This window comes from Gallinula chloropus (assembly GCF_964237585.1).
Source record: "Gallinula chloropus genome assembly, chromosome: 15".
In the NCBI taxonomy this organism is placed as follows: Eukaryota; Metazoa; Chordata; class Aves; order Gruiformes; family Rallidae; genus Gallinula; species Gallinula chloropus.
In genome coordinates this window covers 15,654,085-15,884,463 of record NC_140100.1, presented here as the reverse complement: position 1 = coordinate 15,884,463, position 230,379 = coordinate 15,654,085, and the positions used below count along the sequence as shown (strand labels likewise).

The window sequence follows — 230,379 nt, the reverse complement described above, 5'->3', positions numbered from 1 at the left end:
TCTGCAGAGAAAGATGTGCGTAAATAGGACTATTGTAGGAAGATCAGAGAAAGTTCTGTTGCCTCCAGAACACTTCTGGACTTGCACATTAACCCACCAGCAGTCATTAGTGGAGCAGAGCAGGTCACAGGGGTTCACAGAGGACACACGTAGGCACTACTCCTCAATAGACTTCCCAGCAACTGTGGTAGGTTGTGCTGGCTTTTCTGTGTTGTTAATTCAGGCTTTTCAGGGGCTTCCCAGTCCTGTATCTGTTTAACAAAACGTATTGGTGATGCTCATCTGCCTCCTTGTCCCGTTCTCCTAGGCCTCAGAAAGACACCATCCCGGGTGCTTCTGCTCACCCTGCCGATGGGTTTGACACAGCTTCCCTTGGGAGCTGGTGCTCCTTGCATGCCCTTGCTCACTGAAGGGCCTGTTACAGAGTATGTGAGCCTGGAATCACAGCTTCATCATCATTCATCTTAGGCAGCAGTGTGCATCTCGGGGCCCAAAAGACTTGGGATATTTCATTTCAGTTTGTTTCTGATGAAAGTCAGCAAGATGAACTGACTGCAAGCCCCTTTCCTATGTGAGACCTGCACACAGCTTGGTGTTTTACCTGAGAGCCATGTGATGGGCAGTGTAACGATCACACTGTGACACAGACACAGCTCCCTGCTCAGTGTGTGAATCTGAGAGTGTGTCAGTGAGCTAAGGTAACTGCCCTTCCTCCAACACATCAGTAAATAGAAGTATTACACGTGCTTAGAGCTTTAATGTGATTATGTCTCCACAGGGTACCAGGATTTAATGTGTGGCATAGAAAGTTTAACATAAGTATTTTGCTCTTCCTTACTGTATTTGCACCCACTCTTGGTGTGAAAACTTGAGCTGACTCTAAAAATAACCTACAGTTTGGCTGTATTTTATGAAAGAAAAAAGTGTTTGTTGATTGTCATGAAAGAGGTTTTGCAGTCAGCAGGGAGCACTGCAGAAGCGTAAGGCAGATGATGAGCCAGCACATGCAGGTAGATTCTAACTAACAAGTTAATTTGGCCACCTTAATCTATGTCTCATATAATCATTGTAACAAAGACAGTAACCCAGTTTGATTTTAGTGTCTAAGAAGCCAAGACAAATTGTCATTATTTAAAATTAACAGTTCAAATTGGTTGGAGAGCATCAAAATGGGGCCTTGCAGTATTGTACTACCCTCATTCTCCCAGAATCCAAAGTGGCAAAAATCCCCAGGAATTCTGTAATTTACAAAAAATGAAATTATTTTGTAATTTTTGTAATTTAAAGCAGTCTTTAAATTGGAATAGAAGTGAAATTCCAGATTAGCGTGCCCTATTGCATCCGTAGGCAGCTGTTTTCCATAGCCAGCACTATGGACTGACAGTTCTCTCTGTACAAAGGAGAAAGCTGTTTGGAGGGCAGTGATAAGGTTCATCCTAATGGGTGGTTGCCAGGATGACTCTTCCCTGAGTTGTTGCCTTGTAATTCTCAGTGAGCTCAGTGACCCTGCAGGTCAGACTGTTCAAATGAAAGCCACTGTGGCAGAGGATGTGCATTGGAGAGCATAAGTGTGTAAATATGTTTGAAACATTGAAGGCTCTGTGCCAGCATCGGCCTTCCGAAGTGCCACCTTTCGTGTGCAGACCCAATTTCTTCTCTCCCCTTGCAGAGTACAAGTAACTGCTCCTGAAGAAGTGCAGGTGCTGTGTTGTAGGACTTGACTTGCCTGAGCTGCAGTCAGGAGACAAAATAACCCGCAGTGAATCGCTTTATTCCTTTGCTCTGTTGCACAACACGGGCCTTGGAGTTACGGACCCTTCCTGGCAGGGCTCAAGGCTGGATTGGACAGGGATTGGGGCACCCTGGGCTGGAGGGTGTCCCTGCCCGTGGCAGGAGGGTGCTGAGGGCCCTGCCCACCCACACCGTTCTTGAAGAGCGTTGCTGTGACAATGCAGCTCCTCACTGGGTGTTTGCAGTGAGCACTGGGCCTGCAGCAGCTCCTCAGGCCTGTTCGCGGCTGGCAGCGGCCTTCGGACACGAAGTCAGCAGCTCCGGTTGGGCTGTTGTGCTGTGCTGTGTGCTGGGACTTTGTCCCAAAGAAGCCCACTCTGGCTGAAGCACTTACATGTGATGGAGTTGGGGAAGGTAGTAGGGATAGCTGGTGCTTTGAACACCTGCCCAGTTATTTACTGGAATAGAATGAAAAAAAATAATCAAGTTATTGTCCTGGCAGCTTAAGAAAATTGTTGGGAAATTATTTGGCAAATCTCAGTTTTCCTGAGATAGGAAACCATCTTCTTCCACTGGTCCTTTCAAAGTTTTCCTCTAGGTGACTGCTGTAGAGGACTGAAAGTAAAGGTGGGATGTTTGATTAATGCCCTGACAGATGCAGAATTTTTTTGCAAGAGTTATGGACCAGCAAAATTGTTCCACTGTCCTTTCTGACACCACATATACCCATCGTCCTTCAGACGTGCTGCCTTGTTTTCTGCCTTCAGCCTTCAGGTGCATGGAACTGTACAGAGACTGAGAGGAAGTACATTGCCTCCTGGCACAAAAATAAATGTGTCGGGCTACAAATTCTTACATCCCCAGTTGTGGTGAAAAATAGGGTTTGTTCAATTGGAACAAAACTTGTACAATTCCTCCATATTATCAGGATGTACCGTGCAGCAGAGAAACGTGGCTGCTTCCTGCTGCCGTTAGTGTCAGCTCCTCATTTTGACTGGGGGTTTCAGGCTTTTGAACAAATGCTTTTGTTCCACGACTCACTCAATCATCCCCATTCCTTCAGCTGTATTATACCACCTGGAATGGAAAGAAAAGGAAATGTTTACTGAAAATTGCTGTCTGCTGGAGATGAATTATCAGATCTGCTTTTCTTGAGACAAATGTTGAAAGGAGCTTTGTAAAGATCTTTACAGTTTGCAGCACACTGACAGGTTTAATCGATAGGAGTGTGGAGGCTTCCAGCTGGACCCTGCTGCAAAGGTCAGTCCAAGCGTGGCAGCTGATAGAGATGTCTCTGGTGTCCCTTGTGCTGGGTGCAGTGCTGGAGATGCTCTCTGTGCCTTAAAGCAGATGCTGACTGGTATGTTTAAAAAGTGCATGTGTGGAACACAAGCATGAAAAGGGCCTTTTCTGAGGCTTTCTTCTTCTGTGTGCAGGCATTTTCCCAAGAAATCTCCACTGCTTTTAGGACAGGGAGTGCTCTGTGTGTTGTGGCAGTAATCAAGAGGAGCAGAGGTCAGTCTCACACAGCAATCCCTTGTCAACTGACCTCAGCTGTGGAGCTCCTTAGAAGGCTTGGGACTTCTTTGTCTTTCAGAAGTGTTGCAAGCCTGTGAGGCAAATGGATCATCTGCTTGAGCAGGAGCAGGAGCAGGAGCAGGAGCAGGAGCAGGAGCAGGAGCAGGAGCAGGAGCAGGAGCAGGAGCAGGAGCAGGAATGGCATATCTAGTGTACTTGCTATCTCAAAGCTGTATTTTGCTCCCTTGCTCTGATTTCCTTTGAGCACTATCACCCCACAGCAGGTGGGAAATGTGTGGTGAGAGCCAAGGCAAAAACATGTGATGAAGTCTGAAGGATACTCACTGGGAGTTTCTTTTCATTAATACACGGTGTAATGTATGTGTAAAGGTGAGGGGGAGTTCTAATCATGCATTTTACGAATATGAGGTGTTATAAGATCATTGACAGCTAATTGCAAACTTCCAAACTTGTTCTGCATTCAAAGACCTTTTGTAATCAAATATAAATTTCAAATACTGGCCTTTCTATCTAACCTTCTGTAAATCCTGTTTTCAGTGACCTTTAATAAAACCCACAGCAGAACTTCAGAGGATTCTGAACCCTGACTGGAATTGTCCTGCAGTAATTCCTTTAGAGCAAGCACAAAGGCTTTTAAAGAAAGTTCAACACTTTAATTCACTAACCAGGTGTATATACATGTAAATACACAGAAAGGATATTGATATCCTTTCTAAAAGATATCTGGGAAGGACAGGAAGGGTAATTAGGAAATTGTATAAAGGTACATGTATTTCCATTATAAAGGATACAGGTATTATCCTGCTATCCCTCACATAAGGTAGCCTTGCTGTCTTACTCCAGTCCTTGGATCTGGGGGATCATTCATTATGTCACTGGACAGCAGGTTAGGTGGGAATTCAGGAGCAACATACCAAGACTGAGGCAGCGATTTCCCAGCCTGGGTGTGTTCCTTCTGCCTTTTTTGTTGCTGGTTTTGCTGCAGAATGGCTTGTGCTGCTCAGAAACACCACCTCCTCAGCTGCTTGCCAGCCAGGGGATCCCAGGAGGCTGTGAGGTGAAGGAGGCAGCCATGGGGTTTGACTGGCTTGGGGTGAAACGCTCGAATCGATTAGTTGACAGTGTAGAAATCACACTATGACTGTCTGACAGTGTGTTGTCCTGGCTCTGAGGTGCTGTGGTGTTACTCTCTGTGCAAGGTGCTGCATGTGCCTTACCTGGCAGATTGTCCCAAGCCTATTATGGAATATGTGCATTGAAATACTCAGGTAGCATTGGGTTGGCCTTATTCAGAGTAGCAATTGTCCTAGGGTAAGGGAATAAAATCACTTCCACATGTTTTGGTTGGTGCTAAACAGTAGGTAGTAAGTGTTCCCAGTACCTTTGCTACTTTTAGTGTGGTGAGTGAGAAGCAGAGTCCAGGAGCAGAGACGAGGGGCTGACATTGCTCAATATAACCCCTCTAAATGGTTTGATACCAGAGCAAGTAATCAAATGAGGGCATTTTGGAGGATTAGTAAGATTTTAATTTCCTCCTCCTTTGATGTCACTTAAAAGGGGCTAACAATTCCAGCACATCAAAATGCTTTTGAATAATGTTTCTGAAGGCTTTTAGAGTCTTAATTTGAGTGAATCTTGGTTCTGCTTTGCGAAGGCTGGAAGACTATTCAAACTCATAAGGCTTTTTTACTAAAAGCTTTCTCTGATAAATGGTTATTTTTATCCAGAGTTCCAAGTGCATTAAACTGCACCAGCCATGTGTCCTGTGCAGTGCCCATCACGGAGCTGTCAGCTGCTGAGGGCAGAAGGGTGCAGTGCACACCAATACTCAGCAGAACCTCACTGGCTGCCATGGGACGGGTTTTCAGGGAGGCTTCAGCCAAGGAAAGTTCAGCCTGTGAAAAAACATCTACCAGTCTACCCTGCCTTTGTTAGTACATGTGGAGAGCTGGCTGGACAATTGCCTTGACTGTTTCTGGGCATAGGTGTTAATTTAAAAGCACTTTACTGAAGCTGATCGATCCCAGCAGTGTGGACTCCCCAGAGGCACCTGGGAACAGCTCACCCTCTGGCCCCTGTAATGCTGCAGCGCCCGAGACCCACACGGTCGGGCCCGTTAAGCTTCCACAGTGCAAATTGTGGACATTGTTTAGTTTTCTGGCAGGATTAAAGTAATGAGACAAAGATGAGTGTAAACATTGAAGGAAAGGCTGTCTGCACTCCCCAGCTGAGAAAGAAATGGCACTGATGGACGTGCTCTGTGTGTTTATCCTGTTAAAGAACGCAGATTCAGATGTGCAGGGTGGGGATTTTCTCAGCACCTGCTAACTCGGAGACTTCCCAGGGAGGGAGGGAGGGAGGGAGGGATGGATGGATGGATGGATGGATGGATGGATGGATGGATGGATGGATGGATGGATGGAGGGATGGATGGATGGAGGGTTGCACTGCATGTGTACCTGAAGCTCTGGAGTTGCTCACCTTTGAGGCAGGGTGTGAAGGCAGCCAGTGGAGGAGGAAAGATGCCATCAGTACTAAGGCAAAAGCTCATCCCCCAGGAGTGGGGATCTTCACATGGCAAATGGACAGTTTTACAGCAAGGAAAGACTGGCTTGAATGACTGACAGCTCCAGCTAAAGGAGCCAACTAATCCCTGTACTGGCTGGGGCTTTGCTTAAAAAGTTTGCTTAAGTTTTCCCCACTGCAGCCATGTTACCTGAGAGCTGTTTGCAGGGCTGGGCCCTGAACCTGCCGGATCTCCCAGGCTCTCCTGACTCTTGTCTGTGTTACAGCCAGCTGCAGTTCTCCTGCTGAGGCTCTGTCAGCCCATGGCCTACTTTCAGAACAATATCTTCCCTGCCTTTCGGTCCCCAAGGGCGGTATCTGCAGCAGGTCTAATTAAAACTGGGGATGCTAATCAGCAGGTCTTCCTGTAACCATGAGTTTTCTAAGACCTTGGCTGCAGTCACTGTCCCCCAAGTTAAGTGGCCTCTGCCTTCCAGTGCTGTGGGACAGACTGAAACACTGCTCTGGGATCAGGGACCTGCAGGCAGCTGACACCCTGGGGCAGCGCAGGGTCCCTGGGAGGGGACAGTGTGTCACACCTCAGTGTGAGGGCTGCACAGTCAAACTCTGTAACAAACACTCTCCCTACCTTTGCAAAACAGAAAAGTAACAGTGAGACGTTTTACTGATGAGTCAGTCAGGAGAAAAAGGACCTTGATTAACATATAATGCCCTTCTTTGCAGTGGATTAAATCATGTCTGTGCTTGAGGGCAGGTAGCTTTGTTGAGGTCCTGTGACCCTGATTCAGCCAGGTGCCCCATCCAGGGCATCTCTGCTGCCCTTCCAGCCATGCAACTGGATTTCCATCCCAGGGCGTGGATTACAGGCAGTGGGGGAAGTAGCAGCAGACTCAAGACTTGGGGTAAATGCCCTGAGGAGAGAGCTGCAACTAATAGTTGAAGTCAAGGAGGGGAAGAGTTATTTACTTTGCTGCTTAGAGACAGAGGAGAGGAGTGAGGAAGAGGGAATCGAGTGGAAGAGCACAGTCTTGTCATGGGTTATACTTTACTTCCCCAGGAAGTTGTGTGTTTATACTTAATTTCTAGGAACCCAAGGGCAAAGCAAAGCAATTAAAATGTTGAAGACTTAAAAATAAACTTCAGAAGCTTCAAGTAAAATACCTTTAGCTGATTAGTGGTACAATGCATCTTTAATGAGAAATAAATTAGGATTGCATTATTTCTTAGGAGGATAAGAAGAGGCATTAGATATCTGCATTGATAATAGAGGGCTTAGAAATGATCTAACACTGTGAGCTGCTTGTCTAGAAAAAAACAGGAAACTTCTATATGGTCTAATGCCCAGATAAGAACAGCAGTGAAACAAATAAATTTGTAAACCCCCTTTCAGTAAAAAGCTTCCTGTGAGGGGAATGTTAATGTAGTCCCATCAGTCTCTTGATCTGCCCAGGCTCATCCCTTTGATGTGTATCCATGTTTGGCTTTGTCAAACCCTTAATTTTGTCTTGAAGTCTGATTTTCATACAAACTGATTGATCTAAAAGTGCAGGCTGTAAAATTTCCAATGACTTCTGACTGACCCATATACAATCCTGTAGTTGCCCACAGCAAACAAAATTCTGTTCCAAGCAGGCTCAGAAATGCACTTTATGAAACATTTCTGTGCAGTGATGCTGTTGTGGCCAAGTACCAAATGAGGGGAGCAAGAGAAGTCCTTAGAGCAGGAAGCCTGGCAGCATTTGTGGTTTTAAATCAATTGAATTTTAAGTATCTGTTTATTGTCTGGCTTGAATTGGTACCCAGCGAAGAGAAATGCTGTTCTCCAAACAGAAATTGGTCTGTTGCAGCTCTCCAATTGGGTCACCTGCTGGAGTTGCTGCCTTCAGCTGTAGGAAGGAAACTTGCTGGCTGGACACCAGCCTGAACACAGCTCAAGTGAGGTGGCTCCATCTGCTCCCCACCTTCTGACAGCCCAAGGCTTGGGGCTGCCTGAAGGGTGGGACTAAGCTCAGCTCAGGCTTTGGGAACAAAACAAACCCAAAAACCCAACAGAAAGTTCATTGGCTTTGAGCACTGACCCCTGCAGCATCCTGGCTGCAGTGCTGGCCGTGCTCTAGAGGAACCACCTTCTCTGGCAATGCCACCTTTGTGCCCCCAGTAGTTGTGTCCAGAGGTGAGCCCCTGGTGTCCCAGTTGCTGTGGTACTGACACATCATTCAGAAAACTTCCTGGCAGGCAGAGGCTGCAGTCAGAGCAGCAGGAGATGCTGCCCACCTCCCCCAGCATATTTTGGGTGGAAGTGGGAAAGATCTGCACACACACACAGATAATGCCATTAGCAGCTCATTTAAGAGGCCAGGCTGTACTTTACTATACCTCTCTAAACAAGGTTCAGGAAAGACAGGCTCTGTTCAGGAGATGGATGTTTCAATTGCTGGCTACTGGGAAGTGACACCGCGCCGCTGTAATTCTGAATGGGATGAGGCTTTAATAGGGCTCCTAGAGGGAAAAAAAGCTGTTCAGGAGTCCAAGTGTACCAAACTACCTGCCTTTGACAAAGCACTCATGGAGGAAATTACTTGTAGAGAAACAAATGGAAACGTCAATTAAAAAGAAGTAATGGGGCTCTGAGTTGAGGGTTGGTGGTTGTTGTTTGGTTTCTTCTTAAGAAAAGTGCTGGGTGTGTTTCTGTATTGCTTGGAAAGCTTTTGGGTGGCTTCCCTGCCTTAGTTCTGTGGATTTTTCTATACCTGCTGCATCAGAGTTGGAGTTCATGTAGACTAATTTAATACTCCGCTCTAATGCTTTCACATTCCTGGATGTTTTATTTTTCCTGGTTTTTTACAGAGCATCTTCCAGTGAAAACGTGTCCAAGAGCCCAGTGCCTGCATTCATCAGCTTGGAGTGGCCTAAGCTTCAGATGACTGAGTACTGGTTAGTAAAACCCCCTAATGCTGGGGAGAGTAGGGCTGGAACGGGCACAAACTACTCAGGAGGCCTTGCTCCCTCCTAAGAGGCAATGAGTGTGATTGCTAAAACAGACAATCTGAGAGACTTTTCCAAAACAGCCCTACAGCTCTTTCATAGTTCAGACATACTGGTGAGTCTGCTGCTCGTTGCTGCAGTGGGGATCAGCAGCTTGGGCCTGCCATGCTGGGCTGCAGAGAGGTTTCTCATACTGGCTGTTGCCGTGTTCCAGTGTAGGTGCAGGGAGGGCTGAATGAGCACACTAAGGAAAGCAGCTTACCCACAGCATCAGCTGGAACAATGCCATGTCCCCTGTCCCTGGCTTGTACAGTGACTCGCAGCCACTGAGGAACTGCACACTTTTAAACAGTGAAATGTTTAGTTTTTAATGCTTTGTGTATTTGCTTGTCAGAGGTGTCTCTAATTAATTGCTCTTGCAGCAGAATACAACCAGCTACTTCAGGATAACATCTGGAGAAGCCAGAGAGCAGAACCCGCGCTGTGGTGCAGGGTAAGGATGCAGTCCCTGCAGCACAGCACACTGGGTGCCCACTCTGCAGACTGTGTGGGAGAGCAGACTTTGCTTCTGCCACTGCCCAGCCCAATGTCAAATCTCATCAATTTTTAACAAGATATCAAGCATTTATTTTCTGTCTGAAGTCTCCAGGAGTTGAGTGTTGTAGTCCAACCAAAATACTGCCTCTATCACAGCTTGCAAGTCGAGATGGTGGACCCAAAGAACTGAAGGCAAGCAGGCTGCAGGGGGCATTCAAGGGGAAGGGTTGGAAGAAGTGTATTCTTAGACAGAAACTAGCAAACCAAGATTGATATTGAGACGGTTTTTGAGTCATCTGCCTCCTGTTCATGGGTCTTTGCCTCAGGCAGTAATTAATGATGTGCTGTTTAGCTACGTTCACAGGTTGCTCCTGCGTTCTAATGCGAGTTTTCCACATTTAATAAGAGTCACAGGGGCTACCTCAGCCGTTTAGCTGCCAGCAGGAAAGCAACATGAATTGTGGCCTCTTGCTTCTTCTTCCCTGCCCAGCCCCCGAGCCTGCATCAGTGGATGAGGACACGCTCGCTCTTTGGTCCGCAGGTCGAACCTGCAGTGACACCGTGCTTTAAAGCCAGTCACACGCTGGCAGAGCTACAATTACCAGCCCTGCTGGAGATACAGAAATAATCTCCTCAACAGCAAAAGATGTTTTCTTAAATGGTAATTAGTGTCTCCATGGGTGGATTGCTTCATAATTTTACATTATAGGAATTATTTTTCTTTACATGAACAAGATGAGGCTGTGTGACCGTGAGGACCTCTGCCATTTCAAATTAGCTAAGGCATTGGTATTGTTTCTAAACTAGCTAATTATGCTGAGAAAAGTAATCACACAAAGCTTGTCATTTATGCTGGTGAGAAAGCACATTCTTTTTTTTTTTTAACTCTTTGCTTTATGCAGTGATGTCCAGCAGCACACTGGTGGGATGCCTGCCCTGAGCGTGTAAATGGGGATGGGTTCCCATCCCTTACACATGACAGTTTCACTGCACAGGAACAAGAGGCTGGGGAGAAGCTCTGAGCTGTCATTCAAAATCAGAAATGTTTTGAAACACCAGGCACTGCAAGGGGAATCAGTTTTATTTATTTCCCTCCTATCTTAGGCTTTCGGCTGCCTGGGGTTTAACAGCGTGCTGACTGAGCCCCCACTTCTCAAACCAAGGTGACAGCAGAGGAAACAACTGCTAATGAATCGCTGGACACGGCTTCCTGGCCTGGGCAGCAAGCTGAGAACCAGAGTACATGGTCTGCACCTTTCAAAGGTAAAAACCTGGAGAATATTTTTCTTCTGCCTGTGAAGTTAATCACCTTTGTCACTGAGTTTTTAAGGCTATACCCGTGTAACCGCTCCCTCTGCAGAACACAAACCAGTGTCATATCATCCCTGAATTGTGACTTCGCTGTGCGTACTGAATAGCTCCCAGCTCATGGCTTGAAAGATCCCGAAGTACAGAGTCTTAGATCCAGGACCTGACCTAACGAGTGCTTAGCTTGCAGTGGGAGGGCCATGCAGGTCCCCAGGTCCATCTCCAGCGCAAAGCAATCCAGCCTTTGCATTTAGTGCTCATTTCCCAGATGTTCCCTGGAAAATGAGCCTGTGACAACATTCAACTGAGCGGAACCAGGCAGAGAATGACTTTCTGAATCAGCCATTTCCCACCCTTGGGTTATTGTCACAGGGGGGCAGCCCAGGGCTGACCCTGCTCAGCCACAGGTACAGCCGGTCCCAGGACAAGGACCTGCGGCTATCAGGGTCTGTGAGGCCCACAGGTCAACTGTGAAGGGGCTGCCCAGAGGAACCATCAGATCACAATGTAACCACAAGGCCTCTTCAGCTCTCACCCGGTTTAAAAAGCTGCAGTGTCCTCCGGGGACCGATGGGGCAGGCAGGCAGGCACACACTGCACACAGCTGCACTGGCTCTGGTTCTGCACAGCCTGTGGAATACAATGCCTGCCACTAAAGACGAAAAAACTAAAGCCAGGTACGAGGTAATTATGTGAAGACTCTTTTTATTTAGCAGTAAATCAGACATACTGGCTGAACCCCCCCGTGGCCTGCAGCACATACGTTGCATTTTCATCAGTTACTTTTAAAGATTTACTTCAGTGGAGAAAATACATTTTTTAGGGCTTTCAACAATTCGATATTGGATGCTGGCACAGTAAGGCACTCTGAAATTGCATTTGGAAATCAAAGCTCTCCCCTTGTCTAGGAATCAATGAAGTCACTTCTGATACCAGCCCTCTGTACAGAATATTCTCCCCACACAATTATTCCAACTTCTGAAGCTGCAGCAAGAATATATCCTGTTCAATGGCAGTTTAATTTCAAAAGGAAAGTAACGGTTCTTTGCTTAGTTTGTCAGAGGCATCTATATCAGCTTCATTTATAGACTTTTAATGATCTAAAACTAGGCTGTAATGGCAACCCAAGCTGTACCCGCCAACAGAAAGTGTTTGCTGTCCTATTGCTGCTGGCTCAGAGGAGCTGAGAAAACAAGTATGGGAAGAGGGAGAAAACCGGAGCTCTGGGTAACAGTATCTGCTCCAAAGGTTGCTCATCGCCAGGCAGGGTCTGTTGATTTCAGTGTCTGAGATTTATTTATAGAGCATTGTCCAGAGAGGGACAGAAATGGCTACACTTACTGATTGTAAAACATCCACTCAAGTATAAAACTAGAGAGGACTGGAGTTAAAGGTTGTCTGGAAGCTGCTGCTCCCTTGGACACCCTTTCTCAAGAAAGTCTCACCTGGGAGCAAAGTAAAACTCAGAACGGCTCTTTTCAGGGCATGGTCCTGCGCTGTTCTCCCTGTTCTTCACAGGCCTCCTTTCCAACAGAGCAACCAGGGAAGGACTCCCTTGTTGTTTAGGGTAGTAACAAATGGTGAGCTGCTCTGGGACACAGTGTGCCCTGGGAAAGCTCCATCTCCAGCCTGGGAAAACTCTGGGACAGTTTGCTTGTCTACAATGGGACAAATCACATCCTGTGCCAGCCTACGTCTGCCCAGCAAGCACACTGAGCAGCTCCTTGCCTACGCCTTGGCTGCTCAGCTCATCCAAACTGTAGTATCTGTGAACAATCTTCTCCTCCGTGACCACAACCACGCGAAGCCCGTGCGTATCTTCTCCCAGCTGACATCCCACTGCGGAGGAAACCACCATCTCCAGCCCTTGGTAGGACCCTCCAGCATTCCTGTGGTAGTGTCCAGAAAACACAGCCCTGACGCCTGCGAAGGGAGAAGACAGAGAGTGTTTAGTTGCAGTCTGAGTTGTGCTGAGGCTGACACGGCCGGTCCAGCTGCCAGGTCTGGCTTTGCTTCTCAAGGATCACACAGCACAGAATGGAAAGAAAACCATTCCCCTGAACTGGCATTTAAACACAGAAGTAGTAAACAGTCTATAATATTTATATAGATAAGAATACACACACACACAATATATATACATAAATATATATTTATCTAGAAACAAGAAATTCTAAGAGCAATGACTAATGAGTGAAGATGTTACTCTGCTCCACCATTTAGGGTTACTGGACTCACTTGTTTGTGCCTGTCATCCTGCCCCTCTGGCTGGAAGGAAGGAACACTCTGGAGGCAGCAGATTAAAATGAGAAAACCCTTCAGGAATGGAGAACAGCCTCAAGCCCGGTGCCTCCAAACGTGAGGGGAAAGCTGAGGACTGCGGAGCTGCACATGCCAACTACGATGCAGAGAATTCAGTGAGGGGCAGTGCCCGCAGGGGAAAGGGGGGCAAGACAAACAGATGGGATGATCATTTTTCATCCTTTCCCAAAGAGCTCGGGGTTCTCACAGATGCCATAGCGCCAGGTCCATCAAAGAAACCTAATGAACAGAGGCTGAGAGCTGCAGTAAGGGGGGGGGGGAAGATGACAGCAGCCCAAAAAAGGACAGGCTGACAAGCTGTGAGAGGCCTGGTACTGGTGTGAACTAACCCTGACCTAGTCCAGGCTGCTGGCGAGGCAGGTTTGTGCTGGTTTCTTCTGCCCTTTTCTTGACTTAAGGCTGTTCTGTTCCCTCCTCTTTGTAAAACAGACTGTATTTTGGAGTGTAGTGGGGTAAAAAACTTGCTCAGTTATAAACTTGGAAAGACAGACAGACATTGGGTCCATTACAGGAGGCATCAACACGCTACACCAAAAATTCCCAGGTAGAGCACATGCAGGTATCATTCCACTGGGCCAGGAGTGGAAGCCATACCTGTTGTACCTGTGCAACACCCTTACTCCCTCCCTGTGCAATGCCCTCACCGGCTCCCAGTCACTGCTGGTGCTGCAGCACCCAGTCCTTGGCAGTATTCCCCACCTCTGAAGCAGAACTACTTCAGTTGATGAGGAAGTTAGGAACCAGTAATACTTGTAAGGCCACAGCGCGGTGTGAGCCCACAGGGCTAGTAAGGGAAGGACACATTTTGCAAGGGAAATCAGCATGCTCTTCTCCCTCACAGCATCCACCTTCCTCAATTCCCCTTCCTGTCAGCCAGAGAATGAAGCCTTTGGAAATTAAAGAGGAACAGAGCCAAGCCTCGAGTCAGCGTATGTGTAAACCAACCCCCAACATGTGGTTTGGGTTTAAGTAGGAGGATGGAGGATACAAAAGCAGTAAAGCTGGTTTAGTTACTCTGTACCAACCCCTAAATCTCCCCTTGGCGCAGCCCACCCCAGGCAGCAGACAGACCCTGTAAAAAGCCCCATCTCAAAGGAAATCCAGGTGCAATGACTACATTTAAAGTGGGGTGGAAAACACTGCACCCTCATTTATCTTGACATATCAGAAATGATTTCATAAAGAAGCAGGTGCCTGGAAAGCAATCCTTCCCACACGATGGGACAAGGTGAGGTTGGGACTCGGACTTGATACTGACACCCCCCCAGCCCAGGCTTGCTTCAGAGCCCAACTTTGGGAGTTGCTCCCAGCCCTGGCTCCCGGCACACCAGCCTCAGCTCAGCAGGCACCCAAACTGCTCAGCCCAGCCCTGGAAGGTGCACCAATACAGGGGGAAATGACTGACATAAAAATAACCCAAGGAAAAGCGAGCAGAGTGTCCGAATGGGGCAGAGGCTGCCTGGAATAATCAGCACAGGCAATCAGCAGCATGCTTTATTTAGCCAGAGCCTTCAATTAAATAAATGCTTCTCTCAGCAAAAGCAAATGAGCCTCTAAGAGAGTGAGAAGGCCAAATGGGTGCAGTATGAACAACATCATAACTATGTAATGGGCACAGCACAGCCCTTGCCTCTCCTCCCGCGCACCCCGCAGAGGATCTGGGGACAGAAGCGGCTCTGCCCGAGCGATAGAGCTCAGCAGGGTCCAGAGTATCGCCCTGCACGTGCTGGTGAAGGAGCAGCAGCAGAGGGGCCAGTGCTGCCTGTGCTGCACTCAGGCTCGTGGCTCAGCACAGGGCAACCTCAGCACAAGCAGGAGGAGACATGGAGACACTGGAACCTGGAGCTCCCTCCCCAGCCACTGCACAGGGTCTTGCACCCCAAATCTAGACAAGAATCATTGAATGGGTAATGCTGATACACCAAGTCCCTGACAGACAAACTGCCAGGGCCAGGGAGAGATACCATGAAGCACATGTGCACCCTCTGCAAGGGCTTGGCCAGAGGAGGAGGAGGAGGATGGGCTACAGGTATCGTCACTCTGATCTAGCTTCTCTGCTCTCGTATCAGCTCTTCAAGCTGTGGGATTAAGTCAGTTCAAAACAGACTCATGCTTACCTCAAAATCACCACTTCACTGGCCAAAACTCCTGCTCAGTGGAGGACATAAGAACAGGGTTATACTAGCAAAAATTGATCCTATAAATCTATTTGTCCCCAAAACTGCAGGAGCTAGAGACCAGCAGCAGCACAGCCGAACCAGAAGCAAACCGTCAAAGCAGCAGCTCTGTAAAGAACTGGCTCCAGTGCTGCAAAGCAGTGACAGCGTTTAGCCACGGTCTGTTCAGACAAACTCCCTCGTCTGGAGCAGAACTGATGTTCCCTCACTGCAATCTGGGAGCGCTCACATCACTCCATCTGCCAAGCAGGTGCTACCGCAGCAAGAACGATGCGACAGCATCAGCTGCAGGCTTACCAGAGCACTCCGGCACTGCGCAGACCCCGAGCCCCACATGCCTGTCACCTCCCACCAACGCAGCTCCAGTGGAAGGAGGCACTCCCACCGGAGCAGCACCCCCTTCCCAGCCCCCTCAGGCAGCCCCAAGCAGCATTACAGAAGGGTTCTGTGAGGCCTCCTGCAGCTCCGCTCACCCTGCTCTCTTCAGCAGGGGTCGTGTGAGGGAAGTGGAACTGGTATCTGGAGCTCAGGGTGTAAATATGGCACGATACAGAATTTACCTCTGAATCAGAACACCCCACGTACTGCTGGGTGCAGACACCACCCAAGCTGGCAGGCAAACTCCTCTGGAACTTTCCTTTGTTCAGTAATGTGCAATCTGGAGCTGGATGTTAAAGCCCACTGTGTTCTTACACCGTGGCATAGAAGAGACTGAACCTGGTCACTACCTGCACCACCAGGATGTAATTCCCAGGCTGATCTAAACCACTCAAGTTGAAAGTATTTAAACCTACATTATCTTAAACAGCGACAGAGCAACACAGAAGCAGCACTGGGATTACTCACGCAGTGTCTGGGCTTTGCCAAAATCAAGGTCTCAATGGCAGGAAGAAGAAAATATTACTCCCTTGTCAACTCTGATTACACAACAAAGAAAATAATGAAACATAGCATATGTTGTCTGGTAAATTTTAGAAACAACAGCTTTCAGCACTCCGTGCTTTAATTTTGTGCTCAAATATATCTCAGCTGTGGATGTTGGGAAAGCTGCCGCTTCCTTCAGCGCAGCTCTCCTGTCATAACACTTCCATGAGGGAGTGTAGGTATCACACTCTTCCCGTGAGTAAAGGTGTTAGAAGTTACAGCCCCTGCACTCCCAAACGGGGTGGAAAAACATGCTGCGTAATAGAGCTGGTGTGAATCTCCCTGTCTGCAGGCATTAAGGACTTTAACCACATCTGAGGAACGGCTTTCAAGACATTTAGATGAATTTAAAACTTTTTAATTACAAAAGCTGCAGACCACAGGGAATTTCCTCCCATATTCTGTATCTGCTACCTGATTCCCTCTTGGATGCAGAGTCTCTCACCTGGATGGGCCAGCTGTACTCTTCCTCTCGCACTGAACAACAAGTCTCTTCTCAACTTTGCTGGGGAAAACCGAGCTACTGACTCAGGTTTTATCCAGCTGAGCTCTTAAAGAAGTCCAGACGTTTGCTTAAATGTTTTAGTCCCTTATTGCCACTAAGAAACAATTATTACTACAGTGTGTAAGTAATGGGAGTCATTTCAGCATGGCAACGATGGTCCTCTGGACAAAAAGTCTTTACAAGATTCTCTACAGCTCAGCAAGAATTCCCATGCTTCCAGGTCACAGAAACCAAACCTTTAACATCCTGAGAAGATGATATGGGAACCAGAACGTAAGGGAGAAGTTCTGTTACACAAACCACTCCGTTCAGGAACTCATTCTGGACATAACTCCCTCACGGACACGGGACGCGCAGGGCACACTCTGGGCGAGCCCACCCCTCCTTTGTTACTTCCCTGGGAGCAGCCCGTGTAGCTCAGCCCTGCACAGGCCCGACAGCCACCACGTGTTCCTCACAGCAGCTGCCCGGCTCCGGCACGCCTTGCCCACGCCAAGGCCCGGCCCCCGTGTGCACCCACGGGTCTCCCTGCACCCGGCCTCCATGTGTGAAGAGACAGGGCCTCGAGAAGCCACTAATGGGCTTTGAGCAACGTGTCTGTGCTCCAGCCACAAATCTCTGACTCCCACTGCCACCAGAACCACTCCTCCCAGCACAGTGCTCCTCACAAAGCCACCAGAACCACTCCTCCCAGCACAATGCTCCTCACAAAGCCTCTGAGAACCCAGGGGCCTGAGGATCCTCAGCCGTGCAGTTTACAGCATGGTGTAACTCTGCACAGTGGTAATACATATTTACAAGTGCCAGATTTTCAATTTATAAATATTTATCATAAGGACATGATTATATCTTTAATTAGCCCAACTGTTAAGGACACTTCTAATGTGAGAAATGTAATTCAGTATTTCATACCAGATGTAGCCTCTACAGCTAGTCTTTTATCTCTGCTTGTAATGAGCGGATACTTAAACCAGAAACATTACGTAATGTGTCAGTGATTAGGAGAGAGTAACTACAGAAGAGCTGGGCTCTGAATTTACAATAATAGTTTTCTGATGTCACATACCTCAACCTGTGCAGCCTTTACAGCTCCAGCAGCACCACCGCGCGTCAAGCCTCTATTTCCCAAAACTGAATTCCTGTCTTCACAAGGACCTGAACCACTGGCTCATCCTTCCAGTCCAGTTTCTCTGTGACCAGCTGAGTCGCAGCTCCGTGTCTGGAGCTTCTGGAGAAGGGTGACCATGAAGGCTGGGATAGCTCCAGGTCTGATCCAGGCTTATCAACTACCAAAATACAATGCGCACCTGCACCCTGGCGTGGCCAAACACAACCCCTAAGGCATGCACCTCATACTGAAACCTTCAGTAACTGCACTCTGGAGTGGCTGGAACACCGAGTTGAAGAGTGACAGCAGAAGGAAGGACAGACTGATGTCAGGTGGGAAGGAACGGCAGCAGCAGCCTGCTGGGCTCACTGCAAAGGCAGACTGAGTTTCTTTTCCCAGGATAAACAGTTACACCCAATTTCTAAACTGAGTGCTGGAAGGGGTTAGCAGTTCTCCTTCTGCCATTGCAAATCATCATCAGAGAAGAACCAACACAAACAAAAGTAGACTGGACTTCATTTGCAACAGTGTGTGCTTCTGTCCCCCAACAATGAACGGGGTGAACTGGGAAGAACCAGCTGCCTGTCCCAGGATACACCAAAATCAATTACCCTTTGGCAAAGCAGGGAGTGAGGAAGTAAGTGGTATCACTGTGTGTCTGTGCATCTATCCTGCAACTGCCTGTCTGCAATCCACTGGGAACGTTTTGTGGCCTTACAAAGACCATTCTTCAACTGAGTGATGAAATGGGAACAGAAGGTGCCTGTCCCTAAGGAAGCTCTGAGCCAACTTTTGATTCAGCTTGTTTCCCTCAGCAGCCTGTGCTGTGCTGAACTGCCGCTCTCTGTATATATCTGATCAGTAAAACTCTTGATTACTGGACAGCAAATATCACCTACTGACTCGTTTCTTACTGTACAGAGCAGCAAGCAGAAGATCACTGCTTTAACTTACCCAGGAGGAACTGATCAGTCCCTTTGGGGATGGGAACGAGGGACGTGATGGGACGTGATGGCAGGAAGGTCCAAATGGGATGTTGGAACAGAAGGTTGGGAATTTCTTTGGTGGAGCTGTATCGCTGCCTTCCCCTCTCTCTTCCCCTCCACATCCCCTGAAGCCTACCCAGCGTTTGGTAAAGCCTCTGGATGCCAGTTAGGAGAATCAGTCCGACATATCCCTCTAAGAGACACGGCAACGGAACACTCTGCATCGCTTCTTTGACCTCCTGATCAATTATATTCCCAGTTCTGTGCTACCAAAGGTCAGGAAACTCCCCAACAGACCTGCTGTGGTGCCCACACGAACACTGATGTACTGGCACACACCTGAACAACCATGTCCTTCTGCTCACAACCTCTCCAGGGGACTAGGAGGTGCTTTTAGCCACAGCCTGTCAGTCACTTCACTGCCCAGCTTCCCAACTGCGATCCTTCCCACTACATCAACGCCAGCACAAACCCAACCAAGGTACCAGGCATTCTCAGCCTGTCTTCTTATGGGAAGAAACCACTTGTAAGTCTCCAAACTGTGCATCTGCCCCAGGCAGCTCTGAATTTTGGCCCCACTGATTGGAAATTCGGCTGGGTTTGGGTGGGTCCAGGTTGAGCAATGCTACAGCAAACGAGGGACAGCATCCTAAGCAGCTCATTGCTCAGTACTCCAGGCAGCCAGAGAAGGCGACGCCCCAACAAGTGACAACAGGCTAGGGGAAATCCTGAGGGACCCAGCAAGGTGAAGGCACTTACCAGGAGTGATGGGAACAGCACCGAGGAGCAGCTGTGTCTGTCTGCATGCCTCTCAAGTGCTGCCCCACAAAGCCAGGGGATTTGGGGCAACATACTGGCTGAGGGGCCACCCCAGAAACGGCTCCTGCAGTAGCTGATATGCAAAGGATTGATCTCCGCAGAGCAAGGCTCTTTTTAGCACTGAGTAAATCTGGAATGCATTACACTGGGTTTAAAATTGGCTCAGTGTGGGAGCAAACAACCTCCAAGGTAATTCTGAATTCTGTTTCCATGCTTTATGTAAAACGTAAATTCTGCATCTCCCTGCTATGGCAATACCTGATCTCCCAGTCCTTGGGCAGGAAAAACCCTGGTTGATTAAGTCTGCCAGTACTTGCAGATGCAATCCTTGCTACTTGCTTTAAAGTTACTTTTAGTTTTTCACTTTGCCAAGTTTTTGGGTTGCTTTGGTACTTTTTAAGGGGGTTTAGACACAGTTGGTAGTTGTGACTTACAGGGAACATTGGGGCTTATAAGCAGCATCTAAAATTCCTGTAAACAGTGCCATTTGGGGTAAAGGTGCTCTGGCAGCACAGCCATAACAACCTGACACAGCAGTTCACAGACAGGAACGCCTGGGAGGAGCCTACCTGCTTTCTGGAACTTGTCCATTAGCTCCTGACGAACTGATTTTTCCAGGTTGAAGTAGTCGTGGTCTTCATCAGGTTCCCTCAGAAACAGAGGGATGTGCTGAAACACTATGATGTGCTTACACCTGTGCCTTCCAGCCAGAACCAGCTGCTCGTCGAGCCACGCGTCCTGGGCTTGCTTCAGCTCCGGGCAGCGGGACGAGTCGAAGTACAGCTGGGAATTCAGCACAAGGAAGAGAACGCCTCCGACCCAGAAGCTGAAGTAGTCATCTCCCCAGCTCTGGCAGTACTCCTCGATTGTTTCTCTTGTTGGAGTGTTGCCGATGTCGTGGTTGCCACTGACAAACACCAGCGGGATGTCCTGGTCTGTGCTCTTCAGAACCTCCTTTAAGTCTCGCTCCTGGGCCTGGCGCCACCGTGTCCCTACGGAAAAACAGCCACGTTTAGTGTTGGTGCTCTCTTCCTACCCTCACTGTCAGCTTCTGTTCATGGAAACACACACAGCAAGAGAATATTCTGCACCAGACGAGATCAGAACATGCAGGGACTTGGCACACACCTTCCCTGGGCCAGGGTTTGCCCCTCAACCCCACGGACCCCACGTCTTTCACTGCAGGAACTATTTTAACAGCCAAAGTGTAATCAGTGTCTTGGGGCGACTCGTGCACATGGTGAGTGTTTTAACAATGAGCATGGCACTCATTTCTCAGGAAGGTAAGTGTGTGCTTTGCCAGCCTCTCCCCACCTCTGGCTCTGTGTTAACATGCAGCCCCAGACAGTCACTCTTCCGGCTGTCGGAAACCCATCCTTGGCGAGGAAGCTTTAGCTAATTGCTCCATTAATTTACAATCACAGAAAAAATGCAGAAAGGATTTTTTTTTTAAAGCAGTTATTTTATTCTAATGATGTCAGAGGTTTTCAAAGTTTCCTAAAGAGTAATCTTTAATCCGAGGCCACTCATGTGTTTATTACTCATTAATTAAATGGAGCATTTATAAACTGCATCTCATCCTGCCACACATGACACAGATCTAACAGGGCCCGTTTCACAAATAATAAATGCATCTTTTAACCAAGAAGTTGTAACTGGGACTTCACAAGGTCTCCAGAGTCAGATTTGTAACATGCATTTGCATATAGGTCTATGCAAATCAATCAACCTGTATTTTTAATTTGTATTCAATGCTGTAACTACACATATTACAGACAGGTGTGAATTCCAGGGCCTGGGAGATAACTGTGAGAGAAAAGAATTTTTTCCTCCACATTTCTCCAAAACACCCAGGCCCAACACATCAACAGAAGTGGCCCCTTGGCACCCATCACTGGCAAGGATCCCAATCCCTGCCCAGCCCCTGCAGACAGGGGCTGAAGTACAGCCCTGCGGCTGCTACCAGCATTCCGCGGCTTTGGAACGACACTGGGAAACCATCTTGTGCCTGAGTTACACCTCAATGTAAAGATGGATGGGAGACTTGACCTGCCAAAAGCCACAACTCCCTGTGTGCAGCTGCTGGACGGGGCAGCAGGTTACTGTGGCCAAGTCATGGGTAACGTGAGGAACAGTGGGCACACGATGGATGCACTGGGCAGCAGGTCGGTTTGTGGGGTGTGTTGATGTACCAGGACCAGGTATGGAGAACACCCTTCCTAATCCTGGGAAAAACAGGGCAAATGACATCTCCTCTTACCTTGAGGGCTTGGGTCTTAAAAAAATACACCTGGCTCATGCTGTTGTCCACAGGACTTGAACCTGGCTGAGGAAAGCATGTCCCCTGCCCACCTTCCCACACAGAGCTGAAGTCCCAGGCTGTGGGTGCAAAGCCACACGGGGAAGGGTGGGGATGGGATGGGATGGGGTGAGGCTTGGACAGGATGGGCTGAGCCACTGCACACACCATGTTCATCACCAGGCGATGCCCTGGGACGCACAGTAACCACCTCAGGCACGCGGACACTGATGCAGGAGTAGCAGAAATGATCTGTAGGATATGCACACCTCTTCCCAGTGGTGGGACTTGAGCTCTAGAGACTAATGCTCAGATTAGATTTGTCGACAGCAGGGCACTGATTCCCTCATTTAATGCAATATTATTTCTATAGCAACAGAGAGACATACCCAGCCCTGCTGCAGAAACAGGCTGCTGGAAAACAAGGGCTCTGCTGAGAGCCTGGGGAACCGCACAGGCAGGGAGTATTTTGGGGCAGCCAGGGCTCAGCCTGACCCCTTATTGGCAAAAGGTCAGGGAAGAGAAGAGATGTGGAGCCGATGGCAGGAAGGGTGGAGCACTGCTTGTGCCCTGGGTGTAGCTGGAGGAAGGTCTGAACACTCAGATGAGTGCGCTGCAGCCGCACGGCCACGCTGCGCCCCGGCGTATAGCTGAGCTGAGCAGGGCAAGGGAGAGAGGCAGTGATGGAGCAATAAAGGAGGCGGCGCTGGGAGGCTACAGTGGCACTGCCACAGCAGAAACAGCCCCTTCAATCTCTACCAGGCACAGAGCTGGCTCTAGTCATTAATTACTCTATTCATTACAAAGAGCATCTGTATCTGATGACTTGGTATTCCTTAGCTTAGAGCTCTGCTGCAGGTGAATGGGAAAAGAACACGCTGCCAAGAGGGAAGGTAACAAGCTGGTCTGGGTAGTGCCAGGGCAGATGTAACCACAAGTGGTTTCCGTTCCGTTTGCCCTGGCATCCTGCTCAGACTGCAGCACCCCAGGCTACACGCTGCCTCTGCCAGGCCTGCGACACGTGGCCTTCCCCAGAGACACACAGCAGCACAAACCGGCTCCGCTGAGGAGCGGCACAGGCACCTCTGGGATGAGGTTACCCAAAACACCTTCAGACAACTTAACAACACATAAAGACCTAGTGCAACCACTGCCTGGACTGCTAATTACTCAGTCTCCATACTTCAGTGTATCTTACAAGTGTCCCAAATCTACATCCGTTGCAAACACGTCATCTTTAAAGGGAAGTACAAATTTTCAGTTTGAAAAAGAAGTCAAACAGAAAATCACTTCACTATGAGCTTTTACGTGAGCAACCCTCATGAAAAGCCTTGATACGACACGTGCAATCTGCCTAACATCTAACCCCAGAGACTGGTATCAGAGAGCAGGTTAAGAGCTGAATTGGAGATTAAAATGCTACACAAAGTATCAAACGGGAACAGTAACCAAAGCTGATAAATGCAAAATACAAGAGTCACAGCACCAGGGATGAGAACAGGATTTATGAAAACATTCCTTCTGTGATATATTATGATATCAGGAGAATTACTCTGACATCAAAAGACAAGTAATTCCTGTCGGAAGCACCATGCCATTGTTATAAACAAGCAAGCAAGAGATTTGTGTGTTTTCCTGAGCCTTACAGTGCATCACAACTGCTTTAATCACAGAATCTCATTATTTGGGGCACTTTTCTGTTCCCAAGAGGTTTGTCCCTTTTTTGCTGTCGAATGTTTATGACTGCAGTTGCTCTATTCCTCCTGCAAGCCATCACAAGACTTCCCATGCATCACACGCTGATTTCGTGGAGAAGGGGGAGCCCAAGGCTGTACTCACAGCATGTCCTCCAGACTGCCTTTCATCTCCGATGTCCTTTCACCCCAAAGCTGTGACACCGACCCTCACCATGCTGCCTTCTCTCCTACTCTGCCCATCATACCAGCACAGGCAACTCCTCCTCACTGTCATGGCCAAACTCGTGCCCTCTTCTCACGTGTCTTCAAGTCGCCATCCCATAAAAGCAGCCCATGAGCAGTCAGAAAGAGACACCGTGCTCTCCACTTCACCCTCGTGACGACACACAGGGCACTGGCATAGGGAGATCTGCCAGGCCGCCCCCTCCGCTCCTCCCACTGCTCGTTAGTCTGTAGCTTCCATGCTTCCTGTTTTAAACCCCAAGTTTCCCCTCCAGCATCTGCCAGAATGAAACCACACAACACATCACATCACTCCACATGATTACAGGAAGAATCAGTTCATCAGTTTTAACTAACCCAGGAGGGTCGCACTCTGAAACAGGCTCCTCTGGCTTAGCCTCTGCTCTGGTAGCTACAACCTATCCTCTCTCTGCTTCAGACACGGGGTCTCTGATACTCACACAGCCTGAAAGCAACGTCACGACATGCAAAACCATAAAATTGTATGTATTATACAGAAATTATTATACATTAAAGATAATGTACGTATACTACAGAACAAGCTGGCTACACCTTTACTTACAACAAGCCTCGTGTCAGTAGTTCCTCAGAAAAGCAGGAACTGGAACACTCCTCTGCCCACAGCTGCAAGCGACCAACCTGTCCGCATGTAGGAAGGAAGCAGCCACGTGTCCTGAGACACAAAGTCATCCCGCTGGAGAACCTCCCTGCATGAAAGCCTAAGTCAAATCACAGCTCTGGGCACCGAAGCCAGAAATTCATCCCCAGTTCAGCTGATGCGTTACAGTAACAACCCTGCAGCAACAGCAAACCCTGTCTGGGCATCGGCTGCTCCTCGGCCCCGGAGCACGGCACTGACTGCAGCGACGGCACACGCGGCGTCCTGCCAGTGCCAGCCAGGCAGGTCCCACTGAGCAGCTGAATCCACGGCACCAACTGCTCCACCTTCTGCTGCCAACATCAGTGTTACACTTCGCTTAAGCACAACTCTGCTCTCGCCCCGACGCGTCTCCCAGCGCCGCAGGGCTGTCAGCAAGCACAGGCCATCACGGCCGCCGGGTCCGCTTGGATGAAGCCATCACAAGCAGGACAGAGCACCGCAGTGCTGCGGGGTTACAGCAACCTACTTAACCATGCCCAGGTTACCCAAGTCTTGCTTGCTGCTGTTTAAGAGACAGAGTGGGATCCGAATCCTTCACAGTCCACATGACAACCTGTGAGAACTGTACAGCGTTCCAAGGCCTCCAGCATATGCACTGTTTCAGGCCTGGCAGCCTCAGCACCACTAATCACCTGTGACACTCCTCACACGAGCCTATGAAGCTGTCCTCAGAAATGCCTGCCAAATGTGGGTACAGCAACTCAGGGAGACATGTGCTGCTCCTGACACCTACAGCATCATCCATCCTGGCAGGACCCTTGGCCATCACAGGTGAGGGGTGAATGAGCTGTCTGTCTGTCTGTCCGTCCAACGCTCCTTTCTGCAGCCCAAGTAACCTCCTGCCCGCCTGTCTCGCTGTGCCGCCCCGGGGCTGGCTGCGGGCGCTCCGAGCAGAGCTGACACACGCAGAGTCCAGCAGCAGCCAGAGCAGCTTGTCCAGAGCTGCGCACGGGAGCTGGACACTCCAGCCCAATTCCGACCCTGCACGGACTCCGTAAGAGCTGTCAGTTTGAGAAGGACTTGGTTCAGCTCGACTGAGTCCAAATGATGTGGGCGAGACCTGCTGCTGACTTCCAAGGAGGAGGAAGAAGAAGAAAATCCTTTACAATTCCGAGGGATGGCAAATGCTGGAGAAGGCCTTTGAAGAAGCACAGACTTCTGAACCAGAAAGAGCTCCAGGCACCTCATCTGACCAGACCGACTCTGTGCAAGTTACTCCTTCCGAACAGCCAACCCAACTCCAGCAGAACAAAGATGGGCACAAGGACTCCAACAGAGATACTCGCTGTCCAGCGCGCCCAGTAACTACCTGGCCATGGTGTCCACTCCATTTAAGCATTTCTGAGTGTCCACAGCAAGGAGCTGAACTGCTGAAGTTGAGCCTAAGATAAACTAGAGGCAGGTTTCCTGCCTTCAGACGCTGCCCGCTCACACGCTCCGGGGCCAGGGCTTTGTGGGGACACACAGGCAGCAGTTTTGCTTTTCACATGGAAGGTGAGTTTCAAAGAGCAAGCTTACTGAAGTCTCTGAAATGAGTAGGGCCACTAGAATGTCTTCATCAACTTTGAAACTAGTAAAAATAAAAGAGCCCCACCACACTGTAAGAAAGCCTGAACAGGCACAGCTGCTGATCTTCCTGGGATCAAGCTGGAGAGCAAGGTGACAACTGCTTCTGAAGTGAAATGGAAGTATAGGCAGATTCATTAAAATGAAGAGGTGCCATCGTAATTACACCCCTCAGCACGTCAGAAGAGCGGACAAAAGCAGTTCTGGAATTCAGTTCATTTCAAACATGATGGCTTACTCTGCTTTTAATTAAACAGTAATATAAAACAGGGTAAAGAGAGGAATGTCATTAAATGACTGTCAGATGCTTTGGCCCCAAGTGACCTGGGCAGGAGATGTGTGTGTCAGAGATTCACCTTCCCTTAACTGAGGAATTAGCACAAATACTCACAGTGTATTTCAAATGCCATAATACCCAATTCCAGTGGTTTAGATTTCTTCTAATTACCATACACACACAAATACATCTCAAACCACAAGCACAGGCATTACTCGCTCAGTGATCCATTATCACACTGCTACAGATCAAACTTAATCACCTCCTATCAGGATTTTTGATGATGCACATTACTAGACAAGTCTCATCTCATTTTGTCTCTAACAGCTATACTTTATACAGTCAGAGCCAACTCAACTTTGCAGGGCCCTTGCTGCCTTACTTGTTCCTTCACCCATGTAAGCACAGCAATTAATGAGCAGTAATTAAGGACCTGGCCTAAAGCTCCACCACACAGAGGACTTGGCTGGCTAGAGCTGACATCTGACAGGGCAGCAGTGTACCCTCCTGAAGTGGAGTTTAAACCCTTTCCTCCAAAGGAATCCCCCCCAAACACCAGCAGCAGGATGAGCTGGTGCCTCTCCATGGCCTTGTCAGGAGACCATCACCAGAACCAGCCCAGCTCCTGGCTCCTGTGACGATGGGGTGGAAACACAGCGGCTGCTCCAGGAACCGACCTACCCCCAGCTGGGGCTAAAGGAGAAACACAACAACGCTTCACGTTGGGCTGGAAGGGGACTGGGGCAATGTGCCATCGCTGCTCTGAGGGACAGACACCACAGCGTGCCATCGCTGCTCTGAGGGACAGACACCACAGCGTGCCATCACTGCTCTGAAGGACAGACACCACCTCTGTGGAGCTCACCAGCGAGGCTCAGAGGAGAGTTGGGTGCTGAGAGGAGGATTTTGCTGCCAACCACCCAACGGGGCAAAGGAGGGGACCAAGTGTGCTGCAGGCGATGGGGAAGGCGTCCGGCCGCAGAGCCTGACCTAACGGGAGCGTGACCTCCCTGAGCTGTGCTGACAGCAGCTGCTGGGACAGCCCTGTCGGCCTCCAGGTCCCTTGTCCTGCCACTCATGGAGATGAGCCCAGGGGCAGGTGCCGACAGGGGTACAATTGATCCCAAGGGTACAGCCGGTGGGCAGCAGCTCTGGGGCTCAGGGCAGAGGATCCTCTGGGTAAAGGCTGATGGAGGCAGTGGGAGCACTGGGCAAGCAGGCTCTGATGTCACCATGAGGTGCTGCTGCCATCCAGGTGGGCAGAGAACTACATGGGTGACAAATGGGCTGGGCCCTTGGGCTGGAAGGGTGCTGGTTAATGGCACCACATGGGAAACCGACGCTGAGCTCACCAAGGTTCCCACTTGGTATGAGAGAAACAGAAACACGTTTCCAGAGTTTTGGAAAAACGCAGGGACAAGAAACACACTATCCAAATCAAGGCCGTGCTAAGTGATGCGACACCACCTTAATGCACACAAACACCTTCAGAAGTCAGGGTTCATCATCATGCTGCACCCAGGTGTAAGTGTTGGTAAGAGTTTACAGAAATTATTTCCAGTAATGCAGTTGCACTAGAAGGTATTGCTTAAAATTCCTGATTATGTACCACAATATTAGTGCTACCAGGAATAGATATCCTATTCTTGATTATGTAATCAAGAAAAACTTCTGAAAATAATATTCAGAGTACAAACTACTTTTAATCAGTAGCTAAATACCAAGATAGTGGTGCTGATTACTTCGCTGCTCTAATGACATCTGTAATGGATGCCAAGTGCTGTGCCTGATTGCTTCCCAGCAGATCGGGATTCTGTTCATCACTTCTAGCTGCTGGAAGCCTGAGGTTTCTTGGAGTTCCTCTGCAAAAGGCTCCAGCATCCCTCCAGCTAACGGCCGCAGCGCGTGCTGTAAAACAGCCACTAAAAGCTTTACGACTGGTGCCTCACGAGAGAACATCTGAGGGGGAGATCTGGGGTGTCCATCACCCACCCATTTCATCGACAGGCCCTGATTTTAATGCAGTGCAATCCAAAGGACTTGATGGACCTTGGCCAACGGCTCACAAAGCAGAGCTGACCCTCAGCTGAGCATCTCTTTCTTCAGTGACCATGCTGCCCAGCAGCTGCCATCCCTGTCTCTGACGCTGGGCGTTCGGCTCTGGTGGAGGCAACACACAGGTGATTTAAAGGGCAATCTGAGAGGCTCAATAAGAGATGTGTACAAGCCAGAGCTGCAACTGTTCGACCTAAATCAGGGTCTCCTTTCGTGTCATTTCTGATTTTTGCCTACTGAAACAATGAAAATTTAATCCTTCTTTTTATTGAACTAACATAAAGGAATTGAGGCAGCAATTATTCTTGGAGAGACTCCTCAGTGGAGGAGTAGGGAATGATGGCAGTGCTGTTCTGCCATGGACGTGCACTGCACAGGGCTAAACATCCTTGGTTGGAACAGTGAACATCCTTACCTTACTCCAGCAAGGGAAACATTACTATTGGTCTTCTGCAAATTCTGCAAATATTTTCATCTGCAAGGGCTCTGGAAATCTATCTGCCATAAAAACTCCTGGATTCTCCCTTTGCTCTGTTCATTAACACAGTGCTGCCAAAAGGCTTCTCACCAGTTCAGACTTTTGCTGTAACAAACAATGAAAGTGTTGGCAAATTTCAGTATTACTCTGGTAATTTTGAAATGGAACTCCTTCGAAAATTTTTTAAGAGTTTAATCAGTAGCTGACAGCTTTTTATCTTATTGTGCCTCTACTTTAAGTTAGAACTGCTTAAGTGGATTATGTAAAGAAGTATGAATTCAAGCCCAGTATGAGCACTGGAATTAGCGGGGAGCCTTGTGCCGTACGACAGAGGAATACAGCTGCTCCGGCCTTTCATCCCAGCCAGAACTGGTGCAGAACTGTGGTGGGAATTCAAGACCTACCTGCTTTAAGAGCAAGGCAAGAACTCATTGCTTTGTGAGGAGGAGATCACCCCAGTCCTCAGTGTGTACAGGGAACGGGGCAGAAAGCTGGAGAAGGTGACTCGGTACCTCCAAGCCTTCCAAAAACACTCTCTGCAGGGCTGGTGGCGAGTGTTCATCGCAGGGGATTTCTCTTCTGACAAAAGAACATGCAGCAAACAGGCTCGTGCAAGGTGTGATTGGGCTTATTGATGCCGCTGCCTTGTGGCACCTCACACAGAACAGCCATCACCCAGCTGAGGCAAGGAAGCCGTCAGCACCTTGGTAAGGAGTTTTTAAACCCAGGGCCTGAGTTGTCTTGCTCTAACAGATCATTTCTTCAGGTGTTTTTAACTCTTTTTGTGCTTTGAAGGACTATTCCAGACCTAAGTGTGTGAAGGGAAAAGGGAGGAAAAAATCCTCTGAAAAAAATACAATTTCATTTCCAAAATGCACATTCTCACTTCAAACTGAAGTGGTTTTGAACTCTTTTAAACATCCAGATTGGATTCATCTTCTGTGAAGTATTCTTCTGCCCCTGCACTCCTGCCTCCCCACCGTATCCCCTCCTAGACCAGTAGGTACAGAGCTGCAACCCACAGGGACCTGCGCTGCAGAGCAACTCACTGCTACCCCTCTCATCAGTTTAGACAGAAAGACAAGTTGCACTTGTATGCACACCAGCTTCTGGCACAGCAAGGTGTCCTGCCAGTGCAGGCAGCAAGGGAGGGATGGGTCCAGGCAGATATTCACAAATCCCTCTTGGCAGCACGTTTCCTTAACTATTTCCATAGTTGTATAGTTATACAACAGCCTTTTGAGTATTAGCATAATTTTAATCAACAAGAAATTACTAGATGAATTAATAAAAGTGGCTCTCATGAGGTGATCACAGAATCATTTAGGCTAGGAAAGACCCTTAAAGTCATGGAGTAACCAACTGCTCCTTCTTGTGATCTCCTGGATGCTGCACTGGGCAGCTTCCAGCCCCCACACAGGGCACAGCACACAGCCCCAGCAGCACAAGCCCCTCGGTTATTCTACATGTCTGTGAGCAAAGTGAATACATGAGAGTGTCCTGCAAAGTCCTGACAGGTCTGTGTCTGAAGTACTGCTGAGTCTGGGGCACACGTGAAGGGGACAAGGGTGACACGGAGCTCCCTGGCTGGAAGAGGCCCACAGGGAGTGCTGCACCCAGCCCCCTGCTCACACCTCAGAGCTGGTGCTCTGCACGTCACTAAAGCCTCAGAATAACACACAGACAAAAGTACTCAGGACTCTGCGCTGGTTTATGAGTCTTCCAGAGATATCCAGCTAAAGGGAAATGAAAACAGCTCCCTGTACTGTTACCTTTGTGAGTGAAGGGCCCTGTTCAATAGGATGCAGCATACCCAAGCTTTCTCCTGAATTTGCTGCTTCTTACAAGGGTACCAAAGAGAACACATTTGCAACACTTCAATTAAAATTCCTCATCAAAATACTTACTCAAAACTTTGCTAACAGGAGAGACAGGTGACTCTTAGGAAGAGATTATTTTATGATGCTGGGGTAAACTTGTGCTTCCAAAATTAATGGCAGAACAGAAACCCACAAGCCAACTCCTAGCGACAGCCCCTGCGTTATGAGCAGGCTACTGAGGTGTTACACAGCAGATTCAACCCAGCTCAAATCTGTCGGTTTTTACACTTTCCCACTCCATCCCTAAAATTGCATTCCGGTCATAGGAACAGAGAAGAGAAAGTCTGTAGCCTGTGAGTGGTGTCAATCAATCTGACAGCTGAGGTGTGCAGCACCCCAAAGGGTCCCAGCACACTCTGTGCCCCCAGTGCGGGGGGGCTGGGGGCAGGTGCCAGACCCTGCGCCTGCACTCCCAGGACGGGCACGATGTCCCACCTAGGGCTGCCTGCAGCTCTGCACTGAGATCTGCTCTTCAGACCACCTGCCAACCTGTAACTTCACTGCTTCTTTCACTTTCAAGACAGGCATTTGTCTTCTTCAAAGAGAAAGTATTACCAGTCTGTGTTAAAGCTGTAACTGCCAAACTTGAACCCACCTTTCTCCAGGGCCTGCTGTCCCCCCTCTGTACACACAAACAAGCTGATCTGAGCCCCACAGGGCACGATGCAAGAACTTCAATTTGTGGACATTTTAAGAATTTAACTATGAACCAGGTGAATTTACTGGAAAGCCAGAGAAACCTCTGAGCATCACCCACTGTGGGTACTCAGAAAGCCACAGCCAGCTCCCGTTCCCTTGGCATCGCTCTCCCCAGTGGCTCCAGTCCCTGCCTGTCTCCTCAAAGCAGTCTGCTGTGTTCTTACAAGCACAAGGAGAATGGAGTTAGGATCCCCATTCACCAGCCTTACCTGGCATTCCGTGGATCAGGTCTCCACACAGCACAAAGAACTTGGGCTTGGGGGTTAGCTTGTTAACGGCCCGCACCGCTTGCTCCGCTAATCGGATTTCTTCTCCCCATTCATCATCTCCATTGGTCGTGTCTCCCACTGCCCAAGCTTTGATCAGCCCAAACTGAGGATCTGCTCCCTGGATGAAGTAGAAGGGCCCCTTCCATTGGTACTCATCATCTAGGAGGGAAAAAAATGAAAGCAATGAAGCAGTACAGAACCTTCCAAGGCGAATGGAGTCTCCCTGCATCGTTACACTGCCCGCTCTCTGCTTCAAGCTGAGGTCGTGTTACTGAGCGTTCAGAATCCTCCAGTCATTCGTACAGGACAAACACACAGGCAGAGGAACAGAATTTCCTCTAATGGGTAGCTGCAATAAATGAAAGTATATTAATCTAATTATACCACATGGTAATTAGAGACTGATTAGAGGAAAAGTAAGTGAAGAATTCAGCAAATAGTGCTGGAAATTACAAGATGACAACATAGCATGAGCACATAACATTGGATTTCAGTTGATGCTTTTAAGGCTCCAATTATTGCTTCTTTAATTAATGAGTTAAAGCATACACGTTTCACAGTTCCAACAGGCTTGTCCTTCAGTGATTACACAGCTGCAGGCTTTCTGTTCTTATACCTTGAGAGAGAAGTCAACACAGCACGTTCTCTGGAGTCAGAGCGAAGACTTTCACCAGGGCCAAGGCCCCCGACACAAACTCCAGCCATGTCGGCATCCACAGCCACAAGGAAAAGCCCAACCCAGAGCTGCCACTTGCTCCTGAGACCCAGGAGGAGCAGGGGAGCACTCAGACACACACACTGCCACTGGCAGGGTCAGGGCAGGCAGAGTACACAAGTATCCCCTTGTACGCCTGTTCCTCCAGCACCGACCAACCAGTACCACAGAAGGGTTACTGCAAAGAATACACATCTCAACACCAGGCAAACAAAGCAACAGCTGACTACGAGTTAAACCCAAAATGGGTACCTTGCTTCCTTCATTTGCCACCTGAATACTTCAGTTTTGGCAGCTGGCTCTGGCTTACTACATTCAGCACTTTGGAGTTTTCAAAACCAGCACTTAACCAGTTAAAAGCTCACTGACTACATCCATCTATAGTTGAATATGGCCAAAAAAAATGATACAGGAAATTGTCTCCTATTAAAATATAACCCATAAACGTACTTCCCCCTCCTCTCTGGCCTGAAATGCTCCTCTTCCAGCAGCAGTACCCCAGCACAGCCACCACAGGACCGACTCCGAGCCTTCCTTCAGGCAACGCAGCACAGGAGCATCTTCCTTTGCAAGAGGAGGGAGTGTCACTTCGAAGGAAGGTCAGGCAACCGGTCAGGATTCACCCCTCATACCACGGGTATGGGTGGGTAGGGTGGGATGAGGGAGGAGGGATGTGGGCAATGCCTGGAAGATGCTGCAGTTGTCACCTGTTGCCATGGCATCAGACCACATCCCCAGATGCAAGCTCCTACTTCCTTGGTTCCTAAACAAAATGGTTTATGGCCTCTTAACCCTGCCTGTTAATTCACACCAGCACTGCCTTGCTCCAAGTAATTATCATGTATTTTACAGTTAGAAACTTGTGGCCGTTCAATAGCCCTCAATTCCGAAATGGAATTAACCCCTCCAGTGCCATGGCTGGCTCAGAGAAGTGAATGCTCCACCTGCCCGCCAGTTGGCAACAGGAGCCTCACTGAACCACCCAAATGACACAACCTGAGGGCTGAGTTCTGTGTGGCACAATGCTGCTGCCACAGGAGCCAGCTCACCTGCTGCAGAGGTGCTGGGAGTGGAAAGCTGCAGGAGAAACAGCTGCTCAGGGAGTGTCCACCAGAGCCTTCACAGCCTGTACAAAGTAAAACCCAGCGAGGGAAGTCGGAAAGCGGAACGTGTGCTGGAGGAGAGGAACACTCCTCAGACCCACTGAGTGGGGAAACCCCCAAGCCCCTTGTGCAGAGCAGCAGGGTGTTTAACACCCATCCCTGTCTCAGCCACTAGCCAGGCAGCACGGGCCATCCAGGCTGAGCAATCCTGCTCTGCACTGACTATCCTGACATCAGTGTTACTGGCTGACCTGGGTAAAACAGATGCCAGGCAGAGCTCAGAAGGCAGTGTGTCTGCAAAGAGTGCGCGTTGCTTACGGGCACGGCGTGCTCCCCTTTCCAGAGGCAGCTGGAGCACCGGCACAGGCAGCAGGGCTGGACTAGTCCTAGGAACCGAGAGCTCACAGGGAGCATCCTGGAGAGACAAGTCTGGCAAGCGGGCAGAGCCGGTGGGGACCAGGCCGAGCTGGAGCATGGCGGCTGCAAAGCCAGAGTGGCGGCCATCCCGCCACTGGCTTTGAGGCCTTCTGGCCTTCCGCCCGCCTCAGGCTCAGCCCACCCGCAGCTCCCAGGCTGAGGGACCCGGGCGCTGCCAAGGCCGTGCAGACGCTCCGGTCTGGGTGGGCGAGTGGCGGTCACGTGAGGCAGACACACAGGGAGATGGATTTGAAAGGAGGTTCAGCACACAGACAGCATGGAGAAGTGGCAGAAGAAAGGAGAAACAGAAGCTGCGGGGGCGGAGGTGAGGAAGAGTGGGGAGAAAAGGGAAGAGATAGGAGGTGAAAAGAGAAAGGAACCGAAAGCGATGCAGAGGTATATGCTATATCCTCCTGCAGGGAAGGAGAAAATGAAGAAAGCAAAGCAGGGACAACAGGAAAGATCCAGGAATCAGGGCTACAGAAACAGCATTTCACTTAAAATGTGGATTCTACCTTTGTCTTATGTGATCACTCCAACTAGAAACCCTATTTAAAACCAAACCTGGTACTTAAACCAAGTCCTGCTACCTTATTACTTATGGAGCAGCTCTGACCGGTTCAGTTCAGTGCTTACTGAAGTGGTTCCCCACAAAGCAAAGTAACACATGGGAACAAAATAACACACAGACACTCAGCTTAAACATACAGCTTCAGCCTTTGTTTCTTGGGACTGTGCTCCGACCTCTGTAAATAAAAGCTGAGCATCAGGTGGTGTTGGTCCATGCCCACCAGTACCAGTGCCTAAGCCCACCCTGGATTCAGCTCAGCAGGAAACAACTCCTCATTCCCTGGATTTTGCATTGAATCACAAGTAGTGCCCGGGCAAATCCCTCTGGCACTGTGCAGAGGGGCCAGCAGCACCCAGCCCTGGAAGGAGTGCTGGGAGAGCGGCTGCTGCTGCCGTGCTCAGTTGTTGTGCTCTGGCCTGAGCTGACACGCAGCAGGGCCTCACCAGCAGCTGGGACTGTTACCATCTCCCCTCTGAATGTAGCAGGCAGCAGCTTCTGTGGGAGGGCTGTCACAGGCACCCTTCTTGCTGGGAGTTTTGATGCCCAAGCCATCAGGTGAGCCACATGCTTGTACCAGACAAAAAGCACCACGGCAGAGTGGCGGAGGATGGGGATTCAACTAATGAACGACCTTTTCTGCCTTCACCTGGCAAAACTGAGCAGAGCTGAGCGTGCCTGCCCTCAGCCCTGCATCCCTGCCAGCACCGAGGTCGCTGGCCGCTTCCTGCACTTACCACAGCAGCAGGAACACAAACGCCAGGCGAGTCAGGTAACCCGTGTGCCGGCAGTGCCACCGCTGAGGCACAGGAACGCTGTGGAGATGTTCTTACACACCCAGCCACACAGCCCTGCTTCCCTCCCTGCAAGAGCTGGGCAGCTGATGGCCACAACAACGTCCCACTTCAGAACATGCTGGTCCACCTCAGCCCCAGGAGCTTCCCAATCCCTCCTGCCTCCCATGCTTGCCCAGGTATGGAGAGGGCAGCGCCTACACACCAAACACCGCACAGAAGGCACAAACTTGTTCCTGGCAATGGTTTCACAGGCTACCTTGAAAGGGATTTGTTTTCACTCCTCTCAGTCCTGACATGACTTGAGAAAGCAATGAAGGGCTTGCACTACACCCTTCAGAACTCCTTGCCTAATGTTAAAACATTATCCACAATTAGGGCTTCAAAACCACCACTGCTACTGCCTGGTGGTCCAAAAGCAAGAGATTTCAGTCTAAGGAGATACATGTTCTTTCCAGCTATGTTTTCCACGTGTACCAGAGAGACTACTGAAGGCATGGCTACTGAGGGTTCTGCTGAATGACCAAGGCAACCGATCACACAAGGTGCAATTTCAGGCATCAGGGGAAAACCCATCAAAACAGGTACCAAAACACATTTTTCAGACGGAAAATAAAGGCCTTTAAAAGACTAATTATTGCAGAAATGATGTACAGTGAACCTAAACCACAGAGATGATGTCAGTACATGCTGACAGAATACAGTTTCTCAAATAAACCAGGCATTTTGCTATGTTAAAGATAAATTTTATCTGTTTTTAAAATACATACTTTCAAACTTCTTAGATAACTGTCAGGGTAGGAGATGCCCCCTCAGACACAGTTTATTTGTACCAAGGGCTACAGAACGCTCAGCTCTAGTCATGCCTTCATGCTCACCCCCAAATTTAACGTGCAAACGCAACACAGAGACTTTGCAGGCCAAGACTGTAGGTGTGAGGGGGGGTGGCTTGCATAATGACAAGGTAAAGTCACAGAAAGTTGCTCAAAACCCACATACAAATTTGCCTAATTCATACAAGAGCTGGGAAGGGAACACGCCAGCTGGGAAGCAGTTCTGTTTGGTGCTCAGACACGCTCTGCTGAGGAGCTCTGCAGGACTGACCGCAACGTGCAACGCTCCAGCCAAAGCAAGAAAACAGATCAAGCACGGCTGTATTTGGTTTCAAAGGAAGGAGAATTACACCCCACTGCGACACCAGGGGCTCAGACCACACGCACAGCATTTACCAAGGACTTCAGAGAAGACTGAGAACAACCCAGACTGAGTAAACACCACAGACAGCAGCTGTAAGGATGCTAGCAGAGTGGGACAGCATCCTTCAAAAAGCTAAAGCATCCAAATAAAGAAAACTGGAAAGACTTTATGCACTGAAGGTTAGATACAGAAGCACAAGGAGTCAAGCTAAGAGAAGCCAACAACCAGAAACAGTGTGAACGTGAGAACTAACCAAGCCCTTCTCAGAGGAATTCAGAGCAGGTGGCCCACCCTGGCAGACCCTCGAAGGCTGACACGTGCTGCAGACCTGCAAGACACACCCCAAGACAAGGGCAGAGCTGAAACCCAACCTGCACTTCTGTACCCACGCTTGCTGTGAAGATGGAATGCCAGGGCTCTTCCCTACAGATGGAGCATCGGGTCCATCTCAAATCAAACTGCCAGTGGATGGATCCACAGAGACAAGAAGGACTCTGAACCTCTTGGATTGGGTGGCATCCACAGAAGAACCATTAACCCCTGGGGGGGGGTGCCTCTTGCCAAAAACTACCCTTGCACCAGAGGGGCAAGAGGAGGGCAGGATCACTCCTCCATTTACGAGGGTTCCCTGAGCAGTGTGCAATGACCGACAGCAAAACTGGTGTCTGTCCGTGAGAGAAACTGCTGCACATGGCACCTACTGCACCTACTGACTCTTCGGAACCAGCATGGATGGGTTTTACCAGGCAAGGGACATCCACTGGATGCCATCTCCAGGAGGCACTGAACCATCACGCTCCAATGGCTCTGACTGGTGCCAAGCTGTCTTGAACATCCTCACACACACAAACCAGTGGTAAGAAAAGAGGAGCAGACAGGACACACAGACCCCCCTGAACCTGCAGTGGGCCCCATACCATTCTACAAGCCTGGAACGGTCCCTAACAGCATCCCCACAGCAAGGGAATGGAATTTCCTAGAATGACACCATTCAGCACAGTGGATTAGGGCTGGTTTGCAGAGCTGGGGACAGGCGTCATCACGCTGTCGATGACCACGGAAGGGTGTGAACTGCAGCGCGCGTGGGAGAACCACTACCGACTTCACATGAACAAAGTGGCATGAAGAGAAGTCACCTCTGTGCTCAGCAACAGCAAAACAGCAGAGAGAGGAAAGGAACAGAGAGCAGGGAAAAACAACTGAGAAACCCTGAAGGAGCCTGGGCTACAGCTGGTGTGGGGCTGACAGAGGAACAAGGCCACACATGGGAAGAGACTGGGAGGCTGCGATGCTGGCTCTCTGCCTCCCCCATGTAAGGGTTTGCAACCCCCAGCAAAAGCCAGGTACCAGGGAGAGACACGTCTCAGCCAGTTTGCTGATGCACTAACGCTTGCTGCCTTACCTGGGAGAAGTTATACCCACCCACGCTCTGTGCAGCGCGCTACCAGCACACTCCAGGCACAAGCCAGCCCCACACCCCACACCAAGACCACACACCCCATGGCTCTTCCTGAGAAACGAAGGGAGGATTTACCCCACGTACAGTTCTGTGTCTTCCTGAGACACTGACAGAAGCAGCAGACACCTGAAGCCTGACTTTTCCTGGGTAGAAAAGACAAAGTTCATTAAAACCATAAAGCCTTAGCATGGGTGGTCTCTCATGGTACCACAACTGTCTATGTGCAGTTTGCCACAGCCCGAGCTGCTGGTGCTCGCGTGGCGCGTACTGAGAGCCGATCCCAGCAGGTTACAGGTGTAACTGCCACACTGTGGGAAGGCAGATGGAGCAAACCCCTCTCAGGCCGCAGGACTTGCAGTAAAGAGAGGAGGAAATTAAGCCCTCAACGGCGAACCACAAACGTAAAGCAGCAGCAGTGTGCCAAGCCAGGGGAGGGTCAGGACACATTCTGTGTGGCTGCCTGCTTAACAGGAGCGAGACCTGAACACCGAGAAAACAAGACACAGACAACCGGTTTTCACCTTAAATCCAAGAATCTTTGACCCAGCTTTATCAGCCCTTGGCTCTGTTCCCTCTCCCCGCCCCCCGCCTCCCTCATTGAGTTACTGAGCCGCTGTGTTGAACTTTAGCCTCTCAGGTGAGAGCCAAACAAACTCCTGACAAAGACACGCTGCACCGAGAGCTGGCAGCTGGGCTGTGAAAGTCCCGAACAGCACTGAAAACAAGCAGCGGGTGAGAAAAGCCTCGGCTCGTATTCAAAGGGCAGCGAGCGAGGAGCATTCGGGGAAAACAACCGCCCCTGGAAGGTAGACACCCAGGTCGCGTTTTCTCCGTGCTCAAGAAGCAACGTTCGGCCGCCCCGGAGCTCCGCTACCGCCACGGCCCCGCCGAAGGGCTGGCAGAGGAGGCGTCGCTCTGCCCCGTCCCCGCAGTGAGCGCCAGGCCGGCTGCTCCCCGCCCCGCCGGCGGCCGAGCGCGTCACGGGGCGCCCAGGGCCGAGGGTCCCTTCCACGGGCAGCAGCGAGGCACGGCGCTTCCCGCAGCTGCGGCGGGCCGGGGCGGCAAGCGAGGGAATCCGGCCCCTCCAGCGCAGGGCAACGGGCGGGGGCTGCTCGGCCCGGGGACGGAAAACGCGGACGGGGCGCGGGGGCTCCGTCCCGGGCAGAGTCCGGCCGCGGGCGAGGCGCCGGCACGGCCCCGGGCCCGGGCCCGGGCGGAGCGCGCTTACAGCCGGGCCCGGCGCTGCCCGGCCACGGGAGCGGGACCGGCCCCGAGAGCCCCAAGCTCCGCGGCGGCCCCGCGTCCTCCCCGCCGCGCCCGGTTCGCGCGGCTGCCCCTCGCCAGCAGGACCCCTCCGGCCTCGCCGCGGGCAGCGAGGCCCCGGCGGCTGCACAGCCGAGGCTCCGCGGCCCGAGGAGCGCCTCGCAGCCGCTTCCCCGCGGAGCCGGCCTCGGCGGAGGCGTCGAGAGGCCTCTGCTCCCCCCGAGACGCCACGGCTCCGCGCTCAGCCGAGCCCCGCCGGCGGCACGCCGAGCGCGGCCCGCTGCCCAGGGCCCCGTCCCAGCCCTTCCCGGTGCTCCTCCCGCCGCCGCCGGGCAAGGCCGCGGGGAAGAGAGCCCGGCAGACCCCGCCGAGGGTCCGCCCGGCGCCTACCTGGGCGGAAGGCGGTCAGAGCCCTGCCCCGGGCGCTCAGGAACATCTGCCCCGCCGCCATCGCTGCCTCCTCGGCACGGCCGCCGCGGGAGCCGCCGGACGGCGAGGGGGCGGTGCCGCTCCGCGGGGGCGGTGCCTGGGCGCGGGCGGGAGCGGCCCCGCCGGCAGCGCGCGGAGTGGCGGGTTGGCCCCGGACGAGCCCGTCGCTCGCAGGCCAGAGAGAACCCGGCGGAGCCCCCGCACCTGCGGCCGTCCGTGCCCGCGGGCTGGGGTCCCAGCAGCAGGCTGCGCGGCTGGCGCAGGGCAGCCGACAGCCCGGGTTAGCGTGGCGAGGCGGCGCGGGCTTGGCCCTCGCTGGACTTTCGCCGGTGGGCGCGAAGTGCTGGAGGGAACCTTTGTGTGAGGCCGCGTTGGGCACGGGGCTACAGGCGTTTCACTCGGGTGCTGCCCACCCAGACGTGCCAACGCCGCCACGGGCACGGCTGCAGGAAGAGGCCATCACGCTGTGACAGGCACGGCTGCAGGAACGGGCTGTCACTGTGACGGGCACAGCTGCAGGAACAGGCTGTCACTGTGACGGGCACGGCTGCAGGAACAGGCTGTTATGCTGTGGTGCGGGCCCGCTCGTGCTGGTGTGAGCGCGGTGGGATGAAGGCCCCAAAGAGATCGTCAGCCTTGGTCGCGTCTGTTCCCTTTTCCTCTCGCAGGGCTGAGCAGCCGTGCAGCGAGCGTGCGGCTGCGTGAGCTCTGCGGGTGCAGCTCCATCCGCATCAGGTGGAGCACGAGGCTGCCTTGGCAGCGAGCGGGCTGTGTGTAGCACAGGGATGGGAGCTTGGGATCAGCACACCCAGCTCCCTTCGCCAGAGTGTGGATGTGTTGCCAAAGGCAACCGGTTTCCGTGAGGCAAGTTGTACAGTCTGAGAGACTGAATCAGGCCAGCAGAGACGTGCCTTGGGACCTCCTGGGCTGATCCAGGCCCTGGGGATTTCACAGTGCTCTTTTCCAGGCACGTGTGGGGGCACGTGCTGTCAGTTCTGTGCCGGTGTCTGTCTGCAGGACGGGCCACAGGAGCCTCGGGATGCTCGGCCACCTCCGCGGCTGAGCGTGGTGGGTGTGCGCTGCGTGGCTGCCTCCTCCTCCTCTTGGGATGGAAACCTCTGGTAGCACCCCAGTGCTGTCTGCCGTAACGAGGGTGCCGCAAGACGTTTCCACATGGTAATTTCAACACATTTCCTTGTGATTTTGCAGCCTGAGCTGTAGTGTTTCCATCCGCAGCAATAAAGGCCCGTTGGCAGGTCCCTGTGAGAGCTGCGGATGGGAGTGTGTGTGCAGCAGGGGGGTTGCTGCTCTCACGCTGCCAGTTGAAGCATGTGTTTTTGAAGCTAAGCTCATGGACAAAATGCTACACAGCTACTAAACTCACTTTACTATGACTAAATCGTTTAAAGTTACTCCTGGTCTGTGTCAGTTTAATTACAGATTTTCATAGACTTGTTCCTGATGAGACCTGGATAAAGCAGCAGAATCTTGTTACAGGACTTGACTCATTACACAAAGTGTCATAAATGTAATGACACCCTATAAATAATTTCAGTACCACGTGTCTGATCTTATTTACAGAGTAAAAACTGAGCATAATGTCACTAATTAAAAAAGTTAGTGTGAGCACAGAGAGGCGAATGTACCACTCTGGAGGAACATGCAGTACCTGGAGAGTGAGATGGGTAAAGCCTGAGAAACAGAGGGATTGAGAGGGCAGTGCTCACGTAAAGCTGCGCTGAGGAAAGGCTGTGGTCGGGATAGTGCAGGTCTGAGGAGGCCAGACTCCAGTACTGCTCTAGCATTACATCGTGCTGCAGTCCTTACACCTCTCAATAGTCTGCATGGCCTGAAAACCCCAGTAGCAGCCACTCCAACATGTGCTTTCAGTGCACACTGGTATGTGTGAGTCCTTGGGGGGGTGAGAGGAAAAAAAGGAAACAAAACCCGGTGACATGAAAAGGATCCCATCAGTGTGTTTCCTTCGAGACAACCTGGACTTGCTGAAAATAAGTAACGCAGACAATTTCTACTGATCTCTTCTGCCAGCTTCCATAAATGCTCTGGCAGGACAGCATGTCTAGCAGATGTAACACCTTGGAAGGTTCAGCGCATGATACTCCTCCTCTTGCCCTCTCCAAAACAGCTATTGGATAAAAATGAGCAGGTTTGGGGAGGTTAGAGTATCCTCTCCTACTTGCCCACTTGTGTCCCTATCTCCCGTTCCACTGCCAAGATGACTCTGCCAGGATAAATAAAGGGAGTGATCTGAGCCTGAAACCTGACAGGATGGTAAAACTTACAGGCTGCTCCTCTGACATTCTGTATGAACACAAACCAAGTGCTGTGCTAAAGCTGCTTATCAGTGTGACAAAAAGGTCCTGTGACTCTTTGGCCTAGATACCAAATGGGTTTCAGTTTCACAGGCCCCCAGAGCAACAGAAGAAATACTAAAAATATTTTGCACAAGCCAACTTAAAAAGACAAGCTGGGCAGGGCCAGTGCTGTGTTGCTAGGAAGGGAACACTGGTGACATTGATTATTTCCACAGTTAAGAATCCACAATGAAATTGATTTTTATCTGACTCATTTAGTGTGGGCAGGCTCCATTTGTTCAAGAAACCTGTAATATATTCCTTGAATCACTGTAACTATGAGAGATATAAAAGCTGATGTAACGAGTTAAACACACTATTTAACTCAATTTGTTTTGCACACTGAATTCCTGTCGCTGACAACCTGGTAGAACCTGGGTCTGCTGGTTGCTTCAGCAAGACGTCTTGTGTGTCATCAAGAGTTCTCCTTCATTCACATGCCTCTGATTTTGGATTTCCCACCCTGAGGCTTCATTTTCAGGTACACCAAGTGCCTGCACCTTTCCTTGAACAACCGAGACTGGGGCTGTCAGCAAATTCCAGAGTCAGGAGCAGTAATGAGCCCAGCGAGTGGGAGAGCTCCACTAGAAGCAATTAGCTGATCTGGTGCATGTTTTTGCCACATTAGGTGTCTGCTCCCAAGGAGCTGGGGAGGTTTGGGTCATGAGTTTGTACTGAAACTGATAGACACAAAAAATATGTAGAACTCCAGCAGGTCTAGAGCCAGCTGCAAAAATAAAGGCTTGAACCCAAGCACCTGTTTCCAGAATTGTGCAGAAGATGTGTGACTGGCAGCTGCCTCCTCCTGCACCACCCAAGAGCTTCTCTGGAGCTGTGCCAGTCACAACTGGGCAGCATTTACCTGCGTGATCCCTGCTGCTCCTCAAGTGCTCCCAGTCACAAGTGGGAGGGAGTCAGGCAGGTAAATAGATTGGAAGAAACTCTGCGATGCGCCTGTGTTTTAGGAGTGCTAATCTGCTATTGGGCTTGGCTTAAGAAGAAGATCTAGATTTCAGAGCTTTCAATTCACATCTAGATCTAAAAGTTGGACTCTTCTTATTTTTAAACAAACAGAATTTCCACTAATGCACAAGCAAAAGCAGCGATCTGGCAGAAGCAGCAGTATTTAGTATATGCATCTGTATGCAAGGCTCTCTCCTTCTTTGCTGATAAATGACATTTTATTAAGAAAAAACCAAACACAAACAGCCAAAACCCACCCCAGTTGATCATTAACCACAGTTGCTATTCCTGCTAAAAAAATCAAAGAAGCAGCAATCCTTCAAGTATTAAAATTCAATAAACAATCAGAGCACGTAGATGCTTTTTCAGCAAGGCTTACAAGGAGGACATTCTTGTTTTACTGTGACACTGATTAACTCAAAACGTGTTGCAAACATTCGGGGCAAACCCCTTTGTTCCCTTGCTCGAAGCACAAGGTTGTTTTTCAGGCTGGAAGAACACATTTGTACATTACAGGTACCACACAGACAAGCTGGGATTTCTGAAAAGATCACGCTTCCTTCTTTTCCCTTCCTGTATGAAGAGAATACATCCCCTTTCACACAGAGGAAATACTTGCTCTGGTCACCTGAATTTTAGCAGTCAGGCTGTCTGCAGCTCCCTGGTTTAACCATGTGTATCTCTGAGCAGCACACACATCACCATTCTGACAGGATGTGGCAAACCACACACGGAGGAGGCGCCAGGTTGGTGAGAGGAAACCCACCAAGCCACAGCAGGGATTGCAGCAACCTCATCAGCTGAGAGAGGGGAGATGCTTTGTGGAGTGGGGGCTTCTGCCAGAGGGAGAGGCTGGACACCCCAGACCTGTCCTGCTGGAAGCAGGAGCTGTAGTCAGGCATCCTCAGGCCAGGAATCCTCCTGCTTTTCCCCAAAATGCAGCCCAGCCCACAGACTGCACCAGCAGTGGAGAGGATTTCTGCTGCCTCAGGGAATGCTTCCCTTTCCATCCCCTGAACCCTCACAGCGCTGCTCTACACATGACATTCACTCATGCCACGTGCCAGGTCTGGCATGTGAAACAGCTTAAAACAGACTGTATCACCTGTGATGTCAGGAGACAGCAGTGACTGAACTTCCTCAGACAGGATACCAGTCAAGGATGCATCTATTTTGCCACAGATTTCTGTAACACAGAATGTTTTTCCCGTAATTAAAGCTGGAGATGAACAAAGAAGGTACTCTGGGACAACCACAGATTAATTTAGCATAAATGACCCATTTAAGCTTTTTTCCCACTCAAGTAATAACTGAAGAAAATGAGTTCAGAGACTGATGAAGGATACCAAATAGGTAATTATTGCTATTACAAACCTCTTAGTTTAATTTGTAGGAAATATGATTTGAAAATTAAATAGTACTTGATTTTTTTAATGCTTCAGTGTGGAGACTCTCTCAGCTGTGCCTAGCACTTTTGTTTCCCAGAACTTCAAGGACCTTTCCTTTTCCATTAATGATACCATTAGATAACCAGAAGGATCCATTTTTCAACAGTATTATCTCAGCCATACATTCCCCTCTTGTCTTGGGTTCCTGGTCTAAAGAAGTGTGGGTGTTTTACAGGCCTTGGCTGGAAAGAGATAAAGTTTGAATCTGGACACAGGCAGAGGCACACAGAGGCTGATTTATGAGCACGGACGCAATATGCACCACAGAGCTACTGCATCCAGGCTGAGTAACAGATGAGGGCAGGGCTGCATGCCCTAGCAGGCAAAAGCAGTCCTGTCTCCTGCTAGCCCTTTACTCAACCACTCTCCTTCCCTGTGTTTGCAGTTATGTTTCTCCAGATTCCTTCCAGTTGTACATACTCATGTAACAACGGAGCCAATGGCAGCAAACACTCTGTGTTCCCATAGCACCGCTCCTGAGGTTTTAACCCTCCAGTATTTGTCAGCTTTCTGATAGAAATGCAGCCGAGTCCAGTGAGAGAATACCAAAAAGTAGACTTGGACTGAGGAGAGGGAAATGGCTCTGCTGCTCCCTGAATGCCTCCTTTTCAAAACAGTGGACAAGTAGATTTGATTTGTGGAAATTAGTGCTTGGTGTTATCCATACATTTGCTGAAGGATGATCCCAATAAAGACATGTCCCCTGCACAGCAGGCAACAAAGCCCCTCTTCTCCTGACACGTTGGAAGCACTAGGGAGAACTGCCACATTTGCCCATGGTCACAGGCATTGGCAGCAGGGGACACGGAGCAGCTCTGTGCTCTGCACAACAGCAGGCTGACACCAGGAAGAGTGCTGTGTTGACACAGAGCTGAGACCTTTTCTGCTTCTCACACCCACCAGTGGGCTGGGGGTGCACAGGGAGCTGGGAAGGGACACAGCCAGGACAGGTCGCCCCAACTGACCCAAAGGATATTGTGTGGTGTGTAAAGCTGGGGAAGGCAGAAGGGAGACTTTTGTCTTCCCAGCCCCTTCACACGGGATGGAGCCCTGCTGTCCCAGGGATGTGCTCAACAGGCAGAGGTGTGATGAAGCAGGTTTAGCTGTGGTGTGCTGACAACACCCATTTGACAACAGACTGGCTGCAAACCTGTGGTCTTGAATTTACAGGATGGTCTTACTTTATAGGCTCAGCTACTGCAAAGAGTGATAAAGCAGGAATGTCCTAAAAATAGTGAAGTACAATTAACATTTTTGTTGAACACAGTGGGATGGATTCATCAACCAGAACAATTTTTCAATAATTAACTGTGCTGAATTTTTCATTAAAAAAGCACAACATTCATACAGTGTAATTAGTACAGTGTGAAAGACATTTGAATTAGTACAGGATAACTTTGTCATTGGTAGGTAAATTCGTAGTGTCAGGAAACGTTCTCCTCCCCAGGTTCTAGGAATTATGTGCCTAGCATTCCCTTGCAGCACACAGCACAAGCTACTATTAATATTATATCTATAGCTGAACATAAGGTATGGAGGGAGTATTTAAAATGTTTAATTATTCAAATGAAGGAATTAATTGACTGTAGCTTTTTTGCAGTTCCACAATATTTCTAAACATTAGAAGAGCTCAGCATGCTAGGAAGAGTACAATAAGTGCCTAGGAAGAACGAAAAACAAAATAAGGGGAAACTGAAAACTTTCCCAGTAAGCAGAGCTGTGGCACACACCCTGTACGTGCTGTCATTTGGAGGTACCAGCACGATTCACACCCATGGGGCATTCCTATGTATTTAGACTCCTGAATGGCAAGAAATCAGATGAGAAAAACAGGAGCTTATCATTCCTAGGAGAGTGTAGGCTGGTGATGTTTGCATATTAACAACCTAGCCAGGGCTCTCGCAGAGGTGGCCAGACTACCGACTGGTGCAGGCATTTACCAGTTAACTTTACTGTAAGGAAAATATAAATTGACTTTTACCATCTTTTACTTAAATCCACAGCACACACAAATTCACAGCAAGATGGATGGTTATGCATGTGCCTCTTGCCTCTAAATCTTTTTTATCTTAGCATCTTGGCAGGAATAGGAGAAATCTTTTCAGGGAAAAGGTACATCACATTTGAGGCTTCAAGAGATCTGCACATTTGAGGGCTTGTAAACACAGCCCAAGGCTTTGATCTCCGGTGTTTAGGCTCAGTCTTTCAAGGGGTGCCTCCTTACTCCTGTTTCATGATGAGTTTTGTAGCTCAAAATGTTTTCAGAGAATGCAGCGACCTTTTGAGTTGCAGATGCCACGGGAATTATATTGTACTCCAGTGAAAACCTTGAAGAAAGGCCTTGAATGTGAACAAGTAGTGACTGATTGGAGAGCCAGTGGAGTATATCTAGTGTTGGTGTAGTACTCATACTCGTCCTACCACTTCAGATTTGAAGAGCAAAGTGAAGTCCAAACGATTCGCGTTGAGGCTTCCCGTGCCGACTGTAAGCACGATGAGATCCTGCTCACCAAAGAACCTCTTCTTGCTTTTTCTGTCCTTCCGCATATTAATCTGAAGTAGCTTCTTCATCTCTTATTAATGCTTTCTGTTAAGTAAACAAAACAAAACAGCAGAAAGAAACCAGGGACGAGTTCTTCTTATGCTGAGAAGAAGAAAGTAGGAGTCAGAGTCCAGATTCTTGAGTCGATTAGCAAAATGCACCTGCTCGCTACCTTCTGCTAGCTGTTCAACCTCCCTGGAAGAGCCCTGGTGAGACAGACCTCTCTATCAGCACTTCACTGCCAGTTGTGATGTTTTCCAGCCAGTAGCAGACTTTTTGTTCCATCCTTCTGAGGCAGCTGTCTGTTTGTGCCACAGAGAGAGCTTACGTATCCGAGTCCGCGCTTGAGATTCCTCTCCAAAAGACAGGTGTGGTGGGAAAACAGCTTGAAGTCAGGCATTTGGAAGAGAGTAACTGGCGTGGGAAAAACCTATCTATGCACATATAATAAATACATGCTCAGAGTATGTGTAGTATGTAAAAAGTGTGACTGATGGATCTGATCCAGTGGGTGATGATCCTGATGCATTATGCTTATTTGACATACAACATGTGACGTAATACTGTATCAAGAAGCTGCCCAGTATTTACTGCTGTGTATGACACATCCATTTGACTCCCAGTTCCAAATGACAGGCCCTTTTTGCCTTCATCAGTTCTCAAGCTGTTCTGAACTAGTCTCATTTGCCATCGAACTGTTTGATGGAGATCATCACAGTCCTTGCTGGAACAGGCTGATAGGAAGGCAACTATTCCGTTTGCCTCTCGAGAAATCTTCCAGGCTAATTTGGCTCAAGAGAAGGTCAAACTGAACTGGGAACCAGATTGGTTTACGTATTTATTTTCAGGCAGGCTATAGCCAAAGTATAATATTGTTAAATATAAACTGTACAACCATATAAACAGATGATTTATGCGAGTCAGCCTACTTTCATTCATCTGTCAAGGAGGAGGAGGAATCAGAGAGAATCAGCATGAAGACTCGGCATAACTTTTGTCTGCCCAGAGCCTTCTGTTGAGAATTTATTTGGGGCTGAACTGACTTTGCATAAGGCAAAATTTCCTTCCTGGAGCAGGTTCTGTCAGCCAGCACTGCCAAACTGCAGTAGGGCTCCTCTCACCCTGCATTTTAAGGCTTGAGAGATCTGCACATGCTGTTCATGCACTCGATACGGTGCAAACCTTGGAGCCCCCCTATTGTAAGTAAGGATGGGGTGCCTGTCTAGGAATGGGAGGAAGCCCTGACCTGACCTTGCTGTCAGTCAGAGATGATACCATAGACAGACTGGTACTCCAAAGAGTTTCCAGTCTCTGCTCTTGGCTCCCCAAGCCAAGAAATCAGTGTAATTCTGGTGCTGCTCTATTTTCTCCCTTCATCTCCTCACTGGGCAATCTGACACCCTTTGTCTCAATAAAGAGTGATCCATTTTTTGCTAACTAACAATCAGCAGAGAATACTTGCTTTTCTGGCTTCTGCCAGGTTTGCTTAATTGGACTCTTAGGATGAAAAAAAGCTAGCATAAGGCTCTGCTAGTAGTCTCAAAGCTATGATTTTCAGACTTTTGCATTAATTTGCTTCTGGATAAACTTTAGTTAATCAGATTTTCGCAACTCAGGCAAATAAAAAGCAAAATCCACCCTGGCTGAAAGAAGCTCCAGTCTCATTTAGATTCATTAGAGTTTCACCTACTAATATTCTCCCAGTACATACTACTACATCCAGCTTTTGAAGTATAACTGTTTCGGAAACATCCCGATATGTACATGGATAAAGTAGCTAAAAGCTGTTCAAAATTAATTTTGCAATGAAAAAAAGGGTTTATGCTTAACTCCTAATATACTAAATTACAGGTTTATAAACCTTGGAGACTGGCAGTTGGCTTCCCTGCAGCAGCAGTTCCTCCACCTGCTCCTCAGAACACCTTGTGAAAGACAAGCACCTCGTCCCTGACTTACAAGGCTGCTGTCAGCAAGGACACAACGCAGCGCCAAGTGCAACGGCTCTCTCCTACAATGCAGCTAGGAGTTTGGTGATTTATAATAGCAGTGCTTACTCTCTGAAACTTAGAGTTGAGTAAATATCTTGACAAAGGGTTTGTGAACCAATGAGATTGGTATTATTTTCTTCACCCTTCACTCATTTCTTGAAGAGCACTGCAGTATCTTACATAGCCCAGCCTAGCACGTATTTATCTCACCTTCTAGTATACAAACAAACCCCCAAAAACCTTGTCCTTGTATAAATCCTATGTAAATAGAAGTGGTGCCAGGTGACCTTAGAGGACTTTCTGCTTGAGCTTCTGAACAATAAATCTCACCTGACCAAAAACGATACCATTCTGGGTAAAACTTGCTGTGATGACTGAGCAGACAGATTGGAATTAATATATTTATGTAGGGTTCTTTGCCAGAAAGGAGAACTCACATTTATTTATTTATCAGCTAGGGTTTCAGAGGAGTTTTTTGCCAAGAGAATAATATACCATCTGAGTGTCATTTCAGAAGAATCATGCGCCTCTCTCACACAGCCCAGACTAAATCAAAGTGAAGAGAGCATTTTGCCGTTTCTGCAAGTAAATACGTAAAGACCAACAAGACTCAACAGATTTTTAGGACAAAATCATAAACTTGTTGTGGTGAGCACCATGATGTGTGGGGGAGGAGAGAGAAGTGCCAGCTGGATTCATCGTCTAACTTGGCAATTATGCTCTGTTCATCACCATGGTATCAGAACACCTTTACAAGCTCTGAGAGTAATCACAGTAAAGGATCTCTAGTTTCTCCTCGTGTCCTGGGAGGGATGCTTTCTTATTCTCATTATTGTTATTACTGTGGAACGGGGAGGTGAAAAAATGGGATTTTACACTTTATTCTTAAGGAGCTGAGATTTGTAATTGTTCCAGTATCACCAGGGAACGAACGCCACAGCTGTATGCCAGATGCCAGGAAACATTCTCTCATCATGGTACAGAGATGGCTCTTCTCTTGTCCCAGAGGAATGCAGCACAGTGAAGGGTCATGAAGCCAGCAAGAAGTGGCCTTCATCCTCTTTACACTGCTGGGGTGCAGAAGTTGCTTAGGATGGATGTGGGCAGGAAGGTAAAAACAAGGACTGTTGACTATGCTGCTGATTTTTATTGGCTTCCCCAGCAGCGGGGCAGCAGATGTGTTGGAGAGATGCCCTTATCCATCTGCCAGCTGCCCGGCCTCCCGTGGGCCTCAGCACGCTGATGGACACAGAGACCGGGCTCTGAACGCATCCTGGCAGGGTGTCACTACCTGCACTGGAGCCTAAAGGGGCACTGGCAGCAGAAATATCATCTCCTCGAATATTTGTACATTGTCCTAAAACAGGCACCAGAATGTGCCTTATCTTTTATTATTTTTGCCTTTAACTTTTTCTGTTTGGGGTTTGTTGTGTCCTTTAACGTTAGATTCTGGGTTTGCTTTCACTGTGAACAGCACTAGCATGGCAACATGACCCCGCTGAAACAAGCGGGATTTGATGTCCTATAAAGAACATCTCAATGAGAAGAACGTTACTAAACCTTGACGCTTGGCGTGGAATCCTCACTCTGCTGACTTTAATGGCAATACTCCTGTTAACATTAATGAGCCAAGACTTTGTCCTTTACATACAGCTGTCAGTAAGTCATTAATGATAGCCAACAGACCCAATACTAAAATAAACCCCTTTGTAATGAGATGAAAAGGCTGGAAACTGGACCCAGGTTCAGGCTTTGTATGGAGGATCTATTTCTGATCCTGCTGTGCAAGTGGTTTGTTTTTTTAACTTGAGCTAAACATTATGACAGAAACAAGTGAGATAATTGGGTATTATGAGATATCTGCTCTTTTTCACTTATGGTCATTTTATGTGTTGAAATACTGGCATTGTTTATGTAGGAAAGTGCTCCTATTGTTCAGCCATCTAAATTATCTGTTTCTTCATCATATTATGAAGGCTCACTTCAACTGCTCTAGTTTGCATAGAAATTACATGCAATTTCCTTTTAAATTTTGTTATGTTTTCTTTTTAAAGTAGAACAATCGCTATATTCACAGGGAGAATTTGTTAAACTGGAAGATCGTATTTAAGACTTCAAGGTGTATATAAATTGCAGAAGTGACTTTGAAGAGGCCAGCTTTCTGTCAGGTGTGTGGGCGTGAATGACAGACTGATTCCCACACACCCCCAAGGAAATTGTGAGTTGTCCTTTTACCAAGTATTCACTTACAACTGCCCCTACATACCTATATAATTTCTGTATTATACAGAAATATTCCTTTGCATTTTACTCCAATGTTTCTTGCCCATATAAATACACAGATAAAATAATCCATTCTGAAAACTGTACTTTCAGGTGCCAGTGTTTTGCGTTAAGAATGTGTTTAACCTTATTGTTCGCTGCAATAATCTTCTGTGTATGTGTTAGGGAACAGATATCCTACATATGCTGCTAACATTAGGTTATATTTAGCAGGTTGGAGTAATCTGCTGATATAAGTAAACACTACAACAAAAAGATACCACTAGAATCCGCTGTCAGCATCTTCTGCACCACTTCTCAAGACTCCCTGATGTGTGTTTCACATGGCAGCTAAAATCCTTTTATTTGCCCTATTATTTATCCAGCTGTGGGATCACTGCACTTTCACAACAATAAAAACCCCACAACACCAGGCAAATATATCTTACAAAAACACAAGAAAAAACCATTTAAAATGTTCTGCTATGCACTGTTTAAGCATTTACTTTCAAGTTTGCTATTGCCATGATTCAAAGCCCAAGGAGACTGGATGTGTGCCTTTCCTTCCAGATTATCTAGGTGGATGTTCTACACAGGTTTCCCTGTCTGTAGGCATTACAGAGCTGTGTGGTGCTGAGAAATACCAGTGATGAATCCCCTTAATGTTACCTGAATGCTCTCTAGAAAGAAAATGTGAGAAATGGCATTTACAAGTGCACCTTGAGCTCTTCACGGGTTGTTGCCCGTCCATCAGTGTGTGCCATCAATAGGTCACTCCTCTTACTGGCTAGCACGTGAGAGGACAGAGGAGCGAGTCCCTTTGGAGCCAGCCTTGGCATCGCTCTCTGCATTGGCTGTCAAGTGGAGTCAAGAAGGGACAGTTGTTACCATCTGCCCAAAGCCTGGTCTGGAACCTCTCTATGTATTTGTACACGTCAACAGTTTTCCAACATATGTGCCTAAATTTAGTCCCTGAATTCATTACTGGGCTTTCAGATACGTGACCCACTTTTCAGAAGTACTGACCACTCAGACATCTGGTGATTTCAGCCTAAGCTGTGATTATTCAGCATCTCTTGAACAAAATCCCCCAGTGCAGTTCCCATTCTCAATCAGTCGTTGACTGCAGTAGATACCTCCTGTGGGTCTGTCACCTCTGGCAGCTACACGGGATGCTCCTGGACAAGCACAGCAGTCATGGAGCAGATCCCAAGGCTGCATGGAAACTGCAGTGTCATATTATCAGAGAAGTGTCACAGAACTTGGACTGTTACTGCTTTATCTGTACTTATTTCATCTGTCCTGTGCCCTACTGCTTTAAAATCCTGAGCACCTTTAGCAGTTATCTATCTTTAAGAGTGGAACTGAACTGTCAGAGGAATTTTCTTCATAAATCTGGAAGTTCCTACATCTGTATATCATTGCTGTCCATGAGAGAGAAAATACATCAAGCCATGGATGGGCATGTTGTGACAATGAAACGGAAAGACATCATCAAAGCTTATTACGAGGGAAGCGCGCTGGTAAGAACTTCTGAGTTTGGCTGCCTGACAGTACATTTTGGGAGACATGCAAAATATATGGTGGCTAAAACAGCTAGTTAGGGAATAGAGCAACTCTGCGTTTCTGTGAGAAACCAGTTCTTCACTTCTGAGGTTTACAGCTCAGGTCTGCAGCCCTTGAGGTCAGCAGAGGTAGAACTGACTCCCTGGTTTGAGTCCGGCCTGCTCTGGCTTCGGCCTGGAAAAGGCACATTCTAGGCTGAAACTCGTCTACCTCTCGTCTCAGTTATGGAGGCCTGTTTAGAGGAGGTATTGGTTCCATCAGCTCCTCGGCTCTTCCAGCACATGCCAGAGCCTGCCAGCAGAGGATTAGGACGTTTTCTCTGCTGTGTGTCCAATTCTGTGCCTAAGCACAGCTTCTCTATGCTCGGGCACGGCGTGCGGCCGATTAGGCTGACTTTAACCTTGAAAAAATCTAATGCTATTTCAGGACTGTTTAGAAAGGCTTCCTGTTGGCCTTGAGAAGTTGAACTCGTGGGAACAAAGGTGGTTGGGTTTTCAGCTAGAGGGACACAAAAGCAGGGGGGTTTTAAGGTTTTTTTGATCCTCTGCAGCCTTTCTTTCCTGTTTTATTAACAAGACAACAATGCTGTTGGCATGTGTTATGAATGATCTACAGAGCCTTCTCTGTCAGATGCAGCAGTCTTCTGACGCCTGGCCAGTGACTGATTTAATTTCCATGGCAATCTAATTTCTAACAAGCAGAAACACACCTTGTTCACAGGTCTTCCAATACTCTTACAACTCAGAAGTGCCCGGAAACTGGCTGGAGCTGTCCCTGATCCAAACCAGAGGAGTAGCTGTGCAACAGGCAGGCCCAAGGGCACAGCTCTTTTTCCAGTTGTACTGCTGGAAGCTGCTTTAGACCTTTTGGCACTTTTTCCCCACTGCTGTACACTGAAGATGTCTGCAGTAGACGTGTTTCCTTTTGGGTATTTGCAAGTACTCAATTTACCTTCTAAATTTATCTGAATTTCCTTTGAATTAAACTGAAGCCATAAGAACTCTCAGGATTTCAGGAAGGCAGCTCCAAATGTGAATGCTGTTACTGCCTGCCTCGACCCCAACCCATGCAATTACAGTTTTGGTCTTACAAGAAGGCTGAAGAGAAAAATATTAGGTGATAAAGGTAATTTCTTTAAGGTAGAACTGCAATAAATTACCTTCCTCCTCAGTGAGCCGTGGAAACGGGTCGCTCGTGCTTTTTCATTCAAGAAGCACCTCCTGGCTCATTAAGATGCCTTGGTGGTGATTCCTTTGCTATGTGCAAAGTGCAGTTTTTCAGACTTGATGCCAACAACTAAAAATGCTCACTGTTTGTAAGGTGTTCCAGTTAACGGTGCTGGCTGTGTGACCAGGAGCAGCTCTAGAACCACATGTGTGTAAACACCCAGCCAGCCCAGCAGCCATGGGAAAGCCTCATGACAAAGCTCATCAGCAGCAATGGGGACTGTGTTATACCTGCTGACTCGAGAACAGAGAGGTGTTTGAACCAAACCTCCATCTCCTGTCATTCTGGGCTGTTCACAATACCTGTATGTCACAGGACTATTTGCAGGATCTAGAAACCTCGTGGCACCTGCAGCCTCCTTGTTAACACGTCTTGCTGCTTCAGCCAAGGTATTTTGTGTCCCAAGCCCCCTCACTGCTCCACAGCAGACACCTGAGGTTTAACTGTACTTTCAAAGACTGGCGATCACGAACACGCTGCCAGTTGGGCTGCTACAACAGCATCGCCGCCACTTCTGTTCTCCAGCTGCAATGCATTTTGTATCTAGGCATCCAAACATCCCATCACAGTATGAAATAGCCATCAAGGAAACAGACATCGACTGCTTCATTCTGGTTTCCACATGGCATTTCTTATCACAAATTACCTTTCACATCAATAGTGCCTGAGACCAGGCCTGTTGAGCTGCTTTTTGGGCAGATTTTCACAGCTCTGGAATGTCCATTAATAATAATGATTGAGCTATTTTGTTGGAAATTAATAATTGGCTAGAAAGCTCCACTGACTCAGTGCTCAGCAAAGGGCTGTTCTCTCTAATCAGTCCCCGGGAAATACTCAAAGGTTGATCAACATTGTTATTAAGAAAAAAAGAAATACAGAATTTGGAACGTGGTCATTGCAGTTGCTCCCTATGTACTAATTGTCCTATCGTCTTCACACTTCTCACCACCTCAACATTCATGTTAACGTGTTAACTTCCTCTCCTAATTTTACTCTTTTTCAAAGTCTCGTATTTACATAAAACCCCCTACAAGGATTGCTTCCAAGAGTGTATACAATTAACCAGAATTGAGCACGTGTAGTACACAGATACATTAACACAGAGTATGAGTGTGTATGCATTCAGGTACTGCTGCAGGATTTACCAGAAAGGAAAAAACCAAACACAACCTCTCTGCCTATGTTCTTGATCAAAGTTGAACAGCAAGCATTGCCATTGACCCACATGTGAAAGTCACAGTAAAAACAAGTGAGTTAGAGGAAAATACAATAGGAATACTTAATTTTGTGTGAGGTCTGTAGTTAAAATGCAGTATTTCATTTAAGTAAACGAATATGTGCTTGAATAAAGACAGTTCTGTGGGATCTAGTTGAAACATTCATCTTCTCAATTGTTTCAAAGGCAAAATGCATTCCTTATGGGATAAAACTGCAGAAAATGAGATAATTCTTACCTTAAAGCGATGTCCAAAAGAGAAGCCTTGAAAGTAGGAGACGGTGCTAAATTGCGAAATCTTTCACGTTTCTCAGCTTGATAGAGACAGCTGAAATAAATTAGAAGTTTGTTGACTGGCCTCATTGAGAAAGGCTTTATAAAACCCCATAATGACCCCAGACGTGCCTCGGTACTCTGTGCAATGCCCAGTTCTCTCACCTAGCTGTCCCGTTGCCAGTGTTACACCACTTAGTTTTGTATTTAGGTCGTGTGGGTGTTCTTACAGCTACCCTCCAGGAAGGTGTTACAACACCCTGCCACAGGCTGAGCAAAGAGGGTTCTAGAGCAGCTCTGGTCCACTCTTAGAACTGCCAGGCATGGCGCGGGTGAAATACCTTCACTGCCACCGTGACCACCAGGCATGGGGAGGTAACAGCCAGAGGGACAGGCCATCAGCAAGGGTACTGTGGGGCAAGACAAAGTCTGATGGCACCACAGGAAACTTTTGTTTCTAAGGGGCTTTAACCAGCCATCGGCCTCCCTGAGCACGTGCCATGCAGGGTCCGCTGCTGATTGCGTGGGCCTGTGTCCCACAAGTGCACGTCTAGCCTGAATCCTTCGGGCTGCTTTGCTATCAGGAGTTCTTACAGAAACCCCCAGGGACCCAGTGAAATGAGACACTTGTACCGCAGTTAGTGGGGATTAGTAGCCTGTAAAATAAATAACGTTTAATGTTATTATTTCTGCACATGCATAGCGCTAATCATGCAAAATATTTAAGCCGCTTTTTAGCAGTCAGAGAACCTTGCATAATCTTAAGCGCCTGCCAGGACTGGACCTTAAAAGTCCCCAGATGCAGTAATGAGCAGGGAACACATTCATTCCGTGCAGTGTTCTCAGCACAAACTGCATCACAAAGTGTTAAATAATAAATAATAGCAGAGAGACACAAGGGAGGAACGATAGGATTTCAGGGGAGGCTTGGAAGGGGATGTGGAGGAGGCGGAGGTTTCAGGAATTAAATATTAAAGCCCAGAAAGGCTGGGTTTGGCCGGGACCGGCTGTTGGCGTTGCTCTGCCGAGGAACGGCGGGGCTCCGGGTCTCCCGCCCGGCCGAGAGCGCCAGGCTCGCGGCCGAGCCGTTCCGTGCCGCCGCCCGCGGTGCTGAGGCGGGGGAGGGCAGCGGGCGGGCAGCGGCCCGCGCGGTTAGATCACGCCGTAACGGGCCGAGTCTCTACGTTTGGTGGCAGCATAGCATGCGGGATGGCGTTACCGCTCCCGGCGCGGGCTGCCAGCCCCACGCGCGGCCGGGAGGGAGTTAAACGGCGGGGACGGGGAGCGAGTCCCTAAAAAGTCTGTCCTGGAGCCGCTGCCCTGTTTGGGCGAAGTTAATCGAATTCTGGGTCTTACGACCGACCCGCAGCCCCACTGCGTCCTCCGGCGCCCGCCGGACCGGCCTTGTACCGAGGCTTGCCGATAGCCGCGGTGCCGGGGCAGCGCGGCCGTGTAAGGCTGCACCTGCGCCCGCCGCGCCGGGGGGCAGCGCCCGTTCCTGCCCGCGGCGTAGCGGCCCCATGGACTCCGCCCCGCCGGGGCCCGCCCGCGCCTCACAGGTAAGTGGCCAGCGGGAGCGGCGGCCGGGGCGAGGCGCGCCCCCCTCACCGGGCAGCGTGTCCATCACCCCCTCCCCGGGCCGTGTCCCTGTTTCCCCTGCTCCCCCCCCCGCTCACTGGGCAGTGTGTCCCCCGCCCTCACCGGGCCCTGTCCCTGTGTCGTCCCCGTCCATCCATCTCCCCCCCCCCGCCCCCGGCAGTGCAGCACCGCTGTCCGCGCTCGGGTCCGCCTCGCGCCCCCTGCCCCGCCCGGCGCGCGCGGACCGTTGCCCCCTCAGCGCGGTGCGCGGAAGGAGGGAGAAGAGGAAGGGGAGGAGGAGGCGCTCCCGCTCTTTTGGAGACGCACCTGTGGGGAGCGCCCGCCCGGGCGGGAAGTCTCTTATGTAAGGGCTGGCGGGGAGGCTGAGGGGGGAGTCCCGCAGAGGTGCCGAGGGGGGCCGGCCCCAGAGGGGGCTGCTGGCGGGTGGGGAGAGCCCCGCTGCGGGGCCGCTAGGGAGGGGGGAGGCCGCGGCCGGGTTGCTGGGGAGGGGAGGGGGGGCAGGCCGGAGGGGCTCCGGCGCGCAGCCCCCCGCGGGGACCTGGCCGGGCTCGCCGCCCCGCCTGGCCCTCTCCCGCACGCTGCCCGCCGAGACGGGTTTCCCCGTTGGCGGCAGCCCTTCCCTGGCAGCGGGATGCCGCGGCGAGCCCGTCCAGCCTCCCGCGCCCTGCCCGGGCGGCCAGCGCCTCCCGCGGGCTCGTGGCGGGGCTCGGCGGGCGCCGGGGCCGGCGGAGGGAGTTGCGCGAGAGCCCTCGGCGGGGGAGCGGGGGGCGGGCGCCCCGGCACCGCGGCGCGGGCGGGCTCCGCGCTCGCCCTCCCGCCCGCCGCCCGCCCCTGCAGCGCCCTCGCCTCAGCCCTCCCGCCCCGCGGCCCGCTCCACGCCCCTCCGGCCGGCCCCCTCTCCCCAAGCCCGCCGCGCAGCGCCGTGCCCCGCGCTCCCGCCGCCTCCCCCCACCTCACCCCCCCACCCCGGTCCTTCCCCCTCCTCCTCCTCCCCCTCCTCCCCCTCCTGCCGCGCGCTCCACAAGTGCCGCGCGCTCGCTCCCCGGAGCGGCGCGAGCTGCGGACACCGCCGGGGGCGGCGGCCCCGGGCCGGGCGCGCGGGGCTGTCCGTGGTGCTGAGCGCGAGCGCGGGGGCGCCCGGCCGCTGACCGGCGCTTTATGTGCAGCTCCCGGCGCGGCGCAGCATCCAGCGGCTGGAGCGGCGGCGGCGGCGCGGAGCCGGGGCTGCGCGGCACGATGGAAGGCTTTGTCCGGCTGCTCGTCGGCTACTTGGCGGCGGACCTGCTCACGCTGGTGTGTCGGGCTCAGGAGAAGGCTGGCCAGCAGCTGGGGAGCTTCGTGGTGCTCTCGGGAGGGAACCACTCCGGCCTCGGGGAGCAGCCCGACCCCTCCGAGCCACCGCCCGCCCCGGACTTCTGCAGGGGCTACTTTGACGTGATGGGGCAGTGGGACCCCCCCTTCAACTGCAGCTCGGGGGAGTTCATCTTCTGCTGCGGCACTTGTGGCTTCAGGTTTTGCTGCAAGTTCAAGAAGACGAGGCTGGATCAGAGCACCTGCACAAACTACGAGACGCCGCTGTGGATGAACACTGGGAAGCCACCTTCCCGCATAGACGACCCTCTACACGACCCTACCAGGGATAAAACCAACCTCATTGTCTACATCATCTGCGGGGTTGTGGCAGTCATGGTGCTGGTGGGGATCTTCACCAAACTAGGGCTGGAGAAGGCGCACAGACCCCAGCGGGAGCACATGTCCAGGTAAGGCCGAGTGCCAGGCAGCAGGGTCCCCTTCCCTGCTAACATTCCCCCCAGCCCCCCCGTGCCCTCTTCCTCTCTCCCCTCCCCCCCCCCCCAAAAAAAAAAAAAGAGGAGCCCATGTGTTCCTATCAAACAAACAGGCTGTGTTCCCCTGCAAGGCAACCAGGAGAGACCAACTTTGGAGCTCCCGCGGTTCCCCAAGCCCAGGGTATCAAAGTACGTGCATGGCGAGGAGGACTAGAAATAACTGTGGAGTCTGCAAAGACAGCAGTCCATTTTTATCTGCAGTGTCTGACCCTCTCCCCAACAAGATTCAGCAAGTGTTCCCAGATATACTGTGTGTGTGAATAGGAAAACAAAAAAACCCAACCCTGAAACCAGCAACACTGAATTATAGAAACCCTGATGGGTTCCCTCTTCCAACTGTTTCAAAGCTTGGAAAATGTTTTTACTTAACAGAAGGATGTAAACAAATGTCATCTCGCCCTCCCTCTCCAGCTGCAAAATGGTTTTGGCAGGACCTTCCCTACTCCCCCAGCCCTTGCAAGTGTGTGTGAGCTATTTGTAAAATTTCTAAGGTGTGAAAATGAGCCAGGGTGGAGGGGAGGAGAGAGACACAAAAAAGGAAAAGCTACTGTAGAATTTATTGATATTTTTTTGAGCTGCTGTTGAGAGGTAAAAAAGGGAATAGGCGAGTCTTGTCTCATCCATCCATGCGTGTGTTATACTCTGTATCCACAGTGAGGTACATCAAAGAGAACCTTCCCGCCCAGAGTTGGGCGTACTGTGTACCCCCTGCGCAGCCACGGGCTGCCTGGTGTGGAGAGGCAGGTGGGCAGCTCGGGACAGAGCCCGGGGCCTCAACCCAGGCTGCCACAGCAGTTCAACACCAAAGCGTAACGCATCGGTCAAGTTTGCAGTCTGTCTGATGCTTTATGCTAATCCCAGGCACGTGCAAGTAAAGCAGATGTGGAGAGAGGCATGGGGGAAAGAGCCCAGCAGCTCCCATAAGGAGTGTGAATAGATTCCGGCATATTGGGCACCCTTGGCCACGAGGTGACACTGAGAGGAGACCTTCCCCTGGCTGTGCGGTGTGGCACAGAGCTGCCTTGTGCCCTGACCCGTCATGGTGCACTCCACAGTCTTAGATGGAGTCGTCCTTTGAAAGGCAGTTTGAGAGATCAACTCAACACCTGGAGCCTCATTTTTTTACTGAAGTTTCTGTGTGACTTTTGATTAACTGCTGCTCCTGAGATACACAGGGAAAGCCACAGAAATGCTCCTGCAAATGCATCACTTGCAATAATTTGCTATTTATAAACTGGCTGATATGGATAAGCATTTACTACTGAGGAACAAAGCACAGTGCTGAGATTTCAGTCAACATTGTGTGTCAGTGCTACTTCTGCAAAGGTGTTTTTGTTGAGCGAGGTATAATCATCCTTCGGGCATTCTGAATATTCTCAACTACCAAATTGAGAAAAATAATACATGGGTCCCAATTTCTTTTTTAAAATCTTATCCTTAAGCTACAGAGCTTGTGTGGAAAAAGCTCTCCCTGGTTTCAGCCTCTTGCTGTAGTGCCTTCATGCAGGCAAAGAGGCAGGTCTCCTACAGTGACAGAGACGGGGACAGAGTGAAGTTGTAGCCATCCCTGCTTATATGTAGCTTTTATAGGTCCCATTTCCACACATAGAAATGTTTGCTATCTAAAGTACAGGTGTGAAGTATTCTGAAGGGATATTCTGCCTTAGTGTATGGAGATAGAATTGCAGGGGATTGGGAAATCATTCTGAGATGCTCCAGTCGTGTGTGCATAACGATTAGGTTTCTGAAGTGGTTCTTAGAAAAGGTCGTCTGTTACCCTGATTACTTAACGGTGTCTGAGATCTTGTACTTTCCTTGCCATGAACACGTTCGAGTCAGGATTATATAGAAACTTGGAAAGTCATGATCACATGGAAAAACAGTCACCCACTCAGTATACATAATAGCTAGTCATGTTCTGAAAAACCACAGTTACAGCTTTTTCTTTTCTTTTTTTTTTTTTAAAGTTCTCCCCCTCCTTTCAGCTGGGGGCGGGGGGAGCTTGCCATTAATTTGGAAAGGAATTAGGTTTGTAAATCCCTTCGGCAATCAAAAAACCTGCTCCTTGAGGGAAGAATTGAAGTAACCTTTCTGTCCCCGAATGTGTGTTTAACTAAAATATTCCATCCCAGCTCATTTTACGCTACTGATGTGCTGGGGAAAAAAAGGCTGCAATGCCTCAGAAATAATACATGTTTAAACAGTTAGTAGCAGCAACAATTCAAATCCTATGCAGCCTATATTCAGATTGAACTTCTCTCATAATACTCATCACTACCATTTCAGAAAAGCAAACCCAAAAGAACGCTTTTGACTTGTTTTTATTCTTGCTGTACCGATCCAAGCCAAAGAGCAGTGCAGTGAGAGCTTGAGGCAGGCCAAGCCCCAAGTACTAAGTGTTACTCCATTTTGGCTGGCAGCAGGAAACACACGGAGACTGATTTGTCATCTGTTTCCTTAGCTGAGATCCTCTCCTTCCCCTTCCCTAGCCAATGGCCACACGCAACACTTGAATCCTTGTCCTTCCTCTGAACACATTCATCTAGGGAGGGGGTGCTTGCTGAAAACACAATGCATAATGCCGTCTGAGGGCTGATTGCTTTTTAAAGAGTGAACAGAACACAATCAGTGTAAATGATGCATATTTCCATTTGAGATTTACTAAAAAGCTTATTAAAAACATGAACAGAGACAGGTGGGAATAAGCACAGTGACTTTTAAGTAGGGAGTGAAACTGTGGCACACTTATTAGTGCCTTGCATTATTTCATCTGGCAGTTAGCTGTGGAGGCGAGTCGTACAGCCTTCCTAAAGGAAACTTTGCAGCCCGGGAGTGTTCACGCACTCGCCTGTCATTCCGTTCTGTTTACTGCTACACGCAAACAAGCCAAGAGCACGCCATTCATTCCACTGCATTTTCCTGAAATGCTTGACAATGAAAAAGCATCAGGGAAATGTATTTATTTAGTGAAAACAACCCACAGGAAAAAAAAGAATCCACTGTGTGAGTCCATCCAGGAGAAGAGAGTCAAAATGTGTCCTTCTTTTAGAAAGCTTGTTACTGCCTTTTGTTTTGAGAAAAAAGGCCAAGTGGGGCACTGTTGACATTTTCTGTGCCGATAGATCAGTGCTTTTCAGTGAAACACTTACTGTTGGCATGGAGCTGTGAGTCTGGGAGATGAAAATGGAGAGGGGAGCATGGCACCAACTCTGCGTGGCACACTGCGCCTTGGACATCCCGCGATGACGTTCTGCCTGCTTCATCCTCCTCACTTCTGAATGTGTCACTTGACATTAAAAGGAGGGCAGTAGTCCCTTGGGCTCAGGGTCAGGAACAGTAGTCTCCAAACGGAGTAGGGGACACTGTTTTCTAAGAGAAGGAGGGTGTAAGATGTCATCAGATGCAGCAGAGGGAACGAACGTGGCAGTGTTGTGCCTAACAGGCAACAAAGCTGATCTGCCTCCTGGAGCCGGTCTAGAAGCTCCGTTAGGCATGCGAGGGCAGCACATTCTTGCTGCTGAAGACTCCATCAGTGGGACTGCCAGGCTGCACCGGGTGAAGGGCAGAATGAACTCTGGAAAATGAGTGGAAGCAGGAAAAGCTTTACTTCTGTTTCAAGACAGATTTTTCTGTAAATAAAAGCACACCTTTGTCTTCTTCCCTAATCCTCGTGGAGAATGTGCAAACAAACCAAGAATTGAAAGGACAATATTTACAATCACGCCGTGCTATAGCTCCTGTTTCTTGAAGCAATGCTGCTGCCAGTCTGTTAGCAGTCTTCCAGATACTGCAAACCATCTGAGCTCCCCTTTCTTCCTTCACAATGTGCTGAGCTCACAAGTTAAGTCTTTTGTTGGTCATTCAAAATGCACGTACATACCTGGGGCCAAAAATAGTCTGACTTCCCAAACGCTGAATCCTACGTGTGAAATTTTGACCCAGTTTTGGAGGCAAAATATGACAAGTGACCTTTCATGAAATAACCTGTGTTTTAGGCATGTGCCCATAAGGGAAATTCCTGGCTCCACATGCTTTATAACACCTGGGAAGAGTGTTACATACCCACAGAGAAAAATCTTAGGGCAAGAGAAATGCTGAAGTTCTGTGACACTTGGATAGCTCTGGGCTGTGAACTCATGTGTAGGAAACAGTTCACCACTGCTGAAGCACTGCGGCCAGCATCAAAGCACAGGACCTATCGATACCGCCGCCTGATCAGAAGGTTATCTTGTCTGGCATTTCCTTAAAACCCCAACCCTTCAGTACAGCAAGGCTGCAGATAAACATGCTCTGTGTGTGTGATTTCCCCAGTGGGACCCACCCCAGCATCTCTTCAGGTAATGAGCAGAGTGCCGGTCTCTGGGCGGGACAGGCGTGTGGAGGTGTGCTCCCCTGGCACACCCGAAGCTTTCCAGGGAAGCGTCTGCTCAAGGAGTTTGTCATGTCCAGGTCAAACCTCCCTTATCCATTTCATTCTACAGGCAAATCCCGAGAAGAACAAAGGGCAGGAACAGCACTGCTTTGTGAGATGAGCTGCAACACATCTGTAGCTCTCCCTGACACCAGTGGAAGATAAGAACAAGCTCTCTGTTATCAGCCCTTAGAAGACTGTACAATGTGGCTCGTGTAGTGTAACCATAGGTGTCACGCTATTAAAAACAGAACTTCTTTCCTCTTAATGCAGTGGGAGTTGGACAGTGAACTCCTTAAAACCCCTGTGAAAAAAGACACCCTAAAATGGTAGAAAACTCAGCTGGCATTCTCACAGCCAGGCATTAGTTAATCTGCTATCCTCTGGGATGTTATTTAAAGTCCAGAGTGAACAATATTTGCCATCAGATTAAGGGCGATGGGGAAAGCATGTCTGAAAGCCCACTCTCCAAAGTGAGGGAATACTAATCCCTGTAATACCAGACCTGTTTTAACTCCCACGCTGAAGTTAGGAACTTTCCTTTGTGGTTCTTCCCTTCCCAGAAATGTGTCCAGCTGCCTCTGCAATTACAAGTCATACTGATGCCAATAATGCCCTTTGTACAGAGACGTAGTTGCATAAACTGACTAGATATTTATGGGTTTGGGCCTCACTCTTGCTCCAGTGCTTTCCTTTCACACTGTTTCCTACATACCTCTGTGAGATCTCTTCTGTTGAATTTTGATTTTTTCTTCTATGTAGGCCAGCTCTGCTATTTGTGCTGTATAAGCATTGCTTTAAAAGGGAGCATTGCTCTGATACCATTAATCATTTGGTTACTGTCTTCTGACCTTTTTCAGTATCAACAGAGATCTCTAACATGTTGATCAGAGCTGTAACTAATATTTTAATAGCATAATGCTAGCTGTAAACACAATGAAGCATCAGTGGCACTCAGCTGTGTACCACAGCAGCGTCCCTGCCATCTGAAAGGAAGATCCAGCTCAGGGTTCCTGTCTGTCTGGGACTCAGATGAAACTACTTTTTAATATTTAAAAGTACAGTGCTTCTTGATCAAGAAATGATCACGTCAGGGAAGCACAGTGGAGGAGTGAGCTGGCACTCGCCGTGACTTTCACCAGTGAATGTGCTTATTTTTATTTATTTATTAGTTTATAAAATAGTCTTTCTTGATGCAGTATCTGGGACACTGTATATAATTTTGCAGAAAATTAAACTAAACCGGGCATGATGCCCAGAAAATGTATCCATTCCCTTAAAAAAAAGAGAAAAAACCTCAAGTGGTCTAAATATTACAACTAGTAAACCAAAAAGGAGGCAAATAATGGCCAGTGAGGCACTGACCTGAATAGAAAAGCCTTTCCCTGAACACTGGAGACACTGGGAACACGTACCAGAGCTTTTCTTTGCCGAAGGACACGGCTGCTGCAGGTGGGCCAGCTCCTCTCCTGGGCACTGTAGTTCTGCCAGGAGCAACATGGCTCAGACCTAAGGGCTAATCCTGCTCCTGCTGAAGTCAGTGGTAACACTTCATAGCCCAAAATCACAGGCAGAGTTTGATGTTGTCATGCTGGGAGCTTCTGAGCTTAAAACTCCGTGATGAGCTCTGGGTGCACAGGGCTGATACAGGTGTGAGCTCATCTGTATGCCCAAGGATGGACTGAGGCTCAGTGGGACGTTCAGCAGTGAAACCAGTCCGTAGGAGATACGCCAGAGAGGGATGAAACCTGTCTCTCAGATGTAGTTACTGCCTGCAGCTCTGCAGAAACCATCCACCACTGACATCAGGTTGGGCCTGGCCTAACTGCTAGGAATCGTTTTGCCTGCTCCCTGTGCTAGCATAAAGCTTTCATCCTGTTTCTGAACTGGCTTCAAAGCGGCAAGGAGTGTTCCTGTGCAAGCTCTGCTCCATCTTAATGACTAGGATACCCTCAGAAGTTAGAAAAGGCATTTTTGATCTCCCCTTCTGGATGGGAAAAGCTTAAATCCCTATGGAGAACAGTGCTATGCCTACGCATTTCTACGCCAAAATCACGGGATCTTTGAACTGTGGAGACGTTTGGGAATGAGAATGGCCCAGACCAGTGTGCTGTGTGGTGCTCTGTGCAAACACACGCCTGGGAATTGGCTTTGCCAGGCCCTGCTGTTAATGGAGGTGTGAAGGTCACTGGCTTGTGGCAGCAATGGAGTGGGACCAGGTGCTGTGGTGCTCAGCTCCACCAAGACAGCAGTGTACCTGAGCGCATGCAATGGCAGAACTCTGCAGCTCTCAGCAGGCTTCATTATGTTCCTACAAAGCCAAGATGGCTAAAGAACTGAATGTGTTTGTGTAGTGCTGCTAGCACACTGTAAGACAGCCTAAAAGGATCCCTAGGTGCAAGTCTCATGATGAATCTGACCCCCTGATTTTGCTGTGAGCGGAGCTGATTCTCTCCAGCAGACATTATGAAAGGTTGCATTTCAAACTAAGTAAAACCCGAAACTTGGTACATTTTGGTGATGCCTCACAGACTTTGCATGTTCATTCTGGTTTGGTTTGGTTTTCAGGGCTCTTGCTGACGTTATGCGACCTCAGGGTCCTTGTACAACAGATCACATGGAACGAGATCTCAACATTGTGGTACACGTGCAGCATTATGAAAACATGGAGACGAGACCCCCCCCAAACAATTTACGTAAGTGGCTTTATGGCTTTCTCAGTATCTGGAATGCTGGCACTGAAATGAGCGCTGGGAAGCAAATATTGCTGGATGTCAGTGAGAATCAACAGTGCACAGGGTCTGGAAGATTAGAAGCATTCTTCATTTCAGACTGGGAACTAGTGAGGCTTTCCTAGTGCAAGCAGTGTAACACTAGGAGAAAGCCATTTTGAGTAGAGAAATTAGTTACTGTATTTATTTTTAATGAGTTGTTTTGGTTGACTAATACTGGGTTTGCATCTTTGTCTCCTTCTGCCTGGAGTTTTTGCTCAGCTCATCAAGCTATGCCTTATTCCATGCTTTGTTACAGCAAAATGCAGATAGTTAAAGCTGACAGTCAGATTTAATGGGATGTTCCATAGGGCTGTAACACCCACCAAGAGAGCGGGCTCAGGAGTCTCTTAGATCATCCCACTAGTAAAACAGCCGAATCCTTTTCTGGAGAGCATCAAGTCATGGGTAGTTTTCACTTATTTTTTTTTCTTTTTCCTCTCTTAAGGGAAAGGCAAGAGAAAGATGATTATCTTATGTTTTATATTGTTTTTTTATTTGGTATCTGCTACTATGGGTTTATGTTACTGAAGGCAAGGAAAAAGTGCACGTTGCACTGTTGTGACATTACACGTGGTTCTGAGGTCCCAGGCAACTTATTTCTTAGTCTTGCGTTAGACCACAGTACGGATTGTTGTCATGCTCAGGTGCATTTTCTTTTTGTGATGAACAGTTCTGCTGCAATTTTAATTTGGATGTTTATTTGTGTATTTTATAGTCACCTATCTCTTAAATATATATACATATATAAATATATATGCATACAAATTACAGATGATGTATTTAGAAACCCAAGTTTGATATAATTATAAAAGAAAGGGTATAATTCAGGAAGGTTTAGATTGTTAGGTGGTGGATGGCTTTATTCTGTGCTGTAGATCAAAGTAGATGTGAATGTTTTCTCTAAGTGTACTACTACTGCATTGGCATGTGGATTTTGAAGCATTTAAAGTATATGCACTAGTCTTTTCCATATCTTCCTGGAACTGTAGAAAGCAGGACATTTGCTCATATTTGGTTAAAGAAGGGGCTTTCTTTGGGCTGTGGTGTGCAGTTACTGTGGGATTTCCCTGCTTTCTTCTGGGGAAGGAGTCAGAGCAGTGGGAGGAAGAGCGGATGCTTGCGCTGTGTGCCTGCTGATCCGCCCCTGTGGTGGGGCTGCCTGGGATTCCTGACGCAGGGGGGAGTTCAAGCTGTGACCTCTAATAAAGGCACCGCTTGTAGTGAGGTGTGACACCTGATCTGTCTGCACTGCTGCCGCCTGGGCAGCTCCCGAACTGCGTGGAGTCACTCTTCTGAGGGGCCCCATGCCGCAGTCAGAGCTGCTCTGGCCCCGGAGCTGGGCAGTGAGCTCCTCAGGGTGTGAGGAGGGTGGGACCCTGCCCAGTCTCGCTCTGCTCTGCGCATTCGCTCTTTGCCCATCTCCCACCCTTCCTGCCACCATGCTTTCAAGGACAATGATGCCAGATGGTGGGAGGTTTGGGTACAAGCCTTGTTTTGTCTCATATATGAAACGTTCAGAATCCGAGCTAATGTAGGAGCCAGGAAGTACAGAGATTCTGACTGCATCCTCTGTACCCTGACTTCTCTAATCATCACACTGAGGCATTTTACTTTGAACTCTCTGTATGGTACAATGCACGACGTAACACAGCAGGTCTTCAAACTCATTGCTGCTTGGACTTGAATTCAGATTTAAGCCTTGCTGCTGTAAACATGCAGATAAACACAGCTCAGAGCCACTCAGTTACTGCATCAAGGAAGGGGGCAAAAACCCAGTGCCATTTAACAGCACCTTAGGACCTTGGCTGATGATGACCCCACACACCTGTACCACCTCTGTCTCAGAACCTGGCCCCTGGCACAGAGGGAAGGCTGACACTGAAACGGGTCACACACCACTGCCATTGACAACACGGAGGAGCTACTGCTATTCGGAGCTATCTTTAATCCCTTGGGTAATGAACAGGGCAGTCCCAGGACTGCTTCACATGCAGCTCAGGCCTTCCTGCTACAGATGGGAACCTCAGAAGCAGGCCGCTACAACAGCAACTGTTTCAGTCTTTAATCAACTTTATGGATTAAGTCAATCATGTAGATTGTTCAGTGCAGACCCTCAAGTGGTGGAATTACTCAAAGCGTTCTATAACCAGTATTGCATACATTTACTTCTTGGCAAGTGGATCGTTATTCTGTATTTGTTGCCATTATATTCCCTCATAAACTCATTTAAAACATGACTAAATGACCTACTAGAGTCAGTCAGAACATCACACATGATTAAAGGCTGCTGAGACCATGTGCATTTATGGTCCAGAAAAAATCTTATAAAGAAAAACTATTAAGACAAATTTTCCAAGTCCAGTATCTGAGCATGTGGAGATTTTATACCAGAGTTCTGAAACACCCCAGGAGTGGCCAATACTTGCAGGGACTTTGGCAGTGCAGCATTACCTACTCGTAGTGCTGGAAAAGTGACAGGGATTTATGGTATTTTTACAAGCAAATAAAGTGAATTAGAATAGGGTGTGTGACAGCTTTTGTAGAAATTCTGTTCCACATCTCTGTGTACACCAGGAAAATGAAACGGTACAAAATTACAGCATTGGGCACTTTGATAGGTATTTTAAAAGTTTTGTAAGTTGCCACTTTCTATCAACTCAAAATGAGACTTTAAACTGAGACTGCTGTACTTTTCACACTGGTCCCCAGATAGGAAGAGGGCAGGAGGGATTTCTCGGGCATCACCTACCCCTTCTGTACCGTGTCTTTCAGAAAACTGAAGACACACAATGGAAGGCCAAACACTGTTAAAACTGTTTCAATTGGAATGTTCATTTGCTCTTTCTGCCCTCTTGAAAACATTCTGTTGATGTTGCCAACCTGCTCTGAAAGTGTTTTATGAAGGGAAGCTCTGTCAACACGACAAACTTTGCCTGGCCTCTGACACTGGGATGAGCGTGGTGTTGTTTGTGGACAGGCTGTTGTTAGCAGAGGCCAGAGCTGCAGACAGCCCAGCTCTGCCCAGCGAGCAGCCAGGTGGAAGGCCAGCAGTGGGCATCTCTTTTCAGCGACGTGCAGTTTGCTCAGGTTCTTGTCCCTTCTTTTCTGACATTCAGGAGAGACATTTTGGAGGTTCTGGAGAAACAGGACTTTTCCTTGCTCACATGAATCCAGGCAATCCAGATGCTTTTTTATCATAGCTGTTTTGCCTTTAGGGGTTGTTAGCTATCACAGTTGTGTTCCAGTAGTGTGCTTTACTTAGGGTTACTGCTGGAAATGAAATAGGAAGAGGCCATTTCAAAGCTATGTAAAAACCATAAACCCAAGAGCAAGCTTTCCTGCAGAGTCTGAGTTGTTTTATTCAGCTGTGGCTCCTGTGAGTCTCCAGAAAGCAGTGGCTTTCCAGATTTTCCTTTCTCTTCCCTGTGTACTTTCCCTGTGATAAGTGAGCAAGTGGTTTAACTTGTTGGGATTGTAACACTGGTGCAGTGGGAGCTGGGAGGCTTTGTAGCTACATCCTCATTTCTGAAACATGATTACTGCTGCTATTTGTAATTCACAGTCTATGATAGCAGAGTGCAGTTAGTGCAGTGCACAGCCACTTTTCTACCCCTCCGTTGCTCTGCACAGTGCAGAACACCCTCACACTGCATTTCTGCAGACTCCCAAGGTAAAGACAACTTTAAGGGGAAGCCAGTTCTAGCTTATGGAGGTTTTAAGATGAACAGTGTGGCTTTTAGTTAGCTGGACATGTGTGGATTATTTCTTCATTTGGAATGTAACATCAGGCAGCGAAAGGAGTGAGCTGTGAACACTCCTCTGAGAGAAGGGGGTGTTGCACGGTGTCAAACAGCCCATCTTAATACCGGCCAGGGTGTGCAGCGCCTGTGATGGAAATTACTTTCCCTTCTTAAATACATGCCAGGGAGTGATGTGTTTGCTGCTGCACGTGACTGTCAATTGTCCTGGACACTCGCTGACTACACACGCTCATGCTGAGGACAGAGCCCAGCCATTTCTGCAGCGGGTGCCTCAGGATAAGTTAACTTTGCTGTCCCTTCCTCCTTGTGTTGTGGGTACGTGGTCAATAGGAGGGTGGTTTTAAGGTCTCACATAAGCATTCTGTACTGTGTGCTCCTGTGGGCAGCAGCACAGGCTCTGCTGTCCAGGAGGTACTCTGTCACTAGGTTGGTGCTGTGAAATAGAGTTTGTGAGTCTTTTGCAGGCTCTTTCATGCCTCCTGAATATGCTTTCTGTTACTGTTGAATCCAGTGGTCTTTGGTGAACTGGTTATTGGTATGTTTGACATCAGAACCACGTTTCTGTGGGGTGATTCACTGGATTGCATTGTCTCAATACAATCCCCACCATCGCTCGTTGGAAATAAGCATACAGGAGTATTGAGGGAGTAAAGAGAAGTGCTGTTAGGTGAAATGTAAAGCTGTTTGAGTGCATCAAGCACAGTAACTGCTGTAGACAGTGAATGGCACACTCCACAGTCCCTGAGGATGTGCAGGTGTTACTGTCTCAGCGGGCTGCTGGTGACGAGGCCCTTGAGATGCTACCTGAAACCTGGTCCAGAGGCCTGCAGCACCCACAGGACGAGCAGGGAGCTCTGTGTTTGGCCTCTGATTACAGTAAAATGTGTCTTTTAGGCCCGGCTCTGTGCATGGGTGTAGCCCAGAGGAACTGGACTGTCCCCTTCATAAGCTGGTGTCGGCTGTTGACCTCCTTCCTCCCTCAGAAGGACAGAGCAGAGGAGGAAAGCTGAGTGGTGCAGACAGGCTCCAGCCATCTTTCATCCCTGGAGAGATGGACAGTGCTAATAAGTTCTCAGCCAAGAAAAAGGTAGTTTTAGCACAGTGACAGAAGGAGAAGTGAAGAAGTGCTGCTGATGGAGTGCTCCCAGACAGTGACAAATGAGGGAGCAGAGAATGGCTCGCTTAATTGGAGGACGTTCTTACTTTGCAAGAAACAGTGCTCTGGCAGAGGAAGGGAATGCAGCGCAGCCAGTGTGGGGAATTGGTTTCCATTTGAAGCCTTTGTCTTCACTGCCACTGTGCAAAGAGTCATTTTTACTGGGGTTTTTATCATCTGTCCTGGAAGCACCAGAACACTATTCCAGAAAAGCTGGTGATTTAGGTTAAATTCCTGAACTAAAAGCTGAAGACTTAGGATAGCCCTGGGAGAGGGCTACTTACTACATTTTGATTGTAAATGTCATAAACCATGGAGGACACATTCCACACTTAAATTACACACTTTACAAAACTAATCATCCAGGAAAAAGCTCACACTACCACCACCAGCCATGTCAAAATAAATATTGTATTTTAAAAATATAATTTCTGTTTGAGGTTAAAAGCTGCAAGCTGCTTTGTCACAGCTATCTTGAGACCACTTTTTAAACCACTTTAAATTAATTTCTAGATTCTGACTTGGGCTAAAATTATGCCACCAGTAGAACTTCAGAGCATTAGAAAACTGTGATAGAATTGTTGTTAATGTAGTTAGAACTATAGCAATGTATTCCAGAGCTTCCATGCTGGAAACAGAATTTCCCATATAAACTTAGAGTCTGAAGCTGCCTTTCTCTTGCAGCTCAGCCAGTCACTGTGAGACAGTGTTTAATCAGTTCTGAATGTCTGCTTAGCCTCACAGTCATTAATATAAAAAGCATTCCTACTTTACATTCAGATTTTAATTCAGATGCATGATGCTGAATTATGAGAAGATGCTATGAAACTTCTTGAAACACCAATGAGTATTTTCAAGGGAGTTAATTACAACCTGAGAACCACAGCTTCTGAGTTTGCTTAGGAAAGACAAAAAGTAAAACAAATTACATATCTCATTTGTCACAGACTGTTGTCCAATATTTAGAATTTTATTTATTTATTTATTTTTAGAAAACAGGATGATTTTGAAAATGTTAATATATATCATATGTGATGGGCTTTTATTTCTAACTGCAGCAGTGCTCACCAGGGGTGGTATGTCAGAGCTGCAGCCAGCCTCCTACCACACAATGAATTCTGTGTGCTGGAAACAAGCTGTTGGCTGAGTCTGGCAAAGGGTGGGGGGGAGGAAACAGCAAAAGCAAATAGTAAACACAACATTTGGCATGAGCAAGGGCTGAGGGGCTGAACCCTGGGCCTGGAATCACATAAAATGCTGAACTTCACATCGTTGTGCGTGTTCAGTGGGTCTCCTCTTTATTCTGCAACACTCCTGGTTAGGTGGATGTTACTGGAAGCTCTCTGGGAAGGCCGTGCGGTGGGAGGCAGGGGATGGGGCTTAACCAGACCGGGCAGGGCTTGGGAAGCTCTGCTCCACACAGCCATTTCCTTCTGGGCTGAGCCAGGAAGGTTTTGCTCTACCTTCCTTTGCTTATTGCACAATAAGAACAATGAGATGATATCTCTGCCTCGCATCCTATCATTTACTGCTAGTCAGCTTTAATTTAGATAAATCTGACATATCTTCATAAAAATATTAATCAATTTAAAACATATTTGGGAGAAATACAGTTAATCACTGACATTATCCTCTAGCGGCAGTAATTAACATTATGGTATTAAAAATTACTTGGAATATATTTTTACACTTCATAATGTCTTTTTAAAGGCTGAATGGTTATTTAATAAGAATTATTGTCATGACGGAAGGGAGCATTGCTTTACTAGACTGCGATACAGGCAGCTTTGGGAGACTCAACAGCAGACTGGGGAAGCACATGGAACGTTTGGGACTGATTTTGCTGCCATTGTGGTGCAGGTTCAAGTATTTTGAAATGTTGCCTGGTAGCACAATGATGTATTTGCCCTCTACAAGATGAAAAGTTCGGTATCTAAACATGGGTTGGATTTGGAAAACACTGATGTGTTTCCCTTGTGATTCCACACTATCAGCATAATTATTAATGAGGGTTTAGTTCCAGAGGTGTCTGTTATTAGATGTGACATGTCCTGTCATCAAATGCTCACCTGAAAACACAGTGTTTAGAAGAATAAGCATCCTTTCCTGTTTCAGCACTTTGCAAACATACAACTTTGTTGTATGTTCTCTGCTTTACATCACATCTTGCCTTGACATGTGCACAGCTCTGACTCCAGTTTTATTATCATAAAATAAGGTCAAGAAGGGAACTGAGTGTGTTTAATACTTATGAAATAGCTTTAGTGGTGGTTTTTATAATAGAAAAAGTAGTTGGAAAACACCCCATGGAACTATGATACGAAACTCTGTTGATAATCACTCCCAGCTGATTACAGTGTGATGTTAATGTTGGCTTAGGTATACTAATACATTTAATCTTTAATTTTTAGCTACCACATTTAAATAGCTTCTAAGAACCGTTAAGTAGCATCCTTCTGTTTTAACACGTACAGTTAAGAAGCATGTCTGTGTACCCCAGCCCAATGCTGTAACTATACTTCTGAACCCCTAAGGAACTTGTGAGGTAATCCAATTGCCTTTCACCTTCCACTCCTTGCCAACTAAAGGCAACGCATGTTGGATGAACAGCTGTTTATACACACACACACACGAGCATACAGAAAGGAGAGTAGGCACTGCCTGACAGCAGTTTGTGTAGCTGGAAGTGTCCCCAATAAACTCTTTCAAACACAGATCTGTTTTTTACTTGGAGAAGTGGGTTCTCTGTGTTAGTCCTCCTTTTACACTCTACAGTACTAGGCAGGAAAACCCAGCCTTTCCCGTGCAGATAGTTGCTCTTCCAGAGCTGACCTGACTGTTCCTTATCACTGTGGAGCTGCTTTATTGCTTTCTCTCAGCACATTCTCCTTGCACACTAAACCTCGTGCTTCCTATCGCTCTTTCCTGCTACCTGTGACAAACCAGTCCTCCCTGACTACAGGAACTGTTTGATGATACTAGTTTATGTGGGTTTAGAAAGTCTGGGCTCAGCTGTTCTGGATGACACATGAAGGAATGGCTCAGCACAGAGCGGCAGGGCAGATGTCTGGGGGCAGTCCATCTTACAGCGGGGCAGGCAGGATTAAGCGCTTCCAGCCATCAGTGGCGGGATGTCAGCGGGTGCCGGTGGGAGGTGGGCACAGCCTGTGAGCCTCGCAGCACCCGCAGGGTTTTGGCAGCCTTGCAGCAGCCTAAGCCTCTTAGATGGAGTGCTGGCTGGTCAGAAGTCATAGCAAGGCACTCGCCGTCTTTACTGGCTCAAGGATCTTACCCCAGGGCACGAGAACTCACTCGGGACCTCAGAGATATCTTCTTGAGGGGAATTACGGTTTGTTGTTAATCTTGAGTAGGGAGAGAGATAATCCCTGGCACCAAAGGCAGCGAGCTGGAATTACGCTGCAGAGTGGGGGTCACCTCTCTGCTCTCTTCATGGGGAAAGATCTTCAGATTTTATGAGTGACAACATGACCCAAACATTTTTAGACAGTAAGACATGTGGGCCATGAAAATCGTGTCTCTGTAGCTTCATGCTTGACTCTGCTGAGGCTGTTGACTGGAATAACACCAGTGTTCCATTCCTCTTTACCACCTACTGTGCCTCTTCATCAGGAAGAGGAAGGCTTTTGCCTCCCCACTCCAGAACCTCTGTGCCTCAGCATCCCATAGGCAGCACCTCAGGTTCCTGTCACATTTCCTGACTTTGTCTGGACAAAGAGGAGCACTGTATGGCCTTCTCGGAGTTACCTGCTCCTGTGTGCATGTGCTGGCAGATCAGCAAGCAGAACAAAGCAAGCAAACCACTACAGAGCTTGTACCTTGGCCTTTTGTCTCCATCCAGCCATTTGTTTTTCTAACAGCTGCAGAAACATCTCATCCTTGAGATCTCAGCAAGACCAGAAGGGGCAGATGGGTTAAAAGTTACTAGAGGGAGCAACAGATAGCTAGACAAAAATAAATTACATTAGCCTTGTTCTCTTTTAGGACCAATAAATCTGGAGTTATTTACTGAGTGCAATAAAATGCTACAGGGCACTGTTAGCACCAAGTTTGGATCCGTAAATCAAATAAATATTGAGATGCTGCTCTGAGAGTCTGTAATCATCAAATAGGGAGATCTAGTCATCAAAGGTTGGGAATGCCAGGAAGACAAGAAAAGAAGGATGGAGTAATCTGTGGCACATCCCTTTCCCCATAGATCAAAGAAGTTATCTATCAGGATGATGCCTGATTGGTAGTATCTCAATTAATTGTATAAAAAAGTCTGAAGGGAGGCAGAATTAATTGTATAGGAAAGTCTGGGGATATGTCAGAAGATCAGACCATAGAGGAAAATACAAGCTCAAAACTTGGCAGATGATTTATTAATTGCTAATTATTCTTATTTCTACTTTACATGATATTAAGTGTATGCTAGAAGCTTCCAAGTGGAAAATGCACACAATAGCTAATGCAGTTCAGAAGCAGCATTAATCCTCCTTCTTGGCTTGCAGCACTCTTGGGAAAGAGATGTGGTGTGGCTGCAGGGATGGGAAGTCGCTGGTGCTAAGCAGTCTGAGGATAACTAGCAGATGACAGAGGGAGCAGTCCTAAGTGCCTGCTTCCCTTGGCCAATTGATGTACCCAGAAGTGGATCTGCTTTCCCCGTGTCCCTGCAGCCTATCCAGGGTCTGAGATCAGGGCACCCTGGAAGTTGGCAAGCGTGAGCCTGTATCTTGAAGAATGCTCTTCTCATGCACTTACCAGCAAGTCTTTTCAGCTTGGAGGGAATTAACAGGAGAGGAATCCTTTATCTGAATTATCATCCCTGTAAAATAAAACTAGACCATATGCATGTCGTAGTCCAACATCACCATCAGGACTGTGCTGAACCCGGGCAGTCAGCATATCTGGAGCAACTCTGTCCTCTGAGGTGAGAGGTGAGCAGACAGTGTTTACCCTTGGCGCATCCCACACCGCTCAGCGGGAGCTGTGTCCATCGGAAGCCAAACTGAGTGTTCTCTGAGTCTGACTGCCTGGCAGCCGAGTGCTCTGAGCATCAGGTTATCTTTGTGCTTCAGATTGTAGGAAGGCGTTGCAGAAGCCAGTGCAGAGCTGGCTGCCATCCAGCAGCACACCATTAGCGTATTTATGGTTAGATCCCTAGACTGGAGAGTGGAGATTGCTGCTGCCACAGCTGTCTGAAGTTGTATCCACTGCTATCACTACCAGTCAGAGCAAACTAGATTTGGCAAACCCAGTCTGCGCTATCAGCGAGCCTGGCAGATCCAATTCATGAATGAGGATCAGCATAGCCTTAACATAAAGAAATGCCAGATGAAAAGGTAACTTGCTCAGAGCAGATGTATTGAACGTATGGGATGAGAGCAGCTGTCATGGGAAGATGACAATGAAGAGCCTCACTTCACAGCGAAGATGTCAGAAAGCACACAGCGAGAGTGGGCTCAATTTTAACTGCTCCAGAGATTCTTCCTTCAAAAAGGATTCAGAATTTCAGAGTGAGGTAGAGTGTGACTCTTGGAGCTGCCTACACCGCTCACTGAACTTTCAGAGGAGAGAGCTGTGTCTGTAGAACAGTCCTTACCCCATGGGCAAATCCACCAGACCCACCATTGGACGCTCTACCAACCTGACTCGTTTGGTGAATGTCTGGATGATAGCCATGGTATAGTTTCTGTTTAAGCCGTGGATAAGTATCAGGGGGAGAGAGAGTAATCAAAAATGAATCTGAAAACGAAACTAATTCTACAATGGTGATGTGAATTTAAGGATTTATCCAGCTGTGGCTCAAAAGCAGGACACGCAAGTCTCCTTCTCTGCTCCCGAGGACTATCTAGTGGATGACACCATTGTTTCAGCTCAGGCTCCCTCTCTCTCCCTCCATCTCTTTCTTGCCCATCAAAGCTTTCCTTGCCTTCGTGTTTGTGATTCCGTTTTTCTGTGCCCGGCAGTTGTAGTGAAGAGATGCCACAGGTAGTGACAAGGCACAAATTCTGGAAAAACTCCACCAGAAGAGATAGAATGGGTTTGTGGAAGTGATCACCAGTATGTACATTATGTCATGCACTATAACTTACAGCAAAATACAGATCTCTTTAAAGGTCAGCATTAATGAAACAATGAAAACAATTCTAAATGCATGGAAGAGAATCAGTCACAGTTAAAGTGTCATTGCAGCTCAAGAATCCGTAGAGGTGATACGGGAAAAGACAGTGTCTGTTTGTCTTCATATCAACACCGACTCTACCTGGAAAAATATTATGCATTTGTAAAAGCTTGAAGTTGTGCTTTTAGGCTCAGAATAACAAATGGGAGGAGGGGCTTTTAAACAAATCTCTGTGTTCTCTTCCATGCTTTTAACATCCTTACCACCTCGGGTACAACTCTCTGTACGTTCTGTGGCGGCACATGACACACTGCTGCTCTCCCATCAACCTTCTGACTTAGGCCACTTGTGTGCAAAGCGTGTGTAAGCTGCATAGTGTGCGTGGCCTCTTTTCCTCAGTGGTGTAAGCACGTCTCATTTTGCCATCGCCTCACTATAAGTATTAGCGGGGGAGGAAGCTGTTTGTTGTTGATACACCTTTACATGAGTATATAAACAAAAAGTGCCTTCTGAAAGATGCATCTTCTAATATTTTCCGTAGCTGCTATTCCAGGACTCCCTGAACGGGCTCACTGCACATTCTGAGGCAAACAAATGTATTTCAGCAGCGGCGGGGTGATCTTCTCACCCATTATTCACAACGCTTTGTAATTATGGCAGTGATTAGCTCTACAGGCACAGAAAAGCCAAGAAATGTGTGTCTCTGGATCTCAGGAATTAGTGCAGAACAATGTGGAAGTTACAGTAGCATACTGATTCTGATAGAAACCCAGGGAGAGGCAGGTATTGTCTTTCATTGTCTTTGACAGTCCTCAAATTCCACCCACTATGTTTTAAATAAATACGCCTGAGATGTGGCAGTGTGTTTGTATCAGCATAATACAATAATAATTTCAGAAATATAATACAATCAACTCTATCCTTGTTTACATAATCAAGATTATTCCCATCTCATAATCCAAGGATGCTTGTAGCAGTCTGTTGTATCACTTACATCAACGTTATTACCTACCCTGGGTACATTGAGATGTAATTTGAAACAGAAACAATGGAGTTCTGGGGATAAGGAAATGCTGATCGAACCCCTAAGGATTTCTAGAGGTCACAAACACCCTGGCACTCCTCCAGGATCACAGCTGCTGACTGGAGAACACTCTCCAGTTTCCCTGAAATGCCAGGTTAACATGGATATTAAAATAAAACCTTGAAAAAAATGAAGAATAGGGACTAATCAGGAGCTTATTTTGGGGGTGGGAGGATGGGAGAACCCAAAGTTCTCCAGTACCCATAATGCTTCACATAAGCTTGTCAGAATAGTAAAAAATGTGAAATGCACCTGCTCAGGCTAATTTATTAATTATCACACAAGTCACTCCAGGAATTAGTTTGGTGATTCAAAATTGGGATATATGGTGTCAGTGTAATAGAAAGCTCCTTCCCCTGGCGCAGCCACGGGCACCCAGAGGAAGATGCTGCCCTGGGGGAACACTACCAGGCCTGGTGCCTGGCGGGGAGTGAGCAGAGCCTGGTGCTGGGGTCGCCCTGGCTGCCGGGTTAAATGCAGCCGGAGCGGGTGGGACAGTGTCCAGTTTGTGAGTTCGCAGCCTAAACTGGCACTGGGTTTCTGGTCCTGGGAGCATTAAATACTCTGGGAAGAAACGAGTTTGCTGTTTGTTAATGGTGTCAGTAACCTGTTCTCTTGGTGAAACCAAGGGGAGAGTGTTTATTCACAAATGTTTAATTTACAAACACGTTTGGTCCTTCGGGCAGAGGCACGTGAGCTGTACTGATGGGCTGGGCGCCAGCCCAGCATCACGGGCCCTGCGTTCCCCTCCCACCCTGGTGGGCAAGTGGCAGTTTTGGGGCTGAAATCTCAGTGGTGTCCCAAGTTCCCTGGCTGTGGGAGGAGGGAGGGCACAGCCAAGGGGCAGAGCTGTGACCCACCAGCAGTGTGCTCCAGCTCTGACCGCCTCAGCTGCAGGGCTGTGAAGGAGGAAGTTCAATCTATGAGCTCTGGGGCCTGGTAAGGTACAAGCCCTGTCACTCCACACAGCAGCGTCTGTGAGCAGCTTGTGGGCTCTGGGCCCAAACCACTGCTGTCCTCCTCCACTGAGGCTTGGATCGACTGGTGTTATAGGTTGTTTTTATGGAAATACTCATTTCCCTTTCTCTTCACTTGCGTTGGTATCAGAGATTAATGCAGACCAGAAGCGTAAGATATGCTTATAATCCCAAGCGTTCTGTTAAACCCCAACTCAGAGCAGGGAAGAGGAGAATGCTGCTCATGGAAACCGCATGTGCTGAAGATTTTGCTTTCATGTGAATGCAATTAGAGCTCTTCCCCTAAGATAATAGGATAAGTAACAATATGAGGAAATCCGTGGGCCCTGCAAACATGCCGGAGGGGGAGAGGGGTGTTTGCCCGGTGCCCACCAGTGATCAGCTGGCCATTCCCACCAGCCATGTGTCAGCACCAGAAGTCCCCCTTCCCCCTCCCCTGGCTGTGTGTGTGTGTAGGTTTCACAGAGAAGCTGGAGGCTCAGTTGAGAGGGACAGGGCCACATTTTCACAGCTATTTTATTTTTCATTTATAGAGAGAGAGATGTGCACAAATAAATTCCTGTCACATAAATGGCAGCGAGATTCAGGACAGCAGTGAGTTTCTGAGCACCTGATCAACTCACATGCCTTCTGCCAAATTATTCTGTGAGATCTGTGCTGAGATTCTGAAACTTTGATCTTCTCCTAGCAGCACTTGCTACCTGATAGAAACAGATTAATGCTCTGTCTCTGGAGACTAAAATGATTTTGGGGAGTTTTCAGTAGTGACTCTGATTCCTACGTGAGAGACTTGCAATAAATGACATACAGGATGGATCACAGCTCTAATTAAATTTTTAAGGATGTTGAAATATATCCTTGGTACTGGTGGCTCTTCTATAGCAAAGGTAGCATTTCCATAGCCTAACACAAACAAGCAGTGAATTCCTGGTAGTTGGTATGGCACAGTGCCCCTTGGCAGAAATTTGGGGTGTCTTATCATGGATTTTGCCTGCTTCAAAAGTCACACTGACATGACCTCTGCAGCAAACTGGCTACCCAGAGCTCCTACAGCTCCCTGTACAACTGGCAGGAAACCCACACTCTGTTCTGCAGCAGTTTAGCCTGATCCTGCCCAGGACATGGGCTGTGTTGCTGTGAGGTGCTGGATATAAACCATGGGGGGCACTGCCAGGCCCATTCCCCTGTGGGGCCAGGGCCTCTGGCAGTTGTCAGGACAGGAGCAGCACCAGCTTTCTCAGGAACTGGGGCGAGCCCTGGGGGAAGAGCGGGGCATCCCTGAGCTTGTCCTTGGAGCAGCAGCCCCAGGTAGTTCTTTGACCCGCTGGGAGCCAGGATGGCTGGCAAAGCTTGGTGCCTGTCATCAACACACTGTGACTGAAGAAAATACAGAATTAGGGTGTAAATGGTGGAAACACAGAAGGTTCTTCACAGCTCTTCCTTTAGCTGTGGCCAGTCTGCAGTGGCAGGGAGCTCGGGATGTGACACACACAGCGCTGGGGATTTGTGACTCAACAAAAGCTAGCAGCGATCTTTTTATTTTTAATCTTGGCAAAAAAATTGGCAAAAACATTCAAATTAAAAGAAAATCTTAATGGAAAGGCTTTTTTCATATAAAAAGATTTCAAGCACTATATATGTTCTTCTTTCTCATGAGACAATGGCTGCTGACTCTCCAATGCGTTCTGCAGCAGCTGAAGACTCACAGTTCTCTGTTCAGTCTGTAAATCTTTTCATGCCTGTTATATCTTTCTCTTGTCCTCCAACATCCTTTCTAGTGCCTACACATGATCCCTGTGTGCAGGTGATATTGCTGATCTAACCCAGAATTTATCTTTCTGCCCTCAATACCTGCAGGTTTGGCACAACTTCTGCCATAGCTGGAATTTGGGCTGTGAGAACATCCATCCTCTTGCTGCTGTAACTGGTCCCTGCTGTGTGAAGTGTGTGTTAGTTTGTGGGCAATATCTCACTAACCTAACTGACCTTCCTACATAATTCAAAACCTTCACCCTCACTCTGTGCAATCTCTCTAATGTTTAGATGCACAGTGACTTGTCATTTGCATCCCATAAAGGTTTTATAACAATAGCAACTTCAATTAAACTATGCCGCTTGGCTTCATCATGCTTCCCCCAAAATACCCTTGCCATCGACATTTCTTAGTGGCAATTCTCCTGAGAGTTCCAGAATGTATCAGTCACAGGTAAAACAGCATGTTCTCTGCAAATGTTAATGAGTTTACAAACTGCTGAGTATTACAGTGATAGATTCCATCATATTTCTCTCCTGACTTTACACAGTCTTGGCACCGCAATATTTTTAGCTTCTCTCTGCTCTCAAAGGGCCCAATCCAAAGCCCATTGAAGTCAGGGAAAGAGGTGTATTAAGATTAGCAGCTTTTGATCAAGCCTGAGACAGTCAGTGCTGTAAAAACATTATCTGTGCACATCCCTTATACGCCACTGACATCTCCTTGCACCACTGCCAGTTCCTGAATCTCATTTTCCGTTCAGCTCTCTGCCTGATCAGGAATCTATTACAGTCCGAGCAGTCAAGGCAGCCGTCTCCAGCCAGATAATTTCCAGCTTCCCAAATAGAGGGAACTAATACAATGTCTGCTGCATGCCCACATCTCTGTCGTAGCTCACACGGCATCGCAGAGGAGGGCAGAACGCAGGCAGCAGTGATCTCTGGAGGCCAGGCCTCCCCTCCTGCTCTTACAGGGGTTTCACAGGTATTTGGGGCATGCTGCAGTGGTTGTTCAGCTGTGCTGGCTGAGCAGCAGAGAGGGCTGCAGTGCTGGGTCCCTGCTGCTGCCCATAGCAGCAGAGAGCAGTCCTGCTGTCCCTCCCAGGCACTCCCATGTCTCTCCCCAGAGGAAGGTGCCCTTTGTTCACAGAGAATTTTCACTGCAGGGGGTGCAGGATTTCCTTACAGGACACATGTCACGTCTGAAGTGCTGGGAGCCAGAGCTGGCACTGCTTTCCAAGCAGAAGATTCTTTACACCAGCTTTGTTGAACAATCTTCCACAACAAGTTACTTTAGAAATACAGACGACAAAATAAACATTTTCCAGGTTAGAATCTCCATGAAATACAGACCAAACACTAAAAATGCTGAGTGGTGACGTACCAGCTCTCCCTGTCACTGCAACACGTGTCTTAGACATCATCTCCCTTAGGCCAGCCCTCTCTCAGGAAGCCAAGCACACAGACCCTCAGCCTGTGAAGGCAGTTGTTCCCTCTGGTTGCAGCTGTTGGTGTCCAGCAGTTCAGCCAGATACTCTCAACTCTGTCAAACTTTTAAACCCATGTGACCTTTCTTGGTCCAGGAGATGATTTAAGACTACCCTGCCTCTGGCATTTCAGAGTGGGGGACCATACCCTTCATTTATTTACCAAGATAAACAGGGATTTATGGAAACAAATGGGACTCTTAGGAAGGAATGTGTAAGTAGTACTGCTTCTGGCTCTCTTCTTTTTCTGCAAGTCATCAAGTTTGCTATCACACAGTTTGGGAACTAATGACTGGGTACAGGTTACTGTAAGTGCCAGTCGCCTCTGCCAAGACAAGCTGCTCTCTGTCAATGAAAGGAAATGTTGTAAGGGCTCTGGTATCAGGCTGTGGGATGTCACCTGTGGGAAGGTTCTTGTCTGAGGTGGTTAAAGTTCACCCTATGCTAAGCCTTACGCGCACGTCGGAAACCTTCCGTCACCGATGGACAGGATGTTTGGTGCTTGGTTTAGGTGCTTGCTGGGCTGCTTGGGAGGGACACTGGGCTTTTGAACTTTTAATTGACACTGGTTTTGAAGTACGTTGGTTTGTGGGCCCTGGCACGGTCAGGAGTTTGTGAAACTGAGCTGCATGCCTGTGTACAGCTCCCTGAGAGTCTGCCCTCCAGTACAAAGGAGACCTAGAAGATGACTTTCCATTTTCAGCTTTCCGTTTTCTGCTAACACTCTGGGAAACGAGTGGCACAAGCAGTAGTCCCTTCTATGCAAAAATAATCAAAGAGCCTCCTCAAAGGACAGTGTTAATCCTTCCCTCTTCCACTCCACACAGCTAAAATACAAAATTACCCAAGTCCTCAGCATTAGAGAAAGCTAAAAATACATCTTCTGATCTCAGACTCTCGTATTTTTCTTTCCTCCAAAGCATATGCTTTGGTGAGTGTAATACATCATGTAAAAACATTGTGTACACTCCATGTACTCTCCAAATATCTGGTGAAATGGCTTTTTGACTTTTTCAGGGCATAGGATGAATGTGCAGTGAATTCCAAGGAAAAGCTGCATGTGGAATTTCTGAGATGATATCAATAGGTGTAATTTATCTTTTATTTACAATTTCTCTAGCCCTTAGTTTCCTGTTCTTTCTTGTTCTCTGAATTCAATATCAAATAACTTTGCCCTCCCCCAGTGCTGCTTCAGGCTTTAAAAGAATGGGCTAGAGCTAAAGGCAGTTTTGGGCAGCTACTGGAGCAGCACAGCGGCTACACAGTGCCACCCAACTTCCTTCACCTTTGTGTCATGTCGCTGCAGTTTTCCTCCTCCTCTCCCCATGTCCCTGTGGAATGTCCTCCTTCCTCTCTGGGTCTCTCCCATCTAGGAAACATGCTACTTGTTGCTCCTTTGCTTCCTGAGATGAGCTGTGGCCAGTGCCGTGCCGGTTACGTGCCATTGTGCTCCACTGCTGATGGGACGTGCAAAGCGTGAGCGCTGCTCGAGGGAGCACATGCTGCACGATCCTTTGCACAACAGTATTCCCTGTTTGCTGTTTCCAGATGTGTTAGAAATGTCTGTCCTGTTTTTGGCAGGATGCTGGAGCCTGCTGGCCACATTTCTGACCTCTTTAAACACAAGTTCATGAGGGACCAGGCACAGAAGCAATGTGCAGGACAGCAGCTTCGCCGGCTGCTGCAGACACACTCAGAGAGAGCAGCTCGAGTCTCAGAATACTCAGGTCTGCTCTGTACCAATCTTGACTCTGGAAACACAAATACAACAATTAATCTATTGTTCCAACATATATTTAAATAAAATATATTCTGTAATGAATTGCTGGAGCTACAATAAATGAGTAATTGCATTTCACAAATGATCAGTGGATGCATAAATATTTCCAACCCCATAGTTTTTAATACAAAAAATAGTGAGATAATTACATAAATGGGAACATCAAATAAGCAGTGTAAGGTCATGCACCCTGTACTGCTGAACAAATGTGTGGCCATAGGTTACTGCATCACTGGCATGACTGTCAATTCATAATTCTATCTACTGTGGTACTGATGTGAAATATCAGGATTATAGTGAAGAGGCATAAATACTAAGGGGCTTTTTGCAGAGCCTGTAACAAGTCTGCATCTACAACCTCACTAGTGAAGTGAACCTCAGGCATACAGCTCTGAGTTGGGTAACAGCTCTGCTACTTCTGAGTAGCCAGTATGTCCCAGCTGGAGGGGAAAATCAGCTCCCTGGGTTGGGCAGATTCCGGGGAGCGCTGCTGTCAGCCTCTTGAGGCAACATAACTGAAAGTGCTTCCGAGTGCCCAGTGCCATGTTCCTTACCTCAGCGGTGAGCACAGCCCAGGAGCTGAATGTCTCTGCCCAGAGCTCGTGTGTTTTGCCCAGCCCTGTTGGGTCAAGCAGCAGTTGGTGTGTCGAGCTGCTGGCTTGGGGCGCAGGCAGGTCCCTGTGCAGTGTGCCCGTGATGGCCACACCACAAAGCCATTCCCTATGAAGCAGGTCATGTAGGAGAGAGCTGGAGGTAGAAGACAAGACTATTGGAGTAAGGAGCCTGTGGTCACAGTGGGTTTCAGAACAGTGTCCTGCCCACACGGTGAAAGGCCTGTGCTCCTCCGTCAGCTCCTCCCACACAGCTCTGCACAGCTTTACTTTGGGTGTAGATTTTGTTGAGGACTGTGAGGGAGTGGTATGCCTTCCATCTATAGTACACCCACAGGTTTTGTTATTGCTCTTTTACTAAAGGCTTGATAGACAGAATCATTAGCTGTGCAAATTCCTTTGTTACATAAGAAGAGAGTGTCATGTTGTGAAGGTTCAGGGGTGAGGAGCAGCCCTGGTACCTCTGCGGGTGCTCCCTCCAGCTGCCAGGCCTTGCTTCTGTTGCTGGGTCACCCCTTGCATCCGAACTGGATCACAAGGCTTTGCAATTACCTGGTTCCCATCATCCTGCTGTGAGAGAGCAGTGAGTGGTGCTACAGGTCTCTGGTGAGTCCCTCCAAACTCTCCTTCTGTGCATCCTGCAGTCCTATTGCTTTTGGACAGGTAGAGCTCGAGATCTTCCTACCCAGATGCCTCAAAACTGATGTATGTGCCATATTCCATTCTCTCCTCTACAGCCCTATGATTGCTGTAATCCTTCGAAACATTACACTGTCCCTGAACACAGACAGACAGAGAGACCTTGCAGAAATATTAAAGTTAGAGAATCACAGAATCTGTTAGGTTGGAAGGGACCTTAAGGTCATCTAGCCCAAAACCTATACATGGTTTGTGTGCATGGTACATTCTTCTTAAGGCCTCGGGGAGCCACGTGCCTCGGGTACATGGCAGGAAGCCTGTGGCCCAGGCATGGTGTATCCTTCTGTTATTCATAACCTGCTCCGCTTCATATTAAAATGAGTTCTAAGAAGTGATTTCCATAAACTCCTCCCAGCTGCGCCTGCGCACTGCTGTTTGGTGGTGGTCGTTGAGGGTCGTGGGCATGAAGTCGGGTGGCTCCTCTTCATCACCGCAAGTCACCTTCTGTCTTGCGCAGACTCAGTTACCCCTTGACTCTGATCCAAGCTACAAGTTCGGTTTCAGCAGGTTTTGTATATCTTCAAGGACAAGGGGGAGCTTGAACTAGTTACAGTGAAATGCTTTGCCTGAATTTATGACCAATTAGAGACAAGCAAGGAATTCATTGAACAGATAAGGAGGAGGGGGGTACTGGAACTTGTCAAAGAAGTCATTTTATATCCACAGAGCACATAGTCCTTGAGTGTGTAATTTACTTAAAATATGGTGTTAGACTCAAACTTATGTCCCAATTGGTGTTTCTTCTTTATCAGTGAGGCAGAGTCGTTCAAGGGAGGCATTGTTTATGGGAGGTCACCACTGTGGCACTTCACGCCATCCTGTTAGCAAGTCTTCCTTAACCATTTACAAGCATCTTAATGCAACATTTCAGCAATGTTGAGACATAAGTCCACAGCTTTCCCACCCCATCACCCATTACTTAGCAAATTAAGCTTTAGGTGGGTCTCCAGGCCTGGTCAAAACCGGCTGGAGTCTTCTTTTTTGTCATGCGCCATCATCATGGCGGAACTACTGGGTTCACTGGATTCACGCATGCGTGAGCTTCCTTTTCTAGTACTTTCTGTGGGGAGGTGGTGAGGGAAAACTGCGCATGTGCGTTTCCAAAAGCACACAGTTAGCTGAACAAGCACTGGAGCAGCAGAAAATGGCTGGTGTTGGTGAGGATGAGACCCCAAATCCCTCCCTGGAACCTCATCCTTCAACTCCAGGAGTGGGAAGGTTTCCTTTCCCCAGCACTATAGCCAGGCAGTAGGGACAATGTCCTTGCTATGGCTAGAGTGGTGTATTGTTCCCCTTCCATTAGACTTTCAGGTCGTCACAGCCTACCCAACATGTACGGTTTCACCTCCCGGAGCAACCAGAGAGGTGGGTGTTGCTGGGACTGAGAGGTCTCTTCTAACTCAGATAGTTGGTTTAGAAAGAATCAAGGTTTTCCTGTTCTGTTCTTGCTTTACTTGTAGGCAGGGTTGCAGGGTTCTCCTCGCAGGGTTGCAGATGCTGTGGCGATGTGTGAACGATGCCGTGTGATAGAATTCTATGCACTGTTAGGAGCTCTTGTTATTTTGGGTTTGTTTTTGGTTGTGGCTGGTTTCTATTGTTGCTACAGCTGTGTACACCAATAAAGTTCAGTTCTGTTCAGTTAACCAAGAGTTTCTATATATCCTAAATTCTTCTACAGAAAATACAATAACCCTTTTCAATTTGCAAAAGCAACATTTCCCAGCATTTTCCACACAGGGAGGCCAGGCGCCCTGGCCCCGTACGAGGGGCCAAAGAGACGCGGGCAGCTGGCTGCAGCGTGGAGCTGTCTCTGGCTGCAGCGGGGGGCTGTCCCTGGCTGCGGTGTGGGGCTGTCCCTGGCTGCAGCGTGGGGTTGTCTCTGGCTGCAGCGGGGAGCTGTCCCTGGCTGCGGTGTGGGGCTGTCCCTGGCTGCGGTGTGGGGCTGTCCCTGGCTGCAGCGGGGAGCTGTCCCTGGCTGCGGTGTGGGGCTGTCCCTGGCTGCAGCGGGGGCCTGTCCCTGGCTGCAGCGGGGGGCTGTCCCTGGCTGCAGCGGGGGGCTGTCCCTGGCTGTGGCAGCTCATGCTCCGTCTGTGGGTGCCAGGGTTGTTTGCACCAGTTCAGTGTCCTCCTGAGTTGGAAATAGGAGTGGAATAAGCCTGCTAATCAGATTTGAGCCAGGAAGTGGGCACCCCTAAATTAATGGCTGTTCTCTTAAGGACTCTTAATTCCTTTGAGGACCTCTGATTTCCTTTCTTACTGATTTCAGGACTAAACAAAGCAGATCCATTCACACATCTCTGTGTACCAACAGAAGGCACATAGTGATCAAGTAATTGTGCGTTAATCCCTGTGTTCTTCACGTATGTATACAGACATAATAGAGTAGGCAAGTCATTCTTCCTAGAAGAGCTAATCAAAGGTTTTAATTTAATCAGTTTATTTTATGCTCATCTCTTCTGTTTTGTCAGCCTAACACACGTAATAAAATTTTAATCTCTTCATTGTTTTAGTAATGTGAACTGCTATCTTACAGTGAGCACTTGACTGAGGGCCACAGCCACATGAAACAACATGTGTGTGTGCCATCCCTCCCAGGGATTTTAACTGTTTAGTGCTGTGCCCGGAATAACGTAATTTCTTTCCTCAGCAGCATGAGGGACAGACAAGAGAAGTGTGAGCCTTGTGCTGATTTTTCCCCTGCCTTAGAAATCTTGAATATAAACAGTAACCAGTATATGGTATCAACTGTCTGCCACACAGTGTTACTTTGTCTCCCAGGAGCTGTGCGAGGTAGGAGCGGGACAGGCAGAGCTCTCGGCCCCCAAACAGCCCTGTCTGCCTAATGGAAAACCGTGAGCAGTCACCAAAGCAGAGGTCAGCAGAAATGAGGTTTCAACCCAGAAGGCACAGAAGAGCAGACAGGGAACAAGGTGGTTGCTCTTCCCTGGGCAGGGCCCTTCTGCTCATGACCACGGGGTCCCAGTGGTGGCAGGGCAAGCCTGGGGAGCTGCCCTGGGGCTGAAGGCTCCAGTGCCTCCGTGCTTTGCCTGCCAAGCACTCACAGAACACGGGGTCTCATTGCTCTGGGCCCATGGATAAGAAGAACTGTTTGCCTGGCTTCCGTTATCTCAGAAGATGCAAGCGTGGTCTTTGTGATGGTTTGTGCCCTCCCTCTCAGGCTGCCGGCAGCTGGGCAGCCCTGGCAGGAGCTGGGTGTCTCTGACACTCACACAGCCTTTCCAGTCCGGTGTTCCACACAGTGATGTCTTAGAAATAAAAGCAGCAGGTTCATTTATCCTCTTTCTTTTTCTTTCTTTCCCCATTCATTGCCAGAAAAGCCTTTCCAATGGCCTGTTTAGAAACGTGGGTACCGCCAGACCTTATGTTCATACCATCATTCCTAGCACTGCCATTAGCACCACGGAGCGCTGTGGGGAGAGAGGATCTGCTTTTCACAAGGCTTTTCTAATAGCAGATTTCATGAAGACAGTGATAGTGATTAATGGAGCAGAACAGTAAATGCAGTTGTCTGATGGATGAGAGGAAGCCCAATAAGCCCTTCAGAACTTTAGGCCAGGATTCAGACCAATTCAAGATGTGGAGAGCTGAAAGCTCCTTTTCTCTGCAAATGGGCAGGCTGCAAGGTGCAGCCCCTTGACAAAAACAAAATTACAAGCCTGCTGCATTTGCTGTCAGAAAAGCTGCTGCAATTAAGATCTTTTGCTGCCACCAGAGCCAATGCGAGTGGAAACAGGAATACATTCAATGACCTTGAACTACAGTCAGGTATCATTATCCCTCACATTTTATTTATTAGTATGAAATAATGAAACCTGCTTGTCCCAAAAAGTTCTTGAGTATTATACTATTTTTCTATAGGTATGTAATTACTTGATACTATTTGCATTAGCTGTATAAACTATGTTGCATCTCTAACTATTGTACTGCAGGGGTATGTGTACACACTCATATATGTTGATATATAAAGTCATAAAATGATAATCCTGCTTAGAGACGAAAAGGAAACTTGGCTCCATTTCAGAGAGGTTACCAGTCATGCCCAGAGCAGGCCATGTTCCCAAAGATCCTTCAAACTGTAGAGCACAGCGAGAGTAGGCACTTTGGAATGACATGGGTATTTTCAAACAAGACACTTCTTGCTCCTGATAGGCTGTTATCTTTTAGTGGGCTATATAGGCGGAGGCAGGGAGGCAGGGAAGGAGGCAGGCAGGGAAGGAGGCAGGCAGGGAAGGAGGCAGGCAGGCAGGCAGGCAGGGAGGGAAGGAGGCAGGCAGGCAGGCAGGCAGGCAGGCAGGCAGGCAGGCAGGCAGGCAGGCAGGCAGGCAGGCAAGCAAGCAAGCAGGCAGGCAGGCAGGCAAGCAAGCAAGCAGGCAGGCAGGCAAGCAGGCAGGGAGGCAGGCAGCCTACTGCCAAGTATAGGAGATAGCCATGAGTCAGTCAGTTCCCCAGGCTGCTGCAGGGGAGGTATTTGCCTAGCATTGTGCAGAAGTTATTGAGGGACGTTATTAAAAGGCAGATAAATAACAACCCATTTCTTTTCTGAGGATGGGTGAATAAGGAACTGGGTTAAAAAAAAACCAACCTAAATTACTGTTAGTCTTTGGGACCCATCCTGTAAAGTGCTGAGCAAACACTTACTGAATAAAATGAGCCTTACTGAATAAAATTCTAATTAGAGTAATTGAGCTTTGGTAACTGCTATGTCATTAAACATAAATTGGCTTTAAACTAATTGTATTTGCATTGTATTATGGTTTCTATTAATGGATGCATTAATGTTTATACTCTGCAAACTCTGTGGAAATAAAATATTAACATCTGTAGGGCTCAGTCTGAAGGGAAGTGCCCTTTGAGCAGGGAGCTGCATGGCACTGGTGGAAAAGGGTCTGGCAGGAACTGGAGCTTTGCTGTTTATGACCACGAGCAAAGAGAGGGGACTTGGCTGTTGGGGCTCCTCCATTCTAGACAGGGGAGTGGTGTTGGTAAACCAGGGTGTGCCAGTGGCTGCCAGTCCCTCAGAGCCTGCGGTGCTGCCGCGCTGAGCCGCTTGCTCCAGCATTCCAATAGCAAAGTGCACAGGAACTGGGAGCTGTGGAGAGGGGAAGACACAAACATCCTACAGCCACTTTCCACTTAAAACCCAGAACTGCCCTCCCACCAAAACCAGTCCAGACTAGGGAGGTCTCGTGAGCTACGCAGTGTGCTCCTTCTTGTGGCACTGAAATGAGTCCCCTGAGGTCGGTGCTGACACAGACGTCTGCTCTTGCGCAGGTCAAGCAGAGCCAGCTCCTCAGTGATGCCAGGAGCCTTGTGAAACTCACCTCAGGAGAAACCCCACAGCCCCAAGCCCCAAGTGCAGCTCTGAGCCTCCTTAACCTGGGTGAACGCCTGGCTGTGCACAGTGCTGTGTGCAGAGTGGGTACCAAAGGCCAGGCTTGGGCTGGGAACTCGCCTTGGCGGTGTGCAGCAGTGTGAGCCTGCACTGCTCTTCTTGGCCCTGTGGCAATAGTTTGCCTCTGCTCTTTGACCAGGCTACTACAATCTCTGCTGTGAATTTACAGTACCATACAACATGCTAAAGAAGAGGCACTAATCCTCTTCAAAGTGATTCTTCTCACTGACATTCCTAATGTTGACCTTATTCACTGGAGTATTTGCAGTAGGCAAAAGCTGGGACAAAAGAACATGGATACAATCTTGTTTAAACATCCCTGTGACTCTTCATACAAACAGGTGTGTGCTGATCTCTAGGAAAATGGTGCAAGTTAGGAAAGCACACAGTGGTAAGAGTGTTAGGGAAAAATTCTGAGTGTAAAATCTGCTGTTTTCTATTAAAAATGTTTGCCTGAAGCCTGTTTTCAGGCGTTTGCACTTCTAAATCCAAGTAGACTAAAATTGATTAATTATACACCAGCTGACCATTAATTTCATTTCATAAACCAAATCACCCGGTCTGCTGATTTAAGTATGTTTAATATTCAGTGGCATCCCATAACACAGGAAGGGAAGGCAGGGATGCGGAGATCCCTTGTTGTCTGAGCAATCCTGCCCAGCGGGAAACGCGAGACCCCGTTTGTCAGCTGCTCCGGCACAGTCCCCGGAGCTGTCCCTGCCCGACCTGCTCCTGCCCCCACGTGCTGCTGCTCTGTATTTCTGTTCAGCCTTTCAGGACGCTCCTGGTTCAGCTCATTAGCACATACCACACACACACACCGGTGTTGGGACTTTCGGGAATTTGGAGTCTGGGTTTTTTGCAGTTCTCATCTACTGCAGATGTTCAGCACGAAGTGAGCGTTGCTCTGTACACCCAGACTGAAACAACCCTCTGTGGAGAGGAGCTGTACCTTCAGGGCAAGGCTGCAGGGGACGGTTCTTGGTGTGCTCAGCCAGGCGACGTGTGGTGAGGCTGGTGGTGCTGTCACGGCCGGTAATGCTGAAGGTAAACACAGCAGGGCCTGGGATGTTGAAATTACATCTGGAAAAAACCCCAAACAATTAATGGCTTTTAGCTATTCACTGCACACATTTTACCTTGATTGGCCCTCTGGGTGTTTCAGCCTGTAGAGCTTTGGACAGAGTTACAGTGAGTCTGACACACTCCGGGCACTGCAGGACGTGGTGTGCAGTGGGGGCACCTGTACCCCCAGCTCCCCATGACCAGTGATGCGCTGCACTTCAGGCATGTGGCAGCTCTCTGCAGACTCAGGAGGGAAGTAGAGGCAGACACATGGCTTAGCAGGTCTGATGCCGTTACGATACGCTGAACCCCCAGGGCCAGGCACCACCTTGTTTTCAGCACGAGTCGGACCTAGTGTAGACTTGATTCCTCCTTGACTTCCAGAGATCTGAGAGTCTACACTGATATGACAACTCACTCTTTTCTTCTTAGATAGTGTTTGTCAGCATCTCCAGGGAAACTCGCTGGTAAAGAAGCTGTGAATCTCTAGCTGGATATAAATATATAGATGGGGTAAAGTGGTGGAACCACCAACTCCTAGCGTTGTGAGGGGGATGATTCAGATGTGTCCAGCAGCACAAGCGTACCATTCATACCTACTGAAGTCAGGCTGTCGTCATAACAAGGCTTTCTTCCCTGGAATACGCTGTAGCTCTCACTAGAAAGCTTTGCATAGTTGCATGTTACTGGCATTTTAAACAAACGGACAGCAGCATGACCAAGTAGGATTCTGTAGTTTAAGGGTAAGGATTTCTTTTGACTTTCCCTACTTTCAACACTGGCAGTTTCTTCTGAAGTGCTGTTGGTCTGTGGCAGTGCTGGGACATGCTTTCTGAAGTGGATCTCTCAGGTCAGAAAGCCACAGTGTGGTCTCTACCCAGTTCCTTACAGCACTGTCTAAGTGTCCATTCACTGCTCCTCCAAGACGCGACTGGCACCGTCCTTGTTTAGAGAGTTACACACACTAACTCAGGATGAAAATGTGATCATCCTGCAGCCTGATGGAAACCATCACGCCTTGCCCCTTGCAGCAGTCAGTTCTCACCACAGCAGTGTTGACTTCACTGAATTTAAGCTGTGATTAAAGCGGTGTTGAGAACCCTGTGAGGAACACAGCTCATACACCACGTGTAGTAATAACACTGTGCACACTTCACACCCAGCACAGAGACAGGTCCTGCCATCTGCACCCCGGACACATCAGGGGCCTGAGTACGCTGGTGACAGACATGCCACAGAAGTTGTTCTACAAGAGGTGGTAGAGCAAAGTGCTGCTTTGGTGCGGCGCTGGCTGTCCCGTTCCCCAGCCTGTGCTCTGTGTCCCCTGTGACAGAGAATCCTCTTTCTGCAGGGTGCAGCTGCCCCATAGGCCAGCGAGCAGAACTCCCCATGACAAGTAACATCCCACAGATTTCAATGGCCTTTAATAACAAACCAGGATATACAAATGGCCTGTACATCCTTCTGCAGTGATGAAAGGTGACCGGGGTGTATCCAATTGCAATAGGGCAGCTTATGGTGAGAAATAGCTGTACAGCAGCTGAAGTGCTGAATGAAAGGCTTTGTGACAGACATTTCCTCCAAAGGAGGAACTGAAGGAGGCATGTTTCCAGCGCAGGGCGCCTAGTGTGACATCCTGTGAAATCACAAGGGCTGAATTGGGTTTGTACAATACACACAGTGACTCTGCAGTCTGCAGGTGCCTGTCTGACAGCACAGCTTTGAGCTGGGCGTTTGCAAAGTCGCAAGCAGCCTTTGCTCCTGAAGGCCTGCAGCCAGCCCAATCTGTCCAATCCTTGGTGCCTCTGGCGCCTGGAGCAGGCCTGCCAGGGAGGAGGAGTGCTGCCTTCGGGCTTGGCTCAGGCTGGAGTTACCGGCACGGCTTCGGCTCCTGGGCAGGACGGGTCAGGCAAGGCTCCGCTCCTGCCCCGCAGCTCCAACTCCACGTGGGTTTGCCAGGACAGGGCCTGTCCTCCTCCGTTCCAGGGCTCACAGTACCCTCATGTCATGTATGTTTAGGACCTGTAACCACTTCTGGCTGTGTACTGGTACACAGCATCACCGGTCGGTCCGAGAGGCACAGCAGTGTTACCAGCCCCGGCATGCGGGGATGGAGGCAGAGCCTGAGCTTCTCCAGCAGAGCCAACTTGAGGGTCATTCCACTCGCAACACGAGCTGCATCCTCTGGTAGAAGCTAAACTCCATCTAAGCTTTGGGCACTGCACTTACTTTACTCATGCCTTTGGGAGGCAACAAGAACATCAGAGCTTGTAAAGACAGCCCCGTTCCTGGTCATGGATTCTCTGTCTGCTGGATGTGCCCTGGCTGCTGGAGTCACACGCGTTGGTTTGGGAACGTGATTATTTCTTCATGGCAGTATTAGGACAGAAAAGTAAACAGGTTTCCATCTAATTTATGAGACACTTTAGAAGATGATTTGAAGCAGACTGATTACAGTGTATCAGTCTTAATTACAGTATATAGAGAGTAAACAATATGAAATATTAATCTGCTGTTTTCAGACCCAAGAATCAATACACAGAATGGAAGTTATTTTTTTTTTCCATGCACTTAAGAAATGAAGACAGCTTTATGTAGTTTTAGGGTAGTTCTGGAATTTGACAATTAAATTAAAACCACCAAAATCCCATTCCTCCAAAACAAAGGCATGAATCTTCAGAACTAAGCACTTGACTGCTTTTTTAAATCGAATTTTTAAATATAATCTATTTTTCACTATGCTAAATAAAAGCATAAATAATTTAATTGAAAAATTAAATTAAGGCAAATCAATTTGTGACAGATTTATGAAAGCATATAATGGCTCTTACACAATATTGGGCAGCTATACTTCTTATTTAAAGAGCAGATTTCCTATGTGATCAGAATGAGTGTTTCCAGAAGTATTTCGTATTTTACTTCTCTGTTTCTGGGATTCTCTCTTCTTCTTCACACCCAGAAGCATGTCTGCACAGATCAGCCCTGCGGATGGGGCCGGTGCAGAGACTGCTGGATGCCCAGAACTGTGTCCTCCCTGCTCAGCTCTCAGGCTGGCAGGCAATTTCTCCTGAGTTCAGGATCAAAACTCTTCCCACTTGAGTTGCTCCTGAACACAAGTTCCAGTGCTCAGTCTGTAGGACTTTCAGACTGGCCTTTATGCCCCAATGTGTCTGATGCTCCTGGCTCTCCCCGCACAGCCCTGCATCAACCAGCACCACCCGCTGCTGTGCAGGATGAGTGCTCCCAACAGCAGCAGCTTGGCACAGAGCTACAGCGTTCAGGGCTGGGTTTCTGCAACAGTGGTTGAACCAGTGAGTGATCTGGATCTCACTGGGGCTGGAAGGGTAAAGAGGGAGAGGCAGGGTGATGCAGGCAAGCTGCCGACTAGGGAAGTCAGACTTGCAGCGCAGACAAGACCCTGAAGCCTTTAACTACACTAGTAAACAGAATGCACTGGGAATGGTGTTCTGGCTTGAGGTCAGGTGGTGCGGCAGAGCAGGCAGCCAGCTCTTCTCACATCGCCTTGCTGCCCGCCCAGCCATGCCCTGAGCTGGGTGGGACCCACTGGACCCACAGAGGCCCCACAGCCTCTGAGCACTGCAGATAGCCCAGTGCTGGGGCTGGGACAGAGGCCACTTTAATCTGCTGATGCAGTTTGGTGACCTAAAGGATTCACTCTGGAGTAGAAAGGCACTCTAAGCACATTTCAACCAACAATGTATAACTGCAACAGCCTAAAATTACCCCAAGTTCATTTTAATCTCAGTAATTCTGTGTGCAAGTTTGGGGTTTCCTGGTACAGAGCCTCTCACGGGGAGCTAATCAGACTGTGGGACAGCACATGTCCCATTCTGGAGCAGCTGGTGCCACTGGTACTTCAGCATACCAACACTGGAGTGTTGCATGGCTTCCAGTGCCCTCTGGGGCTGGGACTCACGAGGGGACAGAGATGGGACCACTGTGGGGGTCATGCCTCCCCCAACCGCTTCCAGTCCCTTCTCCTGTCTGTGTGCTGCACTGTGGCTGCTCTGGCAGACAGCCACCCAGCCTCCAGAACTAGGATGGGTCATTTAAGCTGGTTTTATTTAATTTTCAAGGCAACAGTTTTTGCTTTTCCTTGTGGCATAATAGTTATTAAATATGCTAATTGCCAAGCAAAATAGCATCTTTTTTCCTCTCTCCCCATCTCTGTATAAACACACACAGGTATTTTTGTCTGTGCTCTTTTCTTACACTGAGGGTCAGCATACAGGTTGGAGTTGTGGGTTCGTTTGTTCAGCCAATTTGCAGAAGTGTCCTTGGCATTCGGGGACAAATAATTCTTTCCAATCAGCAAAAAGGAGACAAAAGAGATAATCCAATACTGCATTCGATTTGCAAGCAGTTCAAGGTCTTATCAGGCTTAAAGATCTTTTTTCAGAGAGACATAGAGGTTTCTCAGAGAACTACACAGCCCGTTACAAGCTTGAGGTAATAGCTGCACCAGCGGCAGGCGCAGAGGAGAGGCGGCGCATGGTTTCCTTCCAGACTGGGATGCCCTTGACACTGTAATTATGAGCAAACAGTCCATTATTGTGAGGTCTTTAAAAGGACAATAATTGCCTCCACAATTCCTGATTGCCAAGAAAAGGCATTCTGATACTCATTTATCAATTACTTGGAAACACCTAAAGCTGAGGTGAGTTCCAGGCTCACAGTGGGTTTGCCAGGAGAGGAGATGCCAGTAAATGTTCAATCCACCAACCCTGGGCCAAGACAGCCCCTACAACAGCCCTGAACAGAGAGCAGAGAGATGGGGCTGCCGGTACCCATCTACCAACAGATGCCATTTCCCATTGTTTATCAGCATAACGACCAGTTTCCCTGGATTAAGAGAACAGCATCACTGAGTGAACACCTGAAGGCAGACGAAGCTGCTCAGAAGAGCTACAGGCTCCCTTCCTTCCCTGGGCTCTCGCGCTCGGCTCCTCACAAGCCTCACTGGGCCAAACGCATGGCGTGCCTGTGGACACCGGCTCTGCTCTGCTCTGGTTAATGGATGCTGTGCTGCAGCATCAAGGGAAACAAAGAACCGCAGCATGGAGAGGGAGAGCACAAGAAGTAGCCTAAAAGCCAGTCAGAACCTGGAATGAAGTGTTTTCTCTCTGCCCTGCCTGCTATCGTCTGCAAAGTTTTCCTTGAGCTTCTAAACAGAGAAGAGCTCAGTGTAGAGGCAACACCAGGAGGGGTGGTGGCTGTGCCGGAGCCGTGCCTCACCAGGACACAACACCCACTGGCCTCAGGCTCCAGGAGAGAGAGGTGTGAGATGTCTTTCTGCATGGCAGCCAGCATAAGGCCTGGGCATCACTAAATCCCAAAGCCAGCATCGGAGCCCAGCACAGCTCAGCTGCTCAGGGAGCCCTGTGCCCCAGAAGCCATTGCCAAGCCCCCTCCGCCACATGCACAAGCTTCTTCCCTTTTTAGGATTTTTTAAATACAACATTGAACTTTTTTAATAGGTTTTTTGGGGACAGCACCCTTAAAATGAAACAAAGAAAAATAAAGTATGGGAGGTTGTCCCCTTCTCGGACTTCCTATAGTTTCCATTCCCTTTATGAATCAGTCTCATGCTTTTCCGTGTGTCTGTTGGTGCAGCACAAACCAGCAGTAACCCTGCTTAGCAAAAGGCTTATTAACCTGCACACCAGCAGCTGGAGTTGTACCTTGTAAAACTTGATGCTTCTGCTTCCAGGGGAAAGAGGCAAACCAGCCAAATCAGGGCTGCATATTGGAAGCACTGAAATGTAAGTGCATGAAATCTTCTGACTCCTTGAATCATACCTTTGAATGCTTTCACCAAACCCTGGGAAATAACAGATGAAAGAGTTCTTCTGACACAGGTCTTGCCAGGCAGATGCACATTTGCACTGGTTCAAGGTTTTCCTAGTTCCTTTGATTCCAGCAGCCTGACTCAAACACTGTGTGGTAGCCATGTGTTTGAAGTGCTTTGTTAAACGGAGACCCAGACAAGAATTCTCTGGCTAAGAAACCCTCACCCAGTCCCCAGGTAGGAAACAAACCCGATCTTACCTCAGCCCTTGCTCCTCAGAGCCAGACAATCCCTGCTGCAGGGCTGGTGTCAGGAGAGTTTCCAAGGAAAGGCTGAGCTGCAACAAAACACAGGCCCAAGAGCAATGCAGCCTCCAGGTCTCCTGCATTAAGCTTTTCAGGCAAGACCAGACCCGCCTGTCCCCAAGGGAGGGTGCAGACACCGGTCCTGCAGACACAGGGCAATGAGGCTGGTTCCACATGCCAGGCTTTGTAGGCACCTGCAAGACATGAATACGGTTTAACCCCCCCCATCCTTTTGAGGAACAATTACTTATTCTAAACTTGCTCAACACTAGAAATGAAAAGGATTTTGCTCTATTTGAGGACAAGGCTTAAATTGGTTTAAAAGACCTGAGAAATCTTTTATCTGGTTTCAAAAGCAAGCCCATGACCTCAGTGGAGACACAGCTTTTCTTCAGGCCCTGGGCTGCCGTTTGCTGGCAGAGGCAGTGTCTGTGCTGGGGGCTCTGATCCTACCCTGCTGCAAACTGCTACGGTTTTCCAAAGAAACAATCACAACTCTCTGCAACAAGCAGAGAACCCTCAAAATAGTGCAGCAAAATTGTGATTCTGAGCAGATTTGTGTTGGCATGCATGCCTCTCATTTGGAGAGATTTGGATGGGTTCATAGCTACCATCCCTGCCATATAAAATCCAGTTTGGATCCTAGGAAACCCAGAGGTTTATCAGAGTATGTAATGCTAAACCATAGCTTTTAATAAGAAAATCTGGAGCTTTTGCACCCACCTGGTGCAAATTTCTTTGGTCCTCTTACATCCATCCAGGATCATGCCTGGGCTTCCAGCTGCTCCTGCTGAGCTCCATTGCTGTCTCCTTCCACAGCATTGTCTGTCTTGACCAAAAAGAAGTTTGGCAGTGTCACTGTCCCACAAAACCCCAGCCCCTTCCCAAAAGGGACACGCAGCACTGCTCTGCTGAAGCCCCAATTCCCATCGGTGCTGTCAGCTGGCTGTAGCTGTGGGCAGCTTGGAGAGACCCTGTGCCACAAGAGCTCCCAAAGCTTTTGCCTCCCCTGGGCAAGGAGATACAGTTTGCCTTAATGGTTCCAGATGGTTACTGGAGATTAGTATTGCTCAGCTCTATCGCATTGATGATCGTACTCGGAGCAGGCAAGCAGTAATTAATTGATTCCATCTGTATCTGCATTTGGGCAGGGAATGATTTATAATGACCATTCCTACAAAGCAGCAGAGGGCATACAATTAACCAGTCCTCCCTGATGGGCTGTGGTGGTGGTGGGCAGCCAGCAGAACTGACAACTTCTATTCCAACGTTCCTAGGGAAAGCCTTAAGCTGCTGCAACCAACTCACTAAAGCTTGAGGTTTGCATGCAGAACATCCATGTAAACTTGCTGGGCCAGTCACCGGTGAGAACTGCTTCATGGCAACATTGGTCCAAATACAGAGACACTGCAAACAGCACCTGAAACTCCAGCTGTGCAGCGCTGGGCTGGAAGGTCACAGTGCTGCAGAGGAGTGCAGCACTCCTCAGAAGGTTTACCCTTCAAAATCGAACCAAGATCTCTGTCAGTGCCCTATTTTAGGAAACACAGAGTGCAAGACATTACAGTGCACACACTGAAGTTGCCTTTCATTCCTATTTTTGGAGCACCTATTAGGTTATTACAATTACATATATACGCAGGAAAGAACAATACAACTGTTTCTGAGGTTGTTGCCACCAAGGTTCCAGTATTTACTGTAAGAAAGGGTCTTCTAAAGAGGGAGATTCAGCTTATTCTCATGACTGTCACTACATGTGCCCCGAGTTACAAGCCATACCATGTAACATCCTCCTTCTGAATCGTTTGGGTGATGTGAGGGACTTTATGGAATTTGCGTAATAGTTCTCAAGGTCAGTATTTGTGGAAGTTGCCTTCCTGATGTTGGGAAGCCCAGAGAGCCAGGTTCTTCAATTCACCTGCCCAGTCCATACACCAAGAACCGTAGACAGCTCCTTGTTTCCATAATGCTGTTTCTACAGCATTAAATTACACGGGTTTGATGCATTTCATTGTTTGTTTCCATAGATGTGACTCACTGCATCACAACAGCAGCATCTGAAGGACAAATGCAGGACTCGCTTGTTGGCAGTGGCAGGTTTTGCTCACAGACAGCCTTGCAGGGATTGCTCTTGGGTACCGGCCCGGCCCCAGGCCCATGGGTGAATTTCTCCCTGTGAAGGTTGGGCTTTGGCTCATTGTGTTATAAATGGGCTTTGAACAGGAGTCTAACTGACTCTGTAAGATTGCAAACTTGCTAAAGAGAGCCAGGAGAAAGCTCGGTACACAGGTTACCTATGTGAAGACCAGCACTCACCCCTTTCCCAAGGGAACCCAGCTGGGGCCTGTATGCACACGCTGTCTTGCAGTGCCAGTACCAACAGGTGACTGTAGTACTGCAGCGTAGGCCTATCTATAATTAAAATAAACTTGCCAGTAATCTATTCTGTCTGTGCTGTAGTAACAGCTGTCAGACTGAGCAGCACTTTGTAAATCACCTTCTGTTTAACGTGCAAGTGTTAGAGTTATTTATAACTGCACAGATAGACGTCACAAAGGACTTGGGGTGATTCACAGCCAATACCAGAGAACATGCTGTGGGACAGGCAGTGGAGGGAAGGCAGCGAGGTCTTTCAGATGGGGCCATTTGGGGTTCTTCACACTCTTCCCAAGCAGTCTGCAAGGGCACAGCATCGCCCCTGGATTGGCCTTCCACTCGCTCTGCCTGAGAAGCCAGCTATGCTGAAGCCAACCAGAGTTCTGACTTTGCTTTCCCCAAGAGCCTGTGTCACAGGTGCCTTTCTGTGACCATACCGGCCTAGGGCCCAGTGACAATTCCAGTGTGGCAGGTTTGCATCAAGTGCAGTAAGTCCCAGGCTCTGTGCACATCTGAACCATCAAGTACCACTCAGTTATGTGATACAGATGCTGTTTTGATGAATTTGTTGTAGATGACAGCAAAAAATGGGTGCAGGGAGAGGCAGGTTTACACCTGCTCTGGCAAACTCACCCAAAACTCTGCAGAGCAGCATGTGTCTGACCTGTCAGCTGTGGTCTCTCTAATGCCAGGATTTTCACAACAATAGCAAAAATGTAAATAGAACTTTTAAGCCTGTTGGACCATCCTAGGAAAGGAAGCCCTGTGCAATTTAGAGCTTGATAAAGCCCATCTCTCCAACAGAATGGCTCCTCCTTTCAGCTTCCCAACCAGCGAAATTTCCTGCTCTGAGCACCATGACACCAAGGAGATTTAAGCTCTGCTGAACAAGGAGAAGATTTCTCCTGGGCTACAGGGTCTGCCTCCACTTCTGCTGTGTGCCGTAACAGATCAATTGCCTCCCTTGGGTATGCTGGAATCACCCAGAGCTGGGAGTGATTTCATGTTGCCCAGAAGTTTGGGCAAGAGCTGGATTAAAGATCTGCAAATCAACCCTTTATGATGCAGCTTTTGGGGAAGCAATTGCTTGGACTGGCTGACAGAGCACATAGACACCTGAGACCCACAGCCACCAGCTCAGAGCAAAGAGTACAAACCCTGAAGCACCCAGTGGGTGATCTTCCTACCAAAGCAGCAGCAAAGTAGTATCTAGTACCACACATGTGGCTTTTTCAAAGACCAGAGGTGTTCTAGGGGTAACCAACCTTACAGGCCTGGCCACATCATGTAGAGCAATGTGTAATTACTACAGGGATGAGCAGGTTTTGTGTATTGTTGGGAGTTTCTCCAGTTGAGCGTGGAGAGGCATCGTTCCTGTCTCCAGGCTCCTTCAGTCTCGTGTAGCTTCTGTGCTTCAGAATGTAAAGGAGGGCTGCCTGGAGAGGGTAAGGGAGTGTAGGAATGAGAAGGCAACAGAAAGGAGATTTAAAAAACCCAACCAACTTAATTAAAAATGATTTCTGAGTTTTTTCTAACTGATACCACATTAATATTTGCTCTCCTTGAAAGTCAGGAGGGAGGTAACGTCCTGTCACTTGCAAGCACTATTAGCACAGTTGTTAGAAGCATTCCCTAGGCATTGGGGGAATTTAATTCTCTGTAGTTGGCAGCAGTAGCTCTGCCTGTAATCACTGAAGGAGGCATGGTAGATGACTTCAAGGGTAAAAAACTACTTAAGCCACAATTTACAAGTGGAAAGCAAATTTGGGAATGGTGTCAGACCCCCAGCCCATCAATGGGCATCCCAATGTTCTGACTGCAGTGCAATAGGAAAGCTGCAGCTGCATCCAGATGGTCAGTGTTTCTGTTCAACTTCTGATTTTCCCCTTGTACTCTGGTGCTGTACCTGTGTTATATTGCAGCTCCCAGAGAAATCCTATTACGATAGATTGGTCTTTTCAGAGCCCCTCTAAAGCCTCACACCATTTCCTGGTAGCTAATACAAATCTAATCAGCTCATCCAGCACAAGTTCTCATTGCTTGCTGAAATAAAAGCTTGTAGTTCCTCTCGGCCAACATGACTACTGCCTAAAACACAAATAGATTGCGAGCTGCAAACCCACCTACAAACCACGGCAGCAGCCAAGGCCCCAGGCTTGAGGAAGGCAGAAACAGACCCTGACAAAACAGGCCATCTAAATGTTAGGTTTATTGAAATTCTCCACACTTTGTTTGAAATGAAGAGGCAGTGTCCACATATCCTTCACAGCTCATTAATCTTACCAGGATACAATGGCATATTAATCAAAGCCAGTGAAGGAATGCTGTGAGAGCTGACTGCAACAGGGAATCCTTAAGGATTTCATCCCAAACACAGGCATCCCCAGCACTTGCCTAAATAAAAGCACAGAGGCTCTTTTGTCAAGAATTCTTTTGTTTTACCTGAAGTAACTTCACTGTTGAAGATAAAGAACAAAACCACCCCCCTGCCCAAAAGGAAAATCCTCTGTTACACCTCCTTAACCCAGGAGTTAATTTATATCTTGAGTGAGATGGGGAATAGAGAGATGAGATGGACCCATCTGCTGATTACATGTCTCACAATTAAGGAAAATGAAAATGGGTATTAGAAAATAGAGCTATTTGTGCAGCTTGACAACTGAAGAATGTGTATTAAAATACATGACTATGGAGTGTGCCCTGGAGTTGGCAGACTCAGTGGCTGTAGAAGTTTGGGAAGAACAGTGAGAACAGATTCTCTGGCTCAGCTTCCAGCACAGTGACTGATGGCTGGGAGCTGATGCTGCAGTTGCCATAGGAGGCGATGCCATCGGCTGTGTGTCCCGTGCTTTCTGCCTTCAGGAATTAGATGTCTGAAGTTACATGTGATCAATCATTACATTAATCATTGTTTTGCTGTTCCGTGCTTTATGAAGCCTTTAAGGCTGTGAATCTTGAGTGCTGCTTTAATTCACAGTGGCTCTCCACACACCCCTGAGGTGGTTCAGTTCCAAACACACACAGAGTGAGTCCCGAACGTGCCCGTGGGGCAGCGGCACTGGACGGTGCCAATCACTGCTCACAGCAGCCACATCTTAAAGGCTGAGAGGCTTCAACACCACAACAGCTGTAACTTTGAACTGGACTTTAGAGAAACCATACACACACTTCAATTCTGGCAGTACTATACCCCAGGCTGTCTAGTCTAATATGTTTGGCTCAAGACCTCTCCCTTCCTCCCCTCCTCCCCATCCGGGGTGTATCTATTCACCGTGCTGAGCGCATCTCTCCTAGGAGAGCTGTGTGTCGTTCCGGAGCAAGTCCTGCTAACAGGCATTCCTCACACTGATTTCCTGGGTGTTAGTGCACAGTTCCTGTGCTTATGGTAGTAAATCATCAGTGGCTTAAAAACCCAACAAGCAGTGCAAGAAACCCTGTAATTTTCTAGGCTTTTCAGAATTAAACACGGGTGTAGAGTTCAGCACCTGCCTGGCTGTGAGAGTTACACAAAGCCAAACCTAGAGCGTAGAAGGACAGCAATGTTTTATCTGCCCTTATGGGCCTTTGTTAGGGGCGTCCCACCACCAGCACAGGCTCCTTACCCCTGCTCTGGATAATGGGAAGTGCAGGAAACAGAGCCGGTCACGGCAGCAGCCACCAGCCTGCAGAGGGGCGAAGGCTTTGCTCATCAGCACAGCAAGAGGCTCAGAGACCTGACAAGCAAAGCAATTGTTTGAACTATTTCTTCATTAATCCTCCTAGAGGGGGCTCAGGCTATGGAATACTGAGTGGCAGGAGGACAGAATGGGCCTATTTTCCAACCCAGGCACAGTCTGGTGAGTGCCAACCTTTCAGCTACTAGGAAGTAATCAACAAGCCAGTCAACAAAACATTGATAAATAGCAAATATGACATAGGACCACATCACATTTGAACATGCTGAGAGGAGAAGTTCATATTTACTTGCTGCTGCAAGAGTCTTTTGCCTTCCTATGCTGTTACATGGCTTTACTTTGTGGTTTTTTGTTTAGGTGACACTATGCTTGTAAAGCAGAGCAGGAATTTTACCCACTGTTACATAGAGCTTCACGTTAATGCACGCTGAGTATTGGTAAAAAAATCTGTATTCCAGCAAGCTATTTGATACAGCTAGCCCTGAGTTCTCTGAGGCAGCACTGTGTTTTCTCCCTCATCACCTCCACAGCCTCCTGCCTTTCAGCCCTGCAGTTTGTTTGTAGTTGCTAACTTTATCTGCTAGTCAAACTTACCCTCAGGCCCTTTGTACAGCTGATGTCTTGGGGTAATAATAAAACACGATCTGATTCTCTTATCAGAAGTGTAAGGTGTTGATGCTGCTCTACTGTTGCTCACATAGAGTGGAAAAAGGAAGGTCGAGTATTTAACAGAAACAAATAGGAGGAGTGCTACTTTATGCTAAGGATTTTATTCTTGTCAGACTCCATGTGTTAAATGAAAAACCTTTTAAAGTACAATGACTGAGGCCTGCCCAGGTTTTATTGTGTCCATTTCACAACCTAAGGAAACAGCTGCACTCATTTAAGTCAGTCCTTTTGCTTTCAAGTATCAGGCAAATCAAACAGCCCCACACTCACTCCAAACCCACCACCCTTACAGAGGGCTGGAGTAATACAGGCAAAACAGGGGTATTTAGGAATTAGGAAACTACTTGCCAGAGGTACAATGGTCTGCCACAGACAAGGAAAGCTTAGCCATGAGTTCAAATTGCTTGCAGAGGCATCCTCAGGCTCTGTTTCTGATTCCCCTTTGTGTTGTCCAGAAATGAACACTGGACCACAAATGAGGGATGGTCACAGCTCATCCTTAGGCTCTCAGATCTTTTTATTGCATCCTTACTGGCACACCAGCTTTTTTTGGTGTTCTCCCTCCCACCCCCCCTTTATGTAAGCAGTCAGTTCAGAAAGCCAAAGAAGAAGTAAGCTAAATAAGAAATCTCTTCACTTGTAAGTCAAAGCTATCAAAATACTTTTCCTCTCTGTAGTGGGTCAGCCCCAAGCAGTGGCTGAGCACCATGCACTGCTCACTTGGTCCCACAGGAGGAACAGATGGAGCCCCCAGGGGTTGGGATAAGGACAGTTTGCTGACAAACACCCCAAGAACAAAAACCTGGGACAAAGCACACACCCCCAGCAAGAACACAGATTACCAACCTGATGGTAGCAGAGTAGTGCAGGATGCAAGGGGCAACCCTCAGCTGCATTCAGACTGCCCTGAAGAGCTGCAAGAGCACCCCTCCCCAACCAGCCCCTTTAATGGGTGAGTGGTGTCAGGTGGTGAGGAAACAGCCCTGGATAACTCAGCTCACCTGGGCTGGCTGCTCGTGGAAGTGAGCTTTGGGTTGGCTGGGATTAGGATGCTGTCCCTGACAAGGCACTAGATGTACTCCTCAGCACCTTTTGGCCAGGTATGCCTGTGTGGGACTGGTGTCCTGGGGTAGGGGCAGAAGTGTTTCCTGTTTGTCCTTCCCAGCACTCATGGCACAGGCTGGGGGCTGGTGCCAGAACGTGGCTCCTCTGGCGTGGCCGGGAGCCCTGGGGCTGTGGGCTGGATGAGGAGCACGCTGCAGCTGCGCAGCACTGGCTGATGTGTTTTCATTGCCTGTTCTGTGCTGTGTCTCTGTCTGTCCCACGGGAGCTCTGGGTGCTTTGCCACAAGCTCTGGCTGATGAGCCCTTTCAAAGCAGTGTGCTGTGCTGTGCTGCAGAGCACCAGGCTGTCCTGCAGGCAGAAGCAGCGTGCACAGAGCACGAGGTGTTTGCTAAAATGTGCCTTCCCTCTTTGAAGCTGCCTGTAATTGCACACCCAGGGAATGGTTTGATGTTTACATTTCCAAGTGTATGGCTGGTTGCATTTAGCATAATATTTTTCATCTTCTCTCTTTCTTGTTGCACTTGTTGTGCTCATAAATTAAATTGCATTGTGTTACGAAGAGAATGAGGATTGAGGGCAAGTCGTGACAGCCCCGAAACAAGAGGCTGAGGAGCAGCGGGGCACCCTGGTGCCAGCCCCCCCACTGCCAGCTGCTCTCGCAGCCCCTTCGGGAGGGAGCCTGGCTGCTGCCTGTGGTGTCTGGCACCCGAAGGGATCTACTCGCTGCTCTGCCATCACTTCTTAGGAAAGCTGGGCAGCTGCCACAGACTCTCCTGCTGCAGCCAGGCCAAAGGGCTCTTGCTCTGCAAAGCTGGTGGGGGTGTAAATTCCTCTTTGGGGTTTAGGTGCGCAAATTCTGAGAGCTTTGCTTGGCTTGAAAGGAGGTGTTCTGGATCTACACCAGTGTTCTTATGATCAGAGGCCAAAGGGAGCTCTAGAGTACATAAAATAAATCCAGGCTTTTGGTCTAGAGGAATAAGGATCCCTTATAAAACCTTACAATAAGATTTATCCTCAGGTTAAAAACACATTTCACTTGAGTTCATCCTTGTCAGCCATTGCACAACAACCTAAACATCTTCTCTTGCCACTGACACGGCATTTATTGTTTATATAATGTACATGCATGGAAATAATTTCCTGTCTCCTTTTCAAAATGTCATAGTGGTTTTGGGAGTTTTCTTGAATTCATTTGTTGCTTTCACAAACATTCTCTAAAATTTTTAATAGAGTAATTTGTATTCTTTGGGTTGGTATTAATTTCCTTCACACAGACAGAGCTAATGGAGCTTTATGGCAGCAGACATGGGCTCGACCCACGGCCCTCGGAGTGATGCCAGTGGGCTGGGGGTGTGCTGCAGGCAGGACGTCGCTCCACGGTGGGACTTCTTGGGCAGTGCTTTGGTTCTCAGTGTCTTGGTCGTTAGAGAAGCTTAATGATGCATATCAAGTCTCTGAATATCTAATGTATTCCTAAGGTATTTTCCTGGATTTCCTGGGAAAATTCCCGCTTTGTGCTTGCTGGGTGGCCCGGGGAGCGGGTCCCTGTCCCGGGCGTGCTGCAGGCCTCGGGCTGCTCGTGTGGCGGCCGCTGGCTCTGCAGCTGAAGGGAGTTTCCAGCTGCTGCAGGACGAGCCCTCGACCGCGTGAGCTGTATGTTCTGTGCCGCCTGCTCCGGGCTCTGTGCTCTGAGCTGGGAAGGGTTTCAGGCAGAGGGCTCGTGCTTTGGAGAACGTTCAGTGTCGCTCAGCACATCGGGGGAGGAAGGGCACAGGGAGCGGCGATGGGGAGGGGTGGGCAGGAGACTAATTTGGGCTAGCTAGCCTGTGGTTCCTGGAGCTCCCTTCTTGACTGTGTCTGCCAGAGGCTTCCAGTCCACCTCTCATTAAGCCAGGCACTTAGACCTGTGTTTCAATAATCCTTCATTCCATGTTTCATAGGGGCCTGTCCCGCGCATAGGTCCTGGCTGGCAGAAATGCTGGGCACTGTTTGTCACGGCTGAGATGATGATGGTTTGTAATTTGAACAGGAAGAGCTTTATTGTTCCAAACACCATGTTCAGAGCACCTCGGCAGCACACCTCCAGGTTAGAGGATACCTCTGACCTTCAGCTCTCTGTGCCTCAATTAAATGCCAGCCCTTATCTCGTATGAGTTTGTGAAGTTAAATTAATTAGTCATTGTGAATCCCTTAGACAGCAGTGATAAATGAGACAGAAAAGTCTATGTGGGAACTGTTTATCTTCTGGGATGGTTTGAACAGAGAGAAACAAATAAGGCTGGTGCCACACAGTGTCAGCGTGCACGAGGAGGGGCCTTGCAGGTGGTGGGGAGAGCTGTTCCTCTTGGCACTCCATAAGGCAGAGGTCCTGTGGGAAGGGAGCAGGGACACTGGGATGCCTCTGTGGGAAGCCTGCGAGGGCAGCTATGGGACCAGCCTGTTTCGGCATTCCCCGTTCCTAGTTGCTGATGGGAAGTGTTCCCACGCGTCGCTGTGACAGGGCACTCGGTCACAGTTCTTCTTCGCTCTGCGACTCGTGTTGTTATTAACGTGCTCTCATTATTGACGTTGGGAAGTTGTTTCACTGTTCCTACAGCAGCGGCTCTGGCAGCATTAGAAAGGGCCCTGTTAGAGATGGCCTGGGTCTGGGTGCAGCACTGGAATGGGCACGCAGCAAATTGCTCTGAAGTGACCTGTGTCTGTGAAACGGTCTCTAACCAGGCGTTCCACCCGGTGCTTGTGCTGATTCCTGAGACAGTGCGGTAATGGAAAACATCTGCATTGCAAGGAAAAATACCAATTCCATTCTCCTTAACATAGTCACATGCATTTTCCATATCTGTCCCCTCTTCTGCTGTTCCAGCGCAGCAGAGGGGACTGGGACACTACCTTGGAGCAGAGCTGTTGGGGACACAGAGGGCAGGCAGTGCAGCGCTGAGCCAGGCCCAAAGCCTCGCCCATCAGAGCCACTCAGTCTGTATGGCAGCACTGGCAGCAGAGAGCCCGGAAACACATCACCTGAGGGAATGCTCTGTAATACAACAACCCCCCAAAGTCTGTGCTTGGTGCCTCTGTTGGGACACGGGCAGTGCAGCCACTGGGCCCCTCTGCCAGCAGACACATGTGTGGGCCTCTTCTGGTGCCTGTGGAGGCTACGTGGCCCACGGCAGCTCCCTGGAGACCTTCCCATCACCGCCATGGGAAGTTCACACTCTCGTGTCGTTTCTGCACTGAAAACTCTGAGTTGTGGCAACTGTGGGTTTTCACGTAATTAAAGAGGGCTCAGTGAGCATGTTGGCACTTGTGCCTTCTCCCCATCCCCTGAGAAACTAGTATTTGATTTGACCAGATCCTTTGTGAGGGAAAAGTGGTACCCAGAGGCAGCTGGGAGTGGAACCATCAAGTTTTAGCAGGACAGCATGAGAAGTAATTTTTCATTAAGGATGCTAAGTGTCTGGTTGATGTCACAGCCTGAGATACTGTTCAGATGTGAGCAGGCACGGCGATTGCAGGAGGAAGCTGTATAGACGGCAGGCTCTGGGTGATGACAGAAATACAGCTTTTACATACAATGTCAGAGGCAGAGCTCTGCAGCCTACACAGGCACAGTGAGAGGCAGGATGATCCTGGGAGGTATTTTTAAGCCTGTGCCACTATTCAGGATTACGCAATCGCTCATTTGACTTAAAAAGAGGGAGGGACTGAGATGAGAAAACCAGAGAAAGGGTCTTCACAGCTACCCAGTTTGCTGAAACCTCTGATTACTGCCCTTATTTACAGTGGGCTGGGGGTGAAACCGGAACTGAGGAAAGCATACAATGAGTTTTATCACCTTGTCTTTAGATCCACCAGCCCAAATCTGCCTGGTAGTTCCCCAGCCTGCACAAAAGCAGGTGGCTGGTACCCTGAGGGAGATCTCCTCAACAGGATGCTTTCCAGGTGGACAGCTCTGGAGGTGCCCAAGGCGCTACAGCTCCATGTCTTCAGGCTCCTTCGTGGGGCAGACACTTTGTGGGGTGGTTGAGCTCACCTACAGCGATCCTCACTCTTCTCCCAAGTCAGTTGAAAGCTAAATCAGGAACTCTGGAAGAGTGGTTGGTGGGGAGACTAGAAAACCCACATTGCATGGAGTTAGGGGCCATGGATGAAACAAGCTACTGTGGAGGGCAGGGAGCACTGGAGGCTTTGATGGAGCTGGAGCAGGGCTCCTTTGTTTTCTGCTAGTGAAAACCTCCCCATGGAGCTTTTGTTTGGGTTGTTAAAATCTGTTTAACTCAGAGCTGACAATAAGCACTTGGGAGCAAAACTGTCTCTTTGAAAGTCTTTTTGCCTTGGCCATCCCTGCCAATTTATAGCTCCTAGCTCTCAGGGCTCCAAAGCCTGCTTAAGCAAACAGCTAAGCTTTGCCCATCTCTCTGAGCACCGCAGCAGGAGCATGTGTGCTGCTCGGTGGCCTCCGAGACACCCAGAACAAAACCCTTCCTCGCTTGCTGCTCCGCGTGCCGTGGGACTGGGTGGCTCGAGAGCTCTGGTTTGAGTAGCCAAGGGCAACCTGGGCTTGCGAGGACGTTGTTCCCCATGTACCAGAGCCCGGACTAAGTGCAAAGCTGGTATTAGTGATGGGTGTTGGTTGACACAGAACATCCCTTGAGCAAGGCCATCTCTCTGGCTGCCTCTCAGTCACGGATAGAGGCCCTTCCGCGTTCGCCCACACCATCTGGCTTGATGTGTGTTACTCACTATTTCCAGAGTAATGTGGTCCCTGCCTCGCACTCGTGCCCCCGCTGCCTCTTTCCTTTGCCTGGGCATGAAGGCCCAGCTGCGTGTTGCTCACGTAGTCCTGAAGCAGGAGGGAAGCTGAAGAGCTGCACAGCAGCCAGAGGATCTGATGCGGTGGCCCTCGCAGTCTGTTGGGTGCCTGCCTGTCCGGATGGACAGCTGGGCAGCTGTCAGACAGCCTACGGGCACGCGTGTGCCGGCCCATTCCCTGCCCACCTAGGGCAGCTCCCAGCGCAAGGCTTGGGATGGCTGTAAAAGCAGAAGTTTTGCTCCAAGATGCACCCCCAGTCTGTGTTATCAAGGTTTATGGGATTGAAAGAGTTCATGGATCAGGAATCTGTTGTGCTGGGTTCAACACAACAACGCAGGATTAAAAGATGTTCTGGAAAGTTCCCTGTTCTGGAAAGTCTTTGGGGACACTGGGGAGGCCTTTGCCTCTGTGAAACCAGCATGACAGAAAGAAGCTCTGTGAGAGCACCTCCTTTTCTGTGGAAAGGGAGGAAGCCAAACTGACAAGCTTTCAACCAGTTCTAATCTTAATATTTAATAGATTCCATCTCTGCTAGATTTTAGATTGTCTCTTTCTTCCAGCCTGAGATACTGCAGCAGTGTGGTTCCAGCCAGCTCTCACGGCCTCTCCTCCACACTCTTCCCTGCTCCCATCCACTCTGGTTGCCATGGCTAGAAAGCTGATGGGTGCAGAGTAAAGAACAAGCATCTCCTACTCGCTTTGGTACTGGTACCACTTTTCCCCATAAAAGCAGTAGCAGAAAGAAGTGCTGAGAGTGAACTTTCTCTGTAGTAATTCTCTGTAAATGAGCAAGAGGCCCAGTGAGTTGGTCCCTGTGCTCAAGCTCCTAGACAGGCCTGTTAGCAGAGTAACAGTCTCTCTCTCTCCTGGCAGCGAAGGAACCTATTCCTGTGCAGAAGACACTGGATGGAAAGTTGTTTGAGAAAAACAAAGAAGGAATTTTTCTTAATACAATTATTTTATGTTGCTTTTATCTACCAAGAATGGCAGCGCTGCTTAGAACATTTGGAGAAGGCAGGAGGTGTTTTGTAGGAAGTAGTAATGAAAAATTCATGAAGGATTAAAAATAGTTGGGTTTTTTGGGTTTAATTCAGAATCTCTTTATATTTCCTTTAGTTTCCTTCCCTATTTATATTGAATATAAACACAGAACTTGTACTAAAAAAGTTAGATGAATGGGAATGAACCTGAGCAAAATAGGAAATAAGCCCGTTAATTTCTGTGGTGGGTGGTTACACTCCAGCCCCACTCCTGGACCTGGTGTGGAAGTGTGAGCTGTGCTGGGATATTCCCACCATGCACTGCTCCATCAGCCCTGGGAAGGAGGCTGGAGGTGACGCACTCCCTGGGAATCAGTCTGTTGCCTTCCCCTCCCTGAGGAATGGGCCCTGAGTCACATCCAGCTCTGCCTGAGCCCTCCGGAGCCGGCACTGCTTCTCTCTCACACAGCTTGGACGGTGCTGCTGGGCCATGGAGACTCATCCGTGCTGTGCTGAGTCCTGCCTTCGGGCAGGTCCCTGAGGCCGAGGCCCGCTGGATGACACCAGAGGAGCAGGGACAGCCCAGGGCCCAACACAGCTTTATGGCTGCTCCTCCCAACTTATACCGGCACCTCCAGTCCCTGGGAGACTGCGGAAGGACTGTGGAAATGCGGCAGCCAGTGAACAGGGAATGGCTGCAGCTCCTGACAGCAGTGAAGGCCCCATGAGGAGACTGCCGAGACTGCTCAGCCGGGGTACATGAGCAGGGTATGGGGTGACAGGAGGACGTTTGAGGGGGTTTCCCAAACTGGTGCCTCTTTCTGTGACTGTGACCACTGCATCATGCCCACTGTGGTTCAGTCCCAGAGGAGCTAAGCAAACCTGCCATCTTTTTTCTAACCTTCTTCTGTTAAAATCTAGTGGCTTCTGCTAAAACCAAGTCTCTCCTGGTCACAGTGACCCAAACAAGACCTCAGTATTTGGTAGCTTCATGTGAAGCTGCAATCAGAAACCTTCCTGCTTTTACCTTCTGTTTCTCTGGTAACGTGTCCAAGGCCTTTCACTGAGAACCCTGGCTTAGGATACTCTTTCAGCCTCTGCAGCTCAGAAGGGTTTCAGGGTTAATATTATTTCTGCTTGTTTGCTTTTCCTCACTATAAATACGATGAGCAGAAAGATGTTGCCATGGTGAGATTTTATAATGTACTTAAAAGCTCTGGTTACAGTTTGGTGCCACTGAGCCCCCCTCACCAGTGTACAAACCGAGGGATACGTGAGGAGTCGCCCCAGACAGGTGCCTGGCCCGCTGCCGTGGACGCAGCAGCGCGAATTTAAGGTCTGGATGTCACTGGTATTTTAGCAGCCCATCTGTCACCTGGAGACCTGCACCTTCACAGCTGGAAAGGCGGCCTTGCACCTAAGCCGGGCCTCTGAGTCAGCCCCGTGCAGGTGGTGTCATGGAGCCCTCGGTGTGCCTGAGGATGTTTTTGTGCAGCCCCTGTGAGATGCGGTGCATTTGCTTTCAGCACCATTTTGCCACTGCAAAAGGCAGAGCTCTCAGGGATTCCTGTGGAAGGGCAAGGCACATCCTGCTCTCAGCAAAGCAGTAGCCTGGGGCCAGCACTGTGCTGCGGTGACAGCCAGGCCACTCTGAAAGCGGCTGCTCCCGAGCAGCAGTGTTGTGGCCTGTGCCCGTCCATCAGTCTTTGCTGTTGGGAAGCATACCTGCTGGCTCCCATGGCCTGCTCCAGCACTGAGTGCCCAGCAAGCTCTGGTCTTCTCTGGGCTGAGCTTGAAGGCTCACTGTCCCACAACTGCTTAAGCCTGAGAAAACCCATGGCTTGTGTGAAGCAGGTATCGGGGCTCTTGGCTGGAACGTCTGTGGGAATGTTGGAGCACTTCAGTTGCTGGCACACTGGCAGCATGTCCACGTGGCTGGGCTGTCTGGGACAGAGCTGAGATAGTGAGGATAAACTTGAACTAGCATCTTTTCTCAGCCAGTGTTTTAAGCAGACACAGCACGGCGTTCTCACTAGCCCCAGAAGGAAATCCAGCCCAGCCCGAGCTGAAATACAGCATCACACTGATCTGAGTCCAGCTGGAAAATGGGAAACAAACCTCAAAATAGTATTTTTTGGAGCTGGTGCAGTTGCAGCTGAAGAGGGCTGTGCCGTTGCTTTCGGTACGGGAGAGCTGGCGTGGGCTGAGCAGCACTGCTGGGAGAGGCCGGCTCCCTGCTTCAGGGTGCCTCTTCCGAGGAGACGGGCTGGGCTGAGCCCTGTCCCTGCAGGGCCCTTCTGCACAGGCCCTGGCGCACACACACACACACACACACACACACACACACACACACACACACACACACACACACACACACACACACACACACACACTTTGACGTACACTGTGGTGTACATGTGCTGGGATGTGCTGAGGTGGCCGTGGGTCGCGGGGTAGGCAGCCAGCGCCGCACAGGTGCCGCCGCACTCGCGCTCGTGGCTGAACTCACTGCTGGTGCTGACCTGTGCCCGTGGCACAGAGCGGTTTCCCGGGGGGCTCTGAGGCTGCCTGGCCTGCGTCCCGCTGCGCTGTGCCTGAGAGCTCTCAAAGAGTTGGTTTTAAAAACCTTGCAATCACTGGTTACAATCACTTCCAATAGTTATGAATCATATAGTTCAAAAGCAGGTACTCGGTTAATGACTGCATGGGACATACCTCCCGTGAGGATAAAACTTAAACACTAATTAGTGTTAATAAGCGGTGTTGTGTGGCGAGGTTAAACACCCGCCAGAGGATTGCACGCGGGTGTGAGGCTGCCTGTGTGCTGGTGATCAAGCGCTGTTCCAGTCTGAGGGCGACAGGGCTGGCTCTGTTGTTGCAGCCCAGTGACACGAGATGAAAATGTGCTCCACAGTCAACAGCTAAAAGGAACAAAAGGATAATTCTGGGGGTAGAGCTTGTTTTACTTGGGCATGGTGACTCTGTACGGGTATCATTGTGCCTGGGCAGGGGATGTGGCTCTGCTGGTGCAGCTCACCGGTACTCCTGTACAAGAAGAGTGCTGCCTGGCTTCAGCACAGTGTCAGTTTCCACTTCCTATTCAGCCTTCAGAGTCTGGATGCTGACAAAATGTGCCTGTAATAATACACCCCAGCCCTTCACCTGCTTGTGCTGGGCTGGTAAGAACCCCTTACCCCTTCTGGATTGTTTGCAGCCTACATTGGGGCTGAAAGAATCCATTTATATAGTGCTGTGACTGAAACGGGGGGGAACTGCATCATGTGTCTTGAAAGCAACAGGAAAATAAGTTAAAGCTGCATCTGAAGACACAGATGTGAACTAGCAAGGAGAGAATACAAATGAATAAATTAAAGAGCACTGGGTGTGTGGAGGCAGCTACCTGTGGAGGGGTAGGAAGTTTTCAGAAGGCCAGAACTTTGCATTTCTTTATGAGATCTGTGTAAGCCCAAAGAGCCCGTTCCGAGCTACGTGCAGCTGCGTCTGGGGTATTAAACCAGGGACCCTTTATTGTTAGGAAAGAGTAGAAGCAGGTAGAAGAGCGCAGGAGTTGATACATTTTATTTATGGCCACAAGTCCCAGAAACGGCTTCACTGAATTTGTTTTCCAGAATCTTAAAGTATGTCATTTGGAATGGGCCCCTTCCCCACAGCGCCCGCGTTGGGCCAGCTGACGGGCTGGTGGTGTTGCTGTTCAGGCTGGGCTGTGCCGGGGCTGCGGCTGGTCTGTCGGGCAGCACAGTGCACAGGTGTCAAACTGCCCCCGGCTGTGCCCTCTGAGCTCTGACAGCCAGAACCACGGACTTGACCCTTGTCAGAGGGTCCTGGGGAGGGGGAAGTGAGAGGGGCCCATCTGTCCATCCTACTCATGGAATCTCCTGATCCCATAAGGATCATTGAGTCCAACTCCTGGCTCCACATGGGGCCAGCCAGGCCCCCCCTTGCACTCTTTGATGGGCCCGTGTCTCCTCTGTCCTGTGAGAACAACACCTCTACGAGAGCATGAGGATAAGTAGCCTCATGGGAATTGTAACAGCAGGATGGAATGTGAATATGCGCCGCATTGCAAAACAGAAATGGTATTTTATCATTAGCTACTGTTGCTTTAAACCACCCACCCTCCTCAACAGCGTGAGAAAGTGTCCTGTGCCCGCGTTAGACCTGAGGAAAGAGACCCCCATCGCAGAGCAGTCACTGGCTCCGTTGCTAAAGTGAAGCCCCGAGCCCGGCCCAAGAGACACACGGGTCTGTGGGTGCACCCTCCATCCGCCCGTGACGTCCTTGCACTCACAGCTCCCGCACACGGGCTGGGTGCGGGCCCTGGGTTTATCCCCACGGCACGGCCGGGACCAGCCCGCGCTCCCCGCTCCCCCTTTGCCGGCGCCGCGAGGCGTTTCTGGGAGCGGGAGGGATGCGGGGAGCGCTGCACGGGCTCCCGCCAGCGCGCGGCGCCTCGTTGCCGTGGCAACGCCGAGCGTGGTTGCCATGGGGACGGCGGCAGCCGGCGCTGCCCGGGCTCGGGCGGAGCGCGAGGCGCCAGCGGCAGCGCGCGGGCTGGGGCGGGGCCTGGGGGCTTCTTCCAGGGGCTTCATCATCCCAGGGGGCTCATCCCGGGGGGCTTCATTATCCCATCGGCCTTCATCCCGGGGGGCTTCATCTGGGGAACGTCGTCCCATAGGACTTCATCCCAGAGGGCTTCATCCCTCAGGGCTTCCTCCTGGGAGCACTTCTTTCCCTGGGGGGCTTCATCATCCCAGGCAATTTTGTCCCAGAGGGCTTCATCCGAGGGGACTTCATCCCAGGGGCCTTTGTGTTGAGGAACTTCATCCCAAGGGGCTTCATCCCAGGGAAACTTCATCCTCGTGGGCTTCATCCCGGGGGTGCTTTGTTTTGAGGAACCTCATCTCAGAGCGGCTTCATCCCAGGGAATCTTCATCCTGGGGGGCTTCTTCCTGGGGGTCCTGGTCAGGGGCAGGCCAGGAGCTTCCGTGGAAGCTTGGTGGGTCCTTCTGAAACAAGTTGGGTGCTAATGGACTAATTCTGCGGGAGCAGAAGAGCCCTGGCTGCAGGGAGACAGGAGGTGAGGAGATGGAGGAACCAACGTGCTGCCGTGAGTCATTGTGGGTGATGCGCAGGCTTTGGTCCTGAAAGCCTGGCCCGCTTCTCTGGGACTGCTGGAAGGAGGATTGCCCCAGGGCTGCCAGTGCTGGGCACGCCAGCAAAGCCACTGGAACACTGCTGGAAAGCCGCAGCATGTGGGTGGGCTGCACGGCAGCAGCCCTTGCAGAACGGTGTGTGCCGCTTCCCCTCAGAGAGGCATAGCCACTCTCTGGCTCAGAGACTGCCTGCAAACTTGCTTGAGTGCTGTGCCCTAAATATTTGGTGCTTTGTCCTTCTCAAACAAATCACAGGACCCTTTGCCCTAAGGGACCTTCCACTGCCAGCAGCTCCGGCTCTTCCACCAAGCTGTGGTGGATGGTGACTGGAGCTGGATGGCAAACTCTTGGGGAAGGCGTTACAGAATCAAATCGGTGACGGTCCTGAAGGCCTTGGGAGCCCTCAGTGCTCCGACAGGCCCTCTGGTACAAGGGGAACTGATAGCAGCAGGTTGGAAATGCCTTTGAACAGGGCAAGGAAGAGCAACTGCCACAAGGCAGCGGGACATGAGCGCAGCGTTAATGGTGGGCGCCTCAGCTGGTTGTATTACACAGAGTCTCCTCCTTGCCCAAACAGGCCCATTCAACTGCGAATTTGCATTGGATGATGATAATCAATATTTATGTCTCCAGCCTCCTTTAGCAGATGCCTCAGAGGAAAACTCTTTCTAAGGGCTACACAGCAATTCCCTGACACTGTGGCATGTCACGCTCCAGACGGGGCCTTGCCGGGCCTCCAGCCACTCAGGCCAACCTGAGGCCTGGCAGAGCTGCGCACGCTGGGAGAGGCGCTGGAGCACTGCTTTGGTTTTCATCCTCGCAGGCCCCTTCCCAGCGGAATTTCTGGGGTCTTCCCACTGATCCTGTCACTTGGGCTTTGAGCGCAGCCTGTCTGCTAGCAGGTTGCCAAAGCCCACCAGCATTGTCCCTGCTTGAGGAGCTTGTGACCAAGGGACAGGGCATGCCGTCGTTTCAGAGGACACTGTGCTGGGCAGTTGACACAGGTTTGAGGTTTGTGTCCCTTAATATGAAGTGAGAGTCAAATTAATTCCTAACTGCCAGGACCGTGGCACTGCCATTGTATCTGTGCTGCTGAAGGTGGAGCTTTGTTCTTTTTATATCTCCTATTTTGGTTTGACAAGCCAGCGTGGCTCTGGGAGCAGGACTGCAGATGTCCTTTGTGCAACACGACCCAGCCTCAAACTCTTGCACTGCCTTTGGCAATCAACAGAGAAATAAATATATACATATGAGTCAGTATTGTAACTGTGACTGGTATGCTAACCTCACTCATTCTTTCTGTCTGTCTATCGTAGTTATTTCTAGGGCACCACACTATCTGAATGCTAAAAATTGTCCTTGACAGGAGCCGAACCCACACACGCTCTGCACTTTCTGCAGCAGACGTGTAGTTTCTGGCACCAGGATCCCAGTTCCCATCGGGGAACAGGGAGTAGCTCTGAATGAAATGACTGACCAGCGTGGTGGCCCCACACATGAAGTGGGCTTGAAACAAAACTCAGTTGCAGTCTTCAAATTCTGGTAGCTGAGCCAGATTTGTCCTGTTTTCTCCCACCCCCACAACTCATTTTTCCATTTTAGGATCAGGGATGGGACCTAAAATACCATCAGATACGTGTTTCTGGTAGGTCTGAAGCCAAGAACTGCCAGAAAGTGGAGTAGCAGGCTGCAACCCCTATCCTCTGAGTTTTACCTAACACGCCACTTCTCTGGGTGTCTTTTGATGTGCTGGGGTTAGTAATTCTTAGCAAATGTAAGTCTGGGGATACTGGCAGAACCCTGACTGCTTTAATAACAACCACAGGAAAATAAACCAAAGGTGGTGCCTGGCAATGGTCAGCGGGTCTGTTAGGTCGTGTGTTCCCTGGCCTCTTAGATGTTCCGAATTCGGTGGTAGCAGAAGCCTGAGCAGAGAATGGGCAGAGCCTCATGCTCTCACAGCTCGCTGCGTGTCGCAGCGTGCCAGGTACGTGTGTGCCAGCACAGAGGAAGGTCACTTGGCCTCACAGACCTTGTCTTCACTCAGAAAGGGGCATTTCCTTGCAGTGTTCAGCATATTAAAGGCTTTATGTGTGGAGAAGGGACACTGGTGGTAGGGGCGTAAACCAGCGTGTCCTACTTCTCCACTAGCAGGTACTGGGACTGAGGTGTAGCTGCTCCGTGCTGTCCACGCTGGCAGAGCTGGAGGAGCTGAGTCCGGCATCCCACAGACCCCCAGGGCACTTCACGCCGCAGCTCTGCCCCAGAGCGATGATTTAAAGGCAAAATGTGCTCTGAGTCTGATCCCAGGGAAGCAGCTCTGCTTCCCGGGACAGCAGCAAGAGGAGAGGGCTCAGGAAGAGCTTGGGAACCGCAGCCTCCCCGTAGCATGTTCGCTGGATGTCTGAGGTGCCGGCCCCTCGCGCGTGCCCCTCGTTCCTTCCTACCCTCCTCCCGAAGTTCAGCAGGAGTTGTTACTGTGGAATGGCAGCAGCAGAATGGCTGAGGAAATCACAGGCGTTATGTTGGGGTAACATTTCCCAGAGTGCATGGGGAGGCTTGTAGTTAACAATGCACGCGAGTGTAGCCTGCGGGAAGACAGTCCCGTGTATGGGACAGGGCAGGGCTAATGAACAGGCGGATGTGGGTGTAGGAGGAGCAGAGGAGCTTGTCCCTAAGCACATGGTACATGGCCTGGGACCGATCCGGCTTTCTGGGGTAACCAGCAATGTGATAGCGTGTTGAACCCACACTGTGCTGCGGCGGCACAGACAGAGCCTGGTGCACGCCCAGCCCAGCCCACATTCCCACCTCCCGCACCCGCTGCCCTTTGCTCATGTGCAGGGAAGCCCATGAGTGCCGGGGCTGGGGGCTCTTCTGCAGCTCCCAGCAGCAGGAACAGAATCAGAGCAGACATCAGTTACCTCCTTGTTTCACCTTCATAATTCGTTTACCTTTGCTAGTTATCCTCTTTCTTTCCAATTATGTCCCTAAACCCCCTAGAATGTACCAAAATCCTTTCTGGTACCGTTGAAAACAACCCCTGAATGGGGAAGAACAGCCAAAGAAGGGAACAGGCACCTGAGGTCTGCCCTGGGGAGCAGGGCAGGGCAGCTGGCAAAGCAGGGCCCGGGAGCAGAGGAGTCGTGGCACCCAGCTCGGCTGTCACTCGTGCTGACATTCAGGCACACCAATCGCTTGTTTCCCTCGGGGTTTGGCCGCCTGATGTCTTCTCATCAGGGAAATAAAAGGCCTCACCGCGGTATCAAGCGACACGAGGAACCACTGCAGAGCACCGATTACAAACAGCGTGAAGCGGGGTAACATATTATGGTAAATTTTCCTTTGCTGGGATCAGTGATGGAACACAGATGAGTGTGCACAGCCCCTCAGCATCCTGATGCTGTCACAGGTAGCTCAGGGGTGTGGGCGCTGCAGGAGGAGCTGCCGGGCTGCGGCTGTCAGGACTATCCCAACAGGTCCTTGGGCCACGCTGCGAGCAGGTGCAGTTGCTCCTGGAAATACTGGGTGTCTGAAAGAGGCTGCTCAGACACTAAAATGGAAACCAACACGAAACAATTACAGCATTAAAAAACAGACATTATTCACCAGGTCCCATTCTCTTAAGCACGGTTACGAGGCAGCCTGTGCACTAATGAGCAGCAAAGCAGCCAATATATTTTCCAGCAGGGAAGCAGTTGCTCCGTGCGGCTCTGAGTGCCTTTCAGCGCCTCTACTCCATATATTTAACATGTGCTTTTTTTCAGAACTGTGCAGCTTCCTCTGTTCTTCAGCAGCACAGCCTGCACAAGGAGCAAAACCACTGCCCATGGAGCAATCAGCTATTACTCTGGCTATTACTTCATAAGTAGAAATTTGCCAGTATGATCCGCTACTCACATGGGCATTACACAAATGTGCAGAAGAAAGTCTGCTGACCTTCCCTCTCTAAAACCTTAGTTTCAATTTGCCTGAATTCAGCAGAAATGTTCCAGTCATTTTAATTACTGATGATCTTGAATTTGAAACAGCGTGAGATGAGGAATCAAGGGAGGATTTAGGAGGGTGCAATGGTCAGGGAAGGGAAGGGAAGGGAAGGGAAGGGAAGGGAAGGGAAGGGAAGGGAAGGGAAGGGAAGGGAAGGGAAGGGAAGGGAAGGGAAGGGAAGGGAAGGGAAGGGAAGGGAAGGGAAGGGAAGGGAAGAAAACTTTATGTCAATATTACTGAAAGGGAAAAGAAGAAATCAATCAAAATTACTGAGCAAGATGCTTCCAGATTTGAATGATCTATAGGGAAGAGTCAGCAGCAGTCCCCTTACATTGTCACCAAATTACTTGAGGTAATTTGAGAAGACACAAGGTGACATGGTTCTGCTGGTGGAATGGTGGGAGTGAGTCACACGCAAGGCTGGGAGGGGATCAGTTCAGGGGTTCCTGGACACAAGGTGCTTGGAGGTTGTGCCCTTAACTGAGCAGCTCCCCAGAACCTCGGGCAGCTTTGTACCTTCTGCCCTTGAAAACTGAAATCATCAGGCAGGGCAGAGCCATTAAAGAGGTTACTTGTTTCTTGAGCGTTAACATGCACGTGGCTGCCACGACCCGTCCATGCAGAAGGCAGCACAGATGTGACTGAGATCAGCAACAGCTTAACTCCCCTGTACAGAATCATGTTGGATTTTACAAACAGAAATCCCCCGAGGCATGGGCAAGGAAGGAAAATGCATGTTCTCACAAAAACAGCACTCTCTTTTTGAGAGCAGCTAAAGAGCCTTAGAATTACCTGCACTGGGTGCTGGCACCCCCGGCTGGGGGACAGTGTGGCCAGGGGCTGGCTGGAGCCCAGCTAACCTGATGCAGGCAGAGGGTGGGTAGGCGGAAAGAGGCACGTTCCTGGGGTGCAGCCAGAGCAGGAGCAGGGCCTGAGGCCCTGAGCTGCCACAGGCACCGGGCATCGGGCAGGGGATGGCAGGAAAAGAAGGTGAGGAGGAGCCCTCAGTGGTCTGGTCGTGGTCCAGCCCCTGCTTGCTGCAAGCAGGTGCCCCAGCGAGCTGGGTGAGCGGCATCCCCATGCACGCCGACTTTTCAGGCCCGTGTGTCCTCCGGGGCTCCTCACAAATGTGTCCTGCACAGACATGAGCACGAACCCCACAGTTCATCATTGATTACGGTTCCATTAAGAACCAGCAAGATCCACAACTCTTACACAGCCTAAAGACAGATCAATCCTAAGTGTGTCAGTACTTTAACACTTCCAAATTCTGAGTTAAATGCTGTACAAATTACAAAATCCTCATTTAATTACTTTAATAAATCTTGTTTACAGATGACTCTGAAAATCAGTGGAAACTAGTTCACGTTGACTGTTCTGTCTGCAGTGCTGACAAAAATAGAACACATTTCTTTTTACTATGGCCTGGAAAGAGGGGGAAAAGCTTTAATTGAATATAATCACAATATGCTAGCAGCACATGTTATTCTCCCGCTATTATAACTTGGTATGTTGAAGTTTGAGGAAGGATTGCCTTTTATGGGAAAGGACTTTTGTTCCATTTACTATGGAGAACAAGTGTTGAATATAAACTTGCTAACAGATTTTTGCTGAAAAGGCTTGTGTGTTAAACACTGGTACCTGTCTGATGGTATCAGTGTCCAGGGTATTTACTGCCCGGGTTCATCTGCTGTCATCACTGGTTAACTGTCACAGAAGGACTTGGCCCGGTGTGATTACCAAACATTGGCAGCCCCTGGGCTGTACAAACCACTCAGGCTTTTGGAGTGTGGCTCTCTGGAGCCAGGGTAGCAGCAAGGCCAGGATGCCAGGAAGTGACACGTGGTCACCAGTTGTTCCTGACACTGGGAAATCAGTAAGTCCCTAACTCGCCATCTGGGTATCGTCCAGATTCCTCATCGCCAACACACTGGTTGGAGAGCAGCCCTGGGGGGAAGGACCTGGGGTGCCAGGGGATGAGAAGCCCAACCTGAGGTTCATTCTCTGGGAGCCAGGCTGTGCCTGTGCGTAAAGCCCGAGGGCTCCAGGGTGGCAGGAGCTGCTACCACAGTCTGAGCCATCAGTTGCCCCCAGGATGTGGCGTGCAGCTCCGCACAGGGCACAGGGCCAGCCTGTGCCCAGCAGCACCCCTGCCCCTCACACAAGCTGAGAGAGGAGACACTCCTCCTGGGAACCCCACGTGTGTGTTCGGGAGCAGCCACCACGTACTCCTGGTAGAGCAACATTCAGCTGGTGCCAAGAAGAGCGCTGCTCCGAGCGGAGACTGCGGCACTCAGGGACCTAATGAGCCTTCCAAGCAGTGAGGAGTGTTGATGTTTGAGTGTTGGTGTTTTACAGGCTTTCTGTGCCTTTCTCTGCTAGGGAGAGGCTGCTCTCTGCAGCGGGCAGCACGGTGCCCATGTCTGCGTGTGGGTTCGGTGTAGGGCTGTGTGAGTGCCTTCTGTTGCATCAGTCAGAGGCTATTAAGCTGTCATAGCAGCAAATCAGAGCATCAGTTTTTAAAGGAGCACTTTTCAGGCACTGCTCAGGTATTTTCCTTCTCCTCCCCACCACCAGGAACACGGGATCCTGACATTTAATCACTGATTTCTTGTGGAACGGATGCCAGTAACTAAAATGTCCTGATTAATTTTAATGATAGGCCAGAAGAGTTTTTTGCAATAATATTTTCCTTCTATTCATGGATTATATTGGCTGGCGTGACCTTCCTACAGAGACAGAGCTGAAAAGCTTTAGATGTTGTTAATCGCTGTTCTCTCTGATTTCAGATGGTGCACCACCCTTAACACTACTGGACCTCTGGGTGATTGCTCAGGCTGTGCACCGGGCCAGTGGCCTCTGAAGTGATTTTGTCTGTTGGTGGGGGACAAGGATTTGGTATTCCCCCCCCCCCCCAGATAAAATCCTTTATACCTGCTCGATTTCCATGTATTGGTTGGAACCCCACAGCGTATGGCTGGTTCCTGTAAGGCTTTAGAAATTCTAACAAAACAATAAATGAAAAATAGCCAAACAGTTTGCCAACACGTGTGGGATGCAGGACAGCGGCGGTGGTGATGTGCAGAGCTGCACTGTCTCATCTCTGCGTGGGCAAAGCCTGTGCTTGGCGGACGGGAGCCCAGGACCACAGGCCCCCCTTCATCCTGCTGTACCTGGTAAATACATGCAGAGAGAGGACCATTAGGGTTATTCATCTAGATGTGGCTGTTGTTACGAAAGGGCAACTTGCTCCTGGACTTGGAATGCTTCTTACTGGGCTTGGAGCTCACCACCATCAGAGAGGAGCATCCTTCAGAGCCTTCCCCAAGGTGCCTGCAGCCGCTCGCCCCTCTCAGCACCCCCGCAGCCGCTGCCATGGCTGGGGTGGGGGAGTTCCCGGTTGCTGCTGGCAGCTCAGGTACTTTCCAGCAAGCCAGAAACACCAGGATACCTGGACCGATACCGTGCTGTGTTAGAGCACCCATGGTTTAGAAGCTGCTGATCCATTTCTCCCACTGATGCTGGAGAACCTGTGCAGGGCTGTACCTGTGCCCAGCTCCTGCGCACGCCGGTGTCATGGCGGCAGCCAGTCTCCGGTCTCCAGCACTGTGGCCCAGCCACAGCCCTGCACATTGTGCCCCCCTTTACCTCACCAACAGAAGTGAGCAGAAACCAGCTCCTCAGGACCCCAGCTGACCTTTGCCCTGGCTCGGCTGCTCCCCCCTGCCTGGGGCCCTGCAGCCCACGGGTACCCCTGGGGTTCTTCCTGCACCTCTCGCTCCTCACAGAGCGATTCCTGACCAGGTATGAGGTGTGGTTAGCAGGTAACTGCTGTTCTCCTTTTAAAGGGGAAAGGAATTATTTTACTCACTAAAAACATGGAGCTGGAGGTAAGTTATCAGCTCTTGTAAATCAGTCAAGCTCCATTAACCTCAGAGGAACTGCATCAAATTAGCCAAGCTGAGGACCAGACCCTTAATTATTCTCTCTGTAATAGACTTCTTTGACCTTCTGCCTTAAGACTACGGACACCAGACAGTTTTTAAACCTCAGCTTTTCCTACACAACTGGGATTTCACTCAGAGGAACTGAGATATTAAATGCAGATTAAATGAGCATTGGGGACTCTCACTCTACACTTCAAACATCTTATGCAACATTCAGACTTTTCATTCCTGCTCAGCTGAAAACAGTTCCTTTCCTTACCTGCATGGTTTAATTGAGGCTGCTCCTTTAACCTTCCTATTTCTGATTGAAAGCAGCAGGAACAGAATTTTGGCATGCACAGGTTTAAAATATTCATTCACAGAGAAAAAAAATGCTTTTGCCTCAAATTTAAAATACGTGAACACAGCCCTTTGGCTTCCAGAAGTAAACATCTTTATTCCTCAGAGGAAACAGCCAGTGCAAACAGCTTGTCTGCAGCAGGCAAAAGAGTAAGGAGCTTCCAAAAGGATGATATTTTAGATACTTTGATCCAGACCTTAAAGCTGTAATGGCATCAGGGTGGATAAGAACTGCAGGTCATCCTGACAACAGCTGTGGGGCTGCAGGGACGTTGCATGGGGAATTCCTCAAGGACCAGCACAGGGGGGAGCTTTGTCTGTCCATCAGCCAATGTGTGACACGAAGTAGGAATGTGCCAGTTGACTCTGCAGGTGACAAAAGGTGTGATGGGTTTGTCATGTGGGAGATGTCAGCGTCATGCAAGAGGAAGGTCTAAGGACTGAAATAACAGACACCAGACGGATTCTGCCAGTATAAAATGGAATGCTGGTACCTGGGGACTGCTGCGGAGTCCTGGTCAAACCAAAGGGCCCTGTGATGACGCAGGATGCATTCGTGCCGCGATCCAAGACAGCTTCCCGGCTGCGCTCGGTACAGCTCTGGTCACCTGGCCCTGCACAAGACACATTAACTCAGCGTGCAGCAAGGGCAGAGAGGGACTCTGAGAGAGGGCAAGGAAAGAATAAATTCTATTTTATAGAAGATTAAAAGGAGCTGGTGTGACAACCCAAGCAAAATAACAGCTGAACAAGAGGTAAAACTGCCTTTGGCATGAGTATATCAGAGGGAAACACCAGGGAGAAGAGCTGTTTGGGCTAATGAACAGGTTGGTACAGGCACAAACTGCTGCAGACCGGCTTTGCATGAACAGAGGTGGCAAATAAGAGATTCCCAGTCAGGAATGGAGCGAGGAAAGCAACTGGCCTCAAAGCAAATACTGGCTGTTCATACCCTACTTGCCTGAGAGAAAAAACAACTGGGTTTGGTAATCTAGAAAGTCCTATCCAGTTGTATTGCCGTGCTCCTGCCATGGTGATGCAGTGATGAGAGACACGGTCTCATTTATGTGCTGTGGAGTATTTGTGCTACAGAAATCCAGTCATGTCTGAAACCTTGGCCATAGCGAAGGCGGCAGGGGAACACCCCTGTTCAGAAGCTGGACCTCACTTGTGCATACCTCTGGGCTGGTGCAAGGTTATTCCACCCCTAAACCAAACGAGCAGCAACTTCTTGTCAGGACACATTAGGGAGAGGCTGTTTGTGCACCGTACACGTGGTCCTTCCTGACGCTGTGCTCCCTGCAAGCTGAAACAGCACAATATGAAACGGAAGCTGTCAGGTGGTTTGTGCCCAAAGACTCAAATCAACCTTGAAGTTTGTACAGAATGTCCTCCATATCTACACTCTGTGTGATTTAGATTTACAGCCTTTTTGCTGAGGAAGAGACTCACCTGGCAATAAACACTGCTGGTGTTTTTTCCTCGGTTCCTGCTGGATCTGCAGGAGGTTCCCTGATTAACTACAATCCTCTGCCCTGACAGCACCAGGGCAATGGAGAAGTGAACAGAAATGACAGGCATTGCTGAGCAGCTTCTGACACCGGGCAGGCTCGGCCCAGGAGGAAGCCCCAGGGATGTCTGTGCCACAGAGCAAGGATCCCGGATCAGCCCTGCTGTGCCAGACGGCCCGACACTGTGAGCGGGTTACCCACAGAGCAGAACACAATTCACACACCCAACACTGTGCCACACCAACGCATCCTCACACTGCTCTGGAGCTGAGCCAGCTCGTGGGTGTACTGCCCAGGGTGTGTGGATCTGGAAGCTGAGCTCTGCTCGGTGAGGCAGACGTGCCCAGGAACTTCTGACACAGAGAACTTGGCAATTGGATTCACCTTCAGCTCTTCATTCCGTATCCTAACGTGGACCTAGGTGGTCAAGCAGTTACTCCTCCTGTGGTGTACCTTGCCACAATTTCAGTTAGTGATTATTTATGACTCTTATCTCATAAATGTAACAACCTTAGAACATTTTCCAAATGTTCTCAAAACCTAAAGACAATTTAATTTTAAGAAACAAATGATATCCCAGGAACACACGAAGGCAGACAATTCCCAGGTCACCAAGGCCAGGACACCCATCTAGCCGGCTATCCACCCACCCAAAGCCTTACCAGCGAACTAAAACCACCACAAGCCAACAACTAAAGGACTGAGAAGAAAACCCCAAGTTGTTTTTTGCATTTTTATAACTGTACCTACCTTGTGGTCTTGTGTGTGCAACACCAGCATCAGCTATAAAAGATCCATACTGCCAATGTAAAATGAACTGACTTAAAGACTTTGTTTCTGAGGAGAATACCACAGAAAGGGGGGTTTAAACAGATGCACCAATACTGCAGTCAATTAATTTGGTTTAATTTTGCTTACGTCCCTGCCTAGACATGTTTTATGACTTACACCCCAGCAGTAAACTCATAGAACAAACCAGCTTTGTAACTCTTGCCATGTGCTGCTTAGCCTTTAAAAACAAACAGGAAAAGTAGAGGGACGGTCATGCCCAGTGACTCGAGGTGAAGCGTGGCTGGGGGGTGTCTGTGCGGGGCCTGTGACTTTGTGGGTGAAGGTTCCAGTTGTATTGACCGGAATCCACAGTGTGAGCGTGGGCAGGGGCCTGCAAGAGCCCAGGGGATGCCTGAGTTTCCCAAACCTCCTGAGATGGAGCATCCAGTGAGCCCTGGCACAGCCAGGCAGGAAACCTTCCCCGTGCGGCAGGCAGGCCCCAGGCCAGAGCACTTCACCAGGCGTATGCACACTGCTCACGTTGGGAGAGCCTGCCTGAAGACAATCTGCTCCCATTGCCATGGATTTGGAGGAGACCTGAGGCCATAATGAGGGTGCTGCAGCACTCAGGACGAGCCTGTGGAATAGTGTTTTCTTTCTTTTATTACACCAGAAATGTTTAAGGCACATCTGGTGACAGGGGACCGACTCTTAATGCAGTATGCTGTATGTTGGCTGACCAGGCTGGAGAAAAACGGGAGGAAGGAATAAAGAGAAGCAAGGTCATTACGCAGGATCAATGCCCATTTGGACAACTCACAAATGTTCCGATGCTCATCTGTAATTCATTTGAGTGGTTTAAAAGACCCTGGGAAATCGATCCATGAACATTCTGTTAAGTGCTTAAGACGACGTGAGGAGTGTGCACGCTGCTCTCAAGCATTTGACGTGGCAAACAGGCAGAGGGTTGCTTTGCCAATGTCACCAGGTAGCAGTGGGCAGTGTGTGTACACGTGTGTGTGTGTATATATCTATCTATCTATGGTCTCTCCTGGCTGTTGAGTGGAAGCGATTAAACGTGGAGCCCCAGAAAAGGCACAAGCCTCCATCACCTGCTGTGGGAGGCATTAAATTATTGAGTAATGGAGTTGTCGGAAGGGGTTTGTGTTAACTGCAGAGGAGCCATGCTATTGCTGTGCTGTGAGAGCTCGAGAGAAAGAGCAAATCAGTCTGTGTATTTATTTACCTTGGGCTATTTCTGTCCCTCCCCACAACTGCAGTGACAGGAGGCTTCTTTGCAGTGGAAAAAGAAAGAAAACTCCCACCATGGCAATTTCTGGCAAGCTCACCCAAGCACAGGAAAAGCTCTTCTTGTCCCGTTTCCAGGTCTGTCCATAGTTCTCTGTATAGTAGGTGATAGCATTACATGCCATATACAGCTGCAGCATGCAAACAAAAATACCTACAATAGCAAGGTATGCTGCGGACTGCCAGTGGAAAGCTTTTCTATCCAGTTAGGCTGTGACAAAGCAGCTGCTTCCATGTTCAGCTTCAGAGAGGTGTAACTCCAGTGTCTGTGGGGATCGGGGCCGCACTCCTGGCGCAGCTCACCGCGTGCAGCGTACTGCGTAGGCACTGCTGGCGCGCGCTGCAGCGAGCCCTTTAACTCCAGCTGAGGGATGGGAGATGTTCAAAACCTGAAATAGAATCATCAAAGATATTTTTTTCTGTAACAGAGTATTTCTGTCAGTGCGCAGGCTCTGAGCTGAGCTGTGCTAATCCTGCAGAGACGTGAGGCAAATTATGAAGCATCTTCTCTAGTTGCCGTTCAGGCACACAGCTTATAATCCTCACTGCTGGGCTGGGAAAAGGAAAGCAGAGTGAAAGCAAGCCGGTTGTGTTTTGGCCTTCTGGGGGGAGTGTCAGGCCTGGTTACCCGCCGCATGTCTCTCTGTATTGTGACACATGGGTGTTGGCAACTATGTGGGGAAAAGCCAGGCAAAGAAAGGGAGAAGTTCCACCCGCTCCTCCCACCGTGCGCACGCGTGCCAGTGTTCCCACCACCTCGGTCCGGGCTTGCTGCCTGCAGGAGGGGGCTGGAAAGCCGGTCCAAGGGGCACTGAGGTCGTCATGGGGAAGGCAGGGAGACTTGTCACTGGTTTCTAGACCAACGTTTAGACAGAGCTGTGTAAATCCACCTCTTGCCTAAAGGAACTACATCCCTGGTATGTCTCGATGGGCTGCATTGCATCCCGGCTCCCTCCTGGCTCTGCTGGCACAGCTGCTGGGTATGGTGAGGCTGACTCAGCAGTGCTATCGCTTTTGGCATCATTTACCCTTAAAACATGTGCAGCAATACTGCCACTGAGCTGGGAATCTGCCACACCCACTTTCTTAATCTGCTGAGGATCGGGTAAGAGGCCAGTACTCCTGTCGTGGGGTTTCCCAGTTCATTGCAGTTAAGTCTTCCTTTCTACCAGAGCTTAATTTTTTAAAGTTTATGAAAAACCACTAATTCAAAGAAGCCACTGAAAAATTGTTTTTCATCCTAAAATCAGGGTCAGTAGAATTAATCTTCAAATGAAGAGGATTTTTTAAAATTTTGAGGTAACATGGTTGTTGAGTGATGATCACCCACCACACAATGGTTCAGGCTTCACAAAATGAACCCAGACTGCTACGGGCTTTCTGCCCTTGCCCAGAATAGGGATGTAGGAGTACCCATTCTTAACAGTTAATCTTAAAAATGTAATAAACCTTAATGAAAACAATGACAAACAAAAAAGAGCAAAACCTAAAAACACCATCCCCTTTGCCCCCAGAATCCCCTGAGCCTGAATCTCCTGTGCATCTTTCAAAAGGAATTCCCCTCCTCCCTGGGGCGGCCGTTTTGCTGCACTCAGACAGGTCAATGAACCCACACGGAAAAGTCTGATGCCATCTGAAGGAGACACCGCAGGGCCTGACCCCAGGTGAGCTGGAGCCACTCTGCTGGCCTTTCCCTATGGAGAAGGAGCTGTGCCAGTGTTTGCAGTGTGGAAACGAGCCGCCGCTGGAGGACTGAATGCTGCTGCTGCTCAGGGGCCCCAGGGCACAGGCTGGTGGCAGCACCCCGGTGACACTGCGAGCGCTTCCCTATGTCCATGGGATGTGCCCCCAGATTCCTCTCTTACTCCGTAGGCTGATGTTCCTTTGAGGTGTCAGCTCCAGCTCACCCCAGCACCAGCTTCCATGCAGACAGCGTGCCACTGCTGCACCGTGATTAATGTTCAGATTCTGGAAAGGCTTTTCTCTAGCTCAGCTTCTCTGCTGGGAGATGATGTGCTCAGGGGTGGCAGTTCTAGTTATTCCCAGTTACTGAACACATTCGTCTTTATTTTTAAGGAAGGATTGAAATTCAATAATGGAGCATGGTGGGAACCCAGAGATTTATTTACTTTGTTAGGAATGATTTATGGAAGTCTTGTTATGGGAGAGGAAATGACTGCAACTGAAGGTGAATTATTGTGCACAGTTTAACCACATAACATCTTAAGTACCTGCAGAAATACAGATGACAGCTTTAAGGTTCTGATGGACAGAAACATAGTCAGGATTGCCAGCCAGCTGGGAGCTCACTGGTCAAAGGCAACTCTCCTGAAGCTCAGAATAAAGCCAAACTTTTCCTTAGCTTCAAACTAATTCAATAAATGATGTTCTTTTTTCTCTATCCATTATAACATGGAAACCTTCTCTTCCAAGTCTTCAGGAATGATATATTTTTAGATAAAGCATTTCAAAAGAATCAAAGGTCCCTGGAGCAAGCCATCATTTGGGGAGCACTACAATTCAGCCCTGTGAAGATTATTGATGGGGCTCCCTGCTATGCAGATGGAGGATTGGACACTTGTGTTACTGTGTCGAGTTAATGGAAGTCTGAAAAGGAGAGAAACTCATAAAACTGCAATGTGGCTGCAGAGCACTTTGTACCAGCCAGGGTGTAGCCAAGAACCACCCCAAGCACCAGCACATCCCAAGAGAGGTAGTGAACCACTCTTACAATCATTATTACCTTATAACAGCATCTCCTCTGTGTTTGGGAGTGAGAACAGGTACGGCAGAAAGTCCAGGAATCTTCATTCTTCCTTTGGGAGCTTCCAACAGCGCTGTCCTTCCCCTAAGGAGCACAGAGCAATCACAGATGTCCAGGGCAGCTCCCAGGGATCCACAGCACCATCCTTCCCATGGCATTCTCAGAGCTCTGCTGTACTGTAATGCCGTGGGTTCCCAGCAACGGGCCAGGTGAAGGAAGTGTCTGCGCAGCCTTTGCTTCTGTGCTTTTACTGGCAGAGGGTGTTCTCAGCTGCAGAAAAGCACGGGAGGCAGAAAGATGAGAACTGTTGTGGATGCCATTACTGTTCAATGACTTGGAAAGGACAGCAGAGGGAGTTTTATCATCTTAAAGTGTACTCAGGCGGTCCCTGTCCTTCCCCCTGGTGTCTGCTGGAGATCACCTTCTCCAAGGGCAAGGCCCGGCTCAACAGGACACTTTTTGAAGATTATCAGTATTAGGAGATGCAGAAGCTGAAGTATAGAGGGGAAATAAAGTAAAACAGTGAACAGAGGAGCTTCTGGAATGTATGTGAAGTCTGGAAGTCAAGAGCACAGATTGGGTTTTGAATAATGCATTTTGTATAGAAAGCACTCTAAATAACTCAGCGGAGAACACAGTGTGTAGGACAGACAATTAGGCAGCGTTGCCAATTAAGCTATGGTCTACCTCAAAATGAGAGTCATTATTTACCGCTGAGATTGAACACTGATCATATTTATGAAACAACATCTTTAAAGGGGACTGGAAGAAACCCATTTCCCTGTAATACACACAAAAAGTAGATCAGCCTGGGGTATGAAATAAACAATAGGCCAAAATAGCCTAACCTAGATAAATAAAGTGCAATGGAGGTGGCCTAATTACACTGCACGAAGCCCAGGGAGATAAAATGGGAGCTGCGTTCAGCATCTTTGAAAGTTGTCTTGGCTTTAGTTAGGATGCCTGGGATGGCATTTCTGAGCTGGGAAGGCAGAGTCAGGATTTGGGGTTTAAGTGCAAGTGGTGCTTTAGGGGGACACTACTTCTGGCCCCTCAGAAACACAAGTCTCCAGGGAGTCCCAAGTTGGGATTTGGAGGTGTCTTCCACTCCCACTGCTAAATCTGTTTGAAGCAGAGAAGGACACGCAGAGAGGTGAAGCCTCAGAGATGTACTGAGAGAAGGGATGACCAGAAGGGGCAAATCAATGGTGTCCCCCAAAGCCTGGCCAAAGTACAATGGGGGCAGCAAGACAAAACAGCAAAGCCCTGGATCAGCCACTATTTATTTTAATGGAGGAGTGATGTCTGGTGCTGTGGGAAACAGCCCGGGATAACTCAGCTCACCTGGGCTGGCCAGAGCCAGGACTCAAACCCAAGGTGATGTTACCAAGGCAGAGATGAAAGCTGTCTTCCTTGTGCCACTTCAGATGATGGAACAATGCTGAGGACAAGTTAGGAGGAAAGCCTCAGAGACTCTCTGTTAGTACTGAGCATCTGCCGAGCCGAATGGCTTAAAACCCGTAACTCGGCGTGTACCTGCCGTGGGGTGACTGTCCCACCAGCCAGGCCCACTGAGGCACCGCTGCTGCCCACACCCTTCAGAAGGAGAAGGCAGCACTGAGGGGTGCACACAAAGCACCACACCCGGGATGGAACCCTGAGCTCTTGCTTTGCAGGTTACATTTTTTACAATTTCTGGTCTTTCTCCATCTCCTGTTTTGTTTCCCTGTCAAAGCTGACTCGGGCTTGGAGATCTTTTGATTTAAAAATTCAGTTTTAAAAAACATTTTCAGCAAAACCCCTTCCAGCTGAGTGTCTGCTCAGAACGCCAGGAAGTTACACTAAAATCACGGAATGCTGAGAGTTACAGAGGGAGCTGGTGGAGGAGCACAGTGGAAGGAGAAGGGGCATATCCACAGTTCCCTTGTGGCCTCTGGATTTAGCCCACCTCTGAAAAAGGATGTTGACAGAAACTTCAAGTTGTAATTACAGTCAGGTTGGCAAAACATTGATGGGCTTTGCTGGCAACAGCAGCTCACCCAAAGTATCTGTTTGCACTGTCATAAATTTCACAGGAATTAAGACAATAACAACCTCAGCATCAGAAGGAGGATGAGTCTCTCTTCCTCCCCCTTTCAGTTTTTTATGTATTATCTTAGTAAGTATTTAATAGTCATATGTTAATAGCCGTTTTACTGAAGTGTGGCAAGGGGCAGGACAGGAGTTTGCAGTACAAGAAGCACCAGGATTGAGGGGTGCTTTGGGCTGGAAGGGCCCTTTAAGTGCCCTCCAGTTCCAGCCCCATGCTGTGGGCAGGGGCATCTTTCATTCTTGGTGGGGGGACAATAAAAACCATGTCTGCCAGTGGAAGTATTTACTCAAATGCTCCTTGACCAGAGGATGTAAATCCTTTTAGCTGGCTCACAACTGAAGAGACTTCAAAAGGTAGTCTTTGAAGTTTGGAAAAGACCTTTGAAGTGGCTGAATATGCATAAAATAAATTAGAGTGTTTAGCACAAAGTACTGAACTTCATTAAGTGTTTTTGTCAATTAGAAAATACAGCCAGTTTTGCATAGTGAAAGCAGAAAATTAGGGTACCCTCTGAACAAAGACTTCAGACACTCCTGGCAGAGCCCTCAGGGGCTCAGCCCCACGGGACGCACAGGCTGGATGCAGTGCTTCCCTTGGATGGCAGCTCCTGCCAGCCTGGGTGTGTGCTCCTGCCCCTGGGACAGAGCTGGGCTTTCTAGTGTCCTGCCCAGCTCCCTGCCTGCGTCTGACCCACACACTCAGCACTGAGCTGGGTCTGTGCTCACGCTTCCCCAGGTCTGCAAGTCTACAGCGATTTCCCTTTTGCTGACTCCCTCTGCAAGCAGGAGATGTACTTGGAGATGCATTTCTTTCTGCATTTCATTAGATGCAGCTTTTCTCTCCTTTGTAAACAACCAACAGCAGGTTCAAGGGCCCTGCACTTCAGATTACAGCTGATGGCCATCGCGAAGGAGTGCTGGTAGCATCCAGGATGGAAACTGTCTCTGCCAATGTGCAGACACAACACTAACAGGAAGAAACTCCTCCAGGAGTGAACATGGGGACAGCTCCTGGGAGGAAATCTGTGCACAGAGACGCACCATCTGCACAGGGGTGGATGGCAAGGCGTGGCCAGCTCCGGGTACCTGCTGGACATCGCCCTGCCTGGTCAAGGCGCAGCTGAATATCCCACAGTTTGGAGCTCAAGCCCTAACAGATCAGCCTGCAGGAAGCAGCACATCCCTTGCAGAGGGCAGACACCACGCCAATCCTTCCTTTTCTCACTTAGTCATGATGATGTACTATGGGGGAAGAGGCAGAACAACCTTCCTACGAGGAAGCTGCAAAACAGAATGCAGTTTACACTGACAATTCCTGCCTGTAACTCGTTGGTAGCTGTGAATACCTGAGGAGCTGCTGAATATTATTTTGGAACAGGAAATTTTCCCCGTCTGGTGTTTCCGTCCACTTGCTAAGTGAAGTTATGTCTTTGGGCTAATGCTTTGGGCTAAAGCTAATGCTTTCTCCCTTAGGTAAGACAGGGTACGTCAATGAGACACAGATGCTTTCTGTCACAAAGAGAGAGTTGGGAATGGGGTTGGTCTCCATCTGTGAGCTGTGCTGCTGTAGCTCCTACCATAGCCATGAGCAGGAGCTGCTGGGCATAAGAAAGAGGCAACAGGCCAATTCAGGAAACAAACAGGGAATCCGATCTAACACTGGGACAGCATCTGGTGAAAGGAGAGGTCAGAGCGTGCCAGAATCACTCAATGCTTTCTGTCGTCATACAGCGGCCTTTAGAAAGGGACAGAGAGGCAGGCAGGCAGCAATCAGCTCTCTGAATGCTGACACAAAGCACAGGCTCTGTGTTTGGAGACGTAACAGATGAGTTATCCGGCTGATGTTACCGGTACCGGGAGGTTGGGAGCTGATGTATTAGAACATCAGGGCTGGCAGGTGAGACAAGGATACAGCATTAAAATATGTGATATATGCTGGAACATTTTTAGGTTTTCCCAGGTGGGATTCCTTGGTAAACAGAGAAAAAAGGATCAACCATCACTTCTAAAAGGAGGAAAACAACAAGGCAGACAAGAAGAATCACTTGTTCTAGCACTGAATTAGGGAAAATCAGATCCTTCAGATTAATTTCTTGCCCATGTAAGAATATCTTTCAGGGGATAGTCACAACTACATAACATCTGGTTTGTCTGTTGACAGTCGCAATACTTTAGGCTGCAGCTCAGAATAGAATTGGCAAAACTGAATGGCAGCAGTAAACCAAAGTATGTATTTTTATGGGATTTCAGTCTGGACAAGGGCAGAAGGCACTGAACGCTCACATGATAAAAAAGCCCCTGACATTTACAACCCAAAGTTACTGAGAGCACAGACTAGCCTGTCCAGATCTGAGGTCATGACAGAACCAACTCTTGGAACACTCAGCTGCAAAGGTTGAAAGTTCTGCAGCTGGAAGCTAAGATGTCAGAGGGTCCTCTCATTGAGGCAAAGCCTCATCCCTGCTAGTTAGAGATGGAAACCAAAACTCATTAAAGCATCAGGCTATCAGGCTGTGCCACACCTGATGTGCTTCTAGGCACTGGGTTCACCAGGCTACATTTTCTCTGGACAAATCCTGCCTTAGTCACCCTCTTGATCTTGCTGACTTTGATCCGTTTGTGCTTGCAGGTGTCTGGGTTCTTAAGAAGCATCAGGCAGAGCTGTGTGTATTATTCAACATCTTGACTATTATTCAGAGTTCGAGTCAGGTCCTGTTTGCCTTCAAGTTACTGGCAGATACATCATTGACTTTCTAAGTGCAGAAGCAGGCTCTGCTATCTTACTCTTGGTCAACATATATGTACTTTGTGTAAATGTACACAACACATAACAATTTCACCAAAATTGCTTTACTTCTATTCAGCCCAATGACACAGCTCTGGCTGTTCACTCTCCCCAGTTTTCAAGTCGTCTCTCTCTACTTCTTGACTTTGTGTGCTGCTGAATCATGGCAACGCATGAGTCATGCCCAGAGTTATTGTATTATATTGTCAGATGTGAGAAAAGAAAAATAACACCATTTATCATAAACAAAGATCTTAACGTTTATCATACACAGGCAATGATTATGCATTCTCAGGAATATTGCTTTATATCAGAAACTGTAGAGATTCTGCCAATTGTACTAAAAATGTTTAAACTCTAACTGGATCACTGATACCTCTGTAGGCATTAATCCAGCCCTGATCTTTACCACCGAGCATGTGAGCTCCCATGTGCTCTAGGAGGAAGGTGGTGGTGAGCTGGTGTCCGAGGACACGTCTTTTCCACCCCTCACAGTGCTCTGTGTGCCTAAGGACAGCTTTCATCCCAAAGGCGGCTGCCTCAGTGCGGTAAGGGAATTGAGTGGTACTTGCCTACAAGCCCAAAAAGTTCATGAGAGTAATTTACATAGTCGCTGTACCTAAAATAGGGCATTTCCATAAGACAGGAGAGAAAACATAGTGTCTAAGGGAGAAAAGGGAAACTTAAAGAACTCGTTAGCACTGGACAGCTCCAATGCGTCTGATTCTTTCCCATCTGACTTTGGTTGCAATTGTTTACTACTTTTTTTGAATTTTAACTACTCGAGCTGATATATATATATATAACTATATATATATAACTCTGGTACAAATCAGACCAGTTCTCTAGTTCGTGACAGACTCATGCCAAGTCTTGTTCAGTGCAAAAATTCCACTGAAGACATGTATTCATCCATGTCTAAGCATGTCTAAGAGGTGCAGGCCAGCCAGACTGCTTGGCTTATTAAGAAGGTCCCACAGCTCAGGCATAGATGGTTATTTTTTAGGAGGAACTCTGGCTGAGGTCAGACATACCAGCCCCGCTTGTGTTACTCGGCAAAAGCTTCCCAGACATCAGCACTCTGATCTGTACAGGCGCTGCAGAACCCCCCAGGGACCAGCGAGCTCTCCCTGTGTGGTGGGAGAAGCAGGAGCCATCCCAGAGACTCGCCCGGCCTGAGGGCACGCTCAGCCCTTGCCCTGTGAGTGCCCTTTCTGGGCCGTGAGGGTCTGCTCCACGTCTCAAGTATTGACACGGGACCCTACTCGAGAGCCCCTCTGGGCACAAGGAAAGAACTTTGCTTTCCTCCCCACACGCCAATGGGCACAACTCAGGCTGGTTGGGCCAGTGCAGCCCTGGATGGGTTAACAGTTCCCTCCACCACTCCCAGATTCTCTGCTGCCTGATCAGTGGATGCCTTTTTCCCCCCCTGAAAACCCACATGAGCTGGCAGCACTGGGAGAGCTCAGCAAACAGGCAGACATGATGTGAGCAGAGTACAATGGAGTCATGCTGCTGGGGCGAAAGGTGCCACTCAGCTTCTGCGTGCTCAGGTCTGCAGCCTTGGGAATCTTTCACTGTCTTTTCCTGTAGCCTTTTCTGAAGCAAAAATGTCTTACTGAGTGATAACTATGGATTATAAACATTTATAAAGGAAGCCACCACTACACCTTTGGTCACAGCCAGCGCCTCCTTATCGTGCCCACAGCAGCCTGATGTCTGTGTGGTACAGAACAGCTCTTGCCGGCTCACCAGCAGGCTGCCGGGCTCGCTCCCCACCAGAAGGATGCTTTCGGCCTCACACTTCTCAGAAGCATTTCCAAGAAAGGAATTTACTCACAGCCTTGTGTGCAGCCCAAAGTGACGGGTGTAACAGAAATACTGGTATGAGCAAGCCTCTCAGACGTCGACTAATTGCTGACTGCTCAGTTTGTGAAGGCTGAGCCGAGCTACGAGCACACACAGCTCTGCAGAGACATGAATCAGAGCAGCACCAATTACTTAAAAACTGAGCAGAAGCTGTTAAAAATAAATCACGTGATATTTTTTTGAACTTAATTGTGCAAAATTACGCATCTTCAGCCTTTGCCTTTATTTAGTCACTCACAGGGCCAAACACGCATCCCTTTTCCTTGTGGAAACGGGCATTTGTGCCCAGAGTCCTGATCCGCACAGGTCAGGGGCCAGGTTTGTGTGCAGCAAACGGCACGTGAACACTTCTGGGCACAGGCTGGGAGCTTCAGCTACGCCTCAGCCATAAATGACCAAAGCTGAACAGAAGACACGATAAACAGCAAGTTATCCATGAAAAAATGTGCCACTAGCTGGATAAGAGACAGGTTAAGGAAGGAAGAAATCTGAGTGAGGGTTCAGTACAGAATCCCAAGGGAAACAGAACACCTTGCCAGGAGGTGAAGTTCAGGATGGCTGGAAGAGGTATGGCGGCAGCAGAGAGCTGGAGCTGATCAGGAGGCCCTAGCAGATGTCCCTGGGAAGCTTTCGCTGCCGCTCATGGCTGAGGAGCACTGGCACAGTGAGGGCATGGTCAGGCTGGCGGGCAGGGCTGCCCCTTGGGCCGGGACTGGCCTGGTGCTGGCCAGACAGCGCCCTGCAATCGATGTGCAGCCAGGACACCCTGCAGAAAGGGCCCAGCAGCAGAAGTGGGGCTGAGCCAGTGTGTGCCCAGAGCCCAGCCTGAGCCATGCAGTGTCACCCAGAGGAAGGGCTTTTCTCCCTTGCGCCTGGCAGCGCCTGCTGCTCACTCCGAACACTCGGTTTATGGGAAACAAACCTGGTGTTCCCAGAACAAAACAATAAACCAAACCAGAAAGCTTCAAAGCTGCAAAATATGAAAGCACTGTTTGAGACATGAACATCAATCCCTCAAGGTATTTTCTTACTTCATCCTCCTTTCCCCTACTTTTCCTCAGACTTTGAGATGCTTTATGAAAAGGATGAAAAAAAAATCTTAGAAGTTCTATTTCGGACTGAAAACTCCTTTCTTTCTCATTGCCCCAGGATATATTTGATTCCAATAAGCTACATGAAAAATCTTTTTGGGATTTTCTGATATTCTCTCTGTCCTGACCTATTACTGTATCCCCTTTTGGCACGCGGGGACAGTGGCACTTTCAGGAGTGGCTCAGAGGCTCCTGCGCACATGGGGCTCAGGGGCAGCTGCTAACCAGAAAATCTAGGTTGTTGCTCACACCACAGGAGGGGGCTGGGGGTGTAGTTATATGAGGAGTGTTCATACTAGGATAAAAATGCTTCACAAGCCTTAAGTAGAGCTTTGTAGATACTAACCTGGTCTGATGGGGAGGGGTTGAACAGAGCTGGTCACAAAGCTTCACCTTTGTAAAGTGGAACCTGGCAAGTCACCGCAACCGTTGGAAGCAACCTTCCAGCCTCAAGTCTGGTTTCATTTCCCCATGAAGGGGGAGCAGGAGGGGGCCTTTCTCCTCTACTTGGCTCTGGAGAGCCCTGTCCAGTTCTGGGCCTCCAGTGCCACGATCATGGATGCCCTGTAGCAAGCCCAGCAAAGGGTCACAACATGATTAAGTGTCAAGAAAGGGGCACCAGCAGAGCTGAGAACTAAGTGTGGGTCCATCTGCCAAGGTGCCTGTTTCAATATCCGTACACATTACAGCCGTAGTCTGTGTTTGGATGCAAAGAACTGTGGAGTTGGCTTGTTTCTTTGTGGGGTTTTTAAGTGCAGCATTTTCCTAAACCGTACCAGCTGTGGCATTCCTGAGGCCTGGACTTGCTGGGGAGCAGAGAATGCGCCCACGACTAGCAGGTCTTCCAGCCACCCACTTTCTGGACCTGAGGACTCTGCTAGTTCTTGGCAGGGGATCCGTGGTTAATGCTCTTGGGGTTTCTCCTTGCAGCATTATTCCACAGCGTTTCTTCCAAGCAGTAGGTCAGGAGGCACGTTCATTATCTTGCAAAAGTGTTTGTCCTCAAGCAAATATTCCTGTCCCCATCTCCAGTGATCTTGAATAAAGACAAATGAAGTTGGCAAGAGAGTGCAAGGAAGGAGAAAAGTAATAAATAATAGAGCAGAAAATAAATATATTTAAGCACTGCAGTTTACAATAGGTCTGGGAGAATTCAGTGCATTTTCTCAAAAACCCAAAGCATTTCTGGAAGCAGCTGGGTGGCCACAGACCAGTGTGAGGCTGTCGATGTGCTGCCAAACAAGAAACACAAGCTGTGTGTCAGTTGATATAAAACCTAAAAAGTTCCATTTGAAAATGCCTGCAAGTTCAGTGAAGTTGCCTTTTCTACTTCTTTCTGTTCTTTAGAATCTTCAAAATTATAAAACAGTGTGAAAAAGACACTCATCATCACAAGATAAGCACCTGGAAGGGAATGGCTTTGTTAGGGGTGAAGCTGCTGCCTCCTGTCACCCTTCTGCTTGCCTGCGGTGCCACAGCCAGTTCAAACACCCCTGAGGGACCCCAGCTGCACCGAGGCCACAACAGACCAGAGCTGACAAGTGCACAAGGGGTTTGGATTTTCAGTCATTGGTTTTACATGTATCTACTTCGCAAGGCTAAACACACTGTGCTTTACCGTGGCTCATTCCTTTACTGCCACAGACACAGGTACATGTAGATACCTGTAGAGCCCCTTCACACAAACCCTTTCCCGATGTGCTGTCAGGGAAATAATACATTAGAGTAGTTTCCAACACCTTTCACTTTTCCTTGCATTTTCATAGGCATTGGCAATATTTGCTCTTTAAGAAAATGTGTTTGAACTCATGGAGGGGCTTAGCCTTTTAAACTGAAATCTCACCCTAGATGAATGTGAATTAATTAGCAGTGGAGTTCTTCTCAAAGGGAATTCATTCCTTTGTAACAGAACTTCCTGTTGTTTTTCTCTCTTTGGCTCTTGCAACTCTGCTCAATACAGTATTCGTACCTCATGCACCCCACTGGGGCAGAAAAGCCATCTGCAGACTTGACAATCTATCTCACCCCTCAGTACAAGCTCCTGTTTACACAGGTGTAACCTGCTGCCACGAAAGAGTTCCTCCGTTCTGAACTTAGTAATAAACCAGAGAGCCTAAATTGGATATTCAAGGAACAGGATAAACCAAACCCTTAGATCATGGTTCCTTTCTCTCAAAGCACCAAGTCCCACCCAGAGCAGCACCTCAGCTCTATGTCCTACTCCCTTTCTGGTCAATGGCTCACAGAGCTCCTGTGCTCAGTACGCGGGACCTGGCCCTGCACCTCCTCCCAGGCCCAGCCAGCACCCCTTGGGGGTAAGCAAGGGAGCACTCCATCTGGGCTGCAGGAAACAAAGAGCTGGTACTAACTTACATTCAAATACACATCTGTATTTTAAATCATTTTTCCTAATCTCTCATGTTTACAAATATTCTTCTGTATTATTTAATGAGATAAAAATTAGTGATGGACTTTGGCTCAGGAGGGCAGACACCCTGAGCTCTCGGGTAAGGGGTGACAGCGAGGAAAGGAACGTTACTTTAATTCATGAAGCCTGAGGGGATTTATAGGTTGAAAGAAGCACTTGTTTCTAGCTGCTAAGCTCTAAGCTAAACCTCATGCTGTACAGGAGAGGAGGCTCCGAGCGGCCTTGGCCGTGCTCCTTGAGTCTGCTGGAGAGCGTGCGCCTCAGTGCTGCAGGAGCCTGTGGCAGCGCCCCGCGGCAGGACTCGGGCAGAGGGGGCTCGTCCGGCGAGCAGCGCTGCCAGCCCAGGGCCCCACAGTATACCAGGTCCTGAGCAGAGAGGGAACGGCTGCGTGGCCGTGGGCAGGCAGGGCTCCAGAGAAAACACAGCCATGTCTTGCTAGCCAAATGAAGGCTCTGAAGAGCAAGGTGAGCCACTGCTTTTCCACAGAGAAAGAATTCCAGAGGCAGCTGCAGCAGCACCGCTTTAGGGACAGCTGATGACACCACCACCACCACTGTCAGTGCATCCTTGATCATAAAAACTCAAACAAAAGCGTGGAGCAGAAGGAGGATGCATTGGAAAGTTATAGCATTTAGAAAGAAATGGAGACATTGAGGAAAGGCTGGTGTACTGTTTAATTCAGGGACAGCGAATTAAGTCATACTTGTAACAAAAGAAGATGTTTAAAGAAGGAATGGATAAAATAGGCCTATACACATAAAGGGATCAAAGTAAAAGGGAAATTAAGAAACAATGATGATGGACCCAGTGACCTTTGCTGTTCCAGTAATTACAGTTATTATGTTCCTGAGTTCTGTAGTTCTCTCGTGGTTGTGGCTTGCATTCTATGAATAGGACCCTTAGTGTTAAAGTAAATCAGGACTTGGGCTATTTTTGGTTCTAAGCTAATAATTAAACAAACTAAAAAAAACCCCAACACTCTACATTCAAATCCTTCTCCCATGCTTGAATAATAGAAAGAGATACAAGCTGCCAAAAATGGAGATATAGAGACATGAAGCTGCTACTTTGGGCTAAAATCTTCCCTCTGTGTGTGCATACTTCAGCAGGAGGGTGATTCAGGCTGGGTACTTACCAACACAGTGCAGCCAGAGCCAAGGTTTCAAACATTAGTTAGGCCTCCAAACCCCCACAGAACCCTATTATGTCAGTTTAAAACACTACATTTTTAAAAAGCATACATTTTTCTTTTTTTTTCCTTTTTAGATTTTTAAACTCCAAGACATAAAGGATATGGTGCTGTAAAACTTGCAGTTGTGTCTGTGTAAGTGAAGCCTGAACATGCCTGCTGCTGATCCCTCCTGTCCCTTTAGATAGGTTTCAGCTCAGCCTGCAGCCCCTCTCAGCAAAGAGCTGGAAGTGTTTTCCTAGACGTTTACTCGTGTGGACCACTTTATGATTCATTCTTGGCATTGGTGAACGCTTCAAGGTTAGGATCCTGGGATTAGTTTAGATTACATAATATAGAATGACTTTTAAATAAGACATTTAAATGATTTTAAGGCAGCAGGTACCATCCCAGTGCTGCAGCCCTGGCTCTGGCAGCACTGAGGGAGGCTGGGGGTTTCCACTGCACTTTTCCCACCTTGAACATCTGGCCAGGTGCCTGAGGCCAGGACGTTCTGGGAGCAGGAGCAGCTGCCAAAGGAGCTCCGTGGCCACTTAGAGAGCGTGGGCTCTGCTGAGTCACGTGTAACACACACCCAGCTGCTTTTCTTACTACAGAGTGTCTGCTTATTCTATATTCTTCCTGCTACATGGAACTGTTCAGCAATCAATGGTGCAGAAGCTCTATTAACTTCACCGGCAGCAAGCGAAGGGCTGAGGGGGTGTGTGGAGCTCGGGCCACCGAAGGCCTTTCCGAGGGGAGCCAGGCCTCCCCGACACTTCCAGGCCAGGCCCTACCGTACGCTTCCTGTCAGGACTATAGCACAGCTCCTCCCTGGGTAGATCCACTGGCTCCTCCACACAGCCAGCTGTTAGGTGAGATTTACTAGTGTTCCGGCCCCAGATCCAGTGCCTCAGCAGAACCTCCTGTCCTGCCTCTGGGGAGCACAGCACGTGTAACCCACAGAGATGCTCCAGCTGCCGCACCTGGGGTCGGTGAGGGAGCTGACAGCCCAGAGGATGTTGACAGAGCTTCTTCCTTTCACATGAATGTCAGGGTCCACAGGACTGTGCGTTTAGGTGGGTTGGGGGGTAGAGAGAAACGGGATGAGCGCTCCTATCTTCTGCTTCCGTGCAGTTTAAAAGCATTGTGACCACTTCCAGAGCCGGTGTCGCCCACACAGAGAAGTTACTCAGGCAGCAGGTTTGACATGCAAACATTATTTTGTATGATGAAGATGCAAAACCCTCCTGGAGGGCAGCAAACTCCTCTTCACTTTCAGTGCCAGATTTCTGTGTACTACCAGTCTTTGGAAGCCCGTGTGCCAGGGCTGGCTGCACAGAATGCAGTCTGGCACTGATATAGTTACATCTAAAACCGGTTCATCCAGTGTGCAGTCTTGCATGGGACAGAAAGGGCAGGGAAAGAAAGCCTAGGAGATGGTCTGAGCCATCCAAACCAGCAGCTCTGAACACACGTGCTCACCCGAAGCCCAGTGCCCGATGTTTCCAGTCCTACAGTAAATGTGTCCCAAGGGCCAGAAAGGCACAACCCCCCCTGGGCTGGCAGCTGCACATGGCCTGCGTCGAGGCACCACGCCGTGCTGCAGAGAGCTCCCTTCTGAAATCCAGGAGAGTATGGAAAAGGACTGCAGAATGTGTAACGTTTTTGGTAAAAGTGGAATGAAAATTGCATCACAATGACAGTCTGTATGGACATTTCCAGCCAGCGTGACACTCCCCAGTGATGATGACATTCTCCCTCCATCGTCACAGGACACACTGTATGACACAATGCCATACTGACAGGCTCCTCAGTACAGCAGCATTTACAGGGGGTGGCACTGTTAGAGAAAAAGGTTGTAAACTTTATACCCTGGCATTTTCAAATTGACAGAAGTGATGATTTAAAAGAACTGCTACAAATACTACAGCTGTCCAAAGGCATTCCACGCAGGGAAACAGTAACATCAAGAGATTGTTCATCTGGATAAAGCTTGACATTAACTTCTTTTGGCTGAAAAAATAAAAACTCTTGTGATGTTTTTCTGCAAAATGAGATCCAGAGTTTCCAAAGACCTCAGCTTTTATCTGGACTTCTAAATCAGTTAACCAGAGACTAAGCACTCACTGAGGAAAGTGCAGGCCGAATGCAAGACAAGACAAGACTCCCACCCCTGAAAGACCTTTTAGTCCAGCTGCACTAGAAGGACTCAGAGAACACGTGTGGAAGCAGAGATGGTCAGATCTTTACCAAAAATTATTTATATTGACACTGAAACCTTTCCTAGTATTGAGGCTGTTTCCAACTCATATTGTTCCTCAGATCCAGACTGGACTCTGATGCAGTTCTTGTCATGCCAGATGAACTGGACTGTCCAGCTGCTAAACGCTCTGGGATGAAGTCTACGTTCTGAGTTCTACTTTTCCAACAAACAAAAAACCAGCCAAATAACCCAAACCAAACCAGGAATGATCAGGAAAAACTTATTATGAATGGGATTTTTCTGTAATTTCTTACTTTAGCCAGCTCTGACTGTGGGAGAGGCAAGGGTTAAAATGAAGGTAGCCGTTCTGCCAAGAACAGTAAGGACACCCATGTGTGGGAGAAGTAGGGTAACACTCTGCTTACACCCCTGCATTTCCTGACTGAACACTATACTGAGCGTGAGGGGGTTTAGCTCACGCACACACAGCAGGTACAACCTCATTCCAACGGTCACAGGAACACCCGTGACCCACAACTGCACGGGGCAATACATCCCTCCCCAATTTTCCCTCACCTCTATGGGACATCTCTGGAGTTCCTGTCAAACAAGGAGATAAAGTTGACAGTGAAGGTCTTTGCCTTTAATAATACATTCTGTGTGTCTGTAAGGGTGTGTGGGCAGTAGGAGGAAAACAGCTGGGAATGTTCAATTCCTGTGAACTGGATTTCATCCAGATTTCAGAATTGTTTCCCAGATTTCCCAGCACTCTGTGCTGCGGTGTGAGAGGCATTTCAGGAGAGAGCCAGAGTTTGAGAAGGTGCAGATGTACTGAAGGGGGTTAGAAGCAAGAAATCAAAACCCTGCCATCACTGCAGTGCAGCACTTCCTGGGCAGCAACCACCAATTAAAATGAGTAAGACAGCATTTCCCAATCCACAGGAGCTGATCAGCTCCTTGTCTCTCCCTAGATCCGGAAGAGGTCCAAGAAGGAGCAAGTGTATGGCTGCTGTGCTGCACTGGAGCATCTGCACTGGGATTTGAAGAGTGGGAAAGACGAAGGGATGTAGTTTAGGAATGGGCACAGGAGAAGAATACTTCAGGGAACCTCCATGCCTTTCTTTTGAGTGTGGTGATGATGATGTCACCATTCTTAGCTGAACAGTGAATGTGTGGCCAAACCTGCTTCCTTGTTCCCTGTCTCCCTTGCCAGTGTGCAGCCGTGCTCCCAGCCGTGAAGCCCGGACACGGGCTGCCCCGAGCTCCAAGAGTTCAGCCAGAACTCCAAACCAGACCCAAAGCCCCACTCTGCAGGGCTAAAAAGGAGACAGAAGTGTTGCCTGAAACAGCCAGGTAATTGTGAAAGGAAAATGCCTGACATAGCCATGCCAGCACAGTCTGCTCCAGGGAATCAGCGATGGGATCGATTTTGTGTGGCTATCTGATTATAATATTTTATTTTCATCACTTACTGTATTTTCTGCATAGGACTCCCCAAGGGTTAATATCACAGCCTGTTCAGTCACAGCAAGTCTTGGCAAAAGTTTAATTTCAAAATACCCTTGTACCATTTAAAGAGTTTTAACAGTGCAGTGATTCCTGCAGCACAGTGTGATCTGGCTGTGCTGCTGAGGCTTGGGAGTGAAAAGCGTACCCAGAGTTGCTGTGTGCAGCATGGTGACAGCTGAAGGCTCACCAGAGCCAGCTTGGTTCCCGGTACTTTTAAATGCAGCTGGCCAACCAGCAGGACACGTACACTGAAGCCCTTTGAGGAGCAGTTGGTGTTGCTACCCTGAATTTCTTCTCCCCAAACAGAAGTTTTTCCCAGGAGGAGATCAACACGTTGCCATGGAATGATGAACAGTTGGGATGGTGGCGTTTTTCCCAGAAAGTGCAATCATTCAGGGGTCTGACTGCCCAAGGGACAAAGAAATCACTGGCAAAATAATTGGTCTTTGTGAAAACCTCAATCTGATTGGAAACCTCAGGATTCTGTTTTTCCTTGTTAAAAGATACATTTTAAAATGAGAAGCAAAGCCCTATTTGTCAAAATCCCAATGAGTGACTGCACTTCAAATGTTTAAAAAATGTGAAACTGTGGAGGCAATACAGCTAATGAGCCATGCAAAGCGTTTGACGGATCTCAGTTACTTACTGCTGTTTCTTTTGAAGGAAAAAAAAGAGGTGCTGTCAGGACTCATATACTTGAATAATAGTGGTATTTGTATAGATTTCCCTTTGCATTTCTCAAGCTGTGTTTTATTTTTAAGTCTAATTTCATAGACAAATACTTTCATTATCAAATTCCTTGGGTTTATATCAAATTAGGTACCATGGAGGAGTCACAGAACGGACGTTACTTCATATGACTAATGTGGCCACCTCACCCCAAACGCTGGGACACTCTGCACTCATCCTGTCCCTTGTCCCTTCTGCCTCCAGAACTGAGAGTTAAGCACTAGCACTCTTAGGAGATGGCGTCTGTTTCCTGTACAGTTACATGCAAAAGTGCTCGACCAAAATGGGCTTGAGTAAGAATAACCGGGCAAAAGTTGGATGATGCCCAAACAGGGTTAAAGCAACAGCACAAGACAGCAAGGGGGAGTGCTCCTCCACAGCATCCACTGAGGAAACTAATCCCACTTTATGGAATGATTGGCTGCTATAGTCATCTGATACTAGGGAGAGGAACAGGAGAACAACACTATAATGGGCAAACGTTGCAGTTAAACAATTACACAGAACATTTTTGCTGTTGGTTCTTTAGGATTTTTAACTGGAACAGAAGTGTTTTTGTTGAACTGCATCATGAACCACATGAAATGAAAACATTCATTAAAACTTCATGGAAACGTTGCAAAAAGCATAGCAAACAGCCATGGGAACGTGACAGCTGTGGGAGAACTGTGAAGTCCACTAAATGCAAGTCCTGAGGCTCCTATTACTGATTCACCCACAAATAAGTATAAGCTTCACAAATGATACTACATGATACAATTGCCCTCTGAGAGTCTCTGGGAGTCTTAAAAGGCTCGCTGGACCAACACGTGTCACAGTTACACACACTCAATTTCCCAAGGGAGGTCTAGCAGAGCATTTGACTAACACAACTCAGAGCATTAAAACCCAAAGAGTCGTGCAGTGATGTACGAGGGAAGCTTGGTTAGAAGGAGTGATTGGAGTTTATAGTCCGAGCAGTACTGCAGCCAGTCCCAACAGATGCTGGAGGTCTGGGAATTGCTGCCCAGACTTGCAGGGGACGTGTTTGCAGCCAGGCCCATGATGCCTACAGACCCAGTGGGCTGGCGAGATGGCTGCAGCAGTCTTTGCCCGTCATCAGAGAGCCAAAGAAAGAAGAGACTCTGCAACAGAGAAAGAAAGGAAGGAAGAAAGAAGGCGCAAGGGCTGGCCTGTGAAACAGACTGCCTTCCAGGCAGGGGAGGATGAGAGCTGCAGCTGCCTCCCAGCTCTGACACCGGCCTGGGACTCGCTGGCTCCCGCAAACACAGGCACTGCCTCCGACCGTCCCTCCCTTTCGCTGCTGACAGGCGGCTCACAGACCACTGCCAACCCTGGGTGCCAGAGACAGTGTCTGTGCCGATGGGGCTGTTCCCCCAGCACTGAGGACCTCGACTGGTGCCTGCTGGGCAGCCAGAGCTGCTCTGCGGAGGCTCACGGGGCACGGAGCTGGTGCTGGCTGTGGACAGCACAACACACTCACTGGGATCCCAGACCTGTCAGAAGCAGGACAGCAAAGCACCGACACCCACGGCTCGGGGTTACAGCAAACATCACGGCCACTCGGTCCCACAGCAGGGGCAGAGAGGAAGGCAAGGGCTCAGCCCAGCTGTAGCCTCTGGCTTCTTCCCTCTTGCTCCAAAGGGCTGTGGTACAGGGAGACTGCTGGCCTGGGGAGCCAGTGGCTGCTCACCTACCCACCAAGCCAGATCCCTGCACCTTGCACGCTCAGCCCTTGCTTCTGAGCGGCATCAGGACAGCTCATAAGCACCTTTGACATCGGCCTTTCGCAGTTTTAAAAGCACTCTGACTATTTGAATTGCTATTTTTTATGCTGCTTTAAGTGTCAGTAGTATCAGAACCGTGCCCTTAATACATCTGTTTACAAAGAGAATGTACTTTGGGAAGAAGACTTCAGAGGAGCTTACAGCAACCTAAAGTAGTTATTTATTCTACATCTTCGGTCTGTATAACTTATTGTTTATGCTCAGTTTAATAAACAGTTTACAAAGGATGACTAATACCAACTAGTTCAGACAGTATGATGGCTCACAAACGACACATTCCTGAATAAAACTCCAGCAGCTAAAGGGCCTAGCAATGAGTATAAACTCAGACATACAATGAAAACTCGCCCCCACCCAGGCAGCTACATCTGAGCAACGGATCGATAACCTGAGAGTACAACACCCACAAAGACGGGACCCACAGAGGAAAGATGAAAGAGCCTGTTACATACTTACCTGCTTACCACAGAATAACCCTTTCACGGGTACATGTCAAGGGAAGCATTTGCATTTTGAAGTTTTAATCCCTTTTGTACAATACCCACACTGACCTTTTTTCAGTTCCACAAAAAATTAATACTTTGTGAGCATTTTCATTTCAGAGCTTCAGTCACTTTCCAAAAGACTTTCAATCAGCGTAAGTCACTTCCTGAATGTATTTTTAGGACAGTAACAACTAAGGGGAAGATGCATCGCAGTACAGAGGACAGGGCTGTCATCCTAACAGCTCTCCACAATTAACAGTGCAGCCTGTGATGTGTATTATGTGAACTTTGTCACCTTGGAGAGACACACACACACTGAATTCCAAAGGCACCGAATCGCGAGTGGGTCTGCAGCGATGTTGGCAGTCTGGTGGACTTGGCATTCCCTCCTCAAGGCCCTAGCACTCTGGCAGCAGGAGCTGGGGGTGGGGGGGAGTCAGGCAGCAGAGGTTCCCTGCAAATGGCCAAGCGTTGAATCAAACTACCTGCTCAGGAGCCCAAAACTGCAGACATTTTGGGTTGCCCGTCAGGATCATGTTCAGACTCAGCATCTTTTTAAAACAAAACATTTTGAGGGCCATGAGAGCATTAAAAGAAGGCAGAGATCAATGAAACTCCTGAGAGTTTCACTCACTTCACTACAAAGTTAATGGGTTTATTAAAAACTCTTCCATCTGAACAGTTGTCTCTGAGGTTTCCAGTAATTACTGAGTCACATCATATTAGAGTTTACAAACTGCTTAGGAAGGGATTTTAAAACTTCATTAATCTCCTGGCCCCATCTTTGCCGTGTTACAGAAACGTTTGGGGCTGGCATTCTCCAATAAAAGAGCAAACTCTGGAGCCACAGCCAGTCGTGGTCGCTGAATCTCACCCTCTGTGTTGTGTAAGGTGTGGAACACAAGGAAAAAGTAGTTAGATAAATGGCATTTAATCTAATCAGTGTACAGCCCATTCTAATCTGTAAGGAAATGCAGTGCGGTACGCTGAGCTGAACTCCATGAACACCAGTGGGAGAGAAATGAATTCCTGAGCTCAAACCCAGACGTGGGACCAAGCTGCTCCCAGAGCAGGGAAAAAGCAGGTGGTGTCACACCTGACTTTTCTTATTCCTGTCTCAACTGTTTGTTCCTGTTGTCGAGAAAATGCCTCTGACATACTTAAGTGGTGTGTGTAGAGAAGCACGTGGATGCAAAATGTGCAAAGAATCCCTTGTCCCCCTCTGCCCCTTACAGGGGAACTAGCACCAGCAAGAAATCCACTACCTCCCTGTCTACTGTCCATCCCTGTCTACTGTCCATCGCCCGAACTACTGGGCAAGGATGCACTTTCTTTTATCCTTCCAATTCAGAGCTGAGATTCAGACAGGATACGCTCTTGTGTCTGCAAATGCACTCTGCATAGAAGCAGAGTTAGTGACAACAGACCCTATTCCCAGCCCAGTGCCTCCTTCCAAACCCTAACGCCTTCTTGCTTTCCTCCACATAAAATGGATATGGTCAAGTCCTAGCCATGGCTGAGGTGTGACCATCACCACCCGACAGGAGAGGCTGCTGGCCTCTAAAGAGATGCCCTTACAAACTCTACTGACCTTTGACAGGGCAGCCAGTTTCACGAAGGCACCTTCGTGCTGCAGTAAAGCTGCTGGTTGCCTCCGGGAGCTCTGTCGGTGACGGCAGCAGGATGCCAAGCCGCGGGGCTGTGGTGGAGGAGTCCAGCCTGTCCTGCCTTGCTGTGGCACAGCCACTGTGAATCCTGCTGCAGGGAGCTTGAGGAAATGCCTTTTGGTCAGCCTACGCAGTGGGAAGTTAGTCAAGCACATAGGGCTCCCCAGGCAGCAATGTGAATGTCACAGCAGTGCTGCTGTAGGAGACAGAGTGATTCCAGTCAAGGAAAGTGAAACAAGTGGTTTGAAACACCACTCAAGCCACAGAAGGTTCGTGTGGCTGCTGGCAGTGACTGTGGCTGTGTGGAAGATGTAGACACATTTACTTTTTTTTCTGCTTAGAGAAACTTCCATTTCTTAGCAAATGCTGAGTGGTTTTGGCTCCCAGGCTACTGCAACAGCCCTGTGGTATATTTATGATCCCCATCCAGTCAAGCATTGGCAAAAAGAACAGGGAGGCAAAAGCAGAAGATCGAACATTAACTAGACTGGGTACAAGGCTGCTTGACCTCTCCTCCCTCATGGCTTTGTCTTTCTGATCGATGCTATCTCATACTGCCCTTAAACCAGCTTGTGTCTTCCACGAGTCTCCGTCGATCCCACAGGTATTCCTACTAACACCTGACAATACTGACCTCAAACTCAGACCCCTTTCCAGTGACTGTTCAGTTCCAGTTCAGCTGCCAACTTCTCTGTTGCTTCCTTAAGCCTGTGAAACTATGCTTAACATCAGAGGAGTAAATGAGCATGGGAAGAAACACTGCAACTTTGGGCATGCCAGTGCCAGATGAGACCCTTTGTTAGCTACATCTGGTTTACTTTGTCCTGTAGCGTTCCTCGCTCTGTTCCTCAGACGTTGTGCAGACAAATTAGATCTGCACGGTGAACTTTGGGCTCTCGGCTGCCTGTGCTCTTTTGTTCTCCAATTCATCTGTCTGAGTTCTCTACCAGCACCCGTCGCTATAGAAACGGAGCACGTTTCAGTGATTACGTTTGGTGCATTATATAAAACTTCAGATATAGTAGGAAATCTTGGCGGAAGATTTGTAGGTGGGCCTCAAAGAGGATCAGCATCTGCAGGTCCGTTCTGCAGCAAGCCCAGCCCGCTGTGTGCTGTCACCTCAGGTTTGGCAGATACCAGGACCCACCTAAGCCTGGCTGGCACGGTAAGGAGAGATCTGCTGCAGTGGCTTAACCTGCCGCTCACTCCTGAGACTAAGATCAGCCAGGAGAAGTGGCTAGGAGCCAGCAGGATGCGTAAGGAAAACTGTCTTCAGGAGACACCAGGCCCTCACCTGCCCTTGAAAATGCTGCAGCATCCGCATGAAGGGAGCTGCACGTGTCAAAATGACAGTCAGAGAGTGCTCTGACTGTCACCAGCACGTTGGCAGCCCTAAAAGTGGTACCTTCTTTGTGGGTACCTGGGAAAGCAGCTGCCTGAGCGGCACTGCCATTGCCCCTGTCGTCACCATTGCTCTCACAGCCACTGCAGCACAGCACTCTCTCCTCTTCCTCATCTTACCCAGGCTGCCAGCAGCTCGTCGTTGCTAATACCACAGGTGGGCTGTGCTGGCATCCAGGCTCTTGCCTACAAGCAGGAAGCAACAGGCTTTTATGGTGGTCTACATGCTACAGCCTCAGGTTGGCAAGACACGTGCTGATGGCCGATGACTAACAACCACCACCAACTGCATGAAGAAGAGCCACAGGACACCCAGCTCTGCCACTCTTCCCAACCTGCCAGGAGTATTCGCTTGCTGAGAGTCACAGTGTCAGGACAGAACAAGCACTAAGGTGAATACAGTGGAGCCATCGTGCCCCAGCACGTGGAACTGCATGGCTGGGCAGTTGCCTCTGCTCCCACAGGACCTGGTGCTGTGCAGAGGTGCTGCATGCCCAACACGTGCCACAAGCTGCAGGGTTAACACAGCTGCTCATATATTTCAGCTTAACAAAACAGATAATCTCAAGACTACTATTAAAATAATTTGAAGTGGATGTAAAAGCAATCCTTAATTAATGGGAATGACTCAGTGTGTATTTCTGTGGAATACCAGTCTATACTTATTTTTGAACCGTAAGAGGAAAAATGTCAGGAGTTGAGAAGTATGTTGCTGAATTCCTCTTGCAGTGACTGTGTTACTTAGAACAATGGGAAGATGGAGACAGAAAGATAAATTCAAATAGGAATGTTTATCAGCGTTTCCTGGTCAGGCACCTGACCCCCCCAGTTTGGCACAACAGCTGTAGGAACACCGAGCTGATGTACTCCAGATATTTTATTGCAAGATGATTCCACATGGGATGTTTTAACTTTTTGCTGGATATAATTGTGGCAGTAATGGCTCAGATATTTTGAGTATCTTTTCTTCACAGCCATTTTTCCTGAGGCCACTGCTGTGTGAGCCAAGAAAATGCTTCCTAAGCAGTAAGTAAAACCAGAGGAAATTAAAAAAAGAGGATTTGCTCACCTACTATTTCCTAACAAGTTACACTGAAGTTCCCATTTACGTGAGACAGTACTCATGTTGTCAGCATTTGTCTAATTCTCTGGGCCAGAACCTGTCCCTGCTTTTCCCCTGCGGACATGGAAGCACTCCAGCCCCAGCCAAGGGAAAGGAGGAAATACTGTTCTCTGCACAGCACTGAAAGAGTTAGTCAAGGGAGCTAACGATAGGATTTTAGTGCAGAATCCTAATTACACCAAGGTAAGCAAATTCTGTTAGTGACCATTAAACATGCGTATGAAATGTGGTAGGTGATTAGTCACAGTGCACACAGCTAACCAGTTACACAGTAAAACACCTCCAGCTGTTACATGCTTCCACCCTTTATACCAGCGGAAGAAGCTGATGTCCTAATCAATGATTTTAAGTATCTGTCTCCAGGGAAGAAGGTACCTTAGAGGTTGAGAAATTATCCCAACCCACCATAAAACCAGGAAGCCCTGGGTGCAAAATGCAGCTGTGTAGGTATGTGACACCCATGTTGTACTGGCACAGACAGGGAAAGGCAAAGCAGCAGTGTGGCACCCAGAATCCCTGCTTCTCCATGGCACCCAGCATCCCTGCTTCTTCGTGGCACCCAGCATCCCTGCTTCTTCGTGGCACCCAGCATCCCTGCTTCTTCGTGGCACCCAGCATCCCTGCTTCTCCATAGCACCCAGCATCCCTGCTTCTCTGGCCTGTGACACTGGAAGCCATGCACTTGCCATTGACCATGGAAATTAACTCCTCCGGTGGAGCAAGCAGGCTTTGGGTAGCTGTCTGAGTGCTGTGAGCAGGAGTGAGCCCCGAGAAGTTACAGCAACACGGACTCCAGTCTGCCACAACAAACCACTGCACCCATTGAGCCACACAAAGCCAGTTTGTTCAGAGCTCAAGGATGTCCAGTGGCTAAACACAAAGTCTTCTGATTTATGCTGCAAGTTGGACACTGTACATTTAATGAAAAAATGAGGCAAAAATTTTGCATCACCTTTCCAAATACAACCAACTAGAAAGTATTCTTAGTAACTCAGTAGAGAACTCAGAACAGCAGACATGCAGGTTTACAAGGGATGTGCATTCCCTTAGTGCTATTGCTGTTGTTAAAACACAAAATTTTTTCTTAAAACTACTGTTTTTCCCCTCCTCAGTGCCCAATACCCATCTCTCCCCCACCACTCCCCCCATTCTTCTTTACCTGCAATTAGAAGTTCTCTGTGTTGGCAGCATCACTGGGGGAACAGGCAGCTTCTGATCTCGGCCTTAGAGCCGCAAGGTCTCTAGCATAGAAATCAATCAGCGCCAAGCAGGCATCAGGGACTATGGGCAATAGGATGGACAGGGGCCTTCAGCAGGGAGACTGACTTCTCTGCATCACACATGGGTGACTGCAGGGCCTGACAGAGGAGCAAGGGAAAGTTAAAAAGAAGCCAAAGTGGGATAAAGACTACGTTGCAGAGCCTGATGGCTTCTCCTCTGTGTATGGAAAGATGGTGTGTAGGGCACTGCATGAGGTTCAGCTACAAAACGAGCCCTGACTTCTGAAAAAAGAGAGGAAGGAAGAGAAGGGAGCTGCAGAGCCCCGAGAGCAATGCAGATGCCCTGTGAATTAAATGAGGGTCGATCTCCTGTAATGAGGAACCTCCTGCATTAGGCATCTGGAGACAGAGGGGAGCACAGGGTACAATTCCAGTGCTCTGTCCAGAGCAGAATGAAGCAACTTGAGCCAGCATATTGATCTGAAGGGAGAGATAAAGCAAGAGGTGTGGAGAGGAACATTTCTCTTTGTTAGTGCCGTGATTTGAACACATTTACTGACCAACCCAGAGACCATCTTCATTATTGCCTTAACACCGTTCTACTTACACTCATCGCTCACTTTGACACAGTGCACTCCAGATGCACAAAACACAAGGAAATATAAATATCACTTTCATGAAGTTAAACAGCACTTTAATTTGTCTGCCTGATGGAGGGACTGATTCTGCCTCTTGGCTGATGGAGAGGAGAAGTGGTAACTCTGGACTGCCGAGCGGCAGTAAGTTTGGCACTTGACATTAGAAAGCATGATGTAATAAGGGTATTGATGAGTTCCTCTGGGTCTGGAAATCTTTTAGACCCCCCCCTGTTTTGTGTGTAACAGCTTAAAACACAATCTAGTCACTCACCTACACATTTTATCAGCATTTGCTGAGCTTAAGTGCAAGTCCACCTGTGACAGCATTGTGTCTGCCGAGAGTACCTCTGTACATGATTCACTGGGCAGAAGACAAAAGAATTGTTATCAAAGGGCAATGTCAGTGATTCCAGAGCAATAAAACTCAGTCTCATCAATAACCTCCACCTAGCACCCCCCTCCAAACTCTCCCAAGAAACAGATAAAAAATCATTGGCTGCTGAATCAAGACTTGATAGGATTGATGGAGAGCAAAGCAGAGAAGCTAAACGAGATCAGATGCTGTTCACAATTATGCAAGGATGAGCAGAGCTCACTGGGGTTAGTCTGATTTCCTCCTATCTGCCTTATCGTAGCAGGACTGCCACCACAAAGGAATTGCATTAGATAGAGCTCTGTGAAAGAAAAACATCCCATAAAGGAAAGCAAAATCCTTTGTTTAAAAAGGGAAAAGACTCCCCAAAGGAAAAACAAACCAATAAGAGTGTGACAGGGTGGGCGCTGTGGGCAGTTTGTGTACGAGCTCCTGATGCAGCGCAGCACACAGAGCACCCCCAGGGACACACACAGACCTTCCCGTGACAGGGTAACCTCCGTGGAAGCCAGATCGCGGTGTCGGAAGGTCCAGCTCCTCTGGACAGCCTCTGACTCCTCCCGAGGCGAGGCCAGGTCCCACGTTAGCACATCACCTGCAGTCTCATTTCTCCCTTTCATGCCAGAGTGGTCCCTGGCTGGTATCTCAAAGATAACTGATTAGCACAGAGAGGAACCCCAGCAGAGGGCTGCTGCTCCCCTCACCCACAGATCTTTACAGTGGAAACAGGCACCCAACAGTGAGTGTTTGTTTGGGACCTGCTGGGATCAGTATCCCAGATTTGGTCTTTGCCATGACTGTGCTGAGCTGTGCTGGGTGTTTGGTATTGTCTGCTCCAGGGAGCACATCAGATGAGCTACAACTGACAAGGGTGCCATCCCACAAGTGATCTTCCCCTCGGAAGCAGAGTGGACCTGCCTTCATCCTCACCACTTTCCCCTCTTCCTTCTGTTGCTCTTAAAAAATGAATAAATTTAAAAAGCTGAACCTAGTAATTTCATGACCCACAAACAGTTGTGTTCCTGCAACTGAGCGGATGGTAAACCACATCATGGCAGGACAGATAGGGAAGAGTGGGAGCATCTGAAATAGGCTTTGGTGGCAACAGAAGCTGGAAGAAAGCACACCAAAGACATGAGCAGATTTTTTCTTTCTACTGAGATGAATTATAATAGAAGTTAAAGGATGAACAGGTGAGAACTTCTGACTGTGCCAAAATCCAAGTATCTGAAAAATGAACAAGGGGAAGCAGGTGATTACGCTTCCTGTGCATTCGCTGTGACAGTATGTTAACACACAGCTCAGGGTGAACAAACAGGTGTGAGGAACCTAGATGCAAATACAGATAAAGAAATGCTTGAGAAAGCTGCCACGTGTCTCAGTTAACAGCTTGCTCCAGGCAGACATTTCCCACCAAGGCCTCCAAAAGCCCCATCTGGATCTCAGGACAGGGACAGGAGAGAACTTGCTTCCTCAGGGATAGATGTGGAACTGGACCATTTCATTTCAGCAGTTCTGTGTAGGCTGAGGAAACTTTTCTGAGTGATCCTGAGGACCCATATTAGGACTATTCCAAGTGCCGAAGCTTCTGGTTGCTAAGATGCACTGATCTCTCTCAGGGAGCACGCTGATTATCAGATGTATCTTTCAGAAAAGCCAGAATACTAAGCACAGCCATTTAGAAATGTGTAATAGTGTCCTTTCAGGGGAGGGGTTTCCGATTTCAGTGGCTATAGTCCACTGGGTACATGTCACCCCACAAATGGGCCTCAAAACCTGTCTGAGGAAATCTGCCATTTATTTCTGTCTCCTATAAAAATACGAGGGTTTGGTAATTCACATTGATTGTAAGTCTTCTGCCACCACTTATGATAACTATGCTTGGCAACTAATAGCATTTGGGGAGCAGTTTGTGTACATTCTGTATCAATGTTATGAAATTTGTGAAGCAGATGGAGTCTCTCTGTTACCGCAACTTAAACACCCCTGTGGCTCTTATTTGTCAAGTACACACATTGCACAAACATCCTGATTGCCTCTGTCATCAAGGAAATCGATAACATCCTGAGCCCTCAGACGGAGTCCCTGACAGCGTGCCGTGCTGGCCCGGCTGAGGCCTAGCAACAGGAGATGGCCACAGAGCCCCAGGCCGGCCTGCCCAGTGCCTGAGCACTTCTGCTCCATGGGACATTTGTCAGGGAACAGTTTTGGTAACAATATCGTGGGAACAAACAGATGAAGTGCTGTGGTTTTACTGTAAATTTGGGTAGCTGAGCAAATGAGACAAAGGCCCAATGGGTGAGCGCATCAACATTTGACGCCACAGCTGTATGGCTTCCTAATAGCTCTGCTCTCCGCAGCAGAGATTTCCCAGTTGACTTTACTGCTATATTTAACCAACTAAATATAGAGAATACTTGACTCAGATTTGTGGAGTGCCAGTGCACTATTTCTCACAAGGCATCTGTGCCAGCAAATACAATTTATGCCCTGCAACAATGCTGTGCTGTGTGTCTGGGGGCGTAACCCCCTCTCAGCTCCTGGGGCTCTCCCCTGGTTAGGGACACGGAGGGAGGGACAGGACATTTCCAGCCCAGACAGATCCTCCCAGCCACTGGCACCAGGGAGACCTTTGTTCCAGCCATTTCCAGCATGCAGTGGGCTAGTGACAGGGGAGGGCTGTTGGGAATCGCATGGAAGCTTGGGGTGGATTTTTAAGTTCTGGTTAACACTTCTCATTACAGTACATGCAGGTTTCCTGAAGCAGTTTGTGTTGCCAGCCTTGCAGAGCAGAGTTCTGCCTCCCTAACTCCACCCCTTAGTAGTTTTGTGTTTGCTCACTCCGGGGACTGCTCCGTTTTACTCATCGCCTTGGGGACACAACCAGACAGCATGGCCAGGGAGGCAGCTCCTGCTCCTCGCTCATCTAGAGTTTACTCCTTTGCCTTGCTTGAGCAGGAGCAGCACTGTGTTTACATCTTTTGGTACAGTCATACTCAGGGAAGGCCTCTGATCACCATCAATTTGCAGGATTAAACGCTTGCTTTCAGCATCAGGCCCTCGAGCTCTGGCCTGCTTCGTGCCTTGAGACCTGTGCAGTCAGTGGGACTTGGCCATACTCTGACTGGCATCAGATTCAAATTCTCTTCTGAGATAACTTTTCTTTTTTAAAAAAGAAGAAATAATTCTTAAAAGCACTGAGATTTGTCACAGTTTTGCCCTAATTATAAATTCAGGTTTCCTTCTTTTCCCTGAGGACTTACAATGAAACAAGCATTATGTCTGAGCTGCTTTTGCTTCCCAGCTGCATCAAAACACAGTAAAACACTGATATATTCTGTATCACATTGTAGCACCTTGGTGTTCTGTACTTTTCTTTAAAAATGAGATTAAAAAGAAAATATTAATGGCTTACTCAAAGCATGTTTTATGCACTAAAAATACCAGAATTCAAAAGGACTGTGTCATTAACTGTCCTTAGGCAGTGCACATAGTTAACAAGGTAACTGGGTTTCTCAGACCCAGGCTCCGTTGGAGCAGAAGGAGTGTTGAGTTGAAACAAATTTCTGTGTATCTGCACCTGGACTCCTCATATTTCTCACATGCACTATCCCTGCTGTGCACTAGCTTTTACAAAAGAGATTAAATCCCTGGGATGAGGATCAGCACAACTGGCATATGGACTTGACTTTGTTGTTTGTTTTAAAGTTTTAACACTTTATTTTAACTAATAAAATTAATATTTTAGTGTGAGCTTCATGTCTAATTTGTGGCATATCTTGGCTAAACGTGGTTCTGTGAGCAGAACTTCCACTCTGGAGAGTAGGAGAGGCAGGCTGTGCCTCCCATGTGGTTTCATACCACCCATACCACCCGAATGTCACAGAGCAGCAGCCACTGCACATCTCTTCTAGAAAGCAGCTTCTTGAGGTAAGCCTGGGATTTGACTCAGCTAAGAATTTGGTAAAGCAGCAGACAGACTTCAGCAGCTAAGCTTCAGCTCAGAAGTAGCTAGGTGGTTCAGAAGGAAAGGTTTTCTGAAGGAGCGCCTGTGGACTTTGGAACAGGCACACAAAGGAGGACCCATACAATCCACGCGTCTCATGGACTGTACGGGTCCTCCTTCATTTCAACATGTAGTAAAGAGAAATTGGATAAATAGATTACAGAGAAAACAGATGTAGGAAAAATTTGTGGAGGAACAAAGAGAAAGGATGTGCCAGCAAGTTTAAAAACCACTCCAAAAAGGAATGGAACTGCTGTGCTCTCTTTAAATCTGGTCTGGTTTAAGCACGTTGCCCTGTCCTGCCCCGCAGCCAGGGAGTAAGCACACACATGAGAATGCACACTTCCTCACTCTCCATTCTTCTGAAAGTCAGGAGGGTTTGGGTTTTATTTTAAAAAGGCAGCATATTGTCTATTGCTGAATCTTAATAAATACTTTGTAAGAAAAATGTGCTAAGTTTGAAGCTTAAAAGATATTTTCCTTTTCAGGACTCTAATAAATCCTCTGTCCTCTCATAGCCCATCCTACCCCTAAAGGATAACGTTTCAGACAGCAGGATGAGGAAAACAGAGAGTTATATTAATGGAGGGAGACGTTCAGTTACTCAAATAGGGCGACTGCCTGTCTCTGTTAAGCTGCTCACTTTAAGAAATTCTAAGGAATCTCTAATAAAGACATTATATCAATTTCAATACTTATTGTTGCTAAAAAATACTCAACACAGACATAAAAGAGCAGGTATAAGGCAAAATCCAGTGTTTCTGAAACGCATCTTTCACATCCCATTGCTTGTTATTTACCTGTCAAGACGGCTGTCCCACTTCCTTAGATACATGCCATGCCCCATGAAATGCTTTTCTGCTCTGTGCCAATTTATGCACTGATGGGAAGTTCATCTCAGTTCGCCAGTTCCCTTCACACACACTGTAAATCATCTTTATGATGTTTTTCTCAGTGTGCATACCTGTACCCAGCAACTCAGACTGACAGAGTGTACGGGGCATGTATCTCCCCTGGGGAAAAAGTGTACAGAAATAATCCTCCTTTTTCTAGAGGACACCTATTAACGATTCAAATATGCATTTATAAGTATAAACCACCTTTTCCAATATGTCAATATGTTTGGGCAGCAGTATTTCAGAACTACAAGCAGCAGTAGAAAACAGAGTTCCTTTTAACAGGGCATCATGCTGCATATGATGTAGGGCTCTCCTACTGGTTGGGTTAAAGGATTTAGTGTTCCACACAAAGCTCCTCCTTAGAGCTTCCTACTTAGGAGACTTTATTCTGTTGTCATTGTTTTAATTATCTATAAAGTCGTTCCAGAAATAATCCAAGTTTTAAACAACGTATATTAATGGGGGGAGAGGGGAGGTTGGTCACAAACGGACATAGCAAAGTTTACCACAGTTCCCTCTGGTTCAGCTAGGACCAGGTGATGCATACAAGCCAGTATAAGGATATGAGCCTCAAAGAACACCTCCCCCATACAGTCACTCAGCCCACCAAGAAAAATTAAAAACCCTTGTTTAGCATATCTTTTTCATCATTCTGCAATATTTCTGTGTACCAAATCCAGGATCCAGGTTGCTGCTTTTCCCTTACAACGGCACCAGCTTAGAAACTCATCTCTGTTCAAGATCACACTCTAAAGCAATGTGCATAAGGGATTCCTCTCAGGTGGCAGAACAGATAGGAGCATTGACAAAGAAGCTGTTACACGGCACTGATACCCAGCTATGCTGGAGTGAGAGAAGCACGGGCCAGAATGAATGTGAGAACAGGTTTAAAACTCCTTGGGCTGTGGCCATGAGGGGAGCCCACTCAGTGTGAGCACCAAGCAGGCTATGTCAGTCTGTGCTTCAGTGTTCAGCAGCAGAGAATGGAAAATTCACACTGTTCACTAGTCATGAATGTAGTAACCCAAACCCTACCCTCTGCCATCCTGGGTAAGAGATCAACAGAACTATACATCACTGGAGATGGGAGCACTTGGCCCCCATAGCTGTATCCCACAGAATCACAGAACGTTAGCAGCTGGAAGGGATCTCTAAAGATCATCTAGTCCAACCCTCTGCCAGAGCAGCATCACCTAGTCTGTATCATACAGGAATGCATGCTGGCAGGTTTGAATGTCTCCAGAGGAGGAGACTCCCCAGCCTCTCTGGGCAGCCTGTCCCAGGGCTCCATCACCCTCACAGTGAAAAAGTTCGTCCTTATATTCCCATGGAGCTTCCTCTGCTCCAGCTTGCACCCACTGCCCCTTGTCCTGTCACTGCCATCCCTGAGCAGAGCCTGGCTCTGTCCTCCTGATTCTCACCCTTTATATATTCATAAACATTAATGAGGTCACCCCTCAGTCCCTCCAGGCTGAAGAGGCCCAGCTCCTTCAGCCTCTCCTCATAAGGAAGTGGTTCCACTCCTTTCATCATCTTAGTGTCCCTGTGCTGGGCTATTTCCAGCAGTTCTGTGTCCTTCTTGAGCTGAGGGGCCCAGAACTGGACACTATTTCACGTGGGGTCTCACTAGGGCAGAGCAGAGGGGGGAGAAGGACCTCTTCTGACCTACTAACCACCCCCCTTCTTATGCCCTCCAGGATGCCATTGGCCTTAGCTACCAGGGCACATTGCTGGCTCATGGTCATCCTGCTGCCCCCCAGGGCCCTCTCACCTACTCTGCTCCCCAACAGCCAATGAGTCTCAATTGTTTGCTAATGAGCTGTGTAATTCCTACCAGTGGTTTGAAAGCACAGCTCATCCTGCTTGTAAGTATCCGTGTGCTCTCTATGGGTGAGGTGATTTCCCAGACCCTGGAAGTGAGCTGGTAGCAGGAATCAGCACTTCCTGCTTCCCTGGAAAAGCCTGAATCACATGGAGCTGTATCAAAGTAGCAACTGCTGTGGGCAGGGAATGATTACAGTGGTGTGAGGCTGAAAGCTTTATTTTAGACTCCTGCGTAATTGCCACAAGAAGAGAATCTCACTGACATGAGGCTGAGAAGAGGCAAAAGTGACTGTGCTGCCATTTGTTTGTGTTTAGATGGAGCTGACAGGTCAGAAATGGAATGGTTGTGCACAGACTGCACAGTGCAGCCAGGAGAATAATCGGGGAAAAGGAAAGGAAGGGAAGGGACAGAGAGGAAGATCACAGCAAAGTCACCACAGAGGAAAACACCTGCAGCAGTACCGATGTGGGAGATGGGTGATCTCATGCAAGGTAACTAAAGGAAGGAGAAAGAGAATCAAACAAAAATAAAGTCATATTATTAACCAATCTGACAGTAATTAGCTGCTTACTGGCCAAGTGGGCTTGCATAGTAAATATAGGTTTATATATAAAAGAAATGAAAACATTGTGGCTTGGTATTAGAAAGAGACAGGAACATCTGAAAGCTGAACCTGGCTGCTCTACACTTCACTCAGAGTGCCGCTTGCTGAAACAGCATGCCCAGAGAGGCAGCAATCAGGGGAGAAGTGAGAGGTCTAGTAATTAGTAGCAGTGATGTAACTACATGATAAGTCTGTTTCTTTAGGAGAACCAAAACGTCACTAGGAACAAAGGCTTTGCAACAGACTGTTTAAAGGCGTTACGTTGAAATAAAGAGTGCTTGGAATGAAACTTCGGAACTTGATGTGCTTAGAACAACTTTGATATCTGCATGACACCAAGCAATTCCTACTCCTGAACATCGCCTCTCTCCCAGAGATCTCCCATTGTCTTTGGAGGTTACCCTGGATCAGTTCTGCAGGACCACTGAGAGAGATTTTTGGGAGCAAAGCTTAAATATCAGCAGATTTAAAGGTATTTGGGGGATGAGGCCAAGGTATCTGGAGTAATCTCTCCAAAATCACAGCTTCCTTTCAGACTCTGGTACCACCATCCTCACAGGTCAGTTGTAGGGGCAAGTCCTCCCTCAAAGGTGTAAGGTACTGTTTCCTGAGAGAAAGAGTTGCTGGGAATCCTGTCTCCTCTAATCTACATTAGTCCAAGTCTGCCCACACAGTAAAATCAAGTAACGATGGGGTTTTAAAATACATGAAAGAAAAAAAAGTTGTAGTGAATTTGATAAATACAATAATTAAAGTGATAATAGATTAATCCTTTTGTTTTCCATTCGTTAGCCACCCTTAGACATGTAACTTACCCCGCAGAGATGTGCAAAACAAATTCATGCATGTTTTCTCACACTGCACTTTTTAAAAACAAATAACTGTCTGAAGGGTTAGCTCTTTCCCTAGGGCTAATTAAGAGTTAAACTACTCTGAGAAGTTATCTTCATATATTACAGCAATTGTATGCTATTAAATGTCAATTACTGGGGTAAGCTGATTCCTACTGCATATTTATTAAGATTAATTTACAAGGTGCATTGAAGGAATTATTGAACATTTAAAAAATGTTAATAGATACAATTACTAATAAATCATTCTGACAACAAAAAAAATCCCTCCTGTTCTTCAGTAAGACCATGAAGCTCATTAAATCCTCCAAGTGAAACTCTGTCAGACACAGAATTAGTGCTTTTCAGCTACTGAACTGAAAGAGAATGGTCTCAACTGCGCAGGGATGCTGGAGAGTGTCAGGGTGGTAATTTTCCATGTATAGAATGTGCTCAGGAGTCTCTCCCCTCTGGCTGGCTGCCATTTCTACCCGCACTTGATGTCTCCCTATCTTAAAAATCCCAGTTCAGGTCATGTGTCTGTAGCAGGGAAGACCACCTTGAAGGGATGCCAAAGGAAGTGCCTCTAGAAGTTTGCTGACAAGTAACAGCTTCACGAAGCCCAATGTCAAAGGTGAAAATCCATTTCCAAAGCCCTTTGCCAGGGGAGCTTTCAGTGCATGATCGGTTTACACATGGGGACCCTGCCATTTCGTGGGTAACAAGCAACCCCTCCACCTACAACATCTGTTCACAAGAAGAAACTGCTGTCAGGGAGCTAGTTTCTTCATTTGTTTCTTTTATATATATATATTTTTTTACTGCTGTGACCTTTAAAAATAATTATTTGTGTGGTTTTCCTTTGATCCTTCATGAGCTGCCCTCTCACCTGCTCTCCTTTCCTTCCTGTGTCCTTCCAGGCTCTGCACTGCCCTGTCAGTGGGTTCCCCGGGTTTCTCTGTTGGCCTTCCCTTGAAACGTATTTTCCTAACATTTGGTTCTCTATTAGCCTGTGTCCCTGAAAACACTAGCAACATGATTAATCAGCTGCTGATCTTTTTCTCCTGCTCCCTTTATTAAAACATTTGGAGGACTATTCTCTGCTGCCCTGGTGACTCCTCTGCAGCTCGGAGCTGGCAGCTCTACTTGTTTTTCCTTGAGTAATTCATCTTCTCGCTCTCTACGCGCAGTTACTAACAGATCAATCAAACTCCTACATCAGAGTTGAGCAGAGGCCTCGGACAGCAGGCTACACTATTTCAGCTTGTATGAAAAAGGGACATGTGAAATGAGACAGAGCTGTTCCCTCATTCTGCTTGAAAGGAAACAGCTATTTATTTAAGCCTACACCTGTCTGTAAACCAGAGGTAGAAATAGCACCATCTCTTCACTGTAGTAGCACTTGAATATATCATTAATTTTTTTGGAGGATGGGGATATAAAGGTGAATCCCTGGGATCAAAGCACAGTCATGATAAACCTGTCAGAGTGTAAATGGTTATAACCATCGTTACAATGAGGCAGTATGCAGACTGCAGGCATGTTATGCAAATATGGAACACAATTCCATTTTAGGTGGATGATTACTGAAGGTGACAGAATGTGTTTCCTTTCTTTTCATCAGTCAAGTCACAGTAGCAGGGAATTTAATGTATTTCGCTATAATGTTAGGATACTTGCACTAAGAAACCATTAAATAAAACTACTTCTCTGAGGCATTAATTAGGCTTTGGTTTATGTTCATAAACCTTTTTACATCCTTTTTCTTAGAAAGGTCATTTCACAGAGAGTTGAATGTTTGCAATGCTGTGTGCAAAAACTGGCCGCTCATAGGAGAAAGAAATAAATGAAAAGCCCTGAAACACCACAATACTCTCACCAGCTCTTACATGATACTTTGTCAAACATACAGCATGTGAGAGAAATCAACGCAGCTCTGCCCTCCTCCCATCAGCTCTCTGTAAGGACAGACAATACAGCCTCTAAGGAACATGGGAGCCTGTTGCCCTGTGAGGCCCCCGGAGGTGCGGAGGAGCCGTGTTCCCTGCTGCGCACCAGCTGCACAGCCGGGCAGGGACGGGACTCGGCCCAGGTGCCCCGCACCCATCGGGCGTGGGGTGGCCTCTCCGCAGCCCTCTGGCAGCAGTGCCTCAGTGCCGGCGCTGTGCTGCACCGCTTGCTTTTCCCCCCTTCTTCTCTCCGTGCTCCTTTGGGAAAGGAGCGGAGGAAGGCAGCCGGGTAATATGTAGATTCGCACTGCTGCAACAGGCATAGTACTTGTTACTGTGACTCCGACCCCACCACAACACCCTCACGCTTGTGTTCCTCTGTACTGAGCTGCAGAAAGCCCAGCTGGCTCCCTTCCCACTCAGCACCCAGTCTTTGCACCACAGAAACAACGTGCTCTCACAAGCTGAATCACCCTCCCGACACGCTGGGTGTGCCACAAGCGCTTCCTCGCGCTTGCAGCCTTGTGCTGGCCCTTCTGCCACTGCTGTGCTCGTGGCAGGACGCGCGGATCCCAGCAGCTCTGGACTCACATAGGCCAGGGCCAGGAGGAATCTGGTGATCTCCCATGTTTACTCAGGCTCCGCCAAACACATCAGGCCCGTCTGCTGGTCTGTGTCAGCCCTCCTGGGCTTTCCCAGGCACAGCTCCATGCCGCGAGGACCATATGCATGTCCAGCCACCCATCTAAACACAGCTACGCTGCTGGCGGCACACGAGCCCATGATCTGCCTGAAAACTGTTCCTGGGGACCAGCAGGAGAAAAGCCACTGCTGTGGGGGACGCCAGCACCACATTCTGAGAGCATTGATGTAGTGTTGCGTTCCCAAGACAGAATCTCTACCCCGGTGCATCCGGTGCGTTTTGACAGCTGCAAAGAGGAGAGACAGACACCTTGAGCAGAGCTCCCCTGAAAGGGCAGCACTCGGCAGGCTGGTGGTACAACTCCATCTGACAGTACCCACTCCATAGGCACAGCAGCATGACTCGTCACAACTGCCTGTGTGATGTCTGTCTAGCTGCAAGCAGCCTCAGGTACTACTGCAGTGTGTCCACAGCGGTGGGAGCACTGCATGACCTCCTGAAAAGTAATGAAGTTTAATGATCCAATTATGCCTTTGTCTGTAAGGAAATGCAGAAGCAGAGCTCAATACAAGCAGTGCACTTTCTCACCTACATAAGCATTGTTCAGAAAAAGAAGTGATAACACATAAAACTAGAAAACTAGATTCAGAAGGTCCATTTCAAGTTCAGAATACTCTCCACAATGCTTTTTTTTCTTGCTGATTATTGTCATTATTTGTTTCTAATGACAATAGGGTCCTGACATTCCCTCTCACACGTTTTCAAGTAGTAAAATCTGATTTGAAATACTCTGCTTCTTTCATATCTGACTTTTTCGTTCTCTGCCTGGAGGAGGCCTGGCTGGTCAAAAGGCTTTATGGTCTCAGACACTGTGTGCCACCCCGTCCTGCCAGCTCAGCTTGGCTGGAAGGGAGGCCCGGCTGGTGGGCGAGCACCTCGTGCAGCTCAGGCTGTGCTGTGGCTGTTCCTGAGCTCTATAGGTGCTCAGCAGTTTCCTACTGTGTACCACACCCTTGTCTGTGCAGCGAGCAGCAGTCTGCACTGTTGCTGCTTCTAAGCAGGTAGTCAGAGACACTCTTCTCACTCCTGTATATGTGTGTCTGTGCGTACGAGCAGCAAGGCTGTATCCTTGCTGCTTCACCAACCAGCTTGGCACAGTGGGGCTCCTGGAACAGAGACAGGGCCTGGTTTTGAATGTGTAAGCAATAATAATTGCCAAGATTACCTTTTAATTATCCTCATTATCTTAGTCACGTGCACAGTTTTTTTCAAGCAGTCTTTTGTTTGTGAGGAAATAGAAGTGATTGGGCAGCAGAGAACTATGGGAGACGACACAAGATCAGGTGCCTGTGAAAAATCAAAATGAAGCCTCCACTCCCAGAGCAGATCAGCCACAAGGCTGGCATCTGTTTGTGACAACTGAGTTACAAACATGTTTCAAACAGCTCATTCCTACACAAAAAGCTAAATCTGTACAGGTCAGCAGAATGCTGAGTTATTTCCCATTAAAGCCGCTGGAGGATGCTTTTCCAGTGCCACTAGATTTTCAAAAGATTAGGCAACTTTGCTGACATCAATTTTCCCTACTTATGCATTTGCCAGGAGGATGCACGCTGCACTATGGGGTTGTTTTGGAGATGGTAGCTGCAAGACAGAGACATTCTGGATACATATTATTGCTCTGTAATGACCAAGTATGCATCTCTCAGACAAAATCCACAACAGTTACAACTGAGAGCAATGAAGTAATGCAAGCAGATTAGGCTTGGAAGGGTTTTGAAATTTCAGAATCTGCTTTACTTCAGGGTTGGATGAAAACCAAGCGTTTTGGCGCTCTGCAAACGCCAGTCCGGCTCCTCGCTGGACCGGGCACAGCTGTGGAGCTGGACAGCCATGGCTGAGGAGCTGCAGACTGGGAAGCCAGAAGCCCAGTGCCACCTTGGCGTGCCGGAAGGGCTGTGCCATAGCCAAGAGCTGGAGCAGCTTATCAGGCGTGTTGGGGAGCCGCGCCGAGCTCTCGCTTCCCCGGCAGCAGAGGGGTTTGGCAGATAAACTGACAGAGGCTGATAAAACTTTCAAAACCTGTCCATTTTTCATTATCCTTTGGTCAAAACCAAATTGCCCCTGGGTACCGCTTTGATCTTCACAAATCAGCATTCTCCAGTCAAAGCATTTCTGACCAGCTTTAGCAGAGGCTCCCAATCAGAGATTCCACCAGAGCTGGATGCCTGTCTCCATCAGCCTCCTCTGCAAATCCACTTCTGAGAGCATGGCGTTCCTGGGACACAGGCCCGATGCCATGGGCTTTCATGCGTTCGGGATTAGAGCCCAATGGATTTCACACTAAGAACAACCAGAGATAAACAGCAGCATTTTAAGACTTTAGTGAAATCGTTTGTTTCTGAAGGCTTGGGACAGAGAGAAAAACATATTTACATGAATTTGCAATATTTACATTTCTAGTCCTCATTTTATCCTTCTTGAAGAATGAAAAAATTACTAATGATTTATGCTATTTAAAAGTAGGGAAAACCATGAATAATAAATGTCATTAATGCCAGCAGCAATTATAATTGAATTGCCCACAGACATTTATTTCTGCTTATTTTTCCCCTCACTGATGCTACTACAGGAAAACATGAATTCACAACTGAATTTGATATAATTTTACATAGTTAGAATTAAGACTTACTTACATGAGGGTCACAATACTTGTGTTTAGTTTATATTCAATGGGCTGTTCTAATTGCACTCTCTTTTGAAATCAGAGTGATTCATTTGAGACTCATGGGTGTGGAGCTGTGGGCCTGAAGCTTTACTACAGGGCATCAGGTCTTTGCACAGACTCCTTTAGCTTCAGGTATTTTGGAAAATAAAAGGGAATTCAGGATTTAACAAATCATAAATTATAGTCCTTTGCATTTGCTCAGAATTACCACCTTTAAAAACAATAACAGTTAACCCCCCTGGTTCCAGGCTTCAGCTGGCTCGTTCCCGAGGGGTGGCTGACCTCCCCAAGCAGACGCTGTCTTTACCTTCATCTCTCTGGGTTATGTATTTTTAATCCTTTCTACGTGTGTTTTTAGTTCTTCCTGTGACTGCAACACTCACACAGTATTTACAGCTGTATTCCACCAAGCCTGAAACTGCAAAGCTCAGCAGCACCACATCCCAGCACAGTGAGCTGCTGGGAGAGGCAACTGGGATACACCTCCTGTCGACTAAGCAGAGCCAAACTGGCCTTTCCCACACGGCCAAAGCTCCTCTGAGTTCTGCTTAGAAAAGTCTGCTGGTTTTCTAGAGTAAATACATCTGGTGTTCTCCCTAAAACCAACGTGGCCACAGTTTATTTCAAACCCCTTTTTTAAAGCCCCAAGCTCCTCGTGGTGTAGTTATGGGTAGGACACAGAGGGGTGTCAGTGCAGTCTACACAGCAACTACAGCAGGGAAAACAGCAACAGGCAGCAGCAGCCAGAGCAATCTCTTCTGCTGGCAGCATTGCGCTCGTGCAGAACCCATTACACCATCGGAATGGGGATTGTCTATGAACAGGGCACGCATACAGTCACTGGCTACAACATACCAACACCTATAGGCACCTTTAGTGTTACACAGCTACAGCCGTAGGGAGTGGGCGGTTGGTTCTCATGTACCGGCTGCTGAGGTACAGTAACAGCTGAAACCCCAGAGGGGTAGCACAGCTCAGCTCTTGCTCTGAAGCACTCACAGCAAGAACACACAGCAGTAATACGATGATTTGGATTATGAGCAGGTGCTGCTACTGACGGCTGCATGCAGGACACTGTCCTTCTGTGCTGCTGATACGACAGATACTCCTGTACCCCTGCAAGACAGCGTGCCTGCAACGTCCAAATCGTGCCTGCAACGTCCAAATCGTGCCCCACTTACACTCCCTGTCTCCTAACGAAGGTCAGGTTCTTTCACCAACCTCTAAGTCAAGTGGACTGATGCACATATAATAAACTAGAGACATACCCTCTGTGCCTCTATGCTTTTAGAAAGGAGTAGTTAAGCAAAGGGTGCTCATCTACCCCTGAGGGCAAACAAACAAACAAACAGAAAAATCCTTATTCTCCCCTTGCTGAATTTCAAAGAGCAGAGACAGGAAAGTTCCCGTTACATTTTTTAGTCCTGCCAAGGCCAAAAAGATTCATAATTGGCAGTTAAGCACATATTTATCTGCCTTCTGGGTCTGTCTCCAATGTGAAGAGTGAAAGATCTTGCCATTTATTTCAGTAAATGCAATAACTGTTGACACACAGAGGCAGCATTCTTACGGCATTAATTTTGGGGAAAAAGGCACAGAGATATTCTCTACTTTTTATCTTCAGTTGCTCACTCAAAGTTGCAAGGACAACTGGTACATAACAAAAGACAAACTCTGATTAATAGTTATTTTAATTTATTCAGGGTTTTTTTTTTGCCATGAATTCCCATTAGTGGTTCTCTGTGGATATATGTGATTCTCCCAGACATGGGATTTAATAAAAAAGACCTTGCTGCTGAAATCAAGAGGGGGGGTTACATGGCCATATACTTTCTGTCCATGAAGAACACAAGTTCTAATATAGGCAGCTGGCTACAAAATGACATCGTGTGGGGACCATGCTGATGTGGAAAGGCTGAGCGCTGTGTGCTGCATTACATCAGCAGCCTCCTCTGTCTTGCAGGCATTATTGCTTTTCCCCTGCTTATAAAGTTTTGTCTAACTCGATTTTGTTTCCTGCTCTTTGATCAAACAAGGCTGTGCGATGGCTCTGTGCCCCTCAGCCATTTCTCCCCACTGAAGCAGATGCATGGCTGTTAAGCTACATCATGGAAACACCCCGTGAGCAGGGCCAGTGCAGAGAGCAAATGCCAGCAGCCTGCACACAGTTACAGTGCACCCACCTTGGACTGTGACAACACTCAGCCTGCAGATGTGGGAAACGCTGGCAGAAGCATCAGAAGTGGTTCAGACAGCCCGGATGCACTGCTTACACTGCACGGTGCGGGGTGACTGCACCATCAGCACAACCTCCTGGTGTGAGGTCAGGAGCGCAGGTGCTGGACTGTAAGCCCACTGCTAAAGGCCTTCTCCTCAGGGAGGGAAAGAGAGGCGGGTTGCTCTAAGGATCAAGCAAAGTATCACTGCAAGTATCAGCCAGAGTCTTCCTTGAGTGAAACATGACAGTTGTTAGTAGGTTAGAACATGGTCCAAACCCTGCAGTTACAACGGAGAAGGGAAGATTACAAGATTGCTATGTGATTTGACTTTAATTATACTGGAAAGGAACTATTAACCACAGTGTTTCTGGCTGTAAGTATATATCACACAGAGACTTTTCTTGAAGTAGCACTGATTAAAGTCGGAGGGAAAAGATAAAGACAAAGAGAAGCACACATCCAGCATGTCGAGCTGCTGTGGGAAGTTTGAGTATTGAGCCACTTTTGTGAACAGAGATTATTTACAGCAACATGCTGTGAGAAGCAACAATTCTGAGAGAATTAACAGGGGGACACAGCCTCTGGTCGCAGGGGAAGTTCACGGGCATCCAAATACCAGAGGTTACAGCAGGCTTCCTGGGCGCAGGGGCTGCACCTCTTTCTGCCTGCCAAATCCTGAACACCTCAGGAATATATAAACAAACACATAAGCAGCAGCTTGCATGGGAAAGTTTTGTTAATAACCTGTGTGACCTTGAAAGAGTCAGCTGTGAGGTATGCTCCATGCCTGTGAGCAAAGCCTTGCAGGCTGGTGACAGCCCCGGGGATGAGCTCCTGGCCCCTCGCCCAGGTCCTGCCAGTGCTGCTGTGCCAGGATTTCAGCTCTTCGGGGGGATGCTCGTTGGGGCTGCTGCAAATGAAAGCCCACGGGGGCCCTCAGCACCAGCCTGGATTTGACACCAAGGCAGAGAAGGTCGAGGCTTTGGCCCCCCAAGTTTTAGAGAAGGTGGCGCGTTACGAAGTGCAGGGAGGCTGTTGCCAAAACAGTTTTGCTACCAACCAGAAAAGAAAAGGACAGCATACAAATCATACGTGTGTGTGCCTGGCAGGAGTCCACAAAGCCTTGTTCTTGGAAGACATTCTGAGAAAGCTAAAGAGGCATTCGGCAGTTCATTAAAAATAATGTATGCAGAGTAATAGGTTATAACTAGAAATGGCTGCGAAGAGAAGCAACAATCTTGCTTTTCCTTTTGGGCCTGCGCTGCACTTTTGAGATGAAGAACTGCACTGTGAGATACCAGGAGGTGAAAACAGTCCAGCTAATAAGGAGACAGGAATGACAAAAAAGGTCCTATTGTAAAGGGACATAAATTGCACCCCCTCTTCAGCCTGCCTTCTGACACATTTTACTTTAGGCAGGTAGCATTGGGCAGGCACTCAAAATCTGTCCTGGGTTGTTCTCATGCCAAGAGGCACTTGATTTCAACAGCCCTGTTAATTAGCATCATTGCTAAATAAACGGTCCCAGTCCCCCATTCATCATTTTATATCAGCTAATCATGGTTTTTAAAGGAACTTAAATTTAATGTAGTGGCACTGCATCGATTTATTGAAACTAAACACCCTGTATTTCTGTTTGAGTATCAATTTATCTAGAGGGAAGAGATCCAGTTTCAAAAGGTTTCTCACACTCAGTAAGCCCATCCAACTTACCCTGCTGCAAGGTAAAGTACAGTGAGACAACAGCTTTTGATTCAGACTGTAACTGAGTAAACAAAGCAAAATCCTTAAGTCAGAAGTGTCAATCATTAGTGCATTGCCCCATTTAGGAGAGAGAACGCTGCAGGAATGCAGGCACCAGTGAGAGTGGCTGCACACCAGACTAAAATAATATTCCTGTGGTTTAATGAAAGACAGAACCAGAGCTCGGGGAACTGTCATGGGATAACAACCAGCCCACCTCCAAGGCATCAGTGCAAACATAACCCACGTTCGTTTGCAAATTTCTGAGAATTAATTTAGCAACTCATTTACATTCAGTGGCTCTCCTGAAAAGGGTTGTTGATCTCAGCCACTTCCCAGAGACCACATTATGAAACACAGCTCCGAAAGAGAAACTAATATGACGCTGGTCTCATAGAAAGGAGAAAAAAGATGACTGGGGGAGGCATGGGGCCTCTGCCTGAGGGCCCAGGAGGAGCACATCAAGCACACCAACACGTGCACCTGGCGAGGATATAAAAGGTACTGAGAAGCTAATTCATCAGCCCTGTGTTTGTAAATGGAACAGCGATGAGGTATCACTGAAGAACATACACTGAATTACTGCAATTCAGTCTCCAAACATTGGCCTAACTCCACTAAAGTAGGTGTTCATAAAATACGCTCAGGCAGAGCTTTGAAAACTGCTAGATTTGCCTGATTCAGCTATTCTTGGAGTCTCGGTTTCACTGGGCACAAAGCAAAGGCTACCCTGAGCACTGAGCAAAGCCCTGCCCCAAATAAGATGATTTTCAAGTTATCAGATCTGCATTTTTATACTTTTGCCTCAACTCACAAATTATACAATCTGGAACTGTGTAATGAGCAAGAGAACAAATGGAACTATGAGCAAACAGGGGACACGCAAAGAGTAACTGAGGAGCTGAGAGGGAATTTTTCATTAATTCTCTTCATTAATTTTTGAATTATTTTTTAAATTAGTGTAGAGACGAAGTGTTTGGGTGGAAGGAGGGACCCATCCTTGGCCACCTGCCCAGCACAGGGAGTACAGCAGGCAGGATGCCTCCAGCAGCGCCTTCAGATGCGGAGCGTGCTGGCTTGGGGTGAGACGGGCCGGGGACCTGGGCTGAGCTCCAGTGGTATGCCGGCAGGAGCAGCACAGGGCTGCTGTCCTCTCTCCCTGCCTTGCCTTTCTGGCTACAGCACAGTTCCCCTCCAGCTGTGCCGGCCCCGGCCAGCTGAGTCTGTCCCAGTGGTGGTTCAGTGGCTGTTCTGGAGTTGGGCAGCCTCCCTGGGCCAGGGCTGTGCCTGGCAGAGATCTCACTGAGCACCGATGATATGGCCGGGCACTGAGACAGGGGATGAAGATGGCTCCTGAGCCAGTTATCTCCACTCTCCAGGCATAAGGTGGTGACCAAAGAGTTAGGCTAGAGATATTTGCATGGATCTGTAATATTCCTGCTTCTCTGAGATAGTGCAGATACCTGCAGTGCAGATGTTCTTCTGGGGAATGCAGCACAGACAGCTATAAACTTGAAGAGAAGATGTGGCTGAAGATGCCACACAGCCAAGCAATCACTCTTGGCACAGATTATAGGGAGGAAGAAGACATAGAAAAAGGTCTAACTGATGATGCTGTAGGACAGAAATACGCAATAAAAAAAGAAAAGGCTCTGAGAGAAAGCTGGTGATACAGTACAAGCCTCTGCCAGAAGAACTGCTGGTCTCAGGTTTACCTCTGGCAGGGCAGGATGAGAAAGGATGGTGCATAAGCTGAGAGCACGTGCCCTTGGGACACCGATCCCTCCAAATGGCCCTGGCTGTGGTACTTGCAGCCCTGATAGCAGCAGTATTAATGTACACACACACTGAAGAGAGGTGCAGTGCATCTACAGCCCAGAGCACAGCAGTGCACACAGGCTCATATGCTCAGCCTCACGTGACTAATCCGCTCAGATTTCCACCCCTGAGCAGGTGGAGCCTTTGTCCAGCTTTCCCTTCGTGTCAGCCTCATATCCCAACGAGTATTCCTGACTGACCCTATGATAATGTAGCCCGTTCTGCCTTACTCTCAGAAGAACAGGGTGACCTATGCCTACTGCAGTTATTTTGATAACTGCCTTCAGTAAAGATTATTTAAAGAAAATATTTGCATTTTGGCAGAAAGGTCGCCATAGGATGGATAATCTCCACCTCTGTTCAGGTGACTGAAGTATTTTGAAAGCCACTGAAATGCCCTTCTTCAAAGTAATAAGATTTTCTCATTTATTGAGACATATGTTCATCATTGTCCCTTTAACAGAAGAGTTCCCAGTCTACAAAAGGCTGTTAAAATGCAGAAATAGAACTAGGTCATCTTTATGCTGCACGTCAGTGTATGTGCACGGACGTTATTGATCACAGAAATTACACATTAGAGGTTCTTAAAATAACATGGGGGTTGAGACAGCAGCTATAACAGTTGCCTTTTAAGTCCAAAGGTTCAAAATAAAATGGGAACATTACCGAAACACTAAAAAGGAAAGTAATTGTTCCTGTTGATACAGGATTGCCTGTGTCCTAATTATGGAGAGATTTTCTCTGTCCTCTTTTTCCTTCACGCTCACTTCTACCTGGCACTGCCTTCAGTAAGTCGGTATGTACCTCGTCAGGAGACAGGGTCAAACGATGGGAGGCTGAAGTCATTTAGTACACTTTTGAATGATCCTTAAGATTGTTTAGAATACTACAGTTAAATGGCATCTGGTAATATGATGTTCATTTCCTTATGAAACTGCAATTTAAAATCAAATAAACCCCCCCCAGGAGCAAGTCCCTTCCCTAGTAAATACCCACGTGATAATTGGGACAAAACTGGACATTCTTTCCCTGCCCCAGGGTAGCTTCTGAAATTCACAATTATAAGCAAAAAAGGGAAGTATTTTTAAAATCAATGTTTCCATTTTCTCTTTCCTCTTGTCTCTAGCACCTAAGCACAAAGCAGAGTTATTTCACCCACTGCTGACACGTGATCAGTGGGACACTAGGAAGCAACACAGAGGTAATGGGCTGGGGGCCAGTGTCAGGTAGGGAGCAAGAGGCATAACCTGCACCCTGCCACACAGGGGTAACAGTGAGGTGACCCTGTACACTCACTGTGTCCCCTGGGAGCACACAGGGTTTACCTGTGTTTTCTCTCTGGTAAAAGTGGCAAGCTCTGTAACTGGATATGCAACTCTCAGTCAGACTGCCTACCTGCGAGGCACTGCCACAACGTCCTTCCTGGGTTGCATGGGTAGGAGTGATTTACTTTAGGGAGAGTGAGTTGGACACTTACCAGCTTTATATCTACTCTTACAAGATACGGTTAGTCTACTTTGCTTGCATTACTGTACTTCAAGTTTCACTTCAGAGATCTAAAGCAAATGAGAATGGCTAAAAATAAGAAAGAAGTTCAACCCCCCTGCAAGGACACATCTTCTTCTCTGGGAGAAGTAATGTGTCTGATCTTCTGTCTCACCTGACTCTCCCCCGAAAGTCTTGTGCACATATTTGGATAAAACAACATTATCTAAACAGAAAATAACGGGAATCTAGCAATTACTGAAATAATGTGGAACACATCATAACTAAGCAGCTAAATGTTAGGCTATTATTCTACATAAAGGGCCAATCCAAATTACTGTGGCTCATATAAACGCTCCCTTACATAAGGCTTGGCATTGATTAAGAGAGCCAGATGTAGGACTCCCAAATACCTCATTTGTCTTTAATTTTTGGTTATTAAAAGCTAACATCTGAAGATTCAAAGAATCAGTATTCCCCCAAAAGGCAATTTTTTCAAGGAACTAAGCACAGTCTGAAGAGGGAGGGGTCACTTCTGAGCACAGGAAAGGCAGGTTTCACAAGCACTTGGAAAATCATAGCTTGTTTCTATTTGATGGCCCGGAAGGATTCATCCCTCACACCGAAAGGACTCGAGTCCCCTGAGTGCCATTATCTTGCAAGAACTTACCCAACAGAGAAAGTTCTGTGAGACCATCAAAGCTAAAGGTGAGCTGTCAAGCCTCAAGCGAGGAGAAAGAATACAGTTAAAATCTTTTAGTAATCATTTAATTCATGAAGTAAGGGATGGGGAATGGCCTGGAGGAAGGAACAGAAATCAACAGTTAATTCATCTAGTCAAAACATGGTCACAAATAACAACTAATAAAGATTTGCCAAGAACAAATGGAGCTAAGCCTAAGCAATTTCCTTCTACTACAATATTACAGGCCCTCTGGATGGGGAAAGCTGTAGATACAATAAATCTTGATTTTTAATAAGATTTCAGAAGCTGTTTCTAGAAAGACCTAAAAACTGCATTCAGAGAATAGTCCCCAGTGATCCAAATTGTTTGAAATGGAAGGATATACCGACCAGACTTCTGCAGTGATCTGTTTCATCCCCAATACTGTGCAGTATTTTCACTGATGAGAAGGATGATGGGACAGACTGTACACACACACTTTGTAGACAACACCAAGCTGGAAGGGGTTTCAAACGCCCCAAAGGATAATCGTCTGAGTGACCACAGGACAGGATGAGATGGTGAAGAGCAGTATGATGCAAAAAAAGCAGTCTGGCCTTTATGGGGTCAAAGGCAGAAATGGATCAACACCACCATGCTGATGCCAGAGAAGAAATGGTATGCAGAGCACATAAATGAGTAGAGATCCTGCAAGATATGAGAAGACGTGTGATGCCAAACCTCAGGAGAGATGTATTCAGGCTGGATTTCCGGGACTTCATCATTCTCTGTGAGAAGCCCAGGACCACAGCCATTCTGCAGAGCTGAGACTTCAGAGCCCAGAAAGTGCTGCTGCACAAGGGGTAGTAATCATCTGCTCTAAACTAACAGGCTCCAACTGCCTTCGAGGAAGCATAAAGCAGGTGGGAGGACAAGTTCTCCAATGGTGACTCTACCACTCAGAGAGCATTAGGTCCAGACCAGGCTGTGAGCCCCTCACTGACTCTGACCCACCCAGAGCACAGGTGATCCTTCCCAGGGGGCATGGGATTAATGAGGTAACCCTTGGAAAAGCCAGTCATTTGTATTTTCTGTGATGCCATGCAACAAGATTACATGCCTCCTACCCTGTAATCATTACATTTTACTCTCTGCTGTTCTGGAACACAACAAATTACGGCTATTTCTCTGAGAAGGCAGCTCTAATTCTTCACTGACCTTCCAAGTGCTTTCCCCAAATTCCTGTCTGCTCAGAGCACACTAACACAACACAAACAGCACCATTAACGAGACTCACACATGCAGATCGAGAAACGAGAGATCCGTAACTGGAAGCCACAGCTTCACTGTAGAACACCGATATATTTTCATCTCTATAGAGAATCTAACCAAATAAAGTAAATTAGGCCAGAAACTAAAAAGCACATTCTTCTCACTGCTGGGTCAGGTGTGCCAGGACAGAACCCGGTCCTGGCATATGCTCAGGTGAGGTACGTATTTACGCAGGTATGTCTCAAACCCCACAGTAGCTGCATGATTAGCTGCTGTAATTGTCCTCAACCTTTGCTGACTGAAGGGCAACAATGCTGAGCCATTTCTGTCTCTCTTCCACTCTCTCCCTGTCTTAACTCTTTGATCGCCTCTGCCCACAAGCAAGGTAAGAATACTGTGCTGTAGGCAGAGCTATTGCTTGGACCCTGCAGCAAATCATGAAGACATGAAGTCAGTAATACCTTTTTTTGTAGTTTTTACACTGCCTAGTCCTTTCCTTCTCAACAGCTGGTGTATTGGGACAACTAAAAGAGAAACTAGTGGAATGCCTGAAGTAAGGCAATTTTTAATATGTTCAAGCTGTAGAAATGTACCCTTGGTCATCAATAACCATTACGGTAAGAGAAAGCAATAAACAAGGCAGGTGCACAAATGCTTGGAATAAACATTTATAAACAGGCAAATTCCCATTAAGTGAAAGTATATTAATTGTTGGAAGAAAAGTAATTTAATTGAAAGACAAAACAGGAAAAACAAAGAATCTGAGCTGGCTGGTACATCCTAGCAGACCCTTTTATGTCTGCGAAAAGGCACTGAACTGTTTGATTTGCAAAACAACTAATACCTTATGGGAAAGCATAAAGAACATTCTTCTGGGAAGGAAATCCTGTTGTCTAAGTCAAATTTCTTAATTTGCATAGCTGAGGATATTTGCAGCACTCAAAGTGTGTATAACTGGTGGGTTTAATTAATTTCTCAACTCCACTTCTTGAGGAAAAGCCAGAAAGGTGGGTGGGAGTGAGAACACAGCCCCCTCCCTGCCCTCCTGCAGCTCAAGCACTGGAAATTGATATGAAAGCAGGGTCTGGATATCTCAAGAGTTCATCTGTTTATTGCCTTCTTAAAGGTTATAATCCTCTGTTTGTGAAGCCACCATGGGTTGCTCTAGAGAAGATTACAATGTCACAAATCCTATCAGAGGATTATAAGTCTGTCAGGTTGTGAGTAATTATGAAGAAAAAGCAAACCTTCAGAGGACACAAAAATAACCTTCATAAGAGGAGATCTGGTGTCACATAACACAAGGCTGCGTGGAAATCCTGCCTTGGCTGGAGTGCATCTGCAAAGCAGGAGCCCAGAAACACGACAAGAACGTGAGTGTGACGGTACGGCACGGGGAAGGGAAGAGCAGGAGAGAGGCTCACAGCCAGTTTAGTCACAAGGGCAGCGGCATCCCACTCCCACCCTCCACGGATGGCAGCGAAACAGCCAGCTGATTTCACAGAGCTCTGTTCCTACTCACTTGGAAGCTAACCAGAAACAAGGAGCCCAAACCTGAGAGATGATGAAGGCCCCATCTCCTAAATCACTGTGACCACAGAGAACTCAGCACCTGACAGCATCAGAGACTTCATCTAGAAGACAGTGGGAAGCTTCAGTCACCAGCTCTTGAATTTCACTGATAGACTAAGATGTCTCTTTCTCCATCTGTAAGCTGTCACAAGGTGTTCCAAAGAGCTCGCAGGCCCAAGAGTCTTTTATATATATTTATACATATATATAAAAATAATTCCCACAGATGATAACATGAAGTGGCAGCAGCACACTCAGAAAGAGAAGGGCCCTTTCACAGGAGCACTGCATGCCCTTCCCTGGCTGGACTCGGATGGCAGTGGAGCCCCACACCTCTTTAGCTGCGTTACTGCTGGTGTTCCCTTGTTTATGCTTCGACACCCCCAGATCATCATTCAGAAAATAGAACCTGACTTTCACATCGGTGTCTGGGGGAAGGAGATAGAAAAGTAAAGGGGTGGAGGGGGGAGGATTTGCACTGTAAAATTAGCACTGTCCTCATCTGCGCTGCAGGTAAGAGTTCTGAGAACAGAGTGCCTCTCTGTCGTGGAGCCCATGCCCACAGCACTGCCTTCTCCTGGCAGCGGCCCCGCTGCGCTGGAGAGACCCTTGGGAATTCTGCCACTTCGAAACAGGCACGGGGCACTGCCCAAGCAACAACAGCCCTCTGACCTCACACCTCACTGATGCCTCTCTGTAGATCACCTCTCCTGCCAGAGGAAAGTCCTCCCAGGGTAGCACCAAGGGCAGAGCACCCTGGATTTCCTGACCTGGTCCCCCTTGACCTTCTTTCATTGTGACTTCCAGAGACAAGTGACTTTGTCTCTGAACATCAGCTCATGAATCTCCTACTGTAGTGCTCTCTCATAAAGACTGTATCCACAAGAACCTTGCTCATCAGTGTCTCAAATTACTACAGAAAGGTGCTAAGAGCCACTTACTAGGCCATCCTCTTCTTGCCCATTTCCAGCTTGAACCAGGAGGAATTCTGGTGTCAGCACTATGAACCTGCCGATTCACAGGCGCTTGCACTAGGGGAGACACTTCACTTGCCAGCACACCCCAGGACACCACCGTGTCACAAGGAGTTTAATGCCCTTTGAATCTGACAGTGTAACCAAAGATGTTCCTGTGTCCAGCATTTTTCCATTCTGGGGAAAAAAGCTCCTCCTCAGAAACCCACTGAGGATATCCACACATGAAAGATCACACAACCTCTACCTCTATGGTGGAAGACAGCGACAGACCAAGAGGTTAATCATGTAGGAAGTGAACAGAAAACATACAGCCCGAGACGTCAGCACGCCAAGAGACACTCGCTTTCAGAGGCACCGCTGAGAAACAAGAGTAGAGCAAGTAGCATGGGACTGACTCCTACAGTTGCTTGGTAGGACAGGGGAAGGCACAAGACAGTATGTTTGATGACAGGCATTTACACTGTAGACTGTCACTTCCATTAAACAGAAACATTTTTCTGCTGGATGAAATGCCATCCCACTCATCTCAGATCCTTTTTGTGATGGTGATTAGACGGGGAGGTTGTCTGTGTTACAAGAATGTTTTTGTGATACAGCACAGAGGCAGAGCAGAGAGCTGGCTAGCATCACTGCCACGAGAAACGTGTATTGTCTCAGAGATAGCACACTTAGGGAAAACACAACTACTCACAGGACTTGTGCGTCCCTGACGAGGAAACAAGCAAATCTGCATGTCATATGGGACAGAGTCTTGCCGGGGTGACTTACACCACCACTATGTAGAGAATAACCCAGCTGCCTGGGTGCCCAGGGATAGAACCCCATCTCAGAAGCAGCACTGCAAGGCTGCAAGTGTTCAGAAATGGCAGCAGCAGTGATCAAAGCTGGGAAGAACTGTTAGATAAGGAACGACTGAAAGGAGGGAAATTATTTACTTGAGAAAAGAGACAAATTTTTAAAAGGAGGGGAAAAAGCATATAAAATAATGAACAGTACAGAGGCTGGATTGTGGGCATCTGCCCTTGCTAAAATACAGAATAGTTAAATTGCAAGGCAGGAAAATTAGGATTAGATAATAGAAATGCTTTCCTTTTTAGGACTTGAACTAGACTGTGGAAAATGTTGCTGCAGAGTGCCATTAACTTAACAAGAGCTGAAATAGCACGTTGTGGCTATATGAAGAGCAAGACCATGCAGATTTAGGCCAGCAAATGCAAAGTCAACGTCTTAAGACAACTGCTGATTTGGGGCATAACCTGCATCGCTGGTTCTGGGCATAACCCCAAGCGCAAGAGATGAGCACACAGCTTTCAGAGACACTTTTGCAGGTAAATATCACTGGGGCTCTTGCACCCTCCTGGCACACATCTAGTACTGGGCAAAGAGTGTCTACTGAACTGGACAGACCACACATATTACATGTACGTCTTATGTGTGACAATAATGGGTGTGCAGCCCGGTTTTGGTGTACCAGCTCTTGCAGAACCTACCCGTGTGCTCCTGCATGCAATGATGTAAGAATATCCTTTAAAAACACAACACTTAATGCAGATCTGAAGGAAGGGGCAATAATCCAAATAAAAGGGCAGCGATGGTGGCGATACAATACCTACAAAGAGAGGAAAAACTCAACTTGTATAGGTGTAGGAAAATGCACACACACAAAACCTCAGAGAGGGTCAGTTCAACTGCACTGGGACAGCCTACAGAGAGGCAAGAGCCAATACACTGGCCAAGGATTTAAGTGTCACCCCAACCGGAGGCTCAGTCCCATGAATGGAGAACCATCGTCTTATCCAGGAAGGAGCTGGTCAGAAAGGAATTAGTTTACAGGCATAATCAAGGTGTTAAAATCCCACAGCTTTCATCATAGCTGTGTGTTTTCAGAAATAGCACCTGCATTTTCTGTTGGTGAGGCTTGTAGGAATGTGAGTATGGATTTGCAATGCTGGATGAGCTAGTCTTATAATTAAGTATAATACACTCAAGAACAAAGAGGCAAATATGCATGTTGGTGGCAGTGCGGTTATGGGTGGGAGGGGAGCAATTTTATACTGGTATTCTCTAATCACTCAGATCTATCCTGTTTTCATAGTTGTTATTTTCAATTTTAGTTAGTTCAGGGCACAGCTTTCTCTCTCGAGTATCTGAAAATGCTCAGCTATTATTGTATTTTGCTCTGAATTTTCCCTTTTTTCCTCCTTGACTTCCCAGTCTTCTTTTGTCTGTCTTGTTCTCATTTCTTTTGTGTGTGTGTCTGCAGGTGGCTTTTTTCTGCTTCCCTGCCCTTCCCCCATCCTCTCCTGTTTTGTTACCGCATAGCCTGCCTCATTTGTTCTTCTCCTTAAGCCTCTAACTGCTCATTTACTAGTAGATTCCAGCCTGTGCCTATGGAGCTCTTTCATTTTCCCTGTCTTCAAGCACTGAATCACTGCCTTCATTGCCACGAAGAGGCACGAAGCCCCAAGGCAGGCTGTGGAGGGGCTTTCACTCTCCCGTGGCTGGGGAGAAGGCTGGTGTCTGAGCTGCAGGAACCTTCACAGCAGGTTGTTGGCTCTCCAGTGTATAACAGGCTTATTACTGCCAGCAGCCCACTAGCATCCCTCTTCTCTAACCTTGTCAGTGACTTGACAAGACTAATCCCAGGAGGCGAACAGCACAATAGATATACTGTAAACAATGCAGAACAACCAACAGACCAAAAGGTTTTGGGGGCTTCTGCTTTCCACATGTATGTGGAATGGAGTTTCCATGTTGGGGTCTTACTTGTATTTAACAGTTGCTGAGATGCCTGTTCCTTCATTTCTGAATTAAGTGTATAAATTAGATACAACACCATCTGAACTGGATATAGTGCGGGATAACTACAGCATCCGATACATTATTGGTGTCCCCACGATGTGCACTAAAGCAGCTCCAAAATTCACAAGCAGGGAGGGATGGAAACACTTCAAAAGAAGGGTTTTCACTTGAAAAAAAATGCAGTAAGCTGTTAGCTGTGACATACGGATACAAGTTTCAGTTGCACAGGCTAAGAGATAGGTCAAGATAACAAACAGATAATACAATGACCAGTTTTGTCAGCTGCTGGGACCTTGATCAGAAGCTGGTGCCTTTGCCACTTCCAAAGGCTCATGTTGGTGGCTGGGATGCAAGCCGCACTTCCTCAAGCGCTAAACTGGTTTTGGTGCAGCTTCCTTCTTATTTTCTGCTCCATTTCCCTCCCACAAGCTTTTCTATACCCAGACCTCTTAAGAAGGTACCAGGCAAAAGCGCTCTTCAGCATCTGAAGACGTTTTTGGTTTTCTTTTTTCCTGTATGCCTCGTTTTCTGTCCAGAAGACATTTGGCTTCTGTGTGGTGAGCTCCAGCACACCTTTCCAAACTCTTCCTTTTGGCCTGACAGGAGAAAGACAGAGCAAACCACCACCACTAAGTCCTGAATGACTCCTCAAGGTCTTGGGAGGTTGGGAAGGAGCCTGGCATCGTATTTCCTGGCTTCAGCGGAAAACAAGATTGGTTGGGAATACTGCAGGCTTTTTACAAGGGCACCATTGCTAATCAGGTCTGACTATTCATCCAAGAAGCTGCAGCACAGACAGTTTTTTGACTCTTTGTGATGTTCACCTTCTCTGTCTTTAAATAAATACATAAACTGGCAATGGCACAGTGCAGCTGGTTACACGGCACACCCTGCTGCCAAGAGTCATGTATCAGCACGGCCACAGCTTGCAGGTTAAAGTTGTCCCCATTCAGTGAAGCCAGCTGTTTGCCAACACCAGCTACGGAGTATCTGGGTTGTAGGCATAGAGGATTTAACTTGGCACTAGGGGCTAGTGGTGAAACTGGTAGAGATTTTTCTGGTTAAACTTTCTTCCAGTTGAAACCAATCCCTTGTATCCTAAAGTATTGAGTTGTGCAAAAGATTCTTATTTACTCCCCAAAATTCAGCAGTTACCATTTTTTCCAATTCCAAAAAAAAAAGAGTCAAAATCTCAACCTGCAGACCCTGGGATTTCACCCTGAGATCTCGGGAAGTCGTGGTAGACAATTCTTTTATTTCCTGAGAGAATCCCTATGCAGCACTGCTGAGACTGAAGCATATTCACAAGAGTAAGATCAGACTGCCCTGGCCAATGCCTTCTTCTGTTACAGCATGGATTGCCTTGGAGTGGGCAGGGCGAGTCCCATTTCAACCCCCAGAGGCCCTCATGGCTTCAATTACCAGCATCTCCTAACAAGGATCCAAATAGAGGAGAATTTACCCATCACACATTAACTACGCGTGGAGAACGCGACATGTCCCATTCGCTCACTCATGTCAGGAAACCCAAAGGCCAGGAACCAGATCACACCATTTAGTGACCCTGCAAACATGCACCACCCGCCAGTTACGGGCTTTGTACAGGCAGACACATCCAGCAGAGCTTTTCCTTTCAGGCACTGGAGACCTTTCCAGTGGGACTGCCTTTATAAATCGGAACCTTTCTTCAACAGAGTTTGATGCACTCTGCCAGACTCTGGCCTTTTGCTTCATTTACTTTGTGCAAATGGCCAAGTGAGTAATTTGAGCTGTGTCTTCCAGGTGATGACTTAGCCTTGTGTAAGCACCCGGGTACGAGCGCAGGGCACTGCGCAGCCAGTGCAGCACTGAAAGAATGACTTACTACTTTGCTTAAAATTCCTAATTCAGGAGAGTTCTGGGTTTTTAACATGACAAAAGAGAAGTCAAAGATGAAAGGGGTAATGGAAAACATATTTCTTTATGTCTTCATAAACACTCAAAGAACCAAAGCCCAGCAACATTAGTAATCCGTAACAGCACAGCCTGCCACCACAGACCTGCATGAAAAACAAGTTCATTTCCCCCAGTACCTTGTTGGTGCAACTTTCTTCACTACATTGGAAGAGATGACTGAGTCAAAACGATACATTTAAGTAAGAGACAGAGGTAGAAAAGCAGTCCTCCTTAACTACACCACATTTATATGGTTTTTGCAAGTCTCCAGAGCTGCAAGTCACTTTGGCAGTGAGCACAGAAATACTGCTGCTCACAATACTTTCATCACAGTGAAATCATGACGTTTTGACAGACTGAATAAGAAGAATTGCCACAAGGCAACTTTGCAGTAGTAGCATCTATGAAACGCTGATTTAGATCTACTCGGAAAAAAATTAGAGCCTGTAGTGGTAAAAGGTTGACACCTTGGTTACATTAGAGGTGCCAGCCCCGCCGGTGTCCTGAGGGCTGCCCTGTACCCAGCACGGCTCTGCTGGCATTCCGCCTCCGATAAAAGAGAGATTCAGCGATGCTGAGGGTTGGGAAAGGGTGCTCAGCTATCGGATGGTTCAAGCATTAGAGTAAGAGGCTTTCCTCAACTGTGCTCTAGAGATAGAATGGGAATGGAATAGGACGTGGGAACTCTTGCTCTGAGGGAAGAGTCACTCCACTTCACTACCCCCAGCCTGCCAGTACTGCAGCCAAACAGAAACCTACTGACAGTTTTTCTTTATTAGGAAATAGCAAGTCATTAAATAGCAACTGTTTCGGTGAAAGGGTTCACTTAAACTTACCCTTCCAAGGCAAGCCTATCAAAAAAGACTCAAAAAGTGTTCCAATACTCTCTTTTGGAATTCTGGAACAGAAAAGTTTCTGGGCTCCAATCCAAAACAATATTTATGTTTTAAAAGGTGAGCCAACTTATTTGAAATTGTAACAAAATGCTTATCCTGATCTGACACAATATTTAAAAACAACAACAAAAAAATCCAGCATCAGATTCCATTAATTTGGTAACAGAAATAAAAAACAAAACCCCACTGAAAAACTCTCTCGTGGTGGGAGAATCATTTCTCATTCAGCTCTATGTACTATCCACAGCCAGTGTGTTCCTCACCACTAAGAGCAACAGCAGGAAGGATGTACTGTTGTAGGGGGGACAGCACGTCCCCCACGTCCTTATACATGGGGTGGGAGGCCAGGCCTGTGGCAGGGGCGGCCTGGCCGGAGCAGCAGCGACTGCACCAGGCAGCAGCAATGGCTGAGGAGGAGGAAGTTGAACGCCTCAGCTTTCCTTCTCTCTCCCAGCAGTAAGTCTGCTAACTGGCTTCAGAGCTCCCGCTCATGTGCTCAGCTTCATTAACGAGCTGTGCAAAGCCAAGTGGCTCAATTCCCTTAAAAACCTGGCAAACTGCAGGGATATCGGGCTCCTGCCAGATCCTGTGGGCACTTGGGGATGGTCCACACACTCCATCATCATCAGCCTTCTTTCCCCTAACTGCCCAGCTTCCTTTCTACATAATCATAAGTCTGTGCTCGATGCTGTGGGAGTTGCTGTGTTGTACCAATTCAGCACCGTGGTTTCCCAGGAGGAAAAAGCACTGGTCTCTGATTTCAGAAGCAGCTCTAAGGTTCTAGGATTGACAATCTGCACCAAATATCTCAAAACACAGACTCTGGAGAAAGACTCAGCAAAAAAATACTGTGACCACAGTGGAATCTGTTTGCACACTGAGCACAGCATACAGTTCTGAACAAACTTTACAGGCTGGAATCATACCTTAAACACAACTCATAAACGATTGTACATATTGGAACGAAAAGCATCTAGGCTGTGCTCCCAACAGCACATGTGTTCCCTACTATAATGGAACAAATCAGCTACAGAATGGATCTGGCCTGAATGCTGGTATAGAACTGTACATAAGCAGTAATCAGCTCCTGCTTTTAGGCATGTCTGGTATGGAAAACGTAATACTGGAACGATCTTGTGATACCTACTGTCAGGGGAGGTGTGAGCTCTGAAGGAATTACCTCAGGAGAGCCATAAGCCAAACCCACACCTTCTGCCCCGTGGGGCTGCTGGGCAGACGCCCCGGCTGGCGCTGTTGTTAAGCACAGTGTGCTGCACACACGCAGCAGCCTGCCCGAGCCAGTTTCAATTAGCCGGGTGATCTAACTATGCAGACAGGACCATACTACTGCCCTGTGTTCAAGCTGCCTTGGAATAAACTGCAAGTTTTGGTTTGTATCATAATGCTGCAGCAAGTTCAGCCTTTGTGTTCAGTTGTTTTGAAAACCCGAGTTTTAGTTCAAAGATCTTTTTCACAGAAGAGTTAGCATGCATTTCTGCAACCATTCCTCAGCCTGTAATCGTGCCATTACCTGGGGGAAGTGCTGGCTTGTTGTACTCAGACTCCCACTCTGTATAGGGTTGTACCTCATGACACACCCTGTCTGGCTGTAGGGGGTATGATAAAACCTTAAGACCGGTTTGGTTTTTCCTCAACGCCTGTCAATTTTCTTTAATACAGATCCACCACAGATGAATAACGTCATGCCAACATCTCCCCTCCTTCCTCAGATGGCACATCAACATTCCTATCCCAGCCTGGGACAGATCACAAACCCCTATGAGCAGCAGCCCCCAGGCAAAGAGCTTAACAAGTACGCCTCTCTGAAGGCAGTCGGTAAGTACGCACCACGATGCATGACTCTGTGCCAGGATGTTGCCTTTGCTGCTGTCAGCTGACATTCTGCCTCACAGTTAAACACAAAGCCCTGCTCACCAGCACTGCTTCCTTACACACACAGCATCACCTTAGCTGGAAATGTATTTACAAAGGGGAGGAGTTTCACCTATGCTGTAAACAGCATTCAGAGGTAGTCCTTGGTGCCCTGAATATGCCCACCTGGGCATTTTGGTATGCATTGTCCATACCTATCTGCACAAATCAGAAACAAAAACATCTAATAGATTGTCTATGCATAAACAGCCTGTGGCTAACCCCTGCTTAGCTTACACATAGAGCTGCTAACATCATTTCCCCACGAATTCAGAGCCCTATCACACTGCCTATTCCCAGTCACTTAGCTCAGAAAACCAGCAGAGCAGCTGAGAATGTTCCAACTTAAGCATCTAATATTCATCATACCAGAAAAACTCATCACACCTTGACATCCCTGTATAACAGACCTCTAACAAAATGTACACCCAACACCAGCTGAAATTGTTTCTCTTTGCTTTACCTGCTGGGTCTTGTTGCTACAGGTGGCATTTTAAATCTCTGTAAAAGACAAGGGTTAATAGCTTTCTGCTCGAGTCTCGAATACACACAGAGTAGGTTTACAGTTCCTTCTGCAAAAGGTGATACTGTGTAATGATGTGGTGATTATCACAGATTTATGCACTGCTACCAGGCTTCTTTTTCAGATGTCATTTTAGGTCAAGCCAATCATCAAAGCCAAAAGGTACTTAAGCATAATAAAACACTCAGAAGAAACTTCTCTCTTCTGCCCAAGAGCCACCAAATGTACTTGTTTTTGAAAATTATTAAATTAGAACTTCTGTAGTTTCTGAGTGTCTGAGTACAAGCTTTTAAAGCAGCTACATTATAGCCATACAGTTAGATCAACCTTGAAAGATTGTGCACTTCAGCTCCAGAAGTTGTATAATGCCTCTTAGAATCTTAAACTGAATTAAACATAACTTTCAGGGCCATTTCTTTTCAGGACGACTGCACTATGTCCCCATGTTTTTTGCCTGTTCTTCCTATCCCCTCTGTCTCTTTTTCATGGTACATCTACTGGTCTCAGAGCACATCAGCCAAGTTTTAGATTCAGGTGAATTTTCACAAGAAAAGTATAGAAGGGCTGTGTTGTTAGCCAAACAGGTTAAGGAGTGTGCACAATCCATCTCCTTTGCACCGTAGCAGCTTGAGGGTGGATTCATTTGCCACAACAGAAATTTAATAAGGGGCATGTTCTGTGTTTCTCCACATGTTTGAGGCAGACCATACTCAGTGTGTCCCACACTGCATGATGCCGCCATTGTTCAGTTGTAGTCCACCATGCTTAACTCTCCTCTTTAGCAGGGGGTGGAGGAAGGAGCATTCCCATTGCTTTGCAGCAGCTGAAGCAATAGTACATTAACAGCACTCGCCAGAACGTGGCCATAAGTGGTAAAAAGTTTTCAGTGGTAACTGAGTGATGCTTTACCAGAGGCACTATTAAATTAATTTCCCCACAGCTGCCGCCTTCTGAACTACAGATGTCCTAAAAATTTGATTGTCTAATTTTAGAAGCGAGCAACTCATCCCTCAGTGACTGGCTGCTGTGGAAATTCAGTTCATGGAAAAGCAGCAAGTCCCAGTACTCTCTGTTCCGCACTGTGCCTGGGATCTGCGCTGAATCCTGCGCCCAAGACTCAGGCACCTGTGCAAACAAGAGGGGACAGTGCTGCTGCTGTGCCTTTGCACGGTGCTGCTGAGCAAGGGTAGAGGATACCTTGGTCAGGAGGCCAGGCTGAGCTTCAGGATGTGATTTTAAAGCCAGGTCCTGGGCTCCAAGCCGTAGGGCTTAGCAGAGTGAGTGTGGAGGTGGGCTGCTCATGCGTGCATGCACTGCACTGTGCTCAGCGCAGAGCGCCTGATTCAGCACCGCAGGGGAGCAGAGGGTTGAAAAGGGCAACGTGGATCTATTTTACTTAAAAAGTGAAATGTTTTTATGTGAACCAGTTCAAACTGCACAGGCAAACCCTCACACACTCTGTGGAAGAGTGCATTTTCCTCATTTCTTGTTAGGAATTTCTTTATTCGTTGCAGCCTCTGGAATCCCTTCAGTGCTGACCAGCCACCACTGACCAAATTCACCTTTGCTTCTTACTGTCTGCTGGCATTACATCCCTGAATAACATGAGGACATTCTGTGCCTACTTTATATTCTTAGATCAGTGCCTGGGATACAACAAGATAACAGTGAGTTGACAGTCACTTCACTGCCCCAGAATTTTACTCTCCTCCCGTAACATCTACAGCACCGGGGAGTGTTCAGCAGCAGGAAATGAGAGAGCAACATGTGCTCCTGAAAGAGCAGAACAGTGATCCATCTCCTGGCATCTCTAACCTGCCTGACTGGCTGATGGGTGCGCTCTGCTCCCCCATGATTTGGCCATTTCTGAGCTAGATGGTCGTTTATTAACGGTGCCAAATCTGTTGCACTGAATATGTCAGAGACTGTGTCTGTGGGAAAAGGGTTAACAAGACCTCAGACCAGTCTCACCAGAGGTGGCCACTGAATGTTGTGTGGCCATAAGACACCCAGTGTTTAGACATTGCAGTTTTTTGGTCACCTGAGATGACATGATGCTGGTTTCCTTTGCTGCTTTTGCAGTATTTGATTATTTATGGTAAAAGTGCAGAAAGAGGTTTTTCTGCATAAATTATTCTTATTTCCACTTCATCAACCATGTTTTTACTCCATGCTTAAATGGTTATTGCTCACTTAAGCAATCCTGACATGCCAAAAGCTACAAGTGGATGGAAATCTTGTATCTGAACACCTTAATGAAATTCAAGTCCCAGGACATACAGAGGTAGCTCATCCCCATTTTTGTACACATCACTTGGACACTCGTGGATAAAGCATGAACAATACACCTTTAAATTCCACTCGGCTCAACTGTAAGAGTTGGAGCCCATCTTGTTGCTTAACAAGAGTTTCCTGGAGCTCAAACTGGCCTCACCAGCCTGAGGTATTCTAGTTCTTTGGTCCCGCTGTCCCATGAGCCTGGCTGGGAACAGTTCATTTGTGTCCTGAGTCTCAGGGAGGGCAGAGTCACAAACTTTCTTCAGAGCTGCTTGCAAAAATTAAAAACTACCCCAACCCAAATTTCTAAAGCCCCACTGCAGGACTGGAAGAGCACTCAGCTCTTGGGGATGTGCACAGACATGCATGCTCAAGCTCACAATACCAATATTTCTGTCTTCTGTTTCTTTCAATAAACTTTCTTCTTCCACTCTCATATACACCCACATGCACACAAACCTCTGAGAAACTGACGGTATGACACAAGAAGAAATGACCCAGCCAGTTTAAATTTATTAAACAAATAATAATCTAAATATATATATATACACACACACACTGGACAGAATTTCTCCCTGAAACTCAGATCCAGACAGCCTTCAGTGATGCTGGGAGTTGTAGTCTCCTGTGGGATGAAATCAGATCTAATTGATTGGATATGGTGAAGCTGGAAGAGGGATATAATTGGCAGCAGACTCACCATCACATCTCTAAGTCTACAGCTCCCAGCAGTTCTTGACATTTCACAGTTCTTTGATCCCAAAGGAAATGTTCAGCAGTGCTCCAGCTCTGCTTGCAGCTGCAGACTCTGCAGATACAGCACTCAGAGAATTAACTGCCCTGTGTGGGTCACTGTTACCATGCAGAAAACGCCGTGGCCGCACACACCCCAACGCACAAGGCCACACTCCCCTCAAAGCACATGAGGAAACTGCCCGGTTTGCCTGTCCTGTGCATGTACACACAGAGAGGTGCAAGGGGAAAGTCCAGCTCCGAGGTATCACCTTTCAGCCATCCTCCTGCCTGATGCGAAAGTTGGTGGCACCTTCTCTAAAATTCAGATCTCCAGTTGCCATAGAAATGACCGCAGGTCCATGCTGACACAAGGCCTGTCTTAGGAGAAGTGACTTGACAACTGCCCCCTGAGATCTGATACCTGCCTCACCAGGAGAGGAGGCTCTGCACCACTCCCTATAGCTCATTGTGCTCTGGGCTGGAAACCAGAAAGAGCCCCCAGGGAAAGGGAAAGGCCTGCCCCTGCAGTCACAGGGTCGATGCAGTCACCCTCCAGAAAAAAAGAGCACTACACACTTCTCAAGACACCACATGTTTATGTCACTCCGCCTTCCAACAGCCACCACACTGCCAATTCGGACAGGTAAAGAACCTTACTGAGTGGAAGGCTCAGAAAGGAGTTGTGCTTTCATTTCAAAGAGTAAAGAAATATAAAAATTTAAAAAACCTGGGACATGGGAATTTAACACCACAAAACCAGACGGGGAAGTAAAGATTAATGCATCATTTGTCATCCCCAGAGGATGATTCTGTTATTTCATCTATCTAGAGGTATTTTCAGTATCACAGGTAATGCCAGGCCAGGCTGTCGGTCTCATTCATGACAGAAAAGCTCAGCATCTTTCTATTGTTATTTACTTAGCCCAGCATGGCTGGAGAATGTGAAGCTTGTGAGTGTTCATTTTTTAGGGAAGTCTCCCACACTTTAATCCTGGCTTCTCCTTCAAGCACAGGAGAAGATTCAAGCAGCACTCAGTAGCAAGCCCCACCTCACCAAGACTCTGACAGAACTGTGCCCTCAGCTTTTCTATTTCCCAGCTACATGAAGTGCCAAGGTCTCCAGACCTCCCAAACTTCATATCCTGCCCACTGTGTGCAGGCTTTCAGGACCTTTCCTTGCTACCACTAAGTCATTTAATTGTTTTCTCAGTTATTTACCAAATTGGCTTCCAATACCCACAGGCACTCTGTTATAGGCAAATAAAAATGCCTGAGGAGTCTTGATCAAAATATTTTGCTATTTTATCATCTAGTAAACTCATTTCTTCCTCTGGTGAGGTAGCTGTATCTTAATTATAAATATGCTGTTTGTGCAAAGCCTCAATATCTTGAGCAAGATCAGCTGCATCGCTGACATTCTCTTACAGCCTCTTAAATAAACCTCTGCAGGGTGATATTCTTTCATAGAACCACAGAATCACAGAGCCCTTAGGGCTGGGAAAGACCTCTAAGGCCAGACACAACCTGAGACCATTTCCTCTACTCCTCTTGCCAGTTACTGGGGAGAAGGGACCAGCCCCCACTCACAACAGCCTGCTCTGAGGGAGCCATAGAGCACAATCAGGTGGCCCACTCACCTCCTCTTCTCCAGCTCAACAGCCCCAGTTCTGAGGCTCAGAATTCTAAGTGATCAGAGATCCAAGCAGCCTTTGTCCACACCATGCTCCACCGAATACTCAGAGCTGGAGAAGGGCAGCTCCTCGGGATCACACTGGTCGTAGCAGAAGCAACATCTGGGCTGCTGGGAGGCAACTGCAAATAGTCCTTCTTACACAAGAAGCAGTTTTAACACCAAAACAAGAGGCCCTTAAACATCTCCATCTGCATTGTCTCATTTTAAAGATTTTAGCAGCTCACAGCACGTCTGCAAGAAAGGAAATAGGAACTTCAGGTCCATTTATTTTAGGTTTAACTCAGGAATTTTATTTCTCTGGGTTGGAGTCACACCTAGCAAATTATGGTTTTTTGGTCAGAATTTGCTCCACTATCTGGTTTTATGGTGAATGAAGAATACTTACAAAGATCTATTAAATTCTTAACCCATTTTTCATGCCAAAATAGCAGATTTAAATCTGTACATCCTTAATTCCTGCTCTTTCCACCCATGTTCCCTGCAGTGGATGCCCTGTGGAGAAACAGCCTCTTTTTTCTTCTTACCAGCATTTATTTTAAAGTGAAAATGAAAAACCATCCCAAATAAAGTCATAAAAATTGAGATTAGAAATGCCACTCCACACTCCATCAGTTATACATCATAGACAACTCAAACCCTTCCACTAAAAATTAGGTTGGTTCTCTGGAAACTAGTTGACATTAAGAATCCTTATTATGTGGTAATGACTCAAAGTGAAGGGAAAAGCAATGTTCCCCTTTTTGTAACACACGGTGGGGAGATCTCAGGCCAGTCCAGCTGACCACCAGAAAACACTAGTCTTTCAGGTTTTGTTACTCTTTTGCTTGTGTCCTGTCTTGAAGACCGCAGCTTCCAGCACTAAGGAGCTTACAGTAATCAGCTTCATTTCCATCTATTGAGATCAGCCATGGCCACGGGAAGGAAAACTAGTAAATCTAAATCAAACATGGGTTATTCAAGCTGATTTCTATGAAGCATTAATGAATTATGCACGAGGTATTTTAAACATTAAATGATGAGAAGACAGGAGCAACTGAAACTTTATGCTTAGGCAATGCCACTAAATAAAAGTGAACCAATGAAAGCCAGAGCTCAGCACAGGGGAAGACAAAGGCCTTAACGTTAAACACTTTCACTTGCAACATCTTAAACATCCTTCTGCCCAACTGCTTTGTTCTGCACTGTAAACATGTATCTACATATAAATGCCCTTCTGGTTGTGCAGTGCAAAGATTTTTAATCATCATGTCAGAGTAGAGGTTGATCATAAAGATGTGAAAACAACTCTGACCACCTGCAGATACACAACAGCCCTGTGGGACCCCAGTTCCCGCCCGGCTTTGATCCGGAGCAAGACTCCTGCAGTCCCCAGGCATCCATCGCCCTGGCTGTTCCCAACATGCCCCACTCATTTCTCCTCCTGGGCTTGAAGCAGTGCAGGGCATTTCTGGCAGTACTGCTGCAGTAAGAGTTTCACACAGGCCCTCAACATGACACATCCTTCAAGTACTTCTCAGAGATGGCAAATGATCAAACATTTGTTTACTGGTGACACACACCCCTCCCCCCCCAATATTGTTCAAATAATTAACAGAGATTTTGAGAATCTCTCTTGAGATCAGCCCTATTCTTAAACACCTGCAGTGCTTAGAAAGTGTCCTAAACTCAGTGCATAGAAGTGAAGCCCTGTATGATTTCAAAGTCTCAATTTTGGATGAACTCTGGGGAAAAAGTCCTGAATTGAATTTTCTCAAATTAAAAGTTTCTCTAACTAGAGGCTTTCAGGGACCACTGTTATTTATTGAGTGTTCTTTCATGCTGACAATATTCAAATAGAAATCAATATAATGATTGATCCAGGATTTTTTTTTAATTTTAACATCAAAAGGTGAAAATGAAGAGTAGCTTTTTAAGGAAGGGCTTTGATTAAATTTTCCCAAGAGCTGATCAAAGAGAACAGGGATCATGAAATGAAACAGAGTGCAATTCTGAAAGCCCACCACAGCCAATACGCTCAATTCAGCAGTAAACTTAGGTATCCTCGTTTGGGAAGCAAACTCTATGAGAGAAAGACTTATCTGCTGATTAACAGTGGAGCTCAAGTACATCAGAACCTGTCTCTATGAGGACAGCAGAGCTTTAAACGATTTCATTCAAGGCTGTTGCATTTACGATCCTTGTGACGTGAATGTGCATTCAGGTTTGACCTGGTGACTGTACAGTTACAGGGATTACACTGCTCAAGTCAAGTTTACTTAAGTTAACAAATAATACTCTGTTTTTTGGTTCTAATCAATTTCAAAAACTCAAAAGCTTTAATACCCTTCAGCTTTGTACATGGATATACGTCAACAGCAGTAGTGTGATGTTCTTCAGAATTACCCACGATTAGCAATGGAGACTCCTAAGACAACTGATAGGAATGAATCTCTTATTAATAATATAATATAAATAGCAGCAGTTATCTGTCTGCTATTTTGGTTCTGCAAAGGATGTTCTAAAGACAGTAAATGTGTTTAAGAGAGGAATTACACTGATAAAAGCCACAGAGATCATTGCTTTACTCCTACACATCCATACTATAATAACAAAGGGCTTGAGGCATGGAGGGATGAAGAGCAGTAACATGATTTGTAATGCACACTGTTAATTTTTCCAACAGTCCTTCCCCTGACAGCTTATTTGAAGAAGGATACAAGGAAAAGAGAAATGAAAAATAAAAGAAAAAAAGTAATCTGAAATGTAGTAGCTATTGTACTACAGCATGAAAAAAGCACCACAAAAATATCAGTCTGTCCCAACCTGAAGATACTATTTAGTATAAGAAATGACTTTCACGGTGGGAAAGCTCACGAGCTTTCTTCTCTGTGGAGGGTACTCCTGTGAGCAGCTCTCCAGCCTTTGCAGGGGACTGGCACAGCTGGGGAGGAAGCCATGCAACTCAGGGCTGCTGGCTCTCATTTTCCCACACAAGGCTCACCAGTGCCATGGAACTGAGCACTTGGATTTGGCAGCAGTCCTGTGTGTGTGTGCACTATTAAACCTTTATTGAAAGGAGCTTCACTGCCGTGCGTTCCCTGCCTGTCACCAGCCACAAACGCTTTTACTGGGTGTGATGGCTGCTCAGAGGGTCCTGTGGAGAGCTGGCCTGGGCACTGCTTCATCTTGGAGTTTGTCCAGTCACAGAATCACAGGATGGTCTGGGTTGGAAGGGTCCTTAGAGATCATCCTGCTCCAATCCCCCAGTCCAGGGTGCCCAAACCCCCTTCCAACCCAACCTTGAGCCCTGCCAGGGATCCCAGGCAGCCCCAGCTTCCCCTTTTGTATGAGCCCCTCCGGAGTGTTCTGACTGTGCAAGTTTGCCAGTTGCCAGGGAATGGATTGGTTCTTTTCAGGTTGACAGACGTGATTCATTTGGAAACCTGGGGCAATTCTGCACAAGACTTTACTAACACAAAGGCCATGCAGTCTAACAGGAGGGAGACAGGAAGAGAAGGAAGGGAGAAGGAAAAGCCAGAACTGACTGTGTGCAAGCATGGCCAGGGAAGGACTCTCTTTCTCCCCCCCTTTCCTTGCCTAATAACTCTGTTAAACAAGATTCCTTCTGGCAAAGAGAATTAAAAAAATAGATAACTTTCCAACAAAAACAACTTATGCCACAGCTAATTTTGGGGGAAAAAAACCCAACAACCCTGACTTCAATCTGGAATGATTGCTAAAAATTCTTTAAAATTACAGCAGTTAAGAAACAGATCAAATAAAAATAACTCTTGCAAAAATTACTTATTACATCACTGGGACCTTTTTTGTTGTAACCAATCCGATTCAGACAGCCCTTAACGCCTCAGCCTGTGTTCAGAAATAATGGTGTCAGTCTAGTATGACGCCAGTTGCAAGAGAAACACACAGGTTTATTTCAGCACCAAAACACATCTCAATTATGTACTCAGAGACCCAAACTGGGTCGTCTGCGTCCTCCTGCAGCTTTCTGCATCATCACAACAAGGAGCACATATGTTTAAGAGTTATAACTGGCAGAAACAAAAACATCTAATACGAAGTATTAAAACCGAGAATGAAATTCAGCGCCCAGAAGAACACCAGCAGCAACGTGTGGAAATCAGATCAGGTTCATTCTAAGAACAGTCAGTACACGTAAACGCGGCCAGGAACGCGGCAGCTTTTTTCAGTCCCTGTTAAAGAAGATAAACGACACCTTGAGGAGAACACCCATGTGTTTTAGATGCCGAAGCACAACACCAACACTGCATGTTCTGTTCAGCCCTGACCCACACCCCCTGCTCTGCAGGCACTGCCAGGTGCTGGGCACGGAGCTGCAGGGCCTGAGGCCTGCCCGCACACATGGAGCCGAGCTCCTGCACCAGGCAGGGGCCCTGCCCTTGGCGCGAGTGAAGGTCCTCGCCCACCAGAAAGGCTACAGACAATTTCCTGTGTCTGTGGACATGCAGAAGCACTGCTGCAGCCTTCTGACACCACCAGATTTGTCCTAACTGGTTTGCTTGAGAAGCATTAAAACCTCCCCAGTGCAAAAGCAAGCCCGATCACTGCAGCAAGACGTGGAAGCTCGCTCCCAAGCAAATCTCCTAAGCGTTAACCTCTTTGGCTTTGGACAGCATTTTTAGAAAGCATCCCAAACCCTCATTTCCCATAATCAGTTTATGCCGCAGTCATGCTTTATTCACAAGTTAAGCATGACAGCAGGACTCCTTAGATCGTTTCTATTTCAAAAGGCAAGTTTTCTTGCCATATAGAAGGTTTCCAGTTAAGACTTAAACTGATAAATATACCTAAATGAGAAAAAATGAAATAAATATTCCACAGTCAAACATTTCATACTTATATGCTATTGTAGATGCCATGAAAGGACATGAGCTTAGAGGCCTTTAGGAAAAAAATGAAATGAAAAAACAGATTTACAGTTACAGGTCAGCCACCTGCTGCCCTTCCACAGAAATGTCAGGGATTCAAATACATCATTCCCTTGGACTCTTTTTTTTACAATTTCGTCCATTGGTCCAAGACTAGAACCCAGAATCTTGTTTCCTCCTCAAGTTTATATTCATTGCACAATACCAAACCAGCAATTTAACATCTCCATGCTTGAATTTAGAATGGTAAATCACTTAAAGATGTAACCAAGTAGCATGATCTCTGTCAATCTCTATGCGAAAGATTCCAGGTTTCCTAAAAACATTTACAATTTTAATCTTAACAGGATGCAGCCACTCTTTGTTCCCAGGTTGACAGAGTCTATTGATTGCAGTCAGTCAGAAGAGTGCAGGTTTTTACACTGGTTAGATACAGGAATTCTGCATGCCATTGGTGTCTCCATCAAGTACAGTGTCTGTGTGTAACATATCACAGAATCACTGCAGCACTTTGCAGAATCGAATCATAAATATTGCAATTTAATACTATGCAAATCAATGCAGGCAAGTGTACAAAGCCCAAGTGGAAATCCTGCCAGAACTACACAGCAACTCGACTAAGTGTTTGTAAAAGAAAGGAAGAAGCAGGCTGCACAGTGCTGTGCTTCCCCGGCACGCGAGGGGTGGAGCAGAGGGGTGCTCCTGCTCACAGACCTGGGGCTGGTGTGTGTCCCAGGACTGGAGCCCAGCACACACAATGCCTGATGCCTGAGGAGTTAATAAATCCTGTCTCTGTGTTCCCAGCCAAGCAGCAGCCTGCGCTGCCTGTGGTGGATAAAGAGAACATTGCTGAGACTGAAGGCTCTACTTACCAAGTCTAATTACGTTCCTATTCTAAACCATCCCTAATGCATTTCAAACCCCAGAAATACCCCATCCTCTTCAGCTTTTTGGAAGCTGTCAGGAAAGTAATCGATAGAAGGAATGTTTGGGGCTACAGATTTATGTTTCATCATGGCTCACAGTATGAAAGTAGAATTTTACTCTGCTGGGAAAACAGAATGCAGTCTTGTGTCTGGAGGTGGACAAGCTCTTTTCAAACAATGTCTGAGAAGAAAAGGTTGATATGATGTGTCTTTTCATGCTTGGTCTCTCTCCAGATCACTCTAAGAAATGAGTAAATAGATAAAGTGGTAAAGGGGGTCAGGACACAAAAAGTAGGTTCTACCAAAATTATCAAAGTAATCTATGGCTGGGGTTCTATGCATCATGGGATTTTTTTTTACCTCTATCAGTAAAAGGGAATAAAAATCACGAGAAAGAATCCACAGACATAAAATACTATCCTTTTCATAATGCCTTAAAGGCAAAACGTTGTTAGAACTTATGGGGGAAGAAAGGCAAATATTTAGGACAGAAATCAATGCATTGCAGCCCATAGACTGAACTCTGCCTTCTCAGATCTCAATCAAGAATAGAGGAGGAGGGATGCAAAATTACTTTAAGTGGCCTTCACCCTTTTTTAGCATTTAGGATGGTTTAAAATTGCCCCACCTTATACACAGCAACTCGAGCGCCCCTGAGACGGGAGCAGCTCATAAGCAGCATGAAGCAGCCGCATCCCTTCCCCCTGACACACACAGATCTATCATAGCATCCTACCCACTGCAGGTGTTACAGGAACAGGATTGTTCCTAGCTGCAATGTCCAGCTACATTCTTTTTCCCAACAGACTTCACGTTATGCAAAGCAAATTCACCCAGGCTCTGTGACGCCTGGCGAGCCCCTTCCCTCAGGAGACAGGTCCATAGCTCTTTGTCTGACTGGGTGTGAACGTAGCAGATCCATTTCATACCTGGGGACAGCTGATCTGAACTCAGGCCACATTAGTTTTCTCCCCTCACCCACAAAAAGAACTTGTGCTGGGGTAAGAACGGTACTTCTTTGATTTTCAGATGAACTCCTGTAAAACTCTCACATAGAGCTGGCTTACAGCTCGGAAGCCTTTGAACATATTGACTTAGGTGCAAGGTTGGCAAAGGAAAGGAATAAGCCATCACACATCCAGACAGGCTCAACAGAACCACCACAGGCAGCATCCTAGTATTGCCCTGGGCTAAATCCTTGTCTGTCTTTTAGCCAGGATTCATTGCCCTTTTGTCTTTCCTTGAGTTTTCACTGAAATTACTTAGAGAAATGGAAGGTTCCCATAGCTTCAGGTAACTACACTGGCATCTCAGCAAAGTAATGGCTGTGGAAGTGAAGCCTTGTTATAAACTGCTCAATATTACACTGTTACACCAAAAACATCTACAAACAGGCAGTTAGTGTATGTTAGCTGTTATCCGGTGTGTCAGTGTAGTCATTTCATTGCTACCCTGTCCCCTGGCACTTTCCATTCACTTGCTTTCTGTATCTCTAGCCCTAAATTTAAAATACAGCCTTTTCGTGGCTGAAGTTCTGTGTTTCACAAAGTAGTTCTTAAAATATGTCCAGGTAACAGTTCTGTGAAACATCTGCTGAGAAACAGGGTTCCCTGTATATTTCTGCATCTTCTGTGACTGCAAGCTCTCACCAAAACTATTTTCTTTTCAAAATGTCTGTAGAGCTCTTGTAAGGGCTCACTCACTCCTTTGTAGATTCGCCCCTCTCACTTCAGAGGTTTCTTCCCACTCCTAGGTGCCTACTTCCACACAAGCTGCAGGACATAATTGTCTTTCAGGATTCTACACTTCTGCAGCCATAAGTGGTCCAGGAATTCAGAGCCAGTTTATGGACCCACAAAGATAACAGAATTGTCAGTGAAGGAAAGAGTAAGAAAACAGTGCTTCAGAATTACCCAAGGCCTCCTTATTTGGCTGCACATCCTACTCAGGGATGCTCGTAACTGCAATACTTTACCAGAAAAGAAAGCATGACACAATGCTAATGCATGTTCACATGCCTCTGCATGCAAAAAGGGGTTACACAGCCACCTCAGAGTGCTGAACTTTGCCACTGGTTTTTGAGTCTGGAAGTGCTTTTGTTATACAACTATGGACTATGAAGAAATTTGGGCAAGCACCAATCATCAGTCAGCCAAAGAACAAAGCTCATCTCTGTTAGTGACAGATTCAGGCAGAATCCAAACATACCATCAAAAGGCCATTCCTTTCTGGCCAGCTCATCTAAATGAGCCTCAACTTGCAGACGTTTTCCTAGGCATTCCCAGGACCTTGCCATCCCAAGGAGTTTGTCAGCAATCTCCTCTCAAAATCAAAATTCAAGGAATAAGGCAAGGGTCCCAATCGAGACATTTGACACAGATATGGGCCGGTCAAGACCAAAATAAAACTTCTCTAAGTCATCGTTGTGTTCAGGAGAGTGGAGCGCTCCACCTTTAGCTGACAGCTGCACAACTGCTCCAACTGAATGGAATTTAGACCCAGCAAGGTGCTGCCCAGCTCCTGCTGGGATGGTGCCCACGGACATTCACATCCTGCACTTGTGCTGCAGAGCAGAAGAAAACCACAGACTTATTTGTTAGAAAGACAAAGGAAGAGAAAGCATCTCTCTAGCTCAACAGTTAAGGCACTCAGCTGGGAGGGAGGGCTCCTGCTTTTGATCCCTACACTGTTTCTATATTTTTTTCAGTTATTAATTTCATGCACAGCAGGAACAAAATCCCAAGTTCTTCCCCCTCCCAGGCATATGCTTTAGGCTGGAAAAAAATAATATTTCAACATTTTTTCCAGATGAACAACTCCAACAGTAACTACATTTGTGGGTGCATTACCTGAAAGGAGCAAAATCCTGACAAAAATATTGAAACTGAGAAAATTTGTATAATTAGCTGCCATGACTGGAAGGAGGGAACACAAAGAGTAACACTCAGAATTAAAGCATTTCTTTTGCTATTGTTCACTTGGCAATTTTGTAATTCTCATTCTTTACTCCTTTTGCAAACATGACAGTGATATCTTTAAATCCCATTTTACTGATTTATTTACAGAAGCCGGTGCAAAAGACACTTCTATAGCCCCTTTCATTTGGAAACTCAGTATACTCTATAAGTACAAACAAATCTTCATAACCCTCCAATGTGTTAACATCTTGTCTCACAGCTGGTGAACCAAGGCAGGGGAAAGTTGAGCGACCCAAGGTCCCATCATAAATCCATACTCTAACTCCAAAACATCTCTCTGCACATTTCGAGCCCACAAAGTATTTATAGGGGATTGTTAAAACAATTAAGTTCCTGAGATTCACAGTTGACCTTTACAGTAGTTGTCATTGGGATACTATAAATACGCTTTTCTTGATAAAATATTTGTTATAAACCCGTGCTCAATGTTATTCTGCTACATCTTCCTGCTTTGAAAATCAGAAGTAAAAAGCTGTTTCTGCACTATACCAGCATCAGGTCACTAACACTGGTGTCAGCATGCAGGAGTGAGGACTGCTCCACCACTTGCCAAAAGCCCTTCTGATCAACTGAGCCATTAGGTGTTCACAAGGCTCGTTGTGCTAGGCCTTTGCTGCAGTGGCATTTCCTGCACCAGCCTCTGCGTGCTGAGAGGAGTGTTTAGAGGGAAAAACATTATATAAGGAGGCAGGCTGTCACTGTCACATTGAACTCCAAGGCACACATAAGAAGTTGTCAGGCAAAAGCCTGCCGACCATTACTTGATGGGGACAGATCCAAGGAGCAGTTCTCCCCACTGTCACTGCCACACCAGACATGCAGCCAGCCCTTCATCAGATGTTACCATCTGCTTGACTCTGCTGACGAGGATTTACAGATCAAAGCCTGGCTTGTTCTCTTCAAGCCCAGTTTCCTGACAGCAGCTGAGAAGTCCCTAGAAAGGGACTATGGATCAAATTAGTTAAAGCAGACTTTAAAGGAACCATATTTACTGAATTAAGCATTTTGCTTTCTGTATGATCTTCCACGAGAAACAAAAAGAGCTGAAAATTCTACATATAACATGGCATAAAGAAGAATTCTTCATGATGAGGGCGGGGAGGCCCTGGCAGAGGGTGCCCAGAGAAACTGGGGCTGCCCCAGGATCCCTGGCAGGATTCAAGGCCAGGTTGGATGGGGCTTGGGGCACCCTGGGCTGGAGGGTGTCCCCGCTGCTGACATGGGATTACTTGGGGGGGATGAGGGCCCTCCCAAGCCAAACCAGTCTCAGCTTTTGCGATCTTATGATAAACAAGAACAAAATCTCACTCTGGGGTGTGTCATGGGCATGGTTCTTGTGAGGCAGAGTTCTTCCTGGCTTAGATTTTACAGTGGGGATGTTATTTATATACAACAGTAATACAATTCACTCTTCTCTGAGGACACAGGTCTTGTATTTGGAGATCTGAGTAACATGTCTACTGCCTGAGAGAATTCTGAGAGTCAGGGATATTGCTGGCACTGAGAAATAATGTGAATGAGAAAAAATAAAGTCAAGGAGCAGCTTGAGCTTATTGTGGTGTTCCACTGTTAGCCATGCAAAAGAGAAAAATGGCATGAAAAATCAGGCAATGCAAATATCTGTGATTTTAATCTTTTACATAACTGTATCCCCATTGTTATTTATCTAAGCCATTATTTACCTTGTAATTGATCATCAAAGATCTTGGTTATGTAAGACAAACTGCTACATCTTAACTAAGATCAAATTAAAAGTACAAACTTACAATTTAACTCTATCCTTACATGAAATTACCTTAGTTTTTTTATTTTTCTATGCAAATTAAATTTAAATATGAAATAGGCAGGCAAACGTATCTATATTAGGAGCTGGACATAATTAACTATGCTGAATTTAAATTACATAAACTAGCATGGCTTTTCATATCTAGACAACATTGAAGTCGTGAGATCTTGAAGCTTGCTCCTCTAACCAGCTGACATGCTGTGCTTTTGATGTAAAAATGTATACAGATAAACACATGCCTCTTCTGCAACTATTTTCTCAATTATAGATAGCAGATTAATGAGAAATTAACAATACAGACTGCATTTCCCCCTGTCATTATTCTACTTGTATGCAATACTGGGTTTTGGCATTTGGGGAAATTAACAAATTGAAAGACAATCACACAATGGTGGAACGGTGGGGGTTGGAAGGCACCTCTGAAGATCATCTAAGCCCACACCCCCTGCTGAAGCAGGTTGCACAGGATCGTGTCCAGGCGGGTTTGGAAGCTCTCCAGAGGAAGAGCCACATTCAGGACTGGAAACAGCTCTGCCAAGGTGAAATAGGCACAAGTTCTTGAGTATTTAGACTACAGAGTTCTAAATGAAACAAGTCACCCCAACATTAAAGCAGGACTTAGCAGGTTCTCTGGGTAAGTTCTTCCAGGTCTATCAGCAAGTGCAACTGCACAATCTGTACTGCAATTAGAACAGGCTGTTACCTGCATTCTGTGGCTTGTTTCAAACCAGAGAGGCCTCTATGGTAGAGAAAAGCACTGGCTCATTGATGGAGAGAGAGATGGGTAAAGCACACAGAGCCTCATTTTACAGCACAGACAGGAGTGATTTCAGTTCAAAGAGGAAACACCTCTCATGACAAAGTCAAGGATTTCAGAGTGAAGTCCAGTCGCACTGTCGTTATACAATAGTAGTCATGACATGATAAACTGCAGTGACTTTTGGTAATACTCCTCCCTGTTGAAGGGGCAGGATGTGGAGCATGCAGAACTGAGGCCTGATCGGGAAGAGGAATATGATGCTTATGGGAATTTCACTGCTTTGCAGAAATATCTAGTACAGAACTAGACAGAAGGAGAAAATTCAGAGTGCTAAAAAAGCCTGCTAGCAACACTGGGGAGAGAGAAAGAGAGGGAAAATAAACAAACACAGTGCAGGGATCAAAAACTTACTCATCATGAAAGCAAGAGGGGCTGAGCTGTACAGACAGCTACACATACCACACTTCTGCAGAGAAGCCTCACGTGGCATAGCTTCCAGGCAAGTGGATGGATCCAGCCAGGGCACAGCAATGCGAAACTTGGGCTGACGCAATCATAGCTCACCACTGCTGATTAACACGCCACACTGTTAGTTGATCTACATATTTGGCACTGTCTTAAATCAGAATCTGGATTTTGATTGGTTAAATAAACCCTCTTTATGCAAAAGGCAAGGTCTAAAAAAACCAAAATCCAGTTAAGTTCCCCTTAGACCCCTGATACTCAGTCTCAAAATTTAAATGAGTTGCTGAACTGGAGCAGGAGGCCTTTAGCTTCCTGAGCGTGGCTCATACTTTTAAGCAAGGCCAAATAAATGCCAGCAATAACAACAATCAAACAAGTAAAAGCCTGCACTGGAAGACACTTGCCCAGAAAATTGTAAAAGGCAAAATCCTAATTTCAGAACTGCAATGCAGTACCTGTTGGCAGGGTTAATACTGTATTGTGCTGGCCCCAGAAAAAAAAAATATTTTCAGCTCCACAGATCCCCAACACTTCCAAGAAAGTCTTCAGAGCACTCCTCAGTTTCCTTTGCTATGAGAGATGAACAGCAATAAGATTCAGAGGACCTGTCCCCATAATGTAGATATCAGCTTTGAGTGCTTTGGGGCAGGGACAGCTTTTTTTAAAGGGCAGCAGGTTTTTGCCTGCATATATGAAAAGCCTGGCATAACTGCATCCAAAAACATACTAGGGAGAAGAACCAAGGGGTGGGAGGTGACACAGTTTCCTCCTCCTGACGTACCTTTAACTGTGTCTGTGCATGACCTGCTGTAGACCTTGTAACATTTGCCTTGTGTCCAGCTGACCTTTTTGTCCCCTCCTCATTTAACCCCAAACAGCTGACAAAGTCAACGATGACTTCTACACCAAGCGCCGGCACCTGGCTGAGCTGGCTGCCAAGGGGAGCCTGCCCCTCCACCCGGTGCGCCTGGATGAGGACAGAGCCTACACCATCGACAGCGGCCTCACCAAGCAGAACGGGCAGAAGTCCAGAATGGCCAAGATCCACACGCACCCCTTAGGGTACAACTCCCACTACAAGACCTGGGATCCCACCGACCAGTCCCTCAGGCGGCAAGCGTACACAAACAAGGGGAAGCATGGCATGGGGGACCCAACGCTAAGCGACCCGCTGACAACCCGGAGCCAGCACTACTTGGGCCCACAGCCATACTTCATAACTAACAGCAAGACAGAAGTAACTGTTTGAGTTTGTTTGCCTTTTCTTTCTTTCTTTTTTTTAAATAAAGTCCTTTAAGAACCACACTCAAATACACACACACAAGACAAACACTCAACCGAAAGGCAAAAAATACATTTAAAATACAAAATAAAAAAAAGGAAACAGAAGGAAGGAAGAAGTTCCACCTGGACACTCTTGGTATCCAGCCAACTGCAGGCCGAAGACTGGGTTAATACCATTCAGCAATACACACTGAAGGTTGAATTATAAACATTTGTATTTCACAATGGAACACAAACCCTTGTGACTAAATTTTTTTACTTGAAACTAAAATCCATGATAAGTAGCACAATCTAGAGAAACTTTATGTCTGCTTAAACATTTACACTATGTTCCTGCCTTGAGACAGAGGAAGAGAGAACAGTATATTGTAATATATTATTTCAGAGAGGAATTTTGTATAAAACCTATTAATAATCACTAGACCTGTGAAAAGCCAAGAGCAAACAAACATCTTGGTACAGTCCCTCACATCCATCATTGTACTTTCACACCATCCTATAGAGAGCGCAAAAAATATATATACAATAAAGGAAAGAGACTCTTAAACAAGGAATTTATGAAGACTGTTACGAGTAAGAGCATACGGGACCTTTCTGATGGGTAGAGGATTCTGCAGGATGATGACAAACACCACAACATTTTCTTTTGGTTTACTTCATTTGATTTGAAATTTTTCTGAACCTCCAAAATATGAAGAGACATATTATATGACACAGAAAGCTGCTGGGGGAATAAGGGCATCAGGATATTCCCTCTCAGTCCTCCTGTTTTCGGGCAGATGGCAACAATTCTCACTTTGCAGACTGTCAGGACTTTTTCTTCACCTAAATGTTTTGCCTATCTTCAACTGCTTCAGACTGAAACTAAGCGTGGGTGGTGCCTTTACTGTATTACTATTGTTCAATGACGGTCTTGTTTCTCAAAGTGATCCCTCTGTTCCTTTAAGCTATTTCCTCATGTTTTGCTAAGGACGACAAGGGTTCTGCCCAGCTCAGCCTCCTCTGTTTGTCCCAAAGGGAAACTGGACTACATCTCCATGCAGTGGCTGCAGTCAAGACTATTTAGTTAGCCCCTCCATTTTCCCAATTTAAACCTTTCCCCCCAGTCTCTCATTTTGTATTTGGTTTTAGCCATGGTAGTTCTCTGTAGTTCAACTAAATGTTATATGGTATATCGTCTCTATCGTTTGGCTTTCTATAGTGATGTTCCCTCATGGTGGACTATTTGGTGGAAGAGGCTAATGGACTAGCCTCCAATGCCAAAGAGATCTGGGTTTAAACTACAGAAGCAATTGGACTTGTGGTCTTGGCTGTGGTTCTGATGAGCTGGATGCCTTGTTCATATGAGTAAAGCCACTCTTGAACTGGGCACTGGTAGTAGACTCTCAGCAAAGGCTTCGGCACATCCACAAAACAATAAACAGAGTTGGGAAGGGATGGCGGTGCTGCAACAGCCTGATGGCAGGCAATGCACTCAGTCTTTCACTTAAATCCTTGCCCTTCCCCCAAAACACGTCATTTGGCTAAATCCTAACGAGCTATCTTACTACAGTCACGTTCTCACCAGCTGTCAGTTCTTCTGGAGATTAGCTTTGGAAGAGTATGCAGGGAGGAGTGAGAACTTATGTTGTAAGAGGAATTGGAAGTGGCATTTCTTACTGCACTCAACTGACTGGCAGTGTTTCTTCCCAGTCGAGGATGCAAGGGCTAAGAATCTGACATGTGGTTAAATGGAGAAACCATTTTTTTTAGCTATATTGAGATTGATTTGCATCCTGAGAGCACCGGCCTCTCTCCATAAATTGTATGATCATTTTAAGACTATCAGAAATGGACAAAGCCCACGGGACAAATCCTTCGCACACAACCCAGATTCTCCATTATCTTACTTTTATTCCTTTATTGCCTTCACAACTGGCTGACTTAATTTGACCCTTTATGGAATGTTGCTGTTAATCCATATGCTTTAGATACACATTACAGTTGCACTCTAATCCACACAGGTTTCGTGTAACTTGAGCATCTTTCATGTGGAGATATTTTAGTAACTGTATGTTCTTGTAAGTAAACCTGTGTTAATACTTGTTAACTACAGAGTTTATGATACCAATAATACTTCCTACAATAAAATGTTTGTTTGTTTTTTAAGAATGTTTATTTGTAAACATATGTATTCACTATATTAATATGAATTTCTTACCTGGCAATAAAACTGATTCTATGTGAATCTAACTTGTTGGCTCATTCCTCATCTTGTATCACTGGGAAAATTTCTGGGTATTAACTGAACTTCTGGAGACTCTCACTGCTGCCAGTAGTGTTTGTGTCAACACAAGTGATGATTTATTTGACTATGCCTTGGGAATAAGAGGTTCTTTAGAAAGCAGCTGCCTGTGGTATACCTTATGCATCTGCAATGCCCGTTACAGACAGTGTAACACAACACACAAGGCACATGAGCATTGCAAAGCTCCACTTGTGCTGTAAGCCTGGAAGCTCCACAGAAAGCCTGTGTCACTGGAGTGGTTCATGACAGTTTTGTGGAAAGAGAAAAAGATAAACACAGGTCTTGGTCATCATGAATGCATGGGAGTCATGCAGTAAGCTTCAGCCACAGCCCAGGGTTGGGACTACCCAGTAAGCACAGCTGAAGCACTGGTGTGTATTGCTTCAAAATTGTTCATGTGTTCATTACAGAAAAACCTGCACACATCATCTCTGTGCCAAGCCTGCTGCAACAGAGTCTTTTACAGCCTTTTGGTGCTGCTAATGGCTCACAATCTGAGAAGGAACAGGACCTCAGAATGTTTGAGTAGCTGCCACTCTTCGCTTTGCTGCGATGGTATCAGATGAATTTCAGCAGAAAGAAAGAATCAGCACCCCTACCTTCAGCATCAACTTAGTGCACAGTGTGGTGCAGACTGTTCAGACCTCCTGTGATTTCTAGGAAGCCACAACACATTACCAGAGGGGAAACACCAACTCTGAAGTGGCTGGAGATGGCCATTTTAGCAGAAGAGTCGCATTTCCTTTATAAGCTTTTAGAAGTGCCATGAAATAGTTGGTAAAAGCCCACCTTCTGCTTACAGGAGCATTTCCCCACCCCAGGCACCCCTACAAAAACAACCACATGCTGCTAGCAGGCTCAGGAGAGACGTATGGACTGTGGCCACACTGCTAGGAACGTTTTGGGCAGCCCCGGGCCCACAGGGCAGCTGAGGGAGCACAAGCCTAACGTGTGATAGACACACCTTCCTGTTCCAGCTAGATCACCAACCCACCTAATTCACATGTTGTTTCTATCAGCAAATTCCTGACTGGTATCACAGATGGCAAAAGGGACAACTGCTTCACTAGTACAAGTGCCTCTGCACAGGATTTTGTTCTTCCAGAGACATGGAAAAAACCCACAAAACAGACCCTCTCCAAAAAACCTGCACCAGCTTTTGTGTCTCTGCATCTATTTTTCCTCTTGTGTTAGCCTGACTCTTGTCACCATGAGCAAGAACTGCACTAGGTTCCCATAAGCATTTCTTCCACAAGAATCTTTGATATTAACATAGGTAAACTACATTACAGACAAAAAAGTGTTGCCAAGAAATGAAGATGTTCCATATACAGAGCTGTGGAGCCTAAAAGCCTAAAGGTTATCTGGTTTAGACCCCTTTACCCTTGAAACATCTGTTCTCATGACAATGTTTTGGGCATAACCCTCATGACACAGAGACACAGGTTTCATGACGTTCCACACTGCAAAGTGTCTCCAGGACTCTGGCTTCAGGTTTTAATAGGTCTTGGCAAAGATTCATGCTTTGCTCTATTCCTACAAAATGGTTATTGAATTTTGGGTACTAAATAAGCCCTGTCCAGAAATCTCTTTTGCATGCAATCCTGCACACTTTATTGAACCCTGGTTTCTGTACTTAAATACACGGAGGAACTCCAGTGATAAATATAGTTCCTACTATAATTATATAATATTTATATTTGAATGGATAATTTTATTTTGCTAAAATCAGTTATGACAGGAAGCATTATTGTACTAGATTATATCATCTCATATATCACCCAGCATTGACAACGTGAACAGAGGAAGAGTACCTCATTACTAAAAAGGGAGCATTGTTATTTTTCTGAGTGGGAAAGTCATATTATTGCGTCTATTGATTATTTATGACTTCAGATAGCTTTTGTCATTTATTTCAGCACTGGTATAATATATAAATAGTAGTACAGATGTCATGCCAGCGTGGGTATGAAAGCGTTTTTTATCCAAACAGGACTGTTCATTTTAAGTTATCCAGCAACTTGGTGTCTGTATGGTTTCTAAAATACCATTAGATGGTCAGTAAGAAATAGCTCCCAGGATGCAATAAAATCCCAATTAAAAAAAGAATAACCCTTTATTAGTTCAATAATAAAGTCCTAGAGGGTTAAAGATATAATTAATGCTGTTGGCTATATTGAACATCAGGAATTACTGAGAAAATTCCTGGTAACTCATCCTCTAGAAATGGGGCTGGTTTGGGAGAACAAGATCAGAGTCATCACTGCTGGTAGTCTGACAGGAGCCGTAGCACTAAGGACATTATTCCAAGAGAACCCCAGTCACGACTCCATCCCGGTGTACAAGATGTGCATTACTCTGACATCACAGTCCCACCAGGCTCTGAGCACTGTGTCCAGCTGCTGCCCCCGCAAGAGGAGAGATGTGCAAGCTGATCCTCCCTTCGCTGTGTATTCTGCAGTTCCCAGCACACTGCCCACAGAAGAGCACAGAAGGGACCAAACTCAAGTTTATCTCTAGTGTTTGCCCACAACATGAGCAGTGTGTTCCCAACAAGAGGCAAGGGGTGACATGAGAAAAGGTCAAGAAAGAGACCTGACTTCATCCTGGGCAGCTTGCATTACTCACAGAGTACACCTCTTGTAGCACTGGCGCTCTGTGCAGCAAGCTGCACCATCAGCCCAGCTGGCTCTCCTGGTACACATCGTGTAGGACTGTGCTTAGGAGGGCAATGGCAGATGAGTGTGACTAATGAGGGAAGATAAACTTCAGTGTTTTGTGCTAAACCACTAAATCAATTCATTTGAAAAATGCGACATAATAGCACATTAATCTTAGCCTACAGATGGGGAAAAAAGAGCCAGCAAGTGCTGCTACAGCTAAATCCCCAGGGGAAAACTTTCAATGTAAACACCAACATACAGCTCTAATCTGAACAGTGGCTCTGAAAAAAAATTCCTGGAATTCATGCTTTAGAGAGCTCCAGACTCAAATTTGCTTGGCCTGCAAGTAAGATGTGTCCTGTAACTGCCAATGCAGTCTGGAGCAGCAGTGTTAGCCCAAGCTTTTCCCCGCCATCCAGACCCATTGATGACACCCAGGACTGAATTTGGATACTGACTAGAACCTGTATTTGCACAAAAGCTGCTGTCAGGTAAATGCAGCTGGTTGAACCTGGAAAACCCTCCTGCAGAAGATGCACCACAAAGAATTTGACACACCTTGCTCAGCTGCACTGGCCCTACCAGGTTAGCAAAACACAAGACAGATGGCATTTGTCACCAGCAGCTACAAATCACACCTTTTGACACTGACCCTAGTTCTTCCCATACCAGAATCTGCCAAATAAGCAATGCCTGACCAGGCCAGGACTCCCTGGATAGGCTGTCCTCATCCCAGGACTCCTTCTCTGACAAGGTAATGGTGTTGCTCCAAGAGCAAGGCATCTCTTCAGTTTCATTTAATTGCTCATCTTCAGAGATTAGGATCCCTTCCCAGGAAGCAGAACTGGGGCTGAGGCAGATCTAGAACCCCAGTCTATCACCAGTGCCCTGGTTTCATGTAAGAGAAAAGAATGAGATGCTCTTTGTACCTAAGTGCATGGAGCAACGTCACAGTAAGTTTGGTACTTCACAGAAGCATGAAGAGGCTCTGTGTACCTATATTTCTCTGCAGATAACTTGAGGGCAATTTTGCATCCCAAAACAAAGTAACTTTGCAAAATCCCCTCACCCCCTCCTTTTTTTCCCCCCCATAAAGGTAGAATTAATTTTTTTATTTTTGCCTACTCAGGGCTTTAACGATACACTCACACCATAAGACACACAGTTCAACCTTGTCACAATAAATAAGGCTGGGAATACAATAGGCTATCAAGAGTGACGATATCAAATCAGGGGCAGATATCAAGCAGTACCACTGCTCAAAGTTTGGCTACAAGCTAGAACTAAAAAAATGGAATCACCACAAGCCTTTACAGGGGTCACTGGCAGGGTTATTTGGTCAAGGAAACAAGTCCCTCCAAGCAGCAGGTGTGTCAGTGCAGCCACTAACACTCCCTGAGCAGAAACTTGCTCTTTCTCTCCGTGGAGCTGTTGGCAACATATTCACTCTGGTATTTTGGCTCACACTAACATTTTGATCACAGTGGTTATTATTTGAGAGACTTTTGCCAATGTTAGTGCATATAATTGTCCAAAGTAATTGGCCCCCAAGGGAAAGAGCACATTACCTGCTACTTACTATTTCTTTAAGCAATCGAAATGTTGTAAAATATTGTAATCATGCTCTTTTTCCCAGCCACAGGTGAAACTGGTTTTTGCTTTGTCCTTGCAGAGGTAAGGAGAGCACACAAGGATGCCTACTTTTCTGTCTCTTTTCATGGCAGTGCTATACTTCAGCAGGTATTTTCATACACATTCTACAGGGGACAGTACTGACTCCCGAGCACAGAGACAGGAATGGAAACAAACACGCAACTGAAAGACACAGAGAGACAGGACTGCTGTGGCATCATACCAGCTTTGCCACGAGCCGTGGTCCATGGGCAGCTGCTTTCCACCACCCTCTTGAAGAGGTCAGAACTGCATGGTGTTCTCAAAACTGATGTCTCCAGTGGAATCCCACAGTCTTCCTGAGCATCCCCTCACAGTCAGCACCTCACCTGGGCACTCGGCTTCCACACCCAGGCAGCAGTCTGTGTACCCATGTGTGTGCTCACACACATCCTACAAGATTTTCCACCTCAGCTGCTTGGCCTTCACAGCCTGACTCCAGACGGCATTTGTGTTTGCACCAGCACTGAAGGGTAACACTGACTTGGAAATTCAACCTAACAGCCTTGGTACGTTTTAGGGACTTTGTGTCTGTTTTGAAGATGGGATCTATATCCCTAATTTACCTTAGTGCTTTTGAAAATGAAACATTTCAGAACATGACATTCTAAAGAAGAGTCTAAACTTACCATTACTGCCTGAGGAATGGTAATACCAAGAATGACAGAGAGCCACTTGACAGGACCCATTAAGGCAGAGGCAGGCTGTGTGTGCCATTATGCACAGGACTCTGCACAGGTCTGCCTATGCAGAGCAAACTGCTCTGGTTTGTACTAACAGTGATTTATGAGTTTGGGGTTTTTTTCTGTTCTGCATCTAAAAAGCACAACAGGCACCCTGTTGATCACAGCAAGAGACACAACACTGTACAGCATGACTCTAACAGCAAAGGCCCCAATCCTGCGCTGCTGAGTTAGTGGCTGGAAAGTCAAAGCCCACAGGTAACACACACTCATCCTTTTACATGCACAGTTTTTAGGCTCCACCACAAGTGAATTTTTTTTTTTTTTTTTTTCAATCAGACAGCAACTAATGGTATGGGAAAGGAAATGCAGCAGATCTATGACAGGTTTGCACAGATCTCCTGAACTCATTCGCTGCCAGACTGGTTCAACAAAACAGTGTTTGCTTCACTGCCCAGTAGCAAAATGAAAATGTCCTGCCAGGATCTCATCTACCTGCTTGTCCTGTAACGTTTGCACAGCTTGTAAGTACTGAAGACTCCACTCTGAAGCTGTTGCTTGGCTTCAATATGCACATTCAAAGTCCATGTGAAAGAAGCTATTACAGCCAATAGGATACTGAAATCTGCAGCAAATCCGAGCATGGGATTGAAACACATCACTTTCTACAAACAGCACCAAGATACCTTGAATTCAGAGGCCTGGTTCCAATTCCCTCTGACTTTTCTGCCTAGCTTCTTAGAAGCTCCTGCCTTATCCACTCTTTAACTCCTCTGACTTTTAGTTAATGTTTTGATGCTTTCCAATTTAGATATCTGTCATGGTTCCACACAAAGCGAGAGCCACACTAAACACTGGGATTCCTCATGCTGTTACTTCACTATGTACAATTTATTTTATTATTAACTGATGATTTCATTAGGTGAGATATTCTCCAAAGACAGAAGATTTCGATGAGTATGCAGCAGGAAATACCTCTTTCATCACGCCCAAATGTGCTGATAACCACAGTTCAGACATCTTTGGGGTTGCACAGGTTTGTAACAGAAACATTTCCTTTTTTAAAAGCTCCTCTATACACCACAAAAGCTGTTAAGCCGCTTTGAACACGGAGGAGGATACACATATATTTGCAGAACGATTGTGTCTGTAGATATAAGCAAACAGGTGGAAGAGAGAGGACACTACACTTAAGAGATACTATCAAGTCTTTTACCAGATTGAATCTCATTCCCCTGTGTATAATCTGCCACAGCCATTGCATAACAATACTTTCTCATACAAAGTACTACAGAGGTTGAAGTGTAGCCAGTGAATTTAATCATCTGCAGGAAAAGATGAAGTTCTTTCCAATAATGACTTTCCACTGTGTTCTATTGTATTGTCTCACTCTTCAACAGGGACCTTTAAGAGGATGGGTCAGAGTTTCAGAAAAAGAAAAGACACAAAGCTGCCCAGCTTTTCTTTGTAAAACCTTACAGTAATCAGAAGCCTTGAAAAGCCTTTGTGATTGTCTTATCTCAAAATGGGGAGAACGTGTATTGCACCTCATATATACACATATGGGAAAAGAGAGACAAATACAGGCAAGAGGCCATGGTGCGCACCACCTCCTGTTGGTGCTGTCAGCATTACAGAACACAGCATACTACCAGCGTTAAGAGAAGCAAGCCTGCCTTCAGAGGTTTAAGCAGACAGAGGGGATTACTTCATAAATGCATAATGTCATTTTTTCCTCTCTCCTCTGCATTGACTTTGGGGTTTGATTGACTGGTTGAATTTGGGTTTGTTAACAGCAGAATGGACAGCAAACAGGAAACTGAAGAAAAGATAGATTATCAAAAATGTCAACTAAATCAAGAGATAGGTTACAAAACTTCAGAGGTGACTAAGGCTGTGGTAAGAAAAAAAATAGAGTCGATAGTGCTGCCTGCTAATAACTACACAAGTTTGACACCATCTGCTAATTTCCCCTTTGTCAGCTGTACAAGGGAACCACATGAGAGATACCATAATAAACAGAGGTATTTTTTTCTCTTGGAGATCATAAGTCTCCAGAACCTGTAGCATATATGTTCACTTACACTCAAGCTGTTAATATATACAAGTGAGAAGAGAACCGGTATTTTTATCAATGTGGAATAGCAGCTGAGACAGACAACACAACCTCCGCAGAGGGACAGATCCATATGTTACACAGAAACGAATGCCAGGAAAATAATACAGTGCTGGGGCTTCTCTTGGAGAGCTCTATTCAAGGGCACTTTAACTAGAGGTCAAAAACCCCATTGTCCAGAAAGCCTCTGCAAAAACTGACATAGCATGAGATCTTAGAAAACACATTAGGGAAGCACATGCTCTGCATTAATCCCCAACCTCTTCCACCACCCAGCGAGGACACGCGCTGCCTCCTGCCAAAGCTCTGCTATGCATATACTATATTTCTTGATCTGTTCTGTTGCCTAGTAAAGGTTTTTGAATTTGCTGCCAATTCAACCCCTGAAGCACAGATGGGAATAAAAAGCATCTTATCTCCTAGCATACTATTCCGTATCATGTTTTCTACTATTTTCAAGCTGTACAATCTCTCAAGCTGTATGACATGCCTGTTTCCCTTGGGAGGCTATTTCACATACACACAGAATCCTAATAACCCTCGTGAATATTCCCGTATGTAAGGCTTGAAGCTCTGATCTCGAAGAGAGCCCTCTGCTCTCATCAGTTTCCATCTCATTCTTCCAGCATCAGGCGGAAGAATTGCCAGAAAGCTGTTTTATAGGTTTCTCATCCAAAATTTCAGCCTGAAGGGCCAGCATGGAAGGTGCTTTTGGCACTCTGTTGGTGAGCAGAGAAAGTATCTCCTGATCAGAAGTGCAAATTGCTGCCCGGAATTCAGTGACATCTTAGCAGTTAGCAGCTCATTTCTAATGCTAAGGTTTCCAGCCAAAAAGATGGGAAGTACCAGTGGGTACCATACACTTTATCAAGACTTCTGATTCATGTTTTTCTAAGAAATTTGTGAAATGTGGGTTAAATTATCCTCCTGTAAAGTATGACCATAATGGACAGACCATAACGGGCAGAGTCATTGGTAAGACCAGAATAAACCACAAAGACGAACTGAGCAACTTTCTTCAAAAGTTTAAAATACCAAAGCACATTTGTTTAAAACACATTTGTTTTAAACACATGGTTTAAGTTAGGAAGGACAAGTATTGCCTTCACAGGTAACTCCTTGGCTTAAAACAAGGGAAGCAAAAGAAGATCAATCAAAAAGCACTCACCACGTGGCACGACATGCACAGGAGGGGGTACTAAGGACTGACGCACAGTGTCACCTGCACACAGCTATTACAGATCATACACAGGAATACCAGCACAGACACACAAGTTCTGGATTAACATCTCACACAGCAGATCTGCAAAACATGGGGCTGGGAATGACAACACTACACAAACACTGTGAGTCAAGAAAATCAGACAGGCCAAATAGGGAAATCACATAGAGTCATCTTTCCCATTCAGCTAGAATCCTGTGCCAAGCCTTGCAGAGATAAGGGTCAGCTGGAGAGTACCAGAGAAGAGAAAAAAAATCGGTGAGGTTATTGTAATAAGTTATTACTTAAACAATGGGTATGAATAAACAGAGGTGTAGAGAAAACAAACTGAGAGGAAAACAATGAAACAGGGATAGTTGTTTATGCAACAGAACAGACAACTGAAAAGAGATGTCACATACAGGTTCTCTCATTGGTAACAAAGAGGATGGTGTCTAGAAGAGAGAGAACAGTGGAAGAGTTAGGTTCTGCTCCCTGGAGAGGGGAAGGCTCGTGGAGGACTTCATCGTAGTATTCCCATACTTAAAGAGTGGCTACAAAGAGCATGGAGGCTCCCTCTTCACAAGGAGTTGCATGGAGAGGACAAGGGGCAGTGGGGTGCAAGTTGCACCAGGACAAGTTTCATCTCAATATGAAAACTAAATTTCTTTACAGTGAGAACAACCAGCTAAAGAAACAACCCCCAACGATGGATGCTCTCCAGACACCAGTGGGCAGGATGCAGCTAATCTCCTTCAGGCTCCCTTTCCCATCAAAGGTGCGACCAGATGGCCTTTCAAGGTCCCTTCCAGCCTGATCTACTGTCTGAGTCTTCAGCTTCTCTGCCTACACCACTGACAGTGCAAGTAAGGAGTGACATACACAAACATCTGTGGTGACTCTGCTCCACTGATATTTAACAAACCCGGAGGATTTTTATAAGAAGAAACCATATAGTCAGTGACTGACAACAACTCACGGTTTGGATGGCAGCACAAAGCTGCTCAGTCTATGTATACAGAGTCCCTTCTCCAAAGATCGTGTATTTGAAGTACTATTATCTAGCAGACAGGAGCTAACACTGAATGAATTTCAAGGATTTGCTCAATTTACACTGTGGCAAAGTCAGTAATCACACTCAGGATTCTAATTATATCCAGCCAGGGCTCCCCTCCCAAAACCACCATTGTGCTCTGAAGGGCTAACATCCTTCTGCCACTCCTTCAGGAAGCTGGGTTTGATCCTTTATCCCAGTGGATGCTCTCATTCTCCTAACAGGCAGCTGCACAGACTCCAACAGCAATTTTTTTTTTTTTTTTTGGGGGGTGTGTGTGTGTGTGTAAGGACTATTTAGTCAAGTATTAGAAGAAAAACCTTTTGAATGGCATGGAATGGCAATCAGTGAAACAGATCATGTACAGAGGCTGTGGAGTTTCCATTGCTAGATGATTTTTAAAGAAACACTGATACGATTGTCAGGAATGATTTAGGTATTGTTGAACCCTTCTTGAAAAAGAAAGATGGACTCAATGATCTTTAAAAGTCCATTACAACTCTTCTATTATTTTCTTCAAGGCCACAGCAAAGATGAGACAGAAAGTCCCTTGGGAATCATTTTTCCTAGGGAATGACTTCTTTCTCACATTTTTTTTATCAGTTAGCAGAAGATGAAAAAAGGCCAAAATCCTAATCTCCAATATAACATCCCACACAGATGATGTGATCTCAGAGGTAAGGAAAGAACCTGACTCTAAGTCATCTTACAGATACAATCTGAATAAATCACGGTGCTCAATTCCAAGAAAGCATTTGAAAAGGTAGAAGAGTAGAGGAAGGCTTGGAACCAGGAATTAAGATTTGACTTCCAAAAACTGTAAATTTAGTTTCGTGGTCTGAAATGGACTTCCTGCATCATTTAGGATTAATCAGTGTCCTTTTTTGTGGTAGTAGTTAATTTAAAAAGTGGGGATAGAAATAACATGTCTATACTGTGACTGTCAGTTCCCTGGGACAAACCGTCCAGCCCACATTGCTGAATAGAGAAAGGAAAGGGATACATTCCACACTGCTCCAAGCAGAGTCTGGGTACAGAATCTAGTCAGTTCTGGGAAGCACACATAGGGTTAAAGCTCCAAACAGATAAATTAACTGAGAACTTAGGCAATGATGTCACTGTGACCATAAGTTGGCCTTCAGATAAATAAATGGGCATTCAGTAATCCCTGCAGTCATTTACTGTCCCTTGGCACCAAGATGAAATCATAATGCTTTGTAATTACAGATAAAAGGGTTTTGACATGAGAGCTCTCCAAACAAGCCAAACATCCTGGAAAGTAAAAACAAGAGACCAAATAACTTGCTTGCATGCTCATTCTCCAGACTCAAGAATAACCATCAAGACAATTTTCTTATTATTAGCAGCTGTTCAGAAATCAGTACTGGAGTCATTAGTTAAATCACAGGGCTTTCCCCAGCAAAAAGAAAATTATAGAAAGAGGAGAATTTGAGACTAAATTCGCTCGAATGTTAACAACATCACAAACATGAAACCCTACAGCTCTGGCATGTAGAAATCACACAAAAGCAAATCCCACCAAAAGAGATACATTCCAGCATAGTCGAACAGCTTAAAGTGTCACCTCCCATTCACTAGTCAGCACAGAGCATGGTCTCATCCACTCACACAGACTCCTCTGAGAAAGATTACAGGGGTGCAGCAGAAAAGAAATAAGGAAACCTTATGTACTACCATGTCTGTAATTTAAAAACAGCTCTAAAGTATGTTTGAGGGAGCGTCGCCATCACCCTAGAAAGGGCAGGATGAAAAACGGTGGCCTAGATTCTTTCTCTTCCTATTTTCCTAAGCCAAGATCATGAAATTAACGTGAAAATTCTTGATATTTACTGCTGCAACCACTGCTAGAACAGTACATGTCTGTAACATGTTTAAAGCAACTAGTTTGGGGTTTGTTAGTTGTCCACTTGCAATGGTGTGGAGCTCAGCGTGCTGAGGATGTACGTTTTGGGCTGCTGACCACAGGTGACCCGGGGCTGCAGCAGACACGTAAGTGAGAACTGGTGGGACTGACAGAAAAGACTTATGTCCTCTTCTGTGAAGCTCCAGCAACCCAGACTGCTGCTGTTAGCCCACTAGAGAGAAAAGCACTATAAAGCAAGTGTAAGTTGAATTTATATCAACAGTACAGATGTGCATGTAAAGAACACAGCCCAGAGTCATACTTTTAAAGCACGCCTCGTTTTTATTGAGGTAGAAGCTGTTGAAAACCTAATTGCAAGCACCTCACATTTGCAACAGAAAAAACCCAAAGCATGTTAATCCTTTTCCTGGTGAGTTCACCATTAGGAAGTGAGGACCACATTAGGAAGCTCAAATTAGCAGTAGCTGTGATTATTTTAATTTTATGCATTAAAGCTTTCCTAAAAAATACTGAGTGTTTTCTAGGATGAATTGCGTCCTCCCAGGCTTTTTATCTTTTAAATGTGAAATGCTTTGACTTAAATAGTGCAAACTACAGATGTGACTGCAAATGTGCATCTGAAAAAAGTAATCATACATAGTCTAGAAATTCACATAATTTTTGGCCATTAACCTTCTATCTGCTGTCAGGCTTTCTTTAGTGTTTTGCCTTGCTGTTGCTGTTTGTATGAATACCATTGTCTTCAGTTTTGCAAATCTGTGTCATGGTCTCTGCTAGTAGAATGTTGTGAGGTGTGTTGAAAGAGGATCATTAAATGGGACTTTTATCCTCACCTGTACAGGTGAGAATCCATTTAACAAACTGTGAGAGAAATCCCATGTTTCTATTTATTTTGTACAGCCACAGACAACCATATTCCATAAACACTCTAGACCTGGATAAATGCAATTATATGTAAAAGCATCCCTACAAGTTCCTCTGCGACTTGTAGATCTGCTTGCACCCCGGAGTTACAAATATAATGTATAGATGTAAAACAATTATGCAGCTATTTTACAGGGAAAGTGGTGATATTTGCTGAATAATGCTGACAATCACAGTTTAAGGAATTTATATGTATTAGCTTGACTTTTGAAGATAAATTGCTAAAAGCAGTGTAAATTGGATTAATATTTTTTAAATCATTGCAAGTTCTAGACAAGCCTAGTAAAACGCGTCAGCGCGGATACCAGCAGGCTCACTTCAGAGGTGTTCATTACAAGAAGAGGCAGCATCAAGCCCACGTGTAATCCTTACAGGTACTTTCCTCCTGACCTCCATAAGGATTATCTTACACCTGATGACTCACACTCAGCAAGGTGTTTAAGCACATGCCTTGTATCTGGCAGTTATCTGATAGTGAGGGGCAGAGGCTCTGGACTTAAAGCTAAACATCTTCTTAAGCATCTTATGGCACTAGGCTCTAGCTGAGAAAATACCTCTCTGAAACATAGGGTGTTATTCAAATGAACAGGATAGCATCTGAATGTGCTGGATTACTTCACCCACCACAGCAAAGTGCTGTCTGCATGCTGAGCTCAGTTTCTGGTAGAGTTGTCTTATCCAGTATTGACTTCTGTAGCACAGTTACTGTGCTGCAATAACTGCTCTAACGTCAACAACAAAACAACTTGAAGGTTGTAAGAATATTACAGACATAAATATTTTTTTTTCCTTTTTTAACAAAATGCCATTTAATAAAAATCCTGAAAAGGAAAAAAAATAAGGAAAAGGGAAAGCAAGGGTCTGACTGGAAAAGGGGAGAGTGAAGAGCCTTTTTTTAAAAGCTGTCTCAAGAGCTAATCCTAGTTTCCTGAGCAAAAGTGGTCACTAGTAACAAGTGGCGAGTTCCAAAAGGCCTGAATAACTTAAGGTGATCTGGGATCACTTAGTGTATCTTAAATGTTCATAATTTGTTGATATATTGTTCTTGTTTCTGTATAATTTTCAAGTTGTATTAATTTTTCTTTGCAGTGGTAGATTTTTAATCTGAAGAAACCTATTATCAGATTGGAAGTACACATCATTACTTCTTTACTGAGGAAAATACACCCCCATCCAACCTGGCCCTGAAGAGGCAACACTCACTTCATGGAAGAATAAAGCTGCTCATATACATCTAGATTCTTTCAACCTTTTTGATAAACAAGGACACTCTTGAAAAGAATCAAAGGATTCTCAAAGCTTTCATTTACAGTAGAATATAGATTGGGCTCAACTTAGAATTTTATTTTTCTACTTTTTAAACTCCATTTCTGTTTGTTTCCTTGCTTATTGGTATGGAAAAGTGCCGATTCATTCACTGTATGCTGTTAGTTGAAATGATATTTTGTATTATTCAAACCTAGACCTGGCCCCTTTCTGTAATGACAATAAATACTTATTTAGAACTTTCTGAGATCCTGTTTCACAACTTCTTCAAATATAGTGCGGAAAACACATTTTTATATCAATACTTGCAGTGCACTTCAGACTTCACATGTTACAATTTTGATCACAGCAGATTATTTGCATAGTGTCATCTTCCAAAAATATACACGCTCCTTATAAATACAATCAAAATTGGAGCTTAAAAACGTCTAAGACTGTTAAAAGGAGGGGGTAAAAAAAGGAATTGACGCCAATCTTGCTGAGCAGTGTCATAATTTTGGGATTTCAATGCTTTCAAAACTTGCTGTGTTTCAAACAAGACATTTCATGGCAGATGGGATTCCCAAACTTAGTTTTCAAATGCTGAGGTTCATTTTCATTTTATTCACTCAAATGCTAAATCTTGGACAAACATTGTTAAAAAGATTAAACCAAATCAGGCAAAAAATTTCAGCAGAAACACCTGTGCCATCTACAGAATAGCAACATCTGAAAGGATGCATCCCACACGGTATCTGCTAGTCCAGCATTACAGAGAGCAAATGTTTAACCACGATGCTAATCCCACAGCAGCCCAACAGAAAGGGTCAAGGGGAAGGAGCCCTTAAATAGCAAAATAAGAGCAGCACAGGGTTGCCCTGAATCTTACCTCTCACAATGGTTAGAGGAACTCAGAAGTAGGAGCAGTTGTGAGAACAGCATAAGAACAGGGGAAACATAATTACCGTGTGCTCCCCTGGCTTCCAGCAGTTTGTAGGTCAGGATCTCCTGAGCCAAGTATGACACCTTTCTATTTAATCATTCTCAGTGGATTCTTTTTCTTTCATCGTGTTTCCCACTCACTTTTAGACATGTGCATTGTCAGGACCTTCAATAAAACCCCCACAAAGACACATCTGGTACTGCACGAAGACGTGCTTTTTGCTTGATTTACATCTACCTCCTGCTAATTTCATTTGATGCCCTCTGAGCATTTTGAAAGATCTATTGGATTTAGTCTGAGATGAAGTTGGGAACATAAGATTAGCTATTCTTTATGGAACTTTACATCCATTTATTTCATATGTTATCCTTATATTTGACGCTCAGTAAATGAAAATTTGCATATTGTAGAAGGTAATTTAATTAAAGCTTAAGTTTACAAAAAGAGAAAAAAGGGAGGAGTGCAGAAGTACCAGTGCAGAGATACTGAGGATGGCTATACAGTAAGGGAAACAGGCTGGGACGTACTGTCTCCTACTAGTCCCATGGGGTCTCAGACCAGAGCATTTTGATCCTCATCCTCAGATATCTAAGTGCTTGTGGGCTGCTTCTACAACCTCAGGAAGAGATAACTAAGAGAAGCAAGTGTCTCATCAATAGTTTTAAATCTACTACACAGAGGTCACTGCTCTTAGCAAATCTAACCCATGATACAAAAAAGACTGACAACCCCATTCCAGTTAGAGCAGAGCAGACGTGGAGGAAACAGTCGTTAAACTTGCTGAGTTACAGGAGGGAGGCCAATGGGATCTACTGCACATCACTGTTTTAATACAATATATAATAGTGAAAAGATTTTTTAATTCAGAAGATTTTTTTATTCAGAATGGAACATGATATTTCCCTTTGTGACCCCAGCTGGAGGCCAGACTCCCAAAGCCGCTCTATCACTCCCCTTTTCAGTTGGGCAGGGGAGTAAATAGGTATTGAGAAGCTCGGGAATTGAGATAAGGACAGGGAGAGACCATTCCACAATCAGTGTCATGGGCAAAACTTTCTCTCCAGTACCTGGGGCACCTACCCCCCGCCTTCCCTGGCCTTGGTGTCTGCACAGTTTCTCACATCATCTCACTCCCTTCGCTGGGGGCACAGAGGAGCTGCTTGTGCAGTTTCTTCTCCCCACTGTGACTCCCAGAGGCGCTGTGACCATCACTGATGGGCTTGGCCTTGGTCAGCAGTGACTCCGGCCTTCAGCCGGACGATGTTTACTCTGTGGGGCCCGCAGAGAGCTTCTGGCTGCTCACTGCAGCAGCCACCCCTGCAGCCCCCCGCTTCTCCACCAGAACCCAGCCACGCAAAACTGCAAGACCCTTTCACAGACCAGGCTGTATAATGCACCCTTCCTGATGTCAGGAAGCTTATAAGGATGGCAGCACTTACCTCTTGATACCACTGCAAGGCCCCTTTAAACTCTGACATGTGGCTACCACCTGGACAGAGGGTGACTTGAGAAAAGAAGAGTTTAAACTTCAAAGCAAGATGGCCAGAGCAAGAGAAACAAGTTTAAGGCTGTACCAGTTCCCTTGGTTACCTTAACTTCACCATAAAAAGCAGTCAAGTGGCTCTTGGCAGAGTTGCTTTCCCAATGCAACACTGACATGAATGAAAGGAGGAATGACAATATCCAATGCAATGTAAGTTAATTAGCTTCTAGAGAGCTTCAGGATGTCAGACTTTAAACTGTTAAGATAAATTTTATCCCTTTTAATTAAAAAAAAATTAAAATCTTTAATGACCTTGTTTCCAAGGATCTCTGATGGGAATGGGAGTTTGGCAGTAGCTCTATAGCTGTCAGCCAAGTTATCAGGCATAGAATGTTACTTTAATAATGGATAAATGGCAACAGATTTAAAGTCAGCAGGTATGTAACCCAGGGACATAGAAGCATTAATTAAATTGGTAAAGGCAGGCAGAACCTCAAGAGGAAAAACCTGAACAAAAATTTGGGAAGCACTGATAAGGCTTGATTTCTCTCTGCACAGCTTGTGCCTCCAGCAATTCAGCCCCTAAGATGCAAGAAAGCTGTGAAATGAGCTATCAGAACACTTGTCAATCACTGGACAAGCTGTATCATGGTCAAAAGGTACTTCTAGGGCCTGCAGGAAAATAATGGAATGAATATATGATGTAGGATTATCAGTGACTAAGCAACTGCAGTTTTGATTATTGCAGCAAAGAGGCTTAAACAGAAGGGGCAGAGTGATAATGACTAAGTTAAGGATTAATTCTTACTCTCTTTTCATTTCAAAGAGGTTTTTTGTTTCAATTGCATTTGCTCGTTTCCATGCTATGGGAGCCTTTCTGTATTGTGGGGAGAAGGAAGACCATTCTGCAAATTGTTAATTGAAGCTACATCAGGTGGTGCTCTTTCTAATTCCAAATCCAGTTATGAGTTACATATCCAAAACTAGAGAGGCCTGTTCCTCTTTGAAGATGTGATACAGAACAAAAGAAGAATCACCTAGATTCAAACAAAATGTGATAGTCATCTCATTTATTAATCAGTAAAAACAATTCTGAGGAAAGTCTTAAGGATACCCAAAGTGTCAGTATATATTTTCTGTACCTATTTTACATATACAGTATATAGCTTTGTGAGGAAGTTACTTGCTTTACCTATGGAAATACAAATTAAAAATCCAAACTCAATTGCCTAGAATCTTTGTTAATGGTCTGAGCAAGGATGACCAGTAAATGAGAATTAACTTCCATAGTTGGTCTAAATATCCTGTACCTTATCAGTTCACTTTGCAAACAAATTTAACACATTAACATTTATTCTCTGAATATAAATCTGTCACCTCACTATCATGTGAGGAAGCGTTTTGCATCTGGTTAATCAATATGAAGAATTAATGCTGTCAGCTCCTTAGGTCAAGCAAAATTAAATTAAGATGATAGTTAAATGGGAGATACGCAGTTGTTTATGTTCAAACGTGTTCTACAGAGACAAAAATACTAGCCTGGAGCAGGGGGTTGTGTTTCAGCCTCTACATATTTTTACTATATGAATGTAACTTTTGAAACGATCTTGTTTCATATCAACTTTCAGCAGACCGAGAGCACCACAAAGAATACTGTTCCACTCTTTAGCAACGAGGTTGCTAAATTAGTCTATTAGTCAGAATTAGTCTATTAGTCAGAGAAATACTTGCCTTATAGAAAGAGAGCTTTTTCAGATTTCACGTGTTCAGAACCTGACTGATCATTACCAGTCTCTTACAAATCTTTACATCATATTCATTATCTTTTCTTAATTTGTGCATGTGTATAAAGTAGATGGAAATGCAGCATCACAGAAAGAGTAAACAGAGCATTGTAACACAGCAGCTGAAAATGCACTTGGCTTTTCAAAGCATTGTTACTTCAGATCTGTTTTATTGCTAGTAATAGATAAAATATGTATCCAGTTTCCAAAGGAATGAGACCATCCCCTAATCTGCCATCTCAGTGCAACTGAGGCTGAACTAGAGCCCAAACCTGGAAAGGGGCCCCGTTTGGTAGGTTTGGGAAGAGGTGGAATAGGACATAATAGGCACATCGGCATTATGAGAGCTATCTCAGAGTGACTAACACAGCCATCTCAAAGTACCAGAGACAAATGACAGATTTCCACAAGAAACCTTCTCTTAGATGCTTGCAGTAGTTCAGTGACAGACATTTTCCATTCTCTTCTCCATATCAATGTACAGCCACAAGAGGATTTTTTCAGTGGGTTACTTTTCTACAAAGCCCTCAAACTGAGGGAGAAGTTCTATGCTTCCCTTATTTAGTAATTCATGTAATATTTTGCACTGCATGCCATTCCCCCCCAAATAACCCCAAGCAAAATTAGCATAAAAAGTGGTGTTTGAGGAAGGTATTTCAAATTATTTGCACTGCAGCGAGAACCGAGCTGAATCATGAAATTCACTCATGCTTTGATGCCAAAAGTCTCAAAGAGAAGTTTTCTCACCTGTAGAACTTTTCTATTAGTGAAGATTTTACCTAGAGAAAACTAGATCAAAACAATTCCAAGTGCTAATTATGTTCTGCATATGAAGTTGCTCCACCTTCATAAGCACAAATAATGACTGGACAGGTTTTTAAATAAACAACTTATCTAACAGGAAATTAGAAATGTACATCCCTATTGAAGAGAAAATAGCAACAGAGCTCACTTTTAATTCACTGAAAACAATTCAGCAGTTTAGTCAGAATGGGAGAAGGACACATCAGTTTCAGGGGACTCGTGCATTAATAGCAAAACTGATCTGCATAGGCATGTTGTGAGATCTCTCCAGAGCCCAAGTCAGAGGAAACAAGATGTGACAAAATGGAAGAGCTGCAAGTGGAAAAGCTAAAAACATTTGTGAAAAGGCTCAGTAGTCTTGCTGCAGACTAATCAATCACCTGGTAAGTACGTGATCAACACACATGAGAACTCCCAGAGTGCAATAACAGGTAGATAAAGTGGGTGATACAGTTTGCTAGTTCTGCTGCTCCCAGCGGAAAGCAGCTGCTCGCTCCGGTGCTGACAGTTATACCCCCTGGCCATCACCGCTAATTAAATCGCTATCTTCCCTATTCTGTTATTTCCCCAGATATGGATGTGATCAAAGACAGAACGATATGAAGAAGGAACAGGGAAGTAGATTTAGGCATTAATTTTAAAAGCAAAGTGAGGTAGCCTGAGATATTACTGCAATCCCTTGGAAAACCCACCGTGCTTCTGCCAGGAAGACAGGTGCAAGAGCGTGAGGTGATGTGTACATGACAGTAAGGTTGCCATTGAAAACCTGTGCCTTTTATAACTACTAAAATGGCTAGAAAAATGCAAAACACACACACAGAGGAGTAGTTTATGGATAACAGGTTTATCAGTGATATTATCTACAGATTATTACAAGTTACAGTACAGCCTGTTTCAAAATTATCACAAAATGTGTTGGGTTGAAAGGACCTTTAAAGGTCATCTAGTCCAATCCCCCTGCAGTTGGATCAATTAGAATTAATTGATTCTGTTTCAAATAGTCAGTGCAGTTGTCACTTTTTTCTCACAAAAGAAAAATCACATCATACACTACTGACTCAAACCCAAGGTCCAGTCTAATGGTTGCATGCATACTGGGAGGTGCATTCCAGCCCTCAAACCACCTGCCCACCGCCATGCACTCCTTGCACACGTTCCCCCTTCTGCAGGCTCATGCAGATGCCAGACACAATTCAGCCCTCATGTGCCCTGAAGACTCCCCAGACTCTGTGTTCTTACACGAGGCAGAGCTCTGTGCAAACGGGGGCCTAACAGAATAATTTTGAAATTAAAGCTCTGACATCAGACTAGCATGACAATATTGAGACAATTTCAGCAGCTTCAGTGGTGACTGGCTCTCAGACACAGGTGGTTTAGAAATGCAACACTGTGAGCAGTCAGCTACTACTGAGAAGTGTTTCTGGGTGTTATCCTTCCACTCTCTGAAACACCCTCATACGGAACATGGCTGGAGGACAGGACTCAAACAGTGTGCCCAAAGATGATTCATACCACACCAGCTCCGGAGCCTTTCACTTCCAGGATTAACTAAAACTCCAGTAAATACAACAAACAGCTTGAGGATTTTCTTCCCCTTTCTCAACATAACTGTACATCTTCTCCATGCTTTCCAGTGACAGACTGCCTCCTAACCTACAACAGCAAGATCACTACAACACAGGTATAGTACAATGGGGAAATGCTGTAAGGGACAGACCTCAAAGCTTCTGAGAAATACTAACAAGATTGAGGGATAACAAGCAGTTGCAACACCCTAGTGTAGATCAGCATGTGGTTTTACCAGTTTTCACATAAACAGCACAGTAATCACTCCTGTCCCCATCTTTGCACCGACTTCTGTTTCAGAGATTCTTGCCTGTACAGTTTCAACGTTGCTTTGAACTCTCCAGGTTTCCTTTTCCAGCTACTGTCCTTTCTGAGCACACACTATCCATGATAAATACTTGGTTGACCAGTTTTAGCAAATTTAATGTTCATCCAAAACTTTCATTTCAGCAGTAAGGTCCTCTGCCCAAGTTAATACCAATGGAAAGCTGAATTACACCATGACCCAAACCCAAACCAATCATCTCATACAGGATAGTTCCCATGTAATTTTTTCACTCATTTTTCTCAAAGGTACTTCAGATTTCCCCTCACCATTAATGACCCTTGCTAGACTGAGCTCAGCAGAGCTTCATGTCAGTGCCCAGTGGGGAATCTGTCCATGGTGAAGTCAATCTGCCTGCTTCAGCCTCACGTGTCTGACCCAAAACAATCAGTGAGAATTAAGGAAAAGGTGGAGTCTTTGAATCCTGAAGTATTTTATAATGGGGCATTATTTTTCATAGCCTGCAATGCTGCATTTTAAGTTTTAATCGCTTAGAACTACCTTGCTGCCTGTTCCTCTGTGGAGGAGAACAGTGGCCTTCCATCCCATTCTTACCACAATATTTCTTTAAAAACACCATAAAGAAAAACATGTTAAAGCCTGTCGTTGCACAAGCAAAAGGCATAGCATGAAC

General features: G+C 47.3%; 2 protein-coding genes across 2 annotated transcripts; one reads left to right on the top strand and one right to left on the bottom strand.

Annotated features, from left to right (window-relative positions):
- Positions 1-11,314: 11,314 nt before the first annotated feature.
- CPPED1 (calcineurin like phosphoesterase domain containing 1) lies at positions 11,315-39,558 on the bottom strand (the record flags this gene model as incomplete). The annotated part of the gene is made up of 4 exons (XM_084271028.1): positions 11,315-12,549; positions 20,037-20,459; positions 31,532-31,750; positions 39,498-39,558. 4 exons carry the CDS (start codon positions 39,556-39,558, stop codon positions 12,317-12,319), a joined length of 936 nt encoding a protein of 311 aa, XP_084127154.1. The 3' UTR covers positions 11,315-12,316.
- An 18,548-nt stretch (positions 39,559-58,106) lies between these two features.
- SHISA9 (shisa family member 9) lies at positions 58,107-207,076 on the top strand (the record flags this gene model as incomplete). The annotated part of the gene is made up of 4 exons (XM_084271139.1): positions 58,107-58,755; positions 65,822-65,949; positions 188,544-188,699; positions 206,706-207,076. The coding sequence occupies exons 1-4, from the start codon at positions 58,154-58,156 to the stop codon at positions 207,074-207,076; spliced, it is 1,257 nt and encodes a 418-aa protein (XP_084127265.1). The 5' UTR covers positions 58,107-58,153.
- Positions 207,077-230,379: the final 23,303 nt, after the last annotated feature.